The sequence below is a fragment of the Xiphophorus hellerii genome, chromosome 5 (genome assembly GCF_003331165.1).
Source record: "Xiphophorus hellerii strain 12219 chromosome 5, Xiphophorus_hellerii-4.1, whole genome shotgun sequence".
In the NCBI taxonomy this organism is placed as follows: domain Eukaryota; kingdom Metazoa; phylum Chordata; class Actinopteri; order Cyprinodontiformes; family Poeciliidae; genus Xiphophorus; species Xiphophorus hellerii.
The window spans coordinates 4619412-4844297 of record NC_045676.1 but is presented as its reverse complement, the minus strand read 5'-3'; the positions used below and the strand labels follow the sequence as shown (position 1 = coordinate 4844297).

The 224886-nt window shown below is 37.0% G+C and overlaps 4 protein-coding genes across 5 annotated transcripts; 2 read left to right on the top strand and 2 right to left on the bottom strand.

Moving 5' to 3' along the window:
• The first annotated feature begins 27233 nt into the window (after positions 1-27233).
• nr3c2 (nuclear receptor subfamily 3, group C, member 2) lies at positions 27234-131294 on the top strand. The gene is made up of 9 exons (XM_032562544.1): positions 27234-27671; positions 30153-31976; positions 82584-82711; positions 93256-93372; positions 96889-97230; positions 103751-103895; positions 109626-109756; positions 122000-122157; positions 124543-131294. Exons 2-9 carry the CDS (start codon positions 30172-30174, stop codon positions 124696-124698), a joined length of 2982 nt encoding a protein of 993 aa, XP_032418435.1. The 5' UTR covers positions 27234-27671; positions 30153-30171; the 3' UTR covers positions 124699-131294.
• Positions 131295-137231: 5937 nt separating this feature from the next.
• arhgap10 (Rho GTPase activating protein 10) lies at positions 137232-193624 on the bottom strand. The gene is made up of 23 exons (XM_032562204.1): positions 193439-193624; positions 180866-180961; positions 180110-180171; positions 176685-176756; positions 176380-176481; positions 174491-174601; positions 173540-173644; positions 173125-173254; positions 172431-172537; positions 172197-172291; positions 170611-170692; positions 169786-169828; positions 169632-169700; positions 168601-168675; positions 164459-164543; positions 162062-162120; positions 159485-159590; positions 156801-156960; positions 153455-153596; positions 148514-148664; positions 141361-141456; positions 139659-139750; positions 137232-138499 (listed from the first exon to the last, which is right to left on the bottom strand). The coding sequence occupies exons 1-23, from the start codon at positions 193590-193592 to the stop codon at positions 138411-138413; spliced, it is 2283 nt and encodes a 760-aa protein (XP_032418095.1). The 5' UTR covers positions 193593-193624; the 3' UTR covers positions 137232-138410.
• Positions 193625-193761: 137 nt separating this feature from the next.
• On the top strand, positions 193762-209773 carry prmt9 (protein arginine methyltransferase 9). 2 transcript variants are annotated; one of them, XM_032562203.1, is made up of 13 exons: positions 193762-193873; positions 196617-196816; positions 197331-197479; positions 197570-197806; positions 198678-198845; positions 198917-199019; positions 200579-200688; positions 200867-201059; positions 201962-202145; positions 203510-204194; positions 206430-206583; positions 208708-208830; positions 208960-209773. In XM_032562203.1, the coding sequence occupies exons 2-13, from the start codon at positions 196619-196621 to the stop codon at positions 209197-209199; spliced, it is 2544 nt and encodes an 847-aa protein (XP_032418094.1). In that variant the 5' UTR covers positions 193762-193873; positions 196617-196618; the 3' UTR covers positions 209200-209773. The 2 variants fall into 2 exon arrangements, with proteins under 2 accessions (XP_032418094.1, XP_032418093.1); XM_032562202.1 differs by lacking the exon at positions 193762-193873 and adding an exon at positions 195353-196236.
• tmem184c (transmembrane protein 184C) lies at positions 209771-216325 on the bottom strand. Its single transcript, XM_032562205.1, has 10 exons — positions 215714-216325; positions 214782-214912; positions 214655-214691; positions 214319-214524; positions 213363-213437; positions 213180-213273; positions 212988-213100; positions 212798-212897; positions 212541-212712; positions 209771-211488 (listed from the first exon to the last, which is right to left on the bottom strand). Exons 1-10 carry the CDS (start codon positions 215828-215830, stop codon positions 211190-211192), a joined length of 1344 nt encoding a protein of 447 aa, XP_032418096.1. The 5' UTR covers positions 215831-216325; the 3' UTR covers positions 209771-211189.
• Positions 216326-224886: the final 8561 nt, after the last annotated feature.

Below are 224886 nucleotides of genomic sequence, written 5' to 3'. Positions count from 1 at the left end.
GCGTTCAGTCCTTCGTGTTGTCCAGTCGTTTTCACGGTTGCTACCGGTGTCGAGCCCTGGCTTCCGCTCGGCCGTGCTGCCCGTTGCTTGGACTGTGTTTTCTTTATTAAAATCATTTATTCATCTTTCCTGGTTCTGCTGCGTCTGCCTCACCACCTCAACACACCGCAATTCATGACACATCTGGATCTTGATCACGTGACTCGTGTGATGCAAAAAAAGTGTTTCCATTGTAGTTCTGCGAAATTCAACTATTTCGGTTAAAAACCACCTCATGTTAGTGCAACAACTTTTTATCGAAAAGCGTGAGTTTTTAAATTTTTTTTTAAATTGGCGTGTTGCCACTATGCAAAAATATATTTTAGTAATTTCAATTTGCGCAGTTTTACTGTTAATTTAAACGCAGATACCGAAGCTTATCACCATCTGCCTGAAAATGTGTATATGAATTGATAATGAATTAAATTATTGTAGTCTAAAGTGTTAAAGCAGTTAGCTTTCATTGTAGGGGGAAAGTTGAGAATAGCTGATAAGTAAAGAGGTAGCAGGCAGCATTATGATGGCCGGTGTGTTTTGCTGGTGCAACATTATTTCTAAATTTTAAAGCAACAATTCAGCACATTAGCCAGAGAATTAAAGCTCAAACATAAATGTAAAAAGACCCCTAGCATGCTGCCACATAGGGACAAAAATGTCATTGTTATGGAGTCAAAAATATCATTTTATCAATTGTAATAATTTTAGAGGATTTTTCTTTTTGTTTATTGTGTATTTACCATTTAGGGAGACGTTGCATATCGTCTGTTATCTATACAAATGTCACAGTCACATTATGAACCATAAGCTCTCTCAACCTGTTTTTTTCCCCATCGGTTTGCTGATGACTGTTAACCAAGTGGCCTAATTGTGTGTAGCTGGCAGGAAGGGTGGTGTGGCTGCAAAGAATTATGTGGCCTTTGGCAGGAGAGCTGGCATATGTCAATGCCTAACAGGAAGGAGAAAAGCAGCTCAAAACACGGCCAGGTAATTCACTGCTTTCATTTCACTCACGTTTCCATACCTTAAATTATAAAGCTATAATTATTTTATATAGAATAAAATATTTTTGCTATGATTGATCATTTCTACATTGTGCACAAAGTGCGGTGGGTCATCTACTCCACGGCTTCCTGGTTATTGCAGGGCAGATTTTAATGTTTTTAGTACATGTCAGATCCTCTTTCATGTTCCATATTGCATTTTAGTGATAAACATATATTTGCAGTGGTTTGTTTTGATTTTGTGAAATAATTTACAGATTCATATAAGAGATGCTTAGAGCTTTATGAATATTTTTCACTGGATTTAACCTGGTTTGCTTCTTGGTTCTATTGAGTCTGATCAGTTTTATCTTGTTTGTTTTTATGCTTTTTTGCAATTTTCTGGCCGGTTGCCGATTAGCAATTTTTAAAAAGCCTGACCTGCCAGGTCTGATTTTGGCTGGTACCAGGTTTTTTTGTCTGAAATGTCACTAAATTTAGCAAGAAAGCTACTGAGTTAGCAACAGTTGGGCGACTATTGATAACTGCAAACATGCAGGTATTACCAGGATGGCCGGTCTGTCAATAAAACCACTTTTACGGGAGAGCAGAAGAGGACAGTCGTTGATTTTTAAACCTTTGCTCAGGTCAGTAAGATTGTCTTCACATGTAAGTGTCAGTGAACACCAATCTCCAAAAATTAAGGAAATTGGCACTGATAAATTAGTGCACCCCTAAATAACACACTTACTAAGTAACTACATATTGAAGTTTATATTAAACTGCACCATAGCAAAATATGGGCTCATTGCAAAGTGACAAAGAGACAGAGAAGGACGAATGGTCAAGTGCTTATAATAGAACGTCTATTCCCTTATGAGCCGACTCTGCCAAACGCAGGAGATGAGGATGTAGTCGTCTACAGCTGTATGACCACATTACCCTAGAAATGAAAAGTTGTAAAGGCTCCTCTGGTATCCAAAGTATGACTTGAGTTCACGGGAAGCTCATTAACACTGCAAATCCCCTTGATCTTTTCCAATTAACTGTCCTGGCCAGGATGATGTGAGACATGCAATTAACAAAGGCCAGTGGCTGACTCACCCCTCGCGTCCCCCCTCTGTTTCATTACCGGCAAGCCTTGGATATGAGTCAAATTCAACAGCTGACATACGTGCTTTAACAATCTAAGTGCTGTGAGTTTGATGTGCAGCAGGTCTCTCTGTTTCTGTAGTGTAATTATGGAGATGGCCTCGTGTAATGGGGAGAGCTGCTTCAAGGTCTGGCTCAGATGGCAAGGGGTAAATCACAAGATTTAATCATCAAATGAAGGGGCTGATCAGAGGAGAGTGGGACGCAACACTCGGTTGGTGTGCGGTTCCAACCTCATATTGTATATCATTAGTTTGTTTTATTTTCTTTTAAATGATACTGTTCCTACACGATAATTAATGTGTTCAGATGAAGAGAAAAACTGATGTTTTTTATTATACTGCTGAGGTAATTAAAACCCTCAACCAATGGCTGGCTTGTGAAACAGAAATTTAGATTAAAATGCTACATGTCACAAAATTCATCCAACAATGAAAACATGGGTAAAAATGCAAAAAAGTGAAAAAAAAATGCAGTTTTCAAACAATAAAAAACTATTTATAAACCTGCTATCTATTGCTGTGGATTAATGTATTTATTTTTATAATTGTGCCACTTATGGTGGCAGCATGTTAGCGTAGCTCAATGTTATTAGTTCTTTGTCTCTTTTCTTTTACTTTTGTTCAATATTTGTTGCATATTTGGATGGTTGTTCTCTCTGGCTTTGGATGCTGAGCAGCTGAAAGGACTTTTACTCGTAGTTTTTTACTATCTGATGTGTAACCATGGCAACAACATATTGTTTTTACAACCGGGGACAGCTAAGTAGAACATCAAAAGTTCAAATTACACAGGGATTACTGTCTTCAGTCAGAGGCCTTTTCAGATTTGCTGCAAGACTGCTACAGGAGATCCTCCCTGCCCCTCAGCATCTCCATCTACAACAACTCCTGGAAGATACTTGGATGATATGAGTTACAACATTTAATTTTCCTTTGGGATAAATAATGTAGTTTTGAATTGAATTGTGGAGTATGTTTTTTAAATTTTACCACAATATTTGTTAAAAAAAGTCTTATCAGGTCCTAATTGATCTAACAGAGATTCTGTGGAGGGAGCTAAAATGAGGGAGATGGCATCCAGCCTCATCCCCAAACAAATTGTCAAAATACCAGAGAAAACCTGCAAACAGCATTTAAGAAACTATAAGAAAGAGTTTAGTGGTATGATTAGTAAAGATTTGGCCATTGATTATTGAGAAGGTATTTTTTAAATTTAAATAAACAGTCTATTGATATATGTGATATGTGATTAACAAAGTTCTGGGTTAAATGAAAATACTTTTACTTTCATTTAACCAAAAGTTTTTGGACCTAACTTTAGGTAAATTTCTCGAAATGCTTTAAGACACTTTTCTGGAAGCTCAATGTATTTCTTTAAATTTTCTATAAAATCAATAAGATAATCATCTCAAGGTTGTCAGAAGTTATCATTAGAACTCTGTTTTAAGGAATATCTTTAAATATCTGAATAATGGAGTCTCTAAACCTTTATTTTCCTTCCTTCAACACTTTCTTCTTCTCGCCCATCTGTGCATCAGCTGTACTTTATTTCTCTGTGTGTGTGGGCTGCTGGAACTCAGTTTTAGGAATGAAAATTGAATTTAACCTTCCTGCTACAGTTTGGATTGTTTGTGTGTTCAACTCAAATTTCTACCGATGCAGTGTCGCTTCACTTTTATTGAGTATAAAACAACATTCATAATATTCACTGAAACATTAGATTGTGGTTAGCTTCACCAATTGTGAGGGAACTAAACTTTTGATTCTCTTGAAAACTTTATCCACTCTCCACCCCACTTCTGCATGTTCTCTTTAACTGTGAGCTTTTGTTTGTTTCATCCATATTTACAGCCAGGTGAAATTGGGTGGAGCTGTTTATAATATAAGCAAACATGCGCTAAACCAAGCCTACACTCTTCTTCACCTATCTTGTGCACTCCCTGCTGCTTTGGATGGTTGACCATGGCTAGTTAACGGGGACCTATTTTGCAAAATTCATATTTTGGACTTTTTTATACTTCCATCTGGGTCTCTACTGCTTTTAAAAACAACCCAAATATTTAAAAAACCACCCAGACAGTTTTTGGGAATAAGTTTATATTTTTTGATGTCTGGAAAATGAGCCATTTCAAAAACCTCCTGATCGTTGAGTCACAATCAGCGAGCACTGCGCCGTTTCCTAGCAACCCAAGCTGAGCTCCAGCATCAGCTGGTTTTATCGCTGTATGTGCTGTACAATGGCTGCTGGAAAAGACAAGTGTCTTTTCCATCCAGAAACCACTTGCTGCATTCTTGTTGATTGTGCAGTAGGCTCCACTTCTGCTTTTCAATGATGTACGGTTGTAGAATTGCACATCTATTTACAGACATTTTCATGTGCGTGTGTAAACGTTGAGTTGGGAGGGTGTGCAGTAAAGGTTGGCATTCATTGTGTTTATTAATGCTCAACAGGTTTGGCCATATACAGTTTGTTATTGGTGCTTTAAAGGCCTTATTTTATACTTTCATTTCTGTGTATTCAGATTCTTCATCCATTGTGGTTCACTATTTTTGTGATTTTGTAATTTTTTCGTTAAGTTATTTCCCCCCCTTGATTTGTAACTTTTTAATAGTTACTAACTGGATAAAAACACTTTAATATGACCAAAAATAATCTTAAGCTCACTGATCTCAATTGAAAAGTTTTTCAGGTTGTATACTTGTGGATTATCTTTCAGCTGAAATGGGAGAATCATCTCATCAGAGTCTGTTTAGATCAAAATGGTAACCTCAGCCAGAAGGATATATTGAAGCAATATATCAAAGGTCTTTGCCCGAGGTTATGCCAATGCTGTTGATGCATTGACTCCCAAGTCTCAACTCTGCTGGGAAGAACAGCGTGTACCCAGGTTTGGATGTAAAAGTAATAAAATAAAAATAAAATTCATAAAGTGTACTAGGCTCAGCCTAGCGGTGTCATAAGATAATATGCAGTGAATAGTTGGAGGTAAAATCCTTGAATACAAGCACAGTAATCAAGATTTCATTTATAAAATATGATTATTTTGTGTCATTTAGCTTCTTAAAATAACAACAGATGAAGGTATAAGTCGAGCACCGGACATTACAGAAATGAAATAAACACAAACAGCTTATCTTCAAAATCCGAGAGTTTCTTAACAAAAAGATATTTTAATCAAGATATCCACTAAGCTAGTCACAATCAACTAAATTACTAAGTAAAATATGAAAGGTTGATGAAAATGAATAAACTGGCAAAACAGTAAAAAAATGTGACAATAGAACCAGTGAAATGATGCAATGAAGTTAAAGTTCTGTGTAAACTCTCTTATTTAAATAATAATTGTATTGGTTTTGCATGTGAATTTCTTTGTTTATTTGGAGCCTTTCAAAATCAGGCAAATAGAATTAGACAAGCATAAAAACAGCAAAAAAGAGAGAAGAAACTGAAATTTTAAACTAGAAACACTTTAGCACAGCTTGTTTTTCCTTCCTCTGGAATTGGACCTTCTTTTGGAATCTACAAACACAAAAATTATTCTTGTATTGTATTGTATTATTAAAATCAGATTTGTTTCTCATTCATGCAAACCCAGTATAGTGTATCATCTCTGTCTTGAGATAAACCTAAATTGTTCATAAATTCTAATTCTATGATAGATTTTGCATCATTAGAAGGTCAGAAATCTGAATGCAGTCACGTTAGTCATTTTTAAAACAGGAAAGAGAAGCTCAGCTCTTGTTAACCTCACTGCCATTCATTAACATTCCAGCATGCATATGCATATGCGTTGCTATACTGGACTAACTAATGCAGCACCAATTACACACTTGTTAAGGATTAAGGGATACTATATTTAGGAGCAGCTACAGAGATAAGGAGTTATTTTATATAAGGCTGAACAAATTCAAATTAAAGTCACTCAAGAAAGCTTCTGTTGTAATGACTGTATGATAACTGGCAGCAAAGTGCTCAAATTAGTTAACATCTATATAAACCAAAAATACACTTAACCCCAGTTTTGTTGCTGCCTGTTAATAGAATATAAATATGTATCATTTCTACATCATATGAGATGGTTACTTTGTAATTTTCTGGGTTTCTCAAAAAAATATTGAACTCACATTATCTAACTTAGCTTAGATATTGGGTCATGTCTCTGAGTTGTGTTTAACATGAGCTGAGCTGTTGCCATAACAACGGCGAGAGACATGGACAGCAAGCTTCCACTTCCTGAAATAGCCTACAAAATTGTTTAAACAGATAACTGGGATTCTGGCTGCTGGCCAGGAGCTTGCCCCAATGCCTCATGGGATGTTAATGGCAGTTTGAGCAGAGGCAAGTCTGCAGAGGGAGGGGGGCAGAGGGGATAAATCCTAGATTCAGTGTGGCACATCTCCTTTAATCACTGCTTTAAAATCAGTTGTGCCTGTGCTAATTGGCATCATTTCAATCTGAGGATGTCTTCATTTGCTGCTGAATTAGAGCAACAAGGAGCTGCAGTGAGTGGTGCTGCAGGAATACACGTTTTCATGGAGAAATAACATCCAGACGGTTCATCTCTGCAAAGTTGCACAATGTGTGTGTTAATGGGTTAATAAAAGCCTTAGATAGAGGTGAAGACGTCCTTTTCAGACTCTGTATCCTGCCTAGTGGGGCTGCTGGTGGGTGAATATTCGTCTTTGCCAGAAGTCTCTATGTATGTTTTCCTAGTGGGCCTATAGGCCCCTTGATGAAAACCATTCGTCACTGCAGCAGGATGACCTGTCTGCACCAACCACCTCGCACCTCCAACCTGACCACTAGACTGTGAAGGGGAAGTCTCTGCATGCACACCTCCACACCACAAAATGATGATTTAATACCTTTAATCTACACTGTCCAGAGGGCTTATCAAAAGGTTAACTCAAGAGCTCTAAGACAGGTCTTGCCTGGACGCTGCCTCACTGGACAAGCATCTTAAATTTTCAAACGCTGAGGTCGTTTGAAAGAAGTACACTTTTTTTTCTGTGGCTTCATTAAAGCTGATCTATTATGCTTCATGGAGCAGATTAGGATAGATCTGTGGGCTATACAAAATATGTTTACTAATTTTTTTGCATAAAACCTGTTGATGAGATCTTAGTCTGAGCTGTTTTAGGATCACTTGAAATCCAAATAAACTGCTGTTGGCCACACCCCCCAACTCAACGTTTACACTCACACATGAAAATGGCTGCAAACAGATGTGCAATTATACAACCGTACATCTCTGAAATGCATTTGTTCAGCCTCCTGCATAACCAACAAAAATGAAGCAAGTGGTTTTCAGGAGGGTAAGTCAATATAAACATTTTTCTTTTCCAGCAGCCATTGTACACCAGATACATCCATTAAACCAGCTGAACAAACGTGCTGAAGCTCTGGTGGGGTTGCTAGGTAACAGGCTGGCCATAGTTGGGGTTGCTAAGTAACGGCGCAGTGTCTGCTGATATGTTAGGTTTCAAGATGTGTTTGTAACGTGTCATTTTCCAGATACCAAAACACATTAAAAAAACTCAACTAGCCATAAAATGGCCTTAAATTTCCAAACACTGAGGTCTTTTGAAAAACAAAAAAAACAAAAAAAACAAAAGACCTTTTTCCGACATTAAGATATTTGTATATATATTTTTAGTCAACGGTTCAAAACAGATGAACAGAAAACAGCATCTGCAGCGAGTTCCAGGTTCTTCTGGTAAATTTTATTGTTTAGTCTTTGACATCCATTTGGAGCTTCTGAAATCTTACTTGTCTTACACCAAATTGGCAACACACCTGCACTTCGTTAGGCCATACCATAATAAAACAGGTCAAACCAAACAACAAAATCTAAACCAAGAAACAGCAGTTAATCTAATGTCACAGGCGGCACCACCAGGTGTCGCTCCCTCCACAGCCTGAGCTTCTATAAAAGGGAAGCTGGAAGGATGGTGGCCAAGTGTTAATTTCCTGTGTGCGAGACCAGGTGTGTGTTGGGCCCACATGTTTGCTGGCTTTGGTAGGTTTGGAGGAAAACTGTTTTAAATTGATCCTCTTAAATACGTTTGTGCTGATGTAGTGTTTTTATACAGGGCCGCATTATTAATGACGTTCCGGTGGTAGCGTTGTTCGATGCCGCAGGTAGGCTTATACATTTGTTTCTTTTAATCAGATTGAATTGTATGTTTTTGTTTTTTATTTTGTTTTTATTTGGTAGGGCTGCACCAGATCTGCTACATCAAGTTTGACTTTAGAGTGCTGGTTTATGCGATGCAGGCATGCAGTGTTTTTAATGTGTTTTAGATTGATTTCATTAGTGATTTAATAAGCATTTATTCATTTTTGTATTTTTGTTTTTACAGTTATATCACTGCTTCCTGCTGTCCTTTTAGAGTTTGATTTTCCTTTTTTTGTTTGTCCACCCAGTTTTGGATCGGTTGTTTCCCTTTAGTACTTGTGTGGCCGTCTAACAACCTTCCATTTATTTTGTTTGTTTTGTCCTCCGTTTGTCTCTGGGTCACTTCCCTGAATACTCACATTCCATGTCGCTGTTAATCTTAAATATCTGAGACCCGATCCAGTTTGGTGTGATCTTGAGTTTGAATCCATCTTGAGTTTGGATTGCATGTGATCATCTTGCAGTGAATCGAGTGCATCTTTAGTTTGCAGTGAACATTATAGTGGTTTGAATGCCTGAAGTGGTGTTTAAATTTGGGCTGAACATTATTGGATTGACAACGAATGGATAAAGTTCACAAGAAACCTCTCTTATTTGTGTAACAATAAATATTGTTAATTAACTTCATTCTGGTTGTTGTTTATCGCCCTTCGGCTTGACGGGGTCATTACACTAATTTAAAATCTAATCTACATAACTAAATGGTCTGCAAAATAAAACATTTAATACAGGGCGACTCAAAAGGTTAAGTAAAAAAAGAAACAATACAAAAAAAGAAAACCCTTCATTTGGTATAACCCAGTGATGCAGTCAGTGACATCACACACCAACTGAAGCAGGAAATGCTGGGCTGCCTGTCCTATAGACCCGCTCAGGGACAAACAATGGTGAGAAAAAACAAAAGAGCAATTAATTCACCAGAAATGAGACAAAATAAACATTCATGTTCATCTAATGGTTTAGCTAAAGTATTAACTTTAACTAAAACATGTACATAAATGTAGACTGCAAAATAATGCTAAAAACAAACCTGGGATAATGAGTGAAGCAAATTTACAACAGCAATGTTTGAATTAAAGCATCATGACCAACTATGGAAATATTAAATACATCAGAAATATATTTAAGTGACCATCGGTAAACGCAAACCAAACCACTTCATTACACTGACTATTTCCATTTTTTTGCACTTCTTCAAAAGTATTATTAACACTGGAGTTGTGTGCATTACTTTCCGCCTCTGTTTGAAAGCAATACACTTTTTTCTAGTTTCATTAAGATTGATTACATTTATTGTGCTGCATTGTAATTTGGCAAATTTGGTGGATGCGCTGTTGCTTCCCGAGGGAAAAGACAAGGGACTGATGTGAAGCTGAGTGAGTTTAATGCGTGGTAAATGGAACATGTGCTGCCATGACACAGTAGATGAGGAATGATGCCTGTATGAGAAATGCATATTGGCAGTTTGTAAATAACACTGCAGAGCAGAGGACAAAGCAAGCATTCATCATGAAATTACAAAAATCCAGTTTTTTTAATGCAATTTGCTGTAAAAATGTTTCATCACAGAAGTCCAACAGCAAAGGTTTGATTGAACATGATAAAACAGTTTATTAAAATGCTTTGTTGACAACAGTTCATCAAAAATAAACCCCTTTGTTAGTTTTTATCCGTTGTGGGTCATGAGGATCAATTTATTGCTATCATCATTATAACTTGGAGTAATGTCATTGGAGGGCATATGGAACAGTAATTCCTGTTCCCAGGTTCCTTGTTACAGTAAATGTTCCTCCCACACAAGTAACCAAACATAATTTATATGGCAAAATGCTCCTGTAGGCTGAAAAGTGAGTGAGGATGCACAAACCAAATGAGGGGAGGATAATTTCACTTGGCAAATGCTGTAAAAATTGTGATTAAAATCTTTAAGTTTCTTATAGATCTTTGTATTGGAGTATAAATGTGTTCAAAAAAGGTTGCTCAGGAGTATGAATGGGTGAATTTGTCTGTTGTGTAGATACTTTGAGTGATCAGGTATGACTGGAATTGTGCTGTATGTGCTGAGTCCATTTACCACGTAATATAAATTAGTACAGGGAGAAGTTTACACTAGAATACAAAGGTCATCAAGTCTCCATATTCTTTGGCTATAGAGAAACACTGGTATTTAACTGCCTGGACTTCAGACAGGCTTGTATGCTGTAGAAAATTGACCAGGTCATTGCATTAGAGCTGAGCATTTATAATTATTATTTATCATAATCGTGAATATGTTTATATCTGGAAGAATTTGGATTTTCGGTGTTTTCACGCCTGATAGTCCAGCATACTTGGTTCGATCAAGAAAAGTTGCCAACATTTGTTTGTAAAACCTATTCACCTCCTCTCATGTGGCTGTTCTGCACCCAGAACAGCCAAATGAAATGACACGAGAACCTCTGAAGAAAATATGAGCACAACTACCTTCATTATGAAAAGTAAACAAAAAAGAAGCAGCTTCAGATTTTAGCGGTTGTAGGATTTCTCTTTGGTCTTTGGTAACCGACCTCGAGCCATTTCTCCACTAATCCTCGACTCCTGCACTTGTTTTGGTTTATTTACCTTGAATGCTCTGTGCTATAATCCGCTTCCAGCTTTTGGAGCGGTCTCTGGTCCACTTGGCGTTCACATTATCCACTTGAACCACACCAGAGTTCACTTCAACTGAACTCAGACCAAAGTTTTTAGGCACAACAGATTTCTCACCTCCCCAAACGAACAAGACGTTGTAGGCCAAAAAATTAAAGTTTGATTACTTAACAAGGCTTGGAAGAATTCACTCTTAGAAAGACGACTATAAATGTCAATTGATGTTTGAAAACCACAAAACTGACTGTATTGTCTGAGTTGTTTTTTATTTAATTATTTTTATTTTTATGCAGTTCGGTGACAGTAGTCACACTGTTTTATGTAGCTGATGTCGTGAGGCCTGTTTCAAAACGGTTATGTTATTTTAAGGATCAGACCCTACAGTTACCAAAAAACAACTTAAAAGAAGCTATAGATACTTTTTTATCCTCGCTTTTATTGTTGTCACAATAAATGCCACAAAATATCATCATAAAACCTTTAGTACCTATGCCTGCATTCTGGCTAGTTTCATACGGTGAAAGCATTAAAAGAAACTTGCTTTTCATTCATTCATTGCTTTTCATGTTCTAGAATTGGCAACATGCTGATGTAGCTCTGTCGCATTAACTCTGATTTGTTCCTTTTGTAGACATTTTTCCCTTGACAATTATTCCCTCTGGCTTGGATGCTGTGTAGCTGGAAGGATTTGTACTCCTACTTTTTTCCTCTCTGACAGACATGTTATTGTTTTTACAACTGGGAGCAGCTGGTTAGCATCACTAAAGCTCAAATAATACCTGAACTATGACCCTAGATCTCACAGGACCAAAGAGCGGAGAGAGGAGGAATTTCAAACCATCTCGTCCATCATAATGGTCAAGCATCACATCCCTGACCCCAAACTGAATTTTGTTTCATTTTATTTCATATTTGTCAGAGTGCAAGGGGTTAAATTTGAACACACAGGACACTTTTCAGAGCTTTTTAAAAAAACATCCTTTTCCTTCCACTTTAAACACTGAAAAACAATAATAAAGCTCCAACATAAAACATTTAAGTTAAGTTGATACATGCAATCAAATTACATTTGTCAAACTTACTTTATTTACATTTGTTTTACATAATAAGCAACATATTTACTTAGAAAAACTTAATTTTATTACTTGTACCAAATTCAGTCATTTTTTAAGTTGCATCAGTTTTCATTTTTCACTGAAATATTTTAGAAGTCTGTGTCAGTCTGCTGCATAAAATCACAATAATAAAAGAATAATTTGTTGTTGCAACTCTACAAAATTTAAAATACAAAATATGAAGTTTGAGTAGGACTTGATCAACAATTTAATTTAAATGTTCACATTCTAAAAAAGCATATAAAGAGTGCATAGACATATTTTGTTTCACACTTGAACAATATAGACTTCGAGACATGCAGTGGTTGTAAATTTCCTTGACTTTCTGTTTTTCTCTGAAAATACAAACAACATTCATAAGTCCGACATGCATCACACTGATGGCTGCTATATTCTACTGAACTGCTTATGTTTCCAACACAGACACGTCTGTTTGAGCTGAACCCATTCTAAACTCATTTCACTCTCAGCCAAAGTGTTAGTTACCAACATGCATATGAATACACAACTTAACCTGGACAAAGGAAACATAGTGCTTTATAATTACAAAACAAAATATTTATAGGAAAGAGAATCATATAGTTTAGTGACATATTTGATCTAAAGTCCCCAGTAACTGGTCCCCCACACTTACCGACATGGCAAAACAAGAAGTAACACTAGCTGTGTTTTCATTAACCATATCATTGTGCAAATTGGAATTATAAAAATAAATTTGCTCAATGGAAGTACAAAATTTTGAAAAATTTGCTTTTCTATAAGTTTTTGTGCTAGGTTGTTTTCTAGCCGTATTGAAATTTGTGTATTTTGCAAAAATTCAATGATTCATCATAACTCTTATGATCAAGAACCGGATGTTACTACTGGCGGAAAAGACGAAGAAGATGACCGTAAATAAATGGAGGATCATTCTGCCGCATGTTCATTAATGTCTTATTGTGGGAACAAACTTATTCATGTGATTTTAATTGCTTTTCTTATTTAATGGAACCACCACAATTCTGAAATTGTGTGTTTTTTTTTTTTTTACATTAGCTGAATATTTACAATGTTTCTGTGAAAGTAGCTCAATATACATTTGGATGAAGGGGTTCATATTCTAAAAACTCCATGCAGACAAAAGAGAGTGAGGTTAAAAAAAATTCAAGAATCATGCAAAATGTTGACTTTTTACTCCTTTCTCTTAATCCAAGCCTTAGAAATAAGTGAAATCCCCTGGAGATGCAGCACATCTGCAGACTTTCATAAAGACAACGATAATGAGGTTGCAAATGAATCAGAGCAATAATAGCAAAAAGAGAAAGTTTGTTAGTTAAATGTGATTCTTTTCAGGCAGTCGAAGAGCGTGTACATATTTTAGAGCAGCCTAGCTGAGGGGCATCAATACAAACAGAAGGTGTTGTCTGGCACCTCAGGTCATTCCCACAGACTTCTGGCTTTGATAGCGTGAGCTATAAGAACAACTTTGCCAGTTTGTAATTAGTGTGAGCCTGCTATTGAGCTAACATGAACTGTTCGGGGGCGATAAAGTTATTTTGATGTAGAAATACCGTCACGGACAGAAAAGGGCTCAAGGACTGAAATTCAATTTACCTCATGAATAAGACTTCTGCTTGTGAAAGCAGCAATGGACAGAACGGTTTTTGTGCCTTCCTCTGTGGGCTTGCTCTTCCACATTCCCTTACAGGAAACAGAACTTGTATTCGCAGCCTGAAGTTTCTGTAAACTCGAGCTCTTCCCCACAGGCAGAAGTGAGTCTGTGAAGAAAATGATCATCGAAGCCAGACAAATTTACACCTCAGCCAATAAGTCCTGCAATTTCTAACAGACCCAGTTTTTCTCTACAGCAACGCCAGGGAAACAGCCAAGTTTGCCACTTTCCAGATGGAGGCTTGGCTTTTGAATAATGACTAGCTCTAAAGGTTGCGTTAGAATGTTTGTGCTACAGTGTTTACAAAAATGCTGATCTCCACATAAGTGAGTTACTAAACAGTGATGCAAATTCTATATTTAGTAATCGGCCTCCTGCTTCCGCCTCAACTTTGTTTAACCTTTATTTGATTGTGGATTTATTAATTCAAGCAATTTTTCAGATTTCAGAACTTAAAGCTGAATTTCCAAACTATTTGTGTTTGCACAGATTTTTGTCTATATTGACACTTTTTTTAAGCTTGTTTATATGGCTCTGTGACAAACTCTTTTTTTCCTGCATTTCTATCAAGGCATTCCTTCTCTTCCAGTCACTACTCAAATATGCAATGCACGCACGCGCACACACACCCCAACACATCCCCCCACACGCCCACACACACACAGACATGCACACAGAGCACAACTTTCTATGTAGCAGCTTCTTCCTCAAATAGAAAATGTGCACTAAAACATGACAGCACTGTCGGCTAGTCTCCGAGAGCAGCCCCGCTCTCTCTGGCCTAGATTCTTTCAAATCCGCTCTGGAAGTGCCTGCGTCCTCAGCTGCTCTGCCAGCCGCCAGAGAGTGAGTGAGCAAGCCATCTGGCTGCAAAGCACATCAAATCCCAATCTGTGTTAATTTGAGTGTTATGGGCCATTGTTTATTTTTTATTTTTTTGGGAGGGGAGAGAAGAAGAAGAAAAAAAAGCGGGAAAATATTGCACCCAGAGTTGTTATGCTTGTTTAATGGAATTTTCTGTTTTTCCAATAGGTTTTTGGAGACCTGCAGGATGCCAGGCACCCTGCAGGTCACTGCAAATTACATGAAAATGAAGATTTCATGTAGCCATGAGACCACAAACTCTGTGTTTCAACAATTTGAATAAATACATGCAATGATTTTATGAATTAAATTAACATTGAATAAGAAAATGTTTTTAGTGTTGAAATTGTTACGTTGCTTTGCAAACATATTCATACTTGTAAAACTTTTTCTTTTTATACATCTCAGACCACAGACTACCACATCTTATTGAGAACTGAGCTGTGCGAAGAAAACTTTGTCAGTATTCTGCTAATGTTGAAAAAACTCAATTTTGCAATTGTGGTGTTATGCTTAAATCACAAATTCAGTTAAAATCAAATGTGAATAAGTTTGTTCATGCAATAACATGCTGCGTCATCGTCGTCCTGCCACTTCTTCTTGTCTTTTCCACCAGTATTAACATCCAGTTGTTGATAAGCATGACTATTTCCATCGAAGTTTTGTGAAATACACAAATTTTGATACAGTAAAATAACAAATAATTCTAAATCAAAAATTATTTTATCAAAGAAAATTTTTGGTTTTTCAAAATTGTTATGTTTCTATTGAGTAAATTTATTTTTGTAATTTCAATTAGCGCAATTTTAAGGTAAATGGAAACGCAGCTAGTAAAGGAAATCCTTTGCTTAATTTTTAAGTGATTTTGAAAATTCATATTTAGTGCATTACAACATGTATTCCAGTGATTATTTATCTGGTTTAAAGTATTGTATTAACAAATATAAGCAGAAAATCTTAATAACTCCAAAAAAAGACTGACTTTAATATATCAGTCTATGTAATTAATCTAAGCAAAAATGTTTAGTGAATTGAGTTACTGAAATAAATGAACTTTTGAATAATATTCTAATTTATTGAATATGACTCAATTCGCTCTCCATCCAATCTGACTGTTTGAGCTATTTTGCAGAAGAATTAATAAAATTTGTTTTTAGATTCCAAACTAAAACATTTGGAAAGTATTGACTCAGAGGGGACTAAATGTATGCAAACCCAATATTTTGAATTTTTACTGGTAAAAATTATTCTAATACACAAAGTTCTGATGTCATAGTAATGAACTTTATACTGGTCTGTAACATAAAATAAAAAATACATTATAGATTACGGTTATGATGTAAAAGAATGGGGAAAAAGTTCAAGGGACATAAACACTTTTTCATTTCCATAAATCAGTAAGAGTCCATTAGACCATATTAAAATTTTTTCTCATGAATTAATCACTTTTACTCAAAAGCTGTGACACACACACACGCGTGCGCACACACAACCCCCCCCCCCCCCCCCCCCCCCCCCCCACACACACACACATCCCTATATATTTAAACATATCTATATCTATATATGGTTACATACAGTATATAGATATAGATATGTATATATATATAAAATCTCATTCTTTTTTTCTCCCTTTTCATTCCTCATTTACTCTCCCTCTCACTCCCAATCACACACACATGCCACCCACCCTGACACATGGTGTGTTATGCAATGGGTGATGCCTAATTACCACTGACATCGCGAGGACTGTTCACTGCGAAATTAATCATGACACAGGCGTCAGCTTTTGATTTTTTTTGTTTTTTTGTCAAGCGCTTTGAGCTCCTACCAGCTGATGTAATTAATAAACCAAATGCACACAAATTCTGATTAGACGCTGACACTGATGTCTCAATAAATGCCAAAGACTTAAATATCATTTCCAGGTGCAGATAGGAAGAGAACAAGCACAGCAAAATAAATAAGAGAAAATAAATGCAATATTTTTGACTATTTTTGTCAATGTTAAATTCCTCGGTGTTGTTGCTGGTTAGAAAAAGGTAAAGGAGTTCATGTGCACCGAGGATACATCAGTGTATATGTTTACACCGATTTTAAACAGTTGGGTACACTGTAAGCCTACAGAGGCCTACAGAGCTTTTAATAATTACAGCATTGTACTGGAAAGCACTTACAGTACATCCAGTCATGTATAATACAAAGAGCTGCTTTCCAGTTAGCGGGAAGCCTCGTTGTTACTTTATTTTTACAAATAGATGAAGTGAGACACCAGAAACACAGCCCACCCAGATCTGGCATAATTAATGTGACATGCAGCTCATCGGTGCCCAAACCTCCACCAGGGCTAGTTGCTCATTTCTGCTGGTTTCTGCCGCTTCAGTGGCAGATCATTTCAATCCAAGTAGGCCAAACTGCAGGCTAATTGATTTGATGTCTTACTTTTTGTTTATATCAACTAAAACCCAATTCTTTTCATTTCACAAGCAGGTTTACTTATTTTATATTGATAAGCCCAAAGTTTTTTTTCCTTCATCTGATATTTTTAGCATTTTAACTTTTGCACACTAATATAAGCTGCTATGCTGAACCAGAACATCCACGGTCCAAGCACAGAGAAAACAAAAACAAGTTATTTTTATTTCTTTAATGTTTTTTACATTTCTTTGTTTTTTGCTCAGATATTTCCATAGTTTTGTAAGATTACTATAACCTTCAGTGGATTTTATGAGGAATTTGTGTGTAATAGGCCAAGGCAAATTACAGTAGTACTCAATTCTGAAATAGGAGAAAACACATTTTTTTAAAGTTTCTGAAGAATTGTCCCCATACCTGATGAACTATCTGGGGGAAATAAAGGAGGGTTTATCTAGTAAGAAATATATCTTTTAGACATTTTCAGCTTCTGTCAATTTTTCCAAACAGACTGTGAGTTTCTGTCTAATGAGCCTTTCCATGGAGTCGTCTGTGAACCATGGATTTTAGTGGACTGAGGAAGAAATAAAGAGACTATAACTTGATTTAGTCAACACCACATGCATTATTTTTATTGAAAAGTATAGAAATTTCCTTTATTCACTTTAGCAAAAGCTGTATTCACATACCATCATCATCACACACCATCATCCTCTTCTGTGCAGTGGTTTCCCAGCTAGCACTAAATTTAGAGCAAAAGTCCCCTGAACGTCACCATGAATGTACAGTGAACACTTGCAGACAACTGCATAAATGACATTAAAGACTATCAAAGCAAACATATTAATAAAAACACATCCACTGTGTCAGTACCAAAACATTAGTCTATAAAGCAATCTGGGCATTTGCTTTTAAGCTCAACATGTAGGAAGAGTAGCAAAATGGCAAAAGATGGAATCAGAAATATTCATTCATAATTCACTTGACAGCTCTCTGAAATAAAGTCAGGCTGTAGTTTATACACCACTTTCCTCCTTGCATTTGTGACCACATTAAAGCATACATTTTATTAAATAACATGCTTTTGTGTTATTGGAATATTACAAACAAACCATTAAACATGCAGTCTGAAAGAGTTAGACATTAGAATGTGTCTGATTGTGTTTAGAGTGATCAGAGAAAAGCAAACTGCAAAGTAATTTTTTCATTAATTCATAAAAAACTTTCATCCTGCTAGTGGAAGTTGCAAATTACCCAGCTTTGTTTTGCTTTCCTGTTTGTATTACATTTGGTAACACTTACAGAAAAAGCAAGAAATTAAAAACTTTAAGTTTACTTAAAACTAACAAGAATGAAAAAAAAATCCATGGAAAACATGTTCCTGTGAAATGTGAGGAAGTCCATCATCAAAAATAATCAATCAATTTTCCTTAACACCTGTTTATGGCCCAGGACTCTTTTTCACAAGCAGCCTCCCTACACTGTCAAAACATATGAGTTTCCATGGCAACACTCCCTAAACTCCAATAGAATATTTTCCATGTCTGACCTTCATTCTCAGTCTTTTCATCCACCTGCGGGATTTTTCAGTTACATGTCAGCCTTTACTTCCAATAAACCCAATAAAAACCAGATTTCCCGTTAAACCAAAACATATCTACTAAAACAATATACTGTTTAATGTGGCCTCCAAATAGTCAAACAAATCAAACTTGTAGTGTCTGTCAAACAATAGTCATAAATATATAAATTTAGAGGAATTAAATGACTTCTTTTCGCATTTTATACAAATATCAATTAAAGAAAAAAAGTATCCATCCACTTTATTGCATCTTTCTTTGTTTTAAAACCCAAATATAAAAGTTTTTTTTTTTTAAAAGACATTGAATTCACAAATTGGGAATACATGGACATAAAATCTATTGGAGGTTGTAAGTGGTTTTATACAATAACGCTGAAAGCTCTTAAAAAACTGGATGGTTTAGATCAAGTATATTTATTTTAGAACGGTCCAATCAAAGTTCTGATCTGAATTCAATTCAAAATCTGAACTTTTGAAAGTTGTTCCTCAGAAGCTCCTTATCTAATCAGAGGTTGAGCTAAAGCTGGTAGACACAAAACACAAACAGACTTTCAATCTTAAATATAGTGAAATATTGCTCTACAGTTTGCTGACTAAGGAAGACTGAATACTCCTCCTACTTTAGGAGTTTATTCATAAAAAACTTTGAAAAAATAATTATTTTTGTCCACTTCAGAAATATGTCTTGTTGATCCAAAACAAAAAAAATCTGAATATAATTCATTAAGGTTTGTGGTTAAATCATGACAAAGTTGGAAAAAGTCATGAAATCAGAATAAATGAAGCAATTATTAAAATTTTAAACATTTTTATTTTCATTTTCTCAACTGTATAAGATTCCTGGATATGAATCTGCAGACAACATATTTCAGCCTGTATCCTGCTGTTTTCACTGTTGTTTAACGTGGTAAAATGGGTCATTAGCATGCGTAATGTTGTGTATTGATGATGAGAAGCAGTCTGGTGTGGTTTTGGTTCAGCTGTGGGGCAGAGAACTGAGACCAAGGCTCAGGGAACAGTGCCAGGTGAGTCTGATTAATGCGTCTCTGGGGGCTTTAATTAATCAGATTTTTATCTGCGGCGGAGAGCTTAGACCCTGAACGGCCATAATACAATCAAACCACAACCAGCTGATACCAAATACACTAAATACAAACAATTACAATCCTTTTGTACAATTTTATCTATTGTTGCAGCTGAAAATGACCACTTATATTTATTGTATGAAAGCAAATATCTTCTTTTTTTCCTCGTAGACCTTTCTTGTTTTGGAACAATTAGTAACACTAAATTTATTAATATTTACTAAATGCAAGAGTAATAAGATACAGACAGAATTTTGTAAGAATTTCCTTTTTAAATTTGATCAAAATTCAGAGTTTCATATGCTTTGTCTTAGATATACCTTTTCTTGAATTTTGCCCAATTCCTCCTACCAAAACTGCCACAACTAGGTTAAGTTTGTGGATGTCATGATCACCCACATTTTTTAAATTTCTGAACACAAACCTTTGCGTGGCTTAGGCCACTCCAAAATTTAAGATTGTTTTATCCGTTTGTGCCAGTAACTTCCCGATGTCTTGAGATTTTGCTTCAATATTTTACACAATGTTCTTTCCTCATATTTTGAGAAATGCACCAGTCCCTCCTGCAGCAAAACAGCCCCATAACATGATGCTGCCTCCACTTCAGAGTTGAGACTTTTTTTCCGCTTTCTTTAAATGTAACAAGTGGAACAATGATCATTATTTCCAAACACTTCAGTTTCACTGTCATCTGACCACCAAACATCTCTCCCTGAGTTTGTTTTCACATTTTAATCTGGATTTTTATATTGCTTTTGGAATAATGACTTCTTCCACTTGTTGGAATCAATCATTTTTAATGTCACTCTTTTACTAGCTTAAACCAGCATCTTCACAAGGTGTTTCTTATCGTTCTGTTGTTGATATGAACATACAGTTAAAACACGTTCCTCCTTCACTTTGCTCCTCCAGACTAGCAGCAGCAATCAGAAAACTCCTGGTGGAACTGCAAGTATATACTGTTCTTATCATGCAGACTACAACGCTCCGTTTCAAAGGCAACATGGAATAGCAGTGTTGTGATGACGTGAAGAAAGGGGAGTGTGGGAAATGGTAGGAGCTTCTTAAACAAAAATTGTAAAATTAAATAGCTAAAATACGCAACATTAATTATGGCAACAGTAAAAAAACACATACAAAACATGGCAAAATTACACATGAAACCCTGGATAGAATTACATTTGTCTAAAATATATGCTGAAATATAATACTTGTAAAGAAAATACAAAGTTGTTACAGACACAACAGAAAAAAGGGGGCGGAGCTGTCAGTTTCTGGTCGCTATGGTAACCACCAACTATTAAGAGCAGCGTAACAATATTTATGCACCAATAAATGTCAGGTGAAAATTAGTTTTTGACTACACAAAAATTAATAAATAAACTATTTTGACAAACTTTACATTTATTATATTGTCAAAATAAAACCTCGTTACATAATGCAGCATTTCCATAACAACTGAATGCAATATGGTTACTTGATGGTGCCATAAAATCACATTATGTGGCTGGAAAATATGTAACTGGTGATCAAAAATAAATATGCCTCGAGTTCAGTAGTTCGTTGGGTAAATCATCTCATCTAGCTGAATTGAAAGGAAGATAAAAATCCTACATCTAAACAAATTTCTCTGCTGTAACAGAACAAGGCATGGCACTAAATCAATGGCATGTCTGCCCGCAAACTGAGAACTAGGAATGCATGACTTGAGTGAGCCGTGATCGTCAGGAGACCAGTGGGAGTGGGATTAAGCAGCAGCAGAACTATGTAAAGTCACTTCATTTCTTTAGATGTGAATAACTGTTTAAAAAAGTAAATTACAGGGGGAAAAACCAGTAGAACAGGAGCAAGCATCTGAAGGAGGTTACTGGTGACAACCGTCTTCACTGATTGAATTTACCTCTGTAATTACCACGAAGGATGGGGACTGGATCCTCTGCCGGGCTGACAAGTGCTTTGCTTCAGTGTTAACACGCTCCAATTCACCTGTCCCCATGAGGCACACCATGCGTTTCCGTGGTAGGCTGCTGGCCTTTTCAGCTTCTGGAGCTGTCAGCCATGTGTCTATACTGGAGTGGAAGCCTGCTTCTTATCATAGCAATCACTCATCTGAAAGGACCCCTCTTCCTCCCCCAAGGAAAGCTGTAATAAACTGTGGAGTGTTTGAAAGCTGGTTTTCTAAAATGGCTGCGCTTTTAAAAGCTTGGAGAGATTCAAGGGAGCTGTGTGATAATAAATCAGCAAACCATTGGTAATTCGATTTATTCTGTTGATCTACAGTCTTTGAATAAATAAAAGAACAGCAGATATCAAAGTTTTCTCTTGGTATGAATTGTGTACGACTCACAAGAGGGAACTATTTTATTGTAAAGTACTGTGAAATAATAGCTAACAAATTTATTCTGTTTTTGCTTTATTGTTAAACACTGCAAAAACACAAACTCTTACCAAGTTTTTAAAGCAAATATCTTAGTACACTTGAAATAAGACAAAACTAACTTCCATGCAACTTTTCAACAAGATATATAAACTTATTTTAAGTAAAATAAAATTCTTAATATTGATGGAAAAAGTACTAGTTCCATTGCCAGATTATTTCACTTGTAACAAGATATTTTTCCCATAAGTGAAATAATCTGCCAATGGATCAAGTATTTTTTCATCAGTATTAAGGAGTTTCTGACTTAATGTCATATTTTTTGCTTAAAAGTTATATGTAAGTTGGTTTTTATCTTATTTCAAGTGTACTAAGATACTAAAATAAAAATACTTGTCAAGATTTTGTGTTTTTGCAGTGAATGTATCAGACTAAACATAAATTCAATACATACAAAAAACAGTTCTCAAATCATATTTTTTTTGCCAAAAGTGATTTTTTTTTTTTTTTTGCCTAAAACACTTTTGACACAAAATGACTGATTATTTTTCCATTAGTGTAGGAAGGTGATGATTTGTGGCACCATTACTAAGGTGGTGATCAAATTCTGTATGCTGTAGAAATGTAAACTGTACTGCTATTTAAATAAAGCTGCATATTATTTCGTTAGGGTGGCGCAGTGGTTAGCACTGTTGCCTTGCAGCAAGAAGGTCCTGGGTTTGATTCCCGGCCCGGGGTCTTTCTTCATGGAGTTTGCATGTTCTCCCTGTGCATGCGTGGGTTCTCTCCGGGTACTTCGGCTTCCTCCCACAGTCCAAAAACATGACTCTGAATTCTCTCTAGGTGTGAGTGTGTGTGTGTATGGTTGCTTGTCCTGTCTGTCTCTGTGTTGCTATGCGACAGACTGACGACCTGTCCAGGGTGACCCCACCTCTCGCCCAAAACATTCCAGTGAATGTTTCGGGCGATCATCCCGACCAGCTCTCTGATCAACTGTCATAATGTGCAAAATCCTCTGAGACACCACCCTCCAACTGGTGGGGCTTTTTATAAGACTTTTTTTTTTTTTGTCAATTGCATTGGAGCATTATTTTTTTATTACAAACATAATTTTCAGGACAATGGGGCTGAAAAGAGTCCCCAGCCACACTGGGGACAAGAGTGTACAGAAAATGGATGGATAGATTATTTTGTTATTAAAGGAAAAAAGTAATTTAAGCCAAGCATCCATAAGAGAAAATACAAAAACCCCACTTTAAGTCAGTTATCTATAATTAATATTATGTTTTGGTTCAGTTTCAGTAGCCATGCCCATGTCTGATTACTTCCTGACTCATAAAAATCATATATTTTTTTTTTTTATTAAGGTAGCACCTGTCTAGCATCATGAAGTAGGCACAAAGATCTTAAAAATCAACACAATATGCTCAGATACAAAGAAATCCAAGAAGACATCAGAAACTGTCCTTTTTTCTAATTCAAATATTTTTGAATTTGAGAAATGTAGGAAGTCATTTCTAAAACTTTGAGACTCCAGTGAAGTCCAATAAGAATCATGATCAGTAAATGGAGGAAACATCAAACAGCGCTGAACTTTCCCACAGGTGACCGGCATACCAAAGTTACTCCAATGGCAACATCTAAAGCACTGAAGGATTTACCTCAGGTCAAGTCAGAGGTCATGTGATTCTGTTCTTGCAGTCCTGGTTTCTTTCAGCTTGTTATTTACACTTCAACTGGGCAGAAATGTTTTATTGTGTTTGACAACCTTGATGTACAAATGTAACTTTGGCAGGGACCTATCAGGACTTCCCAAGAGTTTGGCACTATTCTTGTGAGGTATTTTTTTTATTTATTTGGCACCTTGAGTTAAATACACTCCTCTGCTCTTGCAGAAAATAGCTACATTTCCATTTCAAATGTGTGCAAAACTGTGTCAATATTCAGCTGAAGTAAAAAAAAAACCACTACTTTTTATTTCTATTAAATATGAAACTCAATTAAAATCATAGGTGAATATGTTTGTTCATGTGATAAGTCATTGAAAAACATGCGGCACCATCATCCACCAACCACTTCCTGTTGTCTTCTTTTGCCGTTTTCACCAGTTCACCAGTAGCAAATCGCCTGTATTCCTTGTGCTTTTTTGCATCGTTTGTGTGATGCAAAAAATTACCTTGTCCTAGCACCAAAACTTTTTTTTATCAAAATACATGAGTTCTTTTTAATTAGCATGTTTTCATTAAACAATATTTTTGTAATTTTGATTTGCTAAAATATATGGTCAACAAAAACGGAGCTACTGTTGCCTTTGCATTAATGAAACCATGGATTCTTTTCTGAAAGAGAATGTCTGACCACCAGTTTGAGACCTTAAGTAGATACTTCACGACATTTTATACCTTATAAGAACTCAGGTGCAGATCTCTTAGGACGTCTTTACTCTCTTCCTTTCTACTGAGCGTTTGTCAGTTGACAAATGCTCTACTGACAAACGCTCTGATTTGGTCTGGTCCTGAAGTTGACCAGACCAACTTCAGGACCTTTTTAAAGCTAAAACCCGCTAAGTATTTTACAGCAGGATGATAGTTCAAAATATACCAGCAAGTTGGAAAAAAAGTTTTGTCCGAGTCACAATCTGGACTTAAATCTAATTAATGTGGTGTTTAAGTTTATCAAACAGGACATTTGTGTTCAAAATCCCACCAATATGGCTGATTTAAAACAATTCTGCAAGGAAGAGTGGGGAAAAAAATCTTCCACAATAATGTTAAAAGCTCATTGCTATATAGTGCAAACACTTGATACAGAGGATCTCCAACAAAAGATCTTCTGTTTAGGGGAGATCTCACACACGCACACAAAAACTGATCAATCCACCAGGATCCTGACAGAGAACTCAACAAGGTAGCAAAATATGAGATAAAAATCTGTTCAGATTTAATTCTGATTTTCCAAATCAAGTTCCTATTCATGGATCATTAACAGGTAAATCATAGCAACAGCCTCAGTTAGCAGGCTAAGTTATCTTTGACTAGTTTGGCTGATCAATGCTTCCTTGCTTTGGGAACAGCTGAAGGTTACTATGGAGCATCCAGATAATCAGTGAAGAGGAATGTGGAAGCTAATCTATAGAAAACAACTCTCACAACCTAAGTCCAACTTGCAGGCTGTGGTGCAGCCACATGAAACAGCGGCTGAATGTGACTGACAACTCCAGAGATTAAACTGATTATTGGACCGCTGCTGGAGTGAAACCAAAGCCTACACTCGTGATGGTGCCATGAGATATAGGCAGTAAAATGTAAATAATGATTTCATCTGAATAACTAAATCAGAAGAACGTTTTGGAAAAGCACAAACACAATGTTTTTTTTCAATAATGCACTAGCTGACATCAATGAGTTTTAAGGATCTTATCTCAACTAAGTCACAAATTACTATCTAGACTATTGATTTTGAATAAAGCAGGCTGAATATTATGGAGATATTTTTGGAGGTATTCCTGGTGCAAAAGTACCTCCATAAAATTGTATTTAATCCATGATGACACTGGTGGAATTTAAATAAACATTGTTTCTCTTTGTAGTTTGTTTCTCTTTGATATATTTCAATGCAGATATATTTTGTTGCTTTATCCAACCATTTTAGGAGCTATTTTCATTTTTTCTTTTTGTTAAGTCCATTAACTTTGACCTATGAATCATTCAGGCACAATAGGACTCTCAGATACACAAGATAAATAAGCACTGTGTCCACAAATTGCAAAAAACTTTCCAAAGAACCAGCAATTGTCATGTAATGCATGTTATTGCATGACGATAATACCACGCATTACATTACAGTAGACAGGAACTTGGCATGAGTGTAGTGAAGGTTAAATAATAGAAACAAAATATGTACTGATCTTTCATTTGCACATATACTTTCCAGAACTCACCAGGTACTTACCAGCAATGCACTATATACATTCCTCAAACGTCCGTAGAACTTAAAAGGTACCAATTTATAGAAAACATCTGGTAACTTAAAGAAAGTAACTTTTGAACTCTGGAAAGTACTGTGAAGTTTTCTATTGCACTTATTGAAACTTACCCTGCTATTGTCTGAACTTATTAGAGTTTGCAAATTATGAGCAACTGTTACTGAACAAAAAGGTATATTCTCCTCAAAGAACATATTTACATTAAAACTATGAATTTCATTGATTTTATTCAAATGGGACAGTGCATATTAATGAAGTACTATTGTAGAAATGCACATTTTGTAAAGTACATTATATACAAAATATTATTTAAATTATTTTAACTGCATTTCCTGAACTAGGTAATCGCTGCTGACTCCACACATTTTTGTGGTTTTTCATGTTGAGCGTGGGGAGTGTATTGTTTGTTTTGATCTTGTAGGTTTATTGTTTATAATTCTGTACATCGCTTTAAGATGCTTTTAGTATGAAATCTATTTTTTTATTATTGATTAATTTACTGATTGATATTAGTTTAGTTCATTTACCATTTCAAGGTTGTCATTCTGTGAAAAGTGCTGGCAGGCTGATATCTAATGCTCATACAGAACTTATTGTGAGCCTCTGTTCTTGCAGATGAGGTTTTGAAACCTCATCTAAAATGTTACCTATTTATTATATCACTTAAATATTTACTTATCAGTTATTAGCCATGAGTCTGGGTATTGTGTCTTAATTTGACATCAGCTGCTTTAACTCCTGATTACCAGACCCCTGAACTGCAATAGAAATGTTGCGCCACCTAGTGGAGACAGCAACTAAAGCATCACATGAGCTGAAGGACTTCTCTCTCTGTACTTGTGGGTCGTATAAACTGGGTGTTAATTGCTAAGTGCAGCTCTCGACTCACCTCCTCTGCAACTGCAAGGCAATCTATTTTAAAGCTGGGGAAACGGAAAAAAACAAAAAAACATGGCAGCACTTCATGTTGTGATGTCTAAATGAGACAGAATGGGAAGCAGAAGAGAATCTTGGACGTTATGTTGAAGTGAAATCAAACAGATCAGTAATGAAAAGGAGCTTTTTTTCTGATCTGAGAGCGGTGCCCTATTTCCAGACTGCTCGGTCTACCTGCGCTCGGAGAGCCCCTCCCTCCGTCGCACGCCTCCCCCCCCTCTTGCTCCTCGGAGTTTATGTTGCACTCGTTGCAGTAGGAGGGTCCATGTGCACAGAATGACGTCGCTCTGACTGCAAGTCCAACCGACTCCTGCGTTTTTTTTATTTTATTACTCCTCTTAAAAAAAAAAAAAAATTAAAAAAATGCAGGGCCCCAGATTCGTTAATCTGCGAAATTACAGCCATAATGTGAGATTATGCGCCGCTGCCGCCCGACCCATCGCTGAGGCTCGTCTTGTCAGGAGCAGCGGCTCGCCGTTGAGGATTACTAGAGATAATACGCAGTAGACTTTTACGGTGTGCGTTTAGCTGTCAAACTGACAGCGATGTGTCAGGAAGAGTAGTTAGAGCGCGTTTGTTGATATTTATTCACTTTGCAGTGCGCGTCTGTCCTCCCCTGTCTTCTGGATTACCGCTGCCCAGCAACACAGCCACCTGACAACTCTGAATGTCGTAATTAAGGTAAGGAAGGACGGAGCTCCGCGTTTCACAGTGTGCATTTTAATTTGGCGCTGCTTTTGGATGATAATTTAAGGGAACACGCTGTCCGGTCGGATGTTTAAACACTCGCATCCCAGGTCGGATTACTCTGACAGAGAAATCTAACAACTTTCATCCGGGGCAGCCAGTTTTCCGTCTGCTCCATAATAAAACTCTCCGAGAAGTTTATGCACACCGTTTCATCCTTAAGACATGAACAGCAAAGTGGTATTTTGAAATAGATTTCAAATGTCTGAATTGATGTTTTGGAGATTGTTGGAAATAACAAAAATTTGATTTAAATCATTTACATTTTCCTCTTTTCTGCTCAAATATTTTGTTTCATTCATAAAGTAGCAAAAGTCGCAGAAGTAACTTCATAGTTGCAACAAAAAAAATAGCAAATCGCCTGTATTCCTTGTGCTTTATAATTTCTGCGCACCGTCAAAATGGAGAGATGTGCAGAAAGTCCCAGAGGCAGAGTTTCCGCCGCGGACCATAAACAGGATTATTCAATATGAAGTATGTTTTAGTCTTCACATTTTTATATCTGGGCGCTAACGAACAGGTTACAACAGTAACCAAAAGTGAAAACGAATGCAACGGAATATTTTTTGCATTAAGTCGAAATCGAAGTTTAATTCAGTCAAATTTTCCTTCTTGCTGTGATCTAATGTGTGCATGGCAGCCTACAATAAACATATATCACACAGTGGTGTGCTATGATTGCAAATGCGTTGATTTTAACTGTTAGATTGTTTTATTCAAACATCATATTGATGCCCCGGTGTATGCAAACTACAGCTGAAGTTGTGTCGCAGCAATGTTGTGGTCTCCTAAGCAGGAACTATTGAGTGACAGCTTTCGGTCCAATCACTGCGCGACCTGATGAAGCTGAGGGACTTTAGACTGAGCCGTCCAATAGGGGCGCAGATGAGGTGGGAAGCTGACAACGTCACGGAGATTAATTAACCCTCAGTTTGCGCTTTTTTCGTACTGCTGTCAGATTGCACATTGCCGAAATTCAGCGACAAGACGATTTATAGAGAGAGAAAATATGATCCAGACTTGTAGAGAAGAAGTCTTATTTCTTTATATTGCTCTGGGGACACATTTTAAGAAAGAAAAAGAAAAAACAGACATTAATTTTCTAAGAATTGATATATATATATATATATATATATATATATATATATATATATATATATATATATATATATATATATATATATATATATATATATATATATATATATAAAGAAGATAGCTATACCATCATAACAAATCCCTGGTTTTATGGCCTTTGTAGTTCAATGATCTTTATGTAAAATTGTGCAACTTTTATTTAATGCACATACTGTACTTGTACCAGTCATTTTCAAAAGCATTAAAAAAAAAAAACTTCACAATGCCATTTTATTTTTGCAAAAACAGCAAATTGCCTGTTTTTGGTGTTTTATATTATTGTGCATATAATCTACTGTTATATACACAATAACAGCATATTATTGTGCATATTTTTTTGATCTAAATATATTTTATTTCAAGATGCCTGGACTGTTTTTAAAAAATAGTTTTTTAAAGCGGATCATTTAGTGATTTGCTGCAATGTTTATTTAAAATCAGGGTATTTATTGGGGAAAAAGAAATCAAGTTTTTAAGTGATGGCAACTCTTTAGTGGTACTTGGGCAGATTCAACTGCTTCTTTTGTTTTTTAAGAGATTCTAGTATTTATTCTTTTTGAGGAGAAAGCAAATAAATTCACATGGTTATAAGACTAATAGACAGCACATTAAATTTTCATTGAAGCAAGGTGGAATTAAAAAAAAAAACATAAATACAACTGCATTGGGAAAATTGTATGAAATATCAGTACAAATATTAATAAAACAGGAATAATTACCAGCTATACTACTGTTTTAAAATTTCTCTTGGTCTGGCAAAAAATATACAGTATAATCCACTTTGGTGGTTACTTTCATTGGGCCTATTACGATAACAAATTTTGCTGGATGATAAATTGTCCCAAAAGTTATGCTGATAAACCATAATATTGTGGTTTTGGAACCATTTTTAAGTAGTGGTATGGCATAATAATTGAAGAACACATTCTCAATTATCAATAAACTTTAAACTACATTGAACATTTCCCTGAAACTGGCAGTAACAGTTTAAAGTCTTCCAAAGGAAATGAACAAAGTCTATCTACGTAATAACACAATTGTTCTTCAAAAAAAAAAAGAGCTAGTTAAGACCAAAGCACCAGACAGATGACTTTTATCATCCAGTTTTTGGTAGAAAGAAAAAAAAAGAGAAAAATGATCAATCATCCATATGGAAATTATTGAGTTTGTTTCAATTTATAATACATTTAATTGATTTATTGCTTATTGTGACAGGTCTAATTAAACTAAGCAGTTTGCAATCTAATATCCATAATAAGTGCTTTGTTTGTTTGCTAGGTGACTCAATGAGCCAGCAATGGAGACCAAAGGATACCAAAGTTTCTTTGATGGAGAAGACGCAGAGAATAAATGGTCTGAAGCCCCGAGCACGATGGAGTACTCCTGCAGCACGGAGGATTCGAGTCTGACTAGCAGCGACATCCTGATGGACGTAGTCAATGTCAGCTGCTGTGCTGGAAGCCTGGCAGCCGACAGCAAAGACAAGAATACCAAGAAGCAGGAGCAGCCAACGCTTCAGCTCAGCCAGAGCCAGCCATTTGTTCTCCCACACTTCAACAACACCCTGCATGGTCTTAAACAGGAAATGGACTCCAAGGAGCTTTCCAAGACTGTGGCTGAGTCTATGGGTCTGTATATGAACGCTGCCAGAGAGGCGGACTTTGCTTTCAGCCATCATGGAGGCAGCTCAAGCCCAGGGAAACCTTACCCAGTGTGTGGGCGCTCGCTGGAGGAGAACCAGTGCGGCTCCAAAAAGAGCCCCAAGTTGAAACCCTTTGGCTTTCAACAGCCAGGTGCCACTCCCAGGGAATGCACCACTGGGACTGTAGTTAGCTCAGCGTCCATGCTCGTGTCCTCCCTGTCTTGCAGTCCCCAGACGTCCAGCTGCATCTCAAGCCCCGGAGGCAGCAACAACATGGTGTCATCTACAACCAGCCCTACATGCTTTGGACCACTATGCTCGTCTGCCAGCAGCCCTGGAAGCCAGACTTTGTGCGCAGCAACTCTAGCCAACATCAAGAGCAGGAATTCAGTCACATGTAGCCCTGTAGAGTCCAGCACAGTCGGTTCACCTCCGCTGACCAGTCCGCTTAATGTCATGAGGTCCCCCATGTCCAGCCCACAAAGCATGAGCAGCGTGCGATCCCCTCCATCCTGCAGCACTACATGTAACATTAGGTCGTCTGTTTCCAGCCCCACCTGTGGCAGCTGTACTGCCGCTACTAATAACAGTAACACAGCAAGGCTGTCCATCTCCAGTCCGGCCTCTGGGGGCCCTATGGCTGCCAGCAGCCCCCAGAACCCCTCCTCTGTTGGGTTTCCTGTGTCCAGTCCGGCTGGTGGGATAGGTTTGGTTCAGAACGACACCAACAGTCCGGACGCAGAGGGGATGACCAGAGACACAGATTTCAAGAACTTCGAGTTCCCTAAAGTGGAGATGGTGGACGGGGAGGTGTTCAGCGTGGGGCTGGACCAGATGGGCATGGTTAAGTACATCAAGAATGAACCTGAAACTGACTTCCGGAGCATGTGTCTCGGCAGCTCCAAATGTAACGTGAGCAGCGCGCCATTAATCACGCAGATTAAGAGTGAGCCAAACAAAAATGAGGGTTGCATGAACCAGCAGCCCTTCGGAGAGACGTCGCCGTCCCTTGGCCTCTTCCCCGCATCCGAGACCACATATTTATCCCTGAGGAACAACATAGACGAGTACAGTCTCTCTGGGATCCTAGGGCCCCCAGTCTCTTCTGTGAATGGGAACTATGAGACAGACTTGTTCTCCAATAATGTACTGTCTAAAGGGGTCAAACAGGAGTCCAATGACGGCAGCTATTACCAAGAGAATAACAGCATGTCCACCTCCGCCATTGTTGGAGTTAATTCCGGCGGACACTCATTCCATTACCAGATTGGAGCGCAAGGAACAATGTCATTCACGCGGCATGACATGAGAGACCCGTCCAACCCTTTGTTGAATCTAATTTCACCTGTAACGGCGTTAATGGAGTCGTGGAAATCTCGGCCAGGGATGTCACAGGGTTCGCTGTCAGCCAGGAGTGAAGGCTTCTCGGGTCAGAACTGCATCGCTGACAGCATGTCAAGGTAAGAGGAAGAAAACGCATCTCTAAGGAGTCTCTGGTTGAAATTTGAAGAGCAGCTTTACTTTTGTCTTTCAGAGTATTCCTCTTGAATGTTTCATAAGTGATGTGTACCTTGAGAACTGCAAAATGGAATCAGTAACACTTAAAGCACATAAAATGCATTGTGACACAGTGGAAACTGGAATTACACAACAAGGTTCAGGTCGCAGACATGACATCATTTTCCTGTGCTGCACTGCAACACCAAGACAAAGTTTAGCTCTTATCTCCAAGCAATCCATAAATATAGACACATTTTATTGGTATCTTATCAGGACGTCTAGCTGAGATCTCCTCCAATGCAAATAGCTGTTTATTGTAGTCTGTTGGAAGCATTATAAATAATAAATGTCTGATCATTACAAGCTTTTGTTGCCAAACACGTGTAATAAACAGCTGATTACGTTGAGGCCCAGGGGAAAGCAACTCTGTGCTAGCTTGCTAAGATGATAGAAATCAAACCCAGATGTTGAGGTTCAGTTTTGTTCTGGTCTACCAGATTCACCTGAAGAAAGTACATAATTAAAGTGTTAATGTGTAAGCTGTAACTTAAGCCGTTAAACCCAAAAAACATCAATGAAAAAGTATAAACAGATGCGTATTAAATACCAGTAAAATTGCTGATCTTTAAGGTCATTATGTTCTGGAAGTTGGACAGGTGATAAACACATTATCAGTTTATTCTCCTGAAGAGCTCACTGATTGTCCTGCTCACCCTAGCTTTTAGTTCACTTGCTGTTATTTTTGGTTCTGATTTAGCAGGACAAACTGTTAGATACAATACATTGCAAAAATATCTATACACTTTTTCCATTTTCCATTTTTACTTTAGATTTTAAGTGATAGGATCAAACAAAGTAGTGTTTAATTGTTAAAGAGGGAAAAATTACTAACGTTTCTGTGGTTTAATGTAATCTGGACTTTGACTGGGCCATTTTATTACAATAATACATATAAATCTGAACCATTCAATCATTGATCTGGACATATTATTCAGCTTGTCCTGTGAGGACAGTGGTGCCCAAACTTATTACGTCATGGCCCAGAACTGCCAAGTTGAAAGTAATTGAGGGTCACAAAAGATTGCTAAGAAAAAATTATCAAGAAAAAATTATTTACATGACTAACACAACTAAATACTTTGGTAAAATAAAGAAGTTTGCACAGAAAATAGAGCTATAAATAATTAAGATCTGAAACATAGCAGGTTTGTTTAAAACAAATGAAAATAAATGATTAATAAAATCAAACAAGCAATGAAATTTTATTAGAAGTGAAATTAGTGGGTGAAAAAAGTTGAATCCTTCATGTTGTGCCTCCATATTTAGAATAATACTGCTTGGTGTAACGCTGGTAAAAACTTTAAAGGGTTAATAGAGTAGCAATGTTGTGATGACTTTCTGAAGGCAGAGTTTCAGAAAGAGCAGGAGTTTCTTAAACAGACAGGTCCAATTTCAAGATGTTGAATTACAAAGTAAATTTACAGCATTTACAATACAATATATACAGCATTTTTACAACAACTGAAGTTAACATAGTTACTTGATTGCGATATAAAATAGCACTATGTGGCTGGAAAATACATATTAATGGCTAAATTTGTCGAGAGCATAAATAATGGGCGGGTTCTCTCTGGGTACTCTGGCTTCCTCCAGTCTGGATACATGACTGTTCGGTTAATTGGTGTCTAAATTGCCCTTAGGTATGAATGTGTTGCTTGTCCTCCTGTGTGTCTCTGTGTTGCCCTTCAATGAACCGGTTCGGGGTGTAACCAGGTTTTCGCCTAAAGACTACAGCTCCCAGTTCAAGTTCCTTTCACTTTACAATTTTGGGCTTTCGTGTGTTGGTTTACCATGTGAAATCTTTAAAAAATTGCTTTGAACTTTGTGGTTGTAAGGAAAAATTTAAGTATAGGAGTTGAATGCTTTTCCAAAGCAGTGCAAAATATATATTTGGCAGCAAGTTCACCTGGTTAGATTTATTCTTAGTCTTGAAAATCTTGAGCTGATTGATTATCCATTTAATTATTGCGCTCCTTATAAAATACTTGTGACTCGGTTGAAGCGAGCTCTGGGGCTGCTCAGACGTATCTGTGTTTGAGTTTATTTATACTGCATTTCACCTTATCATGATTTTTCTATCCTCTGGGTTTGACGTGTTTATTCTGCTTTATATGAGCTGTGCACACTTGTCTAAAGAGTAGATACTCCGTCTGTGTGTGTTTGTGCATGTGCTATAACAAGGCTTGCAGCTCTGCGGAGACTGATACAGCCCCGTTGCCTTGGAGGCAACCCATATGGCAGGAGCCAAAGCGATGTTGACGGGATCACTGCCACCTTGGTCCTAATGAGATCCAGCTTAGACCTAATGTCAGACAGGATGACAGGAAGTGGTGGGCCACATGGCAGCGAGGCGGGGAGGCAGGAGCCCACAAAGGGAAAAACAATATACATACTTTAATACAATGCAAATATAAAACACATATAGAAACTATAGATAGATACAGATATGTTCCAGGTAGAGTGAAACAGCAACATGTTTAGCTTATTTTACTACAAGTCTCTTGTCATATCTATGGAAGAGGGTTAGGGCCACTGAAGAAAAAAATGAATTCAGAATTTAATCTTGGATTTCTGACTTTTTTCTCAAAAGTCTGAGTTTAATCTCAAAATTTTGAGTTTTTTTTTAATTGGAATTTTAACTTTTTTCCCTGAGAATTCTGACTTTAATCCCAGAATTCTGACTTTAATCCCAGAATTCTGTCTTTAATCCCAGAATTCTGTCTTTAATATCAGAATTCTGACTTCAATCTCCAAATCCAAGAATTCAGAATCTCCTTTTTCCGAATTCTGTCTTTAATGTCACAATGTAACTTTTTTTTCTCAAAACTCTCCACTTTTTTTTCTCTGAATTCTGAATTCAGTCTTTGAATTCTGACTTTTTTTCTGACATCAAAAGTCTGAATTCAGAGGAAATAAATCAGAATGTGGCGCAAGTTCTGAGAAAAATAAAACAAAATACTGAGATTAAAATCAGAACTATTGTTTTATAGGCCCTATCAGTAGTGTTACCTTACATATAAAACTTTTGATTTGGTCAGTTTAGAACTTCAGGAGAGATGTCCAGCTGTGGTTTTTTCTTTTAAGCTTCTACATCCATTAAAAGCACAACTATTGATCTTTATGTCCCAACAGTGGTAATTACCTAAAAAAAGCAATATAAAATGCCAGAAGGTCATTTTGTATTTTTTGGGTTAGCATCATTTTATTACTTGAATTCATTTATCAAATCAAATCAAATTGTAATTGTATTTGTACATTTCAGCAACAAGGCAGTTCAAAATGCTTTACATCATAAAAACACAAAAATCACCAATTGAAACATTACATTTTTCCAAGTGCCGTCATTAGACGTCAGAATTTATTTTAAGCATTACACTGGTGCAACTAATTTGATACATTTGAGCAAATGGATGCACATATTTTGAGAGGATTAAAAGTACAATTGTTGCAAAATGGTCACATGAAGGAAATTTGGCCCCTGGCAAACCCGCAAATCTCTTTTTACACAATCATGGACAATTTTGTTAGCGATTTAGGCTAGGACTACAACACACAAAACAAGTTGATAGAGGTATTTCAGCTGAATAGAGTTGCAGTAATTTGCTCTTTCTGCAGGGAGTTTGCATGTTTTTTTCCTGTTCTGTTCCTGTTTTTTTCCTGTGGTGCGGACGGTTATGGGTTCTCACCAGGTACTCCAATTTTCTTTCACTGTGAAGTTCATTGGTTTCTTTAGCTAGCATTTAGGAGTGAGTGTGTGCATGCATGGTTGTTGTGTTTGTGTGTAACATGATGGACTGGTGATCTCTCACCAAATGACTTCTGGAGACAGACACATGCCCTCCGTGACCCTGCAAGGATTAGCGAGTATGGACAAAAAACGGATGGATGACTTCTTATTTGGTTTTTTTCCTTCTTTTTAAACCAGAATGGAGCATTTTGCTGTTTAATGCATTCAATGAAAATGGTTTTGATTAATTTCAACCATAGGAAAAGAAAAATCTGATTTTTCAGTGTTTTACCTGCTGATCCAGTCTCTTGAAGTTTCTCCTCATGTGACATCTCTAATTTACAAATTAATGTTTTACCAGGCGGAATTAATCCAAGACAACTTTTCATCTTTTAATTTCATAATCCAGCTGATTGTAAAATTTGAACTGAAGCTTTCAACAATTTTCCTAGTTTTAAAGTTTCTAATTAAAACATCTAAACATGTCCTCCAGCCTTTGAAAAAGCAACCCACACAACAGATTGACATTTTTCCGTGCTCTTTGCCTGAAACCAGATTCTGCAACTTGACATCGCAAGGAAGTATGAGATTTGAGCCGGAAAAATGCTTTCGCCTGGACTGTGGCCAACTCTCAATGTTCTGCAGAGGGATGAAAAGGCACACTCCTGAGAGAACACTAACAAGACTTTAATTGTATGTTCCTCCACTAAATTAATGGATGGAAATGATTTGATTAATTCAGACACCATTGGATACTAATATCCAATTAAATTCCCGACACCAGGCATGCACAGGGGCTCCCAGTGCATTATGTGTTCCTGACTCTAAAATGGGTAGCTGCATCTTTGGCTTGGTGGAACGACCTTCCAGGTGAAGGAGGGAGAAAATGACAGACTCGCCACCGTTTTAAATTTTAATTATACACATTCCTGTGTAAGATGGAGAATATTTAATCATTTAAAACGTGCTAATCTGGTCCTGAGATAAACTTTAGGTCACAGGTTTGTATTTTCTTTTTATGTCATGTTGCTTTTTGAAAAAAAAAGTGTTCTTTTGTTCTCTTGCTTTGACTTTGTTGTTGCATAATTGTAGATGTGACAGTTTCTCAGCAACTGTGTCATTTCAGACACTCCAACGTATTTTGCGCACATAAGTAAATATAGTAGGTTGCTCAATAAATGCTTTTAACTCGTTAGTCATTGTGTCTAGCTGTGAAAAATGTACTGATTAAACTAATGCCACTCAACAGAAAAGACAACCTTCCTTTATTTAATGTAAAGATCTTGTTCAGCTTCCAGACTTTTGTTGTCATTTTAAAAAGAAAACAGACCTTTATCTTGTTTTTATTGCAAGAGGAGGTGTTGGACTTTTGTACTTCTTTTAAAATTCATTAAACAATCTTGATTGAAGATGAATACATAAAACCCCTCAGCATGGTTTTCTGAATACTAAAACTGGGCCTGAAGGATAAAATTTTAACATTTATAGAGCAGTGCTTTCTCAGCTGCTCAGGATTTGTCTACTTAAATAAAATATTATGCTTCGAAATAACTTGAGCAAAACAAAATTTAAACTTATTTGTGACTCTAACGCCATAAATCTGAATTTGCAGGAATAAATTGGAGTGTTGTGCAAGTTTTTTGCACCTGATAACTAAACAAAGCAGGTTAAGGTCATGCTTGATGTCCAGACTGTTTGTGTCTTCAGCTGAAGCAGAGCTGAGAAGAATAGTGGTGAGTTTTAGGTGGATTTTTACTGCTGCACAGTGCTGCACCAGATCTGAGAACTTTTTATCTCTGCAAATTTCGCCGGGTGATATCATGATAGCCCCACCAAGCTGACTCTCTTTGTTCCCCAGCAACGTGACAATTTCCTTTTTTTATTCCAACCGGGTTGCACATCTTGGTGTTACACCTTTGTTTTACAATAAAATAGTATCTCATATAGTCTTCTGCGTACCTGCGACGCTCCAAGTTCAATTAAGTAAACAATCTTTGAGTGTCTTCTTCTATAGAGCAAATTATAACAAAAAATAACATAAATATATAATATAAATATAAAAATTTCTTGTAATACCGACCACTACATCAGATCTTTCCTATCCATGAAGCCCTTCCTTGGAGCTGCAGAATCCATGTCAAGCTTCTGCCTCACAGAGCATCCCTTCCCTATGACTTCCCCACTCAGACCCTTCAGACTAGCGGCAGCAGCAATTAGCAAGCACCTGGTGGATCTGCACATCTGCTAAGCGCAACCTACAAGCTACTTCTCAGTAAAATGCTGGTAAAAATGCTACTGAGCACTTGATAGCGTTTTATTTGAGATATGCAGTATTTTTATAACAACTGGAGGTAACATTGTCACTTGACTCTGCATAAAATGTCACTTTGTGCCCGGAAAATACTCAGTACTTCTCCTTTAAAAGCAGTTTCTTTTTTATTATTATTATAAATAGTAGAACTAGTAGAACAGCTAACATCTGACCTGCTAACCTGTGGTCATTTTTAGCTGCTTACAGTTTTCTGTATGGTGTTACAGAAAACCTATAGAAACATTTAAGCCGTTTCTCTGCGAACAAAATAGAGTGGAGAAAAAGTCCTTAACTATTTTGTTCTGATTCTTTATATGTTGAATAAACTTTTCCAAACACATTGACCAATGTCTTTATGAGGAGATTATATACACATTTTCTTGCTTGTTGCAGTAAAATGTCAAGCCACACTAACTGTTAATATACCAAATTAAAACAGGCAGAAACACGTTGTTAGTTTTATTCATTTACTTTAAGCGATTGTGTTTTAAACCATCCAATAAATAATGAACTTACTTTCATAGGGTGCAAAGTCTAACAGGTGCAAATTTGACACCAAGTCAGATGATAAAATGGCAATCACATTAGTAAACAGATTTTGCACCCAATAAATCATATCATAAACTGATTGATGGCCTAATTACAGGTTAAAGTGGGTTTATTAAAGTTTCCACTGGGGCAGCCAAGGTGGGGGAGGGGACAAGGACAACCACTACAAATATTAATTTGAGAGAAGCAAGGTTGAGCTTAAATTAGTGATTTATTTATCTGATCTAAGTTATGTGGGGTTTGTGCTTCTGGTGGGCCTCCTTTGCATCCTTCCACTTTTGATTTTTGATTCATTACACAAGATCTTTGATCCCATTATTTTTTTCAGATTAAAATGTTTTGTAAGAGTTATGGTTAGCAAACGTTTCAGCTTGGGACACAAGAATAACCTTCTTGATATCTGGGTTAAGAACAAAGATATCTATTACAAGCACAAAATGAATTTAAAAATTGTTGTATTAATGGTAAAATATAAAGCTGGTAGTCATTTTTATTTATGATGTAATTTTTTGGGAATACGCTGCATTTTTTAAACCACATTAGAGTCCAAATGCCAAATCAGTGAATCACTGAACAATATTAATCATTAAAGTTGCCAAATTTACAATTTTTTACATAGTCAGTGAAAAATTAAAGAAAAGCATCAAACAAAAACAATCAAATGCATTTTGGCATTGGTATAAAGAGGAAACTCATTGTTTTTTATTAGGTATAAGTATTTGATTTAATGTGGAAATGCCTTTTTTACTTTCAAATAAACAGTAGTTTTTAAGAATTATGTCTGATCCTATTAAGTTAAATTCAAAAGCGACACTTAGGCATATTGTTTTGTAATGAAGAAAGTTTTATGAACCTGTTTGTTTAGCTTATGGAAACAATGTATTATTTTTTAAGAGATGATACAATAACCAGATGCTTTTGTTGTAAATCTGAATAAGGCGTCTTAAAACATCTCCACACCCTCCCCCACACTTATGCACAAGTGCACAACACTGCTGCCAACAACAGGAACAGCTCACTTTCTAGGCCAAACTTAAGACTATAATAAAAGTGTGATGCTTTACAAGACGCAACGCTGCTGGGATTTGAAAACTTGTCCTGTCCTTAGTTGAACTTCTTCCCGACTCACAGGCTGGCGACAGAGTGCCAGAAATCCTCTAAGCCCTGGCTTGCAACTGGGGATCCTCTCTCTGTTACCTACTGCTGGCATTCCCTTATGTTGTCGAGGTTATTAACAAACTGCATAAAGGAGGTGGAAACTGAATACGAGGGCTGCAACAAAGCATAGTGCGTGCTTCTGTTTGCTGATGAATGCCGTGGCAAGCTGCAGTGTGAATCTGTGTTGTTCAATGGCTGTCTTTTGTTTACCTACCATGCAGGAAGTCTCTGAGTTTTCTCACAAGAGCTCTGCACTCATGTGGCTTGTGAGATTTTGTTTATCAGTCACACAGAGCGAAGAATTGGTTTTCATTGTAATAAATTAGAGCTATGAACAATTAGATTGATTTATTGTGTGCTGTGAAAAACTCTCGGCGTATTGTTGAGACATTAAGTCAAAATGGAGTTTGTGCCTGATACACTTGACTGATCGAACAAGGCATGCCTTCATCATTCATGTTTTACAAGAACTCACCCAAATGTTTGCACCAAGCTTCTATAATTAAGCTGACTGTTTCTCCAGTTTCTCCATGGAAAGGATAATATAGAGGAAGACACTTTGCAAAAATGCTAATTGTTGCTTGAAAGGTTCCCAAAGTAGGTCATGCATAGTTGGCGCAAATAAAGTGAGGAGAGTTTGTTTGTGTGTTTTGGTGAGAGAAAGGGGCTTGGCTGTGTGTGTGTGTTGTAGGGATGGGGGGTGGAATTAATGGCCTCTTGCGCCGTTTACATAACACTCCATTTCTCTCTTTAAAAAAAGTATCCTAACCTAAACAGACACAAAACATTTAAATATTCATAAGTTCATATGCCTTGCTAAAGTATTCACACAGCTTCTTCACATTTTGCCACATTACAACCATAAACTTTAATGTATAATAGTAGAATTTTATGTGTTAGATGAACACAATGTTGTGCATTGCATGGAAGACATAGTTTTAAAAAAGGTTTTTAACAAATAAAAATCTGAACAGTGTGGCAAAAGTAGAAGCATTCTTTTGAGATATGTTTGTTCATTTAAAGACTTAAGATTTTGCTTATTCTTCTTTAAAAGTTGCCTTAAAATCAGTCAGATTGGAAAGTCATTGGACATATTCCCAGGTGGATTTAAGACTGGACTTTGACTGGGCCATTCTAACACATAAAAACAATTTGATCTAAATTCCATTGTATCTCTCTCTGTTTCTATAATGTTCCTAGTTCAAGGTAAAGCTGTGCTCTTGTCTTTTGCAAACTCTCAATGGTAGAAAAAATTGATTTGGTTAAATTAATTGTTTCAAGAGTTTTTTTTTCTTTCAAACCAGTCAGAGAAATGTTATAAAGTCATATTCTGGTCTGCACTGCATTCCTAGAACCAGCATTCAGCTTCTATGCACCACAAATCTGGAACAAACTTCCAGAAAACTGCAAAACAGCTGAAACACTGACTTCCTTTAAATCTTGACTAAAAACCCACCTGTGTAGAGTTGTATTTGAACCATTATAAATCGAACATTGAGCAACATATTTGATGTGCATAGACGATTTTGGTGATGACACTCAACAAAATGTAATGTTTTACTGGTTTCTGAATTGATGACTTTATGATGGTTTTAAAACTTTTTATTTTTGTGTTTTTATGAAGTAAAGCACTTTAAATTGCCTTGTAGCTGAAATGTGCTATACAAATGAGCTTGATAGATTGATTGATGTTCAGTAATTTAGAATGTGTCTCATTTTTATTAAAACTACTTTTTAAGAAAACCATCCTTTAAGCAGATTTTCAATATACTTTTCATCAAGCTCACAATTCTGCTTTAAAGTGTAATGTTATAATGTTAAATAACATGCTACATTTAAGCAGACAGTCATCATAGTTATCAGAAATAAACGCCTGAAAACATCAGTCTGTGTAATTAATCTATACAATGTGTTTGAGTTATTTAATTGAGTTACTGAAATAAATGAACATTTCAGTTCTAATTTTTTTCAATATCACTGTACGTGACAAGCTAAAAGAGAAACATTCTTATTAACCACCTGCCTATTCATTACAAAAACAACCATTACTGTTCACATGTATTTTTTTGACATAAGCAGTTAGTGTCTCCTGTTCAGCTAGAGGGCAAAACTGTATGTACGGGTCTTCTTTCTGAAGTATTTAGTTGAATCCATAAAACACTGTCCCGCAGAACCTCTGTTATTCAGAACTCGGTGCCATTAAGAGTACTGATCATGAATGTAGCCTGCAGCACCCATTGAAACACTGACCCAGATATTAAAAGGAAGCTTCTGAAGACCTATAAAAGCCGAGGAAGAAAAGCCGAACCTGTTGCGGCAGTGGACATGTGCTTGTGTTTCACAGCAAACATGTTTGTCAGGTGGTGCAACATAATCTGGAGTTCAACTTTTTGGTGAAAACGGAAACTGAACCGATTGTTAAAGGTCAAGGATCAAATTACACACAGACTGAAAGAAAACAAGAAACTTCCTTTCTCCTCCCTAACCCGAGGTTGAGTCTTGTCATGCAGATCGGTGCAGTTTCATGCGTTCATTGTTAAAAGTCCATTTTTTAAAGTAGCTCAGGGTCACTTAGAGCTGTGGCCTCAACCTGGTGAAAGAGCAGCCACACCCCACACAAACACAAAGACCTGTTTTACAATTTCTCCTATGTTTGGTGTAGAATTACCTGGTTGTATAACTTGCACTGGAAAAAGCACAAATATTAACTGCAAAGTATTTACAGCATGAGTTTTTAATAAGTAGTCCCACCAATGATCAATGATCATCCCACTTTATTCAGTCATGTTTGATATGAATCATTGTAAAGGGTGAAGAATAAATTGTTAGGAAAAACCAAGACATATCGATGAAAACAATGATTCGAAAATTGTATCAGGACAACTTTGTGGTTAACTTTACTGGCAGAAAAGGAATGGTGAATATTTTGACTTGTACTATTATATATAAAAGTCTATTTGCTTTTTCTAGCATAAAACATTGACATTTAAAAGGTCAAACCTGAATAATCATATAAAGATTAGTTTAAAGGTGATCTGTAATGCTTCTTTGTACAGGTTAGGATATGTTTATGGCCTATACTAAGCATGTTCATTACATTTTCTGGACAAAATTATTTTTGGACAATAAGATTGTCCAAGATTGTCTGCTTAGTTCTTTCGGAATGAGCTGTTTTAGGGCGTCTTGTCACTTTAAATCTAAATAAGCTGCTGCTAGTCAGGACCCGAACTTAAAGTTTACTGTACACTCGCATGTGAAAATGGCGGCAAATTATACAACCATATACTGTATCTTTGAAAAGCAGAAGTAGAGCCTCCTGCGCAACCAAAAAGAATGCATGTGGTTTCTGGATGGAAAGTCAACCACAAAACACTTGTCTTTTCTAGCAGCCATTGTACAGTGCATACAGCGGTAAAACCAGCTGGTCAAATGTACTGGAGCTCAGCTTGGGTTGCTGGTTAACGGGCTGGGCTTTGCTGGGGTTGCTATGTAACAGGCAGTGCCTGCTGATTTGTGGTGTGACATTGTGGAGGTTTTTGAAACGGCTCATTTTCCAGACACCAAAAAACAATAACTTATTGTTTAAAAACGGCTGAGTGATTTCTTTTTACAAGAGACCCAAATGGATGTATAAAAATGTACAAAATGTAAATTTAGCATAATATATTCCGTTCAAGTACCAAGATGGAGTGTTAAAATGAAATGAAACCATGATGAAAGATCATGTGACTGTAACAATAAATATAATATCAGCAGGTTCCGACCAATAGAGTGTGGGAATCCCCACTGGTCCCCTCAGCCCCCCGCAGGCCTGCATAAATGGCTTTAGGGTATGAATTGAATTATGAGATGAGAGGATTCAACCCATTGCATCTTTACTTCTGGTAAAACTGTCTCTATTTATTGGAACTGGACCAAGAGATCTGGTAGATCAGCTCCAGGCTGGAGTTTATTCTACTTGTTTTATTGGGGAAAAACTATGTGAGTTGTACAAACCAGTAACAGGGCTAGACAAGACACAGTGTTCTGGACCATCTGCAGAGGTTTCACGGTAAGGACTGGGCGACCAGTTAGGAGGGCGTTTCAGTAGTTAAGGTGGAAAATGACTGTCGACCGCAATGGGAACAGGGTGGTGTGTTGGGTTTGGTGCAGCCTGACCATCGAGTCATTGCTGTGATATTTTAGTCTCTGTTGCATTGGTTCTGCAGCAGTAGCTGCGTTTCCATTACAAATGTGTGCAAACTTTTTGTCAATATTCTGCTAATTTTGAACCCCCCCAAAAAACAGTTTCACATTTGTTGTGTTTTCATTGAATAAGAAATTAAATTAAAATCACATGTGAATAAGCTTTTTCATGCAATAAGTTATTAAAAATCATGGTAGAAACGGATGTAAACAGACATATATTCATATTTCAGTCATGGCGTTAGCTCTCATCATCTATCAGCCAATCAGAGGAGATGTCAGCATCTTATTCAGGCATTGGAGCGACAGTCTCCCTATACTTGGGAACGCAGGCGGCGTTTTGGGGAAGTTGTAGTTGCCGATTTTACAGAAGAGCTGTGGATTCAACATGTTTGAATGACTCAACTTTTTATGAACTGTGTGATGCTGTGAGAGCTCTGATAAAGCCAGCTGCACATTGTCAGAAAAAAAACAAAAACAAACCGTCATCATCCTACCACTTCCTGTCGTCTTTTTTTGTGTTTTTTGCCAGTAGTAACAGTAGTGGCCCTGTTCAGTGTCTATTGATCATGTGACGTGAAAAATGTGTTTTGATACAACTGAAAAACCACTTCATCATAGTGCAAAAACCTAACAAAATGTGTCTTTTTCTAAATTGCTGTGTTTCCGTTCAGTCTGGGTAGTTTTATGGGTAATGGAAAAGCAGATTTAAATTGTAAAAGAAGTGAGAGAATTGTGGTGCTCATGCCTCCAGTGTTTTTCAACACTGGAGGCATCCTTTTTAAGATGATGATCAAACTTTGTATGTTGAAGGAATGCGATGCTGTACTGCTATTTAAATAAAGCTGCATATCTTCCTAAGCCACTGAAGCACTCAGGTAATCAACACTGTAAAATATTTATGTATTACTTTTACTGTGAAACTTTGAACCAATGTACGTATTACATATTTTATTTAATTCAGCTTAGTTTGTCTACTTTAAATGCTTTGTGTAAAAGGAACGGTTTGCTGTTCAAATCCTATAAAAATCTGTTTTGATAAACAGATCTGGGATTTTCTGTTTACCTCTATTAGTCTGAGCTTCCAGAACTGACTGCTTTTTTATCAAACATCTTTTTTATTTTTGTTCCAGCAGAAATATGTCTTTGGCTCAGAGTAGTGGAGTCTGTTAAGCCCCTACAGCTGGCAACTGAGTGCCATATTTTAATCTTGTTGACTGATTGGTTGATCAGCTTGCTCCAGATTTCAATCAAGTGTCTCAGAAGCTGAATTTGACTGCAAAAGCAAATTTATGATGCTGGAAGACATCATTATTTTATTTTAATGAATGCTGAGACCGATCATTGTGAGACAAAGTGGCCTCAAAATGGAAGAAACTAGAAAGGCTCTCTCAGCTGTTCATTTGGCATGAAGTCGGTTACGTTCGCAGGTCCGGGATTCACTCAAATGTAGCAGCTCTCCCTCCAGAGTTTGGAGCACTGTAGCTGGCATAGACAAACATTCCCCTGTTCAGTGTCTGCTTTTTGTTTGGCTTGGCCTCCTTCAACTTGGCCACAGCTGCCTGTTTCACTCTGCTCTGAAAAGAAGAGAGTCAGTCCTTTTTGGATTTTGACTGTTAAGCAGGAACTTTCTCTTTTTGGTCCTAATCTTGCACAGCTGCTGGACCTGGGAGAAAATAAAGGGAGCTGACTCATCATCATGCTGTAATGCTGGATTTTCTGCAAAGCAAAAGAAGAAGCACGCATTCAGACCTTCATTTTTTTTGTTTGTTTCTTTGGCTAACCAAAGACAGTCTTTCTTGCAAACTAGTACCTGTCTAGTATGCCATTAAAAAAAGGATAAATCATTCAACCATTCTGAATATCATTGATAAAATGTCCTCTATTAATTTAAAAATGAATTGATCAATTAGCAAATTATTTGTTCTGATATGTTTTGATTTAGTTGTGCAATATTTACATATATAATATAATCATACATACTTGAGATTACTTGATTTTGCTACTTTAATGAAAAAACTTGTTGAACTGCTTTCCGGTTGATATGTTTTTCACGTTTTAATGCAACATCCTTTTCAAATAACAAAATACTTCAGGCTGTTTTCTCGATTAAAATACTTGTTTTTATGTGAATTCATGGACTTTTCATTTAAATTCTTTGTAAATTGCTTTCATGTAAAAAACTCAACTCTGTCCCTGGGTCTTTTAAATATATATTTTTACATTTTCTCAAGGGAATGCTATTTCAGATGTTTCTTATATCATGTAAAAGTATTTGCTCAGTTTTTATTCACTTGCATAGCGTCTAGACAGATTTTCATTTGTCGAATTACTAAATTAGAACTTCAATTTGTTCTTTACTAAATTGATTTGTGTGGAGACATTAGCTCACCCAATGGTTCAGGCTCTAGAGCAGCAAAATAAAATAAAATCCTTCTGTGACTCCCAGTTTCATAATATGTGAAGGTCATCATCATACAATGAAAAGCTGGTGATCCATGTTACACCTGAAAAAGTTACAAAACTTTCCCTTCATAGCCATTGTGGCCTTTCTTTCAAGCAGTCGACAAGTGAAAACTTTTTCAGGACTCAATGCTGAACACCTTGATGTGCAAGGCAGCGGCCCAAATGGAAAACCATTGCAAGGTTTCTAGAAAAAAATATTTGTAGATTTCAAATGAAAATTATTAGCAAAACAACATAGTGCAACATATAACAAATATTAAATTTCATATAATTTCATGTAGAGGATTGATTAACATGTTAGAAACCTTATTAGGGGAGTTATTGCTACAAGGTAATACTAAACGCTTAAACCATATTAATATTTTTTTTGGTTAAATAAGCAATTTTTTTCAAAATTAACAAAACCAAAACTTAACAAAACCAAAAAAGTTCTAGTTTTTAGCCAGGCCTGTTATTTCTGTGGTGGTTTTGTAAAGGAGAGAACTTGTTCTCCCACTCCCGGTGAGCACAGTTATCTGATTAAAATTACTTGACCTTGATTTTATAGATAAAAACATGAAATAGCTGAACAAAAACAAAACAAAGTAAGTCAAATCAGAACCAAACAGATAGTGGACGTCCCAGTTACAAAACAGTGCAGTAGCTGGTTGTACTGGGTACTTACAGTAAGTGTGTGCTAAGCCAAAAAAAAAACAACTTAGCTTTTTGTTGTTGATATTCCTCTTTAACATCACCAAACCTTTGGCAACAAACATTTAACTATTTTCAGTAGCACCTTATCCACCTACACATGTATGGGTTACAGTTTTTAATATAAGAAAATCTACGGTGTAGTAATTATGAATCATTTTTATGCCATGAAAACAAGTGAATATGGAAACAAAAGGATGTTTACAAAACACCTTTTTTAGAGCCACTGTGTTGTAGCTCTGTGTAAATATGCCTCTAACAGTTTTTGTTTGAAGTAAACTTTAACACTTGGTGTTCTACTTTATTTCGCTGATTCCCTTAAGTTAGCAGCCTGTATTGGATCAATAAATATGTTGAAGTTACAGTCAGTGTGCTGAAATGTTTTTCATATTTTTAATTAAGTTCAGAGTCATAAAATAGACAAGTTCAACACTTTATTTAAAGCCAAGGCTTCATTTTTCTTTTATTCTCACATTCAAATCAGTGATCAAATCTTAACATCTGTGCTTCTGAATCCACTGAATAAAACCACTTTCAGTTAGATATCACTGTGAATGAATAGTTAAAGTTTGGGTGTTTAATTGTATTTATTTAAATGAAATACTTTTTTTCTTGTTTGCATTGTTTGGATGCTACAAGTGCATTTGCCTGTGGGAAATATGCTGATCTCAGTCTGAAGCCACAAGTCGTCATAAGATTGGAGTTTAATAAATTGTAAAACAGGAGTCAGGGGAATGTTATCTGTTAATAATGTCTCTCCACAAAAAGTCTTGAGATTTTGATTAGGATTTTTTTTTTACAACCATTCCTAAGTAAAGTTATTTTAGGATAGGAATGCCTGACCCAAAACCCCGACATAGTCCATAAATTTCTTAAAGAGAATGAAATCGATGCCTCTTTTAAAACAAACTATCATTAAAGTGTGACATAATGACACTATTTCATCAGAAGTGAAACTCACTCATTTGCTTAGTTACTATGGGATTATGCCCAAATATACCTAAAGTTAAAAATGTGTAATAAATTGTTTTAAATGCAAAAAAGGATTTTGAAATTATCTGTGTTTGGAGTTCCTAATTACTCAACTTACAGTGAACCCGTGGTATTTATGAGGGTTAGAGCTCTATGTTGGATAAATATTTGGTTTGTGTCCTAATGGTCCACTTTTTCCTTCATCTGACCTTGAAACCAATCGTAGCAATGCAGCCAAAATAAATCCAGGGCTCCAGAGTAATGGGTGCATTCCCACCAGCCCTGTTTAGTCCACTTTAATTGAGCTCTAGTTTGTGTGACATGAACGTTTGGTTCATTTGTGGAGGTGTGAACGAGTAATCAAACTCTGATGTGGACTAAAAAAATCAAACTCTGCTCTGGTCTGGTCTCTCAGTTCAATTGAAGTGGACTCTGGTGCAGTTTGAATGCATATGTGAACGCCAAGCAGACCGGAGACTGCTCCAAAAGCAGGAAGTGGACTACATAGCAGGGCATTCTGGGTAAATACAACCAAAACAAATGCTAAAGTCTAGCGCTAGCTGGAGAAATGGCGTGTGGCCTTTTACCAAAGAGAAAACAGAAATCCTATAACTACTAAAATCTCACACCACTCCATTTTTGTTTACATTTTGCAAAGAATTAAGTTCAGAGGTTTTCATGTTGTTTCCTTGGTGCAGCACCCCCACAGGCGAGGGGGGGGGGACGACACAGGTTTTTCAAAGGATTTGGTTCAATTGGCACAGTGCAGTGTGAAAGTGACAGCAGCTGAAAATGTAACAAATGTTGTAATTTTGGTCTCCAATCAAACCGATTCTACCGGACTATGAGGTGTGAAAACACACTTAAACTAACATATGTAATCAAAGGGGATTATGCATAACCAAACCCCAAGTGAGGGTGAGAATTACGTAGGATTTGTTGTGTATAGGTAGGAAAATGAGTACAACAGGTGAAAATAAAGAAGCTTATAAAAATACTCACTGAAGTAAGTTCTTGGTACTAATAAAAACAGAGAAAGTTTTAATTTGGGATTTGCAGCATAGTTGCCTTTGCTGCTTCCTCACCAACTTAAAATAACAAAAGCAAACAACATCCCATTATATTGTTTTAATTCTCTTGACACTGGTATTACTCATTACAGCTCCCATCCAGTAGTCGTATCGAAGAGTTTCTAACAGCAGGCATTATTTCCTCGAAGAACAATGCAGCACTACTCACACCATGAAATGCAAATTAATAGTCAGGTACTCTGAAGTGTTTCAAGAGTCGCTGTAAATGATTATATTAGTATAGTAATTTTGGTACTGTAGAGAGTCAGAGGGACTCTGCTAAAATGTCTCTTCTAGAGATACAGTCACTGGCCACTTTATTAGGTACACCCCATTAGTCCTGTTGGAGGTCATTTGAGTTACTTTATTGAAAAATTTAAGCAACTAGTTCGACATGATTTAGTATCATTTTGCTGGAAGTAGCCATCAGAAGACAGGTGTACTTTAGATAGAAAGGGATGCACCTGGTGACCAGCAAAACTCAGATAGACTATGGCAGCTATATGATGCTTAGTTGGTATTACAGAGCCTACAGTCTGCCTCAAAAACATCACCCACCACATTACAAAACTGTAGCATAACCTTCGAATATAAGGTGGGTCGGATCCATGTTTCTGTTTTTTGCAGACTGAGACTCATCACATTTTTTTCAATCAATTATCATCTAACGACCCTGTGCGAATTATAGCCTCAGTTTCCTGTTCTACGATGATAGAAATGTTCTACGTTTTCGTTGACGATACAATTGCACAATTTGACATTTTGAAAATAAGTTCAATTAAAGGAAAACTTTGCCAACTTTGAAAAAAACACATTTTTCTATAGAAAGTTTTGTCGCTAGGAAGAGGGAGTTTTTTTTTTTCTTTGGCCGTATCAAAATTGGTTTATTTCACAGAAAAAGATTGGTACCACTTTTTTAAATCACACGAATCACATGATCAACAACTGGATGTTGGAACTGGCGCAAACCAAGAAGTACTGTGAGGATGATCATAACATGGCATGTTTTTTAATCACTTATCATGTAAACAAACTTATTCACGTGATTTTAATTGCATTTCTTAGTTAATGGAAACACCGCAATTGCAAAATTATGGGTTGTTTTTTTTATTAGCAGAACAGTGACAACGTTTTGCACACATTTCTACTGTGATCTTCCTCTGCTGTAGCTCGTCTACCTAAGGATTTGTTGTCCATTCAGACATGTTTGCATACGTTGGCATAGTTTCTCTTTTTAAGATGCCATCTCAAACTTGAACTTATCTGGACTGAATCTCATTAAATGTGATTGAAATAATCTGCCCTGAATTATGTGCATGCTTTCTTCATAAACCAGAAACAATTTTAAACTATAGACTTCGTTTTCACTCTGGAGTTTTGACTCTATTCTCTTGCTTAAATCCAACCAGTAACAGATGCAAGCTTGCAGACGTCAGGGACAAGGCTGCTTAGTCTTATCTGCACGGACATTTGTCCTCTAGACAACTATTTACAGAACAGAATTTTATAAACACAATATCTGCTCAACAATCTGCCATTTTAAACCATCTTGTTTGTGTTTTAGTGGTATTCAGCAAACATCTGTGAGCTATGTGATTTAGTTATATCCCATCAGTGGCTCCCTTTTGGTTTTTATCTCCCATGTGGCTCCTTTTGAGGTGTGCACGCACCCCCCCCCCCCCCTCTCCCCACACACACACACACACACACACACACACACGCAGCCATACATAAATGCATACTTGTAAACAACCCCAGCTGCTAACTGGACATTTTAATATTTCAATATGCTTTTTCTGTTTTACACCTTTTAGTTGTAAATGCCAATATTTTATTTTTTTGCACTTTTTTAAATAAGACTTTCTGGGAAAGAGGTTTGAATTCATATTTGAAGGATGGATACTTATATATTTTAAAAGAGAAATGAACAGTAACTTCCTGGATCTCGCCTGGTCAAGTTCTCTTTGTGTATAAAAATTAATGAATGAATCTATAAAGTATAAGTTTTACTTTTTGAATTAGATTTCATATTGACTTTTTATTCATTCAAATATTCACTTACGAGCACACCTGGCAACAATATCTCAAAATCTTAAGTCCTGGTTTAACATGATTAAACTAAGTATATATGTGACAACAGATTTCTTGATAATTAAATAATAATCCAGAATATTTAAGTCTTTTCCAATTATTTTCTCTTGCACCTGATTACTCAGAGAAAAAACCTTGGAGTAGCAGATTAAACAAGCACATTTTCAGCCCGTTGATACAGAGAGAAGAGGCGGTTTCTAGTGGCTGTCTGTGGATCAGGTAATTGATTTGATTTGTCCTCACAGAGTTCAGCTCACTCTGCCTCCAGCATCTGTTAACCCTACACTGTATTAAAATCAGATTAGGCTGTTTGTGGTAGACACAAGAGTGTGCCAGTGGGGAAGATTTCAGCTTGCTCATGTGGGTCAGCACATCTCTGCTACTTCGTTGGCTGATTATTGCTCTTGCTTGCGTTTCATTTGTCTCAGTTTGAATTTGTCTCAGTTTGTCGTTCAACTAAAAGAGGTGAAGATTTTTAGCTGAATGAGACAAATTTAAGGTTTTTTACTGAAGTGTTACGCTCCAAGGAAAGCTGCAGAACATCACTAGAGAGGTAGAACATTGATATTTTAGAGAGTATTTGATGGTGTTTGCGAACACCGATGTTGCATGGTGAAAACATGAAGTTCAGTATTCATGAACTTTTCTATGAAACGCAACAAAAAATTTAAAATGTAGATTTTGTTTTGCAGAGCATTTCTAAAATATTTGAAAGAAAATGCAGCTTGGGAAGCTGAAACATCAAGGTGCGAAGCTACTTGATATGCTATTGGCAAAGCAGCCAATCAAGGAGCGGCATTCAGTTTCCTTGGTGCTGATTGGCTGAACCTCTCCTTGCTGGGAGACCAAAGGAAGTTTTTGGGTTGTTATTTTCTAATGATTTATTGTGCTAACAAATTTATTCACGTGATTTTAATTGCATTTCGTATTTAATGGAAACACAATAATTGTGAAATTGTGTTTTTTCAACATTGCCAGGATATCGACAAAGTTTTGTTCACATTTGCACACAAGACTTCTTCTTCCACAACCAGGCAGAAACTGAACATAGAGACGCAGAAAACCCAAACAAATTCTTAGGAAACATTTTAGTCCATTGGAGTAACAGTAAGGTAGGATGATTGGAAAAGCACCAGCAGTAGACCTCTTTGGCAAATCTTAAGAATGTATCAGACCCATGATTTCCTTCACACCAAGATTAGATTTTCCACTTTGCCACAATTGTTGTTTCAACAGTTCTGGAAGTTTTACAGACTACAATCTGGGGTAAAAGGCCTCCAACAAACCACAGAGGCATCACATCAATGTAAAGACCACATAACATCCGTCTGCAAGAAATTTCAGCCTTTGTGAAATTCCAGATGCCCTCTGTTATCAGCACACAGCCTGCATGCCTTGTCTCAGTGAGACAAAAGGTGAAATTCTCTCGTTTCATGCTTTCATGGGACATTGGAACATCTATATCTTCCAGCATTGATCAGTTTTTATTTTTTTGTTGAATGTTCAGACTGTGAATTAACCCTCAGCCTTACAGGGTTAACTCTCACCACTTGTCCTAACTGAATTATACAGCTGGACAAAATGTTCAGCCCTGATGTGGCAAGATTTTTCAAGTTCATGGCATCCGGATGAAGTTTGAAATTTATGGTCGCAAATATATTTCTCTGTTCTTCATAAACTTAAACGGCCCAATGACACGCTTCGTTATTTCTTTACATTGCATCATATCCAACATTCTTTAAGGTAGGCGTGGGTCTGTAACGAATTTTACTGGACGAGAAACTGTCCCATATATTAATGTGATAAATGATAATGTTATTGTTTTGAGACAATTTCAAAGTAATTTAATGGTAGTGGAATAGCAACGCAAGAACACATTGTGAAAGATGAATACACTTTAAATTTTAATGAACATTTAACCACTGGAACTGGAAGACGTTTTAAAAATCCAAAATGACTAAACAAAATAACAGAAACAACAAATAGAATGAATTATGAAGTCTCTATAAACAAAATAGTCCTTCAAATAAGATGCTAGTTGAGATCATAGAACCAGACTGAAGACTTTTATCATCATGGTTGAAAAACAAAGAGAAGAGAAAAACAATAAATCATGCAAATGGAAAATATTGAGCTTGCTTTATTTTATCACATGATTAATTAATGCATTGCTTATTGCAAAAGGCCTACTTTAAGGATCAACAAATCAGACTAAAAACTGTTTTATTGGATTTACTGAACAAGTTTTTTTTAATAATATATTTTTTATGAAATTTAAAAAATGACACTACTTAAGGAATCTGACTATAAATTACATATTTTCCACTCAGGCCACAATCACCTAAAAGGGGATCAAGTTTGTATTTACTTCTGAAATATCTAGAGAAGTATTCTGATTAACAGGAGAAAGATTGGGAAAACTAAAGTGGGATGAATTTTAATAAGAGAGCAGCAATCACAGAAACCATCAGGAAGAGTTAAAACTGATTTTTATTTAACCCCTCATCGTATTCATTCTGTGTTGTTCTTTTTAGGTGACAGATTGTAAATTGTAGGAAAAGAACTATATTTCATTCATTAATCCTCACACATAAATCCATCATTCTCTGAACTGACCCTTACCCTCTTAATTACATAAAAATGAACTATGCTTTATAAATGTGAAAGATGGAGATGGAAGCTTTCTGTAGTGTCCGGAAATACAAACGATCACAGTTGCTTTAATTGGTCAGTTTAAGTTTTCTGAATGATTTTGCTGGTTTGTTCTTGTGGTCCACCAATAGAGAAACTATTAAAGCACAGACTGTAGAGTGTTTATTTTAAACTGAAAGAGGAAATACCCTTCATAATAGATGCCTGAAGGGAGAGAGGGGAATAAGGCAGACAAAGTCTCTTGTCCTTCCTGTCGTCTTCTTTGATTTCCTGGTTGCTAGTGACTTAAAAAATGTTCCAATTAAATGTAACAGTCTATTTTCCAGTAACTCAGAAGAAGCCGTCACCGACTCCTTCAGTTTTACCTTTTTAACTTCTTCAAACAGACACCTAATCTTACAAATGACAGAAAGGATGCTAGTTCAAAAGATGTATTAATGCATATTTTTTCAACAAGTGCTAAGTAATTTCATTGCAGAGGAAGATGGGAGAAAAAAGGACGCGTAGAGCAGTTTTTTCTCAGCGTAAGTGACTCCTCAGCTTGGAAAGGAATTGTGTGCAGACAGAGCAGACAAACTTGGCAGGAAGACTGAGCTCACACAAGAGTGTGGAGAACTCTTCCAAAATCAATGCAGCCTACAAATATTTGATTTTCAAAAAAAAACCCTAGCCTCCCATTGACAGACAGTGTACACTGAGAGATTCACTCTCTTCAACAGATACTGTGGAACATTGAAAATAAGGTAATTTGTTCTGCTAGGAATATCATATGGACACCACAGAGGAAAAGTTGTGTTGACTTGAATGGATTTTATCCATTTTTCCCTCATTTGTTGGATAAAATTAGCAATTCTACATTTTGGAGTGGAAAAACTAAACAAAAAGAAAGTCAAAATGCAGAGTTGTCTAATTTAATATGTTCTAATTAACCCATGAATGTAGTTTTGGTATTTTTTTTATGTACTTTTACCACTTTTATCTGGACCGAGACTGCATTTGATCATCTCCAACTCCATCCAAAAATCTGATATTCAGTTTGGTTTAGCCATAGTCAAATATTTTCCAATTGAAAACCCAAAAATGTGACGTTTTTCATAAGTGCTGACCGGTAACACTAACCACAACACTCATTGGTGTGGGAACTATTGCTGAGGATGGAAGACTCACGCTATTTTCAGTGTTGGTGAGATATTTCAAACAAACGCAAGGGTGAGGTATTTTATGTTTTCCATTTTATAGAACAATCAAGTAACACTCAGTTCTAATTAAAATGCTGCATATATCAAACAACTTAAAATAAATTTGACTTTGCATCATGGCTAAACATATTAGGTTACATTGAAGGACAGTTTGGACCTCATTGGAGAATTTTTATCGCTTAACCTCCATCCATTTTTAAAAGTACAAGATTTGGCAAATTTAGTAAATCTAAAGAGAATAAATTCACAAGGGAATTAATCAAGGTTTACGGCCTGTCATGACAGCCAAACTGGTGTGATTTTCTAATATAGGATATTAAAAACTAATCAATCTGTTAACTGAGAAATTATTAAATGTTTTTATTATTATTATTATTAGATAAAGCCTTTTAAAGTGGCTACTTTCACATGTGTGTGTGGTCTTATTGTGATTAATTTATACCCTCTCAAAACAGGAATACTAGAAAGTTTATTTTGTAGTTTTAAAGATATTTTAGAAATTAGAAATGTTGAATCAGCTAAACTCAGTATCAGCAGGTCAAATTTCAAAAAGTACAATTTAGAAATCTGCCTTAAAACTCTGATTAGTGCATTTTTTGTTCTGCAAAATTTGGGATTTGTTAAACATTTATTCTGTTTTAGAAAACTGAAAAAAAGGGGAAATTTAAACTTTTTGTTCTTCTTAAAATTCTCGTTCTTGTCTTGTGAGCAGGATGTGGTGTTACACCCCTGATTGGTGCAGTATGCTGTTAAATCTTCCTGTAGCGCTGAGTTTTACTATCTCACTGTAAGAATTTGAGGCTTGATCCTTTCCCATTTGTTGCAGAGCCACTTGCTACATAAAATGTTTGCAGATAAGCGTTGATGTTTCCTCACGGCTCTAGGTTAAGTTATGAAACCCAGAACTGACGGGCAGAGCAAAGCTAAACACTGCGGACAAATGAACGCTCTGGATCTACTCGTTATCACTTCATTGTCAGGACAAAGAATTGTTGTTGTCATTTTTAAAATACTCCTCATTCTGCTGCACATTTCTTTAACTTTCTCACCCTACTTAAATGAAATGTTTTAATTGTAATGTTTTCAGGTTTTAAGGAGATGCAGCGCAAAAACACAAAATCTTACCAAGTTTTTTTTTTGTCTAGTTTTGAGCGTACATAAATTATTACACTTAAAATAAGACAAAGCTAACTTAGAAGTAACTTTTCAGCAAGACATAGGAGCTTGTTTTATGTCAATAATTTTTTAAGACTGATAAAAAAAGTAACTTGTTCCATTGGCAGATTATTTGACTTACAACATGGGAAAAATATCTTGTCGGTGAAATAATCTGCCAATGACCTTTTTTTTTAATCAATATTATGGAATTATTTACTTAAAACAAGCTCAAGCTTGCCTATATCTTCTGAAAATGACCTGTAAGTTAGTTTTGTGTTATTTCAAGTCTACTTAGATATTTGCACTAAAAACTAGACCATAAATACTTCACATTATTTTGTGTTTTTGCACTGTATTCACATGTCTGGCTCATAGATGAAAATTATTTAAGAAATTAGGGTATTTTCATCTTCCTAACTGGAGTGAATTAGTCAATAGGACTTAAGAAAAAATGATTAGATACTATTTCTTTTTAGACTCTGTGAGGCGGCCTTCATTATGGCTAATTGGATTGAATGCTGCCCACTCATTGGCCCACATTTCTACATTTACATCGTATTTAAGACGCTTAATCTGAGTGGCACTGATATCATAAGTCTGACATTTAAGCTCTTAAATCCGTAGGATGGTATAAGGGGTTTTAGAGAGAGTGAAAAAGACTGAGGGGGGATAAAGCCAAGGAGTATGAAGAAGAAATAAAGCAGTCAGAGGGTCTCAGTGACTGCGTGCTCAGAGACAGTGAACCGGGATGTCAAAAAGACGGTCTGCATGTCAGCTCCGATGTGACGTTTTAATCGATGCCCTTCTCGCTCCTAGCTGACAGACAGGTACAAGCTCAATGTTTGTATTGCACAGCAGAAGTTCAGAGTTAGGGAAGGAGGTTTCTGGGGTAAACTTTGGATGTGGTCCACACTTTGCTGTCTGTTCACCTGGCCTGGAAAAAGCGACATGCAGTTTAACAAAAAGTCTTTGAGCTAGTCAGTGTTGTACGCCTAAACATTTTTATTTCTTCAGAACTGTGTCGAAGTTTTGTTCACGTTGAAAGGGAGAGCCGAAGACAATCAAATGAACTCTTTTTATTAAAAAATGAAAGTAAGGAAAGAAAAAAAGCATTTATTTATAAATTACTTTGTCACATCGTTGTGGAGGAGTCTACATTCTTTACAACCTTCTGTTAGTTCAGTGAGATTTGCAAACAATTGTTTCGGCACATCTCTCTTAAGCTGCAGTACGTAACTTTTATAAAGAATTTTTTTTTTTTTACATATTTTGTTGAAACTGTCACCGTGTCTTGACAGTTTGCTATGAGCCAGCTAGTCTGTGAAAAGATCGATGTCCTCCACCTTCTCCCTGAGCTATTATTGCTGTCTGAAGGAACGTACTGCTCCTGCCCAAAAACAACCAATCAAAGACTGGAGGAGGGTCTTAGTGCAGTCAATCATCCTCATGTACTCGCTGTAAAATGTGGTAATGGCGAAGAAACAACTTAATGTTACGGATGGCCACCAGTGCCATCACTGGTGGCTTTGCTAACTAGCATTAGCATTCATAACAGAATCTGCTAGCTGCAGGGTAAAAGAGCGCAAGCAGGGGAGAAGACAGAGGAGCTTAACTTTTATTCACAGATTTAGTCTCATGCCATACTTTCACAACATACTGAAAAGTTTAAACAATTATGTAATATATATTTAATATTTATTTAAATGTTACATACTGCAGCTTTAACATCCCACCATATCATTTTCATGCAGTGCATGTGTGCAAAGATGGTTCTGTTGACGATCCAGTTTGGACAACACTCCAGCTGTCAGAGAGACATCCGCACATCTTATTCTGAAATACTTTGTAATACAGAGAAGTTCATGGTCCGCTTATTGATTCAGGTAATGTGGAGGTGCAAAAAGTCTACATGATTAGCCTTCCACAACACAAAAATTATTGTTTTCACCAGACATACTCATGTGCAATAATGGCTAAACATTTCTAATTTCTTCAAATGACACTGAGCCAGAAGTGGGGTGGTTTACTCTGAGACTTTGCAAACCTTACTCATGCTATATGTTAGCATGCTAACATATAGCATGCTAACTGTGTCCTTTATAATAACCCTTCTCTTTGTAAAATTATAGATCTTATCCATTTTTAAATATATTCATAATCTCTCTCAAATTGATTAGCACAAACAGTTGCTTCTCTAGGGTCATTGCTGATGTCTTTGCTCATTGGATCTTTGTCAACACACTCTTGTTTCATCTAGCTTTATAGCAGTGTGACCACTGCTATAAAGCAGTGTGACCACTTGATTTGTTTAACTTGATAAATTAATCAAGTGGATTTAAATAGCAGCACCTGGCTGCCACACTTTTCCTTATAAATCCTGTTGACGTAGGGCGGAGGTATTTAGGTTTTTCCGAGATTAAATTCATTAAGTGCTCTAATGGCAGCTCTTTGTTGATCTTTTTAGCTACTTGACTGAGACTCTGTTTAACTGGTAGGTAACTCACTTTAAAATATAAAGATTTAAATTTCTCATTATTATATTTTAATGTAAATTGGATATTGATTTCTATAATTTTTCTAAATAATGCTCTTATATTCGGATCAGCCTTGTGGTATTCATAGTGTTCTGTTGCATAATGAGCTGGTATGTTACTATCCTGTGATACTGTTGCCTCAGTGTTTGTATATTTTTTTTATCTTAAAGGATCACCAAACCATGTAGTTATGAGCACCTTCAGGAAAGTAAACAATTGTAAGCAGAATTAATGAGGCGGGAAGCAACATAACCAGTTTTAATTTTAAGCACACAGCATCCTGAGGTTAGTGAAACATCTGTGTAATGTAGCATGAGATTGAATAATATTGTGATTGGTTCATTGCAAAGACAGTAGACAGTTGTCCTGACTCCGTAGCGGTTGTGCTCATGTGCAATGTGAGGTGTGCAGCATCCATGCAGCAAAATCTTTCAACATGTCTAAAAAATCTTCAGCAGCATGGCTTTGTTGGTGATCGAACTGTGTATGTGTGTAAGTGTCAGATGCATTGTACAAGCAGGCATAAAGGTTTTGTTAACTGCGTTTCCAAATTTGCTATATGGAAACATGGCAATTATAAAAACTCTTGTTTTTCGATAAAAAGTGTTGGCGAAATGATGAGCTGGTTTTTTGGCCATATCAAAATTGGTTTGTCTTGCAAAACTGCAATGGAAAAACCCTTTTTGGCATCACATGAGTCACATGATCAACAACCAGATCACATGATTTTAATTTCTCTTTTTATTTAATGGAAACAACTGCACAATTGTGTTTTTTCTATATTAGAAGAATGTCGACAAAGCTTTGCACACATTTGTAATGGAAACGCAGATTTTGTCTCGCATAATATAATCAATTGAAATTAAAGCTGTGTGAGCAACTGTGTGCATAGATGAGTATCTACAAGTTTTACTGTATAATGCATGGGAACTCAAAAGTTATTGTCTTTAATTTGATGGTTGTATTCTTCTATAAATTTAGTGTCAAACTCACTATAACGTCAATGTTGATGGTCTTTAGAACCTATTGTCATGCAACTGGAACTCCTCCATTTAATTTAGTGGATTCTTACAATTACATCTTAAAATGTTGGCTCTTAAAAATGTACTCACTATTACGAATGTACTCACACAGTTTCTTACAGTAAGAAACTGTGTTGTGGCTGGAAGTAAAAGCAAATTGGCATCCTGTTGAATGTTGCTGTTAAATAACTTTCCCTTAAGGATTTATCCCGGTCTCATTGTGCAGGTTAACCCTGCCTTTCACCTTGAGAATCCCTCAGACTAGGCTGTCCCAAGCTTTTAGCCTCTAGTGTCTCATGGGGATTTATCATGCCAAAAACTTTGGCCCCTATTTGGGAAGGGAGCCATACTAAAGCCCTTAAAGCAACAGTGCCGCCACTGTTTATACTGGCATGCACTCAGTTGCCCGCTTTTAGCGCAGCAATGTAACAGCAGCTATTAAAGAGTTGTTCAAAAAGGGGGATAATCTTCCCTGGCCTGGCATGGCCTGGGACAGTTTATTCCAAAACGGTGAATTCAAAACCCTTTGTGTGACAACTCCAGTCTCCAAACTGTTCCCCGCTTTTACTCCTTTTATCTGGATGTTTATCCAGAGCGATTTATCAAGGATTAATTTAGAGGAAAATCATATTAATCGCTGTCACTGCTCTACAGTTGAGTTTAAACCTTTTATTAGCACCTTGCTCCTTTATCCTAGTTACACACACTCAGTTTATTATTCAGCTGCTGCTGAATGTAGGCCGCCACTACACTACCGTCTGAAAACAGACGTCCATTAGATTACTGCACAAATGTCCATTTGGACATTAATACTCTAGCCTATTCTACCAAAAACACCGACAGACTTTTGTGTTCACCATGCAGCTTGTTTTAAGCCGTGCAGCATCTTTCCATCCACATCCACCGCTCTTTAGGGAGCAGCATTTCTTTGATGTCGAATGACTAATTATTGACATATCACCTCAATTTCTTCTTGAACTCACTGGTCAGGAAAAGCAAGTTGTTTGCTGGCTGTCTTTAACAGCTGGCACTTGTATTGGTTCCTTTCAGATTGATCCTGTCTCACATTCATTTGCTGGTTATCGCTGTAAACACAGATCGCGCTGAGTCCCTGTGGCGTGTAAAGAAAGAGTTCCTCTGCATGCATATAGAGGATGGAGTAAAAAAAGAGAAGTAGTGAGAGAAAAACTAACAACCAGGAAGAATGAATGGGACAACTGATGTGGGAGAGGAAAAATAAAGCGGTCGGAGAGAGCGAGCGATTGAAAGGGAGAAAAATCTCTAAGGGACTCTTATGTGACTGTGTGTAATGTGAAGAAAGAAAAGGAGAAAAATATATTGAAAGTAAAGCTAAATTTACCTTTCCTAAAGCTGTGTGTCTAACATTAACCTCCCAGTCGAGACGAATTAGTTTGTATCGCTCATACTTTTGTTTGTCAAACAGCAGCAGCTGATTTTGTTGGAGCTGAATGAGAAAAGTGACTTCTCTTGTTACTCTGGCCAAACACCAACAAAATGTTTGCTAATACTGCAAATACAGACCAGAGAGGGTTTATATTTACAGCTACCTTGTCTCCCAGGATAGATTTGCTTTGACTAGGCTCCCCAGTGTGCAGCACAGCTTCAGAAGCGGTGGTGAAAATCTTTCATTACACCCTTACTCTGCTTATTTTTCAGTTTAGTTTTTAAAACTGTGGGTAAGAAAACAACTTGAATACAGGAGAAGGATGGTAACACAGTTTTTGTAAATGTATGTTTAGTTGTTTTTTTTTTGTTTTTTTTTTACCAGTGTTAGTATTCTTGTTTTTTCCTACAAGTTTGGGATTTTATGTGCTAAATCAATACGGAATGTGTCCTAAGTGTGAGTGAAAGAATAAAAGAAAAACATGCATTTTTAAAATTACACAGCAAAACACTGCAGTTGCAGATCTTTTTGGGTGTATCTCTATCAGCTTTTTCCAATATTATAGTTTATTTTTACTGAGTTTTATGTTATTATTCAGAGTATTTTAAGGTCCCTGTCGTGGGTTTTTTGTTTGCTTTATAAAATTCGGTTTGAACTGTTCTATTGATTGCAGCTCTTTGAGATTTCTGTACATGTCTGTATAAGAAATAGAAACGTGTTCTAAATAAAATCCATTATTATTATGACCCAAATCGGCACATCGTTTACATTTTTTAAACGATGTGCTGTTTAAAAAATGTCATTTTGCAGGTAGTTCATATAATTTCATAAATTTAGCAAATTAAGTCAGATAAACTACTTCTTCGGTCTTTCGCTAGCCTGCCCACTTCTGAGAATACTACACATTTAATTTCTATATTTGACTTTGAAGGTAGTTGCTTGGGATTTTATGTAAATTATATTGGTTTGAGGTAAATGTACTATGTTTCCAAGTATTAAAATTTAAAGGATCTTTGATTTTTCTTTCACTTTTCATACAGTTTATGGCAGATGATGTGAGTAGTCAAAACGGGGCTATTTATCAAATCAGGCAGTCGGTCAACTCGACTCCACTATGGCAAACTTCCCCTTGTGCAACAAATGGCTTTAATCCACTCAAATTTGTGGAAGTTTCTCAGCAGGAGGCAGAGATTACAAGGATAATGCACACAGTTTGTTTTTGGAACAGAGGGGAGAGAGAGAAGCAGGGAGGCTTTGACAAAAACAGCTGAGGAAGCGGGATTGTTTACGGAAGAACTGTGAAAGCAGCAGCTGGAGAAAAGACTTTTCAGAGGCGTGCCAGTGTTAGCCGTCGACCTGAAGACAGGGGTTTTGTAGGTAGAATCCGATCTGTCCTGAAATACAAAATCTCATGTGTGGTATGACCTGGAAATATGTCTTGTAACTGCTGGTTTTTGCTGAACAAGATTGCCCAGTACAAGGATGTTCATGGTAGTATCAGTTTGAGGTTTTCTTGAAAACATCTTTAAGCTTTAACGTTTCGTAAGCGCCAGAGCCGAGTGTGAAATCGCCCAAGATGAGAATCAGCTCAGCTACGTCTGACGCCATGGGTCTTAGCTGGAAAGGGTTTAATTGTTCTGTCAGGGTCAAGGGTCATTGTCTGTCATCAAGTTCTAGTTTTGCTGTTGAAACCTCCCTCACTAGTTGAGGCAGACTAAACTAAAGCCCTGAAGGCATGTTGTGGTATCTGGCGCCAGGAGATTAGATACTGTCCTTTAAAAATACTTTAAGTTGCAAAGTGGGGCCTTGGAGGATCCATGGATCAGTGAGCTTCAGAAGTCATGACTGAGAATGTAAGTAATCAATTATTGAGTTAATCTGTCAACTCATCACATCTATTCATAATATGAAGGGCTAAATTTGTCATAATATGCTGAATAAAAGTAAAACCATTACATTTTAACATTACTTTTGGTTAAATACTGATTAAGTAAACAGGAAAGGCTTGTTTTCTCATATTACTAAAGTTAGACATAATACAAACATAACAGAACTGGAACCTCTAAGATTGCTGAATAGAAAAATAACACGCAGAAAGGAAAAAATATGTGAAACACTTAATTCCTCATGAACAGAGAGATGTTCATACAGAAGTACAGTCTGTAGTTGCTCTTGAAGGAATGTTATAACTTTGCTCCATGCAGGGCATTAACTCCCGACAGTCCTCAAAATTCTATTTGGCACAATGTTTTTTCCCGTCATGTTACAATTTTTCTGCATTATGACCTCCGTTTTTCAATCATTTCTGCCGCTGTTCCGCAACTCAGCTGAACTGAAGGAAGCACTGCCATTTCTCTTTCCCGTTCTGGTATGGCCCTGCCATCTTTATTTCTGTATCAACTGGCTCTGCTTTAGGATGACCTGGGATACCCTCTAATGAATGGTGGCCGAACTACAACACTGAAACAAGGTCTAACCAGATATTATTATTTAATTGATTGAATATAATAAACCATAAACTGACAATTAATCATCGATTAATTGTTTGCATTCTTAGTTATAACATTGTCGTCCTCCATCTTTGAATCACATTTGATAGATAGATTTATACACTTCTGCAGACCAAAAACGCCTCTTTAGACTCGATCACTTAGGCATAATCAAATCCCAAATCATGCGCTTGCAGATTTTTCTTACGTCTAACACATCAACTCTGAGGAAATATTTTTGTGCTGCCTAATATGTCTGACGTAGCAACAGATGGCATAATTAAGAGATAATGACAACTTTTCACCATCACAATGATGGATGGATGGATGGATGGATGGATGGATGGATGGATGGATGGATGGATGGATAACCATCCATAAGGAAGAATAACAACTAAAATCAAAACATAGTTCTGAATGGAAACTTCCATTTATTAGGATCTAAGAAAATCATCTGAATTTAAAACTCGTTAACGGTGGCTTATTATTATAATCTTGTTTTCTTTGCAATGAACTTTTTCACTCGGAAAACTTTGGTGATAAAACATTTGTACAAGACGTTATATGACTTGTAATGGCTTGAAGTTGCCGTTCATGAGAAAGCTTCTTATAAATGTGCTGATTGAAAATTCACATAAAGGTGACTTTCACACATGTATTTCAATATATGTTCCTTTAAGTGTGAAGCAAACACTATAAAGCAAGTTTAATTGTCTGGAAAACTTTCTTTGTTTTATATACGGAGTGACGGCAGATCACAGCATTTCTTCTGAATTTAAGATGGTTTGATGGGTGTTTTTGATCAAATGGACATACCTCACCCTTTAATATGGCCATGATGAAAGGTTTTCTCTCAAATAAAGCCTCTGTGGACAGAAGGATCCTGAGGGCAGAGAACATAAAGAGGAGCCAACCTACACGCTGTCAGAGATCTAGCTTTGGCGTTATAATCAGGCATATGAACTATAGAACTGAAAAAAGACTGACAAGCATCTTTTCCAATTCATCCTCAACTTTTGTCATTTTTTTTTTCAGAAAAAGCTATTACGCTCTATTTCCTTTTGTAAAGCCACTCATTAGCACTGATGGGTTTCGCCACGTGAAGCAGAACAGTGAATAGTATCAAAATGCAGAGCTGCAATCTGGTTTTCTGCTGCACAAAAGAGGCGTTTCAGAGGGATTTCTTTTGTTCACTGAATAATTCCCCACAGCTGTCTGTTCAGAAGTCACTTGAGACTTAACTGCTGTTCACAACAACTAATTTAAAGACCTTTAAACTTCTTTTCTAATGGGGAGACTTTAGGAACTCTGTTTTTGCATCAGGATTCTGTTTTAATGCTGTTATTTTAAATGTTTGCTAGACCGTGATAAATTCAGACCTCTTCTCTTTTTCTCTTGGGACATGTTTCCTATTCTTAGTGCTTTCCTCTCAAGCTTAATATTACATTAATTTCCTATCCCTTTCATACTGCACATCTCAAACAGTGACACTTTGTCTGAAGGAAAGGGCATCAGGGGATGGCAAGAAAAGTCACTTCTATATCAACAGTATTTTTCTGAAAGTATTTCGAACTTTAGTTAGGTTATGAAGGCCTTATGATGTAATGTTTCATTCATGCTGCATACTAGGAGACATTTCATGTGTGCCCAGATTTCATGTTGGACACACGTTGAGTGGAAGCATGGAGGCCATCAGTTACTGACAGTCATTTTGCAGGTAGTTCTTTGATGTTAAATTGGATTTTAAAAAGAAAGATTACTCCGTCTTTCTTCATATACAGTGCCTTTTTGGCTACGTTCACACAGCAGGCAAATGTGACCCAAATCCAATTTTTCACCCTGCAAAAAATCTCATTTGTGCCAGTTTTACGTGTTGTATTAAATCAGATGCTTATCTGATACTTTTGAAAGCATTTCATCTGATTTTCACTTCATTGATGTGAGACATGAATCATAATTCTGCAGACACAGTAAATCCAGAAGTAAATAATTGCTGAAAATTATAACTATGAAATTCTGAAAGAATTCTGTGTCCTTGCATCAAAATCCTACCACTCCTTTTTTCCGACTACACATCCAAACTGACTTCTCTCCAGATGCTGCACTCAGTTCTCCACAAAGGGTTGTTGCTATGATTTGTGCTTTCTTTTTATTAGCTTCCTTCATGTTGTTATGATCTTATGACAATACATTTGGCTCTCATTACTTTAAAATCGATTCATAAATGGCTCCCTTCGTTATTACTTATGTAAACGTTGAGCTGCTGTGTGACGTCTATGTTCTTTTTCTGTGCATGTGTCTCACTTTGGGGTCGTAAACAATTCACACTGAAGTCTCATTGCAGTTGAATTTAATTAGTAACATGAATAACTGTGCAAAAAACAAAACAAAAACAAAAAAATTTTGAATATCAGCAAAAATCTGATTTGAACCCCAAGTCTTGTGTGAATAAAGAAAAAGTACGGTTAAAACAAGAAAATTATGTTATTGGAATTTTATGTGCCGGGGTGAAGTTGTAAAGTGAAAGAAAAATCATACATTCTCAGATATTAAACAAATAAAAATAATCTGAAAAGGCTGCACAATTTGCAATAACAATTTGCACAAGGTTAGGAGGAGTTCAGGGATCCTCAGCTCAGGTGGGAGAATCTGTTGACTGACATCTCATAATAATTTAGACCACAAACCTGGATTTTTTGGGGTAGGAAGGAAGTGCTGAAAGACATTCTCTTTGCCACAATAAGTAGAGTTTCTTATCAGTTTGCTCGTGATGCCTTCAGATGTCTCTATGTCTTAACTGTTCATTTCAGCATAATAATCCATCCATGAATACATCTGGGACAAGATAGGGATTCTGTGCCCAAAATTTTCTTTTCACTCCTCCACAGCGCCACATCCTTGCCGCACTCAGCAACAGTGCAGCATCGTAACCAGAAAAAAAAGCAGCATGGGTGCCAGCTGTGAAAGGGCATTCACATGCATCACTGCAAATCTTTTAGCCCATTAAATATAAATCAAAAGTTAGCTACACCTCTTAGCCAGCACTCACCTGAACCAAGGTTATGAGGACAGATGTTATTTTTGCCTTCTTGTTTTTAAAAGGAAACAGAACGACCGTATGTGGTGCAGGGTCAGCAAAGTGACTATGAGAACTGGCAGCCATATTTAAAAATGCCCTCAGTTACATTTATGATTGGGGGATATTTTGTACATATTAATCTCCATAGTTCATTGTAAACACCTAAGTTCCAGGAAAAATAAAGTAAATTGGCATGAAATGGGGCAATGAATTGACCCAGAGGCATTTCTAGTGGGCATAGGTTTGGTTTGCAAAGGACACACACCATGCAATTATACTTGTGTTGAGTTCTGTGTGAACTCTGTGGACTGTGTGTGGGAGTATCTAATATGTGAGTATGCTTGCCCCATAAACCTTTGATTTTTTCCATGCAAAAGGTTTTATGGGTTGTATAAAATCATGCAAATCAGAGTTCTGCCTGCTCCTAAGAATGGAAGAAGAAAAAAACTATTTCTTGTCGTTAATCTTGTGTTATCTGACTAAGCCCTGTTTGTTTGGGTAACTATATGGTATATATTTTAATATATATATATATATTTTTGCAGAAATCTTTTGTTCAATGTAAACCATGTGTGGGCTTGAAACCCCAAAAATAATCACAAAGAATTAATTCAAATTTGGAAAACAAATTCAAACTTACTCTCAATACTTAATTATATTTTGAAAATAAAGAATATTTTTTACAATTTGCCATATCGCAGGCCTCTAAAATACTACAAAAATGTGACTGGAGAGCGATTTGATGGAGCGCACATGGAGAAATGAGCTGCGGAGTTAAAACTTCTGGATCTTTGCCATGTGGAGCCTCGGATTTGGCTCCCACAGCAACCATCTTGAGGTTGTGGTTTCATACCCAGTGACTTTACTGAGCCACTTTACTGTTAAGTACACACATAATAAACTGCTTTACTTGACAGCTGCACAGCTAATTTCACACCTCGGCGTATACCTTAACGTTCTGAGGTTCGTGTGTGCAGCAGCTGCCTTCTGCATGTGCTGGACTCAGAGCCCGTCTTCCCTTTTCGTCCTATGCGGAATTGTAAATGACTTGTGGGTGTTGAAGAAGATCACATGTGACATTTAATGCGTAGGGTTGCTGGCAACATGTGTTAGTGCCAGTGTACATTAACCTACATTCAGAATGGGACCATTTTTGATTTGCAGGCGAAAAGAAAAGGTCATCTTTTGAATGAAATATTACCTGGCATGTTTTGTTTCTTTGGACTTAAAGGGACCTTATTATGCAAAATTCACTTTTTGCATGTTTTTATTTTTCCATTTGGATCTCACTGTTTCTAAAATCAAGCCAAACACTTAAAAAAAACACACAATGCCGTTTTTTGCAATGAGTTAATGTTTTTTGGTGTCTGGAAAGTGAACCTGCCAATTATTGGGTCACACTGCACCGTTACTTTTAGGTAACAGCCTGGGCAACCCAACCAGAGTTCCAACATGTTTGATCAGCTGGTTTTACTGCTGTGTGCGCTGTGCAATGGCTGCTGTTGTTGACTTGCCATCTAGAAACCAGTTTCTGCATTCTTGTTGATTGTGCAGGAGCCTCCATGTCTGCTTTTCAATGATGTATGTGTATAATTGCGTATCTGTTTACAACCATTGTAAATGTTGATTTGGGGAGCGTGGCCAGCAGCAGCTTATTTGGATTTAAAGTGACAAGCGGCCCTAAAACACCTCAACATTGGCAGCAAAAGAAGTCTAAATGTAGCTAAATGTGACTAAAATCTTCTTATCTAAGAATGATTTTGTGCAAAAATGTGATGAATTTCTTTTCTATCACCCATAGACCTATTCTAACTCTTACAAAGAAGCATATTATATCACCTAGATCACCTAAAAGTTATGTGAGATTAGACAGACTTTATTGAGCTTTACATTGTGTTATAATGTTATTTCCTCATCAAAAACATATAAGGAGTGTTGATTTGATTCTTTCATGCATGTTTGAGAAATCCCCTAATCTCCATGGCAACCATTCAGCTGTGCAAACGCCTGGGAGGACCTACCCACGCCTTTGAAACACAGCTTCTCCTCTGAGCTGCAGTTTCCAAGCTTCCAAACTTTTGCCTCACAGAGTAGCCCTCCCTGCGACTCCCTCACTCAAATCCTTCAGACTAGCCAGAAGCAATTCGCAAACACCTGGTGGAACTGGGAATTTGCTGAGTTCATTATATGAGCTACTTCTTACTTCAACACTGGTAAAAATGTTGTTAAAGAGTTAATAGAGGAGCCATGTTGTGATGACTTTCTGAAGGCAGAGACTCAGGAAGAGCAGGATCTTCTTAAAAAGACAGAGGCCCAATTTTGAGGCGTTAACTTATGAAGTCAAATTTCTCTTAAGTTATATTTTATATATACAGCATTTTTATAACAACTAAAGATAACATACTGTAGTCACTTGAGTGTGCCACAAAATGGCACTGTGTGGCTGGAAAATTCATAATACTGCCCCTTTAAACTTAAAGTCTGATACATTAAATGTCAACCGTTAGCTTTCTGTGTATTTTCTTATCGACCAGATGATTCTTCCAGGCACATGTGAGGTCAGGATAAACAGCAGTCAGGTGTTGGTGGGCTGTTGTTAGAAAACGGAGAACAGTGGTAAGGAGTGTGAGTTGTGTGTGGAGGTGGCTCAGGTCAGGGCTGATCCCTTAAAGATAATCTCCCTATCAAGGGATTTGTTTTTCTCAATTGCCCCAGGGCCTCTTAGCCCGGTTTAGAGGTCAGTTCCTGCACATGCAAAGACATCCAAATCTGCCTTTTGGCAAATTTTGTGCGGTGCCAGGTATTGTGTGAAACTAGTGGGAGGGAACAAAGTCAGCTGTAAACACAGCTGAAACATGAACAGCGGGGGAGATCAGGCCTAAAGTTCATCCACGCTACCAAAACCCAAGGATTTGCTTGTGTAACAAAACCAGTTTAAGAAGTGTCACTTTGATGGTCCACAAAGGTGTCGATTGGAGATTTTCTTGTGTGTATTTAGTGAGATCAAAACCAGTTACTGTGCTTGCTTTTGCTGTGATCACATAGCTTATCTTCAGATGGGGGACGTGATCTAGGCCACTGAGCTGATATCTCATGTTCTTTCATGTGCTAAACACGTTGTGTTTATCACCCGCCTCTTGTTTGCATTGTTTCTCGATTTCCCATGTCTGGAAAGCAACTTGATGCCTGACTAAGTATTTCTCAGCATGTCAGCTTTGTTCCACGTTGTTTTACAGCTGGCTTTGTTTAGTAGATCAAATGATCTTGAAAACTTGCTTCTAAAACAGGAAAGTTGAGTTCTTGAAGAATTTTGAAGCTGTTCTTTTTTTGTTCCGCTTCAGTCAGTCAAAATGACACTACATGGATTTGTTGTGGACTGTTTGAACCTGTTCTGAGTTTTCATTTATTGAACATTTTTGCTTACGTCTTTCAGGATTCAAAATGTATTTAAATAAATCTGTAAAGCAGTCATAGTAACTCTGGAAGAGATCCACAACTCATTTGGGAGAATCTTTTGACAGAACTCTTACAATCATAATCAATAAATTAGAATATTATTGAAAAAATCATTTATTTCAGATACAGTTCATTAAGTGAAACATATAAATTAGTTCCACACAGACTGAAGTTTTCAATCATTTAATCCTGTAAGTTATGTTGATTTTCTATAACAATATTTACTCAGTACTGAACAAGTAAAAAGTTCAATGGAACATCAAAAATCTGGAGTTCGTGCAAATTGTAATTCTGACAGTTTTATGGTGAATCTTGATTTTAAGCTGGGTTTAGATACTAAATTGGCCATTGGTGCATTTAAAACAAATATTACAGAATAACTGAAAAGATCAATGAATCATCACAACTTAGTTTTCATTCAACTTTATCCAAATTAAAATTCTGACATTGAAACCCTTAAAACTTAATTTTAAACTAGCTTTTTTCTTATTGAAACAACTTCTTTCTTGTAATTTTAAGACATTCTTCTGGTAAAATTTTGTTTTTATTCTGTTAATATTACGACAACATTCTCGTAATTAAACAAATGTTATTATACCCTCGCCCAGATACTCAGAGGCGAGGGTATAATAATTTCAATGACCTCACAGAAGGCATGATCAAAATAAAAACCACTTGTAATTTCTTTTTCAGAAAAGAAAACAAAGAAGAAAATAATTTATTAAAACTGCATCTTATGTGAAAAAAATTAGAGATTTTATATTTATGCCTGCCATATCGCCCATCTGTTATAGGAACCAGAGATAAGTAAAATATTCTTACAATTGCACCCATAATGTTCAACATAATGGTGGGAGATTAAAACAGGACAAGTCCTTTTCTTTAACTTTATTGTATATAGTTATTATTTCCACTAACAAAGACTCAGTTAAGTTCCTACGTGGAAAGTATGAATGGAGCATTTGGCACTCAGTTGCGTCTTGAGCCTAAATTTACACTGTTTGGATGCGATCGGTTCCTCTGCCCTTGGCAGGCACAAATTAAGATTGCTCCCATCCCTGATGATCCTCCCCACCCCGTAATAACATCCTGCCACGTCTCCCACAGATTTATGTTCGCCAGTTTTTAAAGCACGGCCAGAATATCGCAGGTGATTAATTTTATTCATTTTGTATGACAGTACATAATTTATGTCAAAATGGTCAAGTGACTCAGCTAGTTAGAAAGTGATGACTTGTACTCCTGCTGGCCTTAATTATTTAATTCAGCTGCAGCTGCTCCAGAGAAAGAGCAGCAGAGACAGGCAGGCAGTGGATGTTTATGTTCAGACATGCTGGGACCAAACTGGGTACTGTGTAGCTCAGAATCAAACTGTAGTTAGTTTCTTTCAGCACATATACTGAGCCTGCATGAACTTCTTAAAGGAGTGTGTGTGTATTTAGCTTGTCTCTTTTCTTTGTTTACAGTCAAAGCAGGAGATTTATAGGGGAAAGGTAATCTTGATTGGCCAATATAAGGGAAGGTCACTGAAAGTTTGCAAGCAAAAGCGTGGGAGGGGGAAAGGAAAAAAACCCTACACAGAAAACGGTTGCTTTATTAGACATGCAACATCTTACGGTTATAGTTTTTTTTTTTAATCAGCCCAGATTATACTGTAACCCTAATACAAGTGTAAAACAAGCCATGCAAAAAGGAAATCTCATATTTCTCTATGCTCAGGTGCAGTGCCCAATGCCAGGGTCACCTTCGCTAGGAAAAATAAATCCCCTGTGGCTCTCTTACACTACCCATAAGACCTCTCTCCCTTTGAGAGGTGGTGAGTGGGTGTCAACCTACTGTTTATACTGTCTGCTCATGGTTATGTAAGCCATTTTGTCCTCTTTCAAACTAATCTACCTTTACCTTTCCAACATGCCAAGTTGTGTGTTACGTAAATATTCTTTGAAACGGGTCTAGCATAAGGTTTCTCAGTGTGCCAGGAGTGTGTATTACATAAAAATCGCAGGCCAGACTGTGGAGAAGGTGTGTGTTTGTGTGTGTTTTCCTGTCAGAGTCAAGGATGCTTTTCTTTCATGAAAGGCTGGTTCAGGGAGGTTGTGGCGCCTAATCTGAACTATCCCAGCTATAACAGCCTCTACAGTGAGGGAGTCGGTGTGTCTGCCCGAACACGCACACACACACACACGGCCCCCCGCACGCACACCCCCACACACACACATTTATCTTTACAGTGGGCGGCTGGCTCTGCAGCAGTGCAAACAAAGCGCTGAGCATGTGCTAGCTAGCATGTGTGTGTGTCAGGCAGTGTTACATGCATGATGAGGACATTGTTTTTCATGACAACAGAGCTCTCTGTACAGTTCAGCTGCTTGTTTACTGACGCCGCCATGCTAATGTACTTATTTAGGTCACTCGGTTCTTTTTTAACTATGACAACTTTTTATAGCCAATTTGCTACATTTATTCACTCGGAATGATGATATCCTAATAAATTCAGAGACCTCCCTGCTTTAGTAACCTTTAAAGCGAATTAATCTTTAGCTGCAGCTACATTTGCTCACACTGAAAAAATTAGGAAAGTCTACCCTTTATTTTGGGTACATTTATTCAGTGTGCAATAATAACTCATTAAGAAATAACAACATTACCAGTAACACATTTATTAGCACTCCTTAACAAGTCTTAAAAATTAAATATTGTTGAAGCATTTCATTATTTCATTCTTAACTTCTATTAAGTTCATCAGAGTTTCCAGGAACCTTTATTTAGTCATCCAGGACTCTTTGGCAACAAATATGACCTGTTTAGCCATTATTCAAAATAGGAAAGACAAAAAAACATCACATTCAACTCTAAGGCAGCTGTCTTGATGCTTTTAAATCTGAAAATGGCTGCATGAAAAGAATACAATAGGCATTTTTATTTGACCTTTTTGGGATAATAAAATTATGGACAAAAATATAAAACAGATTCTACATTTAAATTGACAAAAATGACAGTTTAATGATAGATGATATGAAAACATTTAATATTAATAAAAGTATCTGCAACACATAGCTGCAATAACCTGTAATGCTTGTTTTCAGAAAGCAAGCATAATAAACACATGGTCAATTAAAACATCTCCTTACTGTTTTGGTCTGTTTATCAGGAAAAAGGGACAAAGCAATTAGAGCAAAAGCAAACCATTTCTAAAATAAGTTCGCTTTTGCTTTAATTGCTTTTATTATGCACACATATTTTGTCTTGATTTTTGAAAGGTTTGAGAAGCAAAACTCTGTGCCTGATGGTAAAACTGGACACTTTTGCTCTGAGAGATCTCAGATCGTCTGCTTAATTAAAGCTTTCCATACCTACAGTCAGAGCAAAAAATGAAAAGTCTCCAAATGCCATAAATTCTTCAGAGAACTGCACTGCAGGCTGTATAAACCAGATTTTTGTGAGTAAGACAAAAGGGAATTTTTTTTTGCCGTATTACCATCACAAATGGTTTTGTTTTATAGCAAAAGTGTCCACTGTTAAGTATGGTGGTGCATCTGTGATGCTGTGGGCCTGTTTCTCTAATAAAAAAAATCAGGTGTGCTCTCCTAGAAAAGTGAAGATAGGAGTTTCAACAGGCTAAATTAAAACTTATGGGTAAATTAGCACAGAAAAGCTTCATAAAAAGATAATAGAAAGAAAAGAGTTTTTCTCTTCATGTTGTGAAAAATGTTAAAAGAGAATACTAAGTGCTTTTTTGTTGGTCAGCGGTATTAGCAGCAGGGGTACAAAACGTTATAGCACATTTACCTCCATTAAAAAAAGTAAAATAGTTGTCCTCTTCAGACTCAATGGACTCAATTTAAAGTTGGATATTTCAGCTGCTGCAATAAAATATGAATACATTTAATAGCTTTCATTTTTTTAACCAGTGCTGTTTTAATGATGATCTTTTTTGCTCTGTTTTGCTTTTTGCTTTCCCTCCACTGCTCCAAGACAGCACAGACAATTCAGCCATTTAAAGAATGCCCCCCAGTGTGACATCTGTATTGCTTCTAGAAAGACATGAGAGCAGTTTAAGCCCAAACATCTGTCCAAAGTTTTTCGTCCTTACCAATTTCCTTTTTTCTTTTGATAATTCATTCATATTTCCCCTAAGCGGATAAGCAGTAAAAGCTTGTGTCAAAGAGTTGGGAGATTAAAACAGCTGCTTGTAAATTTGGGTGAATATAAACAGCCGTTTGTGTACTCATCTGCACCCTCATGGGAAATAAACAGTAACTAAATCAGTTGTTAGCTTTTGTGTGTTATCTCTAAAGATGAAAGGACACTGAAAACAATGAAACTGCTGCCCTGGGGTTTTCTGTGTGGAGAGAGAGAGAGAGAGAGAGAGAGAGAAAAGCAACAGGAGCAAAGACGGAGGCCTCTTTGATCTGCGTAGTTAGTCGCAGTGAATGAGTCTTAGACCGTACCCAGAAATAGAGGAGAGCAGTCCAGAAAAAAAAGACCTCAAACACTTTGTGCATTGAGCTGTCCACAACCAAAGTGCAGAATATTACCTGGTGAATATTTTGTGAGTTGCACTGTGGAGCAGCACGAAAATCTGAAGGTTTGAATCTCGGCCTGGGCTCTTTCCTTATGGAGTTTGCATGTTTTCCCCAATTAAATTCAATTTATGTATATAGCGCCAACTCACAAGTGTCCACATTTTTTTTTTTATTATTTAAATTCAATCAGACATACATTCCAATTGATTCTAGTTATCAAACAGTAGAGTAATAAAGTTAGTTTAAAACGTTTAATTCTAAGGAAAGCCTGTCGATAACAAATATTGCTGGATGATAAATTGTCCCAGTAATTATTGTGAAAAATAATAATATTGGCATTTCGAGATCATTTTTAAGTAATGTACTGAAAAGGGCATAATATTGCACAATTTCCCACTCAACAACAAATAAACTTTAAGTTTGTACAGAACATTCCACAATTGAGACTTGAAATATCGAAAATAAAAACATGACAATCAAAAGCAATAAATAAATCAGAAATAATAGAAACACTTACAACCAAAATCATAAATAAAGTCTCTGCAAACAAAACTGACCATCACAGCTACAACAGACCAGGTGTAGCTTCAATGGAGAGAAGATACAGAGAGCAAACAAAAAGTTAATAGTTGAAATGACAGAAATGAAAATAAATTTTAGAGTAGTAGAAAAAGAAAGTGAGAAGTGGTCAGTTTGTCCTCTGGTAGCCTAAACCTGTAGCAGCATCCACTACAGAAATAGCTCTGGACAGTCGAAACCTCGTCTTAAAAGTGAACAGGATGTTTTCCTCTTAGACTAAAACGGGGAGCTGATTCCACAAACAAGCATCTTTATAACTAAAGGATTCCACTTTTAAAAATTCTAGGAACCGCCAGTAAACCTGCAGTCTGAGATCGAAGTGTCTGTTAGGAACAATCAGATCTCTGATCCTTATTAAAGGATTTATATGTAAGATAAAAATCTTATATCCTATTCTGTTTTAACAGGGAACCAATGAAGGGAAGCTAAAATATGAAAAATAGGAACTTCAAAATGATTGCTGCAGCATTTTCAATCAGCTTAAAGGGTTTTAGCTGCATTTTGTGGTCTTACTGACAGCAAACAATTACAGTAGTCTAGCCTTGAAGTAACAAATGCATGGACTAATTTTTCATATGGAGGATATTGTGTCATAAAGGAATCGTCAAAAATGAAGAACAGCCATTCTGACTATTCTCTTCATCAATCATAATTGTTTTCATGTTTTCAGTCAGAGGCTTCTATGGATCACTGTAATACTGACCTCTACAGGAGATCCTTCTTGCCCACAGTCATCTACAACAACTCTTTCAAAAAATTGCATGGGTTTGTACAGGACTTATGTATTTATGCTGAGATTAATAAAGTATTTTTGAATTGAAATGAATTGGATGTAGTCACCAATCCCCTGCAACTAATAATGTCACTGGTTTCTCTTTTATGATTTCTTATTCTTGTGTTTCTATGATGTAAAGCACTTTGAACAAAAAACCCTTTTGCTGAAATGTACAAATAAACTTGATTGTTTGATTAACAAAATTTCAGGAAAGGTTTAGTATGGAGTTGCTTCAACAAATACCTGCTGCAAAAATGTATACTACATTTATTGGCACCTCTCCTAAATATATGTACAAAACCATTACATAAATTAATTGTTGATGGAAGCAACAGTGACTTTGGAGAAGTTAAACTTTTAATTTGAGAACATTTATTCAGTAAGAGGGAACAAAAATCCAATTTTAAGTAGTTATTGTTTTTCACAATATCACTGGTGACAGTTATTGGGACACCTGCTGTCAAAAAGTTTAGTTTAAAGCTCCTTTGGGTGTGTTCACATCTGTAGTTTGTTTACTTTGGTATGAATAAATTGATTAGTTTGTTAACCTGTAACATTTTTTGGAGGTTTGGGTTCTTCTCAAACAGATGTGTCTGCAGCAGGAGAACCAGATGTAAATATAGGAAGCAGATGCTGAGTTCCAAGCCAGTAGAAAACAGAGAATTTAATCACATCATAAATGTGTTTCTGAGTACTATTTCAGGGAAGGTTTTCCAAGACACATGCCAAATGATTTTGAGAAGAAAGTTGCATATATATTTATACCTTACAAAAATAACACCATTGTTTATTAGCTTGTTTATACTACTGTATCCAGCAATGCAAACCTGGATACTGGAAGGAGCTTAGCTGAAGTTTGCAGAGTACAAGCGGTGTGTAAAGGTGTAAATTAATGAGTGATCAATTTTGAATAGTATATTTTCAAATGTGTAGGAAGACGATGCTGGTATAATGTTGTTCTACGTCATTGGAACTAAATATTTTTTTAAAATCTCATCTGACCGAAACCAACAGTTCCAGGTAAAATCCCAGTACAGCTTTGATGTTCAAGCTGATGTCCAAGTGAATTTTACCTAAATTATTCTCAGACAAAATGAAACCTAAATTTAACATTGTTTTTGTTTAGTTTTCTTCCTCAGAGAGGCTCTGTGATGCAGAGACCTAATAATCATGCCCTTTGTATGTCTTTGAAGCTTTATTTTGATTTGCTGGCTTTCTTCAAATAATCCAGTCACTTTATAACAAGAATTTGTAATGGGGGCTCTCCTAGGAGACATTAAAACTATTTAAAAATGTCATTTTTATGCATGTTTTCCCCTTTGAATATCTATTTTAATTTGATGTTATGCTTAAAACTATTTTTAAAGGTATAAAAAGTATAGGTATCCTGTTTTTCAAACTCAACCCAATGATTCCTCTAGATTAAGAACTTTAAATTCTTGGTACCTTTCCACTAATTTTCTGAAAGCAGAAATGTGTGGCGAACATCTTTAAGTCAGTTACCACTGAATGTAAAGAGCTTGGAAAAAGATGTTGCAGTTAATGTGATTTAATATGATGTAGTTCATTTATGCTCTTTGATCTTTTTCTTAATTGTTTTTTTTATTCAGTGAACCATTAGTGGCCATTTATTAATTTGTACAGAGTTTAAAAGTCTAGCACAATACTGCTAATGTACCAGACCTTTTCAAATTTACAAAACAAATAAAAACAAAGGTATGATATATCCAGTTGATGGTAGGAGGCAATTGTAAAAGATGAGATTTTAGCAATATTTTTAAGTCTCAGGGGTTCACAAGTAAAGAAAAGATTTTATAATCCAAACATGTATTTTAGAGAATCTTTAAAAAAAAAAGACATTTCAGTAAAGATCTTCAGTTTTAATGTCGACAGGAGGCTCTGATGCTAATTTTAGCTTTGTTAGCGACAAACCATTAGCTCGTCGTAGTACCAGTTCAGACAGTGCTTCACCACCTTTGATGAGAAATATGGTGACTTTTTAATAATTTGAGATCTTGTACCACCTCTTTCTGTAGTTTTAGTTTTCATTTTGCAAAAAGAAAATAACTACGTTGTGATTGTTTGCTCACATTAGTTTGGTTGCTTTTCGGCAGCTGTTCCTGGTGCACAGTCACTGCAGCCTGGCCTGTCTGCTCCGGTTTCATAAGCAGAAAGTGAATGACCTATATACTTCTCTGAGGGAGGGGAAGTCACCTTGCTGGTTGACCAGGAAACAGGCATGCAGCTTGCGAAGAGGTTTTAATGCGCGGCATTATTAAAGGAGTTGACCAGCGACTTAATATTGCAGGCAGACTTTGAAACAGACCTCTTTTTTTGCTGCTCTTGTTGTTGTTGGCTGGAAATCTTTCCAGGACTGCTTCTCTTGGCTTGTGTTGTCTCCTTCCTAATACCACTTTGTGTTGATGTGAGAAGGCCAAAGTACAGAGAAGGATCCAGTGCATTAACATGCTGAAAAACACATCTTGACATGGACTGAATTTGCACACACAAACACTCACCTCAGGTGAAACCATGAGGCCCCGTGCCAGAAAGATCAAGCCAGACAAACACCTCACCAGAGACTCCTCTAAGCGTCCTAACAAATTGAATGTGTGTGTAGACGGACAAGAGGGAATTAGATCAGTGGTCGTGATTGTATCTGAGTGTGCTGCGGTACACCTTACCAGCTCGTCCCCTGGAGGAAATGTGCTTGCAGGGAGCAGAGACAGAGAGAGGATGGGGAGAGAGAGCCGAGCAGCTGGTTTGATGGAGGCTGTACGGAGAATTTTAACCAGACAATCACCTTGCATGTTATTGATTGGGATGGAAGAGAGGTAATTAGCACAGAAAAGAGGGAGAAGCTGAGGCCACTTTTGATGTTTTGATACAAAGTGTTCTCTCCTTGTACCCATCCACATGTTTATGTGTTTTGTGTGTCAGCTTGATGGGAAATGCTTTACCTAAGATTAATCTATAACTTTATGGTTACAACAAACTACAAATACACAAAGCTCTTAAAGCTGCAGTGTGTAACTTTTACACAAATATGTTGTTTTCCACGGCTGCACAGTTGTGACGTTGGTAGCACTGTTCCGTTGCAGCAAGAAGGTCCTGGGTTCAAAGTCCGGGGTCTTTCTGCAAGGAGTTTACGTCTTCTCCCTAGGTTCTCCTGCCGCAGAACAAATAGATGATCAAAAAAGCAAACTCCGGTCTGCCAACAAACCTAGATGTTACAGGATTTCATATTTGATTTTTGGAGCTGATGTGGTCTGTTGTGAAACCAGTACCTTTTGCTTGCTCTGGAGTGTTTCTTGTTGAATGCAAAGCAGCTGGGATACGAGTCACTTACTGATTACAAAGTTCTCAAATGGCAAAAGGTGATTTTCTCTTTCCTGTTCAAGAGTTAAACTCTGTCTCAAGAGAGGAGTTGAATGATCTTGTCTTGTTTATGGCTGATTGTGGGATGGAGGAGGTGATAAAGAGATGAATCAGGGCTTTGCGTGCTCTGTCTGTCTTGGTCTATCTGCTCGAAGAAAGAGTATAGACAGAAAAGGAAGTTCTTAATTTACCAGTCCGTTTACGTTTTGACCCTGACCTACAATCATGAGTGATACAGGGTGTCTGTGCATCCTTAAAAAGTCTTAAAATGTCACAAATTCAATAGAAAATATGTACGTTGGCTTCAAATATGTAACTCAGAATTTTGATATGGTCTGACTATTCAATCTACCTATATTACATGTATTTTTTTTCTTGTGGGACTTCTCTGTCAGACAAACATTTGATTCACAGTCAGACATCTTCATTACGAGACTGTTGAGGCTACCGCTAGATGTTAATGAGTCTTTTCAAGCTGGCTTGCTAGGTTTTTTTATCTATCTTTGGTAAGTGCAAATTTATCGGCAGTTGGCTGGACAATATTTGTCATTCCCACCGCCTTACTTCTGTTGCCAAACCGTACAATGTTATATACATTCTGTGCAAAATGCTTGGCACAACTTTATAAAATATGTCATTTTTTTGTACATTTCTGTCCTGATACAGGTCTTATATTTTATACATAATGGTCTTAAAATTTTAATTTGTGTTGGTGAAATTTGCAGATACACATCATAATATTCATGATATAAAGAAGGAAGTTCCCATATGAAAGAGACTGACAAAAATGAGCTATTGCCGTAGAACCAAAGATTTACTGGACAGTGATCTAAACTCTAAGCACTGATTCGTCTGCAACCTTGTCTTGAATCAGTAGGTGACCATGGAGAGAGATTTCTTAAATATGCATGGATGTATCATGCAACAAAGTGTCAAAAAATGTTTGGACTTTATCTTCTCTGGCACATTATGTCAATAGAATACTTTGAGCTTCCAGAGATGCTTCTGTATGAGGAGGATGAAGCTCTAAATCACCAGTAGATATTTTTCTACCTTCAGAAAACAGTCCTCTTTTTTTTGTATAAATCACTGTTTGCTTTCAGGAACACTTTTGAAGACTACATCCTGTGATCACAGCTAATTACTGCAGCCACAAAGTTACCTTGAAACTTTAATATCTGAACAAGATCCAGAAAATCCTTCCCTGATTATGAGCTTTTTACTGTTGGACTGAGGCCAAGTGGAAAACACTGTCCCGTGGTCAGATGATTAAAAATGTCAATTTGTTTTTGAAAATTATGGTTTGACATCCTCTTCAGCTAATGGGCGATGAACAAGTGAAACAGAATAATATATAGGGGTGCATTAGTGTCCATGGCAGGAGATGTTATCTGTAAACGCACCTTTAAAGCTGAAGCACATATAGATATTATAGGAATTAGAGCCTCTCATAATGCTCTCAGGTTAAGGCATTTTCACTTTCAACAAATTCAGGTTCCTCTTGACGGCTAAAGCTAATGGCTAGTCAAAGCACAGCCACTGCCAACCATTAATGCTGCCATTAACTAATCAGTCTTCCTCTTCTTTTAACTTTTTACTTTCCATCAACAGGAATAATCCTGCATCAGTTCATCTGTTTCTCTTTGTGCATTTGCTCTGTCTTCTCAAACCCCAAGTTGATTGTGATGGCTGCTCCTATTGAGCCATGTTTTGGTTCTGATGGAGGTTCCTTCCTGTTAAAGGGGAGGTTTTCCTCTCCACTGTCGCCACATGCATGCTCAGTATCAAGGATTACTGGAGACTCAACAACACTAAGCAAGCGCTTGTCTATTGTTGCTACGTCCAGGAGAGAATGGTGCAAGTCAATGACTTGATGCAATCTGCTGGGTTTCCTTAGATAGAACTTTTTCAACTTATAATTTTTTAAAAATTCGGAAATAAAAAATAAAATAAAATTTTAAAAATACGACAAAGCAAATGGTGCTTAGTAGGAGATTTATTTATTTATTTTTTAGAGAATTTGAACTGTGTGAGGCTAAAACTTTGCCACTTGAAGAATTCTCGGTAGAACATATTTACATACAAAGATTTCTTTTAATTGCATTTCAATTGTAAAATGTGCATATATTTTATGTACAGTTTTGAAATCATCACAGCTCTGAATACAATTTGCCTGTTTGTGAGTATATTTACTCCAGTTAACAATTAATCAATTACTGAATTAGTTGACAATTATTTCCATAATCGGTTGATCGCAATTAATCAGGTGATTATTTCAGCCCTTGTTCTAACAGACTGTGGAACATAGTAACATAAGAATCAAAATTAATCATTTATGAAAATATTAAAAAGGCTCCGAGAATCAGCAACTTTGATATTTGACACTCCATCACCATCAAGAAATTTGCCGTGTTTGGAGGAAATCCTCCCCAGATGTTGTAAAAATGCAGTCAGGAAAAGGATAAATGTTTTTAAAGTAAACATTGCTTTGGATCTGGAAATAATTCAACACATCCATCAGTTCAGTCACCTCTCTATTGATTGTGAATGAGAAAGCAGAGCAGTCCTGCCATATCACAGAGAATGCTGTATAATCTTTGATCTTTAATAATATTTATATATATATATATATATATATATATATATATATATATATCTTTATTTTTTGTCCGTTTTACAACACTTTTTCCAGTAATTCACACATTTTAGTCTGAAAAAGGTGACGAGTGGTTCGGTTTAGGTTTGACATCCTGGTCTGTGTCTCACTGCCTATTGAATTTAAATAATCTCCCCTATAATTCTGTCAGCATCATCTCTGTAAGCCCAGTGGAGCTATAAATCAGAGGATCTCAGAGACCCTTCTCTCTCTCTTCCTCTCTCTGTCAAGAGACAACTTCATGGCCAGCCACATCGTGCTGCTGCTGTCGTTTGAATTGTAAAAATAAGGCAACAGTCAGTCAGGAATTGGTTGACATCTTTAAAAAAAATCCTTCGTTAACTGAAGCTCTAAAAATATTTTTCTGTGTGTCCTTTCAGCTCAGCACTCAGACAACCTTCCTCAACGGCCAAAGTGTGCCTGGTCTGTGGAGACGAAGCGTCCGGGTGTCACTACGGTGTGGTGACGTGTGGAAGCTGCAAAGTGTTCTTCAAAAGAGCCGTGGAAGGTAAGCCTGGTGTCCATCTTTACAGAAGTTATCACTGGATTGAGTCTTTTTTTGGGTTGGTTTTGGTTCATTGAGAGAATAAAAAACAAAAAACATAATCAGAACGTAATACCAATATTATTGTGACAGTTTGATGTTGTAATTTTTGAATATTTGAATTCAGACCAACTGAAAAATACTAGCACTGCTAATCCACCTTATTTGCTTTCGCCGCTCCTTTTCTCGTACAAAAGTTACGAGAATAAAGTTATAAGATTAAAGGAAAGTCAATATTATGATTTATAAAACATTAAAATCAGAATATTATGAGAATAAACTTGCATGACAATAAAGTCATAAATTAGTCAAAGATTACGAGACTAAAGTCGTAATGTTATGACAATTCTCTTAATACTGCAATATTATTGTCATATTATTTTGACTTTATTCTCGTTATTTTTTGTTATTTTCTTCACGTCAATCAATCAATCAATCAATCAATCAATCAATCAATCAATCAATGATGTGAGTCAGCTTTCTTGTCAAACAGGAAACTTTACATCAACGATAAATATAGATATAAATATAATATGAAAATTATCTGCTCTCAATATTTCAAAAGATTAAAAACCTTAAATAATAAACAAATGAAAAAAACTCTAGAACAGCATCTTCATTAGGACAAGAGTAAAGAATAAAAATAAGTTTGAAATAAAATGATATTAAAACTACGCTAAACTGAATTTTGGTGGCTTATGGCAACAGGAACAAAAATGGTTTTATGTCTCTCAGCTTTATATCTGTGACCTTGTTGTAATAAGCAGACTTTGCTTATATTACTATTTTAATGTTAATTTATTTGTCTCTGCAGCCTTTGTCTGATCTGGGTTTACATTTGTTATTTGTTATTATATCACCCTTTAAGTCTTTTGCCCAATGCTAGTGAGCAACTATTAAAGTTGGCCCCACTCCCCGACTTCCTAATCTGCAGGCCTGCAAATAAAACTCTGCTTAGTGCCTTATACAGCCTTGGGCCAGTCCTTTCCCTTCAAACTAATGAGGTGAATATTTAAGAGGTTGTTCAGATTTTTTAAGAGAGGTTTTGGAGAAAGCGTGCTTTTTTTTTCTCCCCAATTATTCCTAAAACAACCAAATATAAGCTTTTAATTTTGGGAGTGTGACCTGTTTTACACAAGCATAATGAAAAACGGGGGAAAAAATCAGTAGGGAACAGCTCTTAAGTTATATTTAGCTTGGGAAAAATATCAGCCACAGTCATAATGTGCTTTTCATGTTGCGCCTGCTGCCTGAGGCCTTGGCCTAACTCATTTAGATGAGTGTTTGAATGCAAAACACATTGAAAACCCCAGCGTTTGGGAGAAGGGGAGAGATGCGTTTCCTGCCAGCGCTTTGGGTGATCTCTTGACCACTGGAGGAATTGCAGTAATTCTCAATGAAATCATGCCCTAATTTAATGATATTTACACATTTTCATTGCCGAGACTTGAAACCAGATTATGTGTCTGTGGTTATTAAATCAGACATGCCGTAGCTGCAGCTTCAAGGCTGCCAGGCAGATAGCTCATGGAAGATGTGAACGATGCGGCGCGCTAGTCAGGTGAAGCCCTGAACAGAGCTCCCATCTGTGTAATTATAGCATTAAAACCACATTTGTTTCAGCCAAATAACTGCAGCCGTGCAAACTCCAAAAGCAAAGTGTGCAGCGTAGTGATGTCAACTTGTGAGCTGTTACCTCATTTGACCTCTCCACAGCTGCTGCTGAGGTGGAAAAAAACGAGAGGAAAGGCGAAGCAAAGCAAAGGATGAAAATAGTGCGAGAAGGATTTTGCAAAGTGAAGGGAGATAGAGGACGGTGAAACGGATACAGCGAAGGGGGGAGGGAGGAGGAAGGACAAAGAAAAAGTCAGACAGAGACGGAGAGATAAAGGGAGGAGGAGCCGGGAGACTAAGTAACAAGGAGAGGGATGGAAAGTGATGTGTCAGCAGTGAGAGGTGTAAGTTAGGACGTGAGGAGACGTTCTGCTCCTCCTCTTTCCCAACTATCTTGCTCTTTCTCCTCCTCTTTCCTCTAAAAAGCGACCAAAACACTGACTTGGCATGCAGCACATGGAAGGAGAGAGAGTAGGCATCTGCAGATGGGGTGCAATCCAGACCCATGCCTAATTTCTCCTGGCACAGTGGCCCCGAGGGGACGCAACTTTTCAGCCGGCTGTAGTTCATTAGATGACTGAATGGCTCACAGTCCTTCACCGCCGAGCTGGTTAGCATTCTGCAGACAACAAATCAGATAAAATGCTCTAATTGTGGGAAACTTGTTTCACTTTTATCTGTGGCAGACAGCTTAGCTTTAGGTGGCTTTCGTATTGCAGAGCTGAACCTGAACTCTCCTGCTGTATTTAAATTGAGACCATCTGTTTAGAGCATCTATTGGCCACCAGGGCCTTTCAGTGTCCAAATATAGTCCCACTCAAAGGGACAAATATTCACTCTTTTTAAGTTTGCTCAACAAATGCAGCTAAAACCTCACATTAAATCGGATTAAATGTATCCTGCTTTAGGTCAGTTACTATTTTCCAAAATTATTTCCGTTTGTTAAATTCCAGAATAATAAAAAATAATTTTTTTAAGTTTTATATTTTTACTTGTTTTCAAATCTAATAGCTTGTCATTATTGTCTTATTATTTCATAGAATCTCCTTATAAATTGGGTCAAAAGCTCTGATTATTCTTCTAATAAAATAATTTTCTGGAGTTTTGTTCCATTCCACTGACAAAGTTGGCATCAATGAGTCATTTTGTAGGCTTTCTTGCTCACACTCTCCTTTTTTTGTTTATTTTTAGCTCATTTATTACAGGACTGAGATCTGAAGGAACTCAGGTCCACTGATCCTGATGCTGCCACCACCGTATGTCATAGTTGACATACGGCAACCCTCAGTAAACCCTGGTTTACTGAGGGTTGCAAGCATCTTCCATTTTGTCCATCAACAAACCACAAAACAGGTCACCATAAATGAAGAATTTTGCCCCTGTGTGAATTTGTAAACTCTAATCACATTTTTTGTTTCTTTTGATAATATCTTCTTCCTCTCTGAAAGGCCTTTCAGTTCATGTAGGTACATAATTCTTCATTCTTGACAGTGGTTGTTCAGGAGGCTCTACTTTTGCTTTTCAAAGATGTGTGATTGCATAATTGCGCATTTGTTTGCAGCCATTTTCACGTCTGAGTGTAAACATCGAGTTGGGGGGGTGTGGCCAGCTGCAGCTTATTTGGATTTAAAATGACAAAAGAAAGCAGCTCAGTCTGGAAGGAGCTCAAAATAAATGGCTCAAAAAAATATGATGAACATGTGTTGTACCTATTGTGCTAACCTGTTCAAGGCAGCATAATAGGTTCCCTTTAAGGGTGCACTTTCTTTTTGCCATGGGTGTTTCTGAATTGGGTATGCTATAGATTTATTGAGTTTGTCAGAGCTGGGTGCATCTGCTGCGGATCAGGTTCTAGAGCTACTGATAATACATCATAGGATCAAGACATGCTCGTTGTGGTCACATCCATGTCTTTTACAGTCTACATGCTCAAGTATCCACGTCACATTAAACCAATAATTACCCTGAATGTATAATTGATTTTTAAACGTGGTTAGAAAGACCAGTTCTTATAATATGGATCTTTATTTTTATTGCTAAACATTAATCCATTTTTCATTCTTACGTGCTTCTGCACTGTCTCCTCTACTTAACAAAAGACAAGTTTGTTGATGTAAAACAGCTGCACTCAATAATCAGCTCCATGTGGAGCACATTTGGGAAGTTCAGTGCCAGCTTATTATTCACATGTCATCAGTGGCTTGGCATGTCTGCTCTTCATAATAACACCAGACCCTGCTTTTAGCTCCCTCTGCTCAAACCAACGCTAATATCAGATATATTGAACTTTGTTATGGGCTCGTTTGGTTCTACAGTCTGGCTGGGCTGCGGTTTCTATGGCACTCGTGTCAATCCTTCTTTGAACTGGCTCTGCATAAAAGGTCGTCTGAGGACACCAGAACAGTTTCTGCTTGAACGGCAGCTCAGCCGTCCAATAAGGTGATTTTCTGCGCTGGATTGGACTGTAAGAAGCCTCCCACTGCTGCCTAAGCTCTTCCGGTTGTGTGTGCAGGACGCTCACGTGACAGCAGCTGGAAAAGAGCCATTTACTCTAACAGAGATATCTGGATCCCTGCTCTTAACTTGTCTCACACCAAATATTGTTTGACTAGAAAGCGTGCACAACATGCCACCACTCTCCCTGTTAGTTTGTAAATCCCAAAGCTGTTAAGTTTGAAGAAAGTCAAAGGCTTCAGGAGGAGTTTAAGACAAATGTGTGTCTTAAAGTGGGCCTACAGTAATGACATGCTCTTTAAATTTTATGTACTGTTCTTTCAAGCTGCATTACTTTTTAAATAATCTTTGAAATTTGTCTTGCTTAGTGGTTGTCCACGTTTTCTGGAGAAAAGGTGAATAAGAAAATGTGCATGAGGTTCGATGGTTAAAAGAAAGAAATGTTACCATAGAGGAGTAAATATTCACACACACACAAAAAACAGAATTTCTTGACTAATGTCACATAGTTACAAGAAAAAAACTTGAATATTCCTAAAAAACTGACAATTTTCCGTGATTGAAGGCTAGATTAACAATATATTCTGTGACATTACTAAATCAGACATTTGTAATTTTCCAGGAAAAGAAATGATTGGGACCAAGTAAAATTACTTCCATTTTAGCTTCAATTCAATTCAGTTTATTTATGTGCACTGAAAAAACAAAATCTTTAGTATTTTTGGTCTAGTTTCTAGGGCAAATATCTCGGTACACTTGAAATAAAACAAAATTGGGCGTGCCGTGGTGGCGTAGGGGTTAGCACGGCCCACATTTGGAGGCCTCAAGTCCTCGACGCGGCTGTCGCGGGTTCGATTCCCGGACCCGGCGACGTTTACCGCATGTCTTCCCCCCTCTCCTTCCCCCTTTCCTGTCAGCCTACTTCATGAAAAGGGACTCTAGAGCCCACAAAAAGACCCCCTGGAGGGGTTAAAAATAAAATAAAAAAAAAAAAAAAAAAAAAAAAGAAATAAAACAAAATTAACTTACAAGTAACTTTTCAGTAAGATATAGGATCTGGATTCAAGTATATAATACCTTAATAAAGTATTAGTTCAATTGGCAGATTATTTCCTTTATAACATGGGAAAATGTCTTGTTATACATGAAATAATCTGCCAATGAAACAAGTATTTTTTCATCAAAAAGAAAGAGTTAAATTGAAAAGATTTGAAGCTGGCGATCACTTTACGTCTGCCATGTTTGATTCAGAAGCAGTGATACAACATAACGCTGCTTCCTCCATGCGTCAGTTCCTCTGACCTGGACCGACCCACGAGTCTCTCTGGTGGATATAATCTGACCTGCACCTCTTCCTGTTCCTCGGTGATCCCTTTGTTCTTTGACATCAGTGTGGGTTACACCTTTACTCTGGAACCAAATCAGCTGCACCAACCGGATGTTTTTATTGAAACTCAAGCTGCATTTTTTTATCTACTTTAAAGACACAGTTCGAATGCAGTAAAATACGTAGCATGTTATGTTGTGCTCTAAAGATATACATTAGGATGTATTATATAATCATTAGAAGAAGATGGAAGAAAGGAGAATAAAACGGAGATACTTCTAATTCCTTTCTTCAAATTAAAGATACATATTTTGGAAATTAAATCTTTTGTAAGTCGTATATGAGAGCCATTGAATGTTTTTGTATTTCACTTCCTCGCCTGTCACACTGAGGCTGAAATGATGACTAGATCCATTTCATGTAGTGCAGGTAAAGCAAAATGGAAAAACCTTAGCCTTTATATATTGTAGACGAGAATAAACTAGTAAACAAATTGGAGTAAAGATTGTTTATGTTATGTTGCTACTATGATATTGCTAGGCAGGAAAACATTGTCCTTATTTTGTGGCTGTTTATGTCCAATTAAATAAAGTAGCAGTATATCGACATGGCAGCAATTTTCAGGACATTTGCATCTCCAACATGTCTTCTTTCCTTGAATCCTCTTCCACACATAGGGTGACACGTGCCTAAAATATATCTTAAGCCATCTCATGTCAGTAGTGCCAGCTCACCCCTACAGTCATATTTGTGCCCAATGCCAAATCCGTTTTTAGACTTACATTAGCGTTGTTGTCATTCATTTCCACGTATCTCTTTGATCAGTTGCGTGTGGCTATTGCTGCGTTTGCATGTTTCTGGTTGAGGCTCAACATTTCTTGGTAAATCTGTTGTATTTTATCTGAACAATGTGAAACCACAGCGCAGATTAAAGTAGTTGAAGTGGACTCTCTGTGTGGGACACCGTATTGTGTTTCGTTTTTAGATGAGTGTTCTCATAACTGATGTATGCTGCAGCTGACAGACAACATGGATTACTCATTAGGCTTCTGCCAGATTGTGAGAACATTAGTTAGAAGTAGATGTGAGTGAACTCCTGTCTTGATTTCTTAAAAGGTTTGGTAATACGCTCAAAAGCTGGAAGATTAAAACAATTTCATCTTCATAAACGAGGGCCCTCTCGGTTTCCAGAAAAACTGATTATATTTTTGATCACATGCATTATGGTGCTTTGTTTTCTTTTCAGTTATTTGATGGAGATTAGGATTACCTTTTCTGATGTAGCTTTCTTACATCATACATAGAAGAAGAGCTCAATGGCTGACTGCACCTCAGAAACACAAAGTCTTGCCAAGTATTTTTGTCTAGTTTTTAGTGTAGGTAACCTACAAGTAACTTTTCAGTAAGACATAGGAGCTTGTGTTAAGTCAATAATTTCCTAACATTGATAAAGAAAATATTGCTAGCAGACATCTACATGAGAAATTACACATACATTAATCCTTACAATGGCGTTATGGTACCTTTTTACTGTTTAATGATTTAATCTCTTGGGGTATGAAATAAAAATTTGTCAAGTTTTTTTAAGAATAGATAATGGCAGTACCTTTGTCCTGAAGGAAGCACCTCAAATGAGGATCTTACATGGTGTTTATTGTCTTTATGAGGATTTATTCCTTCCCCAAAACTCTGTCCACGTATATTTTTTCATGCTTGGCAAAGTGGTTCCTAACAGTTTGCTGGTTGTGGTCACTATACTTCTCAAAGATTTCTTCTGAGCCTCTGTAGCATTCCCAAACCTGCAGGTGTTACAAAAGGTTGAGATACTCTCAATAAAAACAGAATAAAACATTAAAATTATTGAGTTATTGAGTCTGAAGAGCCCGGTTTATTTTGAAAGTACAGTCTCTGCTAAGCTTTGGGGCTGATAAAGTCAGTCCATGAGTCTTAGTTTAGTTGACAGTCCAGAACCTCGCCCAGGTGCTTGTGGAAAAATGACTGAAGCTTCTTGAAGTCTACAGTCATTTGTTTTGTTTTTGTCATGTTCTGAAATAGTTAGAATTTTTTTGCACCAAGTAATGAAGAACTCCAGGACTGGTCCATGCTCCTCTTTGGACCAGGGTTGTGTCGTCAGCATATTTAATTAAATGTCTGTTTGTGAAAGTTCTGCAGGAGTTTGTGTACAGAATAAAAAACAATGAAGATAAAACACATCCCTGAGGAGACCCAGCGCTGGTAATTGTTTTTTCACAGAGTTTTGAACCTAAGGCTGGACAATAAATCAATAGCAGTATGTACTGCAAGAGACACACACATAATCAATTCAATAATTTCACTAAATTCTGATCCAGGACTGCATGGCATTCTGGGGGATGTAGGCAGAGGAAAGGCTTTAGCTGCTCAACCTCTCTCTGCCAGCTAAGCTAGGTTGGTGGCATCAACTAACTCACTCTATCTTTGGTTGTTTAGCAACAATCTGTTGAATAACTTGTGCAGCAGCAGTTTAGGGTTCAGCCATCATGCCTCATAACCTCTTAAAAATAAAAAACAACAGCGTGGAGCAAACGGAGAAAAATATGTCCAACATCTCGAGAGGAAACTGCATCAAACAGGGAAGGTCATGTCACTAGTTTGGTAGTATTTAAGAGATATAAAACAAAACCTTAATCAATAATCATCGATATCAACTGATATAAACCTGTTATTGTCCAACCCATATATATATACAGCTCTGGTAAAAATTAAGAGATCACTTAACATGATCAGTTTCTTTGATTTTAGGTATATGTTTGAGTAAAATGAACTTTCTTCTTTTATTCTATGAAATACTGACAACATGTTTCCAAAATTCCAAGCAAAAACTTAGTATTTATTTGCAGAAAATGAGAAATGGTCAAAAATAACGACAAAGATGCAGTGCTTTCAGACCTCAAATAATGCAAAGAAAACAAGTTCATATTCATTTAAAGACAACAATACTAATGTTTTAGCTCAGGAAAAGTTAAGAAATTTATATTTAGTGGAATAACCATGAGGTTACCGATTCAGATATCTGAGGTTCAGTATTGGCCGATCCCAATCCGATACAGAAAAACAGCTGAAATGACCTAAAACATTTATTTTTTAAAACACAGACATAAATGTACTTAATTTCAAATTGATTTTGTAACTCTGGACCAGTTCAGCACCCTTTAATAAATCAACAGCTTCACAAGATTGGTCAAACATGTAAAAACAACTTTAATTTGTTCAGTCAGTGCAATAAGGAGGATAACAGCCAAAGTACAATAAATAATCAAGAAATTGACAAAAACAACAAGTTGACTATTTTAGCGAAACATGTAAAAAATAAATAGAAAAAAAAACCTTCTTTCAAATGGTTCAGAAAGTGCAGTTGGGAATTCTAAATAACATAAAATAATTAATAAAGCATAGAATTTGACTGAATGTGGATTGGGTACATTGTCACAATACCAGACCTAGAATTTGTTTTAAATTTGGGAACAAAACAGATATTAATATCATCTCTAGAAATAGAGATAATATTTAGAAGAATAATGTGTACATTAAATTGCAAGTATAAAATCTGATATTGTAATCCTAAAAATCAATTTTCTTCATTTTCCTAGAGTAAGACTGAAAAAGTAACTCTTGCCTGTAACCCTGCCACTTGCAGGATTGATAGGCAAATGCATATATTCAGAGGTAAACAGGCTGCGTGAGTGCATGCAAACAGTGAATAAATAAACAAATTCTCTCCCTCTCAGATACACCCACTGCTGAACGCACATCCATCCAAAGCGGCACAGTTTGACTAGGCCTCTTCAAGTGTGTTTCACTCTGACAGTAATTGACAAGACTCACAGGAGTGAGCAAATTCAGTTGACATGGAAAGCTTTGGAGTTTTTCAGAATTCCCATCCTGGCCTATCCAAGTGCATGTGTTTCTATGTGAGCAGGAGGGAGGTGGGGAAGGATATGGCTCCGTTGTGTTTCCTGTGTCGCAGTTTACTGTTTTTTAGAGCAAGAAAAATGGGCTTATGTAACGGTCATGTGATTTAGCCAGAAATAGTGGTGGGGCTACAGCTGCTGCCTCTCCTCCTGCAGCTCGGTTCCTTGGCTTTTGGCAGCAGCCAGACAGACACACTGCGCACTGCTCCTGCTAGCTCAGAAAACAACTTCTGCTCCGTCCTGTACACAAAAAGCATAAATCCCATGATGTAGATTGTAAGGATAAGTCACAGAATGTCTTCTTTGCAGATAACTGCAAGTAAACAAACAAACATGCTCATACATGACATTCAGTCAGTGTGAAAATCTTGTAAGTTATGAAATAAGCATACAGGAAGGTACTTATGAGCATGGACACATTTATACAACATTATATTAACACAATGTCAACTAAAAGCCTGGGGAAAGTAAACATTGCATTGGGGGTCACTGAGGTCACAATGCCTCTGCGTGTCATTCAGTCTGAGCCAGCGCTGTGTTGTTTTTTGAATGTATGTTTTATTTCAAATATAAAAAAATATCTATACATGTGTGTGTGTCTTCGTGCATGTGTGCATTTGTGAGTGAATGACTGTGTTTGTGCATAGGCAGGAGCATGCCTGTGTGTGGGTGTACGGTGCTCAGAGGCTGGCGGACGTGTGGGAAAAAAGGGATTGAGACGCAGTTATAGAGGAGAAGACGAGTGAAAAGAGGAGGAGGAGGAGGGGAGCTGTACAGTGAAGAGCTAGTGGAGCGGAAGGAAGCACTCTGCAATGGGAGATCATTGGGTTTCGCTAAGGGCTAGGCAGGAGGCAGGAGGGATTCTCGCCATGTTAGCATCACTGTCAGAAATAGCCGAGCTGCAGCCAGTGCCCTGCTTCCACCAAATCCCTCATGCTATTTACTGTACAATGCACTAACAGTCATATATGGTTGATAGCACGAGAAAAATAACTAATTCATTTCATTTTCACCAGGATGTTTATGAATTTTCAGATAATTTACTTCTTTTTAAAAATTATTATTCAAGGTGATTCTTCTCCATGATTGTCAAATACCATTTTTTTTTTTCTTTGATGCATCATGTGAGGCTCCAAATTCATAAGGTCTGTTTATGCTTTCAGGTCAGCACAACTACCTGTGCGCTGGCAGAAATGACTGCATCATTGATAAGATCCGAAGGAAAAACTGCCCAGCCTGTCGTGTACGGAAGTGTCTTCAGGCTGGGATGAACCTTGGAGGTGAGCTGCTTGAAATTCCAGATTTGCTCTGTCACATGTCAACACCTGAGGAAGCGTGAGTCTGTTTATAGGGAGTGATAGATTTGGAAAAGTAGGTCTGGCTGTAGTCACAGGAGGCCTAGAGATGCTGAGTCATTAGATGTTCATGAGTTTAAATCGCGTCTACTGTATTTCATGTTCTGATGAAGGCTCAGTGTTGTGTTTTAGTCAAAATTACACTGCTTGAAAAGAGTCCTATGATGGTGTGTTGGGGCCATAGAAAGAAAAATGAATAAAATTATGAGAACAAAGTCATAATATTACAAGAAAGACGTCATAATATTACAAGAACAAAGTCTTGCGATAATAAAGTTTAAATAATAGAAGAATATAGTTACAATATAAGAATAAAGTCATAAAATTTCAAGAATAAAGTTGTAAAATCATGACTTTATTTCAACTTTATTCTCGTATTTTTCTACTTTATTCTTACATTTTTATGACGTTATTCTTGTACGACTTTATTCTTGCAATTTTATGTTTTCTATTTTCTTAGCGTGGCCCTATTACTCTGTCGTAGTACTGGGAGGGAATTAGAAAAAAATCTGTTTATTTTACTGTTGCAGCTGCAATTACGTTTAAATAAACATTTGGTAAAATATTACAATAATCCATTTAACTGTAGTAGTGAATGGATTTGATTTTTTTTATACTAATGCCAAGTAGACAAACTCACTTCTTTTCTGGTACACAGCTCTGTTTTTGTTGCTCTATAATATTCTCACTTGTTAAAGTCTCTCAAAAGGCTCTAATAATAGTGTAACTCTTTCTCTTTACCTCCATGGAGAGTCTTTCTTTAATAAAACACATCCAATAAGGTTGGCATTCGAGTATAAGCGAGACAATCCCTTCAGGATTTTGCAATTTATTGTGATTTTTTTTGCAATCAAAATCACTGATTTTGCAGTGATATATTAGAAATACGACTAAACCTATTCCAAAATCTACATAAAGAAGAAAAAGGATGAGCAAAATAAATAAATAAATTTTATTCTTTAAAGAATAGCTGGATTTCTGTTACCATATCGATCTATTACTTGATATCAAGTCAAGTTGAGGGAGCGGTGTAGTAAAAGTAAGAAATACTGCCACCTGCAGTCTCTTAAATTTTGTTGTTTTTTACAATTTTGCGGAAAATTAGCAATAAACTCATATTAGCATCCATTGGCGTGGAAAAATTTGGGAATTTGTTGATTTTGTGTGAATTTCTGAGATCATGGAATCGTGAAAAACTGGAGAGATTGACTGGGAGATAAATGGAAAAAAAGAGAAAAAAACACTGGTCATAATCAAGCAGTAAGAAATACTGAGCATCCTCCCAAACAAAGAATTAAAAAAATAAAAATAGGCACTTTTTAGAGGAATCTTTCTAGAGTAGATTTACCAATAATGACTCTAGAAAACCTAAACCATCTTAAAGCTATTAGTTATTGTACACAAAGAAAGAAGAGTGTTAAAGTGGGTTCTGAAGCAGAAAACCAATACCAACAACATGATCGGTTTCAATGTTGTCCCAGTCAGTCATAAAAGAGCTTTTGTAATTAATGTTAAACATGCAACAGGGTCAGAAGTAACAATTATTTAACAATTAAACTGAGCACTTTGAAATGCCTTGCTGCTGAAATGTGCTATACAAATAAAATTTGATTTGATGATTATCAGATGGCAGTATATCGCTAGAGTTCTCCTGGTATTATACCACCAGTCACTGTTTGAACGTTCAGGAACTACCAATAATAAAATATTTCATAATTTAACTCTCATGATTAAGAATAAAGTCTGAATAACAACACATGACTGCTGAGTTAAATAAACACAAGACACAGAGGTCAGTTTCCAACTGAGGTGATAGATGATGATAAAACAGGAGCTGATGAAACGTATGAGTCATTATGAAAGCTTAAAGCGGATGATGAATGTGTCTATATTCCATCAGTTTAGCAGCTTTTTAGTCCATTGAATAGGTTTCAAGTTGCAAATAAAGAGATAAACAAACTAGAAATCTCAACAAAGTTTTTGTAATAATATATATTGTGATTACTGCAGCAGTTAAAAAGTTGAATGAGAAATAGTAATGTGCTCAAATAGGTTTTTATTTATTTATATTTTTATTGTAAAAAAAAAAAAAAAATCTAACTCAGACTTATGGTGGATATAAAGCATCTCCTAAATGTCTGGTATGTTTTTTTGTGTGTTTGTTTTTTATTTTGAGATTTTAACCAGGTCTGGACATTCAGGATTATTGGAAATCCTTCTCTAGCTGTGACATTCCTCACAGTGAAACAAACTCACTTTGTCTCATACGTGAAAAGTAATCAGTGAAACAATCACATTACCATTACACTTAAAGACCAAAATACTACTCATTTATTATACCTGTAGTATAAAATGTGTGAGTGCCAGAATTGCACAGTTCCTCCACTGATTTATTTGGTGTGTGTATTTTATTGATACACGATAACAGAGCTTAAACTTAATAAATTCAATTATGGAGCAAAATAGAGTTCAAAATATATTGAAAACTTATGTACTTTATTCATGAGCTGACATTAAAATAGATAATTAATTTGACTCCAGGGGATTTAATATAAGCTTTTTTATTGATAATTTTAACAAGCTAATGTTCTTGTTAATAAGAGCTGGAAAATACGTGCGGAGTGAAAGTCGAGATTCAGCTATTGTTGCATTTTATGAATATATTTTCCAAAAAAAAATATTTTCAAATATGACCAGGCTGTCCATAAAATCACATGAGTTCAAGCAAAACTGAATTATTTTAAGAAACATTGAATCCTTTCCTGGAATATGTACTTTATGTGATAAGTAAAATTAAAAAGTTCCACAAAAAAAAGTCATGTTTATTGATATTTGGATGTTTCTTTTTACGTCTCTGCTTGCTAAACAGCTGTGATCTCATAATTCCAGATTAAAGCTGGAGTATGTAACAGTTATAAAAAATATTCTTTTAAATATTTGTTGAAACTGTTACCATGTCATGACACTAAGGTATGAACATAAATAATCTATGAAAAAAATCAAGCTCCTCTAACTTCTCCCAGTGCTAACTAGAAACAACCAATCAGAGCTAGGAGGTGGGTCTTAGCGCTGTCAATCATGCTGGTGTGCAGCTTCTTCCCATGTAGCAGATCCTGTAATGAATACTAAGCTAGTTAGCATGGCCAATGGTGACAGATAAACAGTTTTCCTGTTACGAAAGTTGTTTCTCCACCATTAGCACAGTTACAATTAGAACAGCGAGTACATGAGGATGACTGACAGCGCAAAGACATTACTCCTGTCTCTGATTTGTTGTTTTTGATCAGGAGCTGTGCATTTCTGGAGATCGATCTATTTGCAGTTTATCTCATTACAAACTGTCACAAAACAAATATGTAAAAAAAAAAAAAGATTTTATAAAAGTTACACACTGCAGTAGCCATAAATTCTCCGTTAATATGGTTGTTTTGTTCCCCACAGCACGGAAGTCTAAAAAGTTAAAACTGAAGGGAGTTAACGAGGACCTGCAGAGCTCCAAAGATGCCCAGATTGCCACAGGTGGCGTTGGAGGCGGCTACCTGTCCTCAGAGAAGGAGCTGAGTGCCAGCGCTGCCAATGCCCTGGTGCCCCACGGGCCTGGGGTGGTCACACCTTTTCTGCCGCCCTCCATCTGCAGCGTGCTGGAGCTGATCGAGCCCGAAGAGGTGTACTCTGGCTATGACAACGCACAGCCGGACACAACTGACCACCTGCTGTCCAGTCTCAACCGCCTGGCTGGAAAGCAGATGGTACGCATGGTGAAGTGGGCCAAAGTACTTCCAGGTTAGTGACCAGCAGAGGTCTAAATGCTGCTTTTGTGCAGGGATTAGAAAAAAAGACTCAAGAAGTGCTCAAAGATATTTTTAGAAAATCTCCCAATTTGATGTATTTAGATTTTTTTTTAAACAAATACATGCAGATTTTGGATTATAGGACGATTTAGATGCATTTAATAAATGTGTTCTAAAAATATTTCCCCAAGAGGGGAAAAATGTTATCGATCCTGATTAAAATGTGCCATTGAAGCTGCAGTATGTAACTTTTATTAAAAAAATTACTTTTTCCATATTTGTTGAAACTGTCACCAATTCGTGACAGTTTGTTATAAGACAGATAATCTGTGAAAAAAATCAAGTTCCTCTATCTTTTAGTACTAACTAGAAATAACCAATCATAGCCAGGAGGAGGGTCATAGTGCTGTCAGTCACCCTCTGTGTGGCGCTGCTCATCCTCCTTTCCCTCCCCCGTTTGCTTTCTGCTATGCAGAGAATGTCATAAATATTAAAAATAGCTGGCATGGCCATTGATAACGGCAAATAAACGGTTTTCCTGTAACAGTAGGTTGGTTCTGCCTTTAATTGAGCAGTAAGTACATGAAGTTGATTGACAGCGCTAAGACCCTCCTCCTGGCTCTGATTGGTTGTTTTGGGGTCGGGAACATTGCATTTCTTCAGATAACAATAGCAGCTCAGGGAGGAGATGAATAAGATCAAATTTTTCCCCAGATTATTTGTCTCATATCATACTGCCATGACATGGTGACAGTTTCAGCAAATATGTAAAAACATATTCTTTCTAAAAGTTACATACTGCAGCTTTATACCTGATTAACATTGGCTCATGAAATTAAATAGTTTATTGCTACTATTAAAGCGTGAAATTACTTTTTTTATGAATCCATCAAATAAAGAAATCATATAAGAGATAAAAAGTCTTACCTTCTTAGGTAACTTTGGGATTGCAAGATCCCAAAGTTCAATATATTTTATTGGGATGTGATACAGAGGCAGATATAGGCAAACTATTAAATAATTGTAAAGTGGAAGGAAAATAATGCATTGTATTTAAGTGCTTCCACAAAGAAAAGTCTTAAGTAGTTTGACATGCATTGCGTCGATCCCTCCTGAGCCAATACTTTGTGGAAACAACCTTTGTTTCTGATGCAGCTCTACGTATTTCAGACTGCATCTTTACCAGCTTTGAAAATTGAGACTGAAATGTTTTGGCCATTTCTCTTTGCAAAACAGCTCAATCTCAGTCAGAGTGCATGAAGAGCATTTGTTATCAGAGATTTCAATGTTGCCAGAGCTCCTCCATGGGATTTAGGTCTTCTAATACATTAATAAATATTGACCTAAACCATTATTTCAAGCTCTTCCCCAAAGCATGCTGCTGCCACCACCATGGTTCACTAGGGAGAAGTGTTAGTTTTCTACCAGACGTTGCATTTTGCACGTAGGCCAAACAAATCAGTGCTGGACTCATGTGACCAGACCCTCTTCTTCTTCTTCTTTTACATATTGACTGTGTCACCCACAGTATATTGCTTATATACAACAAAAGCTGTGTTTCCATCAGCATTTTTTCGGTGTATTTTGAAGTATCGCATTAGAAAAGCATGAGAAAAAAACTTTCTCAATTCCGCAAAAGGTTTTAATGCTCACTTCAGGGTTTGTTTTGGCTTTTTTGAAAAAGAGTTGATGCGCTAAAGGGGAAAGTTATTGAATAATCTCGAACATTTACCTCACATGATTGATCAGATGTTTCTGCTGTAAGAATCATTAGAATTTAATTTCTTTCTATACATCTCCAGACAGTATTATAATTACAACTTGTCCAATAGCTAAACATTGCTGAAAACCTCTCTCCATATTTCTGTAATGTGTGGTTCATGCTGAACCACTACTTCCTGTTTATTAGAGTCATCCGAAACATAAACATCTGAAGAAATTACGCCTTACCTGGTTGATTCACTCCAAGCCAGTAGATGGAAATACACTTAATTTGCAATTTCTTCTCTTTTTCCCTTTTGTCCATCCATCCATCTTCTTCCGCTTATCCGGGGTCGGGTCGCGGGGGTAGCAGCTTCAGAAGGGAGGCCCAGACTTCCCTCACCCCAGCCAGTTGTTCCAGCTCCTCCGGGGGGATTCCGAGGCGTTCCCAGGCCAACCGAGAGACATAGTCCCTCCAGCGTGTCCTGGGTCTTCCCCGGGGCCTCCTCCCGGTGGGACGTGCCCGGAACACCTCACCAGGGAGGCGTCCAGGAGGCATCCTGACCAGATGCCCGAGCCACCTCAACTGGCTCCTCTCGACGTGAAGGAGCAGCGGCTCTACTCTGAGTCCCTCCCGGATGACTGAGCTTCTCACCCTATCTATAAGGGAGAGTCCAGACAACCTATGGAGAAAACCCATTTCGGCCGCTTGTATCCGCGATCTTGTTCTTTTGGTCATGACCCAAAGCTCATGACCATAGATGAGGGTGGGAACGTAGATCGACAGGTAAATTGAGAGCTTCGCTTTTTGGCTCAGCTCTCTCTTCACCACGACGGACCGGTACAGCGCCCGCTTGACGGCAGACGCTGCGCCAATCCGCCTGTCGATCTCCCGCTCCCTTCTTCCTTCATTCGTGAACAAGATCCCGAGATACTTGAACTCCTCCACTTGGGGCAGGACATCCCCCCTGACCCGGAGAAGGCACTCTACCCTTTTCCGGCTCAAGTCCATGGCCTCGGATTTGTAGGCACTGATCCTCATCCCAGCCGCTTCACACTCAACTGCGAACTGCTCCAGCAAGAGTTGCAGATAACAACCTGATGAAGCCAATAGGACCACATCATCCGCAAAAAGCAGAAATGCGATCCTAAGGCCACCAAAAAGGATTCCCTCAACACCTTGGCTGCACCTAGAAATTCTGTCCATAAAAGTGATGAACAGAATCGGTGACTAAGGGCAGCCCTGGCGGAGTCCAACTCTCACCGGAAACGAGCCCGACTTACTGCCGGCAATGCGGACCAGACTCTGACACCAGTTATACAGGGACCTGACAGCCCGTATCAAAGGGCCCAGTGCCCCATACTCCCGGAGAACCCCCCACAGAGCTCCCCGAGGGACACGGTCGAACGCCTTCTCCAAGTCCACAAAACACATGTAGACTGGTTGGGCGAAATCCTGTGCACCCTCCAGGACCCTGCCGAGGGTGTAGAGCTGGTCCAGTGTTCCACGACCAGGACAAAAACCACACTGCTCTTCCTGAATCTGAGGTTCGACTATCCGACGGACCCTCCTCTCCAGGACCCCTGAATAGACCTTGCCAGGGAGGCTTAAGAGTGTGACCCCATTGTAATTGGAGCACACCCTCCGGTCCCCCTTTTTGAACAGGGGGACCACCACCCCAGTCTGCCAATCCAGGGGAACTGCCCCCGATGTCCATGTGATATTGCAGAGTTGTGTCAGAGAAAACACAATCCTACAACATTGAGAGCCTTAAGGAACTCCGGGCGGATCTCATCCACCCCCGGGGCCCTGCCACCGAGGAGCTTTTTAACCACCTCGGCGACCTCGTCACCAGAGATTAGAGAGCCCAACCCAGAATCCCCAGGTTCAGCTTCCTCAATGGAAGGCATGTTGGTGGGATTGAGGAGGTCTTTGAAGTATTCTGCCCACAGACCTACAACGTCCCGAGTTGAGGTCAGCAGCACACCATCCCCACTATAAACAGTGTTGGTGCTGTACTGCTTCCCCCCCCTGAGACGCCGGATGGTGGACCAGAATCGCCTCGAAGCCATACGGAAGTCTTTCTCCATGGCCTCTCCAAACTCCTCCCACGCCCGAGTTTTTGCCTCAGCAACCACCCGGGCCACATGCCGCTTCACCTGCCAGTACCCATCAGCTGCTTCCGGAGTCCCCCAGGCCAAAAAGGCCTGATAGGACTCCTTCTTCAGCCTGACGGCATCCCTCACCGAAGGTGTCCACCAACGGGTTCGAGGGTTGCTGCCGCGACTGGCACCGACAACCTTGTGGCCACAGCCCCGATAGGCCGCCTCGACATTGGAGGCATGGAACATGGTCCACTCAGACTCAATGTCCCCCACCTCCCCCGGAACGTGTTTGAAGTTCTGCCGGAGATTTTAGTAAAAGCTCCGCCTCACAGGGGATTCTGCCAGTTGTTCCCAGCAGACCCTCACAACACGTTTGGGCCTGCCAGGTCTGACCAGCATCCTCCCCCACCACCGGAGCCAACTCACCACCAGGTAGTGGTCAGTGGACAGCTCCGCACCTCTCTTCACCCGAGTGTCCAAGACATACGGCCGCAGATCCGATGAAACGATGACAAAGTCGATCATCGAACTGCGGCCTAGGGTGTTCTGGTGCCAAGTGCACATATTGACACCCTTATGCCTGAACATGGTGTTCGTTATGGCTAATCCGTGACAAGCATAGAAGTCCAACAACAGAACACCGCTCGAGTTCAGATGGGGCTGGCCGTTCCTCCCAACCACGCCCCTCCAGGTCTCACTGCCATTGCCCACGTGAGCATTGAAGTCCCCCAGCAGAACAAGGCAGTCCCCAGGATGGGCACTCTCCAGGACCCCCTCTAAGAACTCCAAGAAGGGTGGGTAATGTAATCTGAACTGTTGTTCGGCCCATAAGCACAAACGACAGTCAGGACCTGTCCCCCCACCCGTAGGCGGAGGGAGGCTACCCTCTCGTCCACCCATCACACACTGCACCCGACCCTTTGGCCCCTCTCACGGATGGTGGGCCCATGGGAGGGGGGACCAATGTTTCCTCTTCAGGCTAAGCCCAGCCAGGCTCCATGGGAAAAAGCCCGGCCACCAGGCGCTCGCCATCATGTCCTCCCTCCAGACCTGGCTCCAGAGTGGGGCCCCAGTGACCCGCGTCCGGGCGAGGGAACACGAAGTCCAATGTTGCCGTTCGCCATCAAGGTCTTCGGGCTGCGCTTTGTCTGGTCCCTCACTAAGGACCTGTCTGACTTGGATGACCCTACCAGGGGCATGAAGCCTCAGACAGCATAGCTCCTACAATCATTGGGGCATTCAAACCCCTCCACCACGATAAGGTGGCAGCCCAAAGAGAGACTTTTCCTTTTTGTGACATTTTAAAAGTCTGCTCAAAATTTGGTGACTTATAAAGGTGAAAAGATGGACTGAATTTTGTTTACGGGTATCCATTTAAAAGGAACTGTCTTTTGGAAATCATGTATTATTTTCCTTCCAAGTCATAATTATGCACCACTTCATATTGGTCTATAATTTAAAGTCTCTCTAAATTACTTTTGGGTTTGTGGTGATAATGTGATAAAATGCAGAAAACTTGAAAACTTTTGCATCTCTGTATAAAAAATAAAATTCCCAGATCTTTTCTCGTTATCGATTAAAGATGCAGCACTGCTAGTTTTGTCAGAGCCCACAATTTCAATTTTGAATATTAGGTCAGGAAAATATTCTTCAAAGGCTCAACAAGATTATAAATGAATCCTATTTTACCGTTAAATAGAATCAGGATTAGGCTTTCCAAACAGAACTCATTTACATGACCATTGTCTGTGTGGAAGATCTTATTCAATTTTATGGATAAAACCGCAACCTAGAATGAGAAAAATGTTTGGAAAGAGATAAACATATTCTTCTAAAATCCCAGTCAGTGGCATAAGTATGGAAAGGTGCATCACAGGTAGGTCTTCGAGCATGTTTAATTTGCTGTATTGCAAATATTTGATACCTCCAACGGTGTCTGCTTGCTATATCCGGAAGTATAAATAGAAGCCAGACAGAAGGGTCAAAATGAGTACCTTCGACTTTCAGATATGCCACAGTCTGCCCTCGGTTCAGAGAGAGCAGACTCTCTGCCCTCTCCTCAAACACAGAGGAGCATGAACCAGTTATGTCATTGCCAACAATGTGTGTTTCTCCTACACTCAATCTGTTCAGGATTTTAGTGCTGCATTATTGAAAATCCAGCTGCTTTTTAAAACTGTTACACTTTCTACACTTCAAGAAAAATTTGAAAGTAATAATTTTAAATGCCTTCAAGCCATTCGACAAACCTTTTTCACAAACCCCCTCAAATAAATGCAGATTGTCACATAATTAGATGGAAATATTCCCTCAGCCACTATAAGTCACTTGTGCGTCCTCAGTTGGCCTATGTTTCTGCATGAGAAGGAGATCCTTGCCAGAGTTTGATTGAGAGTTTGGCAACTTTCCTCTTTGACTATTTTTGGAGCTTCATACACAAAGCGCCAATAACCAGAGGCCTTGTGGGATTTGCATAAAAAAAAGAATGGGTGAATACTTGTCACTGGGTATCTTGTCAAAGCAAACGCTGGTACACTTTAGCAAAGATAAACAGTGTGTAATGCAGTAACTTCCATAAACACACATACAAAACTGTGTATTAAATTAGGTTTTCCAAATGTTTTAAACTCATTTTTAAGTGATTTCTGCTTCCTTTAAACGAGACGTTGCCCTATGATGTGTGTATTATGGTGTTTGTGTGCTAGGTTTCCGGGGCCTGCCCATTGAGGACCAAATCACCCTGATCCAGTACTCATGGATGTGTCTGTCCTCCTTCTGCCTCAGTTGGCGCTCCTACAAACACACCAATGGTCAGATGCTCTACTTTGCCCCAGATCTCATCTTCAACGAGTAGGACCACACTTTTATTTTGTTGTTGTTTGTTTTAGAAAATAAATCTCAACAATTACGTGGGGAATTGGTAATGATTTCCGCTGTAATTTACTTTTATCTCTTAAAAAGACAGTTTGCAGATCCAGAGCCTTTGATGGTCTCATGTTGGAATAACTCCAAATTATTCCCTGTAGGATGTGCAATTCGCCAAGTCAATCCACTGTCCACTGAGCATTAGAGTCCTGAGCAAACTCAATTAAGAGGTATTAGACATTAAGGGCATTAGAGTTGGCAGCACTGAGACCCATTTGACCTTGTATGCTGATGACCTTCGAGACGAGCCAGACGTTTCTGTCCTTATCCTGCTGTACTGTAAATCAATTTATTACTATACAATAAATGAGGAAAACACTTAATGTTTTTTTCAACAAATTTATCTTTTCTGAGATTATATATTACAGTTTAAACATTCACATTAAATGCAGAGCTGTAAAAAAAAGCATTTGCCTTTTAATGATTTCTTTTGTTAAAGCTCCTCAAACAAATTTTAAAACAAGACTAATATAAACTGACAAAAAGTAGCACATTTTAAATTATTGTTTTATTTATTAATGGGCTCCATTTTTCTGGCCACACTCAGGCCTGATTATTGATTGATGTCCTGTGTGCTTTCTGACTAAATTAGGCAAAATCAGCAACAGTTAGCAAAACTCAACAACTATAAAAATAACAACCTGAATCCTGCCCCTCGTAAAATAACATTGAAACACTTTTTGTGTTATTAACAGGCAGTGCACTGCAAAATTCACCAAATCTTACAAAGTATTTTTGTATAGTCTCTCGTGCAAATATCTTAGAATACTAGAAAAAGGACAAAACTAACTTGCAAATAACTTTTTAGCAAGTTATATGTACATATAGAATTTATGAAAAAATGAAAGTTACATTGGCAGATTATTTAACTTATAACAAGATGTTTTTCCCATGTTAGAAGTGAAATAATCTGCCAGTGGAAGTAATACTTTACCATCAATACTAAGGAATTATTTAGTTAAAACAAGTTTCCTGTAAGCTAGTTGTGTCTTATTTCAAGTGTACTAAACTAGACCAAAAATACTCTGTACGATTTTGTGTTTGTGCAGTGCAAGTGTCAATATGGCTGATTTTAGTGCTTTAGCATTAGTTTCTGCTATATACCATGTTGGTATAGCACTCTAGCATTAGCAGAACTAAGGTTTATGATTAGTTCTTTAGGGTTAGCACAGCTAACTTGTTATCAAATTCTGGTAAAGAAATATGGTCATAGATTTAATTCTGCTTTATTATAATTAATCAATATATATTCTCCATCAATCAAAAAGTGAGATTCAATTTTAAAAATCTAGTTAATTAACTAACATTAATTAAGCCACACTTCCCAATCCTGTATCCCTGAGAGGAACTTTAGTCCAACAAATTAAGATAATCTGAAGCTTAAAGAGCATAAAAGTTACCAGTTGGAGGTACATTATATCCCTTTTACTTGTATTAGATTATTTGTTTACACCTTTGTGTTATTTATTTATTATATAAGTCTTAACTTTATCAGTGGTCACATTCTGAGGTTCCCTCCAGAACCATGGATGAAAATTTTTCATGGAAAGTGTTCAGATCAACATGAGTCAGTGATTATTGTAAAGCACTGAAAGCAAAGAAAGAATCATGCAACTTTACAGAAAAATTTAAAATTTAGAAACATTTGCTCTTTTTTGATGGTTAAATCTTTACTGGTGAAGATGATCAAAGCGTCTGAACAATAGGCTCCTTAATATGTGTTAATTGTGTGAAGAGGGGGGTTAAAAGCTGCCGTTAGTGAGCCTTTAATCTGGTGATCATTTAAATGTTATGGAATGGATCAAAATGCAGAATAGTAACCTCTGCAGGCTGAAGAGGAGGCTCAGTCTGGGTCATGTTTAAAAGCTCCAGCTAATAGCTTGTGTAAGTCAATGTCAATGGGTCAGTTTGTCCCAGATAAATGAAACAAAAAGAAGTGGCAGAGCAAACATTGCTGTAAAACACGCCCACAAACTGTATGCCTTTGTTTCTATCACTGTGTGAATTATTACAGCAGTTGTTTTCCACACTAGAGCGTCTCTGTTCACTTGATTCTCAGTTATTTGCCAAGTCAACCACAGTTCATTAAGAGTTTTGCGGCATTCTGTCAGATGACTTAACAAACATTCATGCTATGTTCTAAAATGCTTCCAAGCATTGTTCCTCCAGGCTTTCTGAAGATTTTTAGAGTTTTTGATTAAAATGCAACAATATTTTTCATTAATTTTTTGTCCAGTACCTGACCATTATTTTAGGGAATTTATTTATTTATTTTTTTTTTTGCATTGCTGGTGTTGCTTAATCTTTTATTTTATTCTATGTCTATTGGACCTGAAAAGAGTCTCCTGCTGCTGCAGAGGTGTAACTGCTCACGGCAATACGAGAGTCCAGAATTCCAATAAAACAAAAGAAGTATCAGATCCAATCTAATATTCTTGAAAAAACAAATTGTAGCAGTTTTGATTTAACTGCTAAGAAAATTCACTCAATACTTTGTGGAATTGTTTAATAGATTAAATTATTTCTTGAGTGAGTGGGAAGAGAGAGGAAAGTATTCCAGCTGGGAAAATAAAAAGCTGGGATTGTGCAGAATCACATTTTTAAACATGTAGTGCACAATATTCAGTCATAGCATAAAAAAAGAACTACAAAACAGTTAAATTACCAAAAAAGTAAAAAATATATCTATATATTGTGGTATTCAAGATAGTTTAATACTTCAGCAAATTAAAGATATAATATTTTCTAGTTGCAGTTAATTTTTGGTAATAAAAATATGTGAAATTAAGCAACTCTTATGATTTAAACTGACTCATTTCACTCATTTTGTGAAATGAGTCAGATTCTCTCCTCATTCAACTTCATTGAATGTGATCGTGTGCCTGAGCTTTTATCTATAGATGTGTGCAGAACCACCTGTTCTCTTATAGCGAGTCAGTCTCACTCTGCAGATAATATTTATAATATAATATCTATTTGCAGAGTGGAGAGGACATGCAGGCTGGATGCTGAGAGCTACATGGTTTCTGTTTAACCAAACTGGATTTCACTGCTTTCTTTAATTCTTTGACGTTGATGCTGATTAATGTGCAGCAGAGTTTTTCAGGTCACTCATAGCTTTAGTCAAACATTGGGCCAAAGTGAGTCTGTAATTTGGCTAAACCCACTTAGTCTGCTGGTAAGAGAATAATGTCCACTTGTCTTTACAAACTTTCATTCGCATTGGCTCTGGGCTATAAGGCAATTCCTTTAACAGGCGATCCATTTAATTGTTAGACTGAAATCTATATTTGATGGAGCATAAGTAAAAAATAATCAGATCATCCTTTCACATTAAACTCAAAGGAAGACTGCATTGTTTGTTTTTGTCTCTAATTTCCATTGCACAATATTCTTTTAACTTTTAACTGGCTGATATATGTGTTTAAAAGAAAGAGCAAATCTCTGCTAAAACAAAGAAAACAATCAGGTCTGCCTGGCCACTGGTTTGGTTTTAAGCATAATGTTTCTAATTTCAGTATAATTGCACTGACAAGCAATGAAAAAAATCCAACATGATTTTATTATATTCTAGGCTATTTACAGTGCTAGCCTCATTTATGCCATTAAAATGAATGCAGTTTTATTATTATTCTCTAGTTTTTAGTTATTAAACTTGCTATTTGCTTTACATTTATTAGAAGAATAGAATAGGATGCAGATCCATGCAAAGCTAAATGTGCAAAAAAAATAATAATAATAAACTATACAGTAAGCATAAAACTGCAATACTATGCAGTCATTAGTTGCAATTTTAGTTCCTTGATTTGACAATATCCTGAATAGGATAATTAAAGGGAAACAAGTACCTTGTAACCAATTTTATTCTCTTTTTTTTTTACTTTAAAACTACAACTACAACTGCAACAACCATTTAAACAACCAATGGTTGTTGCTAAAAACAACCATTTAAACCAGTAATTGCTTTTATGACCCATAATCAGCACATAATGGTCTTAGCTGTATTTCCTCAATCCTTTTGGCAATGAAAAAAACCAAGATTGTTTGGTATCAGTTGTTCAAAACTTTGGACTGTTTAGAAGAAATTTTATTTGGGTGCAAAAATTAGGAAAAAAAATATAGATTTTTAGCATTTTCTGCCAAGAATTGAGAGACATGAAAATAAAATAAAAAAAATTCCCAAATGACTCATTTTGTGTTGTTCAGCCAGATATATGGCTGGCAAACATGTCTCAGAAAAATCTGCATTTCTAACACCTCAGTGGATGAAAATGTAAACATATTTTTGTAATGCTTGAAAAAACTGCTAAACTGGAATATTATTTACATTATTTTGCTGCTGAGCTGTCAGTCAAACACATACACCGCACCACTCAGGGGCTTGGACACTACACACACCTTCATATATCTACACAAACATTTATCTGTTTTTATTACGACGGATGTTACTGTTGCTAATTGTATAGCCACTGATTTACTGTAAAATTATTTTCAATTGAAGTTGCATTTGTCCTGAGTTTTGTGTTCTAATAAATATTTTTACTTTAGTAACAGAGAGAGGAAGACAGAGGAGGACAGAGGAAGGAGAGAGAAGTTATGTTTGTTTTTTTTTTGTTTTCTTTTTTGGTTCTTCTGAAAACCAGCAGCTCGTTTTTGGGCAGTGATTCAGCAAAATTGATTTCAGGAAGAGAGAGAGAGGAGGAGGGAGGGAAACGTGTGAGACTTTCACCAACTTCAACACAAAGTTGTCCCACTCAGCAGGGAAGCAGCTCCTTTCTGTCACAGTTTATTGGGTTTGTGCTACATTCAATTCTGCAAAGCACTTAATGCCTTCATGTCAACACTTGTTTTCAATCAAATGCTTTTTGGTCTATCTACATCATTTGATGCAGCTGTTTTCAGAATCATCTCTCCTTCCTTGGCTGCAAACATTTATAATTGTTGTGGATAAAACTCCTACCTTTTTTTTTCAAAGTCCCGACACACGGCTTGATTCTAACCACTTTTTCCCTGATGTGGTGGCGATTTATAGCAGCTCCAGAAAATCCTTGGCATCTGCACATCACGTTTCTCATTGGCTTGTGCTTCATCCCCTCCGCTGTTTCTTTCCTGTTTTTGTGGACTCTGTGTTGGCAAGATTACTTTACTGATAAAATGTCTGTGAAGAGAAGGAGAGGAGGGAAGTGTTTGTATAACAACCATGCACACTTGGTGCGCTGTATGAAGGATTTTTAATACATAATTTACTAAACATGAATGTAGCAAAGTAAGTTTATGTGTGTAATTACTGTTAGCAATCACATGTATCCTCTTTAATAGTGTTTCCATGGTGACCAGGAATAGTTATAGGGTCTTCTTGCTTTGGAAAAAGAAGTGCATCTGTGCTGCAATACTCTACACAGATCTCTGCAATCTGGGGGGATTTGGTATTCAGCTCTCAGCCCCGAAAAGCAGGATTCTCCTCTAAACTTTGTGGAAATTCACTTTTCCTGGACTCAACTACTTTGTTTTAAATGCAACTGGAAAGACAGACAGAAATAATTCATGCAATTAGGAGAGAATAAATGGATGAGTGGGTACTAACAGTAACTCACAGCAGCCTAGTTCAAATAAACTGTTTTTGTAAGTGTGTCCTTTCTCTGTTTCCCTCCACAGGGAGCGCATGCGGCAGTCGGCCATGTACGACTTGTGTCTGGGCATGAGGCAAGTTAGCCAGGAGTTTGTTCGGTTGCAGCTAACCTACGACGAGTTTCTCTCAATGAAGGTGCTTCTGCTTCTCAGCACAGGTAGGTAGCCAGCCTTACGACGCGCTCCATTTATTGTCTCTTTGTACAATAATGTTGATGAAAAGGGAGAACATTTTTTACAGTAGAGCTGGACGACATGGGTAAAAAATGTATTACAACATTTTATATCAGCCCATATTGATAATTATTGTTTTACTTTTTTGTTTGAAATATATAGTCAAAATTGTAATGTGACCAGTCCTGTTTTATCAACTATTTCTTCTTAAGCTATTGTTCTCATTTTTTTCCTTCACTCCACACTGTTGCTTTTATTTTTTAAGCAGATGTAAGGCAGGTGGCGTGGCTACCTCGATGCTACCCACTTTGCTTAGCTAGCCATGAAAGGTTGAGAAGCTAAAGCAGAGGAATCAAAATTTGATTTCAAACCACATCAAGATCTTGATTTGCTTTAATATGCATTATATTCAGTGGAAACTGTCTTAACATTATCGCAGACGTTAATATCTTCAATGTTTATTATCTCTGCTCTTGAGGATACAGCAATCAGCACCAAGCAAAGTACAAGGCGCTGCTGGATTGGCTGCCAGTAGCGAGTCAAGTCAGATTGTACCAAGTTACTCTACCTTTCTTTTGAATATTTTAGACATGCTCTATGAAAAATCTGTAAATAGGCAAAATTTCCACAAATAATTTGGAGTAATATTCCACAGAAAAATCTGTGAATAGGTGAATATTTTTATATTGAACCGCGAATAAGAGGGAATACTGTAATATCGAAGTTATTCTATAAGGCTACTCTTTACTGAAAAGCAGCTCCACACTGTAACACCTTCTTCACCAACCTTTACACCTGGCAGCAGTCAGACTGCTGCAGCTCTTCTGGAAACAGCCACATCCAGACAGAGGAGCTTGATTCATCACTCCTCTAAAACCCTTCTAGACTTCTTCACACCGCTGCGTCTGACGCTTTGCATTGAACTTGCTGATGTACGGCGTGGACGCAGCTGCTCCCTGTGCACTCTTCTTGAGCTTATCTGACGGCCATACGACGTTTTGAGGTCTCTAGCGATTGACTCTGCAGAAAGTTGGTGACCTCTGCCCACTCACACCCTCGGCATCTACTGACCTTTCTCTGTGATTTTATGTAGCCTTCCACTCCCATCTGAGAGATTGTTGTTGCCATTTCCTTCGGCTGCGTTATAAAATCATTTGCAGTTGACTCTGAAATATTTAGTCACGAGGAAATTTCACAGCTGGACTTATTGCATCCTGTCATGGTGCCATACTGAAATTCACTGAGCTGCTTTGATTCAGTATTTCAGACAAGTTTGTTGAAACAATCTACATCTCTACTTGAAAGGTGCTGTAATAGGACTGAAATGATTATCGGATTAATCGTGACAGTTATTGAAATAATCACCACCTTCCTAAGACATTTTTTTTTTTTTTTTGCCAGAAGTGTTTTTACTTTTTGACTAAATCATCTTTTGGCAAAAAAGAGGTGGTGATTAGTTTTGCCAAATTCCCTTTTGACCATTATTTTAGAAAGTTGACATAATGTGTTAATTGATTTATTGTTAACTGTAATATACAGACTCAAAAAAGGTCCATTTGCTGAAAAATCACAACATATTCAGACTGTATAAAATATATATGTATATACATTTCGCACTTAAGATAACAAGTCCTTTGTCTGTAAAGATGCTTGCCCGGGCGTGCCGTGGTGGCGTAGGGGTTAGCGCGACCCATATTTGGAGGCCTTCAGTCCTCGACGCGGCCGTCGCGGGTTCGACTCCCGGACCCGACGACATTTGCCGCATGTCTTCCCCCCTCTCCTTCCCTGTTTCCTGTCAGCCCACTGTCATATAAGGGACACTAGAGCCCACAAAAGACCCCCTGGAGGGGTAAAAAAAATAAATAAAAAGATGCTTGCCCAAAACTCCTTAAATGACATAGTTTTAGCTTCACCCAGTTCAAATTCACTAAAGAAATTCTGTTTTGGCTTTTTAGACAACAAAATGTTTATTTTCTTATTTTAAAAATGAACTGAATTGTTTATTTGCAACTTTTAAAGTATTTGTAATGTTGTACAAAAAAGATTAAGTGGTTGAATGAAAAATCTGTAGAATAAATGATTACTTAAATAATCGCAGCCCTATGCTGGATGTCACACACCTGTCATAATGGAAGGGATTGGAACGCCTGAGGTCAATCATTTGGACTGGTTAGTGAATGTTTTTAGCGATACAGTGTACATATGGTCTAACACGAGGATCGTCTGCAGCTTTTTGATTGGTGGAAGAAATTATGCTTTCAGAAAAAAGAAATTGTTTTCTCTCTGGTGTATGCTTCAAGTGCATCCCACTTTACCAAAATAGAAAAAGAAGAAAAATCACAATGTTGAATATGAAACAAGTTAAATTTGTTTTAGCAGAATCATGCCTAAAAATGTCTCTGTATGTAATTTATGCATAATTCTTTATATAAAAAAAAAAATCTCAACTATATGAATAAAATTAGAGCAGTTATAATTTGGATGTCTGTGTTAAAAAAAAAAAAACTCCCACCTTGCTTTTACCAAAAGGCTGCTGTTCACATAGGAAGTGTACTGATAAGGTGTTTGGTGTTCTGCTCCAGCGCACACCTGAGACAGTTTTGGCAGGAGCAGCTCTTCTTGCACCCACTATCATGCTTTTATAAAGTCTGTGAGGTCACACTTTAATCTCATTCGTAGTAATCCGTTAACAAAGATCCAACCTGTGAAAACAGAGCTGATGTTGCAGAGAAACGTTAGCTATTTGCAAAGGAAAGGGCGACATTTTGCCACTCTGTGACGGAAAGGTTTTCTGCTCTTGTTTGATTTTAACCAACAGAAAGTCTCATCCTGATGCCACATCCTGCCAAAGTGCACCTACAAACTCTGAATATTTGAACAGAGTTGTTCAGATAAAGTTTCTTCTTTTGTGACTGTTATTGTCATTTTAATTAGAATAGATAAATATGTCTTAAAGGGTAAAAAAAAAAAGAGTTTTAGTTACTGTGCCTTTTCTACATATTTTTGCCACGTTAGAAGCACAAAGTTCAAGATGTAAAATTGGATTTTTATGAGACAGACAAAAAGATGCATAGCTGGGAGGTGAAAGCAAAATGATTTAAGGTTTTCCAACAATTTTCACAAATAAATATGTGTAAAGTGCATTTTGTATTCAGCTTTAGTGAGTTTGCACTTTGTTGAACCATTTGTGCTGCAAGCCTCATGTTATTTGCTACATGTCTTTACAAATACAAACTGAAATTTTGTCAGGACCGTGACTTTTTTTTTATTTTTTATTTTTTTAAGCTTTTATAGTTTATGTGGTATTTATATTTTTTAATTGATTGAGGGTAATATTTCAAAGAACGATCCTTCAACACTGCACTGGTTTATAAGCACTCTCATCCATCTCATTTTAAATCAACAGTAAAACAATCTGTGAGTGCAAAAAGGTGAGCAAATCTGTGGATAGTCTGCTGCAGGTCATTAACTATTAACACAAGAGCACTTTGTTAATATCAATCTAACACAAGAGGTTGGAAGCTTTCAAGTGACAATGCTTACTGCTGCTAAAGTCTTACTGCTGCTAAATGTGCCAAACTGCACATCTTTGTACATTTTTTATCACAGAATAAAAATGGAACCATTTCCAATAGTTTTCTATATTCTTTTTAGAACTTTTTGGGAGTTATGTTGAACTTGGTCCTTCATTATTTGCGTCTGCTTTAGCCTGAAGCTAAGAGAAGTTTTGGCACAAATTCCTTCCCTCTCACTAACACTGCTCCTACTTTGTGATTTCAAGATGTAAATTAGGCAAACTTTGTGCTGTTAGATCTCACCTGCAGAAGCCACAATGTGTTAATGTCAGGTACAAGATTTAGGGTGACAATTAGTCCAGGTATTTCACTTTTCTCCTCAGTACATTAAAGACAGAAATACTGAAAGCTAAACATGAGTTTTTGTCCTGTTTTTCTCATAGTAGCCTAAATACTGTGTGGGTTTTTGTCCCTTTGAATGAATGTAAACTAATGTGCAATGGGGGGAATATGTCGTTATTCCCCATGTTTGGAGCAAATCTGAGCTACAAAATTTTAGTCGGCAGGTCAAACTTTTTAAAGATCGGTCATCAGTGCAGATTTATGAATGAAGATGGCATTTACACACCAACAGCATAAAAAAAATAGACATTGATTGATGAGCAGATCATGGCATTCTCACTTAATTGAACTGTTTCTTTAACCTGTCAGTATTCATGGTTCATAGCATGGCCGAGGATTTTGTCTAATCTTGTCTTTGTTCTACCTATAATGTAGAACAAATTTTCATGGTTTTCTATGGTATTACAAAATGGATAAACACTCATTATCACCGAGGTATAAAACAAAGGAATAATTTCTTCATTAAGGGAAACATAACCATTGTTTTGTCTTTTCACAGACAGGTTCAGTATGTTTTTTCCATGAGAAGAGTGATACATTTTTTTTCATTATAAATGTTAATGGGAACTTTATGAGAATCCAATAGTGTTGAAACAATTTCTTCAGTTTTTGTTGTATTTATTTTATCACTCTTTTGTACAACTTAATCAACATCATTGATCCTGGGATGAGTGTCCTTTATTGCTGTGGAGTATTTTACCTTTACTTGCTTTGACTATTATCTTTCTGTTGTCATGACTCACATTTCTTTTCAGAATCTTAAATACCTTAAGAGCATTTTCATTCCATCCAGTTATATTTGCTGTATTTTCATTTTCTTCCCAAAATATCATGTTTGAATATTTTTTAAAAGGTTTTGTTGGCTCTAGTGGCCTTTATTTGAAAGTAGTTTGATGGGAAACAGGGTAATGACAGAGGGGGAAGACATGCGGCAAATGTCGCCAGGCCAGGAATCGAACCTGCGACCACCACCATAAGGACTAAGGCCTCAAAACGTGGGTCGTGCTTTGCCTCTACGCCACCACAGCACCCCCATGTTTGAATATTTTTTAGTTTTAGTTGCAGACTTGCCATATTTGAATGTAACATCTTTTTTATCTTTTTATAGCGGGTCATGGTAGCATGTGGCCTTTACTAAACCACAAGTGCTAAGTTTTGGGAGAGATTAATTAAGAGAAAGAAACTAAGGAGCTAAAATATATAAACATGAAAAATAACACCGGTTCAGAAGATGAGTTAGTGTTAGTAAATGAGAACAGGTGCACATGAACTGGGAGGAAGAAAGAAAAGACTATGAGTGCAGCGGGATGGCAGAACGGCTCCTTCTGTTGCCGTGGCCTCCCTCTCCTCTCCTCACTGGTTCTCTGGAGGTTTTCCAGAAAGCCCCGCTGCACTTAATAAAGGCCAGTCAAGCGCCAGGCAAAGCTCCAAGACCTGCTATTTTTCTGCACTTCCTTAAAACCCCGACTGGAGTTCTGAAAGAGCGAGTGGAGATAAGAGGCGTGGATGCAGAATGAAAACGGGGGATTGGAGGTGCTTCACAGATGGTTCATTTTACTTCAGATTAGGGCTGCTGTAAAAGATTATTTTAGTAATTGAGTATCTATTGATTATTCTGATGATAAATCGAATAATCTGCAGTAGCTACTTAAGCTAGTAAAAGATTACATAATAGAGAAAATGCTGATAAGTAAACAATTTGGTTCCTTTTTTAAACAAGAACACATTTTATTGCTTAAAATAAAATAACATTCAAACAGCCATTTTAGTCTCAGGCTTTGAGTATAAAAAAGTATTTTAAAGTGCAAAAACAAAAAGGTTAAACATTTCACATTAACTTTTACAATTAAAAAACAAACATAAAATTAAGAATTAGTAAACAGTCTTTTATATTACACAATTTCAGCCTAAAGTTTGAAGTATGAAAGAGCTTTGTTATAAAATTGATATTTCTAATCTACTATGTTTTTCATGCCATTACTTTTCTTCATAAGGAAGTTCAACAAGCAACAAAATAGAGCTAAAATATATTAAGAAAAAACTAAAAAGAAGGAAAGACAGTTACATGTTTAAGCATGCAGACAGCAAAGCCAGAGATCTGGAAGTGTTTTAAACTGGTACCAGTTTTTGTTTATTGTTAATTTAAATTTTAATATAATTTTGTTTATTTTTTCGAACAGACAAAAATTGAAAACAATAAAAAGTAAAATTAAAACAAATTATCATGTCCAATGACAAAATTTTACATTGCACGCGCACTTTTTGCCTCTTTCTTGACGCCGCTGCTTTCTTTCCCTCTCCATTTGTTCCGTAGCTAGCTGCTAATAGCACTTAGCATTCATCAACAGCTCATTATATATATATATTCCTTTATTTAATCAGGTAAACCCCGTTGAGATCTAGATCTCATTTTCAAGAGGGACCTGAGCAAAAAATTTGCAATACATAACAACCTGGTTACAAGATAAATCATATAAGATCATTGGTGGAAGTGAGAGTGTTGTGCAACCCAAAAAACATCTGGCTGGAACACGGTGAGCTAATTTAGTAAAATTTCACAAGAAATTTTAATACTTGAGATACTCGAATAATTTGCCGAATCGTTCCAGCCCTACTTGTGATTTCAAATGTAGTCATCATAAAACTGTGAAATCTGAGGGATTAAGATGAGGAAAATAATCATCCTGCGATGGTCCAAAGCCCGCATGACGAAGTGTTGGTACTGGAGAGGAGTTTGGCTTGGTTCCCCTGCAGGCATTGTAGGAAGCCCTTGTTCAAATGTGATAGCTGGACATTGTTTACAGAGGAGGTGTCAAAACCCGTCAGCTGAGGACGCACTACAGTCAGGGCTGGTGTGTGTGCCTTTGGGCGGGCTTGTAAAAGTACATTTGTATGCTACATAAGGTGAATGAGCGAAACACAAAGAGGAAAAGTGGGATAAAGAGAAAAGAGACAAGGGCTGTTATTTCTCTGTGACCTTGGCTAAGGTTTCACTGAGCCTGCGGTGTCTTATGACCCTATTTGGATTTGGTACAAAAGCAGTGGCCTGTTCAAACCAGTTAAGCTCCTCGTCTCCTCACAAACACAGAGGGTCTGCATTTAAAGTATTCTCTTTATTCATTTGGTTTGTTCGTGTGCTTGAATTTGTGCTTTTTACTAATCAGGCTAAGAGCAGGTGGGTCAGGTGTTCAGGCACTTTACTGGACTCAACAGAGCTTTGATCATCACACATTCACTGCTGAACACAGCTGATCTTATCTCTTGCATGCATTACACTGCAGCCTTATTCTGTTTACAAAGGAACATTTCTTCCTTTGCTTCAGGTGCACATACAGTCTGAAGGTCAAAGGTTTACAACCAGTCATCGTCACCATGAATGTTGTATTAATTGCTGGCTTTTAATGTTTTGTTTGAACTGTTCTTTCTCCTGAGTGGAATAATAATGCAACAAAAAGCTGCATTAACCTAAAAAAAAAACAATAGTTTTGTCCCCCAGAAGTTTTAATTTGATTTTTACAATCCAACTGACGTTTGTATAAATATATTTTATGAAGATGCCCTTGACTCTGAATGCATTCTGTCTGGATAATTGACTTACCTTTTCTTTGGTATTGATTAAAATAGTTTGTTTTCCATTAGGTCTCTAACCTTGATCTTTAAACAATCCTGCTAATAAAATCACTCAAAATCACATAGTATGGAGTGAACAATCACAGCCAGTTTTTTAATCTGTTTCCATTTAAGTAGTAATTAAACTGAGAAGAAAATCACCCTATAAAAAAAAGAAGCAACTTCTCTATTCTGTACATCTTACTAAAATCATGGTAGGTTTTCCAGTGTTTGCAGAATGAAGTATTGCTATGTACTCTAAGTACGACTATTTGGTTTTTTTTTTAGTGTTTTTAATACATTTTTCTTTTTTGAGGAGTTTCACTTGTCTTCTGTATGGCCTTAACCAGCACATGACTCGGGTAGAAACATTTAGCTTTTCCTTGTGGATAGCAACAAATGTTACTTGTGCTTGAAGGTGTAAATTTTTGAGCAGCTTCATTTCTTAACTGGTAATGATTTGGTCCAAAATGATTTAAAACCGACTTCCCAGAGGCGAATCATGCAGGTGTTTCACAATATCCCAACCAATATCCTTTCTTCTAAAGAAATTTAGTTTAATTCAGTTCAATTTGAAAATAATATTTATCCCAAAGGAAAATATAATGTTGTTGTTACTCGTGTCATCTAAAAAAGTTTTTGCGGACGGTAATGGTGTGTGCAGGAAGACACTGACTGAATGACAGTATCATGACTATCATGACAGGAAAAAAGATGATATTACACAGTAAAATGTCCTGGATGACACCACTGGTTATTAGCAAACACTCCTAATCCATCTCATTTGCTTTTGCTGCTCCACTTTAACTCTGTCTGGTCATCTGGTTAGAATGCCAGGCAGAGAGACGTAGGAGTTTGGGACATGATCGATGTAAGAACTTCCTCCTCTTTGAACCTCCTCCCTCTCTCTCTGCTCTGCATCCTCAAAACGTCCTTTTGAGAAATGACTCTTCTGGGATCTGGGGTCGTAGTTCAGGTATTATTTGAGCTTTTGAGATGCTAACTACCTGCTCCGGTTGTAAATAATAAAAAAAATAGATAAATAGTAAAAAGAAACACTTTGTTGCCACAGTTACGCATCATAACAACTGTCTGAATAAAAAAGTAAGAGTAAAAATCCATCCAGCTCACAGTATCCAAAACCAAAGGAAAAATTTGTCCAAAGAACCAATGGCTCTACCAAAAATAATGTATTAAAGTTTACAAAAAGGACAAATCAGAGCTGCCACTATGAAACGCACAGTTCTAGAGTTCAGCATAAAGCTTTGCCAAATAATATCACATCCAATTAACTTGCAGTTCAGATGGCTTTTCCATCTTGTGTAAATATAAAATTCTCTTTATTAGATCTACACTGTGGTTCTTTGTGCTTTTATTGTTTTGAGTGATAAATCCAAATGAGTGCTGTCAAACAAATCCTTTTTATTCTGATAAATAGAAACCACCAGCAGCAGTCAATCCTAATCACATACTAAAAGTTAAAAGGCCCCGGCTCTGTCACATTCAGACACCCTGCAACTTTGATCACTGCTTATTGAAAGAAATCATTAAAAACCCCAAATTAATGGCCTTTATGCCCATTATGAAAACCAGTAAGCAATTCACTGGACCTACAGGAATGTCGATAAATAAGAACTACAGCCTTGTTGAAGGGGTAATGCAGAAACAAAAATCCATTTACTACCAAATTACACAAATGCCCTATTTTTGGGCCACATGTGGAGAAACCCTGTGAATGCCAGTCCATTTTCACAGCAAGGTCCATTTGGGTCAGTGAGAGACAAACAAAAGGTCCGAATGTGACCCTCAGTTTTAGCACGTTCTCATCATGTCAGCCATGAAATGTAGCGCAGGACTCCCAGCCTCCGCAGAGGAGAACAATCTGTTTTTCTATCTGCTCTCAGCTCCATGTACATTAGGCCTGGAGGTGTCTGTGTGTTAAAGAAACAGTGAAAAGGATAACACAGCGAGGGAAGAAGGCAACAGAGCACACATCTTCACAGTTACAGTGTTTTATCCTCTGAGACTTGCAATTCAAACACGTCCTTTCGGTTGTGTTATTTTGTAAATTCTTCTACAAGCAGTTTTAGTTCACCCGAGGTTCACGGGATACTTACAAGTACAGAAGAATATAATCCAATTTAACACTGTCTGTGACTGGATGTGTGTGTGTTGGGGTCGAATCTTTCAACCCATTAGAGCTGAGAATAGTGCAGTCTGCTGTGCAAAACACAATTGCCACGGGTTTGTAGGTTTCAGTTTGAGCGTTTGTCTCGGTGCGTTGTGTTTACTTCCTGTTGCATCTTGGTGGATGGTTTCAGTTTTTGCCTTCTCTGCCTCAGCCAACATGTGAACATATGTGGGTCTCATATGAGAAGCTGAATATGTGTCAGATTCCAAACCTCGAGAGCAGGTGTCCCACAGTTTTCAGATATGTCTCTGCTTCAACACCTGAATCAAATAACGAGGTCATTAGCAGGACTCCAGAGAACTTGGCTGCATGCCGATCAGGCAATCCAGTGTTGGACCAGCAGGGACTAACGCTGCGTTCAAGTTACCTTGGAAATCGGAACGCTGCGTGAGACAACAGACTGAGCTAACAACATTCCAATTAAGAAGTCAAGATTTCCACTTGGTCTTTCATGATAACAAATTTTGCTGGACAATAAATGATCCCAGAAGTTATTGCGATAAACAATAATATTGTTGTTTTGAGACCATTTACAAGTGGTGTAATGGTATTTGCATAATAATGTAAGATCACATTCTGAAAGATCAATAAACTTTTAACTCTTATGAACATTTAACACATTTAAAATCTCCAAAATAGATTAACAAAAGAAAAGAAACAACAAATCAAATTAATTATGAAGTCTCTGTAAACAAAATAACATGGGAAATATTAAATGTAAAATAATCTGCCAGTGAATCTAGCACTTTTTCATCAATATTAAGTAATTGAGTATATGTTAAGCTAATATATGTTACTGAAAAGTTACTAAGAGTACTAAGTACTAAGATATTCACACTAGAAGCTAGACCAAAAACTTGGTAAGATTTTGTGTTTTTGCAGTGAATTTGTCCTGTTTTAAAGCTGATTAAATGTAAATACATTATTAGCACTGAGCTAATAACCTTAGTGTGAAGGTTGCAGTTGTTTGTTCACTAACTGAGCCTAAGTTCAAAAAGATTTACAGTTAGATTTACATAATTGTTTTCTGAGAACTTTCAGTGAATGAATTTGTTAATAAATGTAAACTGGAGAACTAATTACCGCTTGAAATGGTGCATGTGATAATAGCGAGTTGCTAAAAAGGCTTAAATCACCAACAGAGAGAAAATGCCCCCTAAATCAGGCTTGCGTGTGGGAGTCGAAGCCTAATTCACCAAGCACCTCTAATTACCCTTTACGCAGTTCCACATCCCGCCATTAAAGGAGCACACTGGTGGCTGCATATGTCTTGGCCCGTTTTCTGCAAATCGTGTTAAGCGAATGCTTGCCAGCCAATTCTAAGCTGTATCAAGCTTACTCCATGTTGTTTAAAATTTGGATTTTCAACTGTGAATGTTTTCTTTTTTGTAATTTGAAGACATCTTAAGGAGCTGAGGGTTGAAGCAGTGGGTCTCTCCAAACTCTGAATGTCTGAATTTGTGAAGTTTTGAACCTGTTCTATGAGGGAAACAGATTAAAATAACACTCAAGTGTTTTTGAAGATTCAATTGAAAAAAAATCTCTGTGTTTATTACAGAAATGTGAATTTACTGAGATGTTGAAGAAGCTCGGGTTCAGCTCGTCTGGATTGTTGGGTTTAGTTTCTCCTATCATCTTGTGCGCAGATGGGCTCCCGATGGGGTTTAGGTCAGGCCAGTTTGCTGGCAAATCAAACACAGTGATACTTCGGTCATTAAAGCAGGTACTGGTTCTTCTGGCAGCCGGTTCCAAGTCCTGCTGGAAAATGACGTCTGAAAGCCCATTGACCTCAACAGCAGAGGGAGGAAGGATGTGCTCTAAGGTTACCTTTAGACCTGAGACTTGAGAAAACATAGTGGATGACTGGCTCCCCATGTCATCACTGGCTGTACGAACTTCACACTGAATCTCAGTCAACTTGGATTCTTTTCCTCTACACTCTGAGATCTAGACTTCCTCTCAAAATGCCTAATTTCCACCTGAATAGAGGATTTCCAACCACTAAGCACCATCCATCCATCCATCCATCCATCCATCCATCCATCCATCCATCCATCCATTTTGTAACACCCTTGTCCCTAGTGGGGTCGGGAGGGGCGCTGGTGCCCATCTCCAGCGAATGTTTCGGGTGAGAGGCGGGGTCACCATGGACAGATCTCCAGTCTGTCGCACCGCTAAGCACCAGTCCAGTTCTTTTTCTTTTTGCTTTTTATACACTTTTTTCTTCCACTCAGCTTCCATTGAATATATACTTGGCTGTACTCTTTTTGACAATATTTGTTTTACCAGAGATGACAGGTAAAAATATCAAATGTCTGTTTTTTGACCAAACAAATTTTTAAAAGTATAATTTTTTTAGCTATTTGATAAAAAAGTAATCCTGACACACGTCAAACAACAACGTACAGATTAAGGCTTTTTTCATTATTATTAAAATGCTGCAGTATGGAAGTGTTATCTTTTTTTCCTTTTGCTTTTATTGCTAAGTCCAAATAATATTCCTATTCCAGTTCCCAAAGAGGGTCTGAAGAACCAGGCTGCATTCGAGGAGATGAGGGTTAATTACATCAAGGAGCTGCGACGTTCTGTGGGAAAGGCGACCAACAACTCCGGCCAAACCTGGCAGCGCTTCTTCCAGCTCACCAAGCTGCTGGACGCCATGCATGATGTAAGTTCCCCTGACCCAGTCCACGCCGCACACGCTTCCCTGCAAAGCCCCTCTTTTCTGAACTGCTGCCACTTCGGGCTTCTGCTCTTAGAGGAAAAGTTGAGTAAAATGGCAACATAGTGGATTTTGGTTAATGCTTTAGTTAGCGGTTCAATAGCATTGTGTGGTTTGCAGTGAGGATAATTGCATCCCTGAGGGGGAAGGCGGAGTTATTTTGGAAGAGGCAGTGGCCACGCTGTATTGGTGAACGGAACAGAGGAGGATCGATACCGGCTCTCGGTTTATTGGGTCAGGGCGCTGAGGTGTCACTGTGGGAAATGTGCTAAATGACAGTCACGTTGCTATGCACAGGGTCGGCTGGTGCAAAAGCAAAGCCTGGAGGTGAAGATCAGCAAGCGGGAAGTCATAAAAATACCTGACCACAATTAATTCAGCCTTATGATTAAATAATTGGGGTTTGGGCTGACAGAATGACCTTTCTCTCAGGGAGAGCTGGATAGAGAAAAAAAATAAAATACGTGCTGCCCCCAAGTGGTCAACAGAATAGAACAATGAAGGAAATTTAACCTGAACGGGGAGAAATAAAATAAAATGTTCCTGTTTTCGAATGAAGACAAGAAGCTGCCCTGCAACAGTGTTCAGACCATTTAAATGTTTCCCCATTTTGTCAAGTTACTGGGATTTTATGTGATAGACAGAAATAAGGTAGCATGTAATCGAGGAATAGAGAATCAATCAACTATAATTTCCTTTCTTTTTAACAAAAGAAAAAATCTGATTTTTTAAATTTAGCCAAACTGAGTCAACATTTAGGAGAACCAGATTTTGCTGTAACTGCAGCTGCAAGTCACATCCCTACCTGCCTTGCACATCTAATTCAGAATCGTTGTCCTGCTGAAAGGTCAAAACCATGCCCATGGCATGACACTGCCACCTCCATGTTTTACTGTAAGGTTTGTACACTGTAAAATCATAGAATCTCACCAAGTATTTTTGGGATAGTTTCTACTTATATATCTTAGTGTGCATAAAATACAACAAAACTAACTTGCAAGTAACTTTTCAGCGAGATATAGGAGCTTATTGTAAGTCAGTAATTCCTTAATATTGTTGAAAAAGTACCAGTTCCACTGGTAGATTATTTCAATTTTAACATGAGACAATTTTCTTGTTATAAGTGAAATAATTCACCAAGTTGGACTAGAACATTTTTTTTATTAATATTAACAAATTATTGACTTGAGGCAATCTCCTACTTATTGCTAAAGTAACTTGTAAGTTTGCTTTGTCTTATTTCAAGTGTACTAAAATATTTGCAGTGGAAACTTGACAAAAATCCGTGGGAAGATTTTGTGTTTTTGCAGTGTATATGACGTGTAGTCTGAGTTGTCTGCATCTCTGTTTCTGTGAGATGTTCAACGTTTGGATATTGTTTTCTATCTTGACTCTGCTTTAAACTTTTCCACAACTTTTCTCCTGACCTGCCCGCTGTGTTACTTGCCCTGATGCTGCTGTTTGTTTACTAATTCTCTCTAACGCAAAACAGCTGGATTCATGCTGAGGTTAAATTACAAACAGGCAGATTTTTACTAGTTTGGGAAATCCTAAAGAAAATCAGCATTTAATTAAGGGTGTTAGAGTACAGAGGTGTATCAGGACCAGATTAAGATATACTGTATATTTTTTACATTACAAGAGTGAAGTCATAATATTATGAGAATAAACTCTTACTATTAGCAAAATAAAAATAGAATATTGCCAGAAGAAAAGCGTAAAAGTATAAGAAAAAAACTGTTTAAAGGTGGAAAATAAAATAATCAGGATGTGATGTGACGTACTTGGCAAGTCCATCTTGTTCTCTCTTCAATGTATGCACAACCATTTTAAAGTCATGCTGGTGACAGTAATTTAATGCTAATATGTATTTCCTAACTGGAAAACTGATTCCAAAGCAAAGCTTTACAAACATTCCTCATTTATATTTTTAATATTTTTTTGTGCAGAAGATCTCAGAAAATTAAAACTTCATTCTTTTAATATTCAAACTGTATTTTGGTGATATGACTGTATGTTCCTATTGTTCTGACTTTATTCTCATGTTATTTAGACTTTGTTATCATAAGACTTTATTTTTGTAATATTATAACTTTATTCTCATAATTATGGCAATGCATGCCACACATCTTAATTTTTATAAGAGATTTGAAAAATTTACAAAATTTTCTGCATGAAGTATCATTACACTTCATTTTGTGTTAAATTTATAACAAATTTTTGGGTTGTACAATGTTAAAAAAAAAAATCTAAGCAGTAATAATATCTTTGCAAGGCCAGTTTATGAAAGTGAGTTCTGTTTTCATTAAGTTGTGTGTTTGTGATGTGCAGCTCGTTGGGAACTTGCTGGACTTCTGCTTCTACACCTTTCGTGAGTCGCAGGCCCTGAAGGTGGAGTTCCCCGAAATGTTGGTTGAGATCATCAGTGACCAGATACCAAAGGTGGAGTCGGGCCTTACTCACACTATCTACTTCCACAAGAAGTGACTCGCTGCAAAGCCGGAACAGAAGTGGCATTAAGAACCGGGAAAGAAAGAAGAAAACGAGGTTCAGGGAAGGGAACGTGCGCAAGAAAGGCCTGATCTGTCGGCCCCTGACCCTGCCGCCCTCTGAGGCGGCGTCCTCGCCTCGGATCGCAGTCGAGCAGAGTGGTGAGGAGAAGGATTTGATCCTGAAGTCGCCATAAGCATCTTAGAGCTGTGAATAGTTTGAGACATCGAGCACGACACGCCGAAATTGACTTTTGACAAACCTGACGAAAACATCCCGATGTACACCCATGCAACCCTGCCCCAAAGATGAAAACAGTATTCTGTGGAGATAAAGCCATACATCACCTAGAATATATTCACACAGGAGTAGATGGAAAATTAACACACTTACATGCCTTCCCGTAAATGCCCTCCACCTGCACTATATTGAGATTCCCTTACAAATCCACTGAAACGTTGTTGTTTTTCTTAAATTGCAAATATTAAATCTAGCTTATGCAATCTTAAAAAGAATAATTACACTTGGAAATATCCTGCTTAGACTAATAAGTTAGCTCTGCGTGTAGCAGCAAAGGACTTCATGTGGAGGCTGCAGGTCTCTGTGAAGATAACCCAAGGGCTATACAGGTATCATCATAAGCTAAATGACGACATCAGATCTAACAAGTCCAAGTTCGGTTCACAAGTCTGCATCGTGACGGCCATTAATGACATCGACACGTACACAAGTTTAAATATTTGTAGTGAAACAATCAAGACTATTATGCAAAAGTCCAAAGCTTGAGCTGTTTTGAAATGAATATATCTCTCAAGTGTGAAGAAAGCTTGAACATGAAACTCCCGTGACTACTTCAGAGACATTGTGTTATATATTGATGCAACACTTTACCTTTTCTGCAGAAAAAAAATAAACAAAGTTAAAAAAAATTTTGCAGGATGAAATAATGCATTTACAGAAACAATTTCAGTAAGAGTCGACTGATAATGGATTTGACTGAGGTGAATCTACAGTAATAGCTGTCATTTGTGTTATCTCCAGAGCAGCTGTCCAAATGTCTGTTTTTACCCACAATGAAGCTAAACCAGCCCTTTGTGAACCAACACTTATCTACTCTTCCCAGAGACAATAAAAAAGCATTTTATAGAAGGGTTCGTTTTTTTTTGACAAGCCAGTCATTTTACATTAAGGTGCTTCATTTCTACAAAGCGAGGCGAGACGTAACATGTACAGTAACAAATAGACAGCCCAGACACTACAATATATATGGACTCAAAGTCTGAACACACATACTCTGTAAAGTTTATATTATCCAACGTGGAGCATTACTCTGCTTACAGCTAACACATCAATACCGAGCGAGTTTGTACAGGTATTAACACCATTCTCCTCAGTTGATGTACAGAAGATGTTTTAAGGTACGTGTTGATGAAGAACAGATTATTCTGCTCAAACGGTCAGTTTTCCCAATGTAGATTCCTCTTTTTTTCCTCCTATATTTGGGCCAAGTCGTATTACTTTCACTACGGTCTTCTGGACCGTTTAATAGTCTCACACCCCACTGGTTTCTGGATGGTTGTGGAAAACTACGATGATGCTACTGAAAAGCGACAGAGAAGGTAACAGGTGTGTGGGGAGGCGTGATTGTTATCCAGTTATTGTGCCCTGTAAGTGTGTATTTACATGTGTGTATGAAGTTTGTGTGCATTTTTTTTTTATCTCTCTCTCTCAGACAGCATGTGAATAGTTTATCTGCTCTTTCAGTGTAGGTTATTATGCACACATGTCATAGATTTTAACCATATCCTGTTTCCACATTTAGATTTGCACAGAGGAGGAACAATGTGAAATGAGGCATTAGCGCAGCTAGCAGGGATTGTTTGTTCCTTTAAGCAACTCTCATAACAGAGGGAGAGATTTCTGCATGGTCACCCAGCCTAAAGTCAGACAGCATAATATTAGCCACCTAGCCTGGTGCTGGTGTGCTGCATTAGAACACCAGCACCTCTCAAAGCCGGCCCAAGGCTTAAGCAAGCTAAGCAGCCCCCAATATCAGTGACTTAATTCACTAAAGGGATGCACCGACCATCAGCTGAGTTTTAACTTGACAGGACATAATCAGAAAACTAAAACATCAGATCATTTTTGGGTCAGCAAACATGCTATGCCCAAACCCTACTGGACTGTGCAAGCTACAACACCCTTTGGTGTGGAAGGGTGTACTAAGGACAGAAAACTCAACATTAGCATTTTGTAGTAGTCTAAAGAAGCACAACGGGCATTTTAAATGTTTGGAAATTAGATGTGTATCTCACAAAATATTCGAAACATTGTCAAATGAGTATACTTTAAAAAAAAATAAAATAAAATTCTCTTTGATGCTCAGTGTCTTTTAAGGTTGGAAGGCAGCTTTGCCATCACCCTAATCTCTAGCTCCATCTATCAGGTTCATGTTTGGACTTTGGCTGGGCCACTTCAAAATGTTTCTTACACTTCAGTTAGAAGAAAAATATAGGTAACATTGAAATGTTTCACTTTAAAGATAAGAATGTCAATAATGTTAGTTAGGCATAATTCTAATTTAAATGAGTAGAGCAATTTAAACAGATAACAGAAAGACTGATTGTAGCTTTCAGCCTCTATCATGGAACATAGTGAGTTTTGGAAATGTTGGCTTTTGAAATAATCCACATTTTAGGGCATACACATGGAAGCTGTTGTTACAAAGCAAACTGATAATCGTACATTTAGGAGGCTAAAATTAAATCTGTATCTTAAAAATCAGGTTTAGGGCAACTGCCCTCTCAACTACTGAGGTGGTTCCTTTGCTCTTAAGGTAAATAATTAATGAGTGGTGATTAAGTTTATCCAAGAGAAACCAAAATCAATTAAAATTGTATCCGAAGGGTCAGAGCTTCACAAAAACTTGAAATTGGCCACAAAAATCTGATCGGTGCATCTCTACTCGAACTAAAATTTTTCATTTTAATTTAATTTGACATATGAATATGTTATATCAAAATAATAAAATTTGATAGTTTTGAAGAGCGTGACTGAAGTTACCATAGTTCAGTCATTTCTCCTGCTTGTGTCTGTGTGGGAATCACCTTTCATCAACACCGTAGCTGTAAATAAATAAATAACAATGAAGCTTCACTTAATGCAGGATTCTGGCAGCTGCCTAACCAAATGAAGATGCCAGACAAATTAATTTGGGGCCCCAAATTAAATTCTGCTTCTGGCCCCACATAATCTTGGGTCGGCTCTGGAACCGTTCCACCAGACTTTTAGCTCTGTTCTGAGTTGAAGTTCATCTTCAGGCAAACAGAAGTCAGAATTTGTTTGTCTTCGGAGGTGTAGTAAATATAGTTTTAATGATGGGGATCAGAAAAGGGAGAGGGTTGTGTATTTTATTTCTTATTATTGTCAAATTGGGAGATCAGAGGTGGATGTGTCAAATTTTGTCATCCTGTTGGGGTTTTTTCTCCATAAATTATGGGAAAAAATATATTGGGTAAGAATGTGGGGCTAACTTCCCCTCTTTCATTATACTCTACAGAAATATTATTTCAATGTTTTTTCTCCACTGCAATAATTTTCAGCGCCTTCCCAGAAAGGCTTCATTTAATCCTTTATTTTGCCCCCTTTTGTTGTCCTTTTTAAAGAATAAAAAATGTCTAACAGTTCATAGAATGAATGGGAAAGTATTTTTGAGAGAATTATATTTTGCAGGAAAACAATATTTAAGTACTTTGTCTAAAAATGATATCCTTTTTGTAAAACAAAATGTTATTGCATGCTTTTTGATGAGATGTTTACATGTACTTAAAAAAAGGGAAACTTGTGCCTTTTTATCTCACCTGATTTACAGTTTTACAGTATATATTGTAAATAATAAGGCAAGTCTTTATGTTGAGTGTAGTATAAAACATTTCTACTTTAACCATCTTGTTAAACAGTTGGGAAAAAAAATGTGTTTCCCACTCGCCATGTTCTGTTTGTTGGCTCGCAGAGTAAGGGTTGGCACAGTGAAATGAATGTATCATATATTGTGAGAGACTTATGGCGCATACTACCTGAATGTTAGAGAGAGTACATTTATTATCTACTCACTGAGGACATTTTTTATTTTGCTTTTTTTTTATTTTCTTCATTATTGTTTCCTTAAACAAATAAAAAAAATCAAAAGCACTTTTTTAAAAATTTTGTAACAAGCTGTATTAAGAAAGGGATCCTCTTTGCTGTTGATCTGATATCGTAACCATGGTGACAAAGTTGATAAGCACTATAATAATAAAAACCAAGGAGTCACATACTGTTGAAACTGGGACATGTTAAAGGAAGTTATTGACTTTTTAGCACTGAAATATAAACAGGTGAACACATTAACACAGAATCACTGACTTCAACATAAGTTTGTGCTGGCGTTATTATTATTTATTTTATTTTATTGCAACTTATCAATTGAAAAGAAATGTGCATGAAGGTTTGGCCATCAACGAAAATAATTTGACATAAAGAACGGTAGATGCAGGATGTTGAATCTTCTGCAACCTCTCCAAGTGAGACTGGATGTCTCATTATAGGACATGTTTATGAGCTGTGAGTAAACCTAAGAAAAAACAAACTAATAAAAAACAACTATTATATGAATGTTTCTAGTTATAAAATAAATTTTATGTTTGGTTCCATTGTGTTCACAAAACTATCTTCACACTCTAAATTAGGCTATTTGAAAACGTGAAAGGGAAAACTGTGATTTTTGTTTTTGATTTTTTAAATGTGGTTTTCTGTGGAGTTATAGTCAGTATCTACCTTCAGCAGACAGTAATCTGGATAATCTCTGTTGGGAGAAACTTAAGCTAATTTCTTAAGTAAAGACAGTCTGAAAGTGGATTCAAAAACAACTTTTAAGGAACATATAGATTTCAAATGACCATGTAATGTTTACAAGAAACAAATTTTACTGACTGAGCGATGGATGCTTCACAACATGAGATTTGAACATAATCAGTTCTTTTAAAGACAGGCAGGAAGTATCTACTAACTTTAAAAGCACTTAAAGAAAATGTCGTCCAATTTGAACCACATATTGTTCCTGTTTATATTAGTACAGTAAAATACAGTTTGTTTTATTAATTTTGCCATAATTTCATTGAAATTTAAAAATACAATGCAAAGCAAAGTTGTAAAACAACCATTAAAATGTCAAATGCAATAATGTGAAGCGATTCATTTTGTATCTGGAATTGCTTATTCAGCCACATTTATTTGAAGCTTCAAGCAGGACAAAAACAACTTCAAACCAATTCACTCTGCTGGGTAAAACACAGAATTTCAAGTTCCTGTGTAACATAATTTATAGATATTTTGCATTGCTTTGGTGTAGAGTACTTTAGAAATAATTTCATTTATATGTTTTGCATCAGACATGGATGTTGAGATGTCAAAGCTTTGTTATTGAACAACAGGTAAAAAGTTGTGATTGCTCCTGACCGTTTTCTAAATTTGTTTACCCCAGACTGTGAAAACTACATAGTTGTGGTTCAATACAAATACTTGAACATCTCAGAGTAAACAACAATTTTAAAGCACAAAGATTGGAGCAGAAATTCAATCTGGACTAGCCATTAGCAGGACTCTTTCATGGGAACTTCTGTTTCCCCAAACTGAGATAGTTCTGAAAGCTTTCAGCAGGTAACATACTGACTAATGACAAATCCACAAAATCCACACTTCAAATTTTTCTCAAACTATTCTTTACATTTTTACTGGCAAAATATGAGCAACAAACAGTGGGGGGATTAAAGTGTGACAGCAAAGTATTGAACCGGGAACACGGGGAGTGTTGGAAATAAGTGAGCATGGAAATCTATCTGTGCTCAAGCTGCATTGTTAGTAATTCAATATTTCCAACTGTCACTTTAATAAAGTGAGAGAAAAGAAAATCTTCTGCAAGTAAGTGCAATTCTCTGTCAGCAGACGGACCTGTGAGCTGTATTGACACTCTCATTCAACTTCCAGCAAAAAGTAAACAAGAATATTCACAACTGTCAAACTAGTTCCAAGAGAGGGAAGCTGATTAATGTACAGTTTATTTTTTGGTCATCAGTCATTACCTACTGCCAGCTATAAAACTTTCCCAAAACTCCAGGGAGCTGCATTGTCTTCTGAACAGTCCTCTTCTAAATTCACTCTCCTTTTTTGGCTTGTTTGTCTCACGATTAGTCTAACTGCTGTTCCTGACACTATTACGTCATTGTGTGTATGGAGTCATGTCATTGTCGTTTTTCAGAGTTGTGAATCGGGTGTAGACAGTCTAAGCCATATCTCCACGGCCATGGCAGTGCATTATTTATTAATAAATATATAAATATATATATATAAAAATATACAGAAATGCTTTTTTTCCAGATCCAAAAATACCTTTTTACTCAGTACAAGTTTTCTTAGCAAACATACAGTGAACCTCCTTCACCAAACCTCCTTCAGCAATTTTTGAAACCAGATACTACTGTATATCTTAATGCAGATATTGCCATACTTGTGTTTGCAGAAATATTGCAAGATTCTAATAAAACCATTACACTGACTGATTGATGTGATCTGATTATTTATGTGTGTTGTTTACTTTAGAAAACAGAAACCTACAGCCTACCCAACAGTTAATGCACAGTCATATTCAATAAATAAGAAAACATTTGAAAAGTTAACTTATTTCAGTAACTTAATTCACTCAGCAAAGCACATTATATGACTTTATTAATTCGTTGTAAAGACTTTATTTCTGTCCATTGTGATTTTCTGCTTACAGCTCAAGAAAACATGACATTTGTTATTAGGGTATTACATCAGACCAATAAAAAACAAAAAATACAGAAGTCTGGGCTTAATAAAAAGTATTTTTAATTTCTTTAAAGGTTGTTATTTTCAAAACATCTAACAAACGAGCCTCAGACAAACATATTTATTGAATATTACTGATGAACTTTCACTGACCACAAATCTTAGGTTGTTTTTCAAGTCAAAGTAAATCCTTAACTATGCAGGTGAAAAAGCATGAAGATGATTTTGTTGGTTGTTATGCTCATTGTCAATGTATGTTCTTATATAAATATTATTTTGCTTATTTCAAACACTGATGCCTCATGTTGCTATATATCTAAGAAAACAAATACATTTTTATGCGCTTTGGCCTTTCAAACGATTATAGAAACCTCGACAAAAGTGGAGATTTGAGAAAATATGGGTAAATTGGGATTTAGGGTCCTGTGCATTAAAGTCTGCGACAAACAATGCGCCAATATATCCACATACTGACTCCCAATCGACATTGTGTCGTGTTTTAACTTGACTTTATATGCTAATACGGTACTTAAAAGTAGTTCAAGCTATCTATCTGTACACACAAATGAACCTCCTGGCGCCATCTAGTTTTATAAAGATTTTTGCTTTTAGCAGGTAACCAAATATGGGGAAAATGAACATTTGTTTTCTGTGCAAAATAAATCCCCTTATGATAATAAGTGTGTTGACTTCTTAGTTATTCAGGTGTGAACAGATATTGTTTCATTAATAATATATTTGATTCTTGATTTTAGACATCAGTATTTGCTAATCTTTTCATTGCGTCATCTTTGCCTTTATTCCAAGTTTGAAATATAGAAAAATCTTTTTGCTTTTAAAATGTGAAATTGATTGTCCACTTAAAAGAAGGTATTCACTTCTTTGAATACATTTTTAAGGTGTTATGAGGCTGACTAATTTTTGAAGATGAAAGTCATTGAATGCAATTTATATATATATATATATATATATACAGTATAACCCTGTTTTATGTAGATTCTAAACAGCTGCATTTAGTGCCTGGAGGAAAATAGCGAACCATGGTAGAACAGAAAGGATGTGATGAGGAGCAGCAGCAGGTACGGCAGCTTAAAGGAACTGGAGTAAGAGGAACAAAGAGGGAAGGAAAAGAAAGGCAGGAGGCTTTTACAGTTAAAATGAACCTGTGGAGAAAAATCACCATTAACCTTGTTAAGGTCTGATCTGAACAAACGCCTGCTCTGCCAGACTGGAGAGCAGACAGTATTACTTTTTTGCTCATTCACCCCCCCTCTCTCTGAATCACAGCCTTCTCCAAATCTCCCCCAGATTTCCAATTGCTTTCACTTGTAGTCGTGCCAGATAAACAGAATCTATTGGATCAGGCTGATTTCACGGCTGCACCCGCGCACATGGCAGCTTCTGTGGCCCACTTTCTGAGCCGAGGCTTTTTTTTTTTCCCTTCCCTCGTCTCTACACTCTCTCCTTTATGTATGAAATTCACTTTTCTGCGAATTCCCGCTGAGTTTTCATCCTCAATAATACATCAAGTCTTACTATGATTATATTTGAGCTTTGCTCCCTGAAGGAAACGCAGGGAGACACCAGAAAGTATTAAGTTAGCGTTAGCTCTGCAGTTGCATTTGGAGAAATTCAGAAATATTGTCCAGTTGCGTCATTTTCTCACAGTAGCAGATATACGATTCCGAATCTTTGATCCAAGCTGAGTCACAGTGTGTTTTAAGGCTGAAGGACACTGCATCACGGGAAGCAGAGGACAGCTGGAACGTGGCCAGAACCAGGAAGCGGGAGATGAACAAGACTCTGGAGAGTTTCACGCAAATACACCTACATCTAATCAACACATAATATACACAGGCTTCCTTCACAGTCATGAAGAGTAAAGAGCTGAAGACTGAGTATGCAGGGGAAAGGAAATGTATTATGGAAACATGTCTGAATATTTAGATTTTTATTTCTGTCTCACTGTTTATGTGAGAAATATGCATTTCTAAAGATAAGTAGTTAAGTTGCTAAAAAAAGTGAGAGCTTTTTACAGTTCTTTCAATGTCAAAGATGTTCAATGTTACCAATATGTCTTATTTTTCTCATGAGCATAAAAAGGTTCTTTCACTGGAACTTAGAGAAGCAGAATGAAAATAATAATCATCATATCTGCCCATCACTCTTTAACTTCATTCAGCCATTCATTATTTATGAATCTTTTAAACCATTTATCAAACTAAACACCCACTCCATTTATACATCCAACCATCTCATTCTATCCCGTTTATCCATATATCCATCCATCCTTTTATCTTTCAGTCAAATCTACTTTCCATTTATTCATCTGTCTGTTGTTCCATCCATGCACCCCTTCATTTTTTATCCAATCATCCTTCCATCTGTGCATTATTATTTTACTCCATTCATCAATTTATCTGGTCTTCTTCCTTTCTATCATCCATTTATCAAACCAATCATCCACTTTTTTGTTTTGTCCATTTATACATCCATCTATTTGACCAATACTTTCCTTTCATTTTTCTGACCATCCATCTTTTTATCTTTTTTATATAATTTCATTAATATTGTGCATTTGTTATTTATTCATTGTTTTTCCAACTGTATAGTTGTTAATCCGACCACATATATTTAACTATCCACCCATCTTTCCATTTCTTCATTGCATTAAACTGTATGAATATTGTTTATCCATCAACCTGTCAATTATTTTATATTTTCAACAACCTGTTCATCCATCTACAAATGAATGTATTATTTATCCAACCATTATTGATGCATACATCAACCTTTCAAATTGTTGTGATGCATTTGTTCTCTAAAAAGGGCTCAACAATATGACTAGTAAGTTTGGAAATTTCAACTTGAAAAAGTACAGAGCTTTGACGTGAAAGACGTGTGGTAAATCTGGAATAAGGCATGCAAAGGTCATAAAAATCAGCATGGATTCAACAGCGTCAAGTGATTTCACTTCAAAAGCTTAAAAAGTGGAGCTGAATTATTTGAAGTACCACTATCACTCACTTCCCAAAACTCACAAGGAGAAGTGAATGAACAAAATTCAAGTCAAAGTGTCTACAAGAGCAGCAGGAAGGTGAAGAAATGAGAGCTAGTTCAGAAAAAAAAGGAGGATAAATACTACATAGCGATAGGCAGGTAGGCAGAGGAAACGGGAGAAATGAGGACAGACAGAGACGTGCCATGCTTTCAGTCCAAAGTGAAGTGAGAGGCAGGTGGGGTGGACGTCTTTATGATTCAGCAACATCCTGGCAGAGGGGAGATGATGAAGGGCCCCGTGGGGTGGGCGGTGTGGAGGAATACTTTGCCCGTCTCATTAGCCCTGCCTCATTTCATTACGTTCTCGTCGCAGTTTCCTCAGGTAGCTGGTAACTCCTCACATTGAAACGCTACGTGTGTGATTATGTAACCGAATAGAGGAGGTCCATTAAAAATCACTGCCTCCTGGTAATTATGTAACAAAGGTCAAAGCACTGTGAAAGGAGGCCATTCGCTGTGTTAATTACAAACATGAAGCGTAAGAATTAACATGGATGGGTGTTTTGTTTCACTGAGGAGAGAATTAGTGATTTCTCATCTAATTTTAATCCTTTTACGGAGCGTTTTTTTTTTTTTTTTTGGATGGAGCCTTTAGCTGTTTGGACATTAAAAAGTAAGACTTGCGTTTCACTTCGTAGCTGGCTCAGTGTAGCTGTAAATCAGCCTCTTAGGTGATGCAACGAATGAGTCATCACAAACCGACTTATTACTGTGTAGTTAACTTCATCATTTCTGTCTGTGAAGTTTTATAGAAATCAGCCTGTCCTGATAACCTCGCTCCTCGCTGCAGGTCTCAGCTCATCCAGTGTCACATATTTTTATTCAAAGCAATACTGTTCCTCGGATTTGGAAAAGAGCCTTTGTACTACCTTTACTAAAAGGGTGGTGATCCCACTTCACAAAGCAGCTATCGACCCATTTCTGACTCTACATTCTAGCTAAGATGCTTGAGAAACTAGAGAATGACCAATTAAAGAGACATTTGGGCTCTAATAGTATTTTCCACATGTCAGCCTGGGTTCAGAAAACAACATAGACTGGTATTGTTTCATAAAAAGTTTTAAATTACTTTGCAAACGCCTTCAATGCCAAGGATTACCGTGTGGTACTTTCTGTAGCACTGACACTGTGGATCAAGTCACAGACTTTTTCAAATCGGCAGTTCAGACCAAGTTTTCGAACTACGTTTCTGGTTTCAAGTGTGTCAAAATCCTCAATTGTCGTTATTGTGATGTCACAGTGTGCCTCAAGGCTTTGTGTTGGGTACTGCTCTCTTTGCAATTTACATTAATGACATGGGGCTTGCTGCAGATGGTGCATCTCTCCGATTCTATGCCGATGATAGTTGTAATTCAAATCCATTGCATGTTAGCATTAAATGTTATTCAGACACATGTATCCTACCTGATTGGTACTCAATGACAAAACTAGAGGTATGCTTAAAAAAAAAAAAGAAAACCCCAGAGATTCTCCTTGCCACCATGTTAGCACAGGATACCAAAATTGAATTTGAATCTTTTAAAAATATCTTGGTTTCTTGTAGCTGATGTTTCAGTGTTTCTACATGATGTTTCCCCCTGATGCAATATATTCAATGAAGTGCATCAGTTCCTCCTGTGGGAAAACAGCCCCACAACATCATATTGTGGGGCCAACACATATATCAAAGTTGAGAAGGTACTCCCAGGGTTACAAGCATCCAAATGTAACAATGGTCATCATGGCCAAACAGTTCCACTGCAGTTTCATGAGACCACTGGAAACTTTAACAATGGAGCTCTTTCTCTCTTTGTACAAAGCACAATTTGGCTATTTATGTTTCTTTTTGACTAATGGGCTCCTCCTTGCCGAGTGGCCTTTCAGCTCATGTCGGTACAGAACATGTTTCACTGTGGATAATGACATGGTCTCACCAGCTTCAGCAGCAACTTAACAAGGTCTTAGGCTTTAGTTCTGTGGTCGATTTGTACATTTCAGACCAGAACCCCTCTCCTTCCTGAGTACTATAACAGTTGGACATTCTTATCATGACTATACTTCCTGTAATTGTTTATACAGATGAACGAGGCACCTTAAGGATGTAGGACTTGTTCCCAAGGGTGAACCAGAATGCTGCAGCTTCAGTTCTCTTCCTGATATCTTGACTCATTTCTTTTGACTGAAACCAGAGACAGTGAGTTAATTGTGCCTTCAACTAACTCAATTAACCAATTAGAAGTTTCCAAAGCCATGACATCGTCTGGGCTTTTCCCTCATTACAAATCGTTCTGTATGTAAAAGTTTGATTTTGAAGACGTTAATAAATCTAATTTAGACAATAATGAGAGACATATTCTCTTATTACTGTAGCTTTTAGCAAACAGAAATCATTTCTGTAATTCTAACTGACCTAAAACAAGAGAAGTTTGGTCAGACAGTGAGAAAAAAAAGTGTTTGTGTCTTTTTATTCAATGTATGTAAGCTTCTGGTTTCAACTGAGTAAAATGTATTAACTGATTTAAAAACAAACCACAAATGTCTGGAAATTTTTGTTTCAATAAAAACAAAACAAAAACAAAACATATCATTTGTAAAATAAATTTTAATTGATAAGAAAGAAACGGACCTAAATTTATACACTGAACAAAAAGGAAAAAAAAAACTTTATTTTTTTAACATTGATCAACAAGATGCAGCAAAGTAGAAAAATTGAAAGGCCTTCAATAATGCCAAGAATCATCTTAAATTACTGCAACCACAGCTGAAAGCAGCATGCTAAACCAAAGCTCACAGAGAAATTACAGTGTTTAGCACAAGAATTGGGGAGATAAAATGCAATGTTACATATATGCAGACTGAAACCAGTCTAAGCAAAAGATAAAACCAGTCTATCACACAACAGATTGAAATGTACTTTGTTGTAACCTTTTTTATATCTCCAACACGAACACAGCAAGTTTAAAACGTAAAATATTCTGAGGTACTTTAAAATTCAGCTTTGTTGGAGTGTATAATTTTTTTTCTGCTCAGAACTGGAGCAACGTTGAGAAAAAAAAGATACTTGGCTTTCAGTCTCTGATGACCCTGATAATTGCTAGTGTTCAACATGAAAGATCATCAGGCAAATTCACTGGTTTACTAAGTGCATCAACAACAAACAGAGAACAAAGTGTGTTCGAAATACAAATCTCATGCAATAAATGTGCCAATTTAATTAAATTATAGCGGCAACGTGCCTCGTTTTAATAACAAAGGGTGCAAATAAAACATTTTATAGGTGAGAGCAGCCCCACTCCAACTGGTTTCAGACATACCCGTAAACAGACGTACACCACTCTGTGTTTCTGTGATTAAGGCACGCAGATATTTCTAATCTAGTAAAAAATAAAGGTCTACAATTAATGGTGGAAGGGGTAAAAGGCTAAAGCGGGTTGAGTGCTGGACTTTCCGAGGATCTCCCTTTGACTTTGAGCTCATGGATACCATGTATAACAGGGCAGAGGAGAGTGAGCTCAGGCAGACACCTTTTCTCTGGTGCTGCTAAATTCCTTGGATACTACGATTACAGCATGTAATGTACAGCAGAACACTGTAAGGCAAACCCTACTGCACAAATGCAACGTCTCAATGTGAACACCTGACTATTTAATTAACTAAAACAAGCTCTAAAATGCGTCGTCATGTCTACTTGGCCGTCAAAGTTTGTATAGTGGAGTCTGGGATGATTTACCTGTAAAAATGTCTGATATTATTACTTGGAGAGAAGCTCTGCTGTGAATCCTTGGTGTGATAAAACGCTATATAAATATCTCCGTCATCTTTTTTTACAGCATCTCCACATAGTTTTCAGGGATGAGGCCCTTCTTTCCTTCCAGCTCCCCCTCCAGCCAGCCAGGCTCTCTCGACGGGGTCACTGCAGGAGAGCGTCACCGAGGGGGGCGAGGAACAGACACAAAGCAAAAGAGCTCAGTGTTAGATAGTGAGAATATCAGACATTTATTTAAGGACCCTGAGTTTATGCAGTTTAATCATTTCAATTCAGTCATTCTCCTTTCTTCTATTGTTTAACCATAAGAACTTGTCTTATGTTTTATATAAACATTTCCTGGTTTACAGCCATTATTGTTTAAGGTGACCTATTATGCTTCTTTAACAGGTTAGCATAGGTCTATGGGCTTTAGAAAATATGTATTTTTGCACAAAGTCATTTTTAGATGATGAGATTTTAATCTGCTCTGTTCTGCTTATTTTGATCTCCTTGCATAATGAGGTGTTTTAAGGCCTCTTGTCACTTTAAATGCAAATAAGCTGCTGCTGGCCACGCCCCCCACTCAATGTTTATGCTTCTGCTACAAAGAGATGCACAATTTTACAACTGGTTGGTATGCTAGGTGACAAACTGAGCTTTGGTGGGGTTACATTCAAAGGTTTTTGAAATGGCTCATTTTCCAGACACAAAAAAGCTTTAACTTACTGCCAAAAAAACAGCTGGGTGATTTTTTTTAAAGAAAAAAACTACTTTAAGAAGAAGTAGAGGGCAAAATGAAAGTATAAAAAAGTACAAAATGTGAATTTTACACAATAGGTCCCCTTTAAATGAATAATTTAAGTTATCATCTCTTAAAATTATTGTTTGGTAGTTTGCTGAAAATTATAAATGAACCCAAAACAGATTCTCAGTGTTTAACAAGCATTTGTTTTTATTAAAGTGTTTCCCTTTTCGGTCCTTAAATCTTTTTATCAGAAACAGAACATCTTCATTCAAGCAGGAAATAATTAGCTTCAGTGGGATGATCCCAAATCATAAAAAAATACGTGAACAGAGTTGCTGGAACTCAAAGAAATCATTTGATTCTGTTTAAACAACACAATTTCTGGTAAATGAAAAGAAAAACAAGCGTTTATTTTCTCTTATAGAAGTGTTTAAAGCTGATTGGAGACTCCCCGTCACTGTCCTCATCACTCCCTCCAACTTCAGATCAGATTGAGAGCCCAGTTCCCCTCCTCCTGCCTAAATCCAATATTCCAGAGCAGGTTGTGAGTGAGCGACTGGAGTTGGAGATAACACTCACCATGGCTGAATATTGCTCCGACCTGGAAGGAGAGCTCCGTCTCGTGCTCGGCCTCACATGGGTACACTGCCTTGGCTTTCCTGTTGGTGACACTGAAAAATGAAGGCAATCAGCGAGCTGGCGGGGGCTTTGGGGAGGATTACCGTACGGTTCAATCTGGGCACAGGTTGAACCGTTCATTCACGCACGAGTCTGAAACAGCAAAAATTGGCTTTTACTGGAAAATAAGCAAAAAAAGTACCAACAGAAGGGGCTTTGGTACAATACTCTGGTAGCCCAGACAGAGTGGGGAATGAGCTAAATCACACCTACAGCATGCTGCATTGTGCATGCACACGCTTTGAGACGTGCTTGATGCAGGTCTGGTACAGCAGGAACACATCAGGACACACTGCCGACAACCATCAAGGGAGATAATTAAAAACCGGCGGCGGGATTCTAAAGAGAGTTTATACACACAAATAAACGTCAAACATACGTCTCCCTCGACGGTGCTTAAGCCTTTCAAAGTCACATTTGTGAGTTTGGAAAGTGAATTTTAAATCAGTTTGATATCAGAGACTGCAGTCAAACAAAGCATGCTTATCACGCTGCAAAGTTTTTTGACAAAAATATTTATGCTCTTTCTTCCCCTGACAACATAAAAACTGTCCCTGCAGGAAACCTGTTTTGCACGACATTGCAAACTATTATCTCGAAAGCTCGGCAACATTATTATGTTGAATCTTGGCTTCAACACAAGATGCCCTGCTAAATATTTCATATTCTTTGCACTGGGCAGCAAAAACGCAGGATGAAAAAAGGAGAAAGGAGGCACAAAAACTGCAAGGGAAAAAAAAAGCATGGTCACAGAGTTGTCAATACAATAACGTTGAGCAGAGCCCTCATATGGAGATTTTTACAAGAATGTAGAGCGGCATTTTGCAGAAATGAGGGCTTGCATTTACATGAAAATAGCCCTAATGGACCGAACAGACCTCTTTGCATGTTCCTCGGCAGAATTTGATGGCATTGAAAATTATTTAATATTTTATTCCAAAGCAGACAGTCGTCATTCAGAGAGACGCACCTTCTGTCATCTTTAATCAGGGACTATTTGTGTTCAAGAAGGAGGGAGGGTTGAAGCTTTTGCTCCAATTGCAGTCATAGATAAAGTTCAAGGTAAAACAAAAGCATGAGGGAGTGAATGAAAACCGGAGGGGAAATATTGAGATACAAACACTTCAACAAATAGTTTGCCTTATAAAGCTTCTCTCCATGGATGTTGAATTAATGTAGGGCTTTTAAGGATTTATTTAAACAATCCTTACTCCAGAGTGGAATGATTTCACAACAAAACAAATTCAGCTAATTGGAAAACCAGCATTTATGATGGATTTTCTCCAACGTGCAGTGCTGTGAGGTTTTTTGCACCCTTAAATATCTCTCCTGTTTTTTTTTCTTTAAAATTACACTGTTGCCTTGCAGCAAGAAGATTCTGGGTTCAAAATCCCAGCCTGCACAAAGTTTGGGCATTCTCCATGTGTGTGTGTGAGTTCTCACTGGGTATTCCACTGCAAAGGCGGTAAATACCTTTTTATCGCACTGTATGTACATATTTGAGCCTAAATTTATAATGTTGACCCAGAAATATGAAGCGAGAAGTTTTAATAGAGGTAATCATAATGAATTCAGAAAGAAATTAATTAAAACCCAGTATTACCTCTGCTCCTGCTTTTCTTTGTCAGTACCAGCTGTTGTTGCAGCAGTTGGACTGTCCCCAGAAGCTCCAGATGCAGAAAAGGATGCTTGCAGAGATCTGCAATTGATCACAACAGAAAAGTTATTGTTCACAGGGTGTAAAAATAATGCACCGCTTCTTAAGCCAAACCTTCCACAGAATCCTCTGGGACAAGAACAGCAAACTTTGATCAGAACCGAACAAATGCAGCAGAACCATTTTTTAAACAAAGTTGGAGAAAAGGATTCTTCGTTTTCAGCAGTAAAGCAGGAAATATAAAGTGCTGAGGTACCAGATAACAGTTAGATATAATATTATCATTAAATTGATTATTATTACAGTGGGATAATCAGATAAATCTTATTTTTGAATTTATTTTGGGTGTGTGCAACACTATTTAAAAAGTCAAAAGGTGAAATGTCCCTTTTAGCAGAGCTTCAAAGTGTTCCTGGTGTACAGTAGTAGTAGCTGTGCTTGACAACTGCTTGTTGTTGGGGCCAACAGGTCTGTAGCTGCTGGAAAGACTAGAGGCAGGGGTCCTGTTAAAGGCAGAGTGCAGCCAGGCTTCCCTCTGTGTTGCATGCCTGCCCCAGGGCCAGTGCTAATACAGCACATAATGAGCAAATTGCTTCTAGTTGCCGCTCCCATAGAGACGCTAATAAAGCCAATTAGAGGGAGCAGCTGAGGAGGGGCTTGAAGTGGGGAGGATGTTGTGAATAGTGGCTCATTGGCAGTGGCGGTGGTGAGAGAGAGCACACGTTAAAGGGTATTTTGTGAAGGTGAACACGCAGTAGTATGCTCACACTTTCATTGTCCGCTTTGCATTGCTTCCTTGCCTTTCGTTTCTTCTGCTGCCTCTCTCTCAGTGTGCTTGTCCATCCCCAGCGGTAGCTGTTCAGCTCAGTCCGGGCCTGACTGTGGGTGATTTATGGCTCTGCAGCAGTGTGGAAGTGCTGTGGTGCTCAGCTGCTCCACATCAGCATGGGGGGACAGTGCGCTGCAGTGCAGCAAATCCACTCATTAACCTGGGCCCAAGTACAATCACTGTCTCCCTGGGTCACAACCAGGAGGGGGAGAGGAGCACCAACACCTCACCCGTTTGCAGAGGAACTGAATTACATGCAGTTAAAACCAGGTGGGTTCATCTGAACTGCACTGGGAGATAACCAATAACTACACTGTGTTGCCCTGCGACAGACTGGCGACCTGTCCAGGGTGAACCCCGCCTCCCGCCTGGAACGTAGCTGGAGATAGGCACCAGCAACCCTCCCGACCCCACTAGGGACAAGGGTGAACAGAAAATGGATGGATGGATGGATGGATGGATACACTGCAAACAAACTAATTCTTACCAAGTACTTTTGGTCTAGTTTCAAGTGTAAATATATTTATACTCTTGAAATAAGACATAACTAACTTACAAGTAACTTTTCAGTAATCTATACAAGCTTGTTTTAGCTCAACAATTTCTTAATTGAGTTCAACGAGTTCCTTTAAATCACAACTAAATCGCACCAGTTTAGAGTTGCTTTTGAACCATGATAAATAAAACACTAACCAACATTTTGATGTGTAATGACGACACTTCTGCCTTTTTATAAAATAAAGCCCTTAAATCTTTGCTGAAATGTGCTATACAAATAAACTTGATTAATACTGATGAAAAAGTATTAGTTCCTTTGGCAAATTATTTTACATTTTCCCATATAAGTGAAATAATTTGCTAATGAAACTAGTACTTTTTTGTCAATATTAAATAATTATTTACCAATAATTTCTGATGAGAAGAGCAAGAAAGTGCGATTTTCGTTTGGGAAACCAGGATCGTCACACCTGGTTAGTCTATTACTGTATTGAAAAAAAACGCAACACTGATTTTTTGCACAGTGTTAACTTCCTCCAGCTTTTAGTTCATCTTGGTGGGTTTATGACGCAAATAATTTGTGAAAGGGTCAACTGTCTTCCCTTGAATCACTGTTCTCTTTCTAGAGTCATAAATTGGAAACAATAATCCTTCAATGATTGATGCCATTGATCGCTTCTCACCTAGACATTGTGTTAACTCACACCTGCATGTTTCAGATGAATTTAAACAGTTATCCAAGTGTACTGTATTTTATTAGCAGCATCTGGGTGTTGCATTTCCTAATTAAACAAAATTGACTAATATGTCCAATCTTAGAATTGAAAGAGTTTTTAGCATGTCTCCATCTTCTTCAATTCAAGGTGAACAGATGTAATTGAAGGTAAATCACACAATGAAAGCACAAAAATGTATGTCATATATATTTCCATCGCCATTTTTAGTAGTGGATAAGTAAAACTGATTAAGGAAAGAAAAATGTATTTGACTAATTTGAAAATAAACAGGGGATATCGAACAGGTGCCTTCCTAATGTTCTGGAAAGTCCTAAAATCTATGAGAGGTAAATTGACTTCAGTCAAAATTGTCTTCACAATTACAGCGAAAGCCAGGCAAAGGAAATTGTCTCTCCCACAGAAATAGCATCAAGCTTTAGATTGCTTTTTGATGATTTCACCCATGACAAACAAAGCAGAGATTATTTAGTAAATGTGATTAAACAGACAAGAAATAAAACTGAAAACACAGGCAAAGACCAAGATTTAAAAAAAGACCATTTGTAACTAAAGCACATCAACATTCCAGGTTTGATCGCTCATCCTACTTCAAATGCTTTTCTCAAGATTTCAAAATGTCCTTGCTAGACTTTTAAGGCAATACCAAAATAATCAATGGAAGTTTTTGTGACAGTTTCCCAGAGTAAATACTTTTATTTTACTCTTTCATAATTGATAATTCTCTAATTTAAACAAGCATTCGCTGTAAATGTAAACCTTAGATTTACCTTTTGACTTAATGATTACATTTTTTAAATGATAATGTAAAACCAACCTATGCTGTGAGATTCTACAAACAGTAGAAAAACTTGTAAGAACTTTGCACAAATACTAGAAGTGTAAAATGCAACCAAAAAGATTTATTGTGGGTGATCATACTTGGTTCTGACTCTTTGCGAGGATTACGTGGCTTGCTGGTTATTTATAAACCCTTAAACTGAGCTTTCTGCGGTCAGCATCTCGAGGGACTCATTAGAAAATAAGAGAAGATCTTAGGGTGCATTCACACCAGTCCTGTTTAGTTCACTTTAATCAAACTCCAGTTTGTCTGTCTAGAAAGTCCGGTTCGTTTGGGGAAATGTGAAAGACTAAACTCTGATGAGGACCAAAAAAGTAAAGCAAACTGTGGTCCGCCCAAAAACCTAGATATCGGTTCGGTTGAAGTGAACTCTGGCGCAGTTCGAATGCGTATGTAAGACCGCTCCAAAAGCAGGCAGTGTACTACAGTTCAAGGCATTCTGGATGAATACAACCAAAACAAACATGCCAGTGGGAGAAATGGCATGTGGTCTTTTACAAATGACAGAAGAGACATCTTACAAACACTAATATCTGACACCACTCCATTTTTAATTACGTTTTGTGATTAAGGAAGTTTCTATCATGTCTTCTTCAGAGGTTTTTGTGTAATTCTCTTCAATGGTTCTTGGTGCAGCGCCACCACAGTCGAGAGGGGGAACAAATTTTTCGAAGGGTTAAGTTAGTTTGACAGTGCAGTGTGAAATTGAACTGAACCAGTTGATTGGTCCCCAATCGAACAGAGTCTACCAAACTGTGTGACGTTAGACAGTAAACAAATAAAACTGGTTCTTATATTTGTTCTTACCCACATTCCTGCATCTGGGAGAGACCAAAATTGTAGAAATTGCAAACCTTTTCGAGAATATTTGTTATGGTATTAATAAGATTAAGATGATGGCAATTTCTTTGCCATCATTCCAACAAACTATTCAGAAGCAGGAGGGATTGCAGACAAGCAAACTGCTGGCTTCTCATTACTGCAAGAATTCCAGCGTGAAGCGTCAGAGCCTTGTCGATCCTGCATGTAGCTAACGTGGGGATGAGCGGGACTATCGACTGCCTTCACAAATGAAGAAGGGCAGTGGTGGGATTCATATCTGTCTGTAGTAGAAACCAGGATCAAAACTACTGCCAGTTGGGTGGGCAGGAAATCAGCTCAGTTCTACAATCTTATGATCCACAGCTGTGTGCCTGCAAAACGCCTGGAGATCTAAAGGCAGGATAGACAGTCCAGAGGAAAAACGGAAAAAAAAAATGGCTGAATATCCAAATTGTGAGGACTTGGGGCAGCAGAGAAAAGCTGTGACTGAATTTGAGGAGAAGAAGAGAAATGAGGCGAGTCATTGAAAATGCCAGAGAAGATAAATGAAGCAAGAGCACAAAAAAAGTTACAGTAAGATATCGTGAATGAGGAAGCCTCCTGTGTAGGACCAGGCAGATTTTGCAGAAAACCAACAACAACAAAAAAACTAACAAAAAGAAATTGTTGCCCAGATGAGCCTCTGGGAATAGGAGACTACACATATCACATTTCTGAAACTGCATGGAAGTAATCTAGCAACTGCAATCCCTGCTCGCTTTGCACGCTGAATCCCTGGGTCCAACGCCAGGGAGGTGCTGTGCTAACAGGTCTCACCCTCTCACATGCTCAGATTTATGAGTGAGCAAAGCCAGGGCGACACCCTGTGACATATGGCGCAAGTCTTCATAAAGGGACAGGGGCTGCGGCTATAAGGGTAAACAAGATGAATATCTCTCCAATGTCAATACAATTTACACGGCCAACGCACGGCCACCTGTCTTCCAAACAAATAAGGCCTGAGATTTACGACCTCCTCCCGCTCGCTCCTTCCGTCCTCCGACGTGATGCCACATATGTGGGAAAGCATAAAAAACACGCACAGAAAAATAAAATGTAGGTTACATAAGAAATATATAGTCTTGTCCATTTATTCCTGCAACTCCAAAGACATGCCCCACACAGAGGTCACAGAGTAGAGAAATCACTCGGTCCTGTCAAGTCAGAAGGTGGAGTAGTTTTCTTTTTTTTTTCTTTTCCAGCAGAGGGAGAATGGACTATGAATGAGAGGAAGTCTATTTCAAGGTGAGTCTGTAGACATGACACAGCAGAGAGTCTAACATCTGCAGCATAACCCAATAATTCATCTCTTATATCAGCATTCAAGGCAAGTTCTGGCCTGGAAACAACAAGAGGAACCAAGGACTTGGAGGGACTGAGGATAGAATGGAAAAGCTACAGAGATGTAAGCTAAGCCATGACACTTGGGTGAATCAGAATATGACAGGTTACCATTAATCAATGCTAACTTGTGTATAACTATGGCAATTTTCTTTTTCTTCAGCCTGATTGTATCCAAGATAACTGATCAGGTTCTTGATCTCTACATTTTCAAATAATCTGTATCACAATTTCAACGCAAATTTAATCCAGATCTCTGTTGATGCTTCGATCTGATTTTCTCTGCTAAGTCCTTGCGAATCACATTCCTGCTCTTTGCCCAGCTAGTTTTATGAAACATCTGCTTCAAAAATTATACAGCTTGTAAAACTATATATTGCCTTATTTTGCTGCCCAACAATCATTTTTGCATCAACAATGACAGTAACAGTAAAATGGACACTGTACTGCTGCATATGTGTAATGTGACCTGCTCTGCTTTGCTCAGCTTGTCATTAGTTTACAATCCTCAAAGCAAAATGAAACTTTATGAAGCAGGACAACAAACTTTCTGTGACTTTTATGAAAACACAATTGACTGCAACTGGAGTGAAGTACGTTTACCAACAAGGACTATGAAAACATGAAAAAAAAATCAAAGAAAGAAAATTTACCTTGGTAAAGAAATAAAACTTGTCTTCTGTCAGATGTCTGAGAAAAAATTTCTTAGCCTGAAAAAAGTTGTCTGAATTTTAGAGAAAACTTGGAAAGTAAAGGAATGAGAAAAAGAAGAAAAAAAAAATTGGTCAGCAGAATAAATCTGAACCAAGTAAGAGGTTTTATTCTGCTATAAGTTAAAGGCAAAAATCAATTTCTAACCAGAAAAAATTTGTTTCAGTCTGTTAAGGTTGTTTCAACTGCAAGAAACCCAACAGTTTGGTAAACAGTCCTGTTCTCATGTTTCATTGAAATCTTTGATCAGTGAACCAAAAATATTTCTAGCCTTGTAGTAGAAGTGGGCCAAGCAGAGACCTCACCCACCTGTGCATAAAGTGTTCAAAGTTAGCACATTTGGCATGATGTTATGATATTTTCTGCTCTAGACAGCCTCTGTTTCTCACTGTAAGTTCTTAAAAGTTTAAGCAAAGCTATGAAATGTTTGTACTCTAAATGTGCATCTTTGTGTTTATTCTTCCCCAAACATGGCCAATCCTCAAGTACAACATGAGGCACGGTAAATGGTCTTAGCCGTAAACTACATAAACTGCTTTTTGTTTTTAAGATAAAACTAATTACACTTTTTGTTTCACAGGATAATCTTACATGCAAAATAAACTCAAAACCAACATTAAAAGGTGATCTGAGACAATTTCATGAAATACAGATGTTATTGCAGCTGTAGAGGTAAAAAATAAAATAAACATTTTTATTAGCTGATGGAAGGCTATAACTGGCGGTGTTTAGTCTCCATCTCCGACTCCTTGTGATGTTTGGTAACAAAAAAACAGTATTTAAATAATTTATGAGCACACAGTTTTGCTTATGTGCTTAAATAGCATTCATCAGTTTTCTATGCCCGCTGATTGCAGAGTAATTCATACTAGTAAGGCAGACCACCTTAATGCTATGAATAATTTTTTAATTAGTATTAGAAACCGTAGTTATTTTTAATTGCTCATACAAAATAATACAATTTGTATTGTATGAAGCCACCGTTGAAAAACGGCAAAATATATTTCTTTAGATGCATTGCTGAGTTCTGTTAATCAGTTTTTTGAAGTTTTATTTCACCGCCACCATTTACATGGTTATGTTAAATGCTAAACTTTATTTACAGCACACTTTTAAAAATACTGCATACAAAATAATGACAACTTAAAAGTACTTTACAGTGATAAAATATATAAAAACACACAGAATAAAACAGGATAAAACCCAATAGACAGTAAAATAAAACAAAAAAACAACAGAAAAATGTGCCACAGAAATTGCGTTAAAGTAAAGAGAAGCCCCTACCGAGAGTTGCTGCCTGAGCTGAGGCTGGTGGTGAGCGTTGGGTGGTCTGCCTTCTCCAGCTCTGAGGTGGAGGCCGACGACGACTGGGACGACACGGACTCGTTGCTGCCCATCGAGGTTTCATCTGCTGTCAAGACGGAACCGTCTCCCGCTGCCGAAAACACAAAAACAGACAATAAGAACAAATAATCTCCATCTAATCAACAAGTTTGTTAATAACATGTTTTTATTGTTTGTATTCCACATAGACTTAGCCCATACAGCTCAGTGATGAAAGCTTGTTTGATAAAGCAGCTGAATAATTAATCAACACAAAGGGAACAGTGTATCATCAGGGGTCTTTAGAAACCAAACCTTTGTCAAAACAAGCGAGATAACAAAGTTCACTGTGTTCCTGGTGATGCAGTCAAAGGCAGGAACCTCAGAGACACCTGGGAGAACCAACTTCTTCTATCCACTTTATTTATTAAAAAAACATTTAAGTACAAACAAACTTCTTTTTCAACACGTAAACAATAGAAGTATACTCCAACTATGTGGAGCAATGTTATAGTTAAGCCTGTTGCAATTAATCGTTCAGTTAATCACATAATAAATCAACTAAATAAAACTCATTTAGAGTCACAAGTTAAATGAACTCTTAGAAAAAGAGAACTTATTAAGTTATGATGAACATTTTTTGACAGGCAATTTTGTTTAGAGAGACTTGATGTTGTGCTTCATTTATGGTTTCGGTGGTCTGTCATTTTTATTTCTGGTTGTGTTTTATTTTGGATATTTAAAGCATCTTCCAGGTGCATTGTGAGGTGTTCTTTATAAAAGTAATGTCTATTGGTCTCCCAGAGAACAAAATTGCATTATTATGCCATTATCAATATATCATTTGAAAATAAATGGTCTCAACGCAACAATATTATTTATTTATTTGCAATAATTTCGGGACAATTTCTTGCCCAGTAAAATTTGTTATTGTGGAAGGCCTATGGAGATGATGGAGTCGCTCTGAAACAAATGGGATGGGTGAAATTCATGATGTGTCAATCGAGCATTCCTGATTTGAATAAATGGATAAATCAGTGTAAAAGGTCTTTCTAATATTGATGTAATGGGTGCCTCTGAAATTAGAATGTAAAACAGTTCATTTACTTAAGTAAGTCAATTCAAAAATGTTATTACACTACACACCAATACAGGTTTATTTTGGTTTAGTTTATTATTAGTTCAGCTAATGAAAATGGAATCTGAGAGAATGTAATTTTTTTTAGTAACACTAACTTAAAAGCATTTATAATATGGGAAAGTTGGCTTCTGTTCCGTCTGTCCATTCTCAGCGGTCTCCAGGTATTTCCAGGGGATAGAGACCATGAATAGCTAAAATCCACAAATAATTGAGCCCCCTTCTAAAAACGACTAGACCTATTTTAATAATTCAAAAGCTAAAAATATCTAGCATTAATATGCACAGTAGAAACGCTATCGCAGAAGCGGTATTCCCTTCATGGAATGCTGCTCCTGGGTTAGCTGCTTTGCAAATGGCAGCCAACAGTGTTTCAAGCAGCACTGCATCTCAGCATGTTAGCATCCAATGCTAAAATATCTTTCTTTTCAATATTTTAGAGATGTTCCACAAAAAATTGCAAATGGACGAGTTTTCCATGCATTATTTGGAAAATATACTAAAGAGCAAATAGGTGGGGATCCAATTTAATGTCCAGTTTATGCATTTAACACTTGGTCTTTGTTGCCATTGAGTGAAAAACTATTTGCATTTGTAACATTCTCAACAAATATCAACATCCTACTGAAGAAAATGTGTTCATCCCCGTTTTGCAAATGTTTTTCATTTCATTTTAAAACCAAAGAACAGAAATAAATGGTGGTTCTTTAAAAATGAAACCTATTTTCCTAAAGTAAATATCATCAAGTAAATCATCAAATATTTCTTTTTTGGACAGGTCATGTACTTTGTGAATCTAAATGAGCTTCATTTAGCTGACGTGAAGGTAAAAAAGGCTCTGTGGAGTGTAAAAGCTGCAAACCTCTGCTCTGAACAGCAGCCAGTAGATTCTCTTTGGGGTTTAGATTGGAGCAGTTTGCTGGCTAGTCAAGCAGAGTGATATCATGGTCAATAAAGCAGGTATTGGTACTTTTGGCAGTCAAATGGTGCTGCTGGAAAAATTAAATTAACATTTCAATAAAACTCTTCAGCAGAAGGAAGTGTGAAGATGTGCACAATCACTTACAGTGGAAAACGCTCACCATAACTCAAGCAACTTTGATTCTGTGACTCTCCACTCTCCCACCAAACTTTCGAGACTTTGATCTTAAAATACAATGGAAAATTTATTACTATACTATTTGAAAAGAAAACTTAGGTCCACTGAGGTTCAGGCTTTTTTCTGCAAAGCGCAGAAAAGACTCTTGATGATGTGTCTTTTTCAGGAGTTGTAGTCCATAAAGTCTGTGAATGTTGAATCTTAAAGAATCGACTCCAGCAACATTCCAGGCCTCATGAAGAGAACCTTCAAACCTTTCACCTTCCACTCAACTTTTTATTTATAAAATATATTTTAAAAATCTAATTTTAATGGTTTTTTTGTAATATTTTCAGTTCCTGAGAAACATAATATTTTGTTTTGTGTTAGATGTAAGTAGTATTAGCTCCCACATAAAACATGTCACTTTGCATAGAACATGAGTCTCACTTCTTGAACTTTTTAGTGGTTTTCAAAATTATTGCACCTCTATGTAATGTAACAGCCAGTAAAAATGTTAGAAATAACTAAACAGTCTAATCTGGTCAAAAGAGATATAATTTACTCATTTATTTATTGTAGCATGATTTGATTTTGTTTTCTTGTGAATATAAAACTTGATAACATTTCAAATTTGTTTCCATTTTGATAATTCAAAACAGTTTCACTCACTGGAAAACATGTGGCACAAATTTCACCAGATTTTTAGACACAATATGCAGTTTGATAACCTACTGCAACATAAAATATTTGCCTTAGCTGTTCCAAAATTCATTATCTACTGTAAGGCTTTCTGACACAAACAGTGAACTAAATACACTTCTACACACTCTGTGTGTTCTCTCCCCACCAACATAGTTGCAGGTTGATTTAAAAAAAAAAAAAGCCATCTGTATGCATCGCTCTTCAGCCTTTCAATACCCTTAAATTTGATTTGGACCTCATTAAGTTGGACCCACATAAAAAAACACAAAGGTTAAAAAAAGGATTACACCTTCCATCTCCTGATATTAAAATAAGCCACACTAAAGCTGGTGCAAAGAAGACAAACAGAGGCAATCTGGTAAGCAGATTTAGACTCCTTTGGTGTTGCAGACAAGGGGGAGAGGGATTCGACTGACCCTGGATCAGAAATTGCAGAAGCTAGATTTTGGGTCAGCAGGTCGGTTGATCTGCTTTCCTGATGCAACCCCCCGTGGGAGCTTCTTATAGTGTCCTGTTTCAATAAACTTGAGGGGAAAACATTAGTACATAAGGGCACGTAAAGGCCACAAATGCAATTATGTCTACACGGTATTACAGACAGGAGGTGGCAGAGTTTAGTGTGTCATGTGTAACTAGTATCTTATTTGTAGTAGGCACTGTGTAATGTTCTGAATGAGTGACTTTAAGGCTTACAGGAAGTGAAAGGGAAACGCAGCTAGCTGCTAGCTCAAATAAACGCTGTCTTTTAGTAAATTATTTTATTTTTTTAAATTATTTTTCTACTGCCATGATCGTAATGCGATTGAAAAATAAGGCCATTGTACATTAAAAAATAATTGGTAAAGTAGAAGACTTGTGCCAAGAAAATTTTAATTTTGAGATTCATTTCAAGAATTTACAAAAAAAACTTGGATATTCTCTGATGTCAAAAAAGTTGCAAATTTGCAAGAAAAAGAATTACATGATTAAATACATAAATTTACAACATTAAAATAAAGCTTTTCAGACATTCATCCAGCAGCCAGATTTTTTCTTGTTTTTAATACATCGCTGATGAACATGTTGCATAACATATTCCATCAACTGACAGGTGCCACAATAACGAAATGATTAAAGTTGTTTCCTTTACATTAGAGCAAGGCAATATAGCTTAAAAATAAAATCTCCAATTTATTTCCTCCCAAGTCTGATTTATGATTTTAAACGTTTTTTTTTTTGTTCTCAGAAAATACTTTCAACTAGTAGCTTTTATTTCTGTCATTCCATCTGTGAGTTTTACAACATTTGTACATTTTTGGGACAGGCTACTGTAATTTTTATTTAGTTACAAGAATGTAGTCATAATATTAGCACAATAAAGACACAATGTTACCAGAAGAAGGTCTTAAAATTATAAGCAGAAAAGCTTGGACAAGTAATTTTTTGAGTCTGCGTTATTATAAATTTACTACTTCATTTTCCTAATATTACGACTTTATTCTGGTAATATTAACACTTTATTCTCATATTATTTCAACTCTGTCAGTTGACTTTATTTATGTAAAACATGGCAAACGAACAAAACTTAGCAGTTATGCTTTGTCGTAGCGTTGAAGTGAATTCAAAATCAAAATAAATAGAAGCTGTAAAATGCGGTTGTCAAACAAGATGGCGGCTTTGGATGTGCTGTCATCCATCTGAACTATAGAAACTCAAGAAGAGCATTGGTGGGGGGAAAAAAATCCAGATTTTAAAAAAATTAGATCTTTAAAAACCAAAAACAATTGATTAATCAGTTTATGCTACAGCCACTACCAATGTAAGCTGTCATAATGTTACAAATTCTTGGTGTATTCCACAAGCATACATCTTTATGTTTGCTATTTATTTTACTGTGTGCAATTGGATAAATATGATGTGATGTTTGCAGTGACCCTTCATGACCTCTCCAACAAACCAGGAAATGTGAAAAGATACAGACAGAACCTCAGAAATCTCTTACCATTCTGAATGTCAAGGACTTGTGGATTGTAGACGGCTAAGGGACGATTCTGTCGACTCACTTTCTTGGACTGCCTTGTGGGAGCAGATAACACTGGGCCAGTAGGTGATAGAGGGCTTAATTCTGGAGAATCTGTGAAGATCTGCAATGCACAAGTGAGTAAGTATCTAACCAAACAACATGCATCGCACAGAGACTCTATTAGCAGCAGCACATCCTCAACTGACCTCACAAGTTTGAAAACTCAGTCTTTCTGTTGTGATAGATGGGGGAAAAAGTATTTACAGCTCTCAGAAAAAGTTGCACAGCACACTGACTGGACAAAAAAAATATATACTGCTCTTAAGAAGATTTTATTTCTCCCTAAAAAAAAGGAGAAAACAAGAGCAGCTCCACACAGACCATAAATCACACCTTATTCAAAAATCTGCGTCTAAGTTAAGGTGACTTTTCCCCTCAGAGAAATTGACCCACTCTCTGAAAGAGCGAGAAATAAAATAAACACACTTTTTTACTTGAGAAAGGTTGGCCAAGTGGTGCAGGCTGTTTACACTGGACCATGTTTACATATAAACTTTAGATGTGGAGTTGAAAGAGAATAGGGCTACAGAGGAGAGGAAGTCTCAGCAGAGCCTCGGAAAGGATCACAGACGAGGGGGGAGAAGGAGGTGCAGAGGGAAGGGAGGAGAGAGAAAGTGGCGGAGAAAGTGAGACGGAGTGTGAACGAGAGAGACGCAGAGGAGGGGAAGGCATGAGAGAGAAAGTTTGTAGAAAAGAGGCAGATAGGAAAAAAAAAAGAAGTGAGAAATCTGATATGGCTGAGAGTTTCTGCTGCTTCGCTCTGCAGATGGAGGTGAATGTAAAACAGAGTCTAGTGTTGGTATCTGGGGGTATCAACAGTCTGGAGTGGGATTCAGCTGTGAGGAAAGTTAATGCCTGTCTGTCTGTCTGCTCAGCTTTTCCTCTGCTCTAACATGCTGTACTTTCCAAAATGCTCTTGCTGCATTCTAACACTACATCTTTTATCACCAGGCCGGCGTCGGGGACACTGGGTAGATTCAGAGTGGAGCTGTATACGTACACAGGGCTGCTGATGCTTTAGCACATTTATATACCCTGCTGGTTTTCAGCTGCCTTCTGTGGGGCTCGCAAACAATTTTGGATTTGTGAGCTTGGGTAAAAATATTATACACAACGCATATCTTCAATTTAATGAACCAAGAGGCAGGGGGAGGAAGAAAAAACTTTTAAAAGCTCAGGTTCTCATCTGATTCTGTGAAGGAAGAAGTGCTCCTCCTAACAGATTAGAAACCTAATCTCAGAACCTTTCCTGCTTTGACGCAAAATCATCTCCTTTTGAGGAATAACAGATTAATGGCTTTCTTGGGGGTCACAACTATATATATTTTTTAGTATTGCATTCAGAAAGACTGAGAATTTCAGAAATACAGAAAATATACACAATTATCTGATCATTAATCAAACTATTGGAACACCAGGTGTAGCAGCCAAGATTAAGCACTTGGAGCTCCCCCTAATGGCCAGATTGAAAAGTTTTGCAAGTTTAGGAACTTCAATTGGTACCTTTCTTACTGCTGTGCCTGAAGCATATTTATATCACTTATTATTTGCACAGAATCAGACAAAATGTACAAAATTTGACATAATTCATGTTCATTTCCTGAACATTTGTTCAAAACAGAAAGATTTTGTTGCAGCCAAAAGGAGAGAGGAAAGTCACGTATAATCTGGGTTTCTGATCAAATAAGTAATTTTTCTTTGTCACCAGCAATAACTTAAAATGATAAAAATAAAACAAGACTTCCAAACATATTTTTGCTTTGCTTGCACCTTCATTATCCTTCAGTATCAAGTAATTATATGTCACCAAAGGTGGTAAACATAGCCGCCTCATGCAGCTTTCTGTTTGTCACCTGATATTTCCGCATTTTTTTGTTCATCTTGAGTTTCACAGGACACATTGCCTTCAGTAAAAATAGCTTTGAGCCAAGTTGAAAAACAATTATGAAGACAATTTTGCACTGCCAGAATGAATCAAAGTCTCACAGTAGCTTCGTACAGTGGGGGCTGCAGTTATTTGATCTCCTGCTGATTTTGTAAGTTTGCTCACTTAGAAATAAATGAAGACCCAATTGTTTTATTGTCTGTTTATCCAAAAACAGAAAAAAATACTTTTTTATGTCAGTAAGATTAATAAGTATTATATCTTTTACTGCCCAGCCACAATTCTGACAATTTGTCGTGCGCCCTTGTAGCATACAAATTACAATCAATGTATTTATTTATTATAGACAGCCTTGACCTTACCCTAATGATGTTACTAAAGAACATCTACCCAAAGAATCGGTTTCTTCCATTCTAACATTCCCACAAGAGATGCATCAAGAAGCAGGCTGGTGACTGGAATAGGCAGCATGTCAGTTTGATTGGCCCTGAGTGGTGACAGCAGAGTCAGAATAAAAAACAAATCTGATCAGTGAACAGACCCTGCCTTTAGCACTACTGGGTCATGGGTAACAATAACACTCTTCAATGTAGAATCTGGTAATGGGGAGGAAGACTTCAAATTATCTATATTTAGTGTCAGTGAGAGATCAGATGAGAAAGTCAAGACCTCGAGAACAGGGTAGAGCGCCCTCTAAGGGTCAGGAATGGAGATGTTTAAAGTGTAATTAATCCCCAAACTGAAAAACTGCCTAAATTGGTTACTTTGGTACTATCTTTATGTTTCTGTGCAAATTTTTACAGTTTTGTGTAAATTTGTTTAGTTTTGCATTATTTGCCTAAAACCATCTCAGTACTGGCCTCTTTAGGCTGAGCGGTGCCTAAGAAGGTGAATTCTCCTAGATGTTTAAAATGGTATGACTTTACGTCACTCAGCCTGATTCGGGCATGAAACCATCTGAGTCAGACACACAGCCCTACCTGGTGGCGAGTCAGGAATTATCACAAATACTTGGCTGCAGCTGATGCTGCCAAGGGTGGCTAAACCAGTTATTAGGTTGAGGGGATAATCACTTTTCATCCAGGGCCATACAGGTTTCTAATTTCCTTCTCCTTTAATAATAAACACCTTCATTTAAAAACACTTGTGCTGTCTATTACTAATATTTAAATTGGTTTAATGTTCTGAAACATTTAAGTGTCACAAACATGCAAAAAATTAGGAAATGAGAAAGGGGGAAACACGTTTTCACATCACTGCATTTGTGAGGTAACCTTTCAAATCAGAAAAGGATCAAAACCAAAGTTTTAAGTTACATCCCATAGAAAAGGTGCTATTGTAAGTGAAAACTGCTCTAAGTAAATGATAAATCTGTGCTACCTTTTCATGGTGTTCAATGAGGATTTCTACAACAATGTTTTGGAACTTGAGATCCATGATGGCAGCGACGGTCTCCTCCTGCGGCCTCATTAGCGTGGGACCAAACACCACGCCCAGGTTGGCGACTGTCATCAGATTCTGTTTGCTGTGAGCTGCAACGCTGAGGGAAAAGAAAGATACTTAACTCAACAACCCAATTCAACTTTATGCCACATAAATAAGAGACAGAACTCTGCAGAAGAAGAATTTGTGTATTGAAACAAATTGCTACCAAATAGCAACATCATTAGATTAGGAAATAAATTATCCAACTTTGCTCAGTTATGTATTCAAACTGCACCATGAGGCTGAGTTTTATTTATAAAAATAAAAAGTGTAAATGTCTACTCTACTAATGATAGGACTACACCCCTGGTCAGCTTTAATGAAGTCATATCTTTTGCCTATTTTAAGTTTGATCCCGTTACAATTACAAACTTCAGTCATTTTTGAGAGGACTTTATGTGGCATACAAAAACAATGATGCATGCAAGAAAACAATATCTGTTTTACAAATAAAAATCTGAAAAGTGTAATATACATTTTTTTTTGTTTTTATTCAACCAACCAATATTTTGCCAATTCTTCTCTGTAAAATACCTCAGATTCAGTTTGAATATAGAGAAGGTAGATTTATACTTCCAAAAATTCATACAAATTCTTTGAAGTGTTATGTTCACATGTAACACATAACTGAACACATATTGGAGATGCAAAAGAAAAAAAAAACTGCTTCAAAAAGGTATTTACAAGAAAAACTACTAACTACTCCTTCTTAATCTTATATTGTATCATATACTTGTGTATGTTTTTTCCATATATGGGTTGCTTAACATATTGAAGTCAATGTTCTTTTGTAGAATTTTTTCAAAATAGTATAATTCATTTGTCTTGATCTATGGCCTCTATTTTGAATTTTTTTTATTTTTGAAGTTTTTTTTTGTTTTGAATATGTTTCTGCTATGTATGCCATATATTTTAGTTGTTTAAGTTGAAAGTGTGGACCCCAGGAAGAGTAGATGCAGGGAACTGCAACTAACGGTGATCCAAAAGACACCAACAAATTTCCAGTTTTGTCACAGATTCTCTATGAAATTTGGATAGTTTGAAAATATCTTTCAGGATTTACAGTATTTAGTTCGGTCCATCTTTATATTAATTCTTACCTCTATTTCCAACCTTATTTCAGAACAGAATCCCATACAATAATGCTGTCACCACCATATTTGACTGTGGGAATGACGTATTCAGGGTGATTTGGTATATGCTATTTTCCAAGTTTACCAAATGTTAAAGGATGGTCTCACCTGACCAGAGAACATTGTTTCACACGTCTGCTCTTTACACTACATGTCTTGTGGCAAACTGCAGAAGCAATTATTTGACTTGTGTTTAGCAATTATTTTGCTTTTATTGCTCTTCTTAAGGCCAGATTTGTTGAGTATTTGACTTCAACTTGTCTATTTGAGAGATTCCAGAAGTGAATATTTTCAGCTAGTCTCTATGCTGTTTGATCACCAATGGAAATAGTTTGCATTGGATTTTCTTTTTACAGATAGAGAGAAGATAGATGAATACAAAATCAAGCAGCACTACACTACTTTGTGTTGGTCTGTTGCACAAAAATCCTACTAAACTCATGAAAGTTTGTGGTTGTAAAATGAAAAAATGTGGAAAAGCTCAAGTAATACAGATACTTTGAACATCCAGTTCAAAACTAGGACTTCAAGATGGTCATAGGAGTGGAAATAAACCTTAAATTCAAGTTATCTAGACCGGTGAAGAGATTTCACACTCGAAACAAGATGATGCGTGTCACAGTTGAAGAGAGACAGTTTAAATAGCTTCAAAGAGTGGCTTTGAAGACAAAAACATTGGTGACACTCACATTTATAACATCTCTGCAACCATTTCAGATACGAGTGTGAAATTCTGGCTTTGCTTCCTTCCCCTGCAGGACATGCACATACGCCAACTTTAGAAAAATATTCAAGTCTCCAGTCTGGAGAATTTCACGCTGGATAATCCAAATTCAATTTCAATAGCGCTGCCTTATTTTTTTTTCTAAACTAGAGCCTGATTCTACAGCGGGTTTCAATGAAATGAGACTCACCAGATTTCTACTGCCTCAGGGAAGAGGGATTATTTACTTATCTTCAATTTGCTCATATTTAGTTTATAAAAAGCTTGCTGAGGTAAAACCTTGTAACGTTGGCAAACATTTCCTAAATCTTTTCCTTTTATCTAAATGCTAAATAAGTGATTCATAATAGAGGGCCAGCCAGGGGTGAAAATAATGATCTTTGATTAAAAAAATAAATAAATAAAAGCTCCACTTTGACTATTGTTCTTCTGAGGCAACAAATGGGCATGGTAAACAGGTACAATAAGCTGATTTAATTATCCCCCTTAAGCAACTTGCATGAAAATTGCCCAAGAAAAGGCAAAAAAAGTCAAATTTGTTAGCAAGCAGTGAGCAGACATGGAAGAGATGGAGTGACAGCAGGGAAGGGGGAGTGAAGAGAGTGGGAGTGAGGGAGATGGAGAGAAAAAGCATGTGGAGTGAGAACGAGGAGACAGACATGAAGAGATGAGAGAGAACTGAGAGAGAGGAGGCGGAGATTGGGTGAACTATGACCACTCACTTGGCCAGATGCTTCATGAGAAGCCCGAGGACTTGTCGGTTCCTCTCCGGTAGTTTGTGGACCAAGTGGTGGATGGCTTGGATGCGAGACTCGGGACTGCCGCCCTCTATTCAAAACGCAGGAAGAAAAAAAACAGCCATGCACTCATTTTAAACTACAAGGATTTTTAAAGTGGCAAAGAGCCAGAGCTGTTCAGATCAAATATTACACTTCAAACAGGTGATTCAATGCTGAATACTCAGTTTATCTGAGCTGTACACAAACAGATTTTGAGCTGAAGTTGAAGAAGATAAATCAGAGTGAAGAAAATGCAAGTTTTACCACTTAAAAAAAAAAGTATGTTTATTTTTATTCATCTAACTTAAAATTGAAGCAGACTTTTCAGAACACTGTATTAGGAGTGATCACCCTTAGTGTGAAAGATTACAGATTACAAGAAGAAGCCTTCCTGTTCAAGCAAAGAGGTGCAATGAGTTGAACCTTCTCTGAATTTGGCAGCAGAGTCCAAATCGCTGGCAGGAGGGAGACGGCTCTACGCTGCTGTCGCTATCGTGTTAAAAAAAGGTTGCATAAAAACCTCCAAGATCATGTCTTAAACATTTCCTCACATGTGAGCATCTGAACACCCACGCTGCAGCGCACACAGACACACTAAATATCATTACTATGGGAACGACAAGGATTTAAACATGTGGGGAAAAAAAAAGCTTCTTATGGATGCTGTCATCCATCAAAAAAATAAGAAAAATAAATAAATAATTCATTGCTAATCCATTTTTCCTCCCCTCGTTATGAGGGCATTGCGAGTGCCTGATAAAAACATCAACCTGATCCAATTACAGCACTTGTTGTAATAAGACTCAAGTTTGGCTCGATTTGAAGGCAATTCATGCAAAATTATGCTGTGTGGGTGGGAGAAAAACTACAGTTTTCACAGCTGAAGGTTACTGGACAACTACGATCTAAAACCTCCATTAGCTTATCATCTTTATTTATAAAAGTTGTAAAAGGTATGCAGATTTTGTTAACAAAAGTTATAGAAAAATATGAATAATTTTAATTTTCAGGGCAATTAGATTGATAAAGTAAAACTTCTGAAGTCAAATATGACAATATAAAATATCTAAAAAATAGAATAAAATCAAAGAAATAAATTCATATGCATATCTTATTTATAAAAAGGCACAAGAGCGACTTTCCGAGGTGTAGAGTTTGCCGCTAGCAGGCTAAAGCACAGGTAGCTTCAAGTAAGCATGGGCCGGTAACCGGTGTCAAGTTTTCATTTCAAAGGAAATGGCTGCTACAGTAAAAGGTTGATGGATTAGAAAGAGAAAAATTATAAAGACAAACTATGATGTCATTTAAATTCAATTATAATTTCTTTTTACTTCACTGCATTCAATACTGACATGATGTATACAGTGCATCTCAAAAGTATACAAAACCCTGTTAAAATGATGATGTTTTTGTGATAATACAGATAAATAATTTCAAAACCTGTTTTCATTAAACATGGCATTCAGTTGTGGTCAGAAATAATAGTGTTAAATTAAAAATCAGTAAGCTGATAACAGCTTTTATTTTGATTCAAGAATGCATTAGAAACACATTCTATTCCAAATTACAACCTGGTTTAACAATTTGGAATCAGTTTACAAAAAATGAGGGGAGTTCAATATTCAGCTGTTCAGAAAGCAGTAGTGACTGCATTTCTTTTTCAAACTCAAATGTTTATTGGATAAATAAACAGAAATATACGAACATGTAGCTTTCCTATGAATCACTCAACCAATATTTGGATCAAATCTATTAACTTTTCGTTTTAAAGCACCTTTCATACTAATCATAAATCAAAGTGCGGTATGAAATTAAAAACAACAACCTTGCAAAATCAAAAACTAACATGTGTTAATTATACATTTGATATGTGGAATCAAATTAAGTGCTGGGTTGAAAAGAACCCAGTTTCTAAAGGGATTTTTCATTTCTCTCAGCCTCATGTCCAATGATTTAACCTTGAGCTTTGTTCTGGGTGAACTGCAGACAGTTTTCTACCATCAAGGTGTTTATATCCAAGACAAAATAAGAAAAACTGTATTTATTGCCCAGGGATCATTAGGAAATACAAAGATATTTGTGTGTAGCAGTGGAAGCTCATTAAATGCCTCCTGATGAACAAGTGGCAGCATGTGCAAATTAAAAAGTATTGGGGGCCTAAAATAGAGCCATGGGGGACACCAAAGTAAGTCTCATGAATTTGTGAGGAGCACGGTTATATAACTAACTAATTTCTGAGAACTGTTTCACATCTGTGTTGTAGTGAATCAACTTCTAGCCTCTGTAATCAGATATGCCAGCCTTGGATGACTGGACTACACTACACAATTCCTCTGCGATTCTGGGTTTGGCTACAGAAACAACAGGTTTTATAATCACCCAATGATCCCTTGTATATTTCATATTAAATGTGTAAAATTATCTGTCCTGATCTTGTCACTTTGAGAGATAGTGCATAATCTGCTGTTCTATTGAGACATAGTTTTCACCGGGTGAAGAAATTGGTATGCTGAAACTTACTTGCTGGGTTGATGAACTCCTTATAAAGTTCATAGGTCATCAACGGCTCGGGTAGGCTCCTTCAACAAGACAGTGAGAGGGTAAGGAGGGATGGGAGGGGTGGAGAAGGAAAGAAGAAATGAGCAGAGGGGACAGAAATAGCCGGCACATTGTTTTATAGTGGCTGCACACAGCAGTGATTAATGTGACTAAGCCACGGGATGGAATTACAAGGTACACGGGTTGATATAACCAAGTTCATCTGAAGGTACATTCACAGCGCAGCTGGATTACAGCCAAAAATATTTAGCTAAAGAGAAAACTGAGGCATCAGGCCTGCTTTACTCCAGCAGGTGCAACAATACAGGTTTAATTAGAGCTTTAAAAAAATACGTATTTAAAAACACTTTGGAATTTGTTTGAATTCTTAGCATATTCTCAATATCAACAAAACTTAGTCATACTCTGCATATACACCAGTGGAAAACAGCAGTATCATTGCACTGCTGCATAAGGGAGAAAGATGGAATTTCCATTATTATTATGAATATTAATATTATTATTAGTTGTAGTATTATAGCATAAACGTTAATTAAACTTTCAGATTACTTAGCCGGCTTTAGTATCATTTATAAAATAATATAATAATAAATATAATAAAACATTATGTTAACTATTGGTAGGTTAGAACAGCCCTAAAAAAATGACTATTTGATAATACAATGCAATTTAATTTAACTTAGAAAAAATATGACTTAATAAAATGGTAACATATGACTGTAGGAAAGAATACTTGGGTTGGAATCATCAGCAACCAAACGTCTAGAACTGATTGGAAAACTGAGGTTCATTTCACTTCCTCTAAAAGCAATTTGCAGCTTCAGAACGTGGTTTATTCTGGGAGGGCGGTCAAAAATTCGCTATAATTGAACAAACCTGTACACACATGCCTGCATGGCCAACCTGGCTACATAAACTGAGGCTACAATATAAATTAGAAAAGAAAAAATGATGGATTAACTAGCAGAAGAAGACATTTACACACCTCACCTGGATGTTCAGAGTGAAAACTCATTTATTATTTTTAATTTTCCTCGACCAACAAGGCCTCTTTGATTTGCTTCTCTTACATCCTTCAAGAACAAATAAAACTGCCTTAGATTGTTGAAGTACATTTTGAATCTTTGTGAATTGTAAACCATTTATGCTGAGTATAAACCTAGGCGAAGTGTGTAATTTGTGGGATGGACAATGTGACAATAACTTATCTAATGACTTGCGTTAAAAAAGAGATTGATAACGTCAGAAACTGGATTTTCTTGTATTCTTAGAAGTCTATAAACAATATCGGTAAAATTACAAGATTGTAAACTGATAGTGCTTTTAAAATACCTTTAAAATCACAATGCAGGGGTAAAAATGAGCAAAAAAATAAAAGCAGAGTGGTATATTTTTTATTTACAGAATTTATGTAGCTTTTTAAAACGTGACGCCTTCATGCGCTGCTATCTAAACCTCATCTTGCTTTGGCAGACGCTACTGTAACTGCTACCTTAAAGAAAGGAGCGGCAAGTTACAAAGGTCTTTCTTTTCATGTGATACAGTGCATAAAGTGCCAACTAAATTTCACTTGAAAGAATTTATTAGGCCTTGTTCAGTTCACCCTGAAGTCCAAATAAGGCTTAAACAACTTACATGTGCAGTAAAAACAACTCTTTGCCTGTAAACCAGATGTGATCTTTAAAACGGAGGAAAATGTGCCCATACTGAGCCACTTTTCTGCTGTCTACTGAGCTAATCGCTGTCTCTTAAAATTTTAAATTTGTTCTACTAGTCTTATATGATGACTTTAAGGCAAAAAGCAACAAACAGGTTCCAACATATCAGAATACTGTACATTTTATGCCTTTTATGAAATTTCAAGAAATTCTCACAAAATGGACTTTGTTTCTTTACATTTGGACCTGCTTAAAATGTTTTATTTAATTTCTGTGGCAAGATAAAAAGGAGGGGAAAGGAGATTTTAAGCGAGTTGATTTATTCTCGTAATGGGGGATAATTGTTCCAGCTTCACTGTTTCTGAAGGATGGGAAAATTGCAGGCAAAAGTAAAACTGATGAACTTTTAGGCTGAGGAAGAAATTCAAGTAGAGCGACGTGATGTAAGGAATAAGGTTATAATTAAGGCTTTAGATGAGCGCAACATCACAGTAGCACAGAGAGACATAATGAGGACAAGACTCTTAACTCAGGCTAATCCCTGTAAAACCTAAAAGGTAACAGGAATGAAAAATCCCACTTACCATCAAGCATAACATCACCTGGTATACTTTCAAATTCAGAATATGTTAAAAAGCATAAATTGGGTCGTTTAGGCATATATGAGCCTGTATTTGTATATCATATGACTGAATCTTACCTCAGATAGAGCTTTAGTGCACTTGTTATCGTCTTGACATCCCAGTCTTCACTGGCTGATAGGTCCATTTCGTTACTCTTCTCATCTAAACAAAACATTAAGCAAATCTTTACTTTTATTTATCCGAAAAGTACAAAAAAGTATTCTGCAACGTGAGCTACTGTGGCCTATTTTGTGGCCGGCCCAGAACGTTCAAATAAGTAAAATAAATGTGAACATGTTGTTAGTCATTTGAGGATAAAAGCATTGTTGGTAGCTCTGGGGACCAGCTGTATTCCCAGTGGATGCAGAAAGAAGTTGCAGTTTTGTAGAGAGTGGCTAGTTCTATACTCATTATAAGTTTAATTAATCCCTTACTACTTCGCTGGCTCCACAGGGACTTAAGAGGTGTGTGGTGCTGAAGTTTCACTGAGCTGTAGTCATACGTAAGGAAAGCTCTCACAAATTAGAGGAGATGTGGAAGAGCAATGAGTCAGTGAAGTGTTTTGAGTAGAAAACATGCATAGAGGCCTGAGTCACACTGACAGGTGGAAGTTGGCCTGATAGTAGTGTGTTTTTTTCTCCTTATTTCATCTATGCACTGCAGGAAGGCAGGCAGGATTGTGGGTTTCTCTGGCTGCACTCTCTACAAAAATGACCTGTCTAATGTCAACTTCTGGAAATAAATATTTGAAGCCGAGTGTGTCTCTGTGTTGAGGATTGATGGGGTCTGCACAGACTCTTCTGGCACTAATAGACCTGCCTGTTACAGTCAGGCCAGGTATTCAAAAAAAAAAAAACAAAAACAAAAAACAGATGGAGCAGCAATGCCAGGTACAGTACAGAAGCAAACCATAGCATTCATCTTGGTTATTATTTCACGTTAAGTAACAAGTACCATGTGATGACTTCAGCATAATGAGAACAATTAAAGGGAACAACCACTGTAGAGATGAAGCCCCTTAACACCATAAGAAGAAGATATGTAATGAACAAAAATAACATTTTTGAATAAAATTTTCAAATAAATGGTCCAACTTTAGATAGAAAGGATGGCCAGTATTTGGACCACAGCCACCTACATAAAGCTGAAAACTTTGAATAATTCTAAAAACGCTTATAACTGACTATTTTATTCTCTTTAATTCTCTTCCAATTACATCCAATGCATCACACTTGGACTGATTAAACCTGAACTGGGTAGAAAATCTAACAGCAGCAACTCGATGTATTTAGGCATGTAGAACTGGTAAAGATGAGTTGCTGACATTCAAAACAGACTTCAGATTGGGAAAGAAATTAAACTGTAGTAACTTTGAACATTGCGTGGGGTTTATGGTGTCTACTCGGTTTTTCACACAGCCAAGCGAACCCATCCTGTAAGCAGCAGTTATGCGAACTAAAATGGCTTGTTGGTGTCACGAGCCTGAGGAGAATGGGCAGACTGGTTTGAAGTGATAGAAAGGATGCAGCAGCTCAAATAATCTCTTGTTTCAACCAAGGCAGCAAAAGACCATGCCCACTCTTCTACAAACAGGAAATGAAGGCTACAATTCCTACAGGCTAATCAAAATCGGACAATAACAGATTGGGAAGATGTTGCTGGGTCTGTTGAGTCTTGATTTCAGCTGCGCCATTCAGATGGTAGGGTCAGACTTTGGCATAAACAACATGAAAGCATGGATCCCTCCCACCTTGCATCAGCAGTTCAGGGTGCTGGTGGTGTGATGGTGTGGGACAAATTTTCCTGGCAGACCCTTAATAACTAAACATGGCTTCGACACCACACTCTACTCTGGTGCACCAATCTTCTATTTCACTAGAAGAAAGTCAAGTTCACAAAGCTCAAATTACCTCAAACTGGTTTATTAAACATTAAAATGAGATCACTGCAATCCAGTGATCTCCAGTCACCATATCTGAAAAAAGAGCATCTTTGGTTGTGCTGGATAGAGAAAGTCACATCACAAATGTACAGCCAATATATCTGCAGCAACTGCAGCATTCTAGGTTTAATGGTGGAGTAATGGTAAAGAGATTATCATCTGACAAATCTCTGGCTGTTTTTATGTATTAATGGAGCTTTGTTTGAATGCTACAGCATACCTTTGTCTTGTTGCTAACCATGTTCCTTTACGACCGGAGTGAGTAGGATTTTATGTATTTATTACCAAAAATAAGAAATAAGAACAGAAACAATTAAAACAAATAGGCCTGCCTATTTTAAAAGTTCTTTTTTCAAAAAGAGCAGGTAGAAGATAAAACATGTTATGAATTTCTGCTGCTCTCCTACATCTTAAAATATTCCCACATTAGATTAAACTTAAACCACACATTCCTGTCATACAATGCTCAACTATTTCAAACATTAACTAAAACAATAACCTTTCAAGACACCCATCCTATACAACATATTTACCAATCTACTGTACTATTTGGTTGTTCTTACACATTGGTTTTAAAATTTCCTTCTCTTAAATTATAACCCCTCTCTCTGTCACAAAACATTTTTTAATATTGTGTGGAAGCTCATGTTTTTTTTTTGTATAGGTGTATAAGTTTAGATTTTACAAGGTCAGAGAATTTCAGTACATTCCTTTTAAAAATAAAGGACGTTTATGTTTTCAATGTAGAATTGTGATGGCTTTACTACTTTAAAAAATAGTAAAGCAACTATTTGCTAAAATAGTATTACATGTAATACTCCATGTATTACATGGAGTAATACACCATCTCACAAAGTTCAAATTACACTGCACAAATCTGCAGAAACTGATTCTAAAATGTCAATTTCAAATGAATTTTCAGATATTTCCAACATCTCAAATCTGTGCTGTAATGAATTAGATAAATTTTGAAGACAAGATGTACCTCATAAAATGTCCAATGAGCTTATTCTATTATTATAATGAAACCTAGACTTTTTTCTAACAACACTACTACTATGTATCTTGTTCTTGTTCTATGTATCATTTATCATTTCTTTAGCTGGATGTATCTATACACCCCATCTTTTTTGTAATTTAAGAATCAAATTTTCCATTTTATTGTTCAGTTCATTGTAGAAAACCTGTATTTCAGCTGCTTTCACAGAAAAATGCTGTAAAATATTGCTGTTTACCAGTCTGTCTAAACCAGAGACTCAGATTCAAGCTCACTTTAACAGTTTTCTTCCTGCTATATTACAGCCTGTTATTCAATAGGGGCTGCTTTCTTTGTTTGCACTGTAATAGGACGGGAGAAGATTTTTTCATAAATCAGCGTGTCCTTGCTGACTGGACTGTGGCCATATCTATGACTAAGAGATGAAATGAAGTATGGTGGAAGAATCTCAAGTCTTTCTTCAGGGTCTAAAGCTTGTTTCACCCACTCAATGGGAGTTGCTTCATGTATACAAAGTTTATTTACGCATCTCTTGAGAAGACGGGCAAACACCATGTATTTTTCTTTCCCTCACAATAATCTGTGCTGCAGTGGAACGCCAAGACTAAGGCTCAAAACTTCCACCATAATCAGGCTGTAAAACTTTTCAAAGTTTTGCAGCAAAGTGTTAATGGTGTCTACAGCATGAATCAGCAGGTTGGCAGACTAGAAGGTTTGAGAGAGGAAGCTGAGACAGTCTGGCTGCTGCCTGAGTTCGTTGTCATTCTGAACACAGAGCTGAAAGTGAGCTGGTGTCTGCTGGAGACAGCAGGAAACCACAGAGCCGACAGAGAGCAATAGAAAGGACAGAGGATAAGGTAAGGAGTTGGTTGAAAGGGAATACAGACAAGCGAGAGACATAAGGGTGATTGAGAAAGGCAACTGACAGAATGAGCCTGCCACGAGAACAGGAGAAGCTGGCTTAGTGGTGTGTTGATGAAGCAAAACCCAAAAAAGCTCAAGAATACCAATTGGACGGACCGTGTCTGGGTGTTTGGAAAGGTGATGGGGGGTGGTAACATGTCTTAGCAAGGCAAAGAATCACTCTGACATTTGTTGCAATTTAGAGAAGTGGTACAAATAAGCTAAGACAGTTGCTATCTTTTTTTGCAATCACCTCAAATAGACAGATCAATTATATTGGCACATTAACTCCATGAAAATAAACTAAGATGTCATTAAAAGCCTTTTAAAAATACATCTGTTGACTACAGTGATGAAAAATGCTTGACGTTACTCACCAATCATTAATGAGAGTAGTTTCTGGACCTTGGAGCTTACACCCCCAACTCTGTACAGACCTTGGTCATTAATACCTATTGAGTAACAAGGATAAAAACAATAAAAAGATGCAGAAACATGCTTAAAAAACAAATCTTTTGTCATCCTTGATGATACTATTAGGAGATTTAAACAAGCTCACTGAAACAAAATCTGAATCAGAAAAAACTATCTCAAACAGATGAATTACATAATTTGTACATCCACAAGGCAAGCTGCCTGCAGCACCTGCTCACTTCATGTTCTCTAATAGTTGGAGAAGGTCTGCCCCCTTGTGTACAAACAGACACACTACATAGACAACTAATTATCAGAGAGACAATCCACAGACAACTAATTATGAATCACAAAAGTGTTTTTATTCAGGAAATAAGTATGGTACATAAAATGATTCAAATACATACAATAAATACATAAAAAAGATCATTGACTTACAATTATTTAAGAAAAACCAATTAATCAATGAAATGTGGAAATAATTAATGGAAACTTTAATGCAGGAGATGTTTGATTAATGTAATGGTCCATCAAAGTAAGTTGGTGGGTTTAAAATGTTAAAGACAAGGTGACCAATCACATACTGGGGTCTATTTGACTTTTCAGATTATCTAATTCTGGAACTTTGGGACTAATTACTTACTAAAATTTATATGAACATTTATAATATTTATCTAAATGCATTTAATAAGCTGTTAGTTGAATTGTTTTCTGATAAATCATTTGCTGGATAATGGTACTGTTGCCCTTGATTACTAATGCAGATTTCCATGGATAAATTTATCCAACTGAAAGCCTTTAAACCACTGGTGTCAAACTCCAGTCCTCGAAGGCCGACATGCTGCAACTTTTAGATGAGTCTGTTAATACCTGGATCTCATAATTTGGTAATAAGCAGGACTTGGACATGAAAAGAGTGCACGACACAAGTCCTTTAGGACAGGAATTTGACACCCTTGTCCTAAAGTAATGATTATAAATATTTTGTACTCACCTCTCGTTTCTATTGCAGTGATGGAGTTCTTCAAAAAACTTAAACCCACGTCATCCAACTGGGCATCGACTACAAGTTAGGGAAAAGAAAAGTTTAAGAATATTTATTTAGTATATTGTTAAAGCCTTCAGACTTTGTGCTGCTAGAAACTTACTTCCTCTTTCCTTAGAGAGAGTTCTTCCAAGATAGCAACCAATCTGAAAAAGAAAAACACTTTCTTTAATAGACAAAAAATAACTGATGCTTCTTTAGTAATTCCCATCAAAAAGCGGACATATGTTATATATAAATTCACACACTTAACACAGACTGATACATATTAAGTGGTCGGCTTTGTTAATCTTGACGACTATAGCTTAAAGCTAGTAAAAATTAAAATTCAGTTTCTTGAGGTGGTTGATTTGAATTTTGTGGTTTGATTTTGTTTGTGTCTTTCTTAAGGTATTTCATCGTGTTTTTTTGGTAAGGTTTGTAAAAGTTTGATTTGTTGTGTGGACCCCAAGAACAATAGTCTCTTTTATGGTAGACTAATGGAGATCCTTAAATAAATAAACAGATAAACAAATTAGAAGTTATTTTAAAATCATTTTTAAATAGTAGGATCTTTTTAAAAGTTGAATGTCCATCCAAATCGACATCAAGTGTTGTGATATATTTTAGCCAATGCTAAATTATTTATACAAAGAAAAAAATTTTATAGCTTATTTGTGTTTTTTCATTTATTTATTTCATTTTTTAAAAATGTTTTTTATGAGTATAAACTCTGACATTCTTGAACTACTTGCAAAAATTTTTTTTCCCCTTTTATTTAAATGCTGTAGGGGCGTAGAAATGAGCTAGATGGAAAAAAAAACAACTATGTTTTTAAATAAAAATGCATCACAAGTCTGTCTAGTAAGTTAACCACAAAAGTCTGTTCTGTCAGAATAAAACGTGGCATGTGTGTGATGTATATGATAACACCATGAGGTTGACTCACAGGTTCCTTCCCTCCCATGGCGTGCATCCAAAGCTTGTGGTCATCCTCTGACAGCGCCTGCACAGTGAGCACCGTCCCAGGCCTGTGAGAGAGGCATGCCACGTTAGCATCAGAAATAGTCTTTGAGTTACAGTACAGCAAGACACTCAGCTATTTAAGTGTCAGGATGAAACATTCAGGGTGCTTAGCATTATGCATGCCAAAAATAAACACTTGCTGCCAAGGACACATTCCCCTTGAATTTACTGTAACTACAAACATAAGCCTTCTCAGACTCTCCAACTGGTTTATGACATCCATAATCATGCACGGCCAGATGGATATCAAATTATTCGTGACAGTCAGAATTGATGAGCACACTCAAATTTCCATTCTAAATAAGGGGCATTGCTCATCTTATGAAAGGAGGCTGGGCACAATTAAGTTGTTTGACTGAATGGGTGTCTGTTACTGCAGGTGAGAAGTCCTGCTATTACATGTTCTGCAATCCAAGATGAATTGCAGTAGAAAAGGGACAAAAACATTGACGTGGTTTCACTGTGACTTATGAGGATGTCAAATGTTTTATAATGTATTATCACAAAAGGCACGCAGGTGGAAATAGCTGCCAAAGCAGTCGTGTCACTTATCTGATAAAGTGATTAAAAAAAAGTTTCATTCATTCAAATCTCATTATCAAAACAAGATGAACTGGCTCTACCTCTCTAATGTATAGTTTAAGGGGTTAAGTAATCTTGAGCTACCTCTTTATGTAGTTACATATACGGTAACTATTTTTTCTCTTAGTGTTTATTCAATCAGAACATCTTAGTGTTCTGATGGATGTAGTTCCTTGCTGGAGGGGATATTGGCTGAGACAACGCTGCCAACAACCAAACGCTCTCCCTCTCCTGCTATCAACTTTTTACTTTTCTTTAATTTAAGTGCTCCTACATCAGTTCTTCTCTTTCTTTTTTGTGAATATGCTCTGACTTAATAAAGTAAAGTTCTGCTGGATTTTTCTTCCTGTTAAAGGGGAGTCTATCCTCTCCACTGTCACCACATGCATGCTCGGTATGCATGCATGCCGGATTTCTGCATAGTCAACACAATGCAAGCAATTATCTGCAGTTGCTACATGCTTGTCCAGAAGGAGGGAATGCTACAAGTAAATAGATGTGTCTCCATTAGAAAATGTTCACAAAACTGCAATTTTCTGCTTATGCTGAAAAAACACAATTTTGCAATTGCTGTGTTTTCCAAGTCATTAAACAAGAACCACAATTAAAATCGTACATGAATACATTTACTCACACGGTAAGTTATTAAAGATGTTCCCATTGCATTTTTGTTAAATACACCAGTTTCGATACAGCTGAAAAATCACCTCATCCTAGCGCAAAAAAGACTTTTTATTGAAAACATGATTTTTTTTTTCAAGTTAGCGTGTTTCCATTAATTCCAATCTGCTCAATTTCATAGATAATGAAAACACAGTTACAGATTCGATGCAATCTGCTTGGTTTCCTGAGATAGAAAACTTTTTTTTCTAAAGTGCCTTGAGACGACTCATGGCATTATAAAAATAAACTGAATTGAAATCTTACCTGTCTGTTATGTCCAGCTCAAGGCAGAATCTCCTGTCCAACATGTCTGTTGTTTTGCGAACGCAGGATTTGAGTGTGACGGACTCCGTCTCACCCTAAAATGAGTTTATTACTTACACTCTGAAAGGTTTTTATAAAAAAAAAAAAAAAAAACTACAATGCTAAAGCAATAGCTTATATTTATAAAAAGTGTGGCATAAATAAGTAACAGCACTGCATACTGTGACTACTCACAATCTTTCCACCTGATCTGTGGTCAAAAGTCACCATGTGCAGAATCTTCTGCTCTTTGACAAAAGTGCAGTAGCGTTTAACCCAGCTTGAACCAAAGGGGGGTGGTCCTGAACATATTGTACAACACAGAAAAATTAAATGTGAAAAGTGTCTTTCATAATATTTTTTGTTGGGTTTCACAAGTTACAACAGAATTTTGTGAGACAAATTTTGACCTGTGTTGGGGTTGATTGTTATACAATAGCTCAGGTAGTAAGTCTTTTTCACAACAGTTATCACAAAGACCAACCTAAAAATAAATCTACATGGAATACATTGCATGGACACGGCATCTACATGGTGAAGCATATTGATATCAGTATCATGCTGCGGGAAAACTTCTTTTCAGCAGGACAAAATGATGCTATTCACAAATGAATTCAATCAACTCTGTCTGAGAATGAGCAATTTTGCTAAAAAAATAAAGCTGGCTAAACAAAGCACTGACTCTGGGGGCTGACTACAAATGCACACCAAACATTTTCCACTTCACAGTTGATGATTGAGTGTAAAGTTAATTCAAATAAACTGACTTTTGTGGTTGTGATGTGAAAAAATATCTAAAAGTAAATCTGATTGAACAGAAATACTTTCGCAAGTCACTTTATTTTCAAATATGCTTTTTCTAAGTTTCTGCTTATTCATATGACCTTACGTTTTTCCTGCACATAAAGGTATCCTTCAAAACTGATGGGGCTGGTCTGTCTATATTCTTGTGGTGTGTCTTTGATCCGCTTCATCAGCTCGTGCACCTCTGACCGTGTGCCCTCGAATCGACTCCTTGTCTGGGTGGGAGAGGAAACAAATACACACTCCAGGAAGTGAGTGTAGGATGACCTTCCTAATAGAAGGCCAATGCATTTCAAAGCAAACATGTTTTTTTCTGAAAACACTGTGAACTTGATCAAATTTGCCACAAAACACAAAAACAAGCAATTAGACCTTCAACCAAAAACAAGAAAGGAAGGACGTTTATGATATACATGTTCTTTTCTTTGTTAAGATTCATAAAAAGCAGAAACAAAAGCAAGTAAAATCATTTATTCATCCAGGATAGTTTTTTTTCTTACATTCTGAATATTGATCTGCAGATCTGTCTTATAATGGTCAAAGTCCTTGGCAAGTTCATATCCTTGGTGATAAAAGGTGAATACAGTCTGAAAGAATGCCAGCATCTACAAAATATGAAACAAATATGAGTTAATAAAGTCTCCCACTATATTGTAACAAATATAACAATTTTACTGTATTAGACTAACCAATTAGAAAAGTAAACTAAACATTTACAGTGTCACATCTTACTTTATATAAATTCATGAGATCGGATGTATCCATCACAGGTCAGGAAGATTTTTCAGTGACTGTGCATTTGTGTGTCAGTTTCTTCTAAAAGTGGTTTCTTAAGAAACTGCAGCAGTATAACTATATTTTAAAATTAGGATCCTATATTTGAGTAATAATTTAAGTTGGGTGGCTTTGTTACGTACATATGTTTGTGATGTATTGAAAGATGGATTTTGTTTTATGACATGTTGACTTTCTATCCATAATTGACATGTTTCTAAGTCTCAACTTGGGGACAAACTTTAAAATGTTAATATTCTTTACAAGATTTAAAAGACTTGAGTTCAACCCAACTAATCATTTTTATTATGACTGATCAGTTATAAGTGATAAAGCATTAATTTGTTGTTTGTCTAACCCAACTGTCTAAATATGGCTAAAAAAATGTAACTAAATTGATGTTGGATCGGTTTCTGTGTTGCCCTGCGACAGACTGGCGACCTGTCCAGGGTGACCCCGCCTCTCGCCCGGAACGTTAGCTGGAGATAGGCACCAGCACCCCTCCTGACCCCTCTAAGGGACAAGGGTGTACAGAAAATGGATGGATGGATGGATGGATGATGTTGGATCGATGTTTTGATGGATCACATCTGCTAAACAGTTTCAGTTTCTAGTTCTCCAAGTTAGGAATCACTGCTATGCTAATAAAAACTGCATGAGTTTGGTTAGCCACTCACAGGTTCCACACATTCAAACTTCTTCCTCTCCTGGATCTCCTGCAGCTTACACACATATTCAAGTGATTCCTCCTGAAAGTGCTGCCTCATGATTTCCACCTGGCTGTCTGCCTGGAGAGGTGGAGAACACACACCATGATAATTACAGACATGTGGAGGAAAGGAAGAAACACACGCTTGCTGCTTGGAGAACTGTACGACTTCTTTTGCCCTTAAAGTATGGGATAGAATTATTCCTTAACACATCTGAGTGGGTAAACATACTGCTGTCAGTAAATTCACATAAAAATAACTTCAGATAGCAGGCCTGCCTCAGCACACTGCCTCAGACTCCTAATTTGCAAAGCAAAATCAGAGATGCACACACACAGGCACCTAACAGGAAAGACAGAAGGACGTCTAAGGAAGCTCAAATTAAGGAGTGCTTTCCCAAGGACGGGACAAGCTCCAGTAGTCGGTGTCAAAGTGAACTTTAAAGTTTCAAAAAAATGCCAGAAAGATTAAATGAACGGGAAACTGGAAATCTGGAAAACACCTTAAAATGTAGCCGTTGTGTATAGTCGCAAAATCTTATTAATATTTTCTTAATTATTTTTTGTATCCATTTGTTTTTTTCCCTGAACAACATTTTTATACCATTAAAAATGTTGCAAAGCACAAAGAGATGGGTAAAATTATAATATATTTACAATTTTGATCCTGGACAACCAATGTAATAACTGTAATTGTGTGTGTTTTTGCAGGAACACAAGCAAGAGTAAGATTAAGAGCAAGTTAGTGGCCTGTTAGTGGATCTATAAGTAACCATGAGTAAAAATTACACAGACCTCAGATTTAATCCACCATTTCCTGACTGGGAACTGGAAACCATGACTCTTGTCAATGAAAAGGATTTTAATATAAACAGTGTACTACAATGAGAAACTGGGCAGAAATAGGCTTACTGACAATTTCTGCCAGTATTTGTCATTGTTTCTCGCTGTACTGTGCTACAGCAAGAAATAAAATATGCTGATAGTTAAATATAATTTGCAAAATATCAATTAGTACATTAAAACTCAATAAATATTTGAAACGCATTCTAAAAACGATCTGCTATTAGACAACTGCCTACTAATAGTTCAAACATAAAATATACCTTAATATGCATTGATACACATAGGATACTATCTTAATACTACAACCAAAGATAACCTCTACAGCCTTCTTGTACACAGCCAATCAGTGCCAGGGAAAATCAACACTGCTCGTAGATTGGCTGCTTTGCAAACACCAGCCAATAGCATGTCAGGAAGAATGGGGCCTAGGTAGTTGAGCTTTCCAAGCTGCATTTTCTTTAGAATATTTTGGAGTTACGTTCAACAGATAAATCCACAATTACTGAACCACGACTTATCCACTATTAGTTCCTGTAAAACACACGAGCTGAACGTTCACATGGTGGAGTCAATGACAACATAACTGTTCTGTAATTTGATTATCTTGAATGTCGTGAATGAAGTATTGGTGCAGTTAGGTCTGTTTATAACGTGTGACGGAAGTTGCTGGATCAGAACAGAACAGGCTGCCGAAGTTATGTTCACAAGTTCAAGCCTCCATTCTGGCTGGCCAATACAAACAACATGGCATTAACGACGGACAAAAACAAGATGTCAGAAGGGTTACATAAAACGCTGCTGGTTTCCAAGCAGTTTATAATAATCAACTAAAGGTTGTATAGCAACGACTGCTCCAGAAACTGCAGAAAGCAGCAGTAGCCCCAAGTCCAACATGTCAGTGAAAACCAAACGCAGTCAACAAGCAAGTGTAACAACAACAACAACAAAAAAACCTAACTGTAAACTTACAAAAGATTTTTCTTTTTGTCATGTTCTGGGAAAGATAAATACCTCTTGCAGCTGAGGCTCCTTCTTTTTTGCAGACAAATTTAAAAGCTTCTCCAGGGAGCTGTAGTACTTTTCTGTTTCTTTTTCATACCTTTTTCTTTCCGCCTTCCAGAAAAAAAACAAAAAACAAAAAACACAAAAAAATGTGATTAGCTTAGGAAAAAAGAATATTCAAAAGAATAAAGCTGGTCTCTATTTTAATCATTAATTGTAGCAGACAAGCAATCTAAAAGGTTATTATTAAGATTCAAATAGATCCACTAAAATTAAGAAATTTGGAGAAAAAGCAACGAATCATCATACATTACCCTCACGTTACCGAGCTGCTCCTTCCTGAACTTCTCGAGGGGTTTCATTAAAGTTTCTGTGATGTTTCGCATCTATAGTCAGAACAGATATTATTTTATCTCAATAAAATACAATTACTTTCTAGCACTTCCAGTAACTCAAACAGACAGTGGAAACCAAATAATCCTCTTGGTCTATACAGTACAAAAATTTTAAAGTAGAAATTTAAGTGATAGAACAACACATGATAGACCAAATGGTGGTGCTTTTCAACATTTTATATAAATATCCACCACCACTGATTATGTGATATTTGAAGGCAACAAGTTGTACCGGATTTTATTTGCTGCATCAGAGTGTTGGGGGTCAATCTACAAATCTAAATCCCACTTTTCAAATTTTCATCAGCAGATTAAAGTTTGGAAATCCATCCTACTTTCTGTTGGTTTCAGTGTAACAAAAAATATGAAATGTTGAAAAGGTATCAAGTCATTTGCAAGGCACTGCACTAACAGGCCTGTCGCAATAATCAATAAATCAATAAATCAATAAATTAATCTCTTGATAAATTAAAACAAGCTCAATAATTTCCATTTGAATGATTTATTGTTTTTCTCTTTTCTGTCTCTTTCTAACAAAAACTGGATGACAAAAATCTTCAGTCTTCTAGTTTTTTCAACTAGTGCTTTTCTGAAGGACAATTTTATCTACAGACTTCAGTTTCCATTTTATTTGGTGTTTCTGTTTTGTTCATGTATTTTAGATATTTAACATGTCTTTCAGTTTCAGTGTTAAATGTTCATTAGAATATAAAGTTTATTTATCTTTGAAAATGTGTTCTTTGATTACTATTCCATTACCATTATATTACTTGAAAATGATCTCAAAATAACAATGTTATAGATTTTTTCTTTCCTGGGGCAATACATTTTTTTACTGTGACAGGCCTACACTGTACAAACTCAATTACTTATGTTGTATATTTGCATTTTTGAATCTCTTTACAACTAAATTTGTAAATAAAAATTGATGCTTTCATGGCTGTTTATGTAAAGTAGTAAATTTTACATAAACATGAACAGTGAGTTTGGCATGCAACCCGTTGTTAATGTTTTTGTGTCGTTTCTGCTGCGCTAGCTGCAAGGCATGTCTGCACATGCATACTGCTTTCCTCTGTTTGCAGTGTGATGTCATCACTCTGTGCTGAGCGGTGCTTACCGCTGTGGTCTACTTGGCACAACAATCATATCAGCCAGCCACTGATGATGGGTTCTGACCTTTACCTCAGACACTACATACAGACATTACCCAGAAAACCAACTTTTACACAAAATCTCAGGCACTGTAGAAATGTGCAAGTGTCACTAACTTCAACCATCACTAAACAAAAGTCTTCAAATGACTCCAAAGTACTTCTGCTTCTTAACTACCTGAGGTGTGATTTCAGTAGCTCTTAAAATACCTGACTTTAACACTGCTACCTTAGTCACATGCTAGTTTTATGAGTAAGGAGTTGCAGAACTGTGGACTTGCTCACAGTTGCTCCTTATGAGATTTGTGTTGTTATGTAAACCTATGATGTTTATAATGTCCAACTGGGATGCAGTCATCTGTGCAGCCACTCCCAGGTAGTTGAAAAACTGTTCAAACATGAGCAATAATAGAGGAACTGGTTCACTGTGTCACCTGAATGATGCGAGTGAAAAATACTCAAAAAAATGTATATTTTGAGCGTGTATCAAAGCTTTTTGCGATTATTGAATAGCAAAAGGACTCTCATAGTTCAACAGAAGAGATGAGACACAAATGAATGTGCATTCAGGTATGAACTGCAATCAATTCCTACATATTATTGATATGTATACAGTTTAAATGTGGTAAATGTTAAAGAAAGTATAAATATATACATGTGTTTTTCTAGCTAAATATAATGTAGCTTCTTAAAAATAAAATATATATTTTAACAAATAGTAATTTAGGTAAATTCTAACATGCCATTATTATCAAAAATATTTAATAAATGATTATTCTCTAAATTGACAAGTGAACTGGCCAGGTGGGTAAACATGATTAATACTTTAAATTTTAAAAGAAAAAAAAAAAAAAATCAAAGTCACAGAAAGCATGTCCGACTTAAGAAAATATATAAGATGAAAAGCAACATATTCCAGAATCAGATGGAGCTCAAAAATACATGGACTTTAAATGTTAAACTGTACTGAAAATAAATACTTTACAATGAAGGTGGGCCAATATACCAAGCAGCTAGTAAATTATTCCAGTACTCTGCCTTTTTCTTTTTATTGCAGCCACTCGACTCACCTTGGTACACTCAACCAATAAAAAAGTGAGGTGCGTCTGCACAAATAGTTCACTGTATAAAGGTACACCAAAGTTTTACGTAGCTCCAGTTTTAAAAATTGCTAAAATTTTTATATGTTCCAATCCTTTAGTTTAAAGTTCTGAGGTAACATTACTTTACAAATCCTGCCTAATTAAATCCACCGTTGTGTTTAGTACCTGCCAGTACAGACCTAATAAAGAAAAACAGTGCTGAATTGACTTAAAACGTTTTTTTTTCCATTTTTTTTTTCTTTTTTTCTGAACACGGACATAGTTGTACTGAATTAGAATTTTTTTTGATAACTCTGGACCAGTACAGCACACTTAAATACACCAATAGTTTCATAAGCTTAGTCTAACTTAAAAACAAAACATAACTTTAATTTGTTAATTCAGTGCAATTAGGATTGTAACCGTTAATGTAAAATAAATAATCTGGCAAAAATAGGTTAACTACTTTAGTCAAATATGCAAAAATAAAACTGCAACATTTTCACCAATACCCAATCTAGAAATTTTTTTAAATATCAAGACTGATACAGATATCAATATCGGATTGGTGCATCTCAATAATTATGCTAATTTGTTATAGTGGCGTTACACTACAAAGAACAGAACATCAAAATTTAAGTCTATGTATGAAACAAATCTAAATAAGGAATTGTACACTTAACTTTAATACTCAGTATAATATCAATTTAATAGCAGGGTGAATAATTCCTGTTATTCTGTCTCAAATAAAAGAAATGGGCAGACCAGCTCTAGCTTAGTAATCATATTTGCCACATAACCACATTTTCCCACAGAATGTTGTGAGAAGGAAATCAAAATGTGTCATTATGACTCAATGTGTAAATCAAAGTGAGACAAAGAGAAGCAAAACATTTAAATTATAGGAAGCAAACTTCTACTTTTGCCACCAACCCTTTTTCTTTTATAACCTTACAAAAAACACTTTGCTGAGTCAAGTCTAATTCGCACACAAACTGATAAAATTACACATGTGGGCAGTTAAGAAATAATTGCAAAACATTGTGTGCATCTGGTCTCAAACCCACACTTATTTTTCCCAAGGTTGTAAATAGAGTTTAAATCTTCTCACCATTAGCTCTCTTTGGTCCTCCAGATTTTTCAAGAACATGGAAAACTCTTGCAAAGACTCGTCTATAAAGGCAAAAAAAAAAAACAATAATTAGAATCACTTATTCATCCTGTCTGTCTTTTTTTCAAATACATCTCAGCTGTGCTATGAGCATCAATCAGTTTCACAAATATTATTGAACATCTGCTGCAAATGAGGTTTCCAGGGAAGAATCTAAATTATTTAAGAGTTCGTAATAAAAAAAAAAGAAACAACAGCTTAACTAGTTAAATAAAATTACATTACAAGAATTTTGTCTTAGTTTAGCATTACATCGTACTTAAAATGTCTTAAGTACGGAAGATGCTGGTCATGAAGAGGTTGGAAATCTTTAAGACTGCAGTCGTCAATATAATTTACATTTTGTGCTTAATTACGAAAAAAATCACTTGTAATATTGTGTTAAGAAATTTATATGTTTTTTTTTTTTTTATATCGCAAGCAGCAGCTAGTTTTGTTAATCTCTCTAGAAGCCTGATTTAAAGTGGGGTAAAATTAAGATAAAATATTATAGATGAAAAAGAAAAAAAAAAAAACTAGCTAAAAAATAAATAAAGGAAATTGCAGTGGGGGTTGAATAATTCTAGTTGTGGCTGTTCTTAATTGGCTGGTGGAAAAAGAAGAGTAAACAAACATTTAAAGTGCATTTCTATGAAGACTGTGACAAAACCAGTGGTTAGTTCTGTCATCACAGGAGAAGGGAGAAACCACTCTCACCAATGCATTTCTCATCGTCAGTTTTTGCATCGCCGATGAACTCAAACTGAAACTCCCCCAGGCACTGGGCAAACTTTCGCTGAGCCATTCCGAGCTCTGAAAGGCAGTCGCAAACAGAACAAAGAAAAACATAATTACAAAATCTTTTAATAGGTGCAAATTTATTTAAAAAAAAATTACATTCAGTTATAAGAACATACAACAGTACTTTTACTAAACCAAATATTGTGCTAAGAGTCGATGCTAGGAAATCATTTACCGTCAAGAGATTTAATGTGTTTGAAAAGGAGGTTTGATGTGTTTGGACCACAATGCTAACATCCTGTCTGACTATGTTCTGCTACATCCTGTTAAGCACACATGATGACACCACAAAAAAGAGCAAACTTGGTATCTGTCTACAAGCCAAATGTTACCAAAGACAGCTGTCAACATATTTACCATATGTTATGCAAATTGTAAACATAAAAGGAAAGACCTCAACTTTAGATTACTATGCACACCTATCCAACTGTATTATTGCTATGGTAGAGAACTTTGAACTTAATATTACGTTTTCTGCACACAAAAAAAACAACATATTTATCACTAATAAACATTGTATCAATTAGGATTACTGGATCTTTGTGTTATTTATTAATAAAGTAAATTACATGAACTTAAATTATTGGAGAAAGTATACAATGTCAAACTCAACATCAGTAAATTTTAGGGCTCAACCGATTACTTTTTTCTGGCTGATCACTGATCTTTAAAAATCTTGACCTCCTGATTCCAATCTTTGCAGATATCGATTTTTTGTGTGGGATGACTATTGTGACCAGTCATCCCTCTCACACAGAGCAAAAGTTGGCTTGATTTCCAGAATCTTGCATAGGCAGATAAGGTTGGTGCATAAAATTGCTTTTACGTGGATGTATCGGCCGGCTGATTTGTCAGTGCACTCCAGGTGCACTTTCAGCATAATTCCCGAAACCAGCATAAATTGCTAAAAAATTAAGAATAAAATACAATCTTAGATCTTCTCAAAACTCCAAACAAACCAAGACAACAAAAAGTATTATCATGGCACAAGTACTCATGTTCTTTGGCCTTTGGTTTACAGGAATAACAGACTTTTATTACACTGACTACAGTCAAAAATCATTTACAAATAATTCCACTGTTCCAATTTATTTTTACTGTTGTCATTTTTTTTTCTTAGCATTCTTTGGGCTAAACATGTGAGAGATATGCCAAGGTATGGAACTAGATGGGTGGACTTTATCTTAACTTTTAAACCTCCTTAAGTACCCATTCAGTGCTGGCCCAATCATCTGTCTTGGGTAATCTAATCGTACAAGTTTGAACACAACCAAAGTGAACTGAGGACAGCTTCGCACAGGCCGCCTTCAGAGGTTGTCTGGGGTTATTATCTGCATTAGTTTAGCATTCTGAATCCAAGCCTGATGTGACTCCCCTAAAGAAGAAGAGATATCATGTGGATATCTCCCGTCATCACAAAAATACTTAAAATAAATTGTTTAAAATGAACATGCGTACATGACATGCATACATCCATGTCATGTGAAGAAAATACTTCCAGCATTTGAAAATTTAAAAGGCTGTTACTGATATAGTCAAAGCATGCTTACTGTATCAAATACAAAAAAAAAAGAATAAAAATGCATATATTATTCGTAAAAGGTCTATATGCACAAAATTTTTTTTTAAATGTCTGTGAATCAAAATGAGACCAAAATAATAATGAAGGTGCTGAGAAGTACAGACAGAAAACAATTGAGTGAGTGTAACGACATCTGAATAAATCACATGATGTATTCAGGAATTATTATAATGAATTGTGCAAAGTCACAAATCATTAAATTTTCCTCCCAGGACAGGATCTAAAGAATAAACAGTGATATTTGCTCAGATTTTAATAAATAACTAAGTGTAAACACTCATGCTTAAAGATCTACGCTTATAACTAGAATCAGACATTATGCCGGTTAATACCAGGTCTGCAAAGTTCTTGTTGTACAGGAAGCTGAGAAGATTTCCTTAACAATAGGTCAACTTTGGTACTGCAGCATTTATAAGTATTTGTGTTTTGATAAGGCCTTTAAATATTCCTTTAGAGGCAATGTTCTGTGAGCGCATTTTAGCTCAAGGGAATTGTTGGCAAAAAGCCTGACTATAAATATATACTCAATTCTTTCTAAGTATAATCAGTTGGGATTTTTCACCTCATCTTAATGTGACAAAAGAAAAAGTCCACATTCCTTCATTCTTTAGATACAGATAATAAACACGATAACACAGTGTGACAATAAAACACATTACACTAAATCTACTCTGTTTCTGTCCATAACCTTTTCCAGTTCAGTAATCTGGTAAAGGTTACTGATCGATCTAAACAACAGAAAGTATTCTGGCAAACATAAGTCTGCCAACAGAGGTGATTATTGAGGCACTTACAAGATGGATGTATCCATTTTATCTGAAGCAACTGTAAATCTAAGAGGATCCAAACTAAACAGACAGCAGGAATCCAAACCGGCATGGGCAAATCCATAAAAGGTGAGCCTCCTCTAATCGTTTTATTCACAGTAAGTGGAATGACGGCAGCCACACACAAACAGGTGACACGTTTTTTTGACAAACTGTCAAATAAAGTGAAAAGGCAGTCAAGCAATTTGAAAGTCAAACGTAGTGGTGAACAGGACGTGTAATATCTGATAATGTTTGAAATTTCTCTCACTCTTTTTTTCACCTCTGTTCTTATGTCATAGTTTTTTTGTGTTTTGAAAAGCAGAAAATAACAGGTAAATGTTTATGAGGTACAAGTTCGTCCTGCAATCTATGTGTTGCTGGTTCGTCTCTGTCATTGTGTCCTTGGAGAAAACCTCACCTATCTTGCGTGATGGTAGCGATCAGGATGTCCGATGGCACTGATGTATGGCAGTCTTGCTTCAGACTGCCCCCGGGCAGCTGTGGCTACAATCTAGTTACTTGACATCATCAGAGTCTAAATGCATGCATGAACGGGTGATTTCACTGAAAAGCATCTTTGAATGTCCTAACAGAACCCTATACAGTATAAGTCTGATGTTTCATTTCATTACAATTGCATAGAGTTGAAAAGGGTGAAAAGCATCAGAGGAGCATGTTGTAGCCTTTGGGTTTAAACTCAGAAAAGCAGCTGAAAAAGTCTTACAGTAATTGTAACTGAGTTGGATCATTACTACTGCAGGGTATAGAGGATGAAGTCTTAGACAAAGCAGGAAGCAAGCATAGTCATTCCCATTTTAAATTCTCAATCACAAACACGAGAGAGCACAGAGTCCCACATGTTTAATATGATCTGATCTCTCCCACATGCTCTGCCCAGAACCTCTTATGCTGCCATCATGATAATAAACCACCTGAACATCACTATGGATGTTATTGTGTATGCTTGACACAATCAGGAAGCTCATACTTCATCACATGCAATGGAGTTCCCATTGCGTTAATGTGTACAAAAACACCTCACCAATACTTTGTAAAGACGACATTCAGTACAGCATGGCAGATTTTAAGATTGTAATGCTGTGAAGAAGTGTTTACAGTCCTTGTTTTAGCCACCTTTCAGCTGCTTCACAACATGGTAAAAACATGTTTTGACAACAATCTGAACCTTGACGCACTTTACCAAAAAAAACAAAAAAAAAAAACATTAAAATGTCACACGATTGGGCGTGCTGTGGTGGCGTTGGGGATAGCGCGACCCACGTTTGGAGGCCTTGAGTCCTCGACGCGGCCATCGCGGGTTCAATTCCCGGACCCGGCGATATTTGCCGCATATCTTCCCCCCTCTTGTTCCCCCTTTCCTGTCAGCCTACTTTCATATAAGGGACACTAGAGCCCACAAAAGACCCCCTGGAGGGGAGGAAGTAAAAAAAAAAAGTCACACAATTGTGAATCAACAAGCTTATGTGTCACTCGCTATGTTGCTGAAATGTGCCAGTTTTTTTAGAGATTCATGAACAGTTCACTCATTGCGCAGAACAGACATATTAAGCAATGTGTTTTTGTTTTTTCCATGCTTATTTTTCTATTTATCAAAGACAGGTTTGAGTTTTACATCTCTGAACATTACTTAAGTGCATTCCAACAACACTTATGTAAATGGATAAACATGCTGGCTCTTTATGAAAGCCATATGCCCAAAGTGCACAAAAAAGCCCAACTGCACCAGGGTGGACTGTTAAAATATAACCCAGCAATGAAACTTATGACATAAAGCATGAAGAATGAGCATTACTTGATTTTTATGATGCTCCAGCAATAATGAGAATCAGACAACAAGCAGGGCAGAGGAAAACAGCAACAGCTAAGACATAAACACAAATGTGCGAGAGATGGACAGGAGAGCCGCTCCAAGAGAAAAGGAGCATTACAAGACAGAAATACCACACACTCCAGGGCACACAGCAGTCCAAGGCAAAGTCTTCTTCTGATTTTTGCCTTTTAAAGCAAGGTATTTCAGAGTAAACCTGGGAACTGTCAAACTTGGCTAGTTTCTAGGCTGAACACCAGAGAGGCCCCAGAGTCCAGGCTTCGAAGCATGACTCATGCAGACCCCACCTCGTCTCTATCTGAAACTGAAAGCAATGTTCCTCTAAAAAACAGCCCCAAGTCTTCACGATTCACTTAAACATTAGTTTCCCAGAAAAGGGGGTTTCTGAAATATACACTCACATTCTAGTAGCTACAACAGAAGATGGATTTTATTGATAAAAACTGAAATATACCAAATCAATGTTAACTAAAACATGCAGCTATAAACTCTGAAAGTAAGTTGATGAAGTAAATGTTTCACAGTGCAACAGGCAAACTGATAAAACAAAAAATGTTGCATAGACCATCTAATTTATACTTAAATTATAAACCATAAATGCATATTTTGTGCAATAACAACAGGACATGGATTTTTTTGTATTGATTGTTGAATTGACAGTAAGCAGATAGTGCAGATGCTAAATAAATGCTCCATACCAGTTCGATTCTAGCCTGGAGTGTTATTTATCACAGGCTCTGCTCTCACTTGATGCCTGCTGTGACATTGTGCTTTGATTACGCTTCGATTTATGCCCGTCTGCTCATACCAACTGCATTACGAGACTTTCCCCGTTTGCAGCCGTGTTACAAAGTAAACTCAGCAGCACATTTTGGAATACCATTTACAATATGAGCTACAACAACGTTTAATTTTCCTCTGGGATTAAAAAAGAATTTCAGAATTGAAGTGATGGTATAAAAAAAAAGTCATGAAACTATAGTTCTAGAAAAAGAAAGTAAACCTGGTCTCAACACCAAGCATTTACATCTCGGGGCATAATAAAAGGTTCTGCAATTATTTAAATCTAACCTCATGTGTATAAAACCACAGAATTCACACATACATTATCCATTAAATAAAAACTAACATCACAGGACTTAAAAAGCACAGCTCCATTAAACAATCTGACAAACAAAATTCTCTGATCGGCTCTGACTGGTGAACAGGTCAGATAATGAAGACTTTTTGCTACTCATTAAATCTAACAAAAACTAAGAACTCAGATTTTTTTTTTTCATCAATAAATGCCTCACGTATCAAAACGCACTTTTATGATTTTAATAAAAATTCATTTGATACCCTGTGGCAGAAACTTCAAAGAGTTTTAACAAAAAAACTCCCACAATCCTCAAGAAAATTAAGTAATTATATAAAAATGTGGACTAACTTTCCTCCATAATCACAACCTGACATATTGATAAGCTCAGGTTATTAATGCTTAAGGCGGTTCTAAAGTTATTGAACCAGTGTCTAACTCTTTCCAAACATGTTTTATTAATTTTTAACTAATTTTGCTTTATCTTTGTTTATTGAATACTGACAGGGTAGAGTCTGTTGTGCGTTTTGTTCTCTTGGCGTTATATTTATTAATTTTTTAACTCTGCAAAGGTCAACGTTTTAGAAATAATTGAATAATTTGCAAAATCCAACATACTGAAAGAGGGCGTAGTGTCTTATTCCCATCGTTTCATAACGTCCAACTTTGAGAGCAGGAAACAGCATCCTATGTAATGGACGCTCCACCAAAGTTTTTCCTAAACCTCAGACATAAAATGCAAGTCCGTGTCAAAGAGCAGCCGCTATTAAATACTCCGCAGTGTATTAATTGGCACTAGTAGGCGGGCTGTTTGTTATGATTTCTACAGCATGATCAGATTTGCCACTGAGGTCAGAGCTGCCCTCTGTGTTTCCACAGTGGACCTTTCCACAGCACTTCCTGTTTCACTCTCCCCATCTCTTCCAGGCTAAATTTCTGCTCCACTCAACTCCAACCTTTGGCCCGGACAGAGCCGGCTCGAACATCCCCTCCCACCGTGTCCCTGCCCCCTCAGCTCCCTGCCCACTAAACATGCATTACTACATTCATGGCTTCCTGATCCTCAAAACAAGTGTGCAGGGAGAGGCTGCAGAGTGCTGCATCCGGTTAGCCCTGACCAAGCGTTTGATTACAAAATCAGGATGGCATTTTAGAAAACATCCTGTGCATTAACATTTGTGCACATTTGCACCAAGAAAGAAGAAGCAATGCCTTCATAGAGAGCTTCTTTCCCCAGAAAGCGATAAAATCCTTTCCTCCCAAATGAGCTCACATCTTGAGCTAATGCAATTTTAATGAAAGATTGTGATGTGGCTCTTTGGCAGAACAAGTAATGTGATTACAGACAGGAGCAGGCTGCCAACGCGCACCCTAACAGGCTACTCTTAAACCTGTCTGCCAAGGAGAAGGAGACCATCGAATGACCGGCCTTTTCAAAGACAAATCCACTAAATAAATCGCCAGATTTCTTGAGAACATCCAGAAGCAGACCTGACAGCAACAATCTGTTATGTCTTCTGGTGGATTTTATTTCAGCAATAACAACCCTTAAAGAGCAACATCAAAGTATTAATGAGTATATTACTGCATTAAAAAAAAGAAATAATATGTTGGTTTTAGAAAACAATGAAAGGGTAAAGACAGGAGATGGAGGAAACCCTGTGAAACAGAAGCCCATCTGCATCGTTCTGTACAAGTGGGCACTTCCATGTCATGACTCTCTGGCTCAGAGCCAGGTTTCAAAGTTTCCTCCTACAACCAAGGACTTTCCATAGTGGGACATCCTCTCAGCTGTGGCAGCCGAGGGAGATAACAGCTCTGCTTCTCGCTGCCCAAACACTAGATCACTCTGAGGTCAAACAAAAAGTGAAACACATTACCATGCAAATTTGGTCTTACACTCACAAAAGCCCTGAAATGAGTCAATATTTACTGCAGGTACACACACTTATCTCTGTGCTTGGCACTTTAACCTATTTTTTACAAAAATGGCCGGAAACAGAAAATCACACCAATAGAAATGAGCATTGCAACAATCCGAACATGCAAATTATAGCATGCATTTAAAGGAGGAAACCTTCTGTTAATCTGGATGATCTGTGCAGAGGAGAAACAAATACACGGCCATACGGGACTCTACAGTAGGAGCAATGTCCACATGTCAGCTGGGCTGGCACTGAGCTCCACCCCGAGTGTGTGTGCAAGAACAACACTGTTATTTGCTTATACTCAACTCAAAATGACCCAAGGCTTGATTCACTAAAAGAGACTTATTATGAAAGTCCCAGCCTGTGAGGAAAGAAATTCTAAAACTAGTTGAAGGGGTTAAACATTTCTCTTAAATGTGACTATTATACTTATGCTTACAAATATTTGCTTTGAAAGGCATTTTAGTAATTTTAAATCAGGATGCAAGTCGAGTTCATGGTTGAGCAGTGACTGGAACTAGGATGTGTGAAAAATTTAAAAACCAGAGGTTAAACAAAAAAAAAAAAAGAGAGAAAAGGGCAACAAAAAAAAACCCTCAATATGTGTGTTACAACCCTCACATTATGGGAATTTTTTCATTTATAAAAAGTTGCAGATTTGAGATCTTCTGGTTGCGTTTTTCACATTTCGTTATCAGTCTAAAAATGTGTGGAGATTAAAACTAAAAATGACAATATACTGTAAAAAAAAAAAAAAAGGAAAATATTTCTGTATTTTCTTCATTAAGATGTTAAAGTAGCTTGGTTAGGTAGGTAAATGGTAGGTAGATTGAAATATTGTTCAATATCGTAACCACAACGGAAAGCCTGGATGCAATTTTTGGCCATTTGGATGGATGTTAGTTAGAATACAACTCCATCTTTAGTGTCTGAGATGCAGAAGCTCATAAAGTTTGGTGGGAACATTATAGAGGGTATGTAAAGTGGGTGACTGTATAGTTAAAGTACATGTGTAAGGTAGGAGGCTTACACAGTAAAACAGATGGGTAACACAGGTGGAGTTCAATGGCTAAAGGGAGCTGGAGAGTGGCTAAAGCAGGTGGACAGAGGGTTAGTAACAGGTAAATGGGGGTAATGCTGATTGATGAGCATGTCAAGTGGGTGTGTAAAGTGGGAAGATGGGAGGTCAAAGGGTAAAGAGGCAGGCAAAGTGGATGAAAAAAGAAGCTGGGCAAAGTTAATAGACTGCTTGGTAGAGCGGGTGGTTCAATCGGCTGAACGGGTGGCAAAAGTGGGGAGATAAATGAGTTAAATGGGCTATAAAGTGGGCAGATGGATAGTCAAACTAGGTTTGTAAAGTGGTTGGATGAATGGTTGAAGAATTTAAGTAAAGCTGCTGATTGGGTGGGTAATGAAGGATGGATATTTCTAGTTAATGTCAACATATTAAAAAGGTTCTGATCTGGGTTCCAGTTTTATTCAATAAAAATCTACCTGACATCATCCGGAGGCAAACAAAACATTCACCGTTGCCATACAAAATATGACATCAAAGTACATATTTGCAAGATCTTAAGGTTTCACATCCATTTTTCACATTCAAGAATGACCTTAAAACAATTTGTTCACATCTTTCAAAGTTAGGATTTTGTTTCTTTATAAGATGCACTGCTTAAGGGTTTTTTTTATCTATTAATGTTTCAAAAACAAAACTAAAAGAGAATGCAGTTCTTAATTTGAAAGCTACAGCTGCTAAACTGAAAGGAAAAAAACTGACAAATGTGTCACCATGAGAGCAATGAAACAATATAATGCAATGTTTTTGACATTTTTTAGAGAAACTGTCTCAGCTTTGGCAACAACACTGACACAGAGAATTTAATGTCAGCACATAAGAAGATGAACATCAGTTCCTTCCTGAAACTTTAACTGATTTTGCAATAGTCCCAGTGGGAGGCCATGACCAGAGTTTCCTATTCATTGACATTCTCATAAACTTTCACAAACCCAATGAGAATTAGAAGATGAGGCGTCTCGGGGCAAATTTTAGGAAACACTTAAAAAGGAAGAAGAAGAAGAAAAAAGGGAAGCTGGGATTATATATTTAAGCTACAGTCACATACAGCAGGGAATGCAAGACATGGCATGTCCTCCTGAAACGAGACACTATGCAACATAGTCTGACACTCTGAACCAATATCAGCTCATCTGCCAGTGACTGGAAGCCAAAATCTGCCTCATCACTCCATGGGAGTTCCTCTGGAAGAAGCATGTAGCTGCAAAAAAGAATGCAAAATATACGTAATGGCTATAGCGACTAAATAAAATAGTGTCTGGATGATAACACTTTTTTTCTTAGAAAACATGTAAAGTTTCAGAACTTTAAAAACACAACCATTTTTCCTTTCACTAATAAAATTACTATAAAATTGAAATGATGTGTCATACAAAATGAATAAGAAGTCATGTAATTTGAGAACGCCGAGTGTGAAAACAGCAGCTAGTAGCGGAGAATTGGATGATTGAAAAAGAGCAACAGCTGCTGCAGGCTAAGCTGAACATTTCCTAATCAAGTTACAACAGGAGTAACAAAGGATCATCTGTTGAAGGAGTGACGCTAAGCAAAAATATCTAAAAAAAAAATGACTCAGGTGACTGTAGATTCTGAAATAAACAGATTTCACGTAAAGTGGAGCGCCTTCATTTTTTTTAATGCTTTCATGTCTTTAACTGTTGTTGAGATGTAAAAGCTGAGATGTTTGCAGTTCAACCAAACCTAACTGATAAAACACTAAGTGCCCATGTGCTTAAAGAGATCTATATCTATGCCAAGGTCATGGTTTCAGTGTGAAGTTTTCTGTCATGATAAATTATACAAACATCCTTAATTATGCTGCTAGAATTCTACTGAAGTCACCTTCTGCAACAATAAACAATTTAAGTTTGTCAAAATTTTCTCTTAATAACTGCATGCTGCGCTTCAGGCAAAATGAAAATCATAAGTCACATGTTTGGAGACACACTGCCGAAAGTTTTACAGAAGTAAGCATGGCTGATGTTTTGAGGTTATAACAGACCAGGATACATAAATAGGGCAAGACTGAGCCACCAAGTTTTTCCAGCATTTTTCAATGCACGATAAAAAAACAGGTTAAACTTGTGTTTTCCAACCCTGGTCCTGGTGGCACACTGCCCTGCATGTTTTAGATGTTTTCCAGTCTCAGCACACCTTAAATCAATTGATGGCTGATTAACAGGATTTTGCTGAACTGTAATCATCTGAATGACGTCCGTTAAAGCAGGAAAACATCTAAAACACCCAGGGTAGTGTGCCATGAGGATCAGGTTTGGAAAACATAGAAAAGTCAAAGACATTTTCCAGTAAATAAGATGATACTTATCTTGTCATACCGAAGTGTGCATTTTTATTTTCCTTAACAAATTCACAGTAGCTGTGTTTCCATTACAAATGTGAGCAAAACTATCAGTTTTCCGCCAATGTCGAAAAAACAATTTCGCAATTTCAGTCTTTCCATTAAATAGGTATTTAGTTTATATGCTTTGGATCAACATTGTTAAATTATTTTTCTTCTTTTGCTCTTTCCTTTGGTTTGTTAATTTGTTTGTATTTCCCTGTAAGTCATGTAAAGCACTTTGAATTGCCTTATTGCTGAAAATGTGCTACATAAATAAATCTACCTTGCCTAAATAAGAAACAAAATCAGAATCACACGCAGTTAAGTTTGTTTACACTAAATCTTAAAAAGTCCCTGCCGTGCCATCATCCTCCAACTACTTCCTGTCGTCATTGTCTTTGTGGTTTGCATCAGTGGCAATATGATCATGTAATGTGAAATATTTCCACTGTAATTTTGTGAAGCAAACAAATTTTGATGCCGCCAAAAAATTACCTCATCCTAGTGTCAAAACTTTTTATCAAAAAATTAGTTGTTTTTTTTAATTGCTGTGTTTCCCTTAAGCAAATTTATTTTCAAAATGTCAAATTGTGCAATTATACGGTCAACGGAAATGTAGATGCTGACCGTAAAAACGTACGCAAAGTCCACTAGAAAACCCAGCAATTACTTCTGCTTTGTGCATGTTTGGGTCAATGACATCACAACAGTGTGAACTGACTGGATGAAAAATGGTTTGTGACCTTATCACCTTTCTCTGGTGTGTTCTGAAATGACATCTCAGAATAAACATAAACCGGCAGGTTGTAATCAACTGTCAAATATGGGAAAAAAATGGATCAACACTAAACTCTTCCATCATTTGCACCAGCATGCTGTACTTTCATACACTTTTTTTTTAGCTTAATAAAAATTAAATATTAAATTGGGGTGCACTGACTGCAGTTCTCCGGCTGATCACCCATTCCGATTTTGGCCAATGCCGATTTGTTTGTTTGAAATTTTACGAAATGTAGCAACAAAGTTGTCCTTAATTTTCTTTTGCGTCTGAACTAAGTACTTGTTTTATTGTTGTAGTCCTCAAAATAAAACTAAAAAAACAACAAATCTTCCTTGGCAAGGAAAAGCCTACTGGGTTCATCTCTAATCCAGTCCACCATAGTTCTATTCCAAGAACTTTCATGAGTTTTATTGTTGCTAAGTTCAACAGATGACCCCACACTGCTCAAGGTTGAAGCAGCGGCTTTAAAGAATACAAGTAAAGAAGCAAATAAACTGGAAAAATGAAGCTGAATGTTCTAAAATAAGCTCTGATGTGTTGCTAATGATGTCATCAATTATGGGAACTTGTTTTGGGAGGGTGGATCTGATGTTGAAGATTTTAACAACAATTTACAACAAAATAGCAAAAGAAACAAAGTCACATCATGACATGTTCTCCAGTAAGTGACAAACTATCTGATTGATTATTCTGCAGTAATTTGCCCAGCAGATTTAAGATGACTTTTCACCCAGCGTAGCACAAATATTAAACACGTTTTCAAGATTAGATTAAGAACAGAAACCTATTACTTGATGGTGTCTGTAACTGTTAAAAGTTAATAGTTGCTTGAAATTCGGTTTCATGTGACAGAGTAAATACTGACACGAATTAAAAAAAAGACAACGCCTTGATCTGATCAGATACATGACTACATTCATTAACAATAGCTGTACTGTCAGTCGAGCCACCTCATCACAGCATGATGCAGTAAAAGAATAAAGTTAGTTTTACCCTTAAGTAAAACAAAAGCTTGATTCCAAACAAACTTATGATTGGAAACTTACGTTTAGTCGCATTGATGAGGTTCTTCCCATCTTTGTAGAGCTCTTTGATGAACCTGTTGGTTTTGTCCAGCTCAATTTCTTGTGCTTTGATTTTCTCCCTGAAGCTGGGGCTGTCCAGATAGCACTCACTGAATTCCAGCGGGGCCAGTCCCATTTCTGTGACAGCTTCGTCTCCAAACGACGGAGGAGAAGAGGGGGAAGAGAAAGGGGAGAAAAAAGAAAGCTTCGTAAACTCTGTAGCTGTGAAAACACAAACGGTTGCGATCACACCGCCGCTGTTTTTCCCGGAGGTTTCAGGTCAGAATGATGGACCATCGCTTTGTGAGGTAGCAGAAGCAGCAGCTAACAGTTGTTAGCATTGTAACTTCTGACTCGGCTGCATGGGTGTTGCTCCCCGCTCCACCGCTGTCAAATAAAACCACGAAGGGCGAACAGGTAGGACCGTTCAACAACGAGCCTTTAAGTTAGAGACTCATTAGAAAGTCAATTAAAATATATGTTTTTAAAAAGTAACGGATGCGGTGCCTCGTTTTCCCTTTGTCCATTAAAGGAACTCCACCTAGTAAAGTGACAGATTGAGAAAGTCTGACATCTGAGAGCGTGTAGAAAACTTAATAAGGTGCGCCCCTTTACAGCCAGCCGGTGGTTGGCCCGGTTGAAGTCATGGGGAGGTGGAGAAGGGAGGTGTTTAGCGCGTAAAATGTTTGATAGATGCTTGCGTGGTTTCTCTTCTGGTACTGCGCTTCCTTCCACAGTTTGGGGCTTGTCCTTAGTTTTGTGTGTGCAAATATGTGTCCCTCTGTGACACAATCCATTCATGTACAAGGGGAACTTACAAACTTCATACAGAAACAAATCCCAGGCTAAGTTTGCTTAGTCTGTTGCCTTTTTGCTGCAAGGTAACAATGCTACCACTGTAGTTTGCGTTCAACTAACGTTGATGAATCTATTTAAATGTTTATTTTAGTGCTAGTAATCGTGGTCATTAGGGCAGCACTGAACAATAAATGCATATCGAGAACAACCAACATGTAAGAAAACCTTTCTCTCTGTGTGTGTGTGTGTGTGTGTTTGTACGGAAACACCTCTGCTATGTTTATATCAATCACATGGTCGGTGTGGGTCTCTATCTCGAAATTAAGCATAAATTTCGCCTTCCTTGTGCGGCGCCTTGCTTGCTGGCTTACAAATGATGCGCGGCCATGTTCAAAGAGTATGTCCATGTGCGTGCGAATTCAGTCATTCGTATTTCCGTTTTGTGTTTGCTGGCGACTAACCATTCATTTATTTCAGTCATTCCGAGATTAAATATAAATACTTTAAATATAAAAAAACAGACACAAAATAGCAATTTAACATAAAGTACTTCCCAGAAGGCTGCTAAAAAGTAGTGTCAATACAGCTGCTTAGATTATTCATCTGCAAAAATATGCATAGAAGTGAAAGTAGTTCACTGTCATATTGTGCAATATTTAATGTTTGATCCAATTTCTAAGTTCATTTTTATAGACATTTATAAAACCAAACTGAAATAATATAGGGTGGTGGCATTTCACAATAGAAGATCTGTATTCATATTAGTATTATTAGAAATCACAAACTTTCAGTAAAATTATTTTGTGAATAATGAACCAAATGGCACAACACCACTACTTATTACATAAAACACAAACATGTAGTCACATCACTCTTTCAGTGCGCTAAGATACCAGTCGGCTCTGTGGAAACATTGGTATGCAAGTCTTTTATAAGATTTTTATTTTATTTTATTTTGTCTTTTATTCTTTATATGTTGTGTTGTCTATGTATCATCTTTGTGGACCACGAGTCTGTTGAATAAAGTAAATCTAAATCTAAATTAACACTACATAGTGCTGTAGAATAACAATTGGGATAAAATATAGATAGATGCTAAAAAAATTAATCTCTGTAATAACAAAGCATATTATACTATGAGTACAGAAAAAAGTTTCAAAATTATTTCTCACATTCTTTATGTGTAAGTCTCAAACCTAGCATTTAAACATGGGTGTGTATCGTTAAGACAACTGCTTTTTACTAATGGTATGCAGAATTTGAATGTATAACTAATAAGATATTGAATACAGCTATAAATTGTAACCAATCAGTCATTTGCTGTTGAGATAATGCCCTTATTGATATGCGACCCTGGGCACATACAGATGAAATGAGGCTCCTTCAGACCACGTTTCTAAAAACTGAACCATCTTGATCAATTGTACTCTTTGTCTTTCAATTGCGATATCTCAATGTCATCAAAGACAAAACTAAGATAGACACGTTTATTGTAGATAAATATGTAGATAAATATAAATAAATAAATCCTTTATAAACACACTTCTACTAGCAAAATTGTCCTTTTTTAACTTTAGGCAAGTAAATATCCGTTTTTGTTAGTGAAGGCACGGAACGTGTAATTGGAGACATGTTTGCTACCGAGCAGCTATTCAAGCGGACAGCTGCGCCGCTCAGTTGGATGTTTGTAAATGTGATTCATTTTAAAAACCTGCTTCGGGTTTCATCCAGATAAGTGTTAAAACTATAATATTACCAAAGACGGAAATAAACTGCTGCAGTGATATTCACAGCAGATATTATTACGCGGCCTCTGTCTTTTTGTTTGTCAGGGTTATTTTTGTTTACAGTGAGGCTAACCGCTGATGGACGTCATGGTCGGGTTTGCGTGCTGTCAACATTAATAAGCCTTCTGTGTTTGGCTGTGTTGGTCAGCTGCAATTTCATCCCATATACTAGCCTGGAATCTCACTCTGCTCAGAGTAAGTGTTGCACGTTTCTGAATATTAGGAAACAGAACCGAAAGTGCTCTGATATCAGGAATAACATAAATATATAAGATGGGATGGCATAATGAATATTCACCTTAAAATGCACTGATCTGGTTTCTGTTCAAGTTTGCAACCCGAACCGGAACTGAACTAATCATTACTGCAGAGCAGCACTAAAAATATTTTAGAGACACTAGCTTAAAATTAGAAAGTGAGCAGGCGATATTATTTTAAAGCCAAGTAAATATAATCCTTATTTCTATAACTATATAAAATCTGAGTGCATCCTAACATGGTATTTGCACCGGCAAAGTAGTTAAAGCAAGTTACAGCAAGTTGAAATATTGTATTTCACTTTCCCTTCCGTTTAGGGATGCCAAATACCAGTGCAAGGCCCAAGCATGGGAGGAGGGCCCGGAGGCGACGCAGAGTGGACCCTGCCAGGGACCAGCTGGTCTCCAGTTCCCTGGAGAGCGCCCAGCAGTGTCTGCTCAACCAGGATTATGGAACAGCTTTCGTCCATTACCTACTTGTGCTCAACCTTGCACCTGTTTTCAAGGACTTTGCACAGGTGAAGCATGCGTATAATACTTTCTAGACCAGCCTGCATACATTTTGTGGTTATAATCAAATTAGATTTATGAAGTATGGTATAAACGGAAATGTATAACTTTGATTTTGTACATTATTTTTTTTATTTCTGTTGAGAATAAAAGAAATATGCCCAGAGACACCCAACATGGCTAAAAACCATTAGTACCTCTTTGAAAAACTGTTACTCATAGTTGCATCCTCTACTGTACCTGTGCATATTTAAATGCTTCACTGTTTCCTAAAATGTGGGGGGGAGTTTGCAAAGCGATAGCTAATTTAGATGTTCTTTGGCACCTTTTGACTGGAAACTTTATTTGTTGAAAATACAGCATTGTTTTCTTGAGGATGATGATTATATACGCAGCTCCTAGAAATGTTGTCTTAGCTTCATGCCATGTGGTTCTCACTCTGTTCTCTTCACCATTTGCAGAAATTGTGTTTGTGTTCACATGGCTTAGCGGAACTAAATACAGAGAGCTGTTGTTTTTCAGGATTCTTTCAGGCTCACTCTGTTTAAATGGGCCGAAGAGTTGGACTCTGTGGGACGAATTCAGGAACTCTTCGACTGCTACGAACAAGCTCTGGAAATCTTCCCTGCTGATGAGGTCATCCTCAACAGCATGGGAGAACACCTTTTCCGGTACATGATTACATGTTCATGACTTTTTTTATCAATATTTGCAGCAGTATTCAGTTGAACAAGATCAATGTCATTTGTTTTACAATACAGAATGGGATTTAGAGATGAAGCTGCGGGCCATTTCCACAAGGCCTTGAAGATGAAGCCAGACTTTCCAGAAGCCAGAGAGAATTTTTACCGTGTTGCCAACTGGCTAGTGGAGCGCTGGCATTTCCTCATGCTCAACGACCATGGCAGGAACCGAAAGTACCAGCAGGCCATTCAGAAGGCTGTTCAGAATGGCTGCAAAACCGTACTCGATATAGGTACTGGCACTGGAATCCTTGGGTGAGACATTTTCCGTCACAATTTAAAGACCTGAACATTTTTTAAAGTTGTAGTTGTCTTAAAAAGCGAACAGTCCTTAGTCCTCGTGCCGGTGGTCGCAGGTTTGACTCCCGGCCTGGCGTCATTTGCCGCATGTCTTCCCCCTCTCTCATTACCCTCTTTCCTGTCAAACTACTTTCAAATAAAAACCACTAGAGCCAACAACAAAAAAATAAACAACCTACGTCTTGGTTTGGTATAAGTGAACTCTGGCTCCAAAAGCAGGAAGCAGACTACAGTGCAGGGCATTCTGGGTAAATACAACCAAAACAAATCCGTATGTCTAGCACTAGTGGGACAAGTTGCTCATAGTATTTTACCAGAGACAAAGAGAAGTTCTGCAACCACTAAAATCTGTTGCTACACTATTTTTGTTTACATCACGTGAAGAAGGAATCTCACTGAGTGTCTTCTTCATAGGTTTTTGTGTCGTTTCCTTCAAATCAAATCAAAATCAAATCAAATTTTATTTGTGTGCTTTACATCATAGCACACAAATATGCTGTGTTCTATCAAACACAGAAACACAATTAAACATAGAATCAACAATCAAAACACGACATTAAGTCAAGTTCCATCAATAAATTTGTAATCAGTAGTTCTTGGTCCAGTGCCATCACAGGCAAGGGTTTTTAATTAGTTTGGACACAGTGTAGTGTGAAAGCAAATCACCGCAGTTGAAAATGTAACAAATGTTACATTTTTGGTCCCCAATCGAACCCAGTCTACCAGTCTATCAGGTATGAAAACACCCTAAATCACTAACTGATTAAGTAACTTAATCAGATACAACAAAAAGTGCAGTTCTGATGCCTGTTTTCTGTCTGTTTAGTATGTGTGCTAAGAAAGCTGGTGCTGCTGAGGTGTACGCCTGCGAGCTTTCAAAGACAATGTATGAACTGGCCTGCGAGGTGGTGGCTGCTAATGGGATGGAGGGGAGCATCAAAATCCTCCATAAGAAGTCCCTTGAGATGGAAGTACCAACAGACATCCCAAACAGGTAGAAATTCTAGCTGCTGATATTGAATTTTTAGACATTACTCCACATATTAATTTTTTGTCTGTGCTCAGGGTCTCATTGGTGGTGACTGAGACTGTGGACGCAGGGCTGTTTGGAGAGGGCATCATAGAGAGTCTTATTCATGCCTGGCACCACCTCCTCCTGCCTCCAAAGGTATCGCTGTACAGAGCAAAGGTCATTTTTTAAGTGATATTTTGAGTGGAATGCCTTTAACACGCAGAATAAGGACAACTTTAATTTTGATGCCACAAGTCCCTGGAACGCAAAACAGTTTCAGATAGGCAGTATACGATGACACATTTCTGCAGGGCTGAAACGATTAATCGGATTAATCACAATTAATCAAATTAATCGCAATAAATCTGATTAATGCTGCCTCGGGGATACAGAGCGCTCACAGATTATTGAAATAATTGTTGAATAAGTTAGTTATCAATTTAATTGATAACTGGAGTATTCAGACTCCAAAAAAAAAAAAAAAACATATCTGTAGTAGTAATTAAGCCAAAACTATACAAATAATATATACATTTTTTGTCTAAGATAAAAATACCTTTGTCTGCAAATATGTTTTAGCCAAAATTTCTCAAGTTGGAGCTTCCACCAGTGTGGCCTGGGGTTTGTGGCCCTTTGAATGGTTTTGTTCGGCCTCTGATGACAGGTCAAGAATGGTAAAAACTTTGGCCAACAAATTGGAAAACAAATTGGAAATTATCTGTTTTTCTTTTAATAAGGTTCTTTTATGTTTTGGATCTTTATTGATATACAGATTTCACAAAAATCCGGTTTATTGTTCAGAAGGGAAAATTAAAAAAAATATATATATAAATCACAATAAACACATTTTCGCATGTATAATTTAATAAATTTTATGCCCCCCAGTAGTTCAGACTTGCCAATTTGGCCCTCAGGACAAAAAGTTTGGACACCCCAGTAGGTTGTAGATCAGCGGTGACTCTCACCAGATTTCTGCATGACTTGATCAGCCTCTCATGTGGTTCTGGGGGAATTTTGTCCCATTCTTTTTGGTTCATTGAAGTCTGCAGACATTAATTTTTGCACAGCTCATTAATCAGCATTTCAATCAGGTGGAGCTCTGGATTTTGATTAGGCCATTACATCACTTTATGTTTATGACTCAGTTTCATCCAAGCTCCAGCAGTCAAGACAGATGGTGCCACGTTTTACCTTCGAATACTTTATGCAGAGGAGTTTATGGTCAGGTGTCCAGGTCTGGTGGCTGCGAAATAAGCCCCAAGTCAGCAGCACTCAACCACTAATAATAGTTTATTTGTAGGAGTTGTTACTGCATGTATTCTCTGTTTGGTTTTCTCCAAACATGGAGCTTTTCATTATGGCCAAGCGTCTCTAATTTGGTCTCATTTGTCAAAAAGTTATTGTTCCAGAAGTCTTCTTGTTCTTTCACTTCAAACCTCAGGCAAACCTAGGATCATGCTCCATGTTTTTTTAGAGAGAGTCTGAGTCTTTCTCTTGTTTCCAGCCTAATTGTTGTTGGGGGTTTTTTTCTGAACAGTGCTGATTGATGTCTTTTCTCCCTAGTATGGTCTTAACACGCTCCACTAAGATGTGTAAAACATCAGCTTTGTGGTTGGGGACAAAAAAAAAAAAAGAAATCTATGAAGCAGCAATTGTTTTCCATGCACGGACCTGATTTCCTCTGAGGTTCACGTTTAATTGACTATTTTCTGCAGAGGGGTGAGGGTGAGTTTGGAGAAGATTCTGCCACAGGACGGGTCATCCCTGCTGGAGCCGCTGTGTTTTGTATGGCCGTCGAGTGCCTGGAGATCCGCCGGCATCACAGGTAAACTCCTGCGGTCACTTTGTTTACCCTGCTCTTTACAAACAGCAATCATGTCAAAATGCTTCAATTTTATTTGAAATGATTATACCAGCATGCACAGTGGAAATGTCTTACATTGCATGCTGAGATGAACTCCCCACACATTGTTTTGTCTGCTTGTCTCTGTGTTTTGGTTCAGGTGGTGTGCTGCAGAGGTGGGTGGTCTGTCCATGGCGGCAGCAGGGGAACTCCGCAGTCCGGTGAGCTGCAGCCCTGAGCAGGATGACTCCACAGAGCCGTACACCACAGAGAGGCTGAGCCGGCTGTCTGGGGGATACAGAGCGCTCACAGAGCCGTTCACGGCCCTCACCATAGACTTCAACAATGTTCAGGTGACAGAAAAATCACTTTCTGAAGCAAAAACAGATTGTAAAATCTCAGACCATCTCAGACATATTATTCTTATATTTTAGTTTATTAGACGAATTTAGAAAATATTTCAGAGATAGGAAGTAAGTCAGAGTATGTGACATTGAGATTTATGCCCTCAATTTAAATAACTAAGCAATTTTTTTATTCCCTTTGGTTATTTCAAGCATTTTTAGTGTTCCTCAAATATCCTGCTTATGAAATTGAAATAATTTATGTTATTTATATTTAAAGTGGAAAATTTAAATGGCTTCAAATATAAGTTGAAGATTTTAAGTAAACTTTTGTTGACTTTGTCATCAGGCTACCTTCAACGAAAGCATTAATATTCTGACTTGATATAACCTTGAAATAGCAATTGCCTAAACATGATAAGAATTTTGGTTTTCACATTAAATTGCCATTCATGATATTTAGAAGAAAAAAAACAACAAAAAATCTGTCTGTATTGTTAGAATTGCTATTTTTACTATTTTCTCCATTTTCTGAACAAATCAGTAAATTTGTTTTCAGTTTTGTGATTAAAATTTCACTTTTTCATGTGATTGGTGTCCTAAAGAAGTGTATTGTGTTTTTCAATAGCAGTATTTGTGTTTGTGGGGTGATGATTGCTCTGATACGTAGTCAGAGTTGCCTGAAAATAAGTGATAAATACTTATCAATTTTATTGTGATTAAACTTTAAGTCCACATCACCCACTTTGAACAAGAGTTTGCAACAACTAGATGCAGTATTTGTGCTTGTGTAGACCACCATTGTCTATAAAATCCATCACTACCCACCCTTTTGGAGATATTTTTGTTTTGAATACTAGTTAAAGTCTTGTTGGTCTCTCCTTTGATTCTGATGATTGTGAAACTCCCAGGAACTGGAGGGCCTGAGCTCCAGGGAGGTGCGAGAGATGCAGTTGCCCGTCACTCAGGAAGGAGAGCTGGATGCTCTGGCTGTTTGGTTCCAGCTCCACCTGGACGAGGAGAACAGTCTGTCCACCGGACCGCAGGAAGACACCTGCTGGGAGCAAGCCATCTACCCTGTCCACAGTGCAATGAGTATGATGGACAAATGTTCTTTATGTTTTCACAGTATATGTTTTGTTTTATTATTTATCACCATCTGGTCTTCATGCGTTTTTATCTTTCAAACTTTTGTTGTGCTCTTTGATCTTTGGGGGGGTTTATTTCACATATTTTAGTCAAGATGGAGGCGTAACAGGTATCAAAGTGTCTAAAGATCCAATAATCCAAAAAATAGGTTCTTTGTTATGTTTCAACATGGCACTAGTTCATCTCTTGAGCCTAGGAGCCTTTTTACAATTAGAAGGTCAGAGTTAAATGGAAATTATCAAGTACTCAAATGAAACAGAATAAAAAAGTAAAGAAAACCCAAAGGGAAACTTTCATAAAACATATTGTTGACCATCAGAGGAAAAGACAATGTCCACAGATTTTCCTCTCTGAAATCATTGGAAATCAAACAGAATGTTGGTTTAACATTTGAACTTCATTTATACTCATTTGGAAACTTGTACAAATGGCTAAAATTGTAGCCACCGGTTACAGTAACTTCTGTAATCTTAAAAGGTTGCATTAAAGATATGAGATTAAAATTAGATGACTATTGTACAGTATCTTGATACATAAAGGCCTTTTGATTCACTTTGTTGTGATTTCAGAGAGCGCCGAGCTGAAGAGCTGCTGACATTAGGTGACATGTCCCAGTTGCAGACCAGACTGCACAGCATGTCTCTCCTCTGCTAATTAGTTCAAACGGGCTCAAAGGAGGCGCCACCTTTCCCAGGGATGATAAACATCCGTCACCCAGCACGCCTTGAAATTCTGCGACTCTCTTTAGTGTTTATGAAATTTTAATGAGCAGTAAATCTGCATTTTCCCCCAAATACGTCTGACGAGCTTCGAGATGACGTGAACAGATGGTATCCCAGTAGGAGCCCTCTCATTGTCTGCTCTCCTGGATCTCTTTTCACAATGAGGATGATCAAATTCATTTAATTATTCATTTAATGATAAATCAACATTTGTGAAGTGCAGAATTGTGAAGTGGAATGAAAAGGATATGTGGTTTTCAAAATGTTTTTCAAATGAAAAAAAAAAATTGTTTTGCTACCGTTGTGAAGTAAACATCATTTTAAACTTTGCTCATATATAAAATGAGATTTTGCCAGTATTCTTGAATTATTTGTTCATTTTCATCTCTTAATGTATTTCCATTATTGCATAAAAAAGGGTTAAATTAAAAATCATCAGAATGTGGCAATTTTATATTGATTAATTGATAACTAAGATAATCGTTAGTTTCTGTCCTAATTGACTGTAGATTAAAAATATATTACGTTTAATTTTGTAGCTGTATAATCAGATGAAGTTAAATGTTTTCCCTGTTTTCCGTTTTGCAGGTTTTGGGCTAAAGCCTCTGGATGAGCTGATAGTTGAAGTTTCCTGCCGAGACACCTACCTGAGGCTCAGCTGCGTCGCCGTACTGAGAGAAGGTCACAGAATCTACCTCGACAAGCGCACGGACTTCCCCAACTCTTTCAAACCTATCCCAAACCCAAACCCAGAGGTGGAACTGTGCAGCGAATTAGCGTGCCTCCAGACGAGTCAGAGTGAGTCCGAAGACTTCTGCATGCTGGAGTATTCAGAGATGGCGCTCTTAAACAATCAGGATTACCATCAGAGTTTTTGCTCCGCGTTGACCAAGCTCATCTCTGAACTGAAGGTTAAAAATCGAAATCGAAATACGGTTGGCACGGCTTCCTTTGTGGCGGATAGCAGTTTGCTCTACGTGCTGGATGTGTCTGAGGGCTTCTCGCTGCTCTCCCTCATCGCAGCCCACCAGGGTCAAGTAAAAGCCTACAGCACTGTGGAGAAGAGCAAGCAGCAGAACGTCTTGAGGAGACTCGCTCGCTCCAACAACATATCTGAGCAGCATCTGGAGTTCTGGCTGAACCACACAGAGGACGAGCAGGGGATGTTACAGCGGCCGTCCCATGAGAAGCTGTGGAGCGCCATCATCCTCGACTGCGTGGAAACATGTGGGCTCGTTAGGCAGAAGCTGATGGAGAAAGCTTCCCTGGCCAGGTCAGGACTAGAGTATTTGTTTTAGTCCACAGTAGCTTCAAAATATGACCAATCTGTGTGCCTGAGTGTTCAGATTGCTTCATTTCAAGATAAAAACGCCCCTTGTTTCAGTTTTTTTGGTTTCGCTTTTAAAAATAAGCAATTGAGTCACATTTTTTGCTTATATTCAGATTATCATGTTATTGTCAGGGTTTATTTTCACTCTGCAAAAGTATGGAATGTATTTATGTTATACACTGCCTGGCCAAAAAAAAAGTTGCCACCAAAAAATGGTCACACTCTCTAATATTTTGTTGGACCGCCTTTAGCTTTGATTACAGCCCGCATTCGCTGTGGCATTGTTTCAATAAGCTTCTGCAGTGTCACAAGATTTATTTCCATCCAGTGTTGCATTAATCTTTCACCAAGATCTTGTATTGATGATGGGAGAGTCTGACCACTGCGCAAAGCCTTCTCCAGCACATCCCAAAGATTCTCAATGGGGTTAAGGTCTGGACTCAGTGGTGGCCAATCCATGTGTGAAAAAGATGTCTCATGCTCCCTGAACCACTCTTTCACAATGTGAGCCCGATGAATCCTGGCATTGTCATCTTGGAATATGCCCGTTCCATTTGGGAAGACAAAATCCATTGATGGAATAACCTGGTCATTCAGTATATTCAGGTAGTCAGCTGACCTCATTCTTTGGGCACACAATGTTGCTGAACCTAGACCTGACCAACTGCAGCAACCCCAGATCATAGCACTGCCCCCACAGGCTTGTACAGTAGGCACTAGGCATGATGGGTGCATCACTTCACCTGCCTCTCTTCTTACCCTGATGCGCCCATCACTCTGTAACAGGGTAAATCTGGACTCATCAGACCACATGACCCTCTTCCATTCCTCCAGAGTCCAATCTTTATGCTCCCTAGCAAACTGAAGCCTTTTTTTCTGGTTAGCCTTACTGATTAGAGGTTTCTTACGGCTACACAGCTGTTCAATCCCAACCCCTTGAGTTCCCTTCGCATTGTGCGTGTGGAAATGCTTTTGAGTTCACAATTAAACATACTCCTGAGTTCTGCTGTTGTTTTTCTTCGATTTGATTTGACCAAACGTTTAAGTAATCGCCGATCACGATCATTCAGGATTTTTTTTCGACCACATTTCTTCCTGGAAGACGATGGTTCCCCACCATCCTTCCAGTTTTTAATGATGCATTGGACAGTTCTTAACCCAATTCTAGTAGTTTCTGCAATCTCCTTAGATGTTTTCTGTGCTTGATGCATGCCAATGATTTGACCCTTCTTAAACAGACTAACGTCTTTTCCACGACCACAGGATGTGTCTTTTGCCATGGTTGTTTAAGAAATGAGGAGTTACTCATTGCATCAGCTGGGGTTAAATAACTTGTTGCCAGCTGAAAGATAATCGCCTATGCAGTACTTATCCAATAGGAGGCTTGTACCTATTTGCTTAGTTAAATCCAGGTGGCGACTTTTTTTTTGGCCAGGCAGTGTATATATAAATGTAAATATATTTTTAGATCCCATGTATAAATCAGATGTGTCCAAAGTGCGGCTTAGGAGCAATTTATGGCCCTTGGGATAATTTTGTGTGGACCCAACCACAGTTCGAGTATGGTACAAATTTCGCCTGAGATTTTTTAGAATGAGATTTTTAATGACAAGGTTATATCTTCTTAAACAGAACATGTTACAATTTTTTTTTCATTTTTTACTTTTTTTCCCCTCTATTTTCAGTCGTGCCACATACATCCAACCACTTTTTACTCGACTTGGATACAGTGATATATTATGCAGGGGTAAATACAGCAAAGGTTTTAGAAGAAAATTCTCATTTTTGTACATGTGAATAAGCTAAAAACATTTTATAGACCAGCAGAATCGAAAGTAATTACCGCAAAAGGTTTAATAATATTAAGGCAAACATAAAATATTGCAGGTTTAGTTTATTGTGTTGGTACAAGAGAAAGAATTGGATTTTTAAATGGGGAAAAGAACATTTTTGTCCCTTGAGTACTTTGGACAATTGTTGCAAAAAGTTTGGACACCACTTGTCTGAAAGTTGTCTGTCTGTCTTTTGATCATTCAGTAGTTTTTAAGGCTCCATAGATGAAATTTTGTAAATATACTTTAAAAAGTCGCTTTAAAAGGACTCCACTCCAGGAATGTTGACATAAAAAGCTTGTAAAAGATGTGCATTTCTTTATTTTTCTCTTGTTTACCATGTTAGGTTTCTACTGGAAGAAGGAGGGCGTATTTTCCCAGAGAAGATTGTTGTATACGGTATGCTTGTGGAGTCTGACACTTTGTTGCTGGAAAGTGCTGTCCAGGGCCGGGAACCTACTCTGGGATTTAATATTGCTCCTTTCATTAATCAGTTCACTGTAAGTATTCCTTTAGAGTCCTCCATCAACTGGCTTTAACTTTTAAAATGTTTACTTTGCTTGTAAAGGTCCTAAAGTTGCATTTTCAGTTCAGCATTCAATTTTTAAGATGATTTTTGATAATTTCTTGTTCCACTTTTTATTCTGAGTCATACATTATTAATTAGATTAAAGCCTCGTGTTTTTTTCCTTACGCTGCCATAAAATGTTTGGGTATTGAAAACACCGTTTGTCCAAATGTGGGGAAATTGAATGCATATAGTGAATTTTAAGTCTTGCCATGTCTGACTTTTGATTGGTCAATGTTTTTAGTGTAAAATAATGATGGACATAGAATTTATTTTTTCCTTAAAACAGGATACATAACTTTTTAGAATCAGATTGAGGTTTATTGACCAAGTTTATGGACAGAATCAAAGAATTTGACTTTGGTTTCACACACTAGGTGTATAGACCTCACTGTTTAGTTTTATTTTCTCTCCCGAACTCCTGATCATGGTGAAGATGAAAAATGAATGCTAGCTCTTTGTGCTCTGAGATACCTAAAATATTATCAGGTGAATCAGTTAAAGTAGAAACACTTAACATTCAATTTGGAGGTGATTGAGGCTTCATCGGAGCAGACAAAGGAGTTGCATTGTGTAGCAAGAGATAAAGTAGCAGTGGTGCATATTTAGCATCTCAGACATTCCAATGGTTTTTTTGTTAAATTTTCCTCAAAACAATCCACAGTAGGCTGACTTACAAAGAGAGATGATTTCCAGATTATGGTGCTGTGTGTATAAGAAGGCAATGCTGAAGCATTTTCTACTTTAGGTTGTGTATTTTTCTAAGCCAGAGGTCAATGACTTTTCTATTTAAAGAACCTCTTTTGTCCCCTCTACTACAAAATAACATTTGCCTAGAGCTGCAAAAAACAATTTTCTAAACATTTTTATGAAAGCTAACAAAATGCAACTAAAATGTATTTCTATTTTCAGATTTTAAAACAAAGTGAATCCTCTTATTACAAAAAGCTATTTTGTAGAATGATTTGAACCTTTTTTGTATAAATATGGAAAATGAAGAAAGAAAGGTAGCATAGTCTGCAAATAGTAACTTTTAAGAGTCAGTTGTAGATATAAAAAACATATAATCAAAAACATTTCCATCTAGAGAAGTAGCATTACTGCACCATGGGAATTATGGTTGCAGCTATTTTAATAATCCCATTTAAAACAATGTTTAGGGTATATATCTGATTTGACTTTTTAGTATACCTTATATATATTGCCTTAAGACAGACATCGGATGTTCGGAAGTGCTCAGTTAATTCGTTAGTACTACGAGATTACATTTTTACATGCTTTCTTAAGGTTGAATAATCAGCATTAACACATATTATTGAACATATACAGGATTTTCTGTGGTTGGTTTAACACCACTCTAAGTAAATGGACTGTTGCACTACAATATCCAAAGAAAACCATATTTCAACTAATGCCTTTTCCAGTTAAGCAAGCAATTCTCCCAGAATACTGATGTCTAGAATTGTGTTTTCTTTGCTCCTCTTGGATTTGCGCTTCCCAGCTGCCAAATTCCTACAAATTCCTTTTCTTTATTTGGTCTGGAAATACCAGTTTTCCTCCAGCGCCATGTTTGCGCTCGTAAGTCTGCTGACCTCTCATGGGGGACGGCTGTTTGTTCTAGCAGATGTCTTCTCTTTGAAGCCATCAATGGTAGGCACATCTAAGCCCTACTATCACATAAAACACATCTTTGCTCCATTAGAGAAAGTTACATAAATAAGGAGTATATGCTCATAATCTGAAACAGCAGCCAAGACCAAGAAGTTTACATGCATTCATCCTCTGTATGCATGTTATATGCATTTGGAGATTTTGGGTTCAAATATTTACATACACCCCTACTACTATTTGGATAAATGTTTCTTAGCAACTTAAACTTTAATCACCAGCTGGATGTTTGCCCACTGTTTGTGTCAGAAATAAGATGTATTTGAATTGGTTTCTATATTATTTATTTACCAGCCCTGTGTGTAATTTTGCTCCCATGTGAATTAGAGAAAGCTCATACATCCTAACCTGCTCCTTGTTTTTCCAAATGAAATGTCACATCTTGCAGGTTCCGGTTCATGTTTTTTTGGATTTCTCCACTCTGGAGTGCAGACATCTCAGTGAGGCTCTGGAGCTCTTTGTTCTGGACCTCATGGATGTCAACAAAAACTACACTGAGAGGGAAGTCAAGGTAAAACATGCATTATTGATACAGCCCAAGGTGTCAAGAGAGTCATTTATTTTTGGAGTTTTTATCCCAAAACAACAGTTTTATAGTGAAATTACTCTCCCACTACGCACTGATTCCTATCTCACACAGGTGCAGACCACCTCTGGAGGCAGGGTTACTGCGGTTCCCTTCTGGTACCAGATCCATTTGGACCCGGATGTCAGCGTCAGCACCCTCAGCCGGAACTCCCACTGGAAGCAGGCCGCTGCCGTTCTGCAGGATCCCCTGCAAGTCCAAGCTGGAGACTGGGTCCGTCTAGCTGTGAAGCTGCACAAGAGCACCATCTCCATCTCCGCTCATTTAGACAACGCTCCTGTGCAGATGGACTAAAACCTATGTGGTATCGTCATTTTATACATTTTGAGGAGAGCTCCATTGTTACAGAGACTGCAGGAAATCTATTATGACACGTTTTTTTTATTCTGGTAAGAAAATATTAAGCTGTAGTTTTTTTTTTAGCAATGACCTGCATGACAAAGTTTTTAAGTGCCCTTGTGACGGAACTGCGATAGAATTTTCTAGTAATGTTTATGTATGAATAGTTTCATAGTACATATAAAATGTACTGTGGCATTGAAATTGTCCTTATGGACCAGATGTTAAAATGTTTATTATGAAAACTGCATCGCAAAAACAGAATTTTACCAAGTAGTTTTGGTCTAATATCTACTCCAAATATCTTGGTACACCTGAAATAAGACAAAACTAACTTACAAGTAACTTTTCAGAATGATATAGGAGGTTGTTTTAAGTGAATAATTTCTTAGAATTGATGAAAAGGTATGAGTTAGAAGTGAAATAATCTGCCAGTGGAACTAGACAAAATTACTTGGTAAGATTTTGTGTTTTTGCAGTGTATTCACCAATGCATGTGGAATTCTTTTAATACACAATGAAAAACTTGTTTTTGGTCATTTTTTATTGATATTTACATTTTACATTTCATGAGTGTAGTATTTACATCAGATTTGATATATTCCAGTAAGGTTTATGTATAAAAAAAAGGCAACAACATGCATGAGCTCAGGATTATAGACGTCAAGTTGTTGTATGTTATTTTGAAAATAATGTCGTCAGCAGGCCTGAACAAATCCATGTTCTAATCACCATATTAGTGGAAAATAATTAAAATATTAAAGGGAAAAACATCTATTCAAGATGTAGTTATGAAAAAAATGAATTGGTGTTGCCCATATTTGATAAACTAATGAGAAAAATCAATAGAAAGAGGTTCCAGGGTGGAAAAATGAATCAGATTCTGACTACATGTGAAGTTGTACAGACTAAAGCATTTATAGTATCTGAACTACAGAGAGCTGATTGTACTACTTCAAGTTGAGTTCTGTATGTTCTCACATTTAGTGTTTCTGTATCTACTGACACCATTATAAAATGCAGTACACACTGAGTGTGTTCATCTTGCATTGATCTAATATACCCATGCAAACAGTTTGCATACACAGAGAAAAATGTTGCCTTTTTACTTCATTCCTTGATCTGGAAACATTTTTATTTTAAAATTGGAATCTGTCTCTTTAAAAAGCTCCTTCTCTGACAGCTCACCTTCAGGACATCATGACAACAATTCTCCTTCATTATATTGTCTATAATCATTCTGTGAAGCTTTTCACTAAGAAGTAGTTAGCAAAAGCTCAGCAGACGCGCGGTTCCATATGTTTGCTAACTGCAGTTGTCTCTAGTCCAGAAGAGCTATGACCAAGCATTTAGGCACCCCCGAATAGTTGCCATGGGAGACACAAGAATTGCTCAAACATGTATGAAAGAGTCAAGACAACACTCCGAGTAGGTTTTTGATGAGGAAATATACCATGATATAAAGCACTTAAAGGTCAACTTTACATAATAACTCTCCTTTAAGTACCTTAATGTGGCCTCCTGAATGCTATAAAGCCCTGCAAGTCCAGAACATCCTAATAAAAAGAACATTTGAAAGCTGCTCATCTGTCAGACTTCATATAAAGACGTTGCTAAGAAAGAATGATTTGAAAGGCTACAGAAACAATCCTGGGTGCAGACATGCTCCTGGCTTTATAACGGCTATAATGGATTTATTGTGGGAACTTTGAGCACAAGCTTTTTCTCCCTTTCCTCATACAATATAAAATAGTAAAATGCGTGTTAATAACACATGTAAGACCCAATCTTCGATAGAACATTCATACAGCTGTCATTAACGGAGAGGTCCTTTTCATTTTTCACCGGCTGAAAAATGTCTTGCTGATTTCAATCAGCTTTAGTGTCATTTGTTTGCCTAAGCTTTGGACCTGGGACCTGCCCAGTCATATAACAATAGACCAACCTAAGTGATGACTATGAGATCCGCCTCTTCTGGTTCTTTGGTATAATTCGTCCTTACATTATCTTGGTTTGAGTCAGTTCTAGCCTCATGGCCTTCTTCCCACACAGCCGAGTCCAACCCTGCAGGCGCCGATAAGGAATGCGGTGTGAGGGTTCTTCCAAGCCCCTCGTACTGACCTTGGTTGCTTGCAGCTTCCATGATGGCATCTTGAGACGCCGAAGACAGAAGCCCAGAACGCTCACCGTCATTCTGCGCCTCGCCAAAATACGACTTCTTTGGGCGACCCATGACTGTCCTTCCTAGAAACGAGTCCACAAAGAAAACACATTCAAGGATTTTACGAAACTTGTTTCCAAAGATGTCTGAAGAAAAGGTGCATCTTAGTGAATTTATTTCACTAATTCAACCCTAAAAGTGTATTTACCCAATGATTGAATTTCAAACAGATGTTTTCAAGGTTTGGAAAGTGCTTGATCTCTGTATGATGTCCTTTAAAGTGCTTGACATTCAAACTGCACAGTTTGGTAATAAAGTTCAATCTAACGTTAACTAAAACCTACATTTGGAAAGAGTTATTTATAGTTGAAACCAGATATTTAATAAGGTTTTTTTCTTACTATCTAAAGTTAAATCAAAGTAAACTTCGCTTTTTAAGTCTGAATTACCAAAATTATTTATATGAGCTGAATGCCTAAAAAACATAAGACATTTTTTTGAGATTTTTTTGTAACTTTCTCAAACAAGTCAGTTGTATAGCGTCTGTGAGAGACTTTTCAGAACATAAAATTTTGTTATATTTTAGTTTACCTTATTCTTGTTACTACCACAAGACATTAATAACAATAATAAATTAGCCTGACATTTCTGTTTACATTTTTTTATTGATTTTATGCAATATTTTAACTTTCTGGTACATTTTGGATTTTCATTCTTTGTAAGACATAATCATCAAAATTACAAAAAGTAAAGGCTTGAAATATTTTACGCAATGTGTAATGAATCTATATAATAGATGAGTCTCACTTTCTGTAATGAAATCTTTTTCATGACATTCGAATTTTTTCATGTGCCTGGACTAAAAATCCCTTTTTATTGCTTGTATATTAATTAGTGGTGAGAATCAATCTCTGTGTTAATTGCAAGGTATGGAATTAACTGACTCACTGCAATGAATCACATTTTAATCAAAGAATTTGGCAACATTGTTTTTGAAATATATCATCACACTTTGTGTTATGACTCTATATAATGAGCTATAACATTGAATAAGTTTATGGAAATAAATTCACTGATTCATAATTTTCTAGTTCAATGAGATGCACCTGCAAATCAGCGAACATGAAGGACTTACCAACATTACGAACTTGTTCAGAAATATCTGCTCTGACATCTGAGATGTCCCACATGGCCATAAAAGAGTCAAAGCAGGAGACCTCCTCTGCCTCCTGGATGTAAGGTTTGTAGGTAAAGCTGAAGTGATGAGCGATGGCTGCGAGAAACATCTCGACACAAATGATGAAATCCTGAAGGAAACAATGCAGCTTGGTTTGTTTCACAACAGTGTTAAATGATTAGGTATTTCAGCTGCGTTTTAACAATGTTGCCTACCTGTAAGCCAGTAGCAACAGCCTCCACACTCTGCCAGTCCCAGGTACGTGTCTCTGAGATTATTCCCACTTTTACCAGCAAAGCAATCAGCACAGCTTGCCTGGGAACATTTACAAAGCCTCGGTTTCCTCAAACAGATACAGATTATCTATACGTTGACATGAAATATCAGTAATAAAGAGAGATTTACCAAAAAGAGACGAACACCACCATTTTGACACACAAAAATTTCCCCACTGGTTTGATGGGACTCAGCTCATCCCTCAGAGCCCGGTAGAACAGAACCAGGCAGTACATTGCAAACTGGAACAAAATGAGAAATGTCAACAAAAACCTAAAGTTTCATGCAGCCAATTATTTGAAAGAACAGCAACATATTTACCAGCTGTGACATGTTGTTGAAAATAACCAGGTATGTCCAGGCATTTTTAAAGCTAAAATTGCCTTCGTCGTAAACGCCACACAGCTGACAGATCCTAGGAAGAAACACACGCATCACTATATCACATGCCAAATAATTAGAGTTAAGAATGAACAGGGTGCCACAAAATTAGAATTTACTTACAAAGCGATCACTGTTGTGACGGGTCTTACCACCGTGTACTGCAGGACTCCCAGTTTACATCGCAACAGCAGCACCCTGGTTAAACAAGAAAAGAGAAAAAGTTATTAAAGACGAGGCCAAACTACCAATGGGCATAAGCCTTCGTAAAAATCATCAGAAACGCAAAGTAAGAAATATTCAAACTGAATTAGAAATTATAAAATTAAATAAATGTATCAGCAAATGCTACGTGGAAAGTTTTAGCCTAGTCTATTAAAATGTATATAAATGTTTCACATACAAGACCTAAATATTACATTAAAAAAGTCAGGTGGTCTTCAGTAAGTGTGAAGTGTTGTCTGACGTGAACAACAACAAACTATTCAATTAACAAATTCAGTAGTCACATGGATAACCTTATAATGATTATAACAAACTGATAAGTTCATGGTTACTACCTGAAAAATGTCCAGGTGTTGTGGCTGCAATAAGCCAAATTAAACCAAAGTTCTGTTGCGTTCAAAATTTTCTGGAATTGCCTTTATGATCCTTCCCAGATTGATTGACTGCCATTCTTAATGTCTCTCTTAAAGTTGCTGACATCGTTCCTTCGTCACATTGTGGAAAATCACCAGACTACCAAACTTGTTTAAAGAGTTATTTACACTTGTTTATGATTACTTAATAAGCAGTACTCCGATGTTGTTTTGTTTCTGCTGCAAGTTGGCTCAACTTTGACGCGCAAGACGTAACCGGTAAAATCCGGTTTAGGATTTTCAAAATAAAAGATCCAGAAGTAGTTCATTATTTCTTGCGCGGCCCGGTACCAATTGGTCTGCGGACCGGTATCGGTCCGCGGCCCGGTGGTTGGGGACCACTGCTTTAACTAATAGTATCACAGTGGGAAGCGTCATATTTTTTTGTTACAACTGTAAAACTGGTTTTATTATTATTATTATATTATTAATGGAACTCACTCTCCCATTGGCCAAGGTGGGCAGCAGCAGAGCGGTGGGAGATGCTTCTGCTGCTCCTGGACCTCCAGTATCATCACCAAGCTGGGATACTGACGCTCCAGGTAGTTAAGCAAGAAAGTCATGAAGTTATAGATGACATAGGCCTCGTAGCATTCTCTGCACGTGTCCACATAAATTGCTATACTGGGGTACTTTAGCGCAATCCACTGGAAAAAAACAAAAGACAACTGCCTCAGGCAATTCTGCAGAGAATGTCATACTTCTTATTCTTATAATCATATTTAAGAACTATGCATGTCAAATAAAAACACTTTTTTTTTAAATAATTTGACTCACGCTGTCCAAGCTGTAAATTGGGACCATCCATAATATCCTGAAATAATAAAAACAATTGTGAGAATAGTAAAAATATTGTTTAAAAAATTCAGTACTTTGTTGGGTTTTTGTAGCAGACGTGTCTTACCTGATAATAGGCTTCTGGAGCTCTGGTTGGGTGTAGTGCACCAGATGCTGGAGAATGCCCCATAATGATATAGGTATGGTCATGAAAACAAAAATCCCAGCAATGAACCATGCTTTGTTGTGAGTTCCAACCTGTTATTAGATGAAGAAAATTGCATAAATAGAAATATAGTGAGTCAGATTTCATTTGGGTCAGCTTTCATAACATACAGACTAGCAACGCAACAGCTAGCCATCAGCTGATGACTGAACTTCAAAGGATAAAGAGTTTTGGAAAACTTTCAGATTAAAAATTTATAAGCTTTTTAACACATAATCTCAGGTGTTCTGGTTCTGGTCTACTCTGCATTCCCCAAACCAGAGCCAAACATGGAGAAGCAGCATTCAGTTTTATGCTCCTCTAATCTGGAAGAAGCTTCCAGAAAACTGCAAAACAGCTGAAACTGAGTTCCTTTGAATCAAGACTAAAAATCCACCTGATTAGAGTTATCTTTGATTAGTGGTAACTGGATCATTGATCAATATTTTGACTATTAATATTTGTAATGGTTATTACTTATTTCATAATTGATGACTATATAATGTTTTTATTACGTAAAACACTTTGAACTGCCTTGTTGATGAAATGTGCTGTACAAATGAACTTGACTTAATTGTGTTTAACACAACAGAATACACGCAGCATGTCTATTAAGAAGCTGACTACCTGAGCAGATTGCCTAACTAATTACACCGGTGCTACTCTATAAAGAATTGAACAGTAAAAAGGTACAATATTCCATGTTTAAAAACGTACAACTAAATTAATTTGCTGTTTATTAAATATGTTTCTTAAGTCTTTGTATCACAATAACCATTACGTGTTGCATATAATGTGTTGTGGGAACCTAATTATTAGGTTGAAATAATTATGAACAATGAAAATGAACTTACCCCAGATTTCTGTAGCTCCCAGATGACCAGCGGTAAGACGACAATTAGCAACAAAATATACAACACAACGACCAGCGGCCGAATCCATCTTCTCCAGTTCCCACAGGAGCAAGGCATCTTGTCATGCAGTCACCACAGGGCCTTTAAAACAGTCCCCCGATCCGATGACAAACACAGGAACCTGTAGCTAAAGCCTTTAGCTTCTGTAGCAGTTAGTCTCCCATTAACATACCCCAAATGTCTCACTTAGTGCTTTCCCAGCAAATCTTTCTATTCTACATCTACGCGGTAAGTCCTTCTCTAACTCCGCGTTTCACTTAAGAAGGTGCAGCTGGTATTTTATTAACAACTCATGTGACTCAAGTTTGCTAACGTTAGCTCGTCAGCTGATTCACCATGTAAACAAACCGATCGAGGATCCATGCTTCCTGGAAGAGTTAAAGCTACAGACTAATAAACACGTCGGATTAAAAACTACAAAATCATTGTATACTTTTTTTTAAAAAAAACAATAACAGACTTTAAACCAAGTTAACGTTGGTAGGTACTAAAAGTTTCTTATCAAGTAGTAACCGTAACTAAACATCCTCTTCCGGGTTTCTTTGGTTACACTTCCGCCATTCAATTTGATTGGACACTGAGTGGGTCCGCTCGTTGTCAATTCGCCGAATGAAGTAAAGTAGAGGCAAAAAAACAAATATCTATCTATCTATCTATCTATCTATCTATCTATCTATCTATCTATCTATCTATCTATCTATCTATCTATCTATCTATCTATCTATCTATCTATCTATCTATCTATCTATCTATCTATCTATCTATCTATCTATCTATCTATCTATCTATCTATCTATCGTTTTTCCAAATAAATTTGATCAAATATAAATATTTGAAAGTGTTATATAAGAATGTTTTATTGTTAATTCTAATTAATAATAAATGCAATTAATTAATTATTTCCCAGGTAGCAAACAAATCTTTGAACGACGTCCGGTGAACGTAGTCTGAAAGTCCAACCTAGAATATTCGGACCTGATGTTCACCAAACGTTTTCATATTATTAAAACGTTTAAAGCTGTTATTTATTTATTTATTTATTTATTTATTTATCAAATTTCTATTTTTTTCTTGTTATAAAAAGTGCTCACTTCTGAATATTGTTTGATTGTTATCTGGTTTTCCTTTCTTTTACAAAACCTTCCAAACAACCTTAGGCACTACAAAGAACTCCTTTGTATAGTGATATCGTCTCCCCCCGAAATTTATTAATTTTTAAGATTTTCTTTCTTGTTATTCCTGCAGTTATTTTAATTTCTTACCTGTTGGTGGCAGTAATGTTTGCTAATCGCTATTAACATCTAGAAAACGAAGAAGCTGCGTGCCCACACTTCCTGTTTCGCGGATCCGCCATTTCTTCGGACAATTACCCGGAGAACATTGCCACGGGACTCTTCCTCTTTTCTTTGAAAACCGATCGTATCTTAATTTTGTCAGTAAGTTATTGTTACAATAATTAATTGTGAAATATTGCTGCACTAACCTCAGTCTGGTTTACTTTACTGATTGGTGGGGAAAATGGCGGCGGTAGATTCACTCGCCTAGACTTCACTGTTTTGATTGTGTGCCAGAAGGTTTTTCTTCCTTTTTTCTGTGGTAAGTCTGCTGCTCTCTTTTCTTTTTCCAGTGTTAACCTTGGACAGCACTTATTTCTAGAGTGGTTCGCATAACTGGTTAGTTGTCAAATATTACAGTACCAATCCAGTCTGGTCTACTTACCTGTTACTGGTGATTGGGCAGGCAAAATGGCGACAGCAGTTTCATTAGCCTATTTTGTGGTTTTGTTTGTGTGCACTTGGAGAAGTTTTTCTGCGGAAAGGGTGCTGCTCTTTTTCCAGTATTTTTCTTGGACTGTAAGAATGTGGTTGTCCAGTATTATTTTTAGACTGTAATTCTTCTCAGTTTGATGAATGACCTTGTGTGCCCTTTGTTAGCTCGATTTTAAAATACCTTCTGAAAGGTTTTAAGGTATCACTCAGTCTGCTTAATTTTGCATTAACGATGGCCAAAAAATATTTATTCACTTCCCAGACCTACCATTAGAGACATGCTTGCATTTCTGCCAAACAAAAATTGAGTGCTTGATGATCATGATCTTGAAGATCATGAAAATTCTCCTGCATTTCAGCACAAAAACTTCGCCATGCTTTTGACAGATCATAGTTGTTCTATGATAATAGCACCATCAATGATTGTGAAACTGAGAATATTCTTCTGTAGATGATGATCATGGCACTGTTCATCTTGACCATCATGCCATGGTTGTATAAATAATAACTATTGAAAAAGGGTTTTTCATGGCAGATTATTTTCTATTTTTGTACTTGTGTTATTTGTTTTATTTCAGTCTTTAAAATACGGAATTTTCACATTTTCTCATTATGGATTTAATGAGGTTATGTGACCTGAGAGTACTTGATATATATGTAATTTGCAGACATGACAATTTCAGCAAAATCAGGAAATCTTCAGAATGACCATTGCTATTCAGCTACAAGCAGCTGCTTATACTCTTCATTGTAATATGTTTATTCTAGGAACAAGTGAAATGACACATTAAACTTGAACTGCTTCTGATCTGCTTCTCAGGTCGAAGATGATACCTCCTTCTTTCAGTGAACCTCTTCTACTCCATTAGAGGTAAGCCCCTCCCTTTCTACCGGCTCAGACACCCGCTGTAGAAAATGGACTGAACCCAGTCATTTTGTCAAATTACGTTGCACCTGTTTTTCATTTATTGCCGGCAACCACTAGATGGCACTGTGATGTCAGTATTTATACATATAAAAAAACGTTCGGCAGTTCTAAGTTTCTAGCATTGTGGTTATTTTTAAATGCTGGTTTTCACATTGAATAAACTTCTTCTCTCAGTGTGAATTTTGGGTATAAAGAGAAACAACTTTAAAAATTACATTTCTTATTTCTATTTGAATTATTATTATTATTATTATTATTATTATTATTATTATTATTATTATTATTATTATTATTATTATTGTTGTTATTATTAATTCTTTACCTGGATACAAAAATAGTTTTTAAAACTGGCAACAACAACAAAAGAGTATTGCTTACTTAAAAGATCTGTGTGACAGTATGAATGAATGTTTGTTTTATTGCTAAATCTTATATATATATATATATATTCATACTTGTTGTATATAAGTTCATACTTGGACCAGTATGAACTTCAGCAAACAGCAGTTTTTGTTTTATTTTTTAAAGCATTTTTGTTCCCCTAACTAAATAAATATCATTTTAATAGCTAGATATAATTCTGTAAAGGCCAAGTGGGGATCAAAACAGCACTGTATTGGTTGGCCTCATGTTCTGTCAGCATTCATTTATAACTGAGACAATTAAACTTTCCTTATCTTAACCTTTAGATATTTCACAGTTGTACAAATAGAGAGTAAGAAATTCCACAAACATACTCATCAGACTGTGGCTAGATTGCACTTTAGGTTTAGAGCTTAAGAAATTAATATAAAAAATTAGATGTTTTCAAGAAGTTTAGACATATAATAAACTGAAGTAAAAATATATATTTTTTATATACTTGACAACATGACAGTGTTCAACTTTGTGACTTCTTTAGTCACTTTTAGTATTTTGCCTAGAATATACAGGTTTCTAGAGCATTCACTGTGCAATTTGAACATGCCTACAGCCTGTTTTCCTTTTTGTGCATGCATAAATACATTTGCACGCACAGTTTTGTACAATATGAGGGGAGGCAGAACTTTCCTTACTGTTGCACCACATCTCCTCAGCCCCACAGTCACTGAAATCACTGGTTGTTACAGGACAGATTGTTCATTAATTTTGAATCGATCCTTTTGGCTTTTATAAATTAGAAATGGTCCTTTCCACAAGTCCATGGCTGATAGCTCGGAGGGATTGTCAGTGTGAAGTAGCACACAGTGTACAGCGACGTTAAGGGCAGGGTAGATAAACATATGTTGCATTTGATCGAACCCACATGCACATTTTGGCATGAAGGATGTGGCAGCCTTCACGTCTGGCTGAATCACATAGGAGCTCCTACAGGACGCGTCTTGTAGGAAATGTGCATAAATAGATAAAGAGAATGGATGGGTCTGAAGAATAACAGTAATCAATGTCGAGCAAAAGGAGGAGACATCCTGTCTAAATCATGACACAATCTATCAACTAAATTGCACGTCCTTCCTTAAACATTTACAAAACACAGCAATTTTTAAACAGTTGTCTGTTTATTTTTAAGATGTCGGCCTTTTTTGGTTGGGAAATGTTCTGACTTAGTGGGAATGTTTCAGTGAAATTCATCATGTTATTCTGGAACAAAAGCAGAAGAGAAATCGGGGAGGTGAACCTTGTCAATATGTCCAAATGTGATTGTTGCTAAATAAAAAAAAAAATAGATTCTTACCTTTCAACTAAATCAGACTTGTCATTTTGAAAGTGATTTTTCTTCACAGATTAATGTGAGATTTATTTTTTGAAAATGCGTTTACTGTCAGATAACTAAGTGTAAAAAGTCTTAGCATCAATTTCACTTCTCATAACAGTCACCTAATTGAACATGAAAATAAAAATTGTACACTGGCACTATTAAACGTATTTAATTTTAACTGTTAACAGAAGATTATTTCTAATTAATATGTTTCTCAACTGATCGGAAGGATGTCTACTATTGGAGCTTTTAGTAGATGCTGACTTCCCTCTTTTGCGGGGTAAAAATATCATGTAACATCCATCCATTGATCCCAAAGGAAAAGTGGCTTGTCTGCTGACAAGCTACTCCCATCCAAAGCGTTAAATATTTGCAAATATAAATAGAATCATTTTTTAGTATAAAATTTATAACACAGGTCTAAAATGATAAATAATTTAAATATGACCTAAACATAACATAAATTAATAAATACAAAAATGAATAAATATTTTAGACTATAAATAAGTCCAGAGTTAACTTAAGGGCAGGGGGAAAATAATCTTTTCTCTCCTCCCCTCACAGAGGCCCTGGGAAACCTTGCTTTAAAGCGAATGGCATTTTGAACCCTTTGAAGTATCAGGACATTTAAAATAACAGTGATTCTTGAGAAGAAGGACAAAACAGGTCCTATGGATAAAGCACGAAATTTGAATAAAATATACACAAAATATATTTTTTTCAAATATCTGACTAAACTAACCTGGGCCGTGTGAGCACAACAATGTATGTTTTCCTGGTGCTTGCTGAATATTTTTTATTTTAAACTTTCTAGTAGGTGGATGATGTCTTTAAAATCCTTTGTCGTGGAGCAGAACTCAATACATTATAATAGTTTAAAACAAATAAAGGAATACTAAGATAATATATTATGACAATTAAGTATAAGTATTCAAATACATAATTATAAAAGTATCAATAAATTTAATTAAAAATAATTTTTATATATTTTCCAACTCAATTGAAATTTGTCCTAAGATTTTGTCCACACGTCAGACACAAAAAGAATGTAAAAAAAATCTGGCATTATTGGGGGCATCAGAACTTCTGAGGACCCCATGCCCTCTTCCTTTCTCTTCCTTTGCTAAGAGGGCTAGGCAGCTCTGGTTAGCATATGTTATTTGTTAGTTTTTTCTTCTGTTTTATTCCTAAGTTGTTTGTCACAACAATGACGTGTCGACACCATAACTAACAATTTACAAAATTTTGATGAAATTTTGTGAAATAAATGCTTAATTTTAGTATACTGTAAAGATTTCATGGACCCTTCAGAATAACATCATATAAATTGAGGTAGTTTGGCATTTTGTCAACTCCATCAGTTTTTAACTGACAGTCTGACTCTTTCAGTGATAGTGTTGACAAATCTCACATAAGTGTGCAGTTAATGTATTTTACATAAATGGCATCACTTCACATGTGTCAATATTTCATTTTATCCTCAATTTTTTCACCACCTTCAGTTCTGTGTCAACTCCGTCATGGACTGTCAACTCTGTCAGATGGACTTTATGTTGTTTTTTGTTTTAAATAATATTTCTTTTGTTTTTTGAGAAGCATTTGTCTGTAAAACTGAGTAAAATATCACTAATAGGGTCATTAAAAAATAATTTATTTATTTTTGTCAGATCGTGATGACAAAGTTCTGGGTCAGGTCCATTAAAAATGTAATTTTCAAAAAAATGTTGCAACTGGGAGCCTGCACCTTGGCATCTTTACATTTCCAAACCATTATTTGTCATATTTGAATACATAAGCTTGAGGAATAATTACATTTTTGGGGGGGTAAATTTAAACCCATTTTGTCCCACTTCTCAAGAATCACTGATAAAACTTTTAGACTGTGCTAGAAAAACTTAACTGGCTTTTCATCACACTTTTCAGCAGGATAGGATTGGCCAAAATGTGACAGAAATGGTTCAAACACAAAGTCAACCTTTTGTCAACCATGGTCGGGTCAGTCCACAGATATGAATCCTAAACAGTTAGCCGAAGAGACTATAAAAGACGACACAAGACTGTGGATGATAGTTTTTATTTTGGTGTATATGAAAAGTGTCTCATGAAAAAATAGAATGCTGAAACCTCAAATCAGTTGCATCATTTATAAATTAGGAGCACTAAAAATAAAAAGTTCATGTGGACAAAGCTTTCTGTTTCTGTCCTTGAAGTGCCCCATGTATCCTCCTTAGTTCTCTAGAGAGGTAACATTCCCAGATGAGGGGACAGTTTATTTTGAGTAAGTACCACATTCTGTCCAGCTGCTTCAAATCCTCAACATTTAAGTTTGAGGCTCATGTCTCTTATGTTTAGGTCACAACAACAGGACCCCCTACGTCCCTTTGTGTCCTATATACGTTACAGTCAGAGTGTGCTAATCTCTAGTGAGCCTGTTCTCCATATTTTGCTAGTTTTTACTGTCTTAATGATTAAAGTTTGATTAAAGTATTTCAACTTGAATTATTCTTAATAAATTCTTCTGTTTTTGCGAGAAATTGATTATTACTGTATGTGTTTAGTTTAGTAGTTTGCTGTTCAAGTTCCAGTGTTGAACTTAAACTCATTATATTATTTAACATCTACGCTTTATCAAGCAATCATTCATAAAAATTAGCAAACTATTTGGGTATTACCTCATAATCAGATGGTGCTCTGACGTGGTAATTTTATAAATGACAAATTTTGTTAATATTTTCCCTCGGTATTATTTACAGTTATTCATAGTCAAACCAAACCAATTGGACAATATTATGACGTTGCTCAGATGACATACAAATTGCATATTTGAAATAAACTAATAATAAACTATGAAAAAATATTATTTCATTATTTATGGATAACGTTAGATTTTACACCAAAGTCAGTTAAAATAAACATGTTAAATGAAAGCCAAATTCCTCACTGGTAGCAAAATGTTTAACATTCAAACTTCGACGTTATCAGTAGGGCTGTAAACAAATATTTTAGTAATCGAGTAATCTTGTCGATTATTCTTATGATTAATCGAGTAATTGGATAAAAAAAATAAAATAAAATAAAATATTGGTAAATCTTTCATAACACCAGTGTTACTATCGGATATTAACATCACTCCAGTTTTTCTTTTTTTAGCTTCCCTAACAGTTACTTTTCTGTAGTTTAGAAAACTAACCTGTAACAATAAAAGCTCACTTCCTAAGTTAACCTGAAGAAAAGTTATACACAAATCTGGAATTCTATTCAATTTAATAATAAAGAGGCAGGCTCACAAATACGCTTATAAAAAATGTCTATGATCCAGCTTTTAGTTTATGTATTCATCTTCAGTCAGTTTAATAGATGAATTCTCACTTTGCCTCATACCTGTCAAGCTTTGGGTTTGAGAATACGGGAAATGTCGCCTGGAGTGGGGGGGGGCGGCGGGCAGGCGTATGAACGTAAGATGGGGGTGGAGGGGAGGAAATAGACCAAAGATGATGAAAACCCGGATATTATCATGGATCAATAAAATCCCCATGGGCCGAACTTGAATATTGGACGTTATGCCGCTAACACTTAGCTTTCATCAACAACTCAGAGACGGAAGTCAGAGCTCCGCGCAACGCAAATAATGTTCCGGCCGGAACACAGTGCGCTAAATAATAAAACATAAATTAACGAAGCTTCGAGGCAGGTAAATTTTCCTCGAGGAATTTTAATAATCGAGGTACTCGAATCATTCGAGGAATTCTTTCAGCCCTAGTTATCAACGAAAGATATTTATAACAAAACACAACATAAAAAAACAATACAACTGCAAAGCTTAATTGAGCTGCAATAGATACTATAGGAAAAGGTTTCCTCACATTATGTGCTCCATCACCTTTGGCTCTTTGTAGTTGAGATTGCGGTAATGTGAAGTAAGTGCTGATACAGTGTTTCTTTCCCCCCAAACATCTTCCAAATCAAGAGCTAAAAAAGGCATGTTACACAACATCATCCGCATTTGGGCCTAATTGTTTATTTTCTACGGCTGTCATTTATTGCTGTCGCCCAAATTTATTATAACAACAACCAAATCTTTATGAGCTTTGTACAGAGAAGCTTTGTGGCCTTTTGAGATCCCCTGTTATTTGTTTTAGGGTTTATTTCAATTCATTGTTGGCAAGAAGCAAGGTTCCCACCAAATTCCAGAAATAAATCATTCTCCCTCTCCTTAGGCTTTTCTCACACTCAGAGCATTCGGCTTCACCTCTATCCAGCCTTGCTCCAATGCTTCAGTTGAATAATATCTATTTGTATATTTATTTTTCTTCCTCTGTGCCTCCTTTAATCATGGACTACAAAGCAGTGATTTCCAGTGTTTTGAGTAACAGGTCCTCGAGGGTTGGGATAAGATAAATGAACGATTTTCTATGAACAAAATGTTTATGGCCTGGCTGAGGCTCATGTCCAAAACAAAGTTTGATAAAGTAACTGTTACTACGACCTGCTGGCTTACCAATAGGTGACATGCATCGTGCTGTTAAATGTCTCCTTTTGAGAGAAAAATAATATAGAAATAAGCTTAACACTTAAAGTAGATGCAAAAAGTGTCTAGAAAACTATTTTCTAGAAAGAAAAGTTCTTATCTCTTTGTTACTCAGTTTCAGAGGCACCTAATATGCTGTTATGACATTAG

What these genes read in the sequence shown, in the direction of transcription:
- nr3c2 (XM_032562544.1), top strand. Translation starts at nt 30,172, where the DNA reads ATGGAGACCAAAGGATACCAAAGTTTCTTTGATGGAGAAGACGCAGAG. An exon ending in CCAGATCTCATCTTCAACGA is followed by an intron (nt 103,896 to 109,625) that starts GTAGGACCACAC and finishes TTCCCTCCACAG; the next exon opens with GGAGCGCATGCGGCAGTCGG. An exon ending in GCTTCTGCTTCTCAGCACAG is followed by an intron (nt 109,757 to 121,999) that starts GTAGGTAGCCAG and finishes TTCCTATTCCAG; the next exon opens with TTCCCAAAGAGGGTCTGAAG.
- arhgap10 (XM_032562204.1), bottom strand. Translation starts at nt 193,592, where the DNA reads ATGGGACTGGCCCCGCTGGAATTCAGTGAGTGCTATCTGGACAGCCCC. An exon ending in ACAGATCAGGTGGAAAGATT is followed by an intron (nt 172,292 to 172,430) that starts GTGAGTAGTCAC and finishes AACTCATTTTAG; the next exon opens with GGTGAGACGGAGTCCGTCAC. An exon ending in TCTCTCTAAGGAAAGAGGAA is followed by an intron (nt 169,701 to 169,785) that starts GTAAGTTTCTAG and finishes CCTAACTTGTAG; the next exon opens with TCGATGCCCAGTTGGATGAC.
- prmt9 (XM_032562203.1), top strand. Translation starts at nt 196,619, where the DNA reads ATGCCAAATACCAGTGCAAGGCCCAAGCATGGGAGGAGGGCCCGGAGG. An exon ending in CCAACAGACATCCCAAACAG is followed by an intron (nt 198,846 to 198,916) that starts GTAGAAATTCTA and finishes GTCTGTGCTCAG; the next exon opens with GGTCTCATTGGTGGTGACTG. An exon ending in GAGAAAGCTTCCCTGGCCAG is followed by an intron (nt 204,195 to 206,429) that starts GTCAGGACTAGA and finishes TTACCATGTTAG; the next exon opens with GTTTCTACTGGAAGAAGGAG.
- tmem184c (XM_032562205.1), bottom strand. Translation starts at nt 215,830, where the DNA reads ATGCCTTGCTCCTGTGGGAACTGGAGAAGATGGATTCGGCCGCTGGTC. An exon ending in CCACCTTGGCCAATGGGAGA is followed by an intron (nt 213,438 to 214,318) that starts GTGAGTTCCATT and finishes TTGTTTAACCAG; the next exon opens with GGTGCTGCTGTTGCGATGTA. An exon ending in TCAACAACATGTCACAGCTG is followed by an intron (nt 213,101 to 213,179) that starts GTAAATATGTTG and finishes ATTTTGTTCCAG; the next exon opens with TTTGCAATGTACTGCCTGGT.